The sequence below is a fragment of the Dunckerocampus dactyliophorus genome, chromosome 16 (assembly GCF_027744805.1).
Source record: "Dunckerocampus dactyliophorus isolate RoL2022-P2 chromosome 16, RoL_Ddac_1.1, whole genome shotgun sequence".
NCBI classification, from domain to species: Eukaryota; Metazoa; Chordata; class Actinopteri; order Syngnathiformes; family Syngnathidae; genus Dunckerocampus; species Dunckerocampus dactyliophorus.
In genome coordinates this window covers 10,073,517-10,355,455 of record NC_072834.1, presented here as the reverse complement: position 1 = coordinate 10,355,455, position 281,939 = coordinate 10,073,517, and the positions used below count along the sequence as shown (strand labels likewise).

Here is a 281,939-nt window from a genome sequence, read left to right as displayed (position 1 = left end):
CAACAAAAAATGAGACCATAGACTTGACAAAATGTAGCCTGGTTTTACCTGCCCGAATATTTAAAATGAAAGAAGTACCTGCTGTTTTTCGCTTTCCTCAAGCTTTTGTTTGAGCTGTTGCACAAGTCTGTCCCTCTGTCCAACGTCCTTCTTCACAGACACATTGTGATGGTAGAAAGCATGGTAAAGGTCGCAGGGTTGACTCAATTTAAAGCCTAATATTTTGTATGTTTACTTGCAACCCACAAATACAACCCACAAAAAATCTCTCTGTTTCTATATTCCTTCATTTCCGTCACAGTACTGTATACTGTATCTATCTTTATCAGATCTGGGCAAAGTAAACAAGCATTTAAGACAAGGAGAACGATATTACAGCTGGAATAATTGGCATAATAAAAATAGTAACAATAATAATTGGCAACTGGCATAATTTAGGTCAACCTCTACAAAAGTTTCTCATGTGGACCATTGGAAAAACTAATTGGCCACCAGAGACCTCTATCTGCTAGTACAGCGGTGCCCATTAGTGTGGGTTGATTGCATGTGTTACCCATGTCATAAATGTCACTTTGTAGTCATATGACATCAGTCCGCTGACATTGCACTCCCCTCCTGATTTGCTGTTGCTCCTACGCGGCAAAGATTAAGTGGTGAACAGACGACTCAATAAAGCGGCACACAGAAATGCAACTTTCATATTTATTATTACGATTACGGATAAACTATCACAACGGTTAGATGCCTATATCTATAACAAAAGTTATCCTTTCACTTATAGCAAACTAGTTATGTAGAAAAATTCAATTGTCTGATGGTTCTGATCTGCGTCCTGAACTCTGCTATGGAAATGTGCGTTTTCTACACTTTCGTTTGTGAAACTATTATTTCTTAATTGGAAAACATGCCCATTGCTGAAACCTTTTTAATATGTTGCCTTGACTTCGGCTGAATTGTCTTTGGCATAATCCTTTTCATTTCTTGTATATCTACAATGTTTTATAGAAAATGCTAACTGGATGAAATACATGAACTGTGTGTATAATGAATGCTACGTAGCTATTTTGATTGACATACCACTCAGGTTATGTACATAACTATTGAGGAATTTTGTATAATTACTTTTATTGCCAAATTGTATTGAATTGTTAATTATTGAAAGATATCAGCAATTTTGATTACCTGTAAACTTTGAAACTGTGAGTGTGAAATACTAATGATTAGTATTAAGTATAGTAGTTTCAAAGTTTACTGGTTAGATTTTATATATATGTTTTCCTGTTTTATAGTAAGAGGTAGATCATTTTTTTACTTGTAACTTGCATGCTGAAAAAGTGTCGTACCCCTGATATACATGTACAATGTACATAAAAATAGTCATATTTATAAATATAGTAAATATTAGGGGTGTCACAATACACTCACAAGACGATACGACACACAATTACACGGTTACACAGTTCATGAGAACAAGATGAGACGATATTTTTTTTAAAAAGCATTAAAATCGCACAAAAAAAAACCCCCGCGAAAAAGTGAGTTTGCAAAAGGTGAATCGCGATGGCGTGTGGGAAAACTGTATTATCATTCACAGTACTGATGCCAAAGTTCACAGTCTGATAGACTTCTGGATGAACTGTTCCTATGAAACATCTTTTCTCTAAACAAGAAATATCGTCACGTTTTAATCTTGCAAGGTCCCGTGACATGATTGTTAAATATATAAATCATTATAATATACTAAAATATTTTTATATATATATTTGTACTGAATATATATTCTCTGTTTATAGAAGGAGGTCTTTTTAAAAGCAGCTCACAGGCTGAAAAAGTGCGGGAACCCCTGTACTAGTATATACAAACCGTGATGTCGCCCCTGGTTGGCCGTTAGAAATAATGCACGTTGAACAACATTTGGTTATCAACATGATACCTTGCAGTCACTCCACAGCCGAGTACATTCCTCCAGTTTCCATTGAAGCTCGGTCTAGGGAAAATAACATACAATACTTGCAATGAAACATGACACTGAACAAGCAGATTGGTTATCATAGACCAGTCATGTATTTTCTACCTGTCGATTGTTAAGTTCATCTTTAGTCATGCTGGCTCGTAGAAGTTCTTGCTTCAGCTGAAGGATCGATGCCTCCTGTGTGCACAGCCTCTGCTGCTGGGCCTCCTGGGTGTTTAAAAAAATCCCACAAAGTGTTTGTGTACTGCAGGTTAACAGGTAATTAAACTCAGTATTAAATAAACTATGTATCTTACCTTGACTCCCTGTAGGTTTCTCATCTCTTGCCTACAGCGCAACAGTTCCATCTAAGGAAGGGAAGTAAATATTAATAAGACTTTGCCATCAAATTAATAGTTGATCTTCCTGGTCTTTTGTACAGTAAATACCTTCAGTTCTCGAGCCTCTTCCATGCTCTGATCCAAGCGGCTGCGGATGACGACCTGGGAAGACAGCAAACAAGGAATGAGTGTGAGAATGCACAGAAACTGATATCCGAGTCACCCTCCGGCACACCCACACATAGATACACACACACATTGTCAAGAGAAAGAAATGTGATCTGTGTGGCACACAAAGAGCTGGTGTAGGAAGGGAAATAAAGAGCGAGCAGAGAGAGACAGACAGACAGAAAATAGGATCAACTAAAAAGTCAAATGACAGGAAGGTGAGGATGTGTACCAGTTGCTGCTCAGGGTGACCTTCATCCAAAGTCAAAGACATATCTTGCTCGTCCTCTGGCAGAGAGCCTTGTAGCAGCAGGGCCTTAAAAGCAAAAGGACATAACATTGCCAGGTTGTGATGGTGTATAGATTTATTTACACTCAGTGGTCCAACCATTAAGTACACCTGCATGGCCATCTCGTGAGATTGAAAATAGAAACATCAGAGAGGCATGAGTATTTCCTCATACATTCCTGATCAAAATTTTAAGACCAGTTGAAAAATTGCAAATACTCACATTTTGCACTTTTGGATCTTAAGGAGGTTCTAAGTAGGGTTAATAGAGTAATGCAAAAAGAAGAAATGGGAGCGAGACAAAACAAAAAAAAAAGAATGTGAAATAGGCTGTTCATCAGCTGATCAGAAGTGTAAGACCACAGCCTTTAAAAGCCCAAATCTTGGAAAAAGTGTTGGTTCAATGTCATTTTCTGTCGGGTATTCACACTGTCATGATCTCTTGATGGCAAAGGCAAAAAACGTTCTCTCTTTTAAGGTCGTCGGATTGCAGAGTTGCATAAGGAAGGCCTCTCGCAACCATTGCTGCTGAGGTTGGACGCTGTCATTTGAAACTAATTAATCATTCTCTTTAAAATCGTTTTTTTAATATATTTTGGAACAAATCATTGGATTTACACGTTTTAAAACAGTGTATGATGCTAGATTGAGCAGAAAACTCAAGCAAATATGCACCAGAAAAAGCAATTTTCAGGGAAGCAGCCTCTCGAGAGGCTCACTATGCCACACTCTGAAACCACTCTGCTCTTAAGGCTTTTCTGCCAACTTCTCGCTAACTTTCATTCTCCCCCTCCAGTGAGTCACTCTCTCTTCTTCTCAGCAGACATCAGCTTGTTCTTTGTAGAATTTGCTTTTTCTCTGGAATGCTTTCCACTTGATATTGTAGCCTTTAAAACGACAGTTAACTTCAGCCACGCCATGCCACAAACACACAAGTCCACAACAAAGATAAAAAAAATACAGGCTTCTTCCAGCGATCTTTTTTTCATACAAGGAAAATGGTACATGTGCCAATATTTAAGAAAGTAACAGGAGCACTAGAGGCTAACATTTAAGTCAACACAAATTCAGGGAAAACACATTGTAGCATGTAAGTCATCACCACAGTGTACCTGCAATGCAGACACCATTTTACGCGTCTCCTCTACTTCCTTCTCCAAAGTTTCACTGATGGAATTTACCCATGTTGTCTCCAATACAGCAATAGATGCCTCCACCGTGGCTGCGTACACACAGATACACAACCATTATAGGACAGATGACGCATACTTCACAATATAAACATGTCAACACTAAAATGTGGAACCCACCTCTACTCTCTGACTTTGCGTGGTCTTCTTGCTGCGTGTCTGCATGATTGCTGGGTGGAGCTCTTGGAGATGGTGGCGAACTTGCTGAGCTGAGACTCAAGGGGGCAAAAAAAGCACTGGTTACTTGATTTGTTCTAAAAAGGCAAGTTATAAAGTGAATGTAAGCAAAAGCATTAGGAAACACAAACGGTATACTGTACTCTATTCAACATTATATGGTGCTACAACAGTTACTTTGTATTAGTTTCAGTGTAATTACAAGAACATGAGGTATACACACACGCACACACACATGCACACACACATACACTGTCTGCTCTTACCATTTAATTTGCGTACCCCCCATCATACACTACAGATTGTTTGATCTGTGCTGTGTTTCGCCAGACTCATGATTTGTCAGTTTTCTCACACACACGCCCTCTGCCTCGAAGCTGGCCACGTGCTACCATGGCAACCAGCACGGCACATCTTGCTAAAGCATCATTGTCTTCATTTTGTTACATAAACCTTTGGTACACCGGTTCAATAAATTAGACTATCGTGCAAAATGTATTTGATTTCAGGAGTTCACTCGGGACAAAGAGAGCAATTAAAGACTTAAGAAGTTTTTGCAGTTATATTTTTGATGAGAGTACGAACCAGTAGTTTACAATATTGAGGTTTTTATTAGCTGTAAACTGTAATCATCAAAAATGATTGAGAAATTCATGAATATATTCTTGAAATATTTCATTGTGTGTGTAAACAATCTATAGAATATAGGAGTTTCACATTTTGAATTGTATAACTGATACAAATTAGCTTTCAAAAATATAAAAATGTATTGAGACGCGCTAGCTAATAATATCCAATACAATCGGTGTATCAAAATTCGACCTTTACAAAGATAGTAATGGGCAACTTTGAGAGGTATTAATTCATTAAACATTAGGTTTATCATTGTGACTGCAGTTTGTAAAGGGGTAGAACGTCTGTGCGTCACATTCATCATGTGCTGGGCAACCAAAATATTAAACACACCCCTCAGTATGATGCAGTGTAAAAAAAAAAAAAAAACACGAGCTAACAGCACATGTGACTGGAGAGGATAAAGGCTGGTTAGTTCTTTTCTCTACCATCTGCTTTTGCACACACACGCACACAATGGGTACGTTACTAACATGTCATATGCTCTGTCGGGCATCACAAATAAGTCAGAGAATGCGGGCTAGTGTTCCCCAAGTGTGGAAAAGTAGGTGTTCAAGATGGCAAATTACAGATTTACCACAGGCTAAAGTTGTTACTTTTTTATCATGTTGGAAAACCGCCATGCAGTCCAGGGAGAGGATAATGCTCTGCTTTGGAATGACACATTACATGTTGGAATTCATGTTTCATTCAGTGAACCACAGCTCCTCAGTGTCAACAGCACTTATGCAGACCCAAGTCACACTACCCAGAGTGTCGCCTAAGGCGAGAGTTTATATGGTGCCCCCCTCCATCGGCGATTTACATACACTTACAGAAGAAAATGGATGGCATAATTTTCACCATTGTCTTTAATTTGGAAGATAACATGTCGTTCCATTTACCTTTTTTTCTCAATTTACATGGTTAACAAATGCAACATTTAACGTGGAAACACTTTCCATTTAGGAGTTCATAGCAATAACAAGTTTGAATATACAATAATCCCTGGTTTATTGCAGTTAATTGGTTCCAGACCCGACTGCAATAAGTGAATTTCCACAAAGTGGGCTTCAATATTAATAAATGGAATATTTTCGTAGTTGGCCACACAGTCAGGAGATTGGGAAGAATCGAATCTCCGTTGGGCATCTCTGTGTGGAGTTTGCGCATGTGGGTTTTCTGCGGGTACTCCGGTTTCCTCCCACATTCCAAAAAATATTACAGTAACTGGAGACTTGTCCATAGGTGTGAATGTGAGTATGAATGGTTGTTTGTCTATATGTGCCCTGCGATTGGCTGGCGACCAGTCCAGGGTGTACACCGCCTCTCGCTCAAACTCAGCTGGGATAGGCTCCAGCATACCCGCGACACTTGTGAGGATAAGCGGCATAGAAAATAGGTGGATGGATTGATTTTCGTAGTTAGAGCATAGAAAACCGTTTTATGACTTTCTAAATACGATTTTTACCATTATTAGAGCCCTCTAGACGTGAAATAACACCCAAGACATAAATAAGACTTATGCCGCACGTGTGGACAGGAAGTGATATCGAGGATGTGCGCACTCGATTCGTGTGTATGTGCTTGCATCTTCATCCGCGAAGGAGCGCCGCAAAGTTACTTTTGAAATAGTCAACTGCTGATGGGGACGTCATACAACTTCATGTCAAAAAATACGAACTACTCCTTTAAAGAATATCCAAGTTCCTTGTCTATAGTTTTGTGCCTTGAAAAGACATTCGGTAATAACAACAGTTACTGAAATATGAGGCATGTACTCACCTTTGAGAGTTACTGTACAAGTTCAACCAAAATTTGACAGAAAAATGTTATTACGTAAACATCACATACTGCTAAAGCCACCACAAAGACTAATACTTACTTCTTTTCATACGTGTATGAATGTTAAAATGTTACTTAAAGACATTCCATACAGTTAATAAAGGTTATATGATGGCAATGGTGGAACTTTATTTCATGTGGGGGGGAAAAAAATCAAATAAAATCAGCATCACAGAATTGTTTTAAGATTGGAGGTTCTACCGAATGACATTAGTGACAAGTTGTCAATGCTAAATTGCAGCAATAGATCAGGAAATAGCAGCTATCTGTTCCTCCCAATAAGCAGATTTCCAATTTTACATGCAGCATTTAAGAGATTGCTGCAGGCAAGTCAAACACTGAAGTTTGGATGTCTAAATGAATCCCATCTGCAATTTAAAAAGCTCATTGAGGGATAAGAAGATTAAAATCTTAATTCATGTGCAAACATATGTTGACAAATTTAAAACAAATGTCTCCAAGGTGTTCAAATGGGTTCAAAATGTATTTATTGTGCATGCTTTTAAAATTGAATCACCACATTGAGTAACCTTGGCGATCATAACAATTCAAGATTTTAAATTACCTCATCATTTGTGTGTTATTGTCCTGCTCTTCTGGGTTTCCTCTCTCATATTGCTTCACCAATGCACGGACACACACGCTCTTCTCTACATCCGACCTCCAGCCACTGAAAATATTTAATATAGTCATTAATATATTAATTATTGTGGTTGTATTGTACATGCAGATAATTAAAGTAACCAAAATATGCAGTGCAGTTCTACAGCATCAGAGGAAATATCTTCAATGTATCTGATTTGTGATATTTGCACCCACTGTACCTGTGAATGCGTGAGGAGCCTGCATGCAGTGAGGCATCATATCGAGCCGACGCCAGCGCAGCAGCAGCACCTTGTGCAAGCGCCACAGTGGACAGAGGGTTGTGGCTGGATGGACATGCTGTCAAGCCTCTACCACTTCCTGAAGCAACCCTGTGATTGGCTGTGGGCTTGAAGTGTGCAGCCAGAGCCAGAATAACCCTCATCAAAGATTTTAGGTTACCTTCAACAATGTCTGCAGAAAGAACACATGTGTTATGAATGAATATATACTATGTTTACAGTGTAATTCAGCAATTTTGGACGGCTCTAAAATGATTTACCTCTTGCTGAAATGTGCGGCATACGTATGTGTCTGGAGGAAATGAAATTCAACACTTGCTCCACATTCTTCCTGCTTTCGTCTTTGCTCTGAGGAGCCACGTAAACACCCTCAAGCAGCTCCCCAGCTGTCACACAGAAAAAGATTGAGGGGGGGAAAAAAATCATTTATTTAGGAAATCACAGGATACAACAGATTAGACTTCAATATTCTCTATATGAACATATTCTCATCAGCATAGTGTCAACTGGCATCAAGTTTGTTATACTTTTAGACAGTGGGGATCACTGGGGACAAAAACACAGGTTTATTCTTGACAGTTGGTCCCATCTTATCCTTAAATTTAACTGTGAACTTGACTTGAAAAATTATAATAATATATAAGTATAATTATTACCAAGAAGCTTTGGTAAAAAAATTTTTTTTAAAAAAGTACAGTGCACCTACTGCATTCCTCAGATAGTGGTAGGGGGCATTTATTTACTCAACTACAGAGAGTACCTGGTGTTCATTTGAGAAGAAGCCAGAATTTGAGGATATATGATTAGATAAAACACCAGCTCCATTTGCAATAATTTACTTACTATGAAACATGTGGAAACAATATGCTTAATCTTAAATCAAATGTGCACTACTTTTTTTTGTGAATGTTAACAATTTAGAAAACAAAAATGTTTTGTTTATAGTCTCGCTGTAAATTATGATTGAAATTATGCTTAAATTGAAGTGCTTCCAATTTAATTATTGTAATGGACAGCTTAGATGCTTTACTAGTGTAATAAATAGAGTTTGCCACAATTTCATTTTACTTTTAGACAGTGGGTTTTGGCCTCGTGATTGGCTGGTGACCAGTCCAGGGCGTACCATGCCTCTCGCCCAAAGTCAGCTGGGATAGGCTCCAGCATATGCGACCCTAGTAAGGACAAGCGGTATAGAAAATAGATGGACGGACAGTGGGTTTTGCAAATGTACCGTCGCCCCCTGCTGGTCATTGGAGAATACAGGCTTATTCTTGGACGCATGTTAATTTAGTTATTTTTGCCGTGCAAAATAACCTTGAAAGTCATATGTCCTAGATGTGTGGTATTTCCCCTTTTTTTTTTTTTTTTTTTTTTTACATTTTTTGCCACTGAAAAACAATCCTGTCAGACTTGGGGAGGAGGAAGTGATGTCACGGGTGAATTTATTTCATCAACATTATCAGACATTTATCTATTAAGACAGGAGGCCAGTTTGTGTTTAGATAACACTAGCTCTGTTTTCATTACTCAAATTCCTGCAAATAATGTGCTTAAACTTAAATAATATTTTATCTGAATGGCAGGAGCAGCAGTGTTGCATCACTGCAAAATACATACTTTACATAGTAATAATAACCTTCTATTACATACAATGTTTTGGTGTGTATTAATGTGTCTTTGTGAGTACATTTCAATCTACAGTATATTAATATGCCTGAATTGGCATTCTCCTAATTATCCCACCAGCACAAACCTAACGCAGTATATGAATAAATATGTATTTATTTACCAACTATCTCTATTAATTGTATGAGAACAACTCCATCCTGCAGATCCCGTCTGAGGTCAGTTATGGGCCTCAGTCCGGGTTTCCTCTTCAACTGAGAATTCACCCAGGAGGTGTAGGTGGTCAATTGCTGCTGTATTTTTGGGAAGAAACAGACAAACACACCACATTTTAATTACAAATATACACAAAAGGCTTAGACTGTTGCAAAACAAACGAGCTCCTTTGTTTATTATGCTGGGACAAAGGGGGATGGGGGCGGGGTCGGCCCGTATCCCAGCAGCTAATAAATGACTTAAATACAGAAATCTGTAATAGACAACATTTCGACGTTGACTAATTTATATTATTAGTATATTGTATTTTGTGGGATATATTTGGGGATTTCATTACATTTACTACTCCTGTCCAGTCACGTGACTCACCGTTGTCCAGGATACACAGTCACAAACCCACTCATTGACATTAGTATAGTATACTAATAGTGTACATTTTAGTCTTACAGTGTTTATTCGAATTCATTTTCATCTCATTTAGCAACTTGACAAACAGAAACCAACGTCTGCTACTGTGCAAAAATGACGACAGTTGTTCATGGTTTACAACTAGCTAGCCGGTGTATGTTCAGGTTAGCATGTTGTACCTTTATGCACCGCACGTCTTGCTATCACTTTAAGCTGTCTCATTAGCTTATTTGTCCTCGTCGAAAAATTTGAGGTTTTCTAAAACTGACCTAATAATAAACAAGAAGCAAAAACTACCTCGTTAAAGCCTCCGTGCAGCACCTCATCCAGCAAACTTCCCCGAGAAAGTGAGGCGATCATCTTTTCACTCGAAAACCCATTAAAACAGCTAACTAGCAACTGGAATGTAATCTCATGGTGCTCGGCCGTAACAAAACATGCTAACTAAACACTACAGCAGATTTCCAAACGTCAAACATCATTTGATGGACGAGAGGAGGAAGAGACATCCGTTAGTCAAACTCAGACACCGGAGTCAAGTGCCTGTTCCCTCACACTTTAATTTCCGACTGGTTCTTTCAGAATAACAAGCGCGAGTATACACTTCCGGTAAAGTCTGAGCCACGTATTTGTTTATGAAGGAAGCATTTAAAATATTGTTTTCCCGTTTCCTTAAATTAAATGTGCTTCAGCGACTGGCCGTTTTGTGTTTAACTGATATGAAGCATAACTTTAAATCACTGAAATACGCATCAGCAAGGGACTGGCATTGGTAATTATGGTTTGCAGTTTTCCCTTGTCTTCATTGCATTCAGAAAAAACAACAACCATGTCATTCTTTTTTTTAAAACAATTTTATTAGCATTTTTCACAGAAATGTCAATCACAATAGTCATTTATGAAAATTAAATAATTAAGTTGATTGAAGTTTGAATATACATGATGTCACAGCATGCACAGGACAAAGAACCCAAAATATGACCTGAAAGGAAGGGTACATGAATCACATATACTGCACAAGAAACACACAAATGCCACATTTATACAAATTATATTAGAATATACAAAAAAAAATATGCATAGCTTCCAAATGTATGGTTAAACAAAATAGCAGACATACCTCGTTTGCTATGCTGTTTGATTTAACATGTGGAGGAAAGGGAGGTAAATGTTTTTGGGTCCAGGAGATGAAATACACATTTCACCATCTATAAAAACAACACTCTCACCAAAATCACACAGCTGAAACAAATAAAGAAAAAGAGTTCTGTTGAATTTTGTTTCCTATTTTAATACAGACTGGAACCGTATTTATGTGTGGTGGTGGTTATGTTTTTACCTGCTTTTGCAAAAGCTTATGTGCCAGCTTTGGAAGTTTGGCACTTTGTGTTCCTTTCAGTCTGCTAAGGAGCAAAGTGGCTCTAATTAGAGTCACATTGGATCCTGGTGGCAAGCGAGGCCATCCTGACAGGAGGCTCACGGCTTCCTTCAAACATTTATACATGGTGTTATTTTTTTGAGACTAGTTCTCATGAGAGTGTAGAGGTGTTTGCCAAAAAAAAAATTATCACGACAAGATGCTGTTTGTGTTGTTACCTGTAGCAGTGCCATGCTCTCGTCCACCCTGCCTCTCTGTGCTTTTAATTGTGCACCTTCCACCATCAGAAGGGCTTGAATGTTGACATCTCCCAAAAGAGTACAGTCGTCCAGACACTGCTTTAGCACCTGAGCTGTCTTGTCGTGAATCTTAGCTTTAAAAGGCAATAGGCCATACATGTATTTGTACACATACACATTAGTTGTAAAGAATAACATGAATAATGGGGGAACATCTACAACCTCTCATAAGAAAAGCCAGAAAGTAAAAGAAAAACTACAACCAAACAGACCTGTATGAGGAGTTGCGACATCAGAGGCCTGGGCTGCGAGGCAACGGAACAGCGCCACACGGCAACGTAGCCACAGAACACCACTGACCCGCTCACTGGCCTCAACTGCTCTGGGGCAGCCTTCATGCCGTAGGCCATCTTCAATGTCCTGTTGACAAATAAAACACAAATATCAACATGCATCCATGCATGCCTTAACACATTCTACAGTTATTAAAATATTTTTTTCCCTGAGTAAATAATGCTACCTGTTCATTTTCACTCCCAACATGTGAGGGATCAGGTCTTGATTTCTCATGATCATGCATAGGTACTTTCAAGTCCTGCAGCAGCAACAGTGATGCAACTGCCATCTCAGAACTGTTAAACATGAAACAGATATTAAGCATGATATTAAAGAAAATAGCCAGGTGAACACAAACAAGGCTGTCACACCTTAGTGCAATATGTCCTTGCTGCATGTAGAGATTGGCCTTGAGTAGATTGGCCTCGAGTTTAAATTCCAGGTTCTCAATTTCGCTACAGGAGGGAGATGGAAGCTTTTTCAATATGGATTCCAATAGGAGGTTAGCTTCTTCCAGCAGGAGGTACTAAAGGAGAGGAGATGGCGGATAAGGACAGGAAATGCAGTGAAAAGTAAAGATCTGTTAAAAAAATTCTTACCTTAACCCTTTCTGGTGTGAGATTTTCCTCTGACGCAAATACCCCCTCTTTTTTTTTTTCATTCTGCAGGACTGAGTCCTCAGAACATGTCTGGTCCTGTTTGTGTTCTTCTGTGTCTTTCGTGTAACTTAAATTAGTAAATGTTCTTTCTTGTAGACCTGGCTCAGGAGGGCTATGCACGGTGTTACTGACAGCCAGGGCGCATTGAACAATTGCAAGGTTAAATCGGAGCCTCAGTGTGGACCCGGAAAGTGCACTGACCTCTGGAGAAAGGTCACAGTTGAGAAGTTCCTCACATGCCTAAGAAAGAGTCACAAACAGAATTGTGTACAGAATTAAAACGAGGAACTATTGTTTGATGCTCATATCAGGGCGAGTTTCTGGCATAAACACTCTATGCAGTTGTTTAGAGCTAAAACCACTAGGGAGGCCATATGATCAGAAAGGCTCAAAACAATCAAGTCAATTTAGATACGCAGTGTTTATATCTTCAATAGTGGCATTTGGAGGGTTTAATTTGCTTAGTACGTAACTTATAAAATCAAACCCGAGTAAGACCAAAATGGTGGCTAGCAGAAACAAGAGAACATTGGACATGGAAAAGCGAGCACAGGATAAAGGTAACATTATGTACATTTTTCTCATTTTTTTCTCATTTTTGTCATTTCTCAGTAGTTGTGTGGTAGTTGAATTGTGTTTACTCAGTTTCAAGATTTTGCACATTTCTTATTTAGGTTAATTTGTGGGTTACACAATTCAAAACAGGCTGCATGGTGGCCTAGTGGTTAGTCTAATTGTCCATAGGTATGAATGTGAATGGTTGTTTGTTTATATGTGTCCTGTGATTGACTGGCGACCAGTCCAGGGTGTACCCCACCTCTTGCCCCAAGTCAGAGGGGACAGGCTCCAGCATAACCCTGCGACCCTAATATAAGCAGCATATAAGATGGATGGATAGACAATTTGAAACATTTAGATGTTTTATATTCAGATTACTTGTAAGGCACATTTTAAAGTTAATATTCGTATTAGTTTGGTATTTTGTTCGGGTTTGTGGTTTATTCTTTATTTAATCCTAACTAGCGCTCAGAATATTTCTTTATTGGTTCAGTTGCTATAATAGAGCTTGTTCAAATAAAGAGATTTGCAAATAATTAATTTCTTATCTATATTATGCAGCATATATGTGTATGTGTGTGTGTGTGTGTGTGTTTAGGAATAGTAGTAAGTGTCATTTGGTTGGCCACATAAAGCCTTGCTCATATCATAAAATGCATGGAGCAGAGAATGTACCTCGACATTGTCCAGGAGTGTCTTGTCGTTACGAAACATCTTCTGAGGCTGCAGAACAAGCACATTGCATTATTAGAATTGCCAAGATCAGTTAACTAAAGCCATAAGGTCAGGGTTGTAACCAAAGGTGCATCTGACAACATTAACCACATGTTATTCTCACATGACTTAAATAATAATGAATAATAAACTTAATGGGTAAGAGAAACAAAGTGTGTGTGTGTGTGTGTGAGCGTGTGCGGGGTCGTACTTGGAGGAACTCATTAGTGATGTAGCGTCCATTAGGGAGAAGAATCCCCACTCCTTGTGAGAGCTGCAGTGCATCTTTTATGGCCTCAGAGAAGAGGCACAGTTCAGCGAGAGTGCGGATCTGCAGAAACACCCCCGGAATTAAAAAAAATCCTGCAGAAGCATTGTAGAAAGGTCTAAAAAAAATGCTGACCTTTAGTATTTTGCTCTCTATATTGCGTTCAACGTCTCTGCAGACAGTCCCCACAAGATGCTGATAAAGGGCAAGCATGGGCAGAAGCTGAAATTAAATTACAAACTTTATTCAACACTATACACACTCAATGGACACATAAGTTGGAGTAAACTTGGATAATCTAATGTAATAATTTATTTGTCCCTCTAACGTGGCTAAACAACACTTGTAAAGTCAACATTTTGGATCCAGTTCATGTTGAATGTCAAGTATAGCGCAGATTGTTAACAATGACTCCTGAGTTTATACCGCTATGAAGTAGCCTGTGATGAATAGCCACTGGCAGATAAAGTTCAGGCTGGCGACAGTAGTCCCGAGGTCGGCCCTGTGATGTTCTGAGAAAAGGTCAACCCCAGGGAGTAGTTCATCTCCGATGCTGTATGAAGCATACTGGAGGTCATCGAGGGGATGAGCCAGGGAGCAGCACAGTACACACTATATGGAGAATGGATATTATACATACTTATGGTCAAAATGTTGAGACTTAAAAAAGTAATCACTCCTTGAATATTTACCTTAAAAAGGTGAGTAGATAAAAGAGAGCACATGGTTCTCTGGCTTATATCTGAAGTTAGAATATACCTGTAGATGGATGAATGAACACATAAAGCATCTCACAAAAGTGAGTACTGTACACCCTTCACATTTCAGCAACCTATTTTCTACAACATATCTTCTAAAGGTACATTACTACAGAGATTAAACTTGGCTATAGTAGTCCTAGTTAGTGTACAACATGTACAGTAGTATAGATTTATTATCTACTGAAAATGAATTCTAACATGTGCTGTGACATTTTGAAGAGCATGATCCCCTCCTTCAGAAACTGCGAAGTGGGAAGTGGGAAGTGGGAACATCCACCAGCTATGTGATGTCATCATGGAGGAGAGGAAAAGGATTCCAGTAACAACAGCTCGAGCTCTGGTGAATTCCATGCTCAAGAAGACAAAGGCACAGCTAGATAAAAATGGTGCTCACACAAAAATATGGATACCTTTTCCACAATTTGTGACTGTTCACTCTGAGGTTGGAGGGGATCATGCCCTGCTTCAGAATATCACAGTATATGTTAGAATTCATGTTTCCCCTCAATGAACCACAGCTCCCCAGCCCCAGTAGCACTTATGCTGTCCTGGACCACGACACTTCCACGATGCTTAACTGTAGGCAAGACACCATTATCTTGGTACATACTTGTGTTGCCAGCTATTTAGACAATAATGGCTATGTTGACTCATTTTCAGTGGATAGTTTATTGTCCCTTGAGACTATAAAAAAATGGTTACTGAAAATGTGAGGGGTGTACTCACTTTTTGAGATACTGTACAGTCATGCTCCAAAATTTTGAGAGTGACTTACTATTACATTTTAGTGATCCCCTCAAAAATGTGCCTGTTTTTTCAGTATATAAAAGGACACATAAAATGGTTTCTTAAAAAATACTGAGGCTGCAGAGTTATTGCAATACCAAATTTAAGTCACTCCCACAACTTTTGGCCACGACTGTAGGTTATCATAAATAAAAAAAGCACAATGCATTAAGTAATAAAAATCTGTGGAACCTACTGTGCAATCTTAGCAGCAAGCACCGCCGCCTGTAGACATCCCCAAATGCCAGCATGTTTTAAAGTTTGTTGCAGTGTGCCACCTCCAAATGTTGCCCCATCCCATTTATCTATCACCCCAGAGCTCTGTAAAGCTGCATCAACAGCTTTACTCCAGCAAGTGTGCGCCATCCTACAGGTAAAGAAAAACAAAAGAAAAAATGCAGCGCAATAATGAAAAGCTGGCAACCTCGGTAACCTAGTTTTGGCTGTGTAATTGCAGGAAAGGGGATACAATAAAGGGTTTGTTTCAAAATGCACACATTCACAGACTTGGGAGAAAACAGATTTCAGACCGTGTGTTTCCATCGTAGAAATGCAGGTTTCCCATTTCATGCAGTGCATGTACTCTGAGGGATTCTTGGCTCTTGCTCTGGAGATATTCTGGTTGAAGTTGGCAAAGAACAAAATAAGTCAACTGCCTGATCATAGTAATGGAACATCAGCTTTAAATTCATGAGGTTTTCAGCACCTTTTAGAATTTTCATTTATTTTGTGCCCTTACTTGTGGATGCAGCAAATGTAGAGATTACTTTTGGCAAGAGGTCAGGGCTGATAGGGAGATTGTAGAGACTGTCTGGAGTGATGTTGTTGTTATCGATCAGGTTCCAAGGCTGGATGTTTGGTGTGGCCGTGAGTATGGGATTGAAATCAATCTCTCCTTGTAAGCACTGCTCACTTTCAAAACTTGCTTGCGTATGGGCAAGTAGTAGCAGCAGTAATGATCGGCTATAGCGGAAAACTTGGAGACAATGCGGTACCCTTTCAAGAGATTGACGGTAAAAGTGCAGGGTGTTTTCCACATCCAGAGGAACACACACAAGGGCCCAGGAGCGCTTGATCTCTGCATCTTAAGACAAAGAAGTAAACTTAAGAAAACATTACTCCTGTAATAAAACATGCCATGCTTCAGTGCTCTAACCTATGAGCTCTGTTTTTGTAGGAGGCATGACAAGGGGAGCATTCTTGTGGCTTGGGCGCTGGACAGGATGAGGTATCCATCCACTGAGCACCTGGCAGCCTGCATAACTCTTGTATGTTACCTAAAACATAATCATGCTTTAGATTGTATGCTAAATAGCTATTACTTCAAAATGATGATGTGTTACCTCTTGGCCAGTGGCCCATTCAGTTTTAAGATGGTGTGGTTGTGGGACCCTTGGCCCTGCATTAGTATTAATTCTTTCAAGCAACTTCCTCTGGGCCAGGATCAGGAGAGGAGTTACTGTCAAGGCGTATCGGTCGCTAGGATGACAAAGGTCAGACACATATTTAGTGTCACTCTTCAGTTCAAATGTTTTGTGACCGGAAAGGCTGGTTTTGTGCCAGAATGAAGCACTATAGCAGAGGAAGTGTGAGACGGGCCTCCCCACTTGAGAAAATTAAAGGAAAACTTTTTCAAACCTGCTATGCTAACTTAAGTTTTGTCACCAAATGTGTGTCACAAAAGACTTTGCAACCTCCCAAACCGTAGTGTATGTTGATTTACATACAGACTCCATGTATCTTTTTTTCATCATCTCTGACAAAAACATTATTAGGTACACAAAAATAAGATAACAAATCTAACACTACATATACAAGAAATGTTGCTTTTACAAATACAATAATGCTAATTTTTATTTATACTGACTGAATACTGGTAGATTTGCAGACTACTGAAAAGTGCTTCTTTTTTTACAGAGATAAGTCAGAGGAGCAAAATATTAGAAGTACCCCTTAGTACAATGTAGCAAATGTACTGTAGTGCAACAAGTGTAGTGTAGTGCTTAAAGATTGACATCCATTTACCGGGTGTATGAGTTGAAAAGTAAGGCAAAGTGTGCCAGGTTTTCCCATTTGCCCCCATCGTGGAGTAGCTCAAGAGTGTGCAACACCAAAGTACGGACCCAACGCATGTCCACCTGGGTGCAGTCATCCAATGGGACTGAGAAACAAAGACTGAACTCTTCTTCCTCTTCAGTTACGCTGTCATACACACGCCACAGCTTGAGGCGACAACAAATAGGTGATTAAAATTGAATGAAACAATATTTTCTTGTACTGTAACATGCATTCACAAGCTACTTACTCCCAGTCTGCTGAGCATGTCTATAATAAGGTCTGTTGTGTGCACTAATAGAGGGGTGAAGATCTTGTGCAACTGCTCTGATGTAACCAAGAAGGGAGGTTGAAGCTGAGCAGCTGTCTGTTGTAATGCAGTAATTCTGCTGCTTTCTTCCCACACAGTGTGACAGACTTTCTGCAGAGTTGTCCAGTGACCTCCACGATGGGCCAACACCTAAAAACAAAAATCAAAGCAGTACACAAATTAAACAAAGAAAAGAGTGGATGCAATTATAGTATGTGAGAACAAACTATACCATGGCCTTCCGCAGATGTAAGGCAGCTTTCTCCAGCGAGTCCAGTAGAATTCTACAAGTGGTTTTCTGCTCCTCTAGCTGTTGAAAGGTGTCTTGGGCCTCCTCACAACTGCCCTCAGAATCATCACATGCTAAAAGAAAGCAGTGGCAACATGATGTCCTTTCTTCAAACATTCCCCATTGTGTCATCTTACCTACCTTCATTTTTATTCCACTCTTTGTTGAAAGTGTCATCTGACAGATCAGAGTCAGAAAAGTCTCTCCCGAAAGTAAGTTCAGGTTTGGGGGCTAGCTGTTCCTTTGAGTGTCTCTGCATCAGGAAACCAGAGTTGGCCAGAAAGAAACTTGATGGATTTAAGTGATTGTGTCTGAAACACATAGCACATAATTTATTAGGAGCTCTTGCACAATCCAACGAGATCTCACTTAAATGCTGTATAAAGGTGTGTACATCATACTGAGTGGTGTTACTTTTAACAAGGTAACCAACAATGAGTTATGGGAAGTAAGCAGTATGTGCCTAAGCATTGACTTCACCCAACTAAGCAGGCAGGCATGAATTTAATCGACTTATAAGCAGAAGCTCAGATTCAAATGTCCAGTGGCTGCCAACTCGATCGCTGAGCAGATCCTCATCAACAGTCGTTTCATGAATACCAACAGGGAACACATCTGATACGTCGAGCAGGAAAAAAACAAGCTATGACAAGCTCTGGGAGTCGATGGTCGTCTCTCAACACCTTTCACAGGCGACAAGCTTTCTGCGTCCATCAAATAACTGAATAGTGCAAAGGCACAGGGACATTACAACATCCCACAAGAGTTCCTTCTTCACTGTGGGCCTCAATGCTGGGATTGGATTCGTGAATTCTACTCTACCTGCCTCCAATGTCAGTCCATACCCAAAATCTGGTGCAAGCAACAATCGTTGCCCTACAAAAGCCAAACAATTGTTGTGCTATCTCACTATTCTGCCTCACCCTCGAGGTCCGAGAACGACTCCTCCTTGTCTATCTTGAACCTGTCATCGACTCCCAGTTCCCCGATGAGAAAGCAGATTTTTGCAGTTGCCACAGTACTGCACACCAGATTGTCAACAAAATTGAAGCAGCATTTGAAAAATGGAGCCATCTGGTAGACCTGACTGCCACCTACCATGGCCTCATCCTGAAACTCCTCCAAGACCGCAACCTCAGTTTATTGCCAACATCCTTTCCAACCGCAGCTTTGTCCTCACAACAAGCAACAGTCATACCAGCCGCCTTCACTGTCTCCAAATGTGCCTCAAGGTTCAGTACTGGCTCTAACGCTGTTCAACATACAGTATACATCAGTGGCCTTCCTCCCACATTCTCTCATTAGTATGGGTATGCTGACCATTTTGCTCTCCTGTACGCCAATAAAAGCTGGTCAAGTATGGAGGTAGCTCTATAGAAGCACCGATAGCACCATATCTTAAATCATGGGAGATGCATAACTACGCACAGCAAAAACCACCAACACAGCGTTCCACCTCAACAATGAGGCTTGTCGCCAGCTCACAGAGAACCTGAATGGTTTACCTTCTACCTTATGATGCCTCCTCTACCTATCTAGGTGTTCCAGTCCTTCCAAACACTATGCGACCACCAGGACAGGATCTTCCACGCAGGCCTTGGGTCACACTAAACCTGCTGCTTTCACCGGAATTCATCATCCTTGACCTGACCTTCCCCAATCTTCAAACAGTGAGCTGGCTGAAACTTTTGGAGCAGATCGAGTAGCTGTCTCATGCGCAAGAAGAAGAAGCAGTATGTGTGAACCTGGATTGCAGGGATCCTTCACGGAAATGGTGCACGTCACACTCAAATTGTGTCAGATGTGCCTGAGCGATGCAGTAGTTGAGCTGAGACCTCCACACTCTCTCTTCAGAGCACGTTTTCCTCAGTTGAAGCCTCCTCTGTTGGACTTTAAAGACAGACTTCAGTGCGGACAGCAGCCTCTCCACAGCCTGCAGCTCCCTACACCAAAAAGAATAATTACAGCAATACATTTATAATACACACGTAGACCTATTATATATATATATATATATACACTGTATACTGTATATACACTATACCTGGCAGTTCTAGCTTTCAGAAGTGCACCACGTCGAAGTTTAAACTTCCGTTTCTTTGTAGTACTTTTCTGAGATTTCCTTGTAGTGCTTTTCTGAGACAATATGTTCTGCAACAAAATAGCTTCATTTATTTATGTTCCATGGAAGAATAAAAATGTAATTGACTTGAATATAAATGAATAATTGTACAATGGAACCTCGATGTCATGTTCTGCTTTAGCTGCTGTGCTGCCGCCTATGTGCTGTCTTTAGCAGTGCACTGCTGGTCCTGCTGGGGCGGAGCCACCCGCACACACCTGAGAACAGTTATTGATCCGGCCTTCATACGCCATGCTGTGAGACTCACTCGTTGCCAGATTGTTTCCTTGGACTTCACTCGCTCACTGCTACCTCGTGTTGTGCTGTCGGTGTGATGTTAGCTTTCTGGTCCTTTGCTCTACAAGTACTCTGAGTACTTTTTCCTGCTTGGCTTCTTCCAGCAGCACCTTTTGTTTCAAGCAGCAACGTTAGCTTTACTTTCCTGCTTGGCTTTTCCAGCAGCACTTTTGTTACCTGTATTATTTTACTATTTTTTCACCTGCTAGTGTTTTCAGCAGCGCTTTTTGTTCTTTGTTGTGTGTGGCTTTGCAGTTGTACTTTGGCTTGTTTTCTGTATGTTTTTTCTTGCTCTGTTGGAGAACTATTTTTGTAATAAACTTTATATCTACATCTGTTTGTTTTTTTTTTGTCCTCTCTGCTTTGGGGTCGAACTCCACTCCTAATACTCGTCTTTCGTTATCAATGCATTTCAAAGGGTCAGACGAACACCGGAATGTACAAAAAGTATTTTAATATCAATCCAATTAATTTGTTCCAAAATATTAGCAAAAAATACAATTTTACTGTAAGAGAATAATTACAGTTGTACATATGAAAAATTGTTGTAAATGACAAATGGATGGAACTTATTGTTGATGCGGACTTCCTGTACATCCTGGTGAGATCGGCCATGCGGACAACATCTTCGTACTTTGCGATGAGTTATTTTTTTAATGCAATAGTTTTTCTCACCTTCTTTATCAAATTGCAAACAGACCAGTTTGTTATGCGCAATATTGTACAAAAACGAGGCAAAAAATCTTCAAGGAAAACTGTGGCGTACAAAAACTGAAGTTTGACTGCACGTTAATTTCAAATTCATATTATATTCAAGTCTTTGCACTTTTACCTGTGATGATGGACTGTCTATCGGGGTGGGTTCAATAGATTCTTCTTTATCACATTGACTGTTCGTTTCCAAACATTCTGTGGATGCTTCAATTACCTCATCTCTCCTGATAAAGATACACACATTAATCTACGTATTTATTTTTAGATTATACAAACCATGGCTGGAATTAATTTATACCTGGCCAGAAATGTAAATATCACTTGACCCCATTGTAGCACAAGTCCCGGGTGTCCTTCTTCCAATGCTCTCTGAAGTAGTAGTGCTGAAAACTCAATGAAATTTGAATGGCTGCTGAGATGCATCACTACGAAAAGAGCATATTCATACATGCCAGAATGTAGTATTTGATTTAAAACAGAATATGATGCATGTCACTTACCGTCTTCATAAGCTTTCTTTAGAGCGCTGCTGAAGAGCCGCTCACGCAGTACAGCAACATCCTCAGAACCAGTCAGAGAGGGTAAAACCTCTACGGTAATGAAACGTTATCGCATTATGGTATAGAATTGACTATTCTGTAATATACAGTATTTTTTAAAGAACGTTTAATAAATGTAATGAACTGTTTAGAGTATTACTATTTGTGGTGGCAGAAGCTGCTTCTATTGTGATAGTTTCTCTGTACTTCCCATATAGTTCTTTCAGCTGCGGACTTGTTTTTAGTTTGTCCTTCACTGTAGCAGAATCTTCAATCTTTGACGAACAACATACACAAAACATGAACTGTGCAACACAATACTTAGAATGTACAGTACTGTATATTAAAATTGATTTTTAAATATCAATTTTCCTTGATAATATATTTGAAAGAATAACAAAACACAAATCCTTACCGGCACAAGTTTGTTGGAAAGTCTATTGAGTCGCTCTTGGGCATCAAAGATCTCTTGGAGAAGAGCACGACCACTGTCAATCACCATGGCCGCCTTACGATGCTCCTTCGCTGCACGCAATGCCTGGCCATGGAGAATTGTTTCAGCTCAAGAACCCCAGGATACAGCTTCATTATTTAGGACTTCCAGCTTATTTGGATTTCAACAGTTTTAAGATTACAGTATATGTTGTGACCACCATGCGAGCTGGAGACGCCTTGTGACCCTTGTGAGCACAACACCTTGCCAGCCTTAGCGGTAGTAGTTCTGACAAACATGCATACGCACCTTAGATAGATAGTTGGTGATACAGGCGATCATGTGCATAAGGGACTCTACTGTGTTTCTGGACCATTTTTGTTTGAGATGAGGTCCATTCTCTTTCAAAACTGTTAAGCATTTTGTGAGCAACTGAAAAACAAAACAGTTTTGGAAATTGAATACAATATTACATTGAGAAAACATGTTCTTACCTCTATTGCAGGATCACAAGGGATCTGATGGAAGACGAATGGAACCAACAGTGCATAACAGCTTACAACGGCTTGAACGGCAAAGCTGCTGTCATTTAACCACATGGCCAAGTCCATGGCCACTAATAATCGTTCACATTCGTCAAGTCTGGCCTCCTACAAATAGAGAGACACGTAAATATTTTGTGCTTAAGAGATCTTAAACGTGTTGATAAAAATACATGTAAAAAAGCACAATATGTTCATTCGTCTCCTAATACTTAGAATAACACTGACTGTATTACAATCATCAAAATTACCTGTTTCCAGACAAAGAGTCCACGTATGCTGCCCGAGTCACAAAGGAGTGAGTGCTGCTGGATGTTGATGTCTATCCTAATGAAGATGGACGTCAGGAAGAGCTGACACAGAAGCGGAGATGAGTTTTGCAGGGCCTTCAAATGCAGCCTTCAATGGGGTAGGAGTCAAATGAGTGGAGCCAGGACCAAATGATAGATATTTATGAGTTTTTATCCTTACGCTGTTGAAGCAAGCCTATCCTGTGTGCTTTGTTGCCCACTGTCAGGTAGGGTATAATGATTCCACAATTCCTTGCAGGCTCTCTTTGCAATGGTGTATTGCTTGGTTTGGAATGCCACCTGAGAATGGAGCCAAAAAAAGTATTCAAGCTAATAGTATGATTAGTATGTTGACTGGTAAGACATACACTCCTGATCAAAATTTTAACACCATTTGAAAAATGACAAGAATTTATATTTTGCACAGTTGGACTCCAAGTAGATCTTCAAAATGCAAAAAGAAATTGGGCTGAGACAAAAAATGTTTTGAGTAAGCAATTTAGTGCAAACAACCATCCATCCATTTTCTATGCCGCTTATCCTCAATAGAGTCGTGGGGTTATGCTGGAGCCTATCCCAGCTGACTTCAGGCGAGAGGCAGGGTACACCCTGGACTGGAATCCAGTCAATCACAGGGCACATATAGACAACCATTTACACTTACATTATACCTATGGACAGTTTAGATTAAATTGTTTTTGAAATGTGGGAGGAAACCGGAGTATTCGGAGAAAACGCACACACAGGGACAACATGCAAACTCCACACAGAGATGCCCAAAGGAAGAGTCAAACCCATATCTTCCTAATCTTCTGACTGTGTGGCCAACATGCTAACCACAATCATTAAAGTGAAACAGGCTGTACATCAGCTGATCAAAAGTTTAAGACCACAGCATTTAAAAGCCAAAATGTTCACCAAAATGTGGATTAAATGTCAGGTATTTACACTGTCATACTCACTGCTGAGGTTGTAAGTAAGACAGTCATTTGAAACTTCAAAGATACTGAGGGTTATGGAACATAAAAGTCAAGTGGTAGACACAAAAAAAATTCACTGGAGAATCTGACTGGCTGTCCGTCAAGACACGGAATGATACATCCATTCATTCATCTTCTACATCGCTTATCTTCACTAGGGTCGCGGGTATGCTGGAGCCTATCCCAGCTGACTTCGGGTGAGAGGCGGGGTACACCCTGGACTGGTCGCCAGCCGATCGTAGGGCACATATAGACAAACAACCATCTCCTGACTGTGTGGCCAACATGCTAACCACTAGGCCACCGTACGGCAACACGGGACAATCCTCCGCCCCAAATGAAAATCGTTACTGGTGCCAAGTGCAGTCCAATGACCATCACACGGCATCTGTGAGAGAAGGGTTTTAAGAACAAAAAACATCTTCAAAGGCCTTGTCTCCTTCAACGCCACAAATTTGGCCATTTGGAATTTGCACAAGATCACCAAACATGGGACATTGAAAGGTGGAAGAAAGTTTTACTCTGATGAGCAAAAATGTTCCTTGACTGTCCTGATGGCTTTCAACATTACTAGAAAATGGACAAAAATGGACATCACTTCCAGACATTGGATGCCTACCATGAAGCAAAACATGGAGCAAAATTACTACTTGCCTCCTGAAAACACTGGCATCATGTGATTAACAAGAATGGCACAGCTACTCTTTATTGTGTCCTTTTTTTGAACATTTTATTTCTATTTTAGGAAGGTTTTGAGGGATTTTTTAGCTATGTTCTTAAACTTTTGATCAGCCTATTTCAGTTTAGTGTTTTTTTGCAATAAATTTGCTTACTCCATTTTTTTTGTCTCACTTCCCTTTATTCTTTTTGCATTTTTAAGCTCTACTTAAAACCTTTTTAAGATTCAACAGTGCAATTTTTCAACTGGTCTAAAAAATTTGATCAGGAGTGTATTGTATTGCAAGGAAAGCAAAGTGTCACAAAAAAACGTGCCTGTGCCAAGTGAGCCCATGTAGAGAGCAGCGACTGCGGCATGGATGCCATTAGTGGGATGCTCGTTCCTCCTATGCTGTTGCCCAGTAACTTTCCTTGACTGTTGTATGCTGCTAGAGCAAACACATACTTCTGGTTTGGTTCAAGCCCCTCCACCTTCAGCTCCCACTCACCAGAAACTGCTGGTACCTGGACATTTTTTTTAATGTAACATGGGTCTAATAATTTGACATTATGTGCAAAAAATGACATACAAAATTTCCAGTTCCTGCTAGGCTGCAGTCTCCAAGGCGAACTTTAAGGTTGATACCCTCAGCTGCATGGCCACAGAGTTGATACCAGCAAACCTTGAATTACGCAGGAAGGGATTTAATTCCGATCCGAATGCATTATGGTTAAATCGACAAAAAATGAAAAGGGAATCTTACTTGTTCCTCCATATGGTACGGAGCAGGAGCAAAGGTTAAAGAGTGGTCAGTGCGGTAGATTAAAATGGGAGGAGGCGGAGGGCTTTCCTGTTCCTCTTCCCTCACCACTTTGCCTTCATTTTCAAGTGTGTACTTCGGGTTGTTAGCGATGTACAGTTTTCTCTCTTCTATTCCTGCCTTCTCTACTAAAGTGCAGGCTTCCTGGTGGGGGTGATTTGAACAGAACACTTAAAATCCCATCTTACATCGCATTACTGCACACAGTCATCCCTCGCCACATTGCGGTTCGAATTTTGCGTCTTCACTATATCATTGTTTTTCAAAAATATATTAATTCATAAATCACGCTGTGTTGTGGTTGAAAACATTATTAGTCAGAAATAAATGCTAATTTTATGTACTTTTTGCCTAAATTAAGCATTTTCAAGCTCAAAATCAGAAATGGTTAAATGAAATAAAATACAAGCATAAGGCATTCACTGAGATTGGCTGGCGACCAGTCCAGAGTGTACCCTACCTGCCACCCAACATCAGCTGGGATAGGCTCCAGCATACCTCCGCAAACCTAATGAGGATTAAGCGGCATAGAATATAAATGAATGAAGATGCATGCAAACAGGTGACCAATGCAGTGTTCTACATTGGTATTCTACAATTCTGCATTGGTATTCTACAATGTAGTATTCTACATTGGTCACTAGGTGACCAATGTAGAATACTATGTACTGTATGTTACTGTAATGTTCAGTGCGGCACACAAGCATCAGACTTGATCGCCGGGACAATAGGCTTTTGTCGCGTCTATCGTTGCGTCTGTAATCCACTTCAAGCTAAAACTCAACTCTGAACTCCCAACGTCACTTCCTGTCTTCCACATGTACAGAACACATTTATTGCAAGCACGAGTCTTATTAAGTGGCTAAGTGTAAAGGTGACTTTGGGGGTGTTATTTTATGTTTAGAGGGCTATAATAATGTTAAAAACCGTATTTAAAAAGTTGAAAACAAGTTTTCTGTACTCTTAACTATAAAATAATTGATTTATAAATAAGGAATCCTACATCATAGAAATCCACTTGCCACAGTCAGGTCTGGAACCAATTATCCGCAATAAACGAGGGATTACTGTGTATAGCATGAAAGCATACAGTTCGAATTTGTACATACTACCTCTAGTAGACTCCTGATTTCACTGGTATCCTTTGATTTCATCCTGTCATACAACAGCAAGGCTTTCTGTGTGAGAAAAAGTGCTTTGGACACTTTGTTCTTCTTGATCTTATCCAACAGATCAGACTCTGTACCTGCAAACATAAGAAATTATAGTAATGGCAAGTGAGCACTTGTAAATGTTCCAAGTAAGGCTCACCTGAATTTAGCTGAATTAACTTGAGAGAAGCCCGATGGTGGACAATGTTCAGTTCAAGAAGAAGGTCTATTACAAGCGAGCACATTTGTGGAGACTGACAGGATCGTGACTGTTTCACATCCAATACGTCTTTTTCCTTGTCATTCATTTCATCCAGTCTATTTCCCTCCTCTCTCTTCTAAAATGACAATTGCAGCATTCAACCGTGACATAAGCAACATAGTTGATGCGGCATAATGTCACAAACGACAAGTACCAGCAGGTATGCAGTGTCAGTGACTGCAGAGCCATCTTGGGGCATCAGAGTGACCACACGCTTGACCAGAGCCTGGAGACCCTTTGCCACTACCTCACACACCTTCTGAAGAAGCTCTTTATGTGACCCCTGTAAATGCAAACATTGTACGCTTTTCTTTCTTTCTTTCTTTTTTTTTTTATTCCCCTTGTCCTGTCCAGCCATTAGGGCAGATGGTATTGTTGATCTAAATGCCCTTACGTGCTCAACAGATTTGCTCTGCCAGGGAAAAGTGAGATACACTTCCCCTGTTATACAGAATGTGTTTGACTTTGATGTTTTTTTGTTATGGAGCGGCCAGACCGGAGCAGGAGGGAATGGAGAAGAAGAGAAAAGAAAACAAAGGGGGGAGTGTGGGGATGAGGGGGACAATAAAGAGAGACAAGGACAACGGCAACAACAACAATTGCGACAACAGTAACAACAGAAACAAACAGGACTACAGCAAATGTCTGTGACACTTATAAGGACCATGACAGAAAGGACAAAATAATATCAACAACCAGAATGATAATACTGCATTGAAACAGTCATACACATTAGTAGTAATAGTAGCAATTAAATTATTAACTATGATAGTGAACAGAATGACAATAACTGTAATGTACACAATTTTAATAACTATAATCATATTGCCGACATCACCGTCACTGTAGTAAAACCAACAACATAATAACATCCTGATTAACTCAGTGAGTAATGTGGGGAAGTACGTATGTACTTTGAGTGTGGATATGTACGTGTGTACTGGTATCTCTGTATGTGTGCATGTCTCCGCGTATATACGTGTGTGTGCATGTGTGAACATGTAATTGTCACTGAGAATGCATGAAAGGAGAGGGATTGCCTTCCACCACCCAGCCATCTCCGCCCCACACAGCCAGGCTGTGCCCCACCACCAGAAAGCCACCAGGCCCAAAAGGGCAGACGGGCACTGGGGGCCACACACCAGCAGGCTCAGAGAAGCAACCAGAAAGGAGCCTGCCCGCGGCGGAAATGCCAGCCCCCCACGCTACCCCCCACCCCCAGGGAGCGGAGCCCGGCCCGCCCCGGGCCACCCCATGCCCGACCCCCGACACAGGACCCAGGGACGAAGGAGGCATGGGTGGCAGAGATGCAACACCCAGCACCTGCCCCCTCGGAGCAAACCCCTGTGCATCCCCATTTAAAAAGGAGTAAAAATGCACATTGGATGCTTTTCACCTGCAGAGATTTTAGGAGGCAATTGAAAGGTTATGCAAATAGTTGGCAGGACAAAACAATCTCAAAATCCTAGCCAAATAGGATTGAACTAAGATTCAATGCAAAAACATAATAAATAGTTACCTGAAGAAGGGAAAATGTCTTTTCACCATCACCTTTGACTTCACATGTAATTATAGAGAAAATATTGTGGTTTTAAAAGTCAAACATTACACTGAAGCATATACTGTATACTTTATGTGGCTGGTGGACAGATACTAGAGTCAGGATGACATATGCAGCCTAACAATTCTTACTGTGATCAGCTGCGCTCTCGAGCAGTAAGACCAAGCTGTGGATCATCTCTGCTGTCTTTATGCAATCAATCGTTGCCAGGTCACAGGCGAAGGCCACATTACACAGCATGGACAGACACCATGTCCACTGCATAGGTACAAAGAAAATGTGCATTAAGTAGTGGACAAATCAAATAATGTTTACATTTTTAAACAAAGCACTGAAGTGCTACCTTGTCATGGTCGTGTGTGAGCTCTGGGTTTGTCAGCTGATCCATCTGTATAACCATCTTCAGTTTCCCCCAAAGAAACAGCAAAACATCCCAAACTAGTTCTGCATCTGGCTGTGCATTCTACAAAACACACACATATGACACTTTCTCCGAACCTTCAGAGATCTTTGCAAGGATCTTATGTTCTATGTGTTATGAAAGTGTTAGTCGTAGGTGAAATGGAAATTCCATGGTTCTTATTGTTACATTATTGCGGTATCGTGATGATAAAAGTAAAATTGCAGCCTGTAAAATGATTTTCAGTGGAAGTCATTACTGATGTGCTGTTTTCCAAATATGCACACAATTTTTGCTATATAAATAATATTGATGAGTACAGAAACTTTGAAAATCCAATTTCAAAATCGAAATCCTTTGGTGTCCTCCGCCATCACATATGTTAATAAGCGTGGGAAGCTCCTTGAACGCCTTCTGTTTTGCTTCTAACACACATCTGCTACAAAGCAGCAAGCTAGGCTCCAGTTATGGGGTCACATTACTCCACATGAATAAAACGGTATTAAGTTAATAAAAAATCCTGTGGTGTCCAATTATCACGACTGTATCACAAACACATATTTCGGTGAGTGCAAGGTTTTATGTTCCTGTATTTTCGGAAAAATTAATTAGGGGAGTCCTGATCCGATATTGATATCGGGCTGATTTCAGCACAAAAAAAAAAAGGGTACGGGATTACATGCGCCTGTATCTAAAATTGCCGATATTGGCACATGGATACAAGCAGTCGATTCCAGACTCTGCCCCAGCACATCTATCCAGCAGCGGCCGAATAGAGTTCAACGTGATCACAACAGTGTGTGCTGTTGTGTAACTCTTACTGTTACACAGTAGGAGTGGTGTCAGCCGTGTGTATTTTTTGCTGAGGGCAACACTTGCACAAGTTCCCCGTGGTGGCACAGAACTGGGGAAGTTTAATACAACCAAACTCATTTGAAGCAGCGTTACAAAATTGATGACTAGCCCCTGTCAGTGGTGAGTAAAGTCGGGTTTAAACGCTTAATTGAGCACCTCGAACCTCGCTATATTACGCCTAGCTGCTACTAGATTGTGGAAGTATGTAGATTCGTGCTAATATCGGATTGATGTCGGTATCGGACGATATTCAAGGGTGCAATATTGATATTGGATCGAAAGTGGAAAAGTTACAAATACAAATAAAAAAATATTTTTTAAATAAAACATCTGCTAATTTACGGGGCTGTGAATGCTGAATCGCAAATGTGTGGGTATCTACTGTATCCACATGCTCGAGTACATCTCCATAGTTTACAGCTGAGTGCAAAAAAACATAAAAACTACAACACTTATACACTATTATATGAACTTACAGGGACAGAACCACAAACAGCCTTGTGCAGAGTCTCCGTCAGGCTTATGAGCCCATCAATGCACCACTTGTGTCTTTCTGTTGATGAACAAGACCATGTTATGATTTGAACTGAAATATCAGACAAGAGTTTGCTATAAAAACAGATATTCTTGATAAATATTTAGATGGAAGGCATAAACAATCACAATGTGTACCAATGCTGACGTCCTCTCTAAGGCGTTTTCTCTGGGAGGACTTCAGTGTGTTGAAACCATTGATTAAGGCAAGCTCGTGTTCTGCCTTCCTGAATGAAAGGCCCTCCACCGTCTGTTACACACAACCAGCATTCTTCAAGACATTTATGACACTTTTTTCGCGTGCAAAGAATGCTAGTACTCACAGACAAGATCTGCAGCATCGCTTGGGCGTGTTCAGCAAAAGGGTCTGGTTGCTTGTACTGCATCATCAACTTAATGAACCTCACGGCGGCAGTGATGGGCACTTTGTTTTCTCCTGTAGCAAGACAATGCACAATGACTTAATGGAGATAAAACAGTCAAGGATCCATTCACCGGCTATAGACTTTATTGTGTGAGACATTAAATGACATACCCGCAATAGCTATTTCCATTAGAGTTGATGTTGTGGTCAGCGCACTGAGAGGCACACAGGGATGATCGTTACGCTTTTGATCACTAGTACTAGCCACTCCTTGGAAAAAAAATACACAAACAATACAGAAAATGACATTTATAAAGGAGGCATATCAAGCAACATTTCTCACAGATTAAAACAGTTTCTAGGTGTCTCTACATGCATTGGCCAAAATACCCCACCAAGGATCAAAAGTACACTTAAAACTCCCTCTAAACAGCCATGTTCAGAGCGTCTTATCAAAGAAGGAGATTTACCCTGAAGTCAAGACATTACAGACCCCAGCCTGCACTTCCGTCAGTCTGGAGGCCCACCAGGAACTAACAAACAACCCACTTTTCTCTGATGTGATATATGTGTGATATAATGATGTGTGATGATCTGTGCATCCAACATACTTAGCTTTTGACATGATAGCGATTCCATATATTTGCTTGTGAGAATAGAAAACGGTGGCTCTTTGCAAAGCCAGCTGTCAAGTCATTGGCTTGCTAAAAAACAATTTTTTTGAAATAGGACTCTCACAGAAAAAAAAGCTTGGTTGTGCAATTTCACGCTTGATGTATAGTAGCATATTCAATGTCACTTTTCTATTATATCATTTAATGTCCAAATACCATCCCACAAGCATGTATTTGTACTGACCGGATAATATACCAATGCCTGCAGAAAAGAGTTCCAGGACCACCTCTTGCAACTCAGGTTCATCCGGTATCCTCGCCTGCAGTGGACGCATGGAGCTGTCCCACAGAGCTTCACAGATCCCCAGGAACTGGGCTGCACTGCTGTCAAAGAGGCCCATCAGCATACGCTCTGTAGCGTTACGAGGCCATGGTATCTACAGCACATATAGACCCTTATTGTTAAAATGTCAATCACTAACAAAGCCATCTTCATCAGCAGCTGTGTTGCTCTAGGTGTGAGCATAGTATACTATAAAATATGTGTATGTCTGGATTTAACAGCTTTTCTATACATTTGGAAAGTCCTTCAGGGTAGTTTTGGTCTTGATTGTAATAATATGCTTGGGTTTCCTTCTGGTCTCAAACACAGCTCGCTTGAACATCAAGGCAGCAAGCTGAAAGAAAAAAAAACCCTTTAAAAATGTTTTTTGACTGAGATTGAAGCATGTTGTAGCAAAAACGATCACAGTATTAATGCTAAATTGGAATGAAAGTTAGTCTAGTGCCTTGATAGAGGCCTCTCTATAAGCCATCTGAGTCTCTTGAGTGGCAGCACCACCACTCTGCTTCTCCTGCTCTGCAAGGTCGTTGATTCTTCCAAGGGCTCTCCTGGCAAATTCCTTTAAAAACACATATAAAATATAGCAGTAAGCAGCACTGATGGTAACTGCAGACAATTAAGGTCAGGTTGATCAAAGGTTTTTATCACTCACCTCTGCCTGCAGAGAAAGCTGGTTGGCATAGTAACAGTGGCATACGGCGCAGTAGAGTGTGACAATCCATGGAAGATGTTGGGCAGTCATGACATGGATATATGGCTCTAAACTGAGGCTTGCCCACAGAAGGTACTCAAGTGCCTTGAAGAGAACGGAATATTGATATTAGTACTGTATTAGAAAAAACATATTTCACTATTCATAACATTTGAAGGATTAGATGTAGACGTTTTTCTGACAGAAGAGAGTAATTGATTCGGTCCGTTCAAAGGTCGTCATTATAAAACATTTATGAACTGCATAGCCATAGGGTATTCAGTTGAAATTCGGAAAATTCCCCAAAGGTAACATCAAAACTAGGGCTGCCAAAAATACCGCGTTAATGGCGGTATCTAATTTATTTCATTAATTATGTTCATTTTTTTGTGTAATTAACGCATGCGCACCATAGCAAGCACGCCTCTCTGTTATGATGGCAGATGGGAGCACAGTGGAGCTTCCCCGCACAGAGTCTGACACTCTTATCACTTCTTTCTGACCTGAACACATTAACAGCAACAACAATTCCAACACCATATACTGTATGTATCTCCAACTCACACATGTCTCTAGTCCATTTATGCTGGGAACGACTCTTCCTCATTCTCATTACAAGAATCCGAGATGCATTGAGGGACACTCCAAACATCACAAAAACGGGTTTTTTAATGCGTGTGTGTGTAAATAAACAAGAAGATAAGGAAAAACATGAAGTGGATATTCTTATTTTTGGTCATACTAACACGGTTTAAAGTGTGATTCAAATGTTCTGCTACTCTTACGTAAAGAGACTTGTGCTAGACACATAGATTTTTAGACTTGTGTGGTATCTTTTAGCTTGATTGGCAAATTCAGTTCATTTGGAGCTGTTAATACCTGCAAATACAGTATATATAAAATCCTGTTGTGTCATTTATCTTTCTGTTAATTAAATATAGTAAAAATGGGCATACTTTAGACACAGTTGCTAATGGTTATCATGATTAATTAATTTAAAAACTGTCAAAAAGCAGTGAAAGCTTCTCTCAGTGTCAGACATAATGAAAATAATGCTTGTAATATGTCAATTTGTGTTCTTACCCCCAATCTTTATGCACAAATATATTCTTGTATATGTCCTTCATTGTTTTGCTGCACTGTTAGAGCCATAACCAATTTATTACACACTATTTTCCAGGCTGCTGGAAGCTAGCCAGCTAGCAAGCAAGCCTCACTATCAAGACCTCTGTGGCGCCTTGCTGGACATTCCTGCAGGTGGCTGAATTTCACATTTTCGAGTTCCAACAATGTTTTAACTTTGATTTTAGTATAAATTGTGCTTCTTGTTGCTCACTGTAAACTGGAGCGTGTTTACTTGGCTCCACTTGACGAGAGCGACAACTGGGCAGCAAAGGCCGAAATGTGGCTGGACTCCTTATGACTATAGACTATCGTAATAGCGTTTCCCGAAATACATATTTGAATCTATGAGCTATTTTTGCTCTGATTTTACATGACTTCTTCTTTGCCACCCATCCCTTTGCGGCAGGGCTGACAAGAACCAGATGTGATGTCACATGAAACCCAGCAATATGAAGAAGTTAACCACTGTGTAATGAAACTAAATAAAACTAAAATAAGGAAAAACAAATCAGCCACTGAAGATAGCCTGACCGACACGTTCTGAAGGGGGCAATAATGTCATCTAATGGCGTTTCATGATATTGCCAGAATTAATAACAAATAACGTTCAATTTCTAGTTCAAAAGCATGTGGTGGCATCACAAAAACACACTTCTGATGCTCACTGAGCTAAAGTCTCACCAGATTTGCTGAGGTATTGTTTCTCGCATGATGAACCCCAAATTTAGTTTGACTTTCCATTTAAAAAATTGGTTGAACTTCAAATTGAGCAAGTGTAGGGGCATTCGATTTCGGAGGTTAGACTGTACCACTCTACAAGCAATACCTACCTGTGAGTTATGATTTACTTTCATCAGGTAGCGGCAAATGTTGTAGATGTGCAAAGTACCTGTAAAAAACAATTTTGAGGTTTAATTTTAGGATAGAGTGGTAGCTTTTGTTGTAATAGTCTACCATTATAAATTTGCCAGCAGAGGTGCTCATGTGGCTGAAAAGCCTGCATCATTATCCTGATGAAGTTCAGCACATGCAGCAGTTTCGAAAGCCCCTTCTGGCTGAGAACCATGGGCCTTTTCTCCAACTCAAATATGCACACTGCACACCCCAGCATTGAACGAACCTAGACACGAGCACACACACACACACACACACACACACACACACACACATGCGCACGCAGACCAGCAGCCAAAAATGCACATTATCAACAATGATTCAGACTCTTTACTTAGAAGCTTGATTATAGCATGGACAAATTCACCGTGCACACTGTACCTTCAAACTAAAGATATCTTGGTCTGACTCGAAACCTTCAGGGAAGAAGCAGCTCACAAAGTGGTCCACATCTCTAATGTCACTTATACTGGTTGAGCTGAACTGAAGCAGGAGCAGACTGTAGCCTTGGGATAGAGCCAGCTGGTACAACTGCAAACGTACCAAAATCAGATAACATAAATATAACAAAAAACAATACACTGTAATAATAATACAAAAATAAAATAATATCATAAGTACATAATATAAAAATAATAAATTGATTAAATACACTGAATATACTGTTCTACCTTTGACCCAGCAAGAAAATCTCCAATCTGTAACATGCGCTGCTGGTACAATGTAGAAGGCAGACGTTGTTTATAGTTTCGCCAAATCTCTGCCAGCAATGTACTCCTTTAAAAGTTATAAAAAGAAACACATAATAATACATAAATAAAATAAATCATTACATGCAATAATATGATTACAGTGGCAAAAAGTTGCATATTTATATGTTTACACTACAAAAAGTACAGATATAGGCTGGATTAAATATCTAAAGTCAAGGTTATTTTTAATAAAAATACTTTTTTTTAAACAGGGACTAGAACAATGTCCTGGAGAATAAAGTGTAGTTAGCTAAAAAGCTAAATAAAGTAACGATATAGCTAACTTACCCTTTAGCATACGAGAAGTTGTCCTGGCTGGGCGCTGACGCTACTCGTTTAATTATTGTCATAAACGAGCTAATATCTCGCTCAAAAGACACAATAACTGGGTTTCTTTTGTCAAGTTGACCATAATAGGTAGCGGGTAATTGAACTGTGGCCATTTTATAATGATTTTAACCTGCAAAAAAGGAATCCGGAGAAAGTGATGTCACCATGGTAACGGCCAAGCGGTAACGACGCTAACTAGACTGACGTCATTGATAGTGACGTGTGTTGCGTTCCAGTGTAGGAAACAAGTCGGAATTCTTGGAGTCTGTACTGGTCTTTTTATGGAAAACAACAACCAAAATATGTGTCTTTTAAGAACTCATTAATGTCTGTGACAACATTCCCCGTGTTCTTAGTTCATAAAGCACTACAATATGATATACATTATACAAACTTAACTCTTAAAGTAGTTGACTTTTCGAAACTCATAAATGTGCCAGTATGGTCTGTAGAACAATAATGGGAACACTTTTATCAATCAGGGACTATTTTTGCTTTTATTAAGTCTTCAGAGAATCATAACACATTTATTTAAACAATGATTTAATGATGAAACAGTTGATTAATTATCATATACAGTGAGCAGGTTAAATGCTTTTGGGCTTTACATAACAGTTCCGCTGAGGTTTCAGTTGATTTTTTAATTAAATGGTGGGCCGGATCTAATGCTCTCGGGGGCCATACTGTAGTAGTATGCTGTAATTATAGTTGTTTATAGGCGTTTATTTACCTAAACTGTAAAAAGAATGGGGTATTAACGAGAGAGCTGTTATTTTTGAATTTGTATAACTCATTATGTATCACATAAAGTGCACGAGAAGGTTTAAGGTAAACATAGCTCTCCTTGACCAAATGGTTATTTATCGATAAGTATATTGCACAACACAACAGCAACAGAATCAGCGCTGTAATCACGCTACAGAGCAAACTGAGTTCATTGTGAACAACAGTACAACAAGAATAGCATGCATGAATTACGCTGAGTAAGTTAGATAGTAGTTTCCAGCTGAGTAGTGCAAACAACATTTTAAAGCACATGCAGAGGTAGACCATGCTGGATTCTTAGCACTCATGATACTTCAGATGTTGCTACTGCCATCTTGTGGAGTTAATAAAAACTACAGGAGGATGCCAACAGCCAAAGGTGTTGGTGCCAATGTTTTCTCACCTGGCACTAATTAGAGACCCCTGTGGTTATTTGCTTTTGTCGACCATGCACCTAGCAACTATAGGAGACGCAGGGGTTAACTGGAAAGAGGTGTTAATTAGAGCATTTACACTACAGTAGGTCCCCGCTTATTTGTGGTTTGGCATTGGCTCCCCAGCATAGTCACAGATTTCTTTTCTCTGCTTTAAATGGCAAATAATTTTTATAATAACGTAAATAGAAAGTGGCATGATGGCGCTATCTGCAGGGGGAAAAGAGTGCTGCAGCTATGAATCCAGCAGAGGGTGCGTTCGTAAGTCAGTTCATGCAATATTTTCCGGCAGGAAGATGCAAGACATCTTGTATAACTGCACGTTTTGCAAGTTATAATGCTGTACAGTAGACTGTATGCCTTGAATTGGTTCTTAATGTATAAAACTGAATTCTAAATGTGTTTAATAACTGTGAGAGGCACATTATAGGGTTATATAGGGCTTAGAATATCAAAAATTGGCATTTTTAGGGCTTTTTATGAGTGTGTCCATTATTCAGCGTTTTTTGCCATTACTTGGAACGTAACCCCCACAAATAGCCAGGATCTATCAAGATTTTATATGGCGCCCCCCACCATTGGCAATTTACATACATTTAGAAAAATAATTGAAAGGCATTGTTTTTGCCATTGTCTTTAATTTGTAAGATAACGTGTCACCTGATTTTCATGGCTAGCAAATTAAAAATACACAAATATCTGAAACTCCATCACTGTTTGGTACGGTAACTGTACAACACGTGATAGGAAGGCACTCCAGCGGGTGATCAAGACCTCACAGAACATTGTTGGGGCAGCCCTCCCCTCACTGCAAGACATTTATAAAACTAGAGTCCTACGAAGAACAAACAACCTCATCAAGGACAGCACACATCCACAACACTCATTATTCACACTCCTACCGTCAGGCAGACGCTACAGGAGTTTGAAGTCCAGGACCACAAGGCTGGCAAACAGCTTTTACCCACAGGCCATCAGGCTTCTCAACAACGCACTCACACACGCCGCACGCAACACACGCACACACTCATAGCACTTTATTTATTTATTTATTTATTTATTTGTATTAATGTCTCTTCTGTTGTTGTTGCTTAATTTATTGGTATATGTGTTTATGTTTCTTATGTTCTTATTCTTTCTTTTCTTGGGAGAATGAACAGAATAAGATTTTCATTGCATAGTATAACTGCTGTTTTACCATGCACATGACAACAAAACTCTCTTGAATCTTGAATCTTGAAATACAATTCAAATACCCTTAGCACAAAATTATAATCCTATAAATAAAAGAATAAATAATAATCATAACAAATTATAAATACAACAATCAACATCAAAACATTTAAATAACTAAACAGTTGCACACAATGACTTCATCTTTCTACATATAAAAGCTATATAAAATATGCATAAAATGCCAGACTATGTACAAAAATGAATGCCTGACTCATTTGTAGAAACATAAATCGAGCATTGCTTACATTTGAATCAAGGTGAGATTTTCCATTCTAAGAGTTCATGGTAATAAGTAGTTTAAACATAATTTTATTGAAGGTGAATTTTTTTCCCGATGTTTTGGCGCCCCCTGGAGGCCAAAGCACCCTTAGCAGCCACCTATATTGCCTAATGGGCCAGCTGGCTTTGCTTCAGCTGCACTTAAGTGCTATTTTAGTACTATGGCTTTTGTTAAGATATCCCCAAACAGCTTGCTGTTTCTACCACCTGTAGACTAAGAATGTGGAGGAGGAGAACATTTAAATGTGTCATTTGATGATTAATGGCAGTCTGAGATTCCAGCATAACTTTTGGAAAGGACTCCATATTTGACATCTGAGCTCACAGCAAAATGGTACACGCTTTAGATGCCACCTAATGCTGCGCCATACAAACTCATCACTTCCCATTCAAGCCACACATCCACTTCGCTCGCAGTCCTAAAGCTTCTGGCACTGGCAGGCCAGCAGGCTAATGCTCTGGCAGCTCGTACTCATACAAACGTGCGCTGGGATCCAGACGGGGGCATTTCCTGGGTAGAGAACACAGGCAACATCAGCAGTATTCCCAGCCAATGTCACCTCATGAGGGAGAGACACCGAAAGGGAGAGGGAGAGAGAGACAGCCAGCCACCGTTGGGGAGATAAAACAATGAGGGCAATGGTGGGATAAACAGTTGACATCATTGTTCTAGAAAGATCAGCAGCGCAAGTGGGGTGTAATGGGGCGGGGGGATAGATGTAGACACTCAGGATGAGATGGGAGGGGAAAGCACTATAAATGTGCTGCAGGAAGGCCCAGTGAGCACCCATCTGAGACCAAATCTGACAAAGACTCAGCCTCAGACATCTCATCGTTGTTTCATCTCTTCCGGATACTCATCATGGATATCCCCATCCAGTACCCCTGGTACCGCCGGGCCTTCCCATACAGACGTCCCGACCTGTCCTTTGTTGAGTCTCTCACAGATTGGCCTCTCATTTGGCCTTTTCCGTGGTCCTTTGCTTGGATGCGTCCCACCTTCATGCGCTGGTTAAACTGGCCTGAGAATGGACACAGTGAGGTAATTCATGTTTGGGACATTAATAGTAGAGGAAGTGCAGCCTTCTTAGTATTGTTCCTAACAGGTGTACTGTCTATACTGTACAGATGCACGTGGAAAAGGATCGCTATGTGATTTATCTGGATGTGAAGCATTTCTCTCCGGATGAGCTGAGTGTCAACGTCAGCGATGAGTTCATCACAATACACGCCAAACATGAAGATAGACAGGTAGGTGAGCACCTTTAAAAACGAATGAAAGAACGACATGTGGCGACTGATTGTTTGTCTTTCCAGGACGACCATGGATTTGTGTCCAGAGAGTTCCTGAGGAAGTACAGGCTCCCTTCCGGAGTGTCATGCGCTGACATCACCTCCAGCTTGTCGTTCGACGGCGTGCTGACAATCACCGCGCCCAGGTCTTCACCTGGCCCCGAGCGTAACATTCCAATATCGTGTGAGGATGGATCAGCCAAACAGAAAATGTAGAGCCGAGTTGGAAGTCTGACACAGCTTCACGATACTAATCCTCACAATACTAAAATTCTGTTTGTATTTAACCTGTTTTGTAAGCAGGTGAGTGCATGTATAGGTGGGGCAGCCATGTCGACTGTAGATTTCTGCAAAGAGCCTTCTAATAAACTAGTATCTAACTTACTGTTGTCACATAACTGCAAAACATAGATTAATAGGTTAGGCATCAGAAGTAAGTATCAAAAAAATGCACAGCCGATATTGAAAACAAAATATTCACACCACCTTGAATGTAAAAGTGAGAATTTTTTAAATTGGACTGAAGTTAAAAAGTTTCAACTCCAAAGGTGATGGCAGACAAAAGAATGATTATTTCAGAGCCTGGATCAGTGGGAGTCCATGTTTTTGTATGTGTTTGTGTATTTTGAGTTCTCTGTAGGTGTCGTTTGTGCGTTAACTTGGGACCAGGTGTGTGCTCCACTGAGAAGGGGTGAACAGGTGCTGGATGAAGAAGGAACGACTGTAACACTTATATAACCTGTATTTATGTATGTGTGTGTTGCGAGAGTGAGGGTGTGCTCAATGATGACCCCCTTAGCAAATGGTAAAGATCCCCTGGTGTATATTAACAGAAAATACATAGAATAAATGTTGGAATATAAAATGAACGTTTCTATTGTGTGTGCTTACATCAAAGTCCTATTTCGACAAAACTACTGTACAATAATGAGCTCACAATACAGTGTTTGTTTCATTTCTTCTTCAACGCCAACATACACACAGGAGTCGACTTTAGAGCAAAAATACATGTTTTTTTTCCACTATAAATGCCTTATAAATAGTTTGTAAGCATATTATAAAGTATTGATAAACTGCTCTGAGCGATTGATATATGAAGAACGCAAGCTTGCCAAAAAGTGAGCTCATATTTGCGTCTATTCTGCTACGTCCTACTCTATTTTAGTTATATATGTAAGTTTCTCGTTATTTATGAATGAAGTGTTTTGTACTTTACAGTAATTCTAGTATTTTGGGTTTGCCAGATTGTTAACCCACGTTTGCTGAAGTGTTGGGTGTCATTTATAGCTAATTATTAATGATTGCCAAATAGTTTATAGAACTACTACTGTATTTATCAGGGGTGTCACGAGTCTCACGAGACGAGACGGTACACGAGATTGGGTCTCCGAGAACGAGACGAGACCAGATTTTAACTTTACTTTTAAGTGCAATTTAAAAAATATAAAAAATGTATGACAATATATTGCAATCTACTCATGTAATTTCTACTCTGCACTCTGTGTGTATGTTACTGCCCCTGCTTCCACCCACCGAGAGAAAGAAACTGTATGACTGACAAAAGGGCTCACTCCGTTCAAACTATTGTTCTATGGAACAAACATGCCAAGATGCTAAAAGCAATGCATAGAGGGAACCCTCTTCCTGCCTGTTTGGAGGCAAGGGACGAAGAAAACAAGACACGCATGCACATGGCAATATATTGTGGCTGGCAAAATTATTGAGTTCATTTTCATTTATTGTGTGATTAATTCATTTATTATCATCCCGGGCCAAGTGCCCACAGACGTTTTAATCTTTTGAGATCTTGTGACACCCCAAGTATTTGTTTATTTATCCTTGTTGTAAAGTGGTACCTTGATTTGAAACAGTTGACCTATTTTGAAACTAGATTATCATCAAGAAATATGTAATACTATGTGATTGAGTTGGCTCATATCCTTCACAGTACAAATATTGGTTGGCATTGGTAGGTTTGCCAACATACACACGCGCACACACATTTTCGTGTGCGCCTCAGTTGTCGCATGAAAAAACGTTTCATACAGTTCGTACGGTTTTCATAAAACATTGCACATAACGCACAAGTCAGTTTGTCCTCATCTTTCTGTGAACTCGAGTGCCCAAACAAAGCACCTTACACGTTGCTGACTCACAGTCTGTGCTTTTTTGATTGAGTGTGACTGCTAAATAACCCACCATGGGGCCCAAGGAAGTTGCGAGTGCCAGCACTTTCATAAAGGTGAGAAACACTATTAAATTCGATCTCACCAGGCTGTACGAGATTTCCGCATCTACTAGATTCAAGATTCAAGAGTTTTATTGTCATATGCACAGTAAAACAGGTAGCTCTGCTATGCAGTGAAATTCTTATTCTGTTCATTCTCCCCAAAACAGAAAGAAAAACACAAGAAAATGAATCAGAAGAGAAGAAACAGAAGAATAGTTCCATCCATTCGTCATTTACAATTCTTTCACTTTTTTCTGCATGTAAAACTATAATTATTCTCTATAAAATTCATTTTTTGTTAATAGTTTCTGGTGTCTGGAATGGATTAATTGGATTCCTGTGGGGAAAGACCGCTTTGGTTTTCCTACGTTTCAGTTTTTGTCAACATTTTTACAACGAATTAATAACATAAACCGAGGTACCACTGTACAGAGTTAAAATGCATTTAAACAATATTAGTTAATATGTGTATTATTGGGCCGCACGGTGGTCTAGTGGTTAGCACGTTGGCCAATACAGGAACAGCCTGGAGATCGGGAAGACCTGGGTTCTCCCCTGGGCATTTCTTTGTGGAGTTTGCATGTTCTCTCTGTGTGTGCGTGGGTTTTCTCCGGGCACTCCGGCTTCCTCCCACATTCCCAAAAGCATGCAGGTGAGGTTAATTCCCACATTCCCAAAAACATGCAGGTGAGGTTAATTGGCGACTCTAAATTGCCCATAGGTATGAATGTGAGTGTGAACGGTGTTTTGTCAATATGTGCCCTGCGATTGGCTGGCGACCAGTCCAGGGTGTACCCCGCCTGTCGCCCGAAGTCAGCTGGGATAGGCTCCAGCATGCCCCCGCGACCCTAATGAGGATGAAGCGGTATAGAAAATGGATGGATGGATGGATGTTTATTATTCTGATTACAGTTTGCACATGGAGATATAAAGTGACAAAATCAGAAACAGCTCTCAGTATGATGCAGTTCAATTTTACACCACTGCAAAATCCAACAAAAATATCTTTGCATTCAATTGTCATGTGTGCGTAATGAAATGGCAGGTGGGTGTGTATAATCCTGTAATCTTGTACGGTTGAGCTCTTCCTTTTTGGATGCCAGTTCAGTTACAGTAGAAGTCCCATTTCTGCAAGAAAAAAAATTTATGAAAAGAATTACCATGAGCTTTTTGTTGTTTGTTTGTTCGTTTTTTTTTTATTGTGAATTACTGTGTTGACCCACAGTTGTCTTCACTTCTGTGTTAGCCGGCATGAGAGGATGCACCTCCTCCACCACAGTGCTGGGAAAGTGACCAAGACGAGCCCCCTGCTCTCCATCCTGGACCTGTGAACATGTCATTCACGACATTTCTCGTGAGGATTAACTTTCATAGGTGAGAGTCGGTACCTGCATATTGCACGTGTGGACAAAATTACTGGGACTACCTTAATCAATTGATTAATGAATCAGAGGCTCGATTAGGGTGATTTATCAGTCATTTGACCAAGTCATTTTGGACAAATCTATGCTGTTTGGACCTTTTTTGTTCTAGAATGACTGTGTCTTATGGTGTATTAAAGCTCAAAAACCCATGGTCGGGTGACAGGACCTGCTTGCTCTTTTCCAACGGAAACAAAATTGATGCACATGGTGCAAAACAGCAAACAAAAAAACAAAAACAAAACAAGAGCACCGACAGGAAAATATGTATGTGAAATCAAAAGGGAAACCAAAACTGAAGTCCAACCTGTCATGTCGGACTGTTTCAAAAAGCTTCCCAGAGGCTTTAACAGCTGCAAAGGGGAACCCTTTATTTTCCTCAATTTCCACTTCCATTACGTGTAAATACCTGGCGCCCTAATACTTTTTCTCATAATGTATCCCATAAAAGCGTATGCCAGTCGTAGGAGACAGCTTACACTATTGAATTCAAGATACAACTCATTGCAAAACAAGAAGGTGGTGTCCGTTTTACCTTACTGCCACATCGTTTCTTTGAAAAGAATCACACCTTCAATGGAGGTAAAAGATTAAATATTCATTTATCCCTTTTATTCATCATTTACTTGTATTTATGATTTCTATGCACTTTCTGCATGTAAAACTATAATTGAAAAAACTATAAAAACGTTGACTACAGTGTCAACCGCTGATGACATCACAGACGAGCGACGGCATTGGCTACATGGTCCTGTTTCTATGTAGTAACAAGCTAAGATGCTGACAGCAGGGAAGTTTTCTGATAAAAATACATTAAGAACACAGTCTGACTCATGCCTCTACACTCATCATGCAGCCAACCTGCTGCCATAGACTGCTACTCTGGGCATCTCATTCATTTTTGTGCAATAAAAGGAACATACCACAAATGTAATTTTCTGTCTGGGTATTGTTTCTTCGAGCGTGTTATGACCTGGAACCCAGGCGCCCAGAGGCGGCTAAAGTGTAGGACTTGATAGTCGCTACACCAGGGATGTTCAAAGATTATCCACAGAAAAATTCAAGGATGCGGGGAACTATTTAATATTCTTCACTTTCTGTTTCTCAAACATATTCTTAAATATATTTAAAGATACAAAGAGTTTTACAGTCAAATTTGAATTACACGTGGCACTAGTCCTAGTAATAATAATAATAATAATAATAATATGCTGCCAGCCAACAAATAATGAGCAGTGGGTGGTAAATGGCCCACGAGTGCGCACTTTGGACACCTCTGGTTGTATGCTTCGATTGATTTTACTCACACTTCCTGCCCAGAAGAGGTTACCAGTGTCCTGCAGCATGGCATAGACATAAACAAGCTGCCCCTGTCTGAAGGATATGAACCTGCAGTCTTCGGGGTTATAGTCTTGTGTAGCACGAGCTATCAGGATGGCATCTGTACAACAACAAAATAGTAAAATAGTGAAAAAAAATGCCTGTTGGTATTTTCATGTAGGCACTTACAGCTGCAATCCGAGTCTGCACAGAGTTTCCGGGTAGAGAGTTTAGCCATCTGTCTTCCAGCATCAGAGGTTGGCGAGAGCAAAAGGCCAAGTGAGACAAACAAATAAAAATTGCAAAAAGTCATGTTTGCACCCACTGATCCACTATGCTCTTCTACTTCAGAGCTTAGCCTTTTGTAGAGGTGTTGTGATGGCGTACACTATTTCTAGGTCCCCCTCACTCCCTCTTCTCCTTGCTTACACAGAAGTCCTTTGAAAGTGCGTAAACAGGATGGAGGGATGAGGAGGAGGGGGTGCTGATTTGACAACCTCATGCCTGTGTTCTGACCTCCGCCCGCCCCCTTTTTTTCCATCCCAACCTGGCCCGCTGTGCTCTCACTCGAGTGTGCATTCATTCCTTTGAGGCCATCCCTGTCTGTTTTTTTTTCCTTTCCTTTTTCAGCCGCTAGGTGTCCTCTTGCCGCTCCTCACACTTTTATATCTCCCTTTCTTCCTCACCTCTCTCTATAGTGCAAGAGGTGGAGCTTCCATGTGTATTTACATTCTGTATCGTTCCACTGCCAAGGGAACCAGCTGAACCTCTCCTGCGCAAACACACGCACACTCTCACCTTACAGGAAGACTATTACTCTTTAGCGTGAGTTGGACTTTCAGGTAAGACTGAAACTGGGGTTTTTTTTGCTCCATTGCTTACATCTGATTGTCACAATTTCCTTAGATTTAAAATGTACTTCAACATGACAATATTGTAGCAATCAGATTCAGAAGATGATGATAAAATACCATTCATGATGAATTCATCATTTGTTATAATTTATCCTAACTATATCCTAACTATTCGCTACAATATTCCTGTTAGCTCTGTAACATATACCTATGCGTTGTACAATGTTTCTGTACGTTTTTAATTCTGTACCTATCATTTATTCATTACTCTTTTTTATAGTCATTGGGGCCCTCCGTACCCTTTTTTTTTAAAACAAAATGTGAGTATGTGGTTCAGGCCACTTTTTTTCCTGCTTTGGAAATCTGTTAGCATAACTTGGCAGTTACATAGCTATGTTTATATACAGTATCCCCCCCAAAAAAGATTTGAAATATTAATGTTTATCGTCTTCTAACAAGTGTGAATATGAGAACATTATAGTTCCTGCACTAGATAAAGTCCTTAAAATCCTCCTGGGGGTTAGCACCTAATAACTGAATCATCTCAACACTTTTCCTGTAATTGATAAGAACATTATGCAACATTTAATACAGTTTACTTCTTTATCAGAAAACTGCACTTGGGGAGAATTTTGCCCATCAGCCACAATCGTTATATGAAACATGAACATGTACTTCTTTCCCTTTTCTGTGTGGTCTAACGAGAGAAAATGAGTTAGTATGAGCCAGCTAACATTGCACATCATGGGAGGTACCTATTCCGACTATGAAGCCCTCTAACAATGTTTTATTGTTTTATATACATGCTGTGATCATGCATTAACAAGTACAGTATCTCGCCATATTTTGATGATTTAAAACATTACCGAAACTTCCTTCGCATGGTAGCGTACTCGACTTCCGTCAACAACAGCAGCATAGAAACAGCGACGACACTTACAATGTCCGCTTTCATCGGAATGGCTGTGTCTTCCAGCAGAAAACTTGTGCTCCAGTCGTCAGGTAAAAAATGCTGACAGAAAACGATCATCTTGTTGAGTCTTCATAGCGAAATTGAGAGCCAGTAGTATCCACTCTTCCATCTGTCCCGTTGCAGTGGCTAGTAAGGCGTTGTGTGTAAATATAGTTTTTCGTGTTAGCTGCCACAATAACAATATCGCTGTAGCTTGGTTATTATACAGATCAGGTATGTAAATGGAACACTGTTGGCGTTTTTTTTTTTAGGGTTTTTTGTTAGGGCTTTAGAGTCAAAATAAGTACCTCCCATGACGTGCACTGTTAGCTGGCTCATACTAACTTGTTTTCTCTCGTTAGAACGCACAGAAGAGGGAAAGAAATGTGTTCATGTTTCACATAAGGATTGTGAATGATGGGCAAAATTCTCCCCAAGTGCAGTTTTCCGTTAAAGCAGTAAACTGTATTAAATGTTGCATAATGTTCTTAGCAATTACAGGAAAAGCGTTGAGATGATTCACTTATTACGTGATAACAATCCCCAAGGAGGATTTTAAGGACTTTATCTAATGCAGGAAATATAATGTTCTCATATTCACACTTGTTAGAAGACGATAAACATTAATATTTCAAATCTTTTTTGGGGGGGATACTAAAATAAAAAAAACAAGTGCAGTTTTCCTTTAATACTCACATCTTTGTCGTGAAAAGTGTAACTTTCAGCTTCATCTCTAAAACTACTGCATCCTCGGCTGAAACTCACAGTAGTGGTGCTGCTGTCACTACGTTTGTTGTGACTGTGAAAAAGGTGGACACCTTCTTATCCGCTCTACTGGGGTAACTCCGTGCCAACAAGTTTGTTTCGCTCCCATCTTGCGGAATCAATGAGCACATGTGCAGTAACATGGAATAGTCCATTTCATGAGACAGGAGGGGCAGTTTATGAAAGATTACGCATTTTGATGTAGTTTTAGGCACGTGAATTAAGACTAAAATGGTAGTATGTACTTTAAATTGAAGGAAAAAAAAATCAACTGCCTGTGTTTGCCTAATGGTAAGTCCGCCCCTGGATGTACAGTATGTCAATGTAACTTTGTTAAGCATGTTAGAATTTAAATAAACCATCACCAAATATAATGACAGAAATTGTAGGTGTGTGTTAAGCTCAGAGGACAGATACTGCTAAAATGTCTTTACAATGATCAAATCATCAGCCACAGCATAGGCCACAAATTGTACAAGTGTACCTAATGTTATGTCCAGTGATTATCTGTTTCATGAATAAAGAGTAGTTAGAAACAACTTTCAAAACACTATACTGTATTTTGTTATCCTTAATGGAACAATGCAGATACTGAAGGAACTTTTGTTGACTTTTTGTGACGTGTTTGGAGGACAATCACCGTAGAATTCAGGAGAGGAGGGAACAAAACAATGATAATAGCTGAGTTGGAATTTCGGTCAGAACATAACAAAAGCGTCTGTCAGACAAAGGAGTTTGGAGGAGATTAGATTACGAGAAAAGAGTTAATGGGATACCCTCATAATCTTGTCTGTCCTGTATTTACAGTTGGTTCATTATCTGCTGTGTGTGTGTGTGTGTGTGTGTGTGCTTGTCCACACAGGAAGGGTTGAATGATACCAGCATCAGCACCACAGGGAAAAACATGGATTAATTGGATTAAATACCATTCCGGAAAGCCTTAAGGAAATAAATGAGAGTTGTTCCTCCGGTGTGTGAGCACCAACCTATCTTGGACCTGTGATGATGTCCTCCGACTGACTTCTGCAATTTTGAGACCATGTTCACCCCCAAGAAGAACAGTCTTCCTTCCCCCAGCTTGGAGGACTCCTTCTTCCCTCTCTCATCATCCTCTTCCATCTCTCTTTCCTTCGCCCTCCCCACATCCACGTTGGCTAACGGTAGCATCGACACTGGAGGGGGCATAGAGACAGACCTGATTCTGGCAGCAGAGCTGGGGCAGGCTCTGCTGGAGAAGAATGAGGAACTGGCCGCCGCTCTGGAGGAGAAGGAGAGGGAGGTGGAGGTAAGATTTATGTCTAATTCACTGTACTGTACTGTAGCTAAGGAGCAAAACATTCAAATACATTTGCAGTTATTATTGTTGCAGAAGTGTTATTATTAGCATAAAATCAGTATCCAGCAACCACAACATTAGGTACACCTGCACAATCTAATGGGGTCCAATACATGAGATGCAAAAGCATTAATTTATACTGTGGATGTATTGTTGTAATGTGCACATAGTAAATCAAAATGTAGCATAATATAGCTCTCACTATGATGCAGTGTAGTTATACAGTTGTGCAAACTGCCGCCACAATAATAAACCTATTACATGAATACCGCTTTGACAGTGTCCATCAAAAGTCAGCATTATGATCTTTGTGAAGTCAGAATTCTTCAAACAAGCTCTTGCATTGACTCTCTTTAAATTGTGTACAAGTACCTTATGCGGCTGTTGCGTGTGCATTAGTACACATGGAGTTTAAATCGTTAGAAGGCAATTATAATTTCCATCCTCCCTCTTAAAAACACCCCACTGACATGTTGCATAATCACAAAGTAGAAGCCTAAAGTAGTCTCATAAAAGTAACTAATCAATAAAAGTAAATAAGGAAATAATTAAATATACAAATTAATAATTTTATTTGTAGATACCATAAGTATAATTTGAAGTTATTTAAATACTACTAAACATATTTTTAGACCATGTCCTCAATGAAACAACAAATCAAAATGTATTTTTAACTGAATTTTATGAATGGGCCAGTGTAAAAAAATATTCAAATGACAACAAATTTCAGTTGTCATTTTTCATTACAAATTACTTTAAAATGTATAATTATTTATTCAATGGAAAAAGTACAGTACAGTATATACTAGCAATAGTAACGCAAACACATAAGATATACTAATACATGAAGGCAATAATTAGAAACAAGGTTACTTAATCAGCATTTTTATTTCAATTCTTTCTGCTTTGTAATTTATTATATTGCTTAAAAATATTTTTCGAAATTACAAAAACGCTATGGTCCATGTTTCAGACGTTACAGCAGGAGAAGCATGTTCTGCAAAGAAGGATGGAGATGAATGAACTAGCATCTGGACAGAAGGAGGCCGAACTGAACGGAGATTTGGCCGCCTTACGGGCCGAGCTAGAGCGTCATCAGTGTCTCGGTCGGGACCGGCGAAGAGATGAGAGCGAACAGCTGACCCAGTTAGCCAATCACAACCAGCGTCTGGTGGAGCAACTATCAGAGGTGGGTTTACATAATCACCCATCAGGCAGGTTTTCGATCCTTGAGTCTCGGTGAGAATGTTTTGACGATGCAGTCACACTGCTAAACATAGCGCCAGGAAACAGTTCACAACAGGAGCAATGCAGGCAAACAGGCTCGGTGAGTCTCTAATTCTTTTGAACGTTCTTTCCACTTTTCCCTCTGCCACCCATCTATAGGCTGTGACACTGGAACATACCTTGAGGACTGAGATTCGTACCCTGAGAGACGAGATGGACGAGTCCTCTTTTAGCCGGAATATCAGCTCCACACAATTAGAAAACACACAAGCAGAGGTATAAATATTACTTTGACATCTTCTGAAGGGACAATACCACAGAAAGTAAACTTGGATATACTTTAGAGTAGTCCATGTACAGCTTGTACAGCATTAAAGATTGACTATCCACTGAAAATGTCAACACACGGCCTTAATTGTCTAAATAGCTGGCACAACACATGAGTATTAAGATAATTACGTCTTGCCTACAGCAGTAGCGTCATAGACTACCACCTAAATATTCACACTTTGGACATGTCCACTTTGAGGTGTACTCACATGTGTTGCCAGCTATTTAGACAATAATGGCTATGTGTTGACTCATTTTCAGTGGATAGTGAAGCTATACTGCTATACAATCTGTACACCGACTACTGTAATTTCCGGTGTATAAGCCGCTACTTTTTTCTTAAACTTTGAACCCTGCGGCTTATACAGATGTGTGGGTAATTTAAAGCCAAATTCTAATCTCGTGACATCTCCTTTACTTCAGAACTAATACTAATTGTCTAAATACTGTACCACTGGCGAGCCCGTGAGGAAATGGTAGGTCTTTCTTTGACAGGAGCCAATCACGAGCTAACAGTAGAACACTAAACTCATCACACAGCAACTTAACACTCATAAGGTATACCTGAGAAATATACAAAGATATATATATGCTTACATACCAATATGAGTTTGGAATGAAAACAAAAAAAACTGTTTTAAAGTTTTCCCATAATCCATTGCATTGCAATGACGTCATCCTCCCTCTGGGCTCTTCTGGCTCCCCCTGGTGGACAGAGGCACATTGCAGCGTCATGCATCCATCAATGCATTATCTATGCCGCTTGTCCTCCAATGAAATGCTTTGCTCAGACTAAATGCATTATGGGAAAACTTTGAAAGGGTTGGGTTTTCTTCATTTTAAGCTTGCATGTTTGGTACATGTTTGTATATGTATTAGGTATAGCTTTTCAGTATTAAGTTGCGGTGTGATAAGTTTAATGTTTGTAAGATGACACCGTGAGTCAGACGGTGTTATGTTGAGTGATGACCTCCTGCAATTTCCAATGCGTTGACAAGCTTGTTGTGAGTTTTTTCAGATCTCATTATTGGTTTCTGTCAAATAAAGATCTGCCTGGTCCTCACTGACTTGTGCGCTCCACGATATGCCTTTTTATGACAATGACATATATGGCTTATTTATTTTCAAAATATAAAATACTATTTATATTTATCGATATTTTATGTTTAAAACAACCAGACTCATGCAAATTGAGTGGAGTTAATCGCGGTAACATTTTGTGATCACATTCATAAAAAAATGATAATTCAATGATAATTTGACTACTATTCACAAATAAACCAAAAAGTAATAATAACAGCTAATTTTCAATCATTCTAATGGAAAGCGCCCGAGTTTGAACATTTCCAAAACTTAAGCTATACTACATTTTCCATAAATGTACTGGAAATAGTTTTCTGCCCTTGCAACCAAACGATGAATACATAACCTCCTAATGTAATAGTATTTGTGGCAATGGCAGTCCAGTATCCATATTGAATACCTCTCAGTCAATTTTGGCCGCTTCTTGTCCTCCATTCAGTTGTTTTCACTCTTGACCTTGTCTTTCGATACAGAACCGCATTTTGAAGGAGCGTCTGACACACATGGAAGCCCAGCTGAAGGCCTCCTACGAGGACAACGACAGGCTGCGCTCGGAGCGAGATGTCCTGAGGGACAGAGTGTCAGATCTGCAGGTCCAACTGAAGGAGAAAGAGGCAGAGGTTAGCATCTGGGTGGCACTGGGTGGTCTCTCAGCTCCTTACTAACAACAAGCCACTAACACACAAAGTCAGTGATTGCAGTGATAGATCTTTCTGAGTGTCTCTGTGTCACTTTGTGTGTGTGTGTGTTTGTGTAGATAGAGCAGGAGCAAGGGGTGGTGTTTGAGTTGCGTACCATGAATCGCTCTCTGCAGCAAAATGCCCTAAGCCTTGGAGAAGAGAGCATCCTGGACATTACACACACACAACCTTTGTCACTGCTTAGTGAAATTCAGCAATCCCAGGTACAAACTATGCACACATATACACGGCGCCAACTGCTGGACACAACTTATGAGTGTGTTTGTGTGTACTAACCACTAATGACCTTGCACTGACACCCTGCTTTTGCTGACTTTAAACTACCCAATGATTGCCTTCACTTCCAGTAATGTTTGTTGCAGCTCATGTAATGTGAACTCATACTCAACTGTAACCACCACTTCCCTCTACCCAGGCCAAAGATGCACTCCTGGCACACTCTGTGGTACTGCAAGCAAGAGATGATGAGATAACAGCACTAAAAGAAGAGGTCTGTTGCAACTGTGTACATTACAACCACCGTATAAATATAAACACAACACAACTTGTACACAAAAGGTCCACTTGTGCATCTAAACTCCACCCATCCACCCTCAATACAACCTATCCTGTATAGCGTTAAAGCGCCAGCCACTACACTACCAATGGCTTGTCTCCAAACAACAAATTAAATTTCATTTGCAATTTTACACTGTTAATTGTGCACAGTTTTAGAGTTTGACGTTTGGATTTTAACTGAATGTTTATTCATGAGCCTGTGGGAGGAAAAAAAATCAAAAGTCTCAAAAAATATTTGGCATGGCTGTTGTTTACATGTCATATTTTTTATATTTAATATTATATTATTATATATTTGTATGTGGGTCTATCAAGCAAAAAATCCTAGGTTTGAGGTTTCAATTTTAACCCAATGTGTACAAATGGGCCATTGTTTGGCATTATATTTGGTGTAGTGGCCACTGTATTTGCACACACACACACACACACACACACACACACATTAAATGGTGTTTATATTATATTTTTCATCATTTATACATATTATTATATTGAGATGGGGGTCCACCTCCTGAATCAACAAATCCAAATTTCCAAATGTTTTGAATGTATTTATTTTGTTTCAGGTTTGATATTTAATTGAATGTTTATGAATGGGCCAGTGTGTAAAATGTTAAGTTGTAATTTTTAATTAAAGTTTATTTAAAAATGTAAAAATATTCGCTGAAACATTATAATACTTTTCTTTAAGCAGTTTAACATTTAAACAGAGAGAGTAGGTAAATATGTTAATATATAATTATAGGAGTTAGTCAAAGTAACCCTCATATAAAACATAGCAGAGTGTTGTAGCAAAAACTCGGCTGCAATAAGTATAAAAAAGATTTTTTAATCAGCATTTTTATCTGTTGTAATATTTACTTGGACTTTACTGTAAAGACAGAAAATCCCATACGGGAGGCCTCCAATACTTTGCAGTATGTGTATCATTGCAAATGCAGTACAGTACTGGCTCTTTGTCAAGTTTAGGCAGGGAAATGACTCAGATAAGATTGTCATCAGATGCTCAGATTAATGTGTGTCACAGAGGATGCAAATGTTCCATGATTATTATCTTCATACTTCTCAGTTGAAATGCCAACAAGAAGAGCTGGATTTACTGAGGAAGGAAATCGAGCCGTTTCGACGCAATCCGGGACAGCCGAGTTACAGGTGATGCTTTGCCACATTTTTCCGTAAGAATCACAATGAATTTAACTAATCAACACATGACTGCACAGTTCCTTAGAGAATGAGCTGGCCACAGTGAGACAGGAGAAAGACTTACTGAATCAACAGCTTCTCAACACCATCCAACACAAGGTGGCGCTGTCTCAAGAGCTGGATGCTTGGCAGGTACCCTGAAATAGACTCTGACATTTACTCATATTAGGTACAATTTAAGAGAGCTGTATCAGAACGTCTGATTTCACAAACTATAGAAAGGGAGAGGCAGCCACAATGTATCCTACCAGGCATCCCATGGATGTTGCCATGCATTACTCTCTGTGATCCAAATTGGTCATTTATTATCTTTGTATGGTCAATGCCAAAATTTTTGGGAATTATTAATTTTCACAAAGTCTGCTGCCTCATTTTTTATGATGGCAATTTGTATATACTCCACAATATTACGACAAGTGATAAGATGAATGGGAATTCATTGCAAATTCCCCTCTTTGTCATGAAATTGAACTTAATACCCAAAAAAACATTTCCACTGCATTTCAGCCCTGCCAAAAAAGGACCAGCTGGTATCATGTTAGTGATTGTCTGTTTAACATGGGTGAGAGTATTGACAAGAACAAAGGCTGAAGATGACTGTCATCATCACTGAGTGAGAATAACAAGGCTGGAAGCTTTAAAAGGAGGGTGGGGTGGGGGGTGCTTGAAATCTTTGCTTCTCCTCTGTTAACCATTTACCTGCTGCAAGGAAACATGTGCAGATGTCATTGCTTAGCACAAAAAGTGCTTCGCAGGCAAGAATATTGCTGCTAGTTTATTAAGAACTGCAAGAAGAGAAGTTCAGTTGTTGAGAAGAAGATTTCAGGGCACCCAAGAAAGTCCAGCAAGCGGCTGGACTGTCTCTGAAAGTTGATTTCGGGATCGGGGCACCACCAGTGCAGCGCTTGCTGAGGAATGGTAGCAGGCAGGCGTGAGTGCATCTGCACGAACAGTGAAGTGAAGACTTGTGGAAGATGGCCTGGTGTCAAGAAGGGCGCATAGAAGATACGTCTCTCCAGGACAAACATCAGGGACAGACTAGTTGGACTCCTGAAGACTGGGATAAAACCGTTTTCTCTTTTGAATCCCTTTTCTGATTGTTTGGGGCTTCCTGAAAAAAGCTTGTCCAGAGAAGATAAGGTGAGCACTACCATCATGCCAACAGTAAACCATCCTGAGGTTATTCGTGTGTGGGGTTGCGTCCCAGCCAAGTTAGTAGGCTCACTCACTATTTTGCCTCAGAACACAACCATGAATAAAGAATGGTACCAAAACAAACTCTAAAAGCAACTTCTCCCAACCATTTAAGTACAGTTTGGTGACAAACAATGCCTTTTCCATCGGCAAAAGTGATAACTAAGTGGCTTTGGGAACATAGTAACATCTGACAAAAAGATCTAAAAACACTGAAGCAGCAAACGTTGTGAAAACCAATACTTATGTCATTCTAAAAACTTTGGGCCACGACTGTAAATACAGAATTTGAAATACATCTCCTTCACTGTGTCTCAATAGAATGTGTAACTAATGAAGTGTCCATCTTTTTTTCCACTATCTGTACAATTTGTGTGTCAGGAGGACATGCGCTTAGTGATCAATCAGCAGGTGCTGCAAAAGGAGGAGGACCGAATAAAACAAATGCAGCGGGAGCAAATGAGCACAGGAGGACTCCAAAGAAGCAAGTCTTTAAGACTGAAAGGCGAGGCAGGAAAAGGATTCTTCTCGTCTCTTTTCAGAGACAAGTAACACAGAAAGGTTGCCACTGTACAGTGACACAGCATCAGCAACAAGAAAATGTTTATATGTTTGTATTTATGAATGTACAGTATAGAAATATGTTCTGTTTTTATGGCTTTATATTAAAAATGGTTAACTGGATCTTGTGGACAACCTTTTTTAGCCTGATTCAAAATCTTACTACAGTCAAACCTCGGTTTTCAGACGCCCCAGTTTTCGTATGGTTCGGTTTTCGCCAAAAATGTCCGCTAATATTTTGCCTCGGTTTTCATAAAATATTGCAAACTTACAAACCAGGCCCTTTGCCATGTACTGTATTATTTCGTGAAATCGAGTGGAAAATAAAGCACCCTACGCATTGCTGACTCACTGTCCGTGCACTTTTCATTGAGTGCGACTGCTAAATAACCCACCATGGGGCCAAAAAAAGTTGCGAGTGGGAAAAATTGGCTTGGTTTTCGTAAGTTTCGGTACCGTAATGTCAAAGACCGAGGTTCCACACCGCTGTATAAGCCGCAAGGTTCAAAGTTTAAGAAAAAAGTAGCAACTTTAACACCGGAATTTACGGTAATGACGAAAATCAAGGTTCCACTGTACTTTAGACATACAGTAGTACCTCGCATAACATAAACCTCCTTTTACATAAATTCCACTGAACATAAAGAATTTATGTAAAGTTTTTGCTTCGTATTACAGAAGAAATTCCATATAACATAAGAGCGTCAAGTCAGTGCAAGTCTTTTTTTTTCAATCAACTTTATTAATGCCTCAAGTCGGTGCAAGTTCAGACTAACACTTGGTGACGCCTTCTGACGCATCACGCTCTCATTGGCTGATTTTCGAGGCACCGCCTCCGCTCTCATCTCATTGGCTGATTATCGGGGCACTGCCTATGCTGTCATCTCATTGGCTGAGTTATACAGCACGTAAGTGACTTTGTGAGAGACAGGCTTGTCCCTTCAAACTCCTTCCTCTTCGTAGTCCCCCTGAAACTAACTTAAACAATTAAGTTAAGCTACAAATTAAAATTTTGCACACAGCATTATCGTGTAGTGCGTGTGCGTTTGTCTGTGAAACCAGCTGACTCTTAGACTCTTTGAGTCGCGTTTCGACTCAGGCTAGTCTTCCTCCTCCCTCCTGCCTCCACTTGCGCTCCTGATCAAGACACCTCGTGAGTGGTAGAATTGTTGTTGTTTTTCAGTTTTATCCATTTACAGTAATCTTATTTATTACCTTATTTTATATTGGAATGCTATTCTATTATGTTTATGCTAACGTTGTCTTATATTTTCCCGCCATATTTGGTGGACTTTGAATATTTTGAAGTGCCAAAGGGGTGAGTTTGGGAAGATCTTGGAACGGATTAGGCTATTTACATGTATTTCACGCTTTGTATAACATAAAATCCCTATAACATAAAGGTTCTCGAAACGGATTATTTACGTTGTAGGGGCGTCTACTGTATTTCAACACTTTAAATTTAAATGAACATTTCTACAAACAACTTCCAACAATCAGGACTTACAAAGTCCTCAGCATTGTTTTCAGACATTTCATTAATTAGGCATTTCTGCACAATCTGTGTCAGCTGTATCGATGTTTTACAAAGATAATGCTCAATTTTGATTGACACCAATGGTGTAGAACTGTACGGCACCATTCAGATTTTGCAGGTGTAACACATGTTGATGCCAGGGGGTGGATTACTGTAGAGACAATAATACAGTTTAAAACGATAAGCGAAGAAAATAACCAGTTACTGTAACAGAAATAACAGTTTATTAAATTAATTCCAAATATGCAGTCAATCCCTTCAACTTCCCTCCATTGTTAAATAGCATATAAATAAGTAAATAACACATGACCCGAGCGTGCAGTAGTGCAGGTTGCATCGCACTGTATGATTCATACAGTATTTCCACATATACAGTATTTCCACATACAGTAATTGCTCCAATTAATGCCTCTAATCTATCTACCACAGAGTTGCCTGTTGTATGGTCCACAAACAGAAATAATCGCTGGGGTCTTTACTTGCCGCCGGGTCAAAAAACAATAACGTTAAGATCTGTGGCCGTAAGAATCCTTCTGATGTAGTTTCTATGAACTCCACAAGACGGCAGTAGTTGCATCTGAAGTATTATGAGTGGTCATCATTCAGCAGCTTTATCGCGCTCTACGTGCCCTTTAAAATGTTGGTTGCGCTCCTCAGCTGTTGGTATGAAACTCATTCGTCTTACATTTTAACTCATCAATGCTAATAATGCTGGCTGAGCAGTTTGCTCCTTAACACTATTACAACATTGGTTCTGTTACTGCCGTGTTGTATTCTTGTGAATAAATGGCTATGTGGTCAAAGAGTGCTATTTTTCCTTTCCCATTTCTCATACCCTCCGAATCCTCATTAAAAAATTTTAAAGTCATGATATACTGTACATCATTATCCAATTATCAACTGCTTCAAACGAACGCCCTGTACTCTTTGCGGTTTACGTAAATAAACAAACGCACCGGCTATAATTTGAGCATTTATGGTATGTTTCATATAGTTAATTACTTGGTCCTCTCATTGGTCTATAACAGCACCTTTTGTATACTTTTACGCTCTGGCATTGTGGACACACACATACAGCACTATTTTGGGTCCTTTGGCGACCCACACTTTTTTTCAAACAGAAGTGTTTGTTTATATGAAAAACCCACAAATTGTCAATGCTGTTCACTCATGTTAGCACAAAGGCCAACAGTACTGTACTAAACTAGTGGGACAAGAGGATATTGTCTATACAAAACAAGTTTATCTGCAAGTTAAAATTATATTAGCATTGTGTTCCAATATCAAGAAAATGAGCACACATTCCAGTAATGGCCAAAAACATAACAGTAGCATTGAGTCACTTGTAACAAAATTCTTAGTAGATCCCTCATGTTTGTGCTCCATAAGTTGATGTGGAAAGTCCGGTCTCAAAAAGTAAATGTGCCCCTCAGTAAGTTCATCTAATTATTCCCACTAAATTCAATGGCAACCACATAAAAAAAAAAACCTCCTCCTTTTTTAGAGGTAGATTGCAAGACAAGGATTCAGGAATTGTTCTCAGACTCAAGATGCAAACAATCTTGACAATCTGGTACTCAGCTCCGATGAGCAGATTCACCCACGTATGAAGACCTGGAAGCAGCTATCTTAGTGGGGTTTTTTTTCCTGACAAGTCAGTCAGTTGTCATTCCAGTAGGAAAAAGTGGACTATTGTCCCACATTGACACCGAGACCTACTTGCAGCTTGTCACCACGGTGGTTTACAAATGCGCCCATGATCAAGGTGGCAGGGAGTGGGCTCAAGCGCTTCTCCAGTACGCCTCCTATGATGCACCGACTGTTAATCATACCTGCAGGCATATAACACAAAGGTATCTTAAGTTATACTTGTGAGAATAAAAAAATAGGATAGAATACCATACCTCGAAAAACCATGTTGGCCTCTGGGAGTTCCATCTGATACCCAAATGAGGTTGTGGTTTCCTGAGTCCTAGTACTAGCTTCAAACTCCACCCCGACTTGGATCTGTTGACAACATGTAGGCAAAAATACTTTTTCATTAAACCTCAGCTTACATATTGACCGCATATAAGAGTATTTATCCTAGAAAACGGTCAGGGTCATCTTATATTTGAGGGCTAGCAATTTATTCTGTACAGTGTTCCCTCGCTACAACGTGGTTCACTTTACGCGGCCTGTTAAACAGGGTTTTTTTTGTGTGCAATTTTTTACAGTGTAACATCCCTTTCTTTTCTTTTTTTTTTACAGCGTATGAACACGCATTGTGATCTGTGTCCTGATTTGCTAAGGGAGAACACAATTGTGTTCTGCGTCCCGATTGGCTAAGGGGCTGTACGGACTGTACTGTGTGGCTCCTTAGTGCTGTATGTGATCTGTAACATTTAAGTGTGACAAACATGCAAAAAAAGAAGTACGTATGTACCTGTTTGTTGGCTCTGTGATAGTAGCTAGCATGGGCTCCTCCTTTCCCAGCATTCAGTGTTGCCACCCATGTTGGTCCTAAAACAAAAACGGGATGAAAAAGTACTGGGAGCTCCACCAAACACTGGAAAAAATACATTCAATTAAATGAAAGAATCCCAACTTGAATACTGTCCTGCCAGTGTAAGGATTCCACCCTCTTCTGCTCTGCCTCTGTGGTAGACAAGTTCCCCCCCTAACACCAGACTAGATGACACACTCTGGAGGAAGTGCGCCACAAGGATGACTGTCCCAAAAAACACATACACAAACAAAAATACATTAATGACATGATGAGCCTCACTCAATAACTCATTGTTATCCCGAGACAAAAATTATGTACACCTGCACAAAATACTAAGCCATCGATTGTGCAGGTGAACCTAATAAAGTGTCTGGTGAGTGGCACTGTCATTTTCTCACCTGATTCTCTAAGAACATCTGGGTTAGCCACCGTGACAGCGGCCGTGAAGTCGCTCCCTCTGTACTCGGTTTCAAACTGCCACGTTACAAACTGAGACTGCTGGGTCTAAAGTAAATTAGATTGTTTCGTTACTTATAGCAAATCACTTCATTTTCTGTGACAGAAGACAAATAAAGATGGTAAGAAAGATTTGTGAGATTTTTTTGTTTTCATACCTGGAACACGGATCTGGCTCGCACACGCTCAGTGAGATGCAGCAGAGCGTGAGCGTTCAGACTGCCTGAGGAATCCATCTCGCCGATCAAGGCAGGTGCATCCTACAGGTAGAAGAAGAAGATAGACAATGTTGAACAAAGCAAAGCACAAAAACGACTAAACAATAGTGATTTTCACCAGACCTTGTCCTTGCTGTAATCGTCAGATTGCAGATGCTCCACATGGAATCGATAGTACGAAGGACTGACGGCACTGAGGTGGAGAGTATGACTGACCTACAGACATACGCATGTATGACAGTCAAGACCAGGCTATCTATATAAACATATCTATTGTATCATGCAGTCCATGATCAACATTAAGTACACAATATACAGTATTGACCTGAATATAAGATTTAAAAATGTATTCTCAAAAAGACAGGGCTGTCTTATATTTGAGGGTCCAAAAATTGACATACTGTAAGCACTACTAGCTGTTATTGCACTGATACTGACAACATTATATATATATATATATATATTTTAGAAAGATACCTTTTAGTCTTAGATTTTTCCACGCTCTACATACAGTAGGTGTCTTATATTCAGGTCATTACGGTAACTAAACCTATTATAAAAGCTATACAAAAAATGATGCCTTTACAAATGATGACAATTTACATACAGCTCATAGATGGGGCAGGTGTACCTAATGTTGTGGCTGCATCACGGTAAATATGAATGGTAAGCATCACCTTGAAGAAGCTGCTCAGAGTTTTGTTGACAATCATCTTGACGCCCTCAATCTGTTGAGGAAACACATCTGGAGGTGTAGAAAGAAAAACTGGTCATAAAGGATCTATTGAATGTATAGAAAATTATTACTATTAGAGTAATTTTCTGGGTTTACAGTTTTGTACGAGGCCTACCTTTGCAGCTCCTGTGAAGGGAGTGAAAGCTGCCTGGGTTAGGTAGCCGTCCATCTCTCCTCTCCCAGCGTGGTGGGCTGTACCAATGAGCAGGATGCGCATCCCAGCGAGAAGGAGGGTGGTCCGTGGAAAATGGCCAGTGCTGGTGGCCCGGACCGGAAGACAAAGCCAGAACACTGCCCATGGGGCTGAAAAACTCCCTATGGAAAACAAACAATAAATTTTACTTATAGTACTTTTATTTTCCAAACACAACCTCCCAGACACCGGCCACAAATTCAGATACAAAAGTACAATGTAATGAACCCCGTAACAAAACCTAAATAATGGATAATATTTTAAAGGAAGAATTTTGGATTAAGGTCCTGAATTCATTGTGCAGGTATAATTAATGTGTGTGCTGAATGTGCAGGACGAGCAACATGACAACAAAAGGCCCACTAACAATTTGAGTTTAAAATACTGTTTATGTAAACATATATTTGCAGCAATTACGGTGATGACGGATGTAACATCAGTACCGCTAGCTTGAATGACCTTAGCATCATCAAAAGCTGACGTCGAAGTATTCTTTTTTTCTGCTGTCCTACCTCAACTAAAAAAATACCTTATATTCCTGGGACAAATGGGCAGCCATAAATTGTGAAGACTGTCAGGTGAATTAATATGACGAGCCGCTAAAAAAGGAAAGGGGCTGTTCCTCCAGCTGTTGTGTGTCACTAGATAATGTGTCCCATTAGAAACATGGGCATTACAAAATTTGTTTCTTAAAAATTTTACGGGTTTCTTAAATATTTACGGCTAAGTATAAATTAAAATTATGTTATTCAATAGATTTAAATGTATCAAATTAGGATTTTATCAATTATCTATAAATATGTAGATGAATGTTTTTACGTTTTTGGAAGTGGGGAATTTAATATTTAGGGTTTTGATTCCTGTCCGGAGTCCTATTGCGGAAACACGGCATACCAACACAGGCGGTGTAGGTGATCTTATTAGCCGTAAATCACGAAAAGGTCAGATGGATTTTAATCCCACAAGACTTACAAAAACGAATTGTTCATACTAAAATATGGCAACAGAATATACCAATGAATTAATTATGTATATATACTAACTAATACGCACCTTTGTTCGAGGGTAGAATAGTTTTTTAAAACAACCAGGTGATGTCTCGTTCAATGTCAGTATTGCTGGTGGGAGAAGGGAATTTCTCCTTTTCCGCTGCTTTGTGTAGCTTGCAAGCTCCATCGCAGATGAGCGTCACGGCCACTTGTCTGCAATCGCAGGAGGAGGCACTGCGGCAGGAGGGTGCATCCAATAACATTCAGACCATCAAGGACTCCGGTGAGGGTTGAGCTCAATGAGATTTTCGATATATCATGTGTGTTTTCCCTGCACATTCTGCACCTTTTAATACGTCTTGCAGGTGGAAGGGTGCTGTTCGAGGTGGACAGCACAAAGCTTGAGGAAAGTGTGTCCTTGCAAGGCCATGTCTTTGACCGTGTGGTATTTAACTTTCCACACTGCGGGAGGAAGAGTGGTGTTAAAAAGAACCGTCAACTTCTTAAAGACTTCTTTCTCAGGTATAATTCACCGGGATTTATCTTTTGAAATGTCTACTGTAGCAAGTCCATTATTGTTATAATAGTTATGTTGTAAACGGTACAATCAACAGACACACAATCAGGTACATCAAAATCTGATGAGATGCAACACTAGAGTTCTGTCAAAAGGTATTCATTTAACAATGTGGGTTTTTTTATTGTCCCAGTTTTGTGATAATTCTACTATTTTGCCCATTCAGTTTCAGCTCTGCTTCTTCCTACTTTTTTGGACATGTTGAATTGTGTAAGTGTAGATGTGATGTTTTTCAATGCACGTTTGAAACAAACTACACTAATGTCTTTTAAAGGCAGCTCTTGAACTGGAACATGCTAAATTGTGAAGGTGTGCCTAATGTTTTGTACAGTCTGTTGTACATCCATCCATTTTTTACACCACTTATCCTCATTAGCGTCTCAAGTGAGCTGGAGCCTGAGGCGGTGCACACCCTGAACTGGTCACCAGTCAATCACAGGACACATACAGATAACCATTCACATTCACACCGATGGACAATTTAGAGTCTCCAGTTACCATGCACATTTTTGGACTGTGGGAGGAAGGCAGTAACATACAATCCACGATGCACCGTGCTGCCCCAGTGTGTTGTATTTACCTGAATTCTGTTTGTGTCACTGTCCCTCCAGCTGCATTCAAGTGCTGACTGAAGACGGAGAGGTCCACATTTCCCTGTGTAATGGACAAGGCGGGACGCTGGCTGACCAGCCCAAGCGAGAGTGGCACAACAGCTGGCAGGTGGTCGCTATGGCAGCAGAGGCGCACCTCATCCTTAGTGACGTCCGCCCTTTCCAGAGTGAGAAATACCACAGCTACAAGTGCACCGGATACAGGTAAGATGTTAAGGTGAGTGTTAAAACAGACAAGATGACACAGTCTATTAAATATGTAGTTGGAGTTTTTTTGTTAATAATAATAATACATTTTTTGTTAATATTCAATTCCATTTTGTACAGGAGCCAGGATAAAGGCTTTCATTTGGAGAACGCGTTGCTCCATGTGTTCACTCGCAGCGTCCCCTTCAGTTGCCCTCAAGTGTGTAAAGTGGAGGAAGTTGTTGAAGCACAGAAGGTCCAGTACAACATACCAGCAGAGCTCAGTGATTTCATGTCCAGGTATTGTAACCTCCTTTTAGCAGGATTATGTGGAAACCACTGACATGTGGTGAAGTTCATGGCTGTTAAGGCACCGCACCTAACTCCCTTGGAGGTTTTATTTTATGTTAATACAGGTTTCTCATAAGGAAGGTAACAAGAAAAGGATGAGAATAATTCACTGTAAAAAAATAAATAGATAAATTAAAAAAAATTCTAATTGTTTTAAAATACTTATTAGTGCCATTTATTAACTAACTGCAAAACATTTGCGGTCTTATGTTTTAACTTGTATATGAAGTGCAGTACTTTTTTGTTGTAAAAGTCTGATCACCTCCTGCTGATTTTCCATTTTGGAAATGAAATTCATTCATTCAATATCTTAAAACACAAAATGGCAGGCACCGTGATCCAACTCGGCTGGGCTTGCCCACTCGGCCGAGAGGAGACTCTTTCGGCAGGTTTATCTTTGGTTTCTGCCCTTTATTTCATCAGGAAATGTGCAAATTCAACCATTTTTACTAAAGAAAGTGTTAAAAAGGATTGGCATAATACAGAAAATACATTTACTACACAGTTCAATGGACAGATATTCATATTTTTATTTCATGTTATAATTTTTATTTTTTTTTGTATCACCTGCCTCCCCTGACCGCAAGTCACTGGTAGAAACTTGTCAGGGAAATCCTTGCAGATAACCAAGACAAGTACTGGACTGTATAACTACTCAAAGAAACAAACTCAACCACGCCAAGATTGTCTTACTCGCGAGGAGAAACGGAGGGACGCACCAGAGTTGTATCCCATACCGCTCTGGATAGCTCTCCGAAAAAACTCTCTCTTTATTTGCTATTGGGCGTTCCCTAGTTACAGGAGAGTTCAGCTTCTCAAGGAAGGGGCCTACTACAGCTGAACTCTGTGTCTCTAGCTATGTGTGTGCGTCAGTGTAGTGATATCATACATGTGTGGTTTAATTAATTTTCTAACATCACAGAATGTGAAAAGGAGCAAAAGACCTTGAGCACCTCAACCTCCTCCATGTCTCTGAGTTACACAAGACTGACCCCTTTGATTCCCCTCACAGGGCCTGCTTACTCCCTTCTATACACAAGAGTACAACAATAATATATTTATAAAGTGGGTGATAACATATATAGATTTCTCTAACAAGGCTCTTGTTTGAACTGATGCTGCAAATTGCAGCTGCTCTCGTTCATGGTCACATCACATTCTCACACGTGAAAACGTATGAGCGTTTAGTACATTTTCATAACAAAACCTTCACAGCAATAGAAACACATTCTTTCACAAAACTCAAGAACTAAAACTACTGCATTTGAAAGTTTATTAGTATAGCGCCCCCCCCTTTCTTTTAGTATTGGGAGAAGGCTTAAAAATATACATATATGTATATGTATTTTGGGGGGGAGGGGTGTGAATAATACATGACTCTTATACAGTACACAGAGTTGGTATCTGTGAAGGTGTAAAATAGATGCTGATCTGAATTAGGATTGTTCAACCTTGGTCTCCACTACAGACGGTCCTTTCTAGTGGGTTACTGTGTTGTTCTACTCTTTCCTCAGGGAGTTCCTTTCATCAGATTCTGGCCATCCTGTCAAACTGGTGCAAGACTTTCTAATCGAAAGGCTACAGGAAAAGTGGGCTGTCACCATGGCGACACAGACTCCTGCTTTCCTCCTCACGGTTGAACAGCTGCATACATGCTGCCCTGATATTAAAAACACACTCTGCTACTGGATTCATGCCTGCCAGAAAGAGCTGGACTGTGAAGCTTGTAGCTCCACAGATAAAGATGGGGGTAAGAAGTGTTCTGACATCAGGACAAATTGTGCTAGCTCAAAGCGAATGGACAAGGTGAGGACTAGTAAGTTATTAGATGGGAGAAAGTCACTGTGCTCTCCTGACCCTGAGGGGGACAATGCTGGTTATGTGCTGTGTCCGTCACTGCGCCCCCACATGGAGGAGATTCTATCGAAAAAAGGGTGGACTCATGGAGAGACAGAAGTGGAAGATAAACAGAGCTTGAATGGTGTGAAAAGCTTGCTGTTTGGCATCAGTGGTTTGGTGTTCCACAATGTTCCTATCAACCATTGGGCTCAGCCTGTCTTTCACGAGCTCCTCCTCTGTGGTGTTTTCCTTAAAAAGTATGAGCCAGCAAAAGTTCTTGAGGAAACTTTGGAGAAGCTGCTAGCTCCCTATGGTGTCTACATGGTTACCAAGCAGGAAGGCATGCATCTGATGGCCAAGCCAATGGGGTTGATTGGTAAAGTGCTCACAAGTGGCACAAGCAGCCAACTTAGCTTGAGTGTGTCTTTGAATTTGGACCTCCTGGCTGTGCTCATGTTCACTCTCCCAGACTGGCGACTACTTTGGTCACATGACCCACGTTTCTCGAAACAGTTTGAACTCCGCCCGTCACCTGGAACACCTTTCACCCCTTTCTCCCTCTTCCCTGAGCTCTTCAGTTTTGATATCAGTTTCTGGACAGGGACGACGTGGGACGAGAAGAAGTTCCATGCGCTGGTCCGAGAGGTCACCTGTGGGACGGTGGAGCACGTTAAACTCATTGACAGATTCTCACATCCGGACCTGTGCCAGACCAGCTACTGCTACAGACTCGTCTATCACTCACACACACACGCACTGTCTCACACTCAAGCCCTCCAGTTTCACAAACGCTTGGAGTCATTACTTTCCTCACGCTTGGAAGTCACAATCAGGTAGCAGCTAAATATTTGTTTTCAGAGCTGCAAATTACATTATAAAATAAGTCAGATGTTGTGAAACCGTGTTTACAATATGTTTAATTAAGGCTGAATATTTCAAATGGGACTGTTGATTGTACCAGTGAATTATCATTTAATCTCATTAGAAGTACTGTAATTGCAATATGCAAAGGATATGCTGTACTGTGCAGCCAAAATGACAAAAGATAAGCAACTGTATTCAGTGTACTGTTCAATATATGCAAGACTGTAACAAGTAGATATGTTTTCTGTGTCACAATTAATTTTATTTATTTTGAATATTTGAATGATTGTAGTGCAGTGCTCTTCAACCAAATTGTTCTGGGGGCCACACTTTAAGAAAGCTTAGTAATTGGGGGCCGAACTTCTCCCGTCAGTTGACTAGATTCACATGTGCGCTGTTACGAGCCGAACGCTGACGGAAATTAACGAGGGCTGACTCAGAGGTTCGTCTTTAAACATGGCGGCCAAAGCGCTCCGCCAGCGACCTAGACGGAGCAGCAGACAAGATGCGAACAATGTCAGTGTGTCCACCGAGGCTCGGTCGCCGAAAGAGGAGAAAGGGGCCGATGAGAGCAAAGCTACAGAGACTCAGCAAGAGTGAGTACGAGCAGGGAGGAGAGACAGTAGACATGCCGGTGCCGACATGCCCATCCCAAGATGTGGCTGCTCGAGAAGCTAGCTAGCTGTCGAGCTAGTTGCCATTTCCTAACACAAATTTTAAAAACTCAGCGAAACGATGCCATATGTTTAGAGTATTAAAAATGTAACCTACTGTCTGCCTTCTTTCGGCTTCATAACCATTTGCATTGTTGGCCTCAGTTGGTCATTCTCCCTTGTCACCTCATATATGACACGTTGGCTACTAATTAAGACCCCGTCGACACACCGTACATTTCCTATCAAACGCCGCAATGTGTTGTGTTTTTTATGGCGTGTGTAGTTTAGCTGTCGCAGAGACATGTTTGATTGAGGGGTTTATGTGTTAGTGATGTGTCGGTCGCGAACGAATGGGCTGTAAGAGTCGGCTCTTCTAAATGAACGACCGGAACTGGTTCGCGTCGTTGGGAGCCGATTAATTTTTTCCTCGTCTTTTTTTCTGTTAAAGGCGAATGTCATTGGTCAAGTGTGGCGACGTGGCTGTGTCCACACTGAGCAAGGCAGTGTGGACACAGCCACTTGGGAGGGCGGGGTTAAACACGCTGTGGCTCTCTTCGGGCCCATTCGAGACAAATTTGCATGAAGAGCTATGACCTCGACCAACGTGGTGCCCGCGGGCATCAGGTAGCCCCCCACGACCACATGAGGTGCCCGCAAGCCTGCTTTTCATTCAGGTTTTCAGTTAATAATGAAAGAACAGTAGAAAGAAATGCATTCTGAAATACAAAATGTGATTTGTGGACACCAGCATTTTGTTAATGTTCTGGTAAAACAAGCGTATTTGCTGTGTTTAGATTTAAAATAAGCTCTGAAAATAAATGTTACAAAATTGAGTAGCTTTTGGCCATTTTCATTTTGTAAAAGTAGCTCTCACAAGGAAAAACGTTGGTGACCCCTGACCTAGACCTACGTTGACCTAATTTTGTCTTTGGAGATGGGTCTTTGTTTTTGTAATATAATATGATCTTATATTTTTGTAGCTGTTCATTGAGGTTTAAATCAATCAATTTAAATAATAAACATTTGATATCATGTTTTTTTAACATTGGTACTTCATTATATACATAATTTGGTAATAAATGAATTTAAGACAACAGCAAAATTTGAGGAGCCACTTGGGAGCCGAAAGAGCCGTCTCTTTTTAGTGAGCGGATTAAAAAAAAAAAAACAAAAAAAACAGCTCTCTAAAAAGAGCCGAAATTTGCATCAGTACTTGTTAGACATGCTGTGTCACATGACTGGGGAGGAAGCTTATACAGGTCTGGCAAACAGAGTTGGGAGTGATGCTAGAAGCTGGCAGCACATAAAAGAGAGAATTTACATTAAGAGATTTTACCTATTTTTACCTAATTTATCTATGGAAATGGGTCTTTGTTTTTGTATTTTATAATGTAACATTATATTATAATATATTTTTGTAGCCGTTCATTGAGGTTTAAATAAATCAATTTAAATAATAAACATTTGATATTATGTATTTTTTACATTAGTAATTCATTTTACACAGTGCACATAATTTGGTAATAAATTAAGACAACAAAAAAATCTGAGGAGCCGAAAGAGACGGTTCTTTTCAGTGAGTCGAGCCAAAACAACTGACTCTCTAAAAGGAGTCGAAATTTCCATCACGACTGTGTGTGAGCCACTGAGCTGGGCTCTTGCCCCGCCCCCCTCCTTGCATGGAGGTTGAGGGTCGGAGCAGAAGTCCCGCTCAGTCTTCAACAAACATGAGGAAGCGACAGAAAAACTGGTCAGAAAAAAAAAACAGTGACTTAGTAATTTGGAGATACTTTGGATTCAGAGCATTCAATGATCATTAAAAAAAGTGACTGTAAAGTGCGGAATCACTAAAAATCATTTTCACCACCTTAAAACTTGGCACAAACTCCAGTACGAGGAGTTTGTGAAGTTGCGCGCCGACACAGCCCCAAGCCACAACTCCACAAAGCTCCTGCCACAACTCAAAGCTCGAGCTTTGTGTTGATATTCAACCTAAATATACTGCTCAAAAAAATTAGAGGAACACTTCAAAAACACATCAGATATAAACTGGGGGAAAAATGATATCTTTCCTGATAATAAGTGAGTGATGTATTAGTAACATGATGCCACATAATTTGATAGAAATGAAAATGATCACCCTATAGAGGGGGGAAATCAAAGACACCCCAAAAATGAAAGTGAAGAAATGATGCAGCAAACTGGTCCATTTTGCCAAAATGTCATTTTAGCAACTCAAAATGATTCTCAGTAGTTTGTGTGGCCCCCACGTGCTTGTATACATGCCTGACAACGTCGGGGCATGCTCCTAATGAGACTATGGATGGTGTCCTGGGGGATCTCCTCCCAGATCTGGAACACGGCATCAATGACCTCCTGGACAGTCTGAGGAGCAACCTGGCGGCGCCGGATGGACCTAAACATAATGTCCCAGAGGTGTTCTATTGGGTTTAGGTCAGGTGAACGTGGGGGCCAGTCAATGGTATCAATTCCTTCATCCTCCAGGAACTACCTGCATACACTAGCCACATGAGGTCGGGCATTGTCGTGGACCAGGAGGAAACCAGGTCCCACTGCACCAGCGTAGGTTCTGACAATGGGTCCAAGGATTTCATCCCGATACCTAATAGCAGTCAGGGTGCCATTATCTAACCTGTAGAGGTCTGTGCGTCCTTCCAGGGATATGCCTCCTCAGACCATCACTGACCCACCACCAAACCAGTCATGCTGAATGATGTTGCAGGCAGCATAACGTTCTCCACGGCATCTCCAGACCCTTTCACGTCTGTCGCATGTGCTCAGGTTGAACTTGCTCTCATCAGGGAAGAGCACAGGGCACCAGTGGTGTAGTTGCCAATTCTGGTGGTCTATGGCAAATGCCAGTCGAGCTCTACGGTGCTGGGCAGTGAGCACAGGGCCCACTACAGGACGTCGGGCCCTCAGGCCACCCTCATGGAGCCTGTTTCTGATTGTTTGGTCAGAAACATTCACACCAGTGGCCTGCTGGAGGTCATTTTGTAGGGCTCTGGCAGTGCTCATCAGGTTCCTCCTTGCACAAAGGAGCAGATACCGATCCTGCTGAGGGTTGAAGGACCTTCTACGGCCCTGTCCAACTCTCCTGGAGTAACTACCTGTCTCCTGGAATCTCCTCCATGCGTCCAGGTACCGCAGTGATGCCCTGGTCCAGATCTGGGAGGAGATCCCCCAGGACACCATCCGTAGTCTGATTAGGAACATGCCCCGACGTTGTCAGGCATGCATACAAGCACGTGGGGGCCACACAAACTACTGAGAATCATTTTGATTTGCTACAATGACATTTTAGCAAAATGGACCAGTGTGCTGCATCATTTCTTCACTTTCATTTTTGGGGTGTCTTTGATTTCCCCCCTCTATAGGGTGATCATTTTCATTTCTATCAAATTATGTGGCATCATTTTGTTACTAATACATCACCTACTTATTATCAGGAAAGATATTCAAGATCATTTTCCCCCCAGTTTAGATCTGATGTGTTTTTGAAGTGTTCCCCTAATTTTTTTGAGCAGTGTATATCAGGATATGAGTTTTGGTCCAACTTGCCCAGCCCTAAGTCGAACGCGCTTTTCTGTATTTTCAATTTTTAAGTCCATAAATTGTCTGGAAGATTTTACAAGGTACAGCAGTGGACCTCTGACCTTCGAAGGAGGAAGCCAGAAGGTCTCGAACTAGGAAGTGCCTACCTTTTTATTACCCTGTTACCCTTTCCTTATTGGATCAGTGGTTGTGACTGTGTCTGCGTCTTTCTGGCTCCAGCTTGTGTCAATCAAGGGTGTGTCATCCAGCCTGTGTGGCACAGAGAGACAAACAAATGAAACACACGCATACATGCACATGTCAATTTATCGAGGGCGTCATAATTGTCGACCTGTGTTTTTTAATCGTTTGATTAATCAATTTATCGGTTATAGTGATAGCCCTCGGTGTGGGTGGGTGTTTTCTATGTGTGCAAGCAGCAGTAAGCTTGATAAGGTTGGCAGGCAACCTGTCTGTGCAAATTTAAGTAACAGTGCATCCAATGTTTATAATGCACACCGAAGATCCTCTTTGATTGCTCTATATGACAGGAACACTGCTGTTTTAAGGCTCCACAAAATATGTTCCTGAAAGATCTTCTGTATGACAGTGATTTTTATGAATCGGCTGCAAAAATGTTAAGTCATTCCCCAGTTTTGAACTGAACTCGCAGCCCGGTCTGAAGTCATTCTCAGGTCGAATTTATGATTGACACTGTGATGTGATGACTCGAGACAACTCTTGGTTGTGCTCGGGTACCAAATGTTGTAGCTGGCAAGTGTTATTAAGGAATTTGTCTGTTTCTTCCACAGGTCAATAAGTCGCGGTGGTCAGGTGTGGGCACCAGAAGGCTCAACTGCCTTTAAATGTCTGCTGTTAGCGCGGCTCTGTGCAGCATTGCTAAGCAACATCTCAGACTGCGATGAGACCTTCAACTATTGGGAGCCGGTGAGTGAAAAATAAAACACCTAAAGTGATGCTTAAATATAATGTCGTGCTTGGTAGTGGTATTTGGTACTTGAGCTTTTAATGTCTGTAACAGTTGTGAATACTTTTTTTCCGACAGATGCACTACCTGCTTTATGGCACAGGGATGCAAACTTGGGAATATTCTCCATTGTATGCCATCAGGTCCTATGCTTACCTGTGGCTGCACGCCCTCGCAGCTTGTTTACCTGCCCATGTACTACAGACAAACAAGGTATGCATCTGCACAGGCCCATAGCGTTTGACATCACTCTGTTATAAAGAACACATGCAGGCGTTACAGTCGTGTTGTTCCAATTGTGTTGCAGGTTTTGGTGTTCTACATTGTGCGATGTGTCCTTGCTTTCTCCTGCTGTGTCTGTGAGCTCTATTTTTACAAGTGAGTTGACCGTCTTGGTGAGAGATGTTTGTAATATTTCAGTCACCTTACTTAGCTACATGTGAGTAATATCAACACTTCTGCATATGATGAAAAGCTAAGCATCATTTTTGAACATTCAGAATTTCTGGTACAGCTCTAATATTGGATCTAATGAGGATGTTCATGTGTACCTGATGAACAGTCCGATGAGTGTAGAAACAAATACAGTGGTGTGAAAAAGTGTTTGCGCCCCCCCCCCCTTGTGATTTCTTATTTTTTTGTTTGTCACCCTTAAATGTTTCAGATAATCAAACTAATAAAAATATTACTCAATGACAACACAACTGAACACAAAATGCAGTTTTTAAATGAACCTTTTTATTATTAAGGGAGAAAAAAATCCAAACCTACATGGGCCTGTGTGAAAAAGTGATTGTAGGTAAGAAATATACAAGACAAGTACCAATACGAGTTTAGAATAAAAAACAACTGTTGTAAATTCTTCCCATCATGCACTGCTTCCCAGCAAAGCTGTTCATTGGCTTGCTGGGAAGCAACGCATGAAGGGAAGAAGTTAAAATAGTGACTTAATGTTTTTATTTTCCATCTTCTTAACTCACAATGCTGTCATTTTGCAGATGACCTAAACCCTGTATGAAGTCACATTAACCTGAAGCGCAAACCATCGTAATAAAGTAGCCACACATTCAACAGTAGTCATAATTATGGGAAACCCAGCTCTCCACACGGCTAACGTTAGTTCTTCCATTTGTTCTTTTGTGCTTTTGTTATTAGCTGATGATTTGAGCATAACTAAAGGTTTGTTATAAAAAAGATTATATTTGACTTTTTCTATATTTAAAAAAGAGAATGGCCTAGTTTATTTTAGCAGATTTTTTTAATGTGCATCTTGCATGAAGCTTAAAAATGTCAAAAAAACCATCCTCATGTTAAGTATTTTTTAATAAAACAACTTGACAGGCATATTTGGCTTTGATTTTGTCTAAACTCACTGCGGGAAAAAAAATTGGGATATATATCGTATATCGATGTTCGACCTAAATACATCGGGATATGAGTTTTGCTCAATATCGCCCAGCCCTAGTTAATGTTAATACTGAGACTATGCACCCGGACTGTAGGAGATTTGGCAGTTGAATAGAGACTTTGATTGATTAACGGTATGAGCAATGATCAAGTTTGTCTGTGACACAGGGCCGTTTGTAAGAAGTTTGGTTTGCACGTCGGCCGCCTGATGTTTGCTTTTCTCCTCCTGAGCTGCGGAATGTTCTGCTCATCTGCAGGTTGGTCAAATTCATCCACAAAGTGTATTCTTTGCATTTTAACTAGGGCTGTCAAATGATTAAAACGTTTAAAGATTAATCACAGTTTTTAAATGAAGTAATCATGATTAATCACCATAGTAACTATGTTTGAAATATTTTTAGTGTATTTAATGAACAGAAAGGTAAATGACAGGACAACAGTATATATTTGTATGTATTACCAGCTCCAAATGAACTGAATATGTATATGTATATATCAAGCTAAAAGATACCATGCATATTTTTGGAATGTGGGAGGAAACCGGAGTACCCGGAGTGCACAGGAGGAACATGCAAACTCTACATAAAGATGCCCAAGCGGAGATTCACACCCAGATCTTCCCAATCTCCAGATTGTGTGGCCAAAATGTTAACCACTCGGCCACCATGCGGCCATGTAGCAAATTGTACGTCTGAATTAAGAGTTATGAAGTGAGTGATAAGAATATCCACTTCATGTTTTTCTTAATCTTCCTGTTTATTTACACACACAAACATTATAAAGCCGTTTTTGTGATGTTCGGAGTGTCCCTCAATGCATCTCATGTTCTTTTAATGAGAATGAGGAAGTGTTGTTCCCAGGATAAACGGATTAGAGGCGTGTGTGAGTTGGAGATACATACAGTACACGGTGTTGGAATTTTACTGCTGTTGATGTGGTCAGGTCTGAATGAAGATATAAAAGAGCATCAGACTCTGTGTGACTGTGTGGGGATGCTCCACTGTGTTTCTGTCTGCCATCATAGCAGAGAGGTGTGCTTGCTCTGGTGCGCATGCGTTAATTACACAAAAAATGTAATGTAATTAATTAAATCAATGAGTTACTGCCGTTAATGTGTTATTTTTGACAGCCTTATATTTAATTAAGCATGACTTTATTTGGCACAAGAGTAGACATCCCATGTTTTCTGTTTGTGATGATTCTTTTTCTCTGCAGCATTCCTGCCGTCCTCTTTCTGCATGTACACGACAGTGGTCGCCATGACAGGATGGTTCCAGGACTCCACACCGTTAGCAATAATGGGTGTAGCAACTGGTGCCATTGTTGCCTGGCCATTCTCCGCTCTGATTGGGTACCGTCATAAATTTTTAACTGCTGAATCTTGAAATTTAATATAATAATAAATAATATTAAAATAAATAATAGTTGAACTACTTTTCGCTCTACAGGGTGCCGATTGCCTTTGACCTGCTGGTGTTAAAGCAGCAATGGAAGAGTTTTATCACCTGGTCAGCTATCGCTATGTTGATCGTACTGGTAAGAGAATGCAACATTTTACTGGTGGAGTTCAACTTGTATGTATGCAAAATGCGAATATTAAAAAAAAGATGCATCGTGTCTTTTTCAGGGTCCCTTGGTAGCAGTGGACTCTTTCTTTTATGGCAAACTGGTGGTCGCCCCTCTTAATATTCTACTGTATAATGTCTTCACACCACATGGGCCCGATCTCTATGGTAATTAACACGCACCTCTAATGTAATATTTTATAACATGTTGGCACAAGTACTAGACAAGAGTCAGAAGTGGCATAGTGCCCATTGAAAGAACAAATTATACATCCATAACACTTCAGTTGAGCTTAAAGATTAATTTTGTCGTTAAATAAATCTTACACTATCAACCAAAAAGTACTGAAAGGAGAGAAAGCTTTTCTTCTTGAAGCTGCATTACCTTTTTTGGTCTGTAGAGGAAGCTTGAAGCCATCTGTTTTGTCTTAATAATACACAATGTTTATATTTTCTTATGACAGCATGGTTTAATGTTTTTGTGTCACACTGATCACTGACACTTCATTAGTTACACACGCAGTCTAATAGAATTCTGCCTTTTAAAAGATGATAATGCTCAATTTTGTTTGACAGTCACTGCTATTAATTTACCAGTGTTTATTACTGTGCTCGCTAAAGAGTCTATCCCTCTGCACAGGCGATAGTGGCTCCAACCCTGCGATGGCAAATACTGGCATTATTTTTTTATACTGGCTGTCACAGTTTCTGATGAAAAAAAATGATGGCCGGCTCACTAAAGGCCCAGCTACCAAATGCACCGCCCGCCACTGGTATTTTGTGTGTTTTATTTTCAGGGACAGAGCCGTGGCACTTCTACTTTATGAACGGGGCTTTGAACTTCAACCTGGTGTTTGTTCTGGCACTGTTTTCCCTGCCGCTCACTGCTCTCATGGAGACGCTCCTACACAAGTTTAATGGTGAGCAGCTAGTGTATAAAGTTAGATCATGTGCAGGTTTTTCCCAGTTCCCCTTTGTCCTAATAGCTGCTCTTATGATTCCATGCATAGCACTTGTATAAACTGGTATGCTGATAATGTTCGGAATCAGATCCAGGTTTGGAAGGAGTGGAATTAAAATGTGCAAATAGATCAAGGACCAGAAGTTGAAGTAGTATAAGTTGGACGTTTACTAACAAGTGTAATTACACAAAACATACAATAATATGAACACCCCAAAATACCCCAGAGAAAGTAAGAGGTAAGCAAATCAGGAGGAGATGTTAATTTAAGATGATTGATGTCATATGAAGTGGGTGACACATGCGATTGACCCAATCTACCTAGGGATTGACTGGTAGATTGCGATATATGTAATGGGCACCCCTGCTCTAGACCATATTAGACCAGGTGCTGTTCCAAAACCACTGTGCCTACACTTCTCAAATCTGGACTGGATTAATCTACAGAGCCCAAATCAGGGCTCCAAACTGCGATTAAAGGGTCGCATTTTTCAACAAAAATTTGAGACATTGTGAATAAATTTTTAATGTGCTCACGCATGTGCGCACAAATAAAAGTATGTATACCGTAATGAGTTGACAAGGGGCGTACTTTTTCCCTGATTACTATGACAATGAAAAATAGTGTGTAATCGCTCACCTTTTCAATCTCATTACTGTTCGACTTTTCTGTCATCTTCGTTTACACACTTTGCCTGGCTCTCACTCTACCTTGCTGGGGGCAGCTAGCTAACTAGCTAGTTTTCTGCCTAGCCTCTGGTCTTCAGACTCAAAATGTGCGCTTTTGACAAGTGACATTGCTATCATTATAATAATTATGTCTTGTCTTCAAAACACTAGTTGTGTGTCTAAGTTGTTGAAAATAAACACATAGTGTATCCAGCTTTAAGATAGTGACTCGATCATAGGGGTCTCCAACAGTGGATCTCCTGAGAGATTCTCCTTCAATTCTGGTTTCAGTTTAATCCAGAAGAAGTTCGTTTTAATTCTTTTCCAGAGTAGTTTGACCAGGATAGTGGACACCATTCAAATCCTCTTCTGGTAATGTCTCTTGTATCTGCTTGGCAAGTTGGTAAGTTGCTTTCTCCAGGGTCAAGTACATTGCTCTCTCCAAGAACAGGTAAACTGCTCCATTCTGATTAGGTAAGTCGCCCATTTTTACTGGAGCATCTCTAGGAAAAGTTTTGGCTTACTTTGACAGGTTTTGCTGGATTGCAGTTTGGAGCTCTGGGCCAGTCCTTTCTGATTGTTTCACAGATTGTCATGCTTGAAATCTTAAGATTTCCACTCTTACAAATCCGCATGGGGTTCATTGGCATCAGCTTTGTCTGAGCTGTCACTTGTTGGACACTGCCTTGTTCTTGGCTGCCAAACTACCTTTGTAGTCCCAGTTCCACTTTCCACTGGATTCGCAGGGAAGAAACAGGAGGTCAGGTCTGTATATATATAATTTCTTAAACATTTATGAAATGCAGTAGATTGCATTGAAGTTAGATATCGGTGTTACCCAGCTCGGTATAACCAGCGACAACCAAAAGTTCAAAACATGGAAAATATTTATGAGGAGTAGCAAAGGATTGACCATCTAATAAAACATGATGGCCGGTACTGTGAAAATCAACAATTATGCTTAATAACATACATTTATATGCTTCTTTCGGTCTCCGCTCTGTCGTCATGTCAGCTGGAGTGCTGTATCCTAGGAAACTCCTCCTACCCCTACATTTCGAGTGTGGTGGGAGAATTGGAACTCCAACTGATTCTGATGAACACTCAAAACCTAGGAGTGAGGGCTAAGATAAGGGGTAAGGGGTGGAATTGTGATTCAGCCTTAATGTCTTAAAGGGCTCTTGACACCAAAAGTAAAAAAATTAAAAAATAGTGAACGATAGAAAGTGATATACAGTATTCACAAAAATAACACAATAACATTCACTAGACTCTGTCTTCTCCACCTGCTGTAATTCACCGTGTACTTTTTCCCATATAAGTTCTTTCATATTTAAGAACTTTGCTGCAGCTTTGACAATAATTTTAATTTTTTTCAATCTGTTTCTTTTTTTACTTGTTCAGAGCAATTGATGACATATGCTAGTAAAACGACAACTCTGTCCATGGGAATTTCTGTATCTATTGGTTCTTGTCTTCTCGTGCTTATTGGGATATTGCTCTCATTTCCTTTCCGGCATTTCTCTTTCCTGTTGCTGTATTTTGACTGCTTCTGCATAGATAATATTTCGTTCCACTTTATTTTCTGTACTTCTGATGCCTTACCAAACCCCTCACATAAGCTGCTGTGTGACCTGCTCCAGTTACATTTGATCAGATTTACCATACCCGTTGTGACAATATTTGTTGTGCGATCTGCAGTAAAACCAACTCGCTTTCTACCATTTCCGCTATTTTTAAAAGCATTCAGTCATTTTATCTAACCGTTCGTACCTTAATCTTTCCCTTTTAACTTGATCAAATGATCTTGTACGCCTACGGGGATCCTCTTTCTTCACCTTTGTTTTATTTCCTTTTTACACAGTTCTTTTATTTTCATTGCCATATTTGTCTACTCAACATTTTGACATTTTATCAGAAGGCTTCCATCTCTTAGCACTTTCACCATTTCTACCTCTCCTACTGCCATTTTCAAATCCTTAGATAATACTAACTGGCTGATTGAAACGATGTCCTTCTCAGTTTTAAACTTCAAAATAACCTTGTATTCCTTCATCATAATCTTTTTCCTGGAATACCCTTCGATTTCCTCCTCAAGTGCTCTTAACGTTCATCCTACTCTCGCCTCTTCCTCCACCCTTCCTTCCACTTTCCTTTCTCATCCACCCCATTTCCATCTCATCCTCTGAACTCCCACCACTGTCCCCTTCCATCTCGATCCACTCACAAACCAGATTATGCCAACCGCAAAATGAGTAGAAAGTTGATTTCTATATTCTTACCAACTTTCTCCTGATTGACAGCGTCCGGAAGTCCGACCCGTTCAGCCAAAACTCACCAAAAGTCAATTCTTGCTCATAAAGAGGTGATCCTGGGGGATCATCGAACAGGTAAGTATCGTTTTAGGGATCCTTAATCACTTTTCACTCCACTTTTCCTCTCGGCTGTTAAATCTATGCTCTCAGCTCGTGGACTGCACTGCTAACGCGAAGATGCCTTGTGCTCTTAAAGGAGATGTGCTCTATTTTGTGTCTCGAGTCATATGCTTGAGATTTTTGAGGCCTTGCAAGTCATAAGTACTGTTTAGTGTTTACCAAATAAAGTGCCATTTTAAGAATGTTACAATCTATTATATTTGACAAATACAATTAATGCATTTAGATTTTTGTATTTTTTTAACAAGACTTAGTTACAGAAAATGAGTGCTGACATAGCATTCAGGACTTAGTCAGTGCAAACCAGTTACAACAACAAATGAACTTCTGAAGACATTCGAGATATATTAAGACTATATACTAGACTGTTGAGTGCACCGGTATATAAGCCGCACCCACTATACATATATAGGCAGCATCCTACCTATAATCCACCAGAAAAGTCATTCATTGCCATCCTCATCCTCCTGGGAACTAAAGTCTAAAGTCGGCCTCATATTCCTTCATCACACATCACACTTTGTCAGTCTCTCTCTCTTTTGTTGTCGCTCTCTGTGTTTGTCTCGAGTCAAATTAGCCCTTTAGCTTGAGCTGTCGTCTTCCTCACGCAGTAGTCTAGCCTTTCGAAATCCGTTGGTGATAGTGAATGGTTGGTGGTCCAAGCAGTCCAAACAGAAGCTGTAATAATTCTACACTTGATCAAACTTAATTAAGATGTGTCAGATCAAAACATAATTGCTGCACGAGTCTTTAAAAAATGAAATTAGTGTCCACTTCACTCGTCACAACTCCCTGATGCTGCACTCTTAAGCGTCATGGGAACTGTAGTTTTTTTAGCTCTAAATTAGCCATATCACTGTACAGGTCGCAGGGCTCAAAGCGTGAGAAAAAAGTAGCTTATTATACACCGGAAATTACGGTGATGAACTCTGTGTTTGTACATGTGAATAACTCTACCACTCTCCAGCAGTATGGAGAGTTGGAAATGCTGGAAATGCTGGAAATGACATAGCAATGGTCACGTTAGTTGAATACTTTGAATGGGGACACATTTTACTTAACACACTAACTGAAGTATTTTGAGGTCATCACAATAAAGTCCGAGTCATGTCCCGAGTCACTGTTGTCAAAGTCCAAGTGAAGTTGCTAGTCTTTGATGACATTGGCAAGTCAAGTCCAAAGTCATCAAAATTGTCCCTCAAGTCTGACTCACATCCAAGTGATGTGACTCGAGTCCACACCTCTGCTCTTTATCAATAATATGTACACATTTCAATGTAACATATTTATGAATTTTAAGGCTCATTTATGTAATTCAAAGGGCATTTTACTTATTTTAACAACTTTTTTTGTAAATCTTAATCACTTGTAAATACTGATCATGTGGAATTGTGGGTTACATGTGTTGTCTTGTGTGTGTTTCCTGCAGTGCAGAACCTGGGCCGTCCTTACTGGTTGACTCTGTCCCCCATGTATTTGTGGATGTTTATTTTCTTTACCCAACCTCACAAAGAAGAACGCTTTCTCTTTCCCATCTACCCTCTCATTTGCCTCAGTGGTGCAGTGGCCCTCTCATCTTTACAGGTGTGTCTTCATCATAGCGTTCAACATTGGGCGACCATCAAAGCTGCGTTTTCTCATTCATTTCCCTTCCTGCAGAAATGCTACCACTTCTTGTTCCACCGCTACCGACTGGAGCACTACACAGTCTCCTCCAATTGGCTGGCACTTAGTGCAGTTGTGGTCTTCGCTGTGATGTCACTTTCTCGCTCTGTCGCCCTCTTTAGAGGTATGTGTGTAAGGACACAGTCATCGCTGTACCCTGGCTTGACATATTTTCTTCCATTGTCAGGCTACCACGCTCCTCTGGACTTATACCCAGAGTTTCACCGTATCGCCAAGGCTACCACTCTGCACTCAGTCCCCGAAGGCAGACCAGTTACTGTATGTGTGGGCAAGGAGTGGCACCGCTTCCCGAGCAGCTTCCTTCTCCCACACAAGTCAGTAGCCATGATTCCTACACCAGACACAGGGAATGATGGATAGACATTTTTGATCGTGGGGTTTTTTTTGTAATTTGACTGATCAAACTTCACTATATCAATGAGGATGCGTTTTTAGATGATAAGTCTCAAAGTAATGGAATCATAATGGATTTCACTACTTTGTAACACGCAGCAGAGGGCACAGTTTACTCAGACCCAACTTATTTTGCCAATTTAAGAGGTTGCCTTGAAAATAAAAACAGGAAATCAATTATTAGAGTAAACCTTGGTTTTGGAGCATCTTGAATTACCATAAATAACTATTACCGTAAATAACTACAACACAAACTGGTGGGAATTGAATGGAGTGAGGTTCCCCAGTCTGCAAAATGAGTGTGTTTTATGACACAAAAACACACTTCTCTCTAATATAATGTCATTGTTCATTTTCACAACTAAGAACATCTTTGTTCATTGAATGATGTGTTGTGGTACAGTTAACTTTGATAGTTTCTCGTTCTTGATCTCCAGCTGGCAACTACACTTCATCCAGAGTGAGTTCAAAGGTCAGCTCCCCCAGCCATACGCCTTGGATCCTCTGGCCACACAGATCATCCCTGCTAATATGAACGACCAGAACCTGGAGGAGCCAAGCAGATATGTAAGAGACACACACAAACTTGTTTTTCTTGTATTAGCAGCAGCAATTACACCACCAGTGTGTCGCTCCATGCAGGTAGACGTGCGTCAGTGCCACTACCTGGTAGACCTTGACACAGAAGAAGAAACGCCACATGAACCACGTTACGCAGCCAACAAAGAGGAGTGGAACATCATTGCCTATAAGCCTTTCCTACAAGCCTCCAGGTATGCCACACGCCACACAATATATAATACAATAACATGAAATGAAAAGTATTTCATAATAATAGGCACTGAAAACAATATAATAAATGAATTACTGATTTTATTAGTAGGCTAATTACCTATGTTTTGGGCCACCTGGCAGTTAAGGGGCCTTGGAATTGTCCTGGCTCTTCCCCTTTATAAGGCACCCCAGGCCAAAAGCACTCATCATAAATAAATTGAAAAATGTACTGTATAATTAATCCATGTTATTGGTATCAGTATCGGACGATTTCAGTCGTGGATGATCAGTATTGGAATCGGCAGCATAAAATCCTGATAGGAGCATCCCTAATAATGACATATTTATATTTTTGGGGGGATTTTTGGGCACCATACAAAATGTAAATAACACAAAAAATGTAAAACAACTGAGATGATCAATCAAATAAAAGGAGGGAATAATATCAGCAAAAAATGTGAAACATTTAAACATTCACATTTATATGCACGGTCCAAAATATCCACAGAACAAATAATAAAACAAATTCGAAGGGAATCTCAAAATGGCCACTTTTTTATCCATTTTTAGGTCCTCTCCGTTCTTCAGAGCGTTCTACATCCCGTTCCTATCTGAGCGCCACACCAGCTATCGGCAGTACGTCATCTTGAAACCGCGGCGGCAAAGGCAGCCTCGTACGCGCAGCCATGGCTGATCTTTGAACTTCAAATACAACAACAAAAATCAATGACTTCCCCTTTTGACACCAATGGAGTGTGCGCTTTATGAGTTTGTTGGCTGGGTTTTGAAGTGTTTGTCTTAAGGAATGAAGCTGCGGACCCTTTAAGGACAATGCGTGGACTTGTGTGTAAGTGTGTGCATGTGCATTTGAACACAAATTCACACTTGACACTAATAAGGGGTACGAATCATGTGTTTGTGTGTACATCGTTCCTCAGGTGTGCTTATTTGAATGTCTGTACATATCAGTGTTTCACTTCATACTGGGCATCAAACTGTGGCCCGAATGGGAGAATTGAATCATGTCATAAAAATGTTTACTTGTTGTGCTTGGTGTGAGTGAGGAGAATGAATGGATATGATTAATTTAATTTGACTGCAAATGCAACAATGTTTGTTTTTTTATAAAAAAAAAAAAATCTGTACAATAAAAAACAGTACCACAATCTGATTTATTTACTTAACAAACATACAAACTGCAGAATACATATCAAGACATAACACATCATTACAAATGTCAATATACTTGAACATTCTTTTCAATAACATGCTGTGGTGTCATTAATGTGCTACCTCAACACTTGGGAGGATCATGAATCAAAACATCGATTCAGTGGGGAAAGAGGAAGCCATTAAAGAATTCCTGCGTTATTGTTGTGTCAATGCACAGTTATAAAGCATAAACAGTATTTACCCAATGTGTCACCAAATGAACATTTCAGACAGCAAACAGTGAGACATTAGTAGTTAAATGTCCATGCAAATGACATGCGCACTTACTACAGTCATATTACTGGTATATCAACAGAGGTCAAGATGTTCCATGCCAATAGTGTCCTAAGTGTGCAACGTCAAGTGGTGATGACGAGGTATCTGTCCATTATTTTGAAGCGTATGAGTTGGCATTTTGCTGTGGTTTATTGATGTAAAAAGCAAACTCAACCACAGGTCTAAGCTTCTTTAGTGCATGCAACACCGCAGAGTTCAATGAAATAGATCCATCCGACGACTCGCTTGTCCGTAAGGCTGCTGCAAGACAGGGTAGTTAAAAAAACAAAACAAACGTTTATGTATAAATGATGGAAAGTCATGTCACGCAGCAAAAGTTCAAGCATTAAATGGAAAAATTTAATATGAATCTACATTCATGTATTTTCATCGGGCGACGGGAGTAAAATTTGATTCCACTTGGATACAACATTATCAGTACTAATGAGGTCCAGTACAAATAATAGCTGTATATCTTTATTATTGGCACTCAGAGGCTGGCATTCCTTAAATGTATTTAATGAATTTACACACTGACAGCTGTTTCTCATATTTTGTCCTTTTTTATAGCCATTAGTTTGTATTCCTAATTAATTATTCCCAGAGAAGGAATTATGCTTAGTTTGAATTATGACTTGATAGCATTTGTTGATGTTGATATAATAATACATTTTTGACTTGGTTTTGTATTTTCCAACATTTTTATTTGAACATTATTTATATTATATTAAATGATAAATGGGCCGCACGGTGGTCTAGTGGTTAGCATGTTGGCCACACAGTCACAGTCTGGAGATCGGGAAGACGTGGGTTCGATTCTCCCTTGGGCATTTCTGTGTGGAGTTTGCATGTTCTCCCCGTGTGTGCGTGGGTTTTCTCCGGGTACTCCGGTTTCCTCCCACATTCCAAAAACATGCATGTTAGGTTAATTGGCAACTCTAAATTGTCCATAGGTATGAATGTGAGTGTGAATGGTTGTTTGTCTGTATGTGCCCTGCGATTGGCCGAAGTCAGCTGGGATAGGCTCCAGCATACCCTCGCGATCCCAATGAGGAGAAACGGCATAGAAAATGGAGGGATAAATAATAAATATGATGTAAATAAAACTCAATACTTAAGAATTCTTCTTTATTAATCTAATTAAATTTCATTAAAAGATAAGCGGCATAGAAGATGGATGGATGGAAATTTCATTAAATATTCTTTGCAAATTTTTTTTTAATTGTAATTAATTTGTAATTATTATTTGAACGTTGGAAACTTTCAAAACTTTATTTCATACAATAATTTTCTACGGTAGAATTTTGTCTACAGCTGTTGCATTGGATTTGATTAGATGATTCAGGTGCTCCTAATGTTTTTGGCCAGAAAGTGTCCGTAGCTTACACAAACATTATTCAACTAACAACTTCTCCCCAACTAACTAAAAGGTGGCCGTCTGGTTTGGTCTATTTCTGAAGCGTCAAAGGGTTTTGTAAACAAAGCATTACAGCCACATGGACGGGGCTTCTTTACCATCCTTGCGCTGTTGCCTATAAATGAAGACTCATCAGACACACACACACCTCGCAAGTATACACATCAGTACTTTTCACTGTCCAGCCAGTGTTGTTCATTGAAGTATCTTCTTCCTCCATCAAAATTCAGAGCACTTCTGTAACTATCCAGAGTGGCCTGGTACGATTTTCGGCTTCCATAGGTTCCCAGGATGCTTTGGTAAGAATCCATCTTGCCATTGGTGGTGTACGTCTGATACATGTCCGCCTTCACTGTGTGACCCCCAGACTTCACATTGAGGTCATAGAGGTCACTCTTTGCTGTCACGCTGTCTTCATATAGCTCGTGGTCCCCGTAGGCCCTGCTGCAGCCAAAATGCTCGCTTTTGGTTGTTCGGCGGCCGAGACTCCTGTCGTAAAACTGGCTGGGGCGACCCAGACCCCCGTCGGTCAAGTCCCTCTTTGCCGGCCGACCCAAGCTGCTGTTGTAGAGGTCGCGGCTACCCCGGCGGCCCAAGCTGAGGTCATTGAGGTCAAAATTGAGGAAGCAGCTCTCGGTGCTGGCGAGAGTCACAAAGCCGCTCTCGGTGTCACGGCCACCCAGGTTGTCGTAATCCCCAGTGGGGGTGTCAGGAGAAGAGCACAGAAAGGATGTATTCTTGGTGTGCGGGCGCGCCGACACCAAGTCATCGTCCTTCTGGGAGCGGATCACGTTGTAGACGTCTGTCGGGGTCGTGCTGGGTCGGTGGCCCGGATCTGGCTGGGGTACCTCCGATTTCTGTTCTTTTCTCCGTCTGTTGGCAGTAGAAGATATTTTAAGGCTGCAGTATGTCACAGACAAGCGCCAACTTTCAAACCTACTACAAAAGTATTATATCCCGCCCTCTTGCTGCTTGGGCATTTAAACTACACCCCACCGGGGGCCGCATACTGAAAAATAAAAAATGTGGGTAGTCACTGTGATATACAGTCATGAAAAAAATGATTAGACCCCCCTTGTTTGTTCAGTTGTAATGCCTGGTACAACTAAAGGTACATTTGTTGGGACAGATATAATGATGATAACAAATATAGTTCAGAAGAGTTTAATTTAGGAGCTGATATCTAGCAACGTCTATGGTTTTCTTGATAATAACCAAAATCACTTAAGTTCTTACATGAATAGCTATAGCATTGTACTGCCAAAAAATTGAACTCTTATGAGCTTTTTTGTTTGTCATTGGTATATTTGTCCAAACAAATGTACCTTTAGTTGTATTAAAAGGCATTCAAATGAACAACCAACTGAAAAAACAAGAGTGGTCTAATCATTTTTTTCCATGAGTGTACATTTTTCAAAATTTGGTAAAAAAGGATTGTTTTCTTTGTATAGTGTGCCTTGTTGCTATATTTTTCCCACATTTTTTTTCAAAATTATTTTTAGAAAGTTCTGCAGGCCACAAAAAAAACAAAAAAACAAATCCGGGCCGTACTTTAGACACCACTGTTATAGTCTATTGTAACAACAGCATGACTGCAGATTGCTGATCACCTCTGTCGGACTGCTTTTGTGAGTGTTCGCATGCTACATATGAATCGTATATGAATCCCATTCGGATCGAACAAAAATTTCAACACTTTATGCAGTCTAATTAAATTGTGAAAAATATAGAATTTTTTTTTGTACAATCGATACTTTTAAACCACTATTGGTAACATATGTTCTGAGCCAGTGACACACAGCAGCTGTAGAATTTAACTACTGACCAGTTACTATGGAAACCAAAAAACTGTCACTGTAGCGCCTTCCTATTTACATTTGAATGAAAAAAAAAAGAATGCATCGAGAATTGTGACTGGTAGACTACATGACAGAATTTCATCTTTGACATTAGCTACTTTTAAGTATAACTCTCCAAATCAATACAGAATTTGATTGGCAGGAATGGTGATGGTGATGATGACGCCAGTCAGGATATTAACACATGTCGATTTAGCACGCTGCCTTGTTTTTCTTTGGAAGAACGTGCATCATCTGCCCAGTGATCGATACGCATACGGTATTGACGTTTGAATTAAGGTGGAAGACTTTGCGTGCTCTGCCTGAAAGCAGTCCACTATAGAAGATTCCAATCATTACTTGAGGGGTCAAAGCTATCTGATGCTCACCGCGTGACCAGCATTTTGAAGCAGCAGACCCCCGTCACTGTCAGTAGCAGCAGTATGAGCGGGATGGTGGGAATGATGATGTAGATCACATTTAGGGCTAAGAGAGGGAGACGTTACAGGACGTGATTAGACTTTAAATGTGAAATTAGTGGACTTGTGAATGTAGACTCATCAGTTAGTTAACCGGTGCTCTTCTTTGCATTGTGGTCACTTGGATTCCACGGCACAGATGAAGGGAAGATGTCTGCAATGAAAGACATTCGTGATAAAATGCATAAAGGTTTGTCACAAATCACCTAAAAAAAACCAACATACCGTAGATGCTCCAATTAACACACCTATTCAATTCACCGCCAAGTCATTTAACAAAATCTCGCTAAATTGCGGTTTTGAAAACATCGCTCCCTCACTATATCGCGGTTTTTAAAAACTTTGTTAATTATACACGATGGCTGCTTTGTGGTTGACTATGGCCTATTATTAGCCAAAGAGACAAGTGTCATGGCATGCCTGACATCATAGAGTGAAAAAAAGTTCTCCTCCCACTCCATGTGGAAGTGGTAGGTTTTTGTCTTCTTACTTTATCCATCTTCCCCACTCCATTTGAAACCCTTTTTTAAGTTTAGATTACGTAAATCGGAGAGGCTAACTAGTTAGCTTAGTAACTTGCCATGCTAGCGGCCAGTGTCTCTTGTGTCCCTGCAGTGATCCCGTAGCCAATGTGGCGTAAACAAAGAATAATAGTGTGTAAAGGTGAGTACAGGGGTGTTATTTCATGTCAACAGAGCTCGTAACGTTAAAACTCGTATTTGGAAAGTCTAACTAGGAAAATATTCCACTTATTAATATTGAATCCTCCGTAGCGGAAATTCTACTCTGCGCTAAACGACGGATGACAGTAGCAGCATTTGAAGTATCATGAGTACCGGTGTCACAAGATTAAAACGTGACAAGATACGTTCAGAAAAAAAATGCGTCATGGCCACTAGGCCTGGGGAGACAATAAATTAATGAATTAATCACACAATAAATGAAAATGAACTTGATAATTTTGCCAGCCTCCATATATTGCCATGCGCATGCGTGTCTGTTGTGCTCGTCTCCCGCCTCCAAACAGGCAGGTAGAGAGTTCACTGGTTTCAGAACCTTTCAGCACCACTGGCAGGAGACTGCATTGGTTTCAGCACCTTGGTGCGTTTTTCCCATACAACAACGGCATGAACGGAGTGAGCCCTTTTGTTAGTCATACAGTCTCTTGGACTCAGTGGGTGGATGCGGAGCCGGTAGCATACACACAGAGTGCAGAAGAGTGTAACGTAGTAGAAATGAAATTAGTAGATTACAATATATATATTTTTTTATATTTCTTCATTGTACTTTTCTTAAAAGTAATTTAATCCCGTCTCGTTCTCGTGACCCATTCTTGTGTATTGTGTGTCTTGAGTGTCTCGTGATCGTGAGTGGTCAGCATCCAGCAGCTTTCTCTACCTCTGCATGCACTTTAAAATTGAGTTTCACTACTCAGCTCTTAGCCTCCATTGTTGTTTACAATTAACCCATTCATGCTAACTGAGCAGTTCGTCCCTTCCTGCTGTCACACCATTAGCTCTGTTGCTGTTTTGTTGTGCAATACACATACTTGTTAATGAATGATCATGTGGTCAAAAAGAGCTGTTTTCCTTTCCATTTTCTCATATACTCCAAATCATTATTAAAGTTTAAAAAATTAAGTTGTTATAGATGAGTAATGACACGGAAATAATGCTCTAACTTATTGCCTGCATCCGCTTTTGCACTCTTCTTTGTGGTGTATTCAAGTAAATAAGTGCCACAGGTATAATTAGAGCATTTACAGTATTTGCATTTTACCTGCATGTGTGGAGTTAGGTGGAGAAGGGTCAGCTGACTTCCCTGGCAAAAATGAAACATTCACTCTGGACGCATATTTAAATGTTTGCACGCGAGCGGCTGTACCTGCTGTGTATTTGCAGATAAAGTTGTGCTTGGTTTCGCAGTTGTCGTCATTCCACTGGAACATGTAGAGACCTCCCATTCCGGGTGGTGCAGACGGCTGGTGATACATCACCACGCACACCTCATAGCCGCAGGATGGCTCATCCCAGTGCCAGTTCCTGCACACGGGAGCCACAGTCATTTATCTCAATGCTGCCTCCACTAAATAGACACTCCCATTTATTGCGTTCACTTCGATAAAAACCAGCGCAGCCCTGTTATAAATCTTTCTCTCACGAGGATTATAATGTTCACTTTTACTGTAATTGTTTAAGAGAGAGGGGTATCGATCTTTTTCAATAGGCATTTAGGAGGCTGCCCTTTCCAAGTAGTCAGGTACCATGATCGCTTATACTGAGAAGTCTGTTTAAAAGTAGGAATAGCAATTCCCTCAGGCACTATGTGAATGCTGAAAAAAGAAATGAATAGAGGACTGTTATGGTATTTAATACATCACGACCCACCATAGCTAAAGATCTAACCATCTAAAGGTAGTGCTTGTGAGCAGCATAGTGGATGACATCAGGGAAATCTGACTGGATGCCTAGTAAGTACTGTATCATCATCTTGTTCTTGCCATCCATCCCATCCATCCATTGTTCTTGCCAATAAATATATCATAACAATGGATTTTTACAAAACGAGGTCTGCCCTAATAAATGCTTTCCTCGGAGTCTTGGTACTTTGCAGCTGGCCACCACTGTACAGTATATTAGCAAATCCTGCATACAGGTATATCAAGGGTGTGCCTACAAAATAGTCTAAAAAATATGTTGTCTTATATTCGTGGTCTAAAGATTTGTCCATGCAAACCAACAGGTGGCGCCAAACAACTTGGCACCAAGCAAGTCAGAGCTTTTCTTGCCACACACAGAAAAAAAAGCAAAAAACAGAGGAGTTGTGATGCTACTTTTAGGAAAAAGTAAGACCGCCTCCATCAGCTTTGGCTTAAAGGGGCCCATACTAGTTGTTAATAGTATTATATTATATATTATATTTACATTTTTCTTGTATGATTGTATTTGCTGCTAATCCTCCTATAAAGGATTCTGATGTAGGCTGTGAGGCAGTAAAAAAACAAGCAGTGCGTCGCAAATGGACCCCGGGCCAGACACCCCTAGTCCGCACCCTTAATGTCATCCCACCACCACCCACCTAAAAGTGGACTTGCTGCCATCCAGCCAGCGGTACTGCGACGAACAGTCACTGCTGCCGCTGCTGTCCTCATCTCCATGGTTACGCCTCAGCCCAATCCAGAAATCTCCATCGGTAGGCCGCAGGTCCGTGATGAGCTGCTCGATGAGCTTCTGCTCGGACGCAGACGCCACGCTCAACAGCTGCCCACCATCCCGGCGACACGCCAGCTCAGCCTCCCCAAAGTTCAACCTCCGCCGCAGCTCAGAGAAGTAGGCCAGCTTGTAACACGGCCTGCCTTTGCCTGCCTTGCACACACGCTGACCTGCACACAGGTACACAGCTGACCTCTCAGTGTTTGCAATCTATGACAAAACATGTTTCTACAACAAAACAGTGCTCTGCTTTCTGTCACAGAAGTATTCATTTGATAAATTTGATACTCTGGTTGTTGTTTACACTTTCTTTAGCTAGTTGGGAGGGAAAAAATATCAGATTTGCCAAAAAACTGCTGTACACACTCTATACTCACATTTTTTCCTCACTTTAAACCTGTCAATCCTTTAAAACTTTACTTTACCCTGAAATATAATTACCACTAATATGCTAATTACATTTTTTTAAATTTATTTTGAGCACTTTAAAGCAGTGGTCCCCAACCTTTTTTGACCCACGGACCGGCTTGTGTTCCCACAAATCTCCCGCGGACGGGGGGGGGCGTTTCGTACATGATTGCGATCTATCTTATTTATGATGTATTGTGTAAAACTAAGACATGAATAACATCAAATTAAAAGCACAAAATGAATGCCGACCCACCGTCCACCTGTTCAAGTTCCGGCCAAGTTTTTCCAGAGAGATGATTACATCTCTGTTTGACGTGTGTGGTAAAAGGCAGTGTGCTAGCATGAATTAACTTGAGACAAATGTGCACATTAGCACTCAATAAGTCATCAAAACTTACCTTTATGCATTCCCACATAGTATCAGCATTTGAGACCAAATGTGAGGTGAAAGAAAAATGGTAAAAATACAGTAGTAGTCTATCTGTGCGGCATGAGATAAAGTTAGCACACGCACAATGGACATGCGTCAAGTGATACGGATGTAACAGAGAGAATCCGGCCACTTTTCAAAATAAAACATAAAAAATTAAATAATGGAAATTATTTTTTCTTTCTGTGCATACTGGTCCCAAATGACCCATGGCCCAGTACCGGGGGTCGGGGGTTGGGGATTACTGCTTTAAAGGACCTTGTGTTTACATAACTCAACTCTTTTTTTGTAACCTCAAAAAATAATGTCCCGCAGACACCCACTTCTTTTAACATTCACACCATTATCCAACATCAATAGCAATACACGCTTACTTTAGTAGCAAGATACTCTTGCAGGTAACAGTAAAAATTTGCTGAATGCTTTGAATGGGAAAAAATAGCACCCTCTGGTGGAAAAATATATAAATTAAAACTTGAAACTCAGCAGTCCAAATTAAAATCTTAACATAATTAGTACATTAGTTGTGTCTTTTGGCTAGTTTAAGAAACAAATAAAATACTACAAATATTAAATTAATATAATCTGGCAAATTTGGTGTATTATCATTCAAAACAGTCAAAATTACTTGGAAACTTAAAAAAAAAAAATAATGAATGGGCCAAAATGTCCCTAGGATCTCTTTATGGTTTTAATATCACTGACCGTGTCAAACAAAACTATGCATTATGAGTGATTATTAAAAAGAATATATTAAAATGAATATAATAGCACTGTATAATAAAACACATTCTGACTTACCTCTAGCTTCCAATACATCCGCTTTAGGTGTAGGAGCCCAACATCCAGCATGGAGTCAGTCAAAAAGAGATCCACAAGGGAGTTTTTGTAGACGCTGAAGTAGTTTTGTATGTGTGTATGATGAGGCTTACCTGTAATGAGGCTGGTGGCTGCCGTTGGATTAAAACATAAAAACAGGAGCTGACAAAAGATGGTAAGGCGGTCCATCGCGTGTCAGTTGCTGCCTGAATGACTTTTACTGGAGTTTTAGTTGCTCATGTCACTGTCACAGTCAGTGAAAGTTGATGAAAATGTAGTTCAAATGAAGAAATAAAGAGCTCCGTCCTGTGTCTGTTGCACACTGGAAGAGTGTGTGTGTGTGTGTGTGTGTGTGTGTGTGTGAGATGGAAGGAAGAGCAAGAAGAAAAAGAAGGTGGGGTGCGGGCCATGTGTTTGGAAGGGGGGCTGTAATCTGTTAAGAGCAAGTCTTAATGATCGGCAGAAGAGGCGGCATTGATCGCAGAGACATCTAATCACGCAAGTGCTTCTTATTGTAAATGCTGACACGAGGCAGATTTCACTCCTGGCTTTATGACTGGCGATTTAGGGGATTATCATTACAAAGGTGTTACATGAAAATGATCTGCTATAACTTAATCAGTATTGGGTTTTTTTGTTTTTTTTGCAGTGTTCTTCCCGTAATGTGTTTTAGTGCAAATGACATGATGTATTTTCATTTTCCCTTACTGACATACAGTTAGGACAGTGTTTTTTAGGGCTGTCAGATGAAAACAAAATTAATCACAGTTTTCAAATAAATTAATCACCATTAATCACCATTTGCATTTATTTGCAATTACTGTATTTTATGAACAGAAAGGTAAATGACAGGGCAAGATTTTACAGTGGTGTGAAATTTCTTATTTTTTTTTGCATGTTTGTGACACAAATGTTTTAGATGACGAAACAAATTTAAATATTAGTCAACGACAACACAACTGAACACAAAATGCAGTTTTTAAATGAAACTTTTTATTATTAAGGGAGAAAAAAAATCCAAACCTTCATGGCCATGTGTGAAAAAGTGATTGCCCGTCAAACTAATAGCTGCTTGGGCCATCCTTAGCAGCAACAACTGCAGTCAAGCGTTTGTGATGACTTGCAATGAGTCTCTTACAGCGCTGAATTGCAGAATTGTTGTAATTCAGCCACAATGGAGGGTTTTTGAGCATGAATCTTTTTAAGGTCATGCCATAGCATCTCAATAGGATGCTAATTCAGGTCAGGACTTTGACGAGGCCACTCCAAAGGCTTCATTTAGTTTTTCTTCAGCCATTCAGAGGTGGACTTGCTGGTGTGTTTTGGATCATTGTCCTGCTGCAGAACCCAAGTTGGTTTCAGCTTGAAGTCACAAACAGATGGGCGGTAGACAGCAGAATTTATCGTTCCATTTATCACAGCAAGTGTTTTTTCGTTTTTCGTTTTTGCATTGTTATGGTGGAGCCATAAGCCAAATAACAAAGCCCGCATTATCAAAAGACATAGTTTATAAATTATGTAACAGAATACATTATTTAAATTATTTATTTTTTTAAATTTGGAAAATACAGTACTGTATATTCCCTTGGAAGTATTTTTTTATTAGAAAAAAGTCTAAAAAAGGCACGTCATCTTACATTCTTGTAATTTCACTGATCTTGAAAATATGTTTATTTTTTTAAAAGGTTAATTTCGTATTTTTTTGGGGGCTTCGTTCATAAAATATATTTGTTACAAAAATGTCATCATCAGATTAAAGTGAGAGTTCAAGTTTCAGGAAGAAAGATCACTCAAGCACAAATTTTGCTCTTCAAACTCGTAACCTTCCATCTATCATTCAGATGTTGCCCGATTCCTCTCCATTCCTCTCTATAAGTTGACATCCAATAATAACCAGAATCAGCAGCTTTCAGTAACACCACGAATGGAGGAAAAAGTGAATGTATGCACTTCCTGATGGTAGTAATTTCTAAAATGGCCCATAAGGTTGATTTAGGATTTGCGGAGGGACAGATCAGGGAATTTGAGCAGCGGGATGCTTCATCAGGAAATATGCAGTGTAGGCTACAGCAAGGTATAGGGAGTGAGGGTAGGATTGTTGTTTAATCCCGTTATGTTTGATTGATTGATTAGGATTTAGCTGGGGTTTACATGGGAGGTGTAATGTTGAGGTTAGCAGGTGGACAATAAAGCAGAAGACAAGTGGGGGTAACTGAATCCGCCTTGTTTACAGCATCTGAGAGCAGGAGGGGCTTTCATTCAATTAGGACTCCCATTCGTCCCGCTCTGTCTTGGCCGTCCCGCTGACCTCCTCCCACCATCCCAATTAGTTAAAGGGAATCCAGATGAATGCCCCCATGGGAAGCCCGTACATCACCGATCCCACACACACACACACACACACACACACACACACGCACAGCAAGCGGGCGGTGCAGCATGTCAAAGAAACTCAGCAAGACAATTCACCATAGTGGTCCACATGGAGAATCGCTAAGTGGACTTTTTTTCGAGCGTGACAGCGTAATGGTCAGCTGATCAGAGCAAATAAGCCGAGGCCATAAACTGATAGGCGTCGCCAACCACCACGCATCCTTTTGTACTGCCATGGAGAGCACAACAACAAATGGCAACTTGTGCTGACTCGCACTGAGAGAGACAAGACGAACTTTACTGCGCACTTTCCACTAAACTGGATTTGAATAATGCGAGCTGGCACGCCACCAGATGCGATTGTCCGCATTGCGTCCACTTGGTGACCCGAAAGGAGAGTTGTAGTAGCGCTCCATCAGCAAACGTTAAAAGGCTTTTAATGGAACCTTTTAGTAACTCTATGAGGCGTTCATGTTTGCAGTTTGACAAACGATCAAGGGAAATTGTTGAATACGATGATCACGATGTATCCCACCTGACCACAAAGAGACCTTGTAATGTAAAAGCAAAAATATTTTTGATTTCACTTATTTGCTCTTGATTGGATCCAGACATGACCGTGATAAGTGAATTTCCGCGAAGTAGGATTCCTTATTTATAAATAGAATATTTTCATAATTAGACGATAGAACATCTGTTTATGACCTTCTAAAACAGGTTTTAACATTATTAGAGCCCTCTAGACATTAAATAACACCCCTATAGTCAGCTTTACACTTGTATTACCCAATATAGTAGTCATAATTAGAGTACTGTAATTTCCGGTGTATAAGCCGCTACATGTGTCTTAAACTTTGAAACCTGCGGCATATATACAGCGTGCAGCTAATTTATGATCATTTCCTAATATCATTACATCTTCTATAGTTCAGAAGTACTACTAATCATTTAAATACTGGGCCGCTCGCATATCAGTAGCTCTTTCTTTAGCAAGAGCCAACCATGAGCTATAAGGGAACTCACGACAAGCTTGCCAACCCATCAGAAATCGCAGGAGGTCATTATTCAATATAACAGTCTGACTCACGGTGTCATCTTACAAAGAACGCTAAAATCATCACACGGCAACTTAACACTCAAAAGGTAGCTAGAGAATATACAAGACAAGTATCAATACGAGTTTGAAATAACAAACAACAGCTATTTTAACGTCTACCCATAATTCATCACTCCCAGAAGAGCGGTTCATTGGCCAACGGCTGCCACGGCCAGAGGGATCTCATGAGCTCCCTCTGATTTATCGAATAAAATACAAAAATGCAATTTGGAAATTTTTTATTCATAATTATGTGTAGGCTTTGTATGATGGGTCGTGACTTAATGGCCATTGAAAAATGTGGGTCCCAGGTTGGAACCATTTGAGTCGGTCTGGACTAAACAATGTGACCACAATGTTCGCTCTCGGTTTGATGCATTACACTTGTACGCCACTGAAAACGACAACCAACCAAATGTCATTAAATTTGTGCTTTCTAAGAACGTGTGCGTAAATTACACTGAACATCTGTGTGACAAATCTCTTAACTCCGCCCCATCAACCCCTGGGTCCGCCCACAGTGAATGATCTCTGCTTGTTTTGACTACAAAAACAGAGGTTTACACAATGATCAAAACCGCCATTTTCGCTTTAATACTTTTTTCTGTCAGCTACACATTAAAAAAAATACATGTAAGGGTGTATTGTTTATGATTATGATAGCATATTTCCATTCATTTTTCCCCCCCATTCATTGTGCAGGAATTTAGTTCTTCAAGAACTCCAGCGGCGCATAGTCATCCTGTTGATCGTTTCCAAGGATAGATTTAAGGAAAGGTATAACCCTGAAGATGTTGAGGTGGAAGTCTCGGGAGTTCTTCGTAGACTCGACGACACCGCCGCCTTTGCACAGGTTTTCACTACCCCAGCTGACCACTGCAATCTGCAATCACACATCCACCCATACCAACTGCGTTATTATCATATTTATATACAGCGGAACCTAAGAGACACTGCTCCACCTCCAAATTTGTTCAGATTACCATACAAAATAATGGACAATGAATTAATCTGTTCCAGGTTTAAACTGTCACCATCACTTTGTTTTTTTAAACTGTACAGGAAATACTTTAAGTAAGATTCAACTGTCGCTCAAGAGTGAAAAGTAACAACAAAATACCAAACAAAATATTTGATTATGGTTCAGTGCATTTAGCAGCTACTATAAGAAGGTAGCTTCACTTATCATGGTCGGATCTGGAACCAGTCAACCGTGATGAACAAGGGATTACTTGTAGCCTTTCAACAAAGTTTTCAAATATGTAAAAGTGCGTGTTTTGATTTGGCAGTATGGGGCGCTTGGTGGAGAAAGTTGGGATACCCCTGATCTATGGACAGATATTACTGCCATAACATCATTAAAAAGTCAATTTGGCATTAAAAAGAGTTTAAGGCATATTTCTACCCAGATAACTTTTTTTTAGTGTTTTCAAATTGAGCTTAAATTTTGAGGTTCCCATGTATATTTAGCTCATTTATGTGGGCAACAGAAAGACGAGAAAATTCACCTGCACTGTGCGTTGCTCGTAGTTTTTGAACACAGCTCCTCCGGAGTCACCTGCCGTCCAAACAAAACACATCTCGGTGAAAAGTACAGCTTCCAAAAATGCTTTATAATAATGAGAAAGGCATACGGTAAAGGGAGCCTACCTGTACATGCTATATGATCTCTGAAGGGAGTCAGACCGCCGGTGCACAGGAAGTTGTCAGTCACAGGAATGTTGGGATCATTTGTGGTAATTCCCGGGGCTTTCAGTGCATGTTTAATGCATTCATCCCTCTGCGTCGCCCCATCAGAAAGGTAAAAAACAGCTCAGTGGGATGCTTCCATAAGCAGAGTGAACATTAACTTACATTATCGCCAAGCTTGGCATGTACATCTTTTTCACCAACCAAGTAGTTGGTCCGTGTGAGGAAAGTCAGGCTCTCAAGGTGATTTTTTAACAGGAGCTGCTCTGTTGGCATGAGAGAAATGTTAATACGTTTCTGTGGTCATTGTCATGCCATACATCGTAAGCGGGGTACGCCAATTGTCATAGCGGGTACGTGAATAAAAATGAAAAACAATTAGCGCCGAACACTAGCAATTACGAGTGCGCCTGAATGCCTCACAGAGCAGAGCGCACAGTCAGAGCAAGGAGAGGGAAGGAGACAGCATGAAGTTCTTCATTGTTCTGTGTGAGTTATATGAACAAGTAAGTACGTTTGACGATTATGTTGTGCATTAAGAGTGTTTAATTTTGGTAATGGATACTTCTTTATCATGTTTGTTAACTGTCCCTTTCAATTTGGTATCGTAGATTCAAACCATAGCGATTGCAAGTGGACAAAAGTAAAGCCTGAAAGTTCAACCCATTCAAACGGAAGGATCCCAACATCCGGCTGAAATAAAAGATATGTAGGATGAATACTTAGCAATTTATCAGTGCTCGTGGAAAAAAAATTCTCAATTTAACCAGGCAAAATGAACATTTTTGAACCAGAATTACGTACTTACTGTACAATTAATTAATCATGTTCAATATTTCAAGTTAATGAAGATTTTAAAAAGGTTTATGTTTTTTAAGTGTGCAGGAGTAGGGGATACGTGGCTTCAAGTCAAACTACGTGGCTGTGAAAAGTTTGGGAACCACTGCAATACAGTAGTCCTGTGTTTATCGCGGTTCATTGGTTCCACACCCGACTGTGATAAATGAATTTCCGCGAAGTAGGATTCCTTCTTTACAAATGGAATGGTTTCGTAGCAGTGGCATAGAGAACCTGTTTACAATCTGATAAATACAGTTTTTAACATTATTAGAGCTGTCTAGACATGAAATAACACCCATAGAGTCACCTCTACATTCCTATTACCCAATATAGTAGATATAGTCAGAAAAAATGAGACAAAAAAACGTGTGACTTAGTTCATTTAGCTATTTTTATGCTTGAAAATGCTTAATTTAGGCAAAAAATACAAGGTTAAATCCAGGTTTGAATGATTTTACAACGGGCACAATAAACCCTCATAAAAACACGGGCTACTGCTGCGTCTGTAACCCGCGCCAAGCTAAAACTCAACTCTGAACCCCCGACGTCACTTACTGTCCGTGCCACTGGGACACATTTACAGCAACACACACGAGTATCAGTCGTATCTACGGTCTACTGTCGAAAATGGCTTATTTTCTGGTATTTTATCTACTACTACTACTGTAAAGGTGACTATAGGGGTGTTATTGCATGTCTGGATGGCTCTAATAATGTTAAAAGCCATATTTAGAAGACCATAAGCAGGTTTTCTATGCTCTAACTATGAAAATATTCCATTCATAAATAAGCATGCCTACTTTGCGGAACTTCACTTGGGGTCTGGAACCAATTAAACATGATAAACAAGGGATAACTATGTAAATTAAGAAATGACCATGTGGTCAAGGAGAGCTACATTTTCCTCTACACTTTCTCATGCACTCCAGATCCATCCGTCCATCCTCTTCTATGCCGCTTGTCGTCACTGGGGTCGTAGATATGCTGGAGCCTACACTCCAGATCATTAAAGTTGAAAAATTAACCTATGAAGTCTAATGAATTTTCAAATTGAGGGGTTTCAGGTCACAGGTTGCCACTGGATAGTCAAGGAAACATAAAATGTCAAAAAGTAGAAAGTAATAATCATAATAAAATGATAAATAGTCCAAAATAATTTAAGGCACAAGAGTTATTCACCTTGTTCCTTGCAGGTGGATTCACCAACCAGTTTTAGGGCATTACTGGTCTCCTGGGTGCAAGGTATGCAAATAGGTCTGAACAGGGGGAGAGGAGCACATTGTTTTTGTTGTTTTAACCAAATGAGTTGAATCAAAATGTTGTGGGGTACAGTACCTGGCCAATGTGGAGATTTTCACATAGTCCACCAGTTGAATGAGAGCCACATCGTAGTCATAGAACTCTTCCACACCCTCGTTTACTTTAGCCTTGACATTGAATTTTGGGTGCAAAAAGAAGTTCTTCACCTTTTTGGCTGTCGGACAGAGATGAGCAAAGTCCGTTAATGGTTAAACAAAAGCAAACTTGACAAATCATGGAGGTAAACTTTGGACTCTGGCAACTCTTACTTCTTCTGCCGTTCATATCGTCAATGTCAACTGTGACGTGCTGAGGTAAATCCCCAAACGTGAAGCAGTGAGCGGCGGTCAGGACGAACATGGGCGTCACCAGAGAGCCCAGACATTTCATGACTCTGCCCTCGTTCTTAAAGTGTCAAGAGGAAACAAATCATTTATTCCAAAAAGGCACCGTGGAATGCCATGACAACCATAAAAAAGGGAAATATTCACCTGAATGACAATAAATACCACCCATGGATAATTTTCCCTTCTTTTTGTGGTGTCGTATTCCTTGTGAAGACCACATAAACCTTTCACTTCTTCTTCATCTGGAAGGGACACACCACACAGCTGCATTTAATAACTAGCTTATATGGCTTAACCTGTTTAAGTCGTCCTGTTCGAACCTTGGTTAGCGTCATTAATCTGTTCCAGAAGGTCTGAAATGTACCCTAACTGAAGACGTTTTTACCATAAGAAATGTAATGCAAACGTAAATTCATCTGCTCCAGAAAGCCAAAAATGTCAACACAAAACATGTTTTCATATTTTCACAATGACAGTTTCACCTGCATAAAACAATTCAAAATGGATATAATACATATAAATGATGAATGAAAGGGATAAATGAACATTTAAGGTTAATTTTACATTCCTTGAAGATTGATTGTTGGCACGATGTGGCATTGAGATCAACACGGACATCACCTTTGAGTTATTTCTTGAATTCATTAGTGTTTCTCACCTCAAGTTTCTGCTTTTCTTTTGATCAAGGCTGCAAAATAACCCAAAACCGAGCCAGCATTTTGATAAAAAAAGGTGAGAAACACGACTGAATTCATTATATCCCAATTCAATAACACAATAGCTTATGTGCCGTTTGTTTTACGGATATGTTTTGCGCATATAAAACTAGAATTTATTCCTAACCAGAAAATGTCAAACTGAGGGAAAATTTTGGCTTCGATTTTCAACATTAGCTGAAAAACACGCTAACCAGGGCTCCACTGTTCATTGCATGGTGATCCACGTTTTGTCCAGAGAGGACACAAAGCCTCCAATGAAAATATCATTGCTTTCCAACGTCAATAATTTTGTGGTAAAAAGAAAAAAAAAACACCAAATGGGATGAATGTGTTTTTTACGGAACCCCATTGATTGAGCGTGGTACTATTTTTAGTAACATAAACCTGAGTCAACACACACGCCACAGGAAAACCATGGGATTTGTGTCGGTGTGAGGAAAGGTAATGATGATAAAGAATAGCTATAATTGAATATAATGAATTATGTGAAGGTATTGATCATTTATTTTGTACTACCATTTAATGCCACCAGCTCCTCATGATGGGGGAGGCAGTGCTAGATAACAATGGTGCTCACACATTGACACTTTGGACACGTTCAATGTTGGCTGTACTTACTTGTGTTGCCATCTGTTTAGGCAAAAATGGCCATGTGCTGACTGATGTTTTGTGGATAGTAAATCTATACTGCTATACAAGTTGTGCACTAACTACTCTAAAGTGTATCCAGTTTCAATTGTATAGTATTGTTGCTGAAATATGAGAGTTGTACAGTAATCCCTCGTTTATCGTGGTGATATGGTTCCAGACCCAACCATGATAAGTGAATTTCCAAGTACGATTCCTTATTTATAAATGGAATATTTTCATAGTTTGAGCACAGAAAACCTGTTTACCATCTAAATACGTTTTTTAACATTATTAGAGCCCTCTAGACATGAAATAAGACCCCTATAGTCACGTTTACGCTCATATTACGCAATACGGTCGACATACTAAGAGTAAATAAATAAATAAGACTCGTGCTCGTGTGTGTTGCTGTGAATGTGTTCCCTAGGGAAGCAGAGTGAGCGTCAATTTGAAGAAAAAGGACGTGACGTCGGGGGTTCAGAGTTGAGTCTCAGCTTTCTGTGGGTTACGGCAGCAACAGTAGCCCGTGTTTTTATTGAGGATTTTTATTCTAATTTATTTTTATTATTGTGCTAGTTGTGATGTAATTCAAACCTGCAATAAAAGCCTGTTGTTCTGGTAATCAAATCTGGTGATTTTGTGCCTCACCAGACATCACGGTAACATTACTGACACGTAGTGACTTGGGTAGAATACTACGTCATCGCCTTTGAATGCGTCGTCTGAATGCCTTATATTTGTATTGTAGTTCTTTTAGCCGTTTTTTTACTAGTAATAGGCTGTATTCAACCATAAAACAGCATGATTTAATAATTGTTGAAAACCTGTGATGTTGGAGATGAACACTCGGGTCAACATAAGCACTTTAATCAGGTGTTAAAGAAGTTTCAGCTTCTGATTGTTATTTGGTTGTGAGTGTGGAAGCAAAAGGGTCAGTGAGGAATTACTCACATAGTGATTCCACAAATGTACAAACTCACCAATAATCTCATCAAATGTCTTCTGCAAACTGCGAATATCGCTCATCCTGAAGTAATGGTCGCCACCTGTCCCGGCTACAAGAGGAATTAAGTCGTCGTCGAAGATCAGGGCGCCAATGGCAAAAATATAAATGTCTGAAATTAAGAAGCAACAGTGAAGAGCAGTTTATTTATTTGGACTCAACCCCTAACATAATATTATATTCAGCAAACTCACCCAGGTACTCTTCTCTTAATGGTTTTTCGCTCCTGCTAGTCTGGTCCATGTAGACCATGTTCTTTATTTTTTGCACTGTAGGCTCAGGTGTACCACCCATGTTGTAAGCACCTGCAATCAAAAAAGTTATGAACCCAAATGCCTGCTTCAGTCATGGTGTAACCAAACATACCACAACAGGTACCACACAATGTAACTGTACCACATGGGTACTGCAGGGTATTGCAATAGATGCTCACACACTAATATACATGCAAAGCAATACTATTTTATACTAATTTATAAGCCGCAAGGCATGCTGGGAAGCCCAGTCACACATTTTCACAACAGGAAGTTACCCGGCATTCCTTGCGGTTTATAAATTCGTATAAAATAGTATTGTTTTGCATTTTTTGCTATTCACGGGTGGTCTGGGAACACATCTACTGCATATTATACTTCTTAAAATAAACAAAATAATATTTTTAAAAAGAAACATTGTAAACAAAATAAACAAAACAAAAAGAAAAAAAATATTTTTCTGTTATTATTTTGCTTATTTTAAGTCATACATCTCAGATTTGAGATACAGTATATGACTTAAGATAAGCACATTGGTCTAACAGTCAAAAAAGCGTATTTTGACCTCAGCTTCAGATAGTTCATCTTGCTTGGATTTCAGTTTTTGCCATTTGCAATTTCAAAGCAGTTAATGAGTTCAAATTAAATGATTTTAATGATTTTTCTTTTCAATGAAGCAACATTTTCTACAGATAAAATAGGAGTAATAAAATGAAAAAATACAATCAAATAAATTATGATAAATATATAATAACATAGCATAACTGTATAATGCTTATTAATATTTACATCATGTAATGTATAATATAAATATATCATAAATATATATTTTATTAGTTATATTACCATTAATAAATAAACATCTCAATGTGATTCCAGTTGTTACAGTTAGTGAAATGTTGTATTTCTACTTACAGTGCATTTGTAGTTTGCACACATTGAAAGATATTTTGAAAGCACAGCAGAGGTGAATGAAGTTACCGTCTGTAAAAAGAATGATTGCGTGACGGTGCTCCTTAAAGCCCTCTTCCCCTGTCCGTTGCTTTATAAATGCCATGCGCTCCAAGATGGTCATAAAAACGAGGTTGAGGTCAGTTCCGGCAGTGTCTCTGTCTGTCGATGGAGAGCAGCAAACACGGTTGAAGTTCAAGCTCAAAATCAGGCAGCATTTCCAACAATATAACTCACTGTCTATTTTAAATTTTTCCAGATCGGCCTTCACTGTGCTCAGTTGGGTCTTGCCGTCCAAAAAATCGACAATGTTGACAACTTCATATACATCAGAAGAGAAAAACAGGATCTCATAATTTGGAGTGACAGAGAAAGATGAAATCTGTGGGGTTGGAGGGAAAAAAAAAAGCACTTATGTTTTGTAATGAGCAGAAAAGCACATGCAAATTGCAGGGAAATATGTTCCGCAGAGTGCTTATGCCGGTTATTTTGTAAATGAGCCATTTATCAGCCAACACAACATCCGCCGTCTGCATTGAAAACATGCCAAGGAACTTGGGCCAAGTAAAGAGCATCAGGAGTATGATGTGTAATTCATAATGAAATGCACTTGCACTAGGATGCTGCCATGACAGCTAAATGGTATGAGACCCTGATTGTGCATGTTGTTTCGGGCCAAATGTGCACCGAGAGGTGTGCCAAACACTTCCATGCTGCACAGCAAAAATACTGCACAATGTTACTGTACATACACGTCACTCTACATACAGTATACACTCCACTTTATATGTATTGAATTGTATTATTTTGGGGGGCGTACATTATAGCGATGTAATTTATCTTATTTATGAATAACATCAAATTAAAAGCACAAAATGAATGCCGATCCACCTGTTCAAGTTCCAGCTAAGTTTTTCCAGAGAGATGATTACATCACGTGTGTGGTAAAAGGCAGTGTGCTAGCATGAATTCACTTGAGACAAAAGTGCACATTAGCACTCAATAAGTCATCAAAACTTACCTTTATGCATTCCCACATAGTATCAGCATTTGACACCAAATGTGAGGTGAAAGAAAAATGGTAAAAATACAGTAGTAGTCTATCTGTGCAGGATGAGATAAAGTCAGCACACGCACAATGGACATGCGTCAAGTGAGACGGATGTAACAGAGAGAATCCGGCCACTTTTCAAAATAAAACATTAAAAAAAAACTTAAATTATGGAAATTATTTTTTCTTTCTGTGCGGCACGGGGGTTGGGGACCACTGCTTTAGATACTGTAGGTCAATGATTGGCAGCAACACTAATTTTCCTACAATGTTATTTTTTTCTACAGTGTCAAATTTATAACAAAAAGTCTCACTCAAGATCTTAAGCACGAAAAATGTCAGCTTCCCAAAATCTGGTTTCCGTTTTAAGAGTCCATCATTTAAAACTACTTTTATATACTAATGCTAATTACAGTACAGTATATTTGGGGGATTTTAGGAACTGTATGTTGCAGACAATAAAAGGTGTCAAATGTTGCTGCATGCTTTGAATGGGAAAAAGTTTAAATGTGTTGGATTTTGTGTGGCTTTGCCATTTTAGGTTCATTTAAGGAACAGGGATTTTGTTTTGTTATTGTAATATATACAGAAAAAGGTGAATGGGATGGTGCTACAGGTGGAAAATTACTCAACTTTGATTCTTTCACATCACAAAATCGCAGAAGAGAAAAGTTAAAGTTCCATCTGAGTGAATGATGAGATGTCAAGCCTAATGCAAGTCAAACGTATCATTTTATTCTTCATAATGTTGATGAATTGATTAAAAGTGGTCATGCTACCCACTACGTCATTTTTATAAGTCAGCATATTTGTGGCCAGTGTCCATCAGCAAACCATCTCCATTTCAACAGCCGATCCAGTCACATCTAACTTGCGTCTCTTAAACCAGCAGCGCATTTGCTGACGCTTCCAGTTTAGCATATTAAAAGAGGCGTCTTTTTCTATTAAAAAAATGCTGTAAAACTTTTTCATTATGCACTGTGTAGTTCAGCGTTTCCCAACCTTTATCGAGCCAACGCACATATAAAAATCCCACAGCATACCACCAAGCATGCCGTGATTTATTCTGTTCTATGAATGGCAATAGGTGGATACAATTATGTACCTTCTCCCATCTAGTGGAATCATCTTTGAACCAATTAAGTAACCTGATGATCTCTTATGGCACACTAATGAGCTGTGGCACAGTGCTTGGGAATCACTGGTGTGGTTGGTGAAGGATTTTGCAGTGTTTCACTTATTTGACTCAAGAAGACGAATGTTTTTGTGTGTTACCTTGGTGATGAGTTGTACTACAGCATCTCTGGCATCAATGAAATATTTCTCTTCAATACTCTCCGAAATGTCCACCGCAATGTAGACGTTGAGCGTGTCGGTTTTTGAAATTTTGATTTTTCTTCCCTCTTGTGTGTCATCTGTTTATAAAAAAAAAAGTTAGCGTAATGATTTCTATCACAGAGCATGAGCAGAGTGTAACTGGCACATTTCCATTTACTGTAATGATGATGTATGCCAAATAATGTTTACTCCTCTATTTATTTAATCATTTGTTTTGTTTTATTTTGTTGTAACACTCCCCCCCCCTTTTTTTTCCTTTGTCCTTGTCACCCTTATCCAAAGTTTCACTTTATTTAATTTTATTTTGTATCTTTGAAAGGTGCTGCTTGTGCTAATGACCAATCAAAAAAATAAAAAGCAACAGCAGTAGTATTTGATAAATTGAATCATGTTGTGGACAATTTCTTTCCTCGGTATCAGTTTCGAATTGGTGTCGATATTGGCCGATATACTGTGTTGCGGTATTGGTATCTTTATGGGACATGAAATGTGGTACTGGGCCGTCCCTAATTGCGACACGTTCTTTATTATTTTCTTTCCCAGTTAGGAAGAACTGGTCACACTAAATAAATTCTGCTTCTTCCGCCTCGTTTTCGGAAATGTGCAAGTGTAAACATGTCGTTCCGGTGACTTACCAATAGGCTCCAAAGTGGTGAGGCTGGCTTTGAGTGCACCGCCAAAGGCCTCTGAAACCTCCAGCGGAGTATCATACGTGTATTTGTCTGAGGAGCCAAAAAGACCACATTATTGAAAGAAACGTTCCATACTTCACTGGCTTTAATCGGATAGCATAAATCATTCAAAAGCAACAAAAAACACAAATGTTTGGGTGACAAATACTAATAGATGTAACTAACTAGCGAATGACTCACTTGATGACTAACTAAGCACATTGATGAACCCATTGCGATGCTCCTGGTGAACCAAGCTTACTCAGAATGTCTTTAGTCCGATGTCCAACGCTAAGATAAAAGGTCACAACATGTTGTGCCCTCTAAAGTAAACTTTATGTGAATGGAAAAGCGGTGACTTGTCCAGTTGAATCATTCTGATTATTTGTGGCGCCTTCAACTATTTACAAAATGTCATTTTTTAAGACGAGAGCAGGGAAAATCTGTCATTTACAAGTGAAGAGCCCCCCAAAATGGAACAGCTGTTTTGAATTTTAATGATTTTTTGTTTGTTGAATGGCTGGGAATTACACAAGAAAGTCACAAATGACGATGTTAAGCTTTCTTTAGAAATACTCATGAAAAATATTTGCCGTTATCATAAAAAAAAAAGAATACCGTAAAAGCTCTAATTATTATTTACCGAAGCCTTCAAGAAGCCTGCTGGGCTGAGCACTTTCAGGTAATGCTAAATAGACCACCACCCACAAAAGAACTGGATGTCCAGCGAATGATCTAGAAATTGGCATCGAACCACGAACAAAAGTAGAAGTGATCTCATCCATGAAGTCCCTAAAAAGTGGAAAAGCCGGACCTTGGTAACCGGAACGCAGACCCAGACCTTGCCTCCGAACACCTTCAACCGCCATTCAAAACCATCTGGGAGAACAAAGAAATACCTGATAACTACCTAGCTAACAACCGGCGTGGGATCACGCTCCTGTTGATACCAAGCAAAATCATGGCAAAAATGATTGTGTAGCGTCTTACAGAGGCAGTAGATGAGAAACTCAGGAATGAACAGGCGGGATTCCGAAAGGGAAGGGGGTGCATTGACCAGATATTCGGACGATGGAACATAATAGAACAATGCACAGAATGGCAGAGGAAAATGTACATCAATTTTGTCGACTTTGAAAAGGTTTTTGATGGCATAAATCCAGGCAGCCTCTGGAACATCTTAAGGATGTATGGAATTCCGCATCACATAGTGGACCTTATCAAGACCTTCTATGCCAACTTCAAATGCCGAAACAGTAGACTGGCATTCCAGGTAAAGACAGGAATCAAACAAGGATGTGTGACGTCAGCATTGCTCTTCAACATCCTGATGGTTATTAGCATTTGTAGACCACACATCTGGCGAACTTACGGCGTTCCTGATGATTTATCAGACAGTTTTGAGAAAAGGTGTGTCTTTTGCGCCATCCTGAAGTATCCCGGTAACTTCTAGAATGAGTGAATTAAGTGTGAGTGGTCTACAGGAGGTTTCTGGCTTACAGTAGCATGCTGGCTCTGTGCCAGTCCACTGGCCGTTCTCCAGGCACGTTCTCTCGCTGGAGCCCACCAGAAACAGGCCGTTCTTGCAGCTGTATTTCACTTTGTCGTCTATTCGGAATGAATTCCCCCTTCTGAAGGCGCCAGCCGGGATGCCGGGATCAGCACAATCGTTTCCTGCTGTGGTAAGTACAAATACAAAAAGTCAAACAAAGAACAGTAAACATGGATAAATTAAATATAGGGTAGACTCACAGTCTCGGCTGCAGATGGGAGTGGATCCACTCCACTTGCCATTTGGAAAGCAGACTCTCCTGGATGAGCCTCTCATTGTGTAGCCAGAGTAACACTGATATGTAGTCTCATTGTCGACAAAGTATCTCTCCTGAGGAGGGGAGACGATTCCATGCATCAGGACTTTGGGGTCCGGGCATTCAACCACTGTAAGAACAAAAAAGACTTGGAATGTATCATGGGACAGATGAGGATAGAGGGGGTGAACGGTCACCATCATCTTACTGTAACTCACCCCTGCATTTCTGAGGTTTCGAACTTGTGCTGTCTTGGCTCCACATGTCATTGAGCTGGCACACACGCTTCTGTGCAGGGTATGGATAGTAACCCTCAGGACAGTGGTAGGTCAGCAGGCTGCCTGTCTTCAGTCCCTTGGTCAGATTGTAATGACCCCCCTCTATTTGCACATTGTCCTCTGTACAATCGCACCACACTTCACCTTAAAAGAGAAAGAAAGTTACACAAGTTCGCTTCCAGTACATAGAAGTAGCAACTTACAAACTTATTTAGAAACTATTTTTATAGTAGCTATGACAAGTAATACAAATATTTTATAAAATCCACACTCATTTGTCCCGAATGACATAAAATTTAAACTGCTGTAGATATACTATATATATATATATATATACAGTATATATATATATATATATACAGTATATACTGTATATATATATATATATATATATATACTGTATATATACTGTATATATATATACTATATATATATATATATATACTGTATATATATATACAGTATATATATATATACTGTAGATATATAAACATATATATGTTTTTTTTTACCTAAAAGAAGTCAATCTCTTAAAACTACTTCAGCCTGAAATAAATCTATTTTTTTCACAATTTTAAGGGCAACAGAATTTAATTTTTTTAATGAAAAAATCATTTCTATAAAATACAGCACTGGACATGTCGATGAATATTTGCTGACCAGGCCCTGAGATGGGTCAATGATTGACAGCGTCACTAATTTTCATGCATTGTTATTTTTTATGCAGCATCAGATTTAAAAGAAAAAACTCACACTCAAGGACAAAAAAAATGTCACCTGTATTAAAAACAATTTTCACATAAGAAAAACTACTTTCGAATGAAACATACATATCAAATACTAATTATATTTTGAGGATTTTAACTCTTTAAAGGCCAGTATGTTTTAGGCGGCACTGTTTTTTTCTGTCATTATTCAACATCAAGAGAAATGCTGCATATTTTGAATGGGAAAAAGTACCGCCACCTGGTGGAAAAAAATATAAAAAATACATTGAAAAACAGTCGTAAATTAAGATCTTGAAGGACTGATTTAGTTTGTGGACATGTGGAATAAAAAAATGACATTTTCAGTTGTTTTGAATGGGGGGAAAAAATTGTTGTTAGGAGCAAAAGTGTAGCTTATATTCCTTTAACATAGCCCAAATGATTTTAAATTAATTAAAAAAAATGTAATTCCCTAGGAGTCTGTCTTTAAATGTGAACTCACCCGTTAGGAGACACGAAAGTGCAGCCGCCAGCCCAATCCAGTGGACAGAAAGCAGCATGTTTGAACCTTCAGCTGAGGAAGCAAATGAGACGTTTAGCAGGAGATGGCTTTTTATCAACTCACGCAGTGATGCTCACAGAGAGAGGCATTAGACAACCCCAAATGGAGATGTTATTTATTAACTCTTGGACAAATAAAAAGAGATCAATAGTATGTGTCAGAGAAAACAGAAAAAATATTGAAATACACCTGCTTACAATATATTGGGTACAACGGAAATGAAAGTAAAACTTTTAGTCATTGTTGATGGGATAGTGATCAGTAGGAAAGCTTTCTCAAGCATAATCATACATGACATCATACATAACAAACAGTATAATACAGTGTTCAAATGAATCATTTTAATAGACATCATTTTAATTTAGTTGTATTTGTGATTATCATATTGATTACGTCAATTTTCCACCATGTGATCACTTGCAAAAGTACACTTGCCTCATCATTTCCCCCAAACAGAGGCACAATTGTTGACACATTGCTTTGGGTATTGATCGTCCACCCCACGGGTTCAACTGACCAGGCAAAAACTTCCCAGTCTTCCTCCAAAAGTGGACAGCAAAATAAAACATGTACAAGACACTGCCCCATTCAAATAACTGAAAGGTAAAAGGGACGAGAGTTACAGATTTTGGTATCGATTCGATTCAAAGTAAATACTTAATAAGGCCAGTAGGGTCAATACCACAGTGTTTACTTTGATATTTTTCACGATCAGGGAATTACTTTGTGATTTTTTGTCTTTAACGTGTAAACTTATTGTATTTATACGGCCGCTATAGCATAAAATATCACTTCTTTTCGTTGTGTTTTTTAAGCAAATTAGTACAGTTGTAATTTTTACATCGTATGTAAAACGAATGCGAAGCAAGTTGTATAAACAGGAAGTACGCCGGAAATAGCGGAAGCGGAAGTGAGCAAAAGCCGGATGAAACAACAACGCGCCAATTTTATTTATGCGTTACGGCAGTTGCTGTGTGAAGACACATGCAAGAGATTTAAATTTCGGGAAAACTGCCGTGAATGACAGTTTGCAGGTACGTGGCTACTTGTAACAAAGCATTTTTGTTGCCATTTCGAGTTACTGAATATGTTTGACAAGTGAAGTGTTTCACGTTGCTGGCCAGACTGCGTTGACGCTGTTGGATCAAGATTAGACGAGATATAAGGCTGGGTGATTTTAGTGTGTTATAACGTGTGTTTCTGTTTTTTAGCATGGCAGTGCCGTTTGTACAGGACTGGGACCTCGTTCAGACACTGGGCGAAGGAGCTTATGGAGAGTATGAATTATTTATTGTTTCACATCTTCAACAAATTCCAGTTCAAATGTCTATGGTAGATATCTAACGTTTCGTTAGATACAGATACGCTGCACTCAATTCAATTTTGTTGACTGTAAGTTTAACAAAAAGAGACAAGTTTCTCTGAAGATGAGAAAATGGAGTTTAACAGTGCATGGATGGTCGTTATACTTTTTATTACATACTTGTACATACTTCTGTAAAACCTCAGTAAGACTATTTAAAAGGTAATCTAATTGCCCATAATAAAATTAGAAATACAGTACATACATATGCTCTTACAGGACCAAATATATGACTGTTTTTTTCCAGCCGTGTCATCTCTCAGTTGTTTCTGTGTCTTAATGCTGATCTTTGACTTTCCTCCATGTGGTCAGAGTGAGGCTGCTGGTGAACAGACAGACTGAGGAGGCAGTCGCAGTCAAAGTGATTGACACCTCTCAAGCCAAAGAATGTGCGGAGAATGTCAAGAAGGAAGTCTGCGTACACAAGGCAAGATGTCATCTTTGATTTGAATCGATTTACTATCCATTGAAAATAGGTCAACACACAACCATCTGTCTAAATAGATGGGAAGACAACTGAGTACACACCTCACAGTGAACATGTCCAAATTGTGTCCACAGTGTCAATAGTTAATGTAAGCAGCATTGTTCTCTTGCATTGCCTTAATCTGAATGGTTGTTGAAATGTGAGGGGTGTCCTCACCTTTGTGAGATACTGTAAGTAATGTTGTGCACTATTTCGTTTAGATGCTGAACCACCAAAACATAGTCCGTTTTTTCGGCCATCGTAAGGAAGGACCTACTGTGTACCTCTTTCTGGAGTACTGCACAGGAGGCGAGCTGTTCGACCGAATTGGTGAGACATACATACGGAAACTGACAAATTAATTGAGATCCAATGCTTAAGCTGTATAAAATGATCTTTGTTCAAAGATAATATTGCCCCCTTATGGTTGACATTGTGAAACATATATCCATCCGTCCATCTTCTATGCTGCTTATCCTCATCTTATTTTTTTGTTGTCATCCTATGCTGGAGCCTATCCCAACTGATTTCGGGTGAGAGGCGGGGCACACATAGACAAACAACCATTCACTCTCACATTCATACCTATGGACAATTTAGAGTCGCCAGTTAACCTAACATGCATGTTTTTGGAATGTGGGAGGAAACCGGAGTACCCGGAGAAAACACACGCACACACGGGGAGAACATGCAAACTCCACAAAGAGATGCCCAACGGAGATTCGAACCCACATCTTCCCGATCTCCTGACTGTGGCCAACATGCTAACCATTAGGCCACCGTGCGGCCCATGAAAGATATATTCATATTTAAAATAATATTAATATATAATATGTTGATTATTGGTTGTAGTTTGCAGACTACACTGAGAGGTGTTCCTTTGTTTGTATGCTTATCCACGGATGTCATTGATGTGTGCAGGTGTGCCCAATGAGGTGGCCTTGGAGTGTCATAATGTCATCAGTATGACTTTACAACCTTTCTTCTGTCTTTAGAGCCTGACGTGGGGATGACAGCGAAAGATGCTCACAGATTTTTTCAGCAGCTTGTAGCCGCAGTGGTGAGAGAAGCAAAAGAAATGCTTGGTGTTTGCCTGTATTAGACTGTCACGTCATGCATCCTACAGGAGTACCTCCACAGTATGGGCATCACTCATAGAGACATAAAGCCAGAAAACATTTTGCTGGACGACAAAGGTAAGATTTCATTCATACATGGAATTACTATGTATTTAAACTTTAATCTGCTGTGCTTTAACTTCCCAGACAACCTCAAGCTGACTGATTTTGGCCTAGCAACCATGTTTCGCTTCAAAGGACGAGAGCGACCACTGAACCGACTCTGCGGGACTCTTCCTTACGTTGCCCCTGAGCTGTTGAGCCAAACCGAGTACAAAGCTCAGCCGGCAGACATCTGGGCTTGTGGGATTGTGCTGACTGCAATGCTGGCTGGAGGTATATAATCACTGGGCAGGATCACATCCTTACGTGACTCCTTATCAAAAAATGATATTTTACTCCCAAGAAAATAGTCTGGTAGTCTTATATTTGGGGTCTAGAGACATGCAAAGCAACGGGTGGACTCAAATTGCTTCTCCCCAAGCAAATCAGAACTTTTTTTCCTGTCACAAACACACACAAGTGACATGGAGAGACTCAGCTGCAACACAGATACCTGCTGGAAAAAAGTGCCCCTAAGGTTGTTATGAAGTTAGCACGCAGCAGAGGAGGAGTGTTGATGCAAAGAAGAGTCATCAAACAACTGTTGAGCAGTTTAAAAAAAAAAAAGGAGGCTTGGAGAAAGGGATGGTCTTGTATTCGGGTCTGTACAGTATAGTAAAAAAAATTATATTAAATACCTCACCTCTTTAAAAAAAAAAAATGCATTGTACTCTGTGCAATTGGGTAAATACTGTACTGAAAGTACCTTACTGACATGCTGAGTCATCATCTTATATAATGCCGTAATGCTGCCACTACTTTTTATAAAGGAAACTGATTTTATTGGTATTTACAGAATTGACCATCACAGTTTGAAATATGCTGAATGATGATTGCACAATGCGCATGCTTTTCTAGATGTTATCACAGTCTTTTGTTCCAAGTTTGTGTCTCATGTCTTTTCCAGAGTTGCCGTGGGACCAGCCCTCTGAAATATGTCAGGAATATTCGGATTGGCTTCAGAAGAAAACATACCTGCCTCCTTGGAAGAAAATACAGCCAATGCCTCTTTGTAAGTGCTCCATGTGTAAATGGCATGAATTATGCTTCTCGTGTTTATTCGCGACATGTTTTTGTTAGGTTTGTTGTCGAAGTTACTGCTAGCCAAACCAGAAGCCCGTATCACCATTGCAGACATTCAGAAAGACCGCTGGTACACTCAAGGCAAGTCATCATCGGTGGTAACTCAACATGAATGTTGTATGGATATTAACATATGTGTTCTTGCGCAGGTGTAAAGCAGCCATCAGGTTCCCTGAGCTCAGGTGCCAGCAAACACCTTCGAGCTGATGGTGCAGTCATATCTGGAGCCAACAGGTGTATTCATAATATTTGTTGTTGTTGTTTTTTAAGCATCCATGTATGTTTCTGTAACGACAGCATTACACATCTTCGTCTTTCCCTGCAGCGATGATAAGATGCAGTTCTCCAGCTCCCAACCGGACCTGGCAGCAGGAGGCAGGGAAGCCACGCTGCTCATCAGCCAGATGGACGGTCAGGTCAGCTTCTCCCAGCCGACCAAACCTGAGCACATGTTGCTGGGGAGTCAGCTGCTGGGAACACCGGGAGCCAGTCAGGTGACACACCCTGTCTTATATTCTGTCGAATGTTTCTTTGAATTAGGGCTGAATTAGGGCTGGGAATCTCAAGGTACCTCACCGTACAGTACAATTTCCGATGCGTGGCTTGTGACCAGTTTAGAAGACAACATATCTTCACAATGTCTTTGAATGACTCTTCTGAATGCCGTATATTTGTATTTTAGTTCATTTAGCTATTTTTATGCTTGAAAATGCTTAATTTAAGCAAAACTTATGTGACATTTGCTTAAATATGCATTTTTTTTACTTTGTTTTTTTAATAGGCTGTATTCAACTACAGAACAGCATGATTTATTCATGCTTTTGAAAAACTGTGATAGACTGAGGCCGCGAAATTCGAAGTGCGAAGTGGCGAGGGATTAATGTACTGCCACTACTAAACATATACACTATATATGCTGCATAATAAAGATAAGAATTTAATTAATCGCAAATCTCTTTATTTTCTATATATTTATATTTTATATAACAAATGAATTAAATAAACCATGAAACCTAACACCATACAAAACTAATGTATCTATGACCTTTTAAAAAAAAAAAAAAGTGCCATCTGAATATAAAACATCAAAATATTTGAAATTGTGCAAACAACAGATGAACTAAAATAAAAATGTGCAAAATCTTGAAACTAAGTAAACACAATTCAACCGCTACACCACCACAGAATGACAAAAATGTAATATTACCTTTTTAGTAGCTTTTCCATCGTCACTTTTCTTTTTTCCGCCCTTCAGCACACTCCTAAGTTTTCTTTTTGACCCCATTTCAGTCTTTTAATATTACTTTAATATAACTAGGCTTTGTATTACTAGGGATTCTATTAGTTGCTAATCAAACTGAACCCTCCTGCCACTATTGAAAATGTAAACAATGCACATCTAAATTGACACGAAAGTGGTCAGAGCCTTTCTGATCATGTGCCCCCGAGCCCAATCACCCATCCACCCACCCACAACAGTAGTTGTGGCCCTAAACAACTACAAGTGTTTATGCCAGAAACCTGCCCTGCTCCTAGTCTGAACAGAATGGATGATGTTTAAAATCTCTCCTCTCTCTGTGAATACAGACACCATGGCAGAGATTAGTGCGCAGATTGACACGTTTCTTCACCACTGTTAGCGCTGACGCCTCGCTGGCTTCCCTAAAAGATGCCTGTGAGGGCCTTGCCCTTCGCTACAAACTCACTTGCACCAAACAGGTATGTTTTGTTGGTTTTTTTTAAAGCATCCAGGACGTTCATTATATTAATTCACCATTTTTATCATATAGAATTTTGTCATTCAGGTAATACATGTAACAGCAAGGTTCAGTTGTAAAATTGCTGCCAACAGTTTAATTAGTTAGATTTCACTACTTGGTAGGAACCAGCAGAGGGTGTAATAGATTGCTGCTTAGGTTGCCACAGAAATCGAAAAGAAAAGGAGTAAAGTTTGGAGAGTTGCAACAACACGGGTTCCCCAAATGGAGTTTGAGTGCATGCACGTTTGTTTTAAGCCACTTCCCTGTCCTGACTTTTTTTTAGGTTAAAGCTGTCATTTTAGTTTGCATATTTAATGCTTGATTGTTCCAGTATGATTTCAGCATAACTTAGGAGTTTTCTACAAATGCCCCAAAAGTTGAGCAACTTGACTTCAAAGCTTTTCTTTTGCTTTTTTGTGTGGAGTTTTACTGATGCCACTATTGAACAATACCAGTGATGGCAACCAGAGAAAGTGTGATGATAACCATAGAACTGGAAGTAGATCCTATTGCAACATCTGGCTGCTTATATAAATAGTATATACACTTATTATACACTCCAACAATACAACAGAGGTTATGTGAAAAAAATCTTGAAATGGTTTAGTTGTAGTTTTATTTTTTCCTATTTTATTATACAGTGGCTTCTGTGTATTTGTGGAACATTTCAGAAAGTTAAAAGGTTAAAACATCGCTACTCCATTCCTGTGGTTGTATGAAAGTGGCACCCCAAATTTAAATGTAAAATGTAAACACCTTTTCCCCTCTGTTTGTCCCTCAGGTGACTGTGAGCACATTGGACAAGCGCAATAACAAACTCATCTTCAAGGTTCACTTGCTGGAAATGAATCACAGAGTGCTGTTAGACTTCAGACTATCCAAGGTGGCTTTTTAGTAGGGATGTCCTGATCAGCATTGTTGGCCTCCGATTTAATTTTTTTGGCCTCAGGTCCGATCCAATTTAGAGTCTCGATCCAATACTTTGACAATGATATAGATTCTAGAAATGAAAATGTTTTTAGCAACTAACTAAAGTAAACACAATAACACATTTTTACAGAGTTTATATTATTCAATTACATATACTATATATAAACAAAATTTAGAATTTGATACTATTGTTGTAAATCACATGAAAGAAAACTCTTACAGATAATTAAATGTCAGCTTCTCTTTAATATTTTAGAAAAATAATCAAATCACACATCGACTTGGTACAGTGTTGTGAAAGAAAGATAAAGAGCTCTCCAAGATCCACTTTTGATTAACACAGGCTCAGTAATGACAGGGGGCAAATATCAGAGCTCCATATATCCGTGCCGAAACTTACAGCTGACAGGTTTTATGTGAAATCATGTTTTATGTTTTCCTGTACTTTTTTTGTGTACAATCGTGGGAAAGCAATATCTGCAATGTAGTGCCGTGATAGCAGAACATAGCGTGGATTCATACATTCTAAAAGACGACAAACCCCCACAATCTATGACGGAGATGGGCTGGTTGTCCAAAGAAATAAATTCGACTACGATACCTATTCAGTGATCTACACTCAGCGGCCTTTTCTTTGGTGGTCTTGCTCAACGCTGCGTACTCCGTTTTATATTTTCAAAATTTGTGGTATTGATTGCAGCTCTGCTCATACCACCCCTTGAAATTGTCGTTTTGCAGATATTACAAGTGGCAGCAAGATTATTTTCATTTACAATGCAGAATTTCCACAGCGCTGACATGGCTTTGTTTGTTTTCCGGCCTGCTGCAAAAACAAAGCACTTTACCGGTGGGCGCATCCTCGACCTCTGATCAAAAAGAAGACAAACACACCATTGGGACATCTCTACTTTTTTAGTATACATTTTAGTGTTTCAATAACGCCATTAATACAATATCTTTCTGTCTTTCCTCTATGATTGTCACTGCGTCAGCATATTGTGTGTGTGTTTCTTCAGGGCGACGGTCTGGAGTTCAAGCGGCTCTTCCTGAAGATAAAGCAGAAGCTGTGTGACATCATCAGCACGCAGAAGGTTTCACATCCTGTAATATGACCTCTCTTGTGAATATAAACAAACATGAACTGACACTGAGGAGGTGAAGAACGTGTATATATTTAGCTGTTCTTGTAATGTTGTAATTGTGTTCTTGTCAAGTTGCTGACGGTACTTGTACTGTTTTGTGTGTGTGTGTGGACCCTGCTTTGATATTCTTCACATTTTGATTAATTTAACAATATAATATTGATCCAATGTGGGTCAAGATATGACACCCCTGATTAGTTCTTATGTCACTTAACATAGTACTGTTCAAAGTAAAAATAAATGATTTAAAAAAAATAAGTTTACTGTATATACTAGACAATCTGTGGTAACACTTGAAATGTTGCAATCTTGGAAACTACTGGACGGCCTTGCCAGTAGTACCGTGGTTTAGGAGCCGGTCGCCTTGACGGTGATGGTGACATTGACGGGTTCGTTGTCTCCTGTGGGAGTGGCTTGACCGGCAGTAGGAGAAGTGGTAAAGGGTGAGGCCGCTCTGGGTAAAGCCAGTGTTGGACCTGAGGGAGGAAATCGCATTAATGAGCAACGCAAACTGGTGAATTGCCGATGGAAAGTGTAAAAGAAAAAAAAAAACGGGATGCTGAAATGTCATTGTTATTTACATCTCAACATAGCATTTCAAGCATTGTTCATTTGAATGTGTGTCCATCTTGCCTGGGCTAGATGAGCCACCCATTTCCCCCTCCGCCCCGTTGACCACCTCATCTTCTGGGAAGTTGATGTTCTCCCTGGACTGGCTGTGTTGCCTGGAAAAGAAATAATTTGTCCTCAGCACACTTCAAATGAAAGGGGACTATTATGCTTAAAGTATCTTGCAAAAATTAGTACAGCGCTCACATTACAGCAACCATTTGTATTACAGTGTACGTTCTGATGGGACAATACCGAATAAATCAAACCTGGATATACTTTAGAGTTTTCAGTGTTCAATTTGTGTTCAGTATAGGAAATGACTCAACATACAACCATTATTGTCTAAGTCAGTTCTCAATCGGTTTGGCTGCGGGACACAACATCACCAGCATGTCTGTCACAACTTACACAAGATACGAAATCATTTCTCTGTGACATTCAACATAAGCAAAATGCATTTTAAACAAATGTTCTAGCTTGATGCTTGTTTACACTCAAATAGCTGATATACAGTGTAAGCATTTAATGCTTACAAAGACTTTCTAAGGCTCAACAAGAGACGGTCTGTCGCATTCAACCCGCTGCATTAAAAAAAAAAAATCCTCTTCAGAATACAAACTCAAGATTATTTCTTGTTTTTTTTTTTTGTTTGTTTGTTTTTTTTGCACAGGCAAAGACCAACGTCCCACTACAAATTGGTCCAGTTGAGCAGTTGACCACCAGTCGAGAATCACTGGTGTAAATAGATAGCAATAAAGTAAGGATAGTAAATATTATGGCTGTCAAGTGATTAAAAATGTTAATCAAGTTAATCAGTTTTCAAATCAATAAATAATGATTAATCACCATTTGCAACTATGTGGGAAATATGCTCATTTTTACTGTATATTATGAACAAAAAGATAAATGACACAGGACACAAGTATGTGTGTATATATATTTGGATGTTGTCACAGCTCCAAATGAACTGAAAGTTTAAATCAAGCTAAAAGAAAGCATTTGCCTAATGCTATTAGTAGCACAACATTTGAATCACGTTAACCGCGTTATTACGAGCCAAGAACGGTTGCGTTCAAAGACACCACGTAATTTCAATTGAATTCACGTTTTGAGTGTAAATGTAGGTTCTGAAAATGATGCAAATTGTACTTCTGCAGTGAGACTTATGTTAGTGAGGGATAAAAATACCCAGTTATTGTTTTTATTTGTCTTTCTGTTTATTTAGACCACACACACACACGCATAATAAAGACTATTGTGATTTTCTGAGTGTCGGTGAGCGCACCTCGCGGTGGTCTACTGACAATGAGGAAGTGTTGTCCCAAATAAGACGAGAGACGTGTTTGTGAGTTGGAGGTGTTGGAATTGCACTTTTGTTGATGTGTTCAGGTGAGAATAAAGTTATTAAAAAGCCATAGATTGTGTGGGGACGCTACGCTGTGCTTCCATGTGCTGTCAACTGCAGCTTGACATGCTGCGCACCAGTTAATTACGCTCATTAATTAACGTGTGTTTAAAGCTCTACACTGACTACTCTAAAGTATGTCCAAGATTACTTAGTAAAGTATTGCCCCTTGGGAAGAGATACTAAAATTGTTGCTGATATGTGAGGAGTGTACTGACTTGTCATTTACTGTAATTTATACTCACAGGCCAAACAGCATGTCATGTAGTCCTGTGTGGAGGCAATGGGGAATCTTTTAATGCAGTGTGTTCACTAAAATGTGTGCGTGTGTGATGTGTAAGACTCACGAGGGTTGTTGTTGCGGTTGCGGATTATGTAGACAAGCAGCAGCGCCGTGACAATAGCTGCAAAGAGCATCCCCCCTATTGCTGCTCCGATCACAGCAGGGTAGTTAGTGGAGCGCGGCTCGGCTGCAACACATCACAGTTACACCATTGCAACAAAGCTACATAAGATAGTATTTACTGTAAATGTTTTCTTAAATCTTGAGATTTAAGATTAAGACTGTCCTGTCCTGACTCCTGGCTAGTGTGAATTTTCCAAGTTGGACACTTTCCATGGGAATTAACAGGATCAAAATGAAATAGTACATATTAGCCAGTTACTGTAAACTTACATGTAGACTCCATTTAATAGAAATTGTTTTTGTTTTGCTACCTTACACTGTGTTGTTCTGTGCAGAAATGATGTGATGCATGACATGCGGAAATGCACAAGGTATGCAGAGGGTGCGGCCTCAGTAGGATTGAGCATAGTTGTGTATATACTTTATATTTCACTTTCAGAGGGTTTCTGTGCTGCTGAAATGTACAGTATAAACACAACTGAGCTCAATCCTATTGAGGCCGCACCCCCTGCATTCCTTGTGCATTTCTGCACGGCATGCATCACATTTCTAAAACTCTGCATGCTAAAGCACGCTAATGCATGCACAAAAAATAATTTAGTCAACAAATCAAGAGGCATAAAAATATTGAATATTAATATAAAATCAAATGTATTTTGTTCATACCAGTGAAAAATGTACCATCCAGTTAAGAAGTTAAGAAATAGTAATTGATATTTATTGATTGTTCATATCTACTGTATAAATGACCCCATATTGCCAGGTAATTCCCATAAAATGTCATATAGTCTTACCTATGTCCAATATTTCCCAAATTCCCCCAGCTGCGTATTACGCTCAAGCTTCTATCACATGATAAATTTGCTCTGTATGCATGGAAAAAAAAGGAGCACACAAGGAAAGTGGAAAGAAAGGAGGCAGGGAAGGATGCAAATAGGATGCGAGTGTGATGTGTGTTTGTGTGTAATTTAGGGTTGAGTCTTTTCACCTGAGTAGATAACAAGAAAGAACCAACGTTAAGCCATTACCAGCGTAATCACATTCATAATTGTTATTTTTAGCAAATGTAACATTATTAGAGGTCTGTGCTGTATTTTGTGCCATTCCAGTCTATTTCATCTGATTTTATTTGTACCTGGCGTTATTGCAGCAGAGGGGTGCCCAATGGTTCTGTGGTTAAAAGGAGTGACACGGAACTGGTAGTTAGCTGTCGGTGTCAGCCTCCCCACTGTTTGAATCCTGACATCGGGGTCCTGGATGATACTATGGTGCCAAACTGCGGTACCAATCCTTTCTTCCTTTGAATCGTTGCCGCTTGTTCTCCTCCCCGGGTGCTCGTTCACCCATTTGTGCTGCACAATGAACCCGGTCCAGCCTTGTTGGGCCTCGCCCTCTATCTTCCACTCCAGCTCCACCTCGTTGCGGTGCAGGCTGATGTAGGTCACCCTGAGCAGGGTGGCGTTTGGTGGCATTGGGTGCTCTGAGAAAGAGACCATTTTTTTAGGATCAGCCAAACAAGCTGCTGTCCAAACATATTCTTTAAAGTCTTACTCTTGACCACTAATGTGATGTTGAGGTCCGCTCCTCCGACAGCATTGGAGGAGGAGCACCTGTACTCGCCGCTGTCTTGAGTCTGATCTGTGTCTCGCACGGTCAGGTTGGCCCACGCTGATGTTCGCAGCAGCATATACTTGGACGTGTCCTGAACGTCCAAACCGTGATTGTTGAACCAAGTTATTTCACTGGTGGGCAAGTAGTTGGCCCTCAGGCTGCAGGAGAGCTGCACGTCGGCCCCCTCGTACACAGACACAACGCTCCGCTGCGTTAGCAACACAGGAGCCTCTGCAAGTGAATGTACAGTATATGCTGTATTTCTTTATATTGTAGTGTGGATTTACTTACCTGCTATTGAAAGGTTTTTGTGCCTAAATAAATAAATATAAAGTCAATAAATATTTTTTAGATTCGATTCATAAATAAATGTGTGCTAATGTATTGAATTACCATTCAATTAATATAAGACGAGTTAAATCTTCACAGTGTATCATTACAGTCCCACAAATATCCCCAGTGGCTGTGAGCATTTCTGAAGTAGCCTTGCCATCAACCATTATCTGTGAGCACTGACCCAGTGTGAGCCTGCAGGTCTTAGTTTGAACCAGAAGCGGATGTTTTGCATGGCAGGTGTAGGGTTTCCCACTACGAGCTGTTCCATAGCGAAGGATCAGGACATTGGAGTTCTCTTCCGCAGGTTTGCCATGGCCACTGGGGCCTTCCCACCACACCAGAGCGTTTGGGGTCCCTCCATCCCAAGAGCAGGACAACATGAGATACTGCTTGTTGGTTGTCACATAGGCTAAACACACCGGTTCTGATGTGGGGAGATCTGATGGAGGAGGAGAGGTTCAAGGCTTGGATAGCAAACTTGTACCCAGCAGTACCCATCAATGTGCACTCACATGCACGTGTGCTGCACTCCACTGGTTGTTTGAGTGCAGGGTGAGATCCCATGCACTTAAACAAGCTCCTGTTGGACACAAGGCCTTCCGACGGCAGCAAGATGCCGCTGGTGTGCCCCCTGTCGCCCTCAACTTGCCCTGCACGTCTCAGGTGTTCAGCCCAGTGAACCGAGGCGGTCGGGAAACCGCCCATCCAGGAGCAGCTCAGTCTCAGGGAGGTGTGATTCAGGGCTGGCTCCATGGAGCATGAAGGAGAACCATCTGGTGGATCTGTTGGGGAGAAGATGCAGCATAGCAAGGCGATGATATTCTCCCCAGATGTCATGGGTGGTGAGCAATGCAGGAACTTGTTAAGCTACAGCTGGGTATAAATAAGGGTGCACTCATGCCGGGCAGTTTGTTGTAATGGTGTCAGTGCCCTGTACAATGCTCAAGCACTCTACACTTGGCAAAAGGTGGACAATTTCTCGCCTTCAGCTAGGACTGTAAAATGATGGCGAATAATAGAAAACTAAGCAGGAAGTTGGGAGAAGTACTGAGAACAAGCCTTTACGTTCTGTAGGCTTGCGGTAAACTCCTCTTTGCAATTACCCAGAGTCTCCTCCGGTCGCCAGGGCCATGATCTACAAAACCAAATTACCACCTAATTAGTGGAACATCAAAAAAGATTGGCTCTATGCAACCTCCTGATGTAGTTTATGTTAGCATCCAGCAGCTTTAGCTACCTCTGCATGCACTTTAAAATGTTAATGCTAATCAGCTGCTGGTGTGAAACTCAAACACATCAAGAACAACAGTGAGAGCACCCTCAATCAGCTGAAGAAGCAGAAACCAATAGAATGCCAAGCACTAGTCTTTGGAACTGACCATTGCTTGCCATGGCTGTGACACGACAGCAAGTACCTGCCAGAGAGTCCCATCAAGTTCCCCGACGGTCCAAATGGAAGAACCTGTCTGGAGGGCCTCCACACTCGGCTGTGTGTTTGTGTTTATTTGTGTTTAACAAGGAAAAACAGATGAAAGAGATTTTCCCATCAAGACAGAGAACAGAATTGGAACTGCAGGGTTGCTAAAGACTGGGGATAGTATGTTTGTCATGGACTGTAAATGGTGATTATCCATTTACAGTTCCAAGACAGAAGACCCAAGGTGAAGTTGCCAACAAACACTGAAAGTCTTGACGGTGTCGTCCAAGACAGTGCCACAAAGTTCAGACTCACAGTAGACAGTCAGGCTGATGGTCTTTTTGGAGCGCGTGTTGAGGTAGGTGTTCTGCGCCAGGCAGGCGTAGTCACCCGTGTGCATGCGGAGGACCTTGGTGATGGTGAACTGCGGCCCGCTGTACACCTGAGAGTTGTTGTAGAACCAGACGTACTGACTGGGCGGGTTGGAATGAGCTTGACACTGCAGAGACACTGTCTCTCTCTCCAGAGCCGAGTAACCCCGCTCGGTCAGAGTGTACGGCGTCACTTCAATCTGAGGGATATCCGGACCAACTGGGGAAGAGAATTTTAGGGGGACATTTAACCACTTAAAGAACAACATTAATCTCAGTAGGAAATAGAGCAGAATTGAAGCAGAAGAGAACAATGACAATTCTTAAATAGGGTAACCTTGTTGAGGGTTCGTGTTTAACACTTACTGTAGCTTGCTGATGATTTCTATATTTGTACAAACTACTCACAGATAATATCCAGCCATATCCGATCCGAGCCCTCACTGTTGACGGCGTTGCTAGCGAGACAGCGGTACCACCCTGTATGGTTGCGGTTCACCTCTGTCACGTTGACCACGCTGGTGTTGCCCTGTGCGAACGCTGAGATGTTTCCGTGGTGGCTTTCTTGTTGCCACACGTACTGGATCGGCCCTGTCCCGTTGTCCAGATTACATCGCAGCCATATTGTCGTTCCTTCCACTGGAGACACGTCGCTCACCAGGAGGTGTGGCTTTGAGACTGGAACTGAGGTCAAAGGTAAGAAAAATTGGTATGTTTCAACCAAATCAAAATATTATGTCTTCTAGGACTAGGACTTATTCTAGGACTTACTTCTGACGTTGAGATGCACGTAGTAGTAGTAGACCTTGGGCTCGACTTCTATGTCATAGAAAGCCTGGCAAGTGTAGAGGCCATGTGCCGCCACAGCCAGCTTGTCGATGCTGATGTCAGCACTTTTGGAGATGACCGCCAGCTCCCCGAGCGTCTGGGCCAGCTTCTGGATTTTGGGACCTTGACCTAAGTCGTACACCACCGCCTTGATGGCTTCAGTGCCCGGTCTGGTGAAGCTCCATATGTACATGTCAGGTAAGGTAGTACCACACTCCAGGATGACAGCTTTGTTCACCACGCCATACATAGTGTTGTCACGGTACACCACCTCGCCATTGATGTTCTGCGCTGGAGTAAGAGGGGACACACAGGCATCCAAGTGTGTGTGTGTGTATGGACAGGAAAGGGAGACAGTGGTGTTGCATGTCAAACTTGTGTTCAGTTACAGGATTAATTGCATTGTAGGTCACTGTACAGTTTATATCTTAATGTAATGCTTTTTGCTCTGCAAAAGTTGAATCGAGGCAACTGAACTCTTTGTCATTTTTGTCTGAGGGTGTGCATGCATGTCTCAAAAACAACAGCCGTTCCTTTGAGGAAATCAATGTGTGAAAGAATCCACCGACAGTATGTCAACCTAGAAAGGCTCTCTCTAAACAAAGGAGGTTTGGCACCATCACATATTGTCTGCTTACAACAATATCCTGACATCTCTCCCCCAGCAATTGTCTCATTCCACAGAAAGAGTGCACTCTTTCTGTGGAATCGCCTTGCTTTGTTATTGGCCATGGCCACTAACAAGGCAAGGCAAGGAAAGGTTATGCGTAGCACACAATTCATGCACAAGGTAATTCAAAGTGCTTTACAGAAAAGAAGGGTAAAATCACTTCATAAAATCATTCCACAAAACATAAAATCATTCTAAAATCATAATCTAACATTCCACAAAACCAATCCATAAAACCAAAAAATAAGAATGTATTAAAAGTGAACAGTGCAGATCAAATATGTTCAGTTGTCATATGCGCTGCTGAATAGAAGTGTTTTCAGCCTGGAAGTGGACAGTGCCAAAGTTGAGGATTGTCGCACATATTCTGGAAGACTGGTCCAGGTTTTGGCAGCAGAAAACTGCAGCCTCACAGTGTTTAATCCTGACTCTGGGCACCCGCAGGAGACCACTCCTTAAACCGCACTTCGGCACTATTCCCTTGATTTGGGCAATTTTTTTAGGTACTAAAAAGCTGCTGTTATTGATTCAATGTGGCTGTTGAAATTCACATCTGAGTCCATTATTACCCCTAGATTTCTAACCTGATGATTAGGACAAAGAGTCTCAATGTGGCTAATAACACTTTGTCTTTGTTTCTGTGGACCGCAGGCAATGATTTCACTTTTGTCTGAGTTTAGCTGGAGAAAATAGTTTTGCATCCACACACTGAGCTGTTTGATGCAGTGCCAAAGTAAATCTGCAGGACGGTGTTCACCTGCCGTCAGTGACTGAATGTCATTTGCATAATTGTGGTAGGACACATTGCAGCTGTGTGTTAGCTGACCTAAGCATGTACAGATTGAACATGAGGGGTCCCAGGATTGACCCATAGGGAACCCCACAGGTCATAGCATAGTCATTTGGTTTGAGACACAGTTACCAATTCCAACAAAGTAGTTTCTGTCCTCCAGATAGGATTTGAACCAGTTTAGAGCAGTACCAGAGATTCCCATCCACTTTTATAACATCACATGGCCTACTGTGTCAAAGGCAGCGCTCAAGTCTAGCAGAACTAAAACTGAGACTTTGCCTGCGTCTGTGGTCAGATGGATATTGTTTGTCACATTGATCGGAGCTGTCGTAGTGCTGTGGCGGGGCCTAAAGCCTGATTGAAAAGTATCAAACACATTGTTAGACAGGAGAAAGTCAGTAAGCTGTTGGTATATAACCTTACTGGTGGCAAAAAGGAGCTGTTCAGCCACCGGACAGGCGAATGACCTATTGTTATGCAGGACGGTCGTTCACGGTCAGCCACACTGGGAAACACCCCCCGGGGGGCACAACAACCAGAAACATAAATAGGTAGACTCCTCACTTAAAAATTGAGAACTGAAGAAGCTTTGAAGCTGTGTATACACAGGGTGGCCTCATCTCGCTAGGGGCCTTTCAGAGGTGTTATCACATCCATGAAGAAAAGGGTTTTCATTTGTAAAAATGGATAGATTGAATGACAGATTTTTCTCATGTTTAGCGCTTACAAACAGGCTATATTTATTTTGCATAGTAGCGGAACTCTTGCAAGTGCAAACCAGTTCTGGTATGTCACAGTATAGCGCACCTCTTACAATATAGAATACATGGACAGTATGTGTCAGTGAAGTGTTTATACATTTCTTTGTAAATAACCGAGCACTAAATGTGCTTAAAAACTAATAGCATGCAATTCAAACTCAAAAATATATTGAGGGCTGATTAATGGACAGCTACTCAGTATTGCCATAGCAACTCTATGCGTTTGTCAACCACTTATGTGTCACACTTTATACAGGATTGCATGTGTTTTAACTGCAAGTCATTGTACTTACAGCCTGCAGAGTGAAGTAGGAGTAGAAAGACCAGCCCTAGCAGTTGGGCCACCATGGTATCATCATGACTTTCACTCCACCAACCCCTCCATCCAAAAAGAAGGTGAAAAAAGTTGATTTAAAAGCCACCAAAAAGAAAACAGTGAGTCTCTCTCCCTGCGATCCAGAAGTTTCCTACAGAATCCAATTGCAGGCACTGACTTTGAATAGCCTGAGACTAGGAAGGGATGCAGTCAACTGATTTGGCCTCCATTATTCATGCCTTTCTCTCCATCCTTCTTTCTTTCTCCAGCAGGGTTAGAATAACATCAGTGATACTTTTTGCTCATTCATTATACAAGACAAGCCCGGGAGTGGACAGGTTAGCACGAATGGCTGCCATGCGCGGTCTTGTCAATGTGGACAAACATCACAGTGGGTTATTGCGACCCCAATCTGATGCAGAGGACGCACACAATGTGGATTAGAGGGGATTTATATGTTTGATTGTGTTTGATCTTTTTTGTTTCAGGACAAGAGGAAAAAAACTCAAAATTGATGTGAGGGCTCATAGAAATAGAAAAATAATCGACTCAATGGGATCACTTTTCACGACATTTAATCCTCCTTGGGGAATCGATTAATACGTTTTGGAGATTTTCATTTCAAGGGTCATGTGGGCACCACAGACGGATGAGATTTGGATTAGAATAGATATATTCATTTTTTAGATATTTGCCATCTTGCAGCATACCCCCGCGATCCTAGTGAGGACAAGCGGCATAGAAAATGGATGGATGGATTTGCCATCTTGCAGACCGCATTGTGTTTATACACTCCTGATCCAAATTTTAAGACCAGTTGGAAAAATTGCAAGAATTTACATTTTGCACTGTTGGATCTTACGGAGGTTCTGAGTAGAGCTTGCACAAGAAAGAAATGGGAAAGAAGAAGACATTTTTGGAGTAAGCAAACAACTATTAAAGTGAAATAGGCTGTTCATCAGCTGATCAAAAGTTTAAGACCATAGCTTCAAAGAGCCAAAAGCACCCTAAAATAGAAGTAAAATGTTCAAAAAAATGACTCAGTAATGAGTAGCTGCACTCATTCATGTTAATCACCTCAAAAATTGGTTTGGCCATGCTTGATGCCAGTGTTTCCAGGAGGCTTGTGGGAATGTTGCTCCAGGTGGTGAAGATGGCTTCACGGAGGCCATCCACTGTCTGGAACTGATGTCCATTTTTGTAAACTTCCCATGCCATCCATCCCCAAATGTTCTCAATTGGGTTTAGACCAGGGGAACACACAGGATGGTCCAAAAGAGTGACGTTCTTCTGGAGGAAGTCCTTTTATCAGGTGGGCATTGTGAACTGCAAAGTTGTCCTGTTAAAAAAACCCAGTCATGACCACACAGATGAGGTCCTTCTGTCATGAGGGATGCCCTCGGGGTCTTTGAAGAAGTTGAAAATTACTGTCTAAAATGACCTCAGCCGCAATGGCTCAACAATGCGACCGTGTTCAAAGAGAGAACGCTTGTTTGCCTTTGTCATCAAGAGATCATGACTGTGAATACCTGACAAAAAATGACATTGAATCCACATTCATGCCAAGATTTTGGCTTTTAAAGTCTGTGGTCTTAAACTTTTGATCAGCTGGTCAGCCTGTTTCACATTAATGGTTGTTTGCAATAAACGGTTTTCACATTTCTTTGTTTTGGATTTTGAAGCTGTAGAACCTCCTTAAGGTCTAACCGTGCAAAAGTTTTGCAATTTTTCAACTGGTCTTAAAATGTAGGAGTGTATGATGCCTGCACATACAGTAGATGTAATCCAGCTGTGGTGGAATTATCCTTAAAAAGTGTAAGTAGTAGAAGAGAGGATTGGGAGGGGACTATTAAGGAGATGCAGGAGTACGTAACAGGAGACGTGTGCCTTGAGCCAATGTAGGCCGCTGATCAGTTTCAGCCACTTGGCAAAGGACGACACAGACACTGGACACGTCAGGAACACTTGCACAATCTATGAGATCCAATACAAGACTGCATCAATACTGTATCAAAGGTTATGACAGTGTAAGGCTAATAATGCTGAGTTGATATTCATTTAACACTGTGTTTGTTGTTGTGGTCGTAGTTTGCACTGCATTATTAGACTGAACAGTACATAACAGCTTCTAGCAGATGTTAAATCCTTTTACCAATTATACTGCTTTTCATCACTATGGTCGTGGGTATACTGGAGCCTATCCCAGCTGTCTTTGAGCGAGAGGCGAGGTACACTCTGGACTGGTTGCCAGGCAATCGCAGGGTGTATAGAGACAAAAACCATTCATATCCATATTTAAATTAATATATATATTGAAAGTAGTTTTTAGTTAATTATATATATATATATATATATATATATTTTTTTTTTCATTTGTAATATAGTATGTAATAATCCATTGCATTTTATTAGTTTTTAAGCTCATTTTAAGTTTTTTAAAACAAATGATTTTATTACATTTTGTTCTTATTAGAATTCTTTGCCGATTGGCTGCGAGATTTCACAATGGTTGGTCACCCCCAAGTTACCAAAAATGGTTCCCTTTTACAAGACACTCAAATAAAAAAAAAAATATTACCCAATTTGAAATATACTTTGTTTTAATTATTTGTAAAGTTAATTATAATTGCAGTTGTTTATGTAAAAAAATGTATTGTAATATTTATGTTGGATTATTTTTGTATTACTATTTTTTTATTATTATTATTATATAATTTATATTATTATATTATTGATGATTCTATTATTATTGTTATTTTTTGTTATTATTCAAAATTATTATACAGTATTTTGTTATCATTTTTTGCTGATTGGCTGCAAGATTTCACAAGCTACCAAAAATGATGTCTTCTTAAAGACACAAAAATCATTTTTTTTAAAAAGTATTTCCCAGTTTAAAATATTTTCAATGTTTTCATTATGTAAACATTTAAATTAATTATTAAACGCAAATGTTGTTAGTATTGTTTATTTTACATGTGCTTTTAAAAATACTGTATGTACTGTATTATACTAGTTTGATATCCTGGCCCCCAGGCCACCAATTTGAATAGCATTTTTTTATATAGTTGTGTGCAACAAAAAAAAAAAAAAATGATTCAAGAAAAAAACCCAACTTCAAACCTTTTAGTCCCTGAACTAAAAACGTGACACAACAGATACAAGTTTCATTTTTTATTTAAATGCTAAAAATTCAAAGTTCATCCAACAACCAGTGTCAACAAATACCACAAGATTTTTTTCATATAAATTTCAACAACAAAAAAATCACCAGTAAATAAAAATGTCTTGTCAAAATACAAACACAATACATGAGGACAAAAAAGTATGATGAGTAATATGGGTGCAGGATTACTACACATAAATTATTGAATATAATCATTTTTTTCTTACAAAACAATACCATTAATTCACCGTTTATGATGGATAACCTACAATAATTTAGGCTGAGAATAGTCCCTTTTTAAAAAAATAAAATAAAACACGGGACACGGGGGGTGAAAATGTGCTTTAAAAGTCCAGAAGCTGCATTGTCCTGTGAAAGTGGTGCAGACGGTCCAAAAAAAAAAAGAAAGTGTTCCATAGTGAGCCGCCTTACTCCTCTTGGAAAAAGTTTCCCCTGAGCTGTGTTGTGTGCAACAGACAGCATGGCTCCTTTAGACGTACTGCTCTTTAGGGAAAGTGTACGCCCCCACCCCAGGGGGAGGAGAGGTCAGGCCTGGTACTGACGGGTACTTAAAGATGGCAGAGGTGTGTGAGTGTGGCGAGCAAGTGTTTTTGGATGTGTTGGTGCTGCTGATGCTGGTTCCCGTGGTGGCTTGTGGGGAGTGGTAAGGGTGCTGGGGCAGAAAGGACAGAGGGGGGTTGATGGGGGGCGAGTAGGGCTCCGGGTAGTCCTCTTTGTTACACGCTAGTCTGTAGCTCACGTAGTCCGCTGTGTTTGGAAGCTCCTCATAGAAACGACCGGAATGCTGTGGAGAGATTTAGAAAAAAGTGCTTAATTTAATACATTTATATTTTGTGTATTACTGTGGTGGTTAAAGTACTGTATATTAAATGAATACCTCTGACAGTGTTAACTGGGAAGGCAGGATTGTTGTTTATTGGATCTTACTACATTGTGAAGGAAAACATAATGTTGTCTGCATACCGTAAATGCGCCAGTTAAAGGCTCAATTAGTCCCTTATAGTCGCCGGGTGTGTGGTTTAAAAAAGCAGGGGTCGGGTCAAAAAACACTGGCATGCACAGCTGTGGCTTTAGGCAACCTCATGATTTAGTTGTCCAATGTCTCCACAAGATGGCAGTAGCTGCATTTGAAGTATTACGTATGGTCGGTGTCCAGCAGCTTGATCTATCTCTGCGTGCGCTTGTTGCTACTCAGATGCTGATCACACTTGCCGCACTGTTGTTGACAATGAACTCATAGCAGTTTGCACCTTACTGCAAAGACAACATTGGCTCTGCTGTGCTGCACAATATACTTTAATACAAATAATTATTATAAGTCATGAGATTTGAGATTTCAAAAATAGCAGCCTGTCTCCGATTGTCAACTGCTTCGAAATAATGCGCTTAGGGTAAGTAAACGCAGTAAGTAAAACCCATTTACGGCATTACCGGTGTAAAAGCCGCACCCACTAAATTTAGAGGAAAAAACAGATTTGTACATATATAAGCCGCACGTGTCCTCGTCATAAAATGGTCTGTGAGGACCAGGCAGCTCTTTATTTGAGGAGAGCCAATCATGAGCTATGAAAAAACTCACGAAAAAAACTGCAGGAGGTCATTACTCAACATAACAGTCTGATTCACAGTTTCATCTTACAAACAAGGTTAAACTCACCCCACAGCAACTTAACACTCAATAGGTACAAAGGAAATATACATTACAAGTACCAATACGAGTTTAAAACAACAAACAGCAGCTATTTCAACACCTACCCATAATGCATTACTGCCAGAAGAGCAGTTCATTGAAGGACAAGCAACATAGAAAATGGTGGATGGCTCTGCAATGCTGCGTCTGTCCACCAGAGGAGGCCAGAGGACACAGAGCCTAGAGGGAGGCTGAGGTAAGTAAAGCACCCCAATGAATGTTGCTCAGACTCAATAGATTATGGGAAAACTTTAAAAGAGTTGTTTTTTCCATTTCACACTCATATTGGTATATGTTTATATATTTGTCAGCTACACCTTTTGAGTGTTAAGTTGCTGTGTGATGAATTTAGTGTTGTTAGTAGTGTTCTTAGTAAGATGACCCCATGAGTCAGACTGTTGTTATACTGTTATATATAATGACCTCCTGCGATTTCCAATGGTTTGACAAGCTGGATGTGAGTGCACTGATAGCTAGTGATTGGCTCCTGCCAAAGAAAGAGCTACCATTTCCTCACTGCCGAGTGGCACAGTATTTAAACAATTAGCAGTAGTTCTGAAGTAAAGGAGATGTCACGAGATTAGAATTTAGCCATGAATTAGCCGCACCGTTGTATAAGACGCAGGGATCAAAGTTTAAGATAAAAGTAGCGGCTTATACACCGGAGTTTACAGTATATACCTGAATATCTTCTGCAGGTCTTTTCCGTATTGCCTGGGACAGTTTTCTTGATGGAGAGTCGTCTCTGAGCAAAAACAAAAGAACAGTCAGGATGATAATATTGAGTCATAAAAGAACAGCTACTTAATTAGTATGGGTGTCAAAATTCAAAGTAATTAATTGACGATTAATTAATTAATTGACCAAATGGTGGTAGCAGTAATGCACCTATTAATCACTTAATTAGTGTTAAAAAAGGGATTATTTTTTATTGTATTTATTATGATTACATAATTATAATTTATAATAATAATATTTATATTGTTGTAAGCAACTGTAGCCAAAGCAAATGTTTTTTAAATTAAATAACATCATTTTTTCATTTTTGGTAGCAATTTTGGTGTTGTGTTTCACTATACTATATCCTATTTACTTTATTTTAGCATACTTTACCGTATTTATTATTGTTCCTATTTATTCCATTAAAATGCTATTTCTAACTGAATTAGCTAGTGGATTTGTTTTTTTTTTTGTTGGCAACAAAAATGACAGGAAGAGGAAAAAGGAATCGAACCTTGAGAATCCATACATTACAAATACATGTAATAATAATTGTAGTAATACATGAAATATTTTATACAATATTTTACAAATCGTGAAATTTTAAATAAAATGAATATGTATTTATGTGATATAATATTTGATTTTGACCAAATTCGCTGTGTCTATGCAAGGTCTGATGATGTAATGTGAAAACTAGTTTTAACTCGGAGTTGACCCACATTGCAAATTTAAACAAAATATCCTGTTATTATTGTTAGCCTTGATTTCAGATATTTAACCTTATACTGTATTTCACTTTCACAGACGTGTTTACATACGAGCTATCATCTTTCCTGCTCCTGATCTTGAGTACCAGCACCGTGATGGTTATTCCCATCAACACTCCTGCCGCCAGCAACAGGGCCACGACACTGATGACATCACCAGTCGCTATCTGCGGTAGAGGCCTCTCTGCAAAGGCAGCACCAACATCAGGGTGACTTTGTAGTGGACGTACTGCATGCCAGGCTGTCTCCTTACCTATAACGCTGACCTCCACAAAGCCTGACCTGGTCCCGATGCTGTTGGTGGCATCGCACACATAAGTCCCCTGCAGGTCATATGTGACCGGTCCTTTAAAGATGAGGATGTTATCGCGGGTCTCGGCGTTGCTCGGGATGGAGCCGTTGATCCTGAGGAAGAGATGCTTAACGACTGTAGAAGATTTACTGAACGACTCTTCCTCTTGACTTACAGCCTCCACTGGTAGAGAGAGACGGCCGGGTTGGCGTCGGCTTGGCAGCTCAGCTGGACGTTCTCTCTGTTCAGGTACCAGTTTCCATCGTAGCCATCCACTAGAACATCTGGCTCATCTGGTGCACACAGAAAGGAGGATTCTCAAGCTACTACATAACCTGCACAACATCTATCTGAGGACTTACATTGAATATCCAGGGTGACGCTGTCAGTGAACACCTCATCGTTGTAGGAGGTGACACAAGTGAGCGTCTCCTTGTGTGTTTCTCTGCTGGGCACCAGAATGTAGTCGCTCTGAATAGTGAATGTCCCGTCTGAGTTTTTGTACTCACGGGTGCTCACTTCACCCGGCACCCGTGTCTCCCACCTGTCCACGGAATGTAGATAGATAGAATCAGTGCGTAGTCGCAAAACATCAGGGCTAAACTAATGTTGGCAATACCACCTTTTTTCACTAGGGTGCAGCAACGTCTTCTGTGGAACAATAAGGAGTAATGGTGCAAACACTAGAGAAAGACACTAAGGTGGTGGGGACACACTGGAGATGCTCCGTATTGGCTTTCTTACCGATACTGTCCAAGCGTCATTACCCATACCGATATCGATATCGAAACCAATGCATTACTGTAGTTATGTTACATTATGTTTTTGGATGCATTTCACAAATAAACACTGTTTGTGCAAAATAAGACAAATACTGCAATAAGCAACACTGTAAGTTATAGAAAAAGTGCCTAAATGTTGCATGTGACCAGCGTGTGACACTTTACAGTCTTTGCAAATTGTATATTTACAATACAAAGGCAAAACTTGGAAATATTTCTACACCACTGGCTGAGCTTGTAAATCCTGTTGCTCTGTGGCGTATGGTGCAGTTTGAGTAGGTCTCAGTTGCGCATTACATCATTATCGGCAGAAAAAACAATACCGATATGATTCGATTTGATCATTTTTATGACAGTATCGGCTGATATTATTGGGCATTGGGCATTAGCGCCAATGCCAAGATGACAAAAAAGTACATGGCGTGCACGCCAGACCACAGGCTGCGTAGTAATAAACATAAAGTCACAATGTGATTGATGAGCTTTGTTGATTTAGTACGTGACAAAACTCAAATATTCCAAGCAAAAATGCTGTCTGCAGGTTGAAATATGCACATTCCTTCATAGTGTGCTCTTTTATTACCCGCTCACGGGTCCCAAAAAGCTTCTAAATTATAGTTTAGAGAGCGCAGAACACACACAAGCGGGAGACGGCATGACCGACACGTTTGCTTTTATGTATCGTATGGATCCAAATATAAAATGGGATTTTTTTCATCTTATTCATAGTCTGTTGATGTACAAAAGTATACTTCTCCCCCAAGCGAGAGCTTTTCTACCAGTCACTCACATACACCAGTGACCAGGAAAGATGTAGCCGTGACACCCGATAGAAAGAAAATATATAAATTGCTATTTCACAGATTTTAAAAAAATGATTCACTTTGTCTTAAAAAAAGAGGGATTGTCTTATCTTATACGGTATTTACAGTGTATGTAGGATGAATTGGTTCAAAGTGCGCAGATGAACACACCTGATGACGCCAGGTGGTTTTCCGTTGGCAGAGATGCAGGTAGCCACTGGCGTCTTCAGGTTGGACGCACGAGCCACCAAAGTGGGCGTAGACAGAGTCATCTGTGTGGTGGGACGAACTAAACATGGGGGTAAAAATGACAAATTAGTACCGTATTTACAGCGGAACCTCGGTTTTCATCATTGATCCATTCCAAACGGCCCGGAGCAATTTTTTCCCATTGGAAATAATGTCAATCCAATTAATGCGTTCCAAAAAAATTAACAAAAAATACATTTTATAGAGAATAATTATAGTTTTACATGCAAATAACATAGCAAAATAATCACAAATGACAACTGGATGAATGACTTATTGTTGACGTTGACTTACCGTACCCTCCGGCGAGCTCTAATTCAATAGTGTTTCTCACCTTCTTTATCAAAGTGCTGGCATGACTTTCTTTGGCCCCGTGGGGGATTATTTAGCAGTATCACTCAAAAAAGTGAGTCAACAGTGAGTCAGCAACACTTAGGGTGCTTTGTTTGGGCACTAGATTTCACGGAACGATATGGTACATGGCGAAGCGACTAGTTTGTTAGATGCATTATTGTACGAAAACAGAACCATACAAAAACTGGGGTGTTCGAAAACTGAATACTGACCGAATAGTGAGCTAAGTACAGTACCAGTCAGAAGTTTGGACACACACATACAATACTTAAGATATAGCAGCCTGCATATCAGTTTTGTGTTATAATAGCAAAGCAAGCAGTATTAGTTTCCTGTCTTGTCACATTTAAACCTTTTCTCAGCTTTCAGGCTCTAAAATGCCATTGTCAAGCATCTTTGTGTTGTGAAACAGGAACCGTGTTTGGCTCCTTGTCCAATAAATGGCTTGAATGAACCTTCCCAGCTAAATATTTGTATTTGTTTATTTGACAGACGTGATCATCTTACCGTAGACTGTCAGGTTGACTGTGTTCTCTCTGTTGCCCGCAGGGAAGGTGGTGTATTCACAGATGTAGGAGGCCTCGTCGGACAGGCGCAGCGAGGAGAAGGTGATGGTGGTGTCTTCAAGACTCGGGATGCGACGCCTCACCGCGCCGTTCTTGAAGGTAACACGGTCTTTGTAGGGCGGGGCCACGGACACCCCGAGAGAGGGGTTGGCGATGGCCACGTTCTGCTTGGTGCCGTTCACCAGTTTCTGCCATGTCACCTTGTGGGGGATTCAAAGAGTGGGCCTCCTGAGGTTTATCTATCTTTATATGAGGTGTATCTACCTTATTACTGTAGATACACATTTTAGTAAGTTGACAAAAATAATAATGCTCAAATTTCAATGACAATTTGACAGTAATTTAACAACATGTTTATTAGGAAGCAGATACCCCTAATATTGTGGCACGTGATTGCAGAACATAAAAGAAGAGTTATTAAAGTATGTATTCAAGGCCACTACTATGTTGCTAAGCTGCTGAAGTGGAGCAGTACCTGTGAGATTTTGACAGGTGGAGAACTGTTGATGAACCGACAGCGGAGATCCACCTTGGATCCCAGGTACCCTGATTTCCCATCATCCATCTCAACAGTTTGGCCATTCCCTCCTGTGTCGCGCAAAACAAGAAGAGAAATTATTTGTGTCGCGCATTTCATGCATCAGCGTATAACCAAAGTCATTCGTGGGAAGGCTAATAAAAAAACAAACTGAAGCCAGGAAGCGTCATCATCACCAAAGTAGAAGGCAAATAAATACAAAGTAAAACATAAGTGAAGTAAAGTAATATTTATTTGAATGGATATAGCATGGCTAAGTTAGCCAAGTGTATGACTAATAAGATGGGAGATAGCTTTGACTTAAAATAACATACAAATAAGTGAAATGGTGGAAAAAAAAAATTGCTAAAAAAAAAAAAACCCTCCCAAAAAACAGCTAAAAGCTTTAGATTAAAAAAGAAAATTACAAAAATACACTGGAAGATAATAAATACATTTAAATAAAAAGCAAAAATAATCATGAAATAAAGTAACGGCTAGACATAAAACAAAAAATAATTACTAAAATTGATTGATAAACTAAAAATTAAAAAAAATCAAGAAATTCAAATGAAATCAATTAATTAATCACTACTTTACTAAAAACTTAGGTCTTATTTTAGAGGTTTTTTAGGGTTATGCATTGGCCAATAAATGTCGGTGCATATCCGGATAAAGGTGCATATCCAAGATATTTATCTCCCCACAGGTTAAACATATCTTTAAAAAAAACTTTCCTCGATGAAACTGTACACAAAATAACTTGAATATTAATTTAAGTAATTAAATATGAATTACATAGATAAAATACATCAAATCAAATAAAACCAATGAAAATAAACGATAAAACTGCATAAATAAATGTTTTTTCTTTTTTAAATGGTAGGCATTGAAAAAAAAAGTAACAACAATGAAGCAACCACCACCCCTCCAAAGTTTTCTGTGTATCCAATATATTTTTTTTTCCTCTTTTCTTAGTGTTGCAGGATAATTTATTTTTTATTTTTCAGTAAAAGATGCATGTGTGATAATGAAAATCATGGTGTGCATCCATGCAGGTGTACAAACAAGTGCTGCACTGTTATCTGTAGTTTGAACTTGCATTGCAGACAATATTTGTATCAAAGGATTTACGCGTCTGGCTCCATGTTGTTAATGCGCAGAGCTTATGAAGTGAACCGTCAAAAGCGATACGGTCGAACAGCGTGAGAGGTGAGCCGAGGTCAAAGGTCGGGGATTACAGCGAGGTATAAATAAGTGCAATTTGTTTGGCTACTCTTCCCCACTACCTCAGTGATCCTCTGCAACAAATCCACAACAGAGCCCTTCCCGTGTCCACAGTATCAGTCACGTGCATTTACCGTGCCGGAGTAGACACACAGAGAGATTGAGAGGTTCCATTTAAGCAGCTAGGCAGGTACCGAACACGACCCTACACAGCTCTAATTAGTCATAAAGCTGATGGACAGCTACAGTATAATGGGACACTGGACAAAACAATGACTGCTCTCATTCTCATACACTTAACACTCACACACTAAATTGCATGATGGAATCAATTGATTGCCTTTTCATTTAGGTTGATTAAATATAGAAATTGTTGTTTCTATTTTGCAGCTGATAGACATCACAAAGTTATGGGGAGGGTTATGGGGATATGCACCGTCTTTCTCTTTTCTGCGTGTTCTAAAGAGAGAAAAACAGCTAAAAAACAGCTAGTATGCGGGAGCTAACTATGCACATAACGGGACAGACCTATTTAAATTATAAAGCCCTAAAAACCCCCCGCCAATTTCCATCACTGACCTGCATATAAACCAAGCTACAGCAACATTGTTATTGTAGCAGCTAAAACGAAGAACTATTTTTCTGGCGTAGTGATGCAACGCCTCAAGCCACTATAAAGAGGTAGCGAGCCCACTCCTAAACAATGCGATAGGACGCCGAACTGTACTGACTAGGAAACAAGAACAAGCATTAGAACTACGAATAGGCAACCAAATTATCTGTAACGTATTAGCCCACATTCCATGTTTTCTTTATACACGGCTAGATGGACTTCGTGGTGATATCATGTGCTATGTTCTCCATGTATCACAATCATTATCATGGTCTGGGGCGTCTTTTCCAGCCATAAACACAAAGCCTTTCCATCAAAGGTAACACTTTATGCCATTCAGTGCTGCAGAAACACGACATTTCTGTCCGCATGGCTTGGGAAGCTTCACATTTACACCACCAAGTCATGCCGGTGCAGGCTCAGCTTCTTGTATTATTCAGGCTAAAAAAGATAAGGTTCTGGATCCTCATTTCTCCAAAAGTAGTCGGCTCTCACAAAGTCTGCCATGATTAGTAGTAGCAAACAGATACGCGCTTGACACGCTGCTGTTGCTGACAGAAGTACCGCTAGTTCCTCCTGTATCTATGTTGCTATGTGAAATCAATGTGCCCAGGAAAGAAGTTCTGGTAATGTTTAAAATGATCAAAATACTGCAAAATACATAGTATTACATACTATCATGAATGTACCTGTTACTGAATCGTCACAGCATGTATATAAAACCATAAACCATATTTTGGAGGGCTTTATAGTCGAAATAGGTGTGTCCCATGACGTCCATTGTTAGCTCCCTCATGTTAACTGTTTTTCCCAAATTTCCCAAACAAGTGCAGTTTTCCTTTAAGTTGTATATACTGTAAAGGGAAATAAGGCAAATTGGAACAAATTCATTTTACTTCATTGGTAATACAAATTATGAATAACAATGATAACATGAAATAAATGTTATTTTGCAAACACTTATTCTATTCGGGGCAGGCTATGGTCTAGAACAGGGGTCACCAATGTGGTGCCCGCGGGCACCAGGTAGCCCACAGGCCTGCTTTTCATTCAGGTTTTCAGTTAATAATGTGAGAACGCTAGAAAGAAAAGTATTCTGAAACATAAAATGCGAGTTGTGGATACCAGCATTTTGTGAATGTTTTGGTAAAACAAGCATATTTGATTTGTTTGGGTTGAAATAAGGTATGAAAATCATTTCTACAAAAATGAGTAGCTCGTGGCCATTTTCATTTTCGAAAAGTAGCTCTTGCAAGAAAAAACGTTGCTGACCCCTGGTCTAGAACCTATCCCGGTGGGCTGGGGCCTATCTCAACTGACTGTCGGAGAGGCACCATATACACCCTGTTGTTATTCAATAAAATAAACATTTACAGGAGAGCTATAGAGAGCCATGCAACTCTATTATTTCCATTATATTAATGGGGGAATATTGATGGCAACATCAGTTTTTTTGCACTCATCTATCTCTATGACACACTGAAGCCATTAAAAAAACACCCCAGGCTGACATTGCAGACACACTGTAGTCTTTGCAAACCACAAGATTACAACATCATGCTGTCACCATCAGTATACTTCTCATTCTACCAAAAATGCCATTTTGACTAACCGCAATGTCATTTCAGTTTCCTTATTAGGTACATGAGAGGGGCAACATATTGGAAACCGCTCTCAGTATGATGCAGTACCCTGCATGATATGTTACACTAATAACTATAAGTGTATTGCAGTCTGCTTATTGTGTCCAAGTGGACCATATGGAGGGAAAGAAGTAGATTACAGCCTTTACGAATATTAAAATGCATCTGTGTCAGCTAAGAGAATTTTTGCATTATAATGTGATTGTAGTCTGATTCTACACTGGGATGAGGCTGAGACTACAGCCTCTGTTGTGTTCAAATCAGTTTAGTGCCTCATGCAGACAGGTGAATATTTACAGAAAGTGAACCACACAACCAAATATTACGTGTCTCCTAACACAACCAAAGCCAACCACACACACACACACACACACACACACACACACACACACACACACACACATGCACTGTGTGTTGCTGAGCTGATGAGCGGTTTAGATGAAGAGCAGTGAGTCTATCATTTGCCCCTCTTCCACGTTCCTGTTGTCCAAGCCCCATTCATTCATTCTTCCATTGTTTAAAACGATGGGAAATGACCTCATCATTGCATGCCACATTGACCTAAAAACAGCAGCAGCAGCATGGGAAACAACTCAACAATGGCAATGTTGTTTTACACTTACAACACGCATGTGAACAGGTCATCTTTAAATGAGTGCTGAATTCATCATCCAGTTAAAACAGTTTAGTTGTCCCTCGCCACAATGCCGTTCAAATGGTGTCACGGTTTTTCACACATATATTAATAAATCATACTGTTTCACGGTTGAATGCGGATTATTACAATTTAAAGAACATGCATGTCTAAGCTAATTTTGTGTATGTTTTGCCTAAATTAAGCATTTTCAAGTATAAAAATAGCTAAATTAATTAAAATACAATTGTAAGGCATTCGGAAGACGCATTCAAAGACGTGATGCTGTTCCACACTGGTCACTAGGTGTCAGTATTGTCACTGTTACGCTCGGTGAGACGCACAAGCACTAGACTTGATCGCTGGAACAACAGGCTTAAATAATCTCACAACAGGCACAATAATAACATAATAATCATAATAATAACACAGGCTACTGCTGCAGCTGTAATCCACGCTAAGATAAAATTCAACTCTGAACCCCCGACGTCACTTCCTGTCCTCCACACGTACAGAAAACATTTACTACAACACGCAAGCGTCTTATTTACATCTTAAAAGCCTTATTTTGTCAGATTATGTCTCCTATATTGGGTAACATGAGTATAAAGGGGGTGATAAAGATCTTTAGGGTTATGGAAGAAAAAAGTCAAGTGGTAGAACCAGAAAAATGTCACCAGCCCTGATCCGGAGGATCCAATTGGCTGTCCAGCAAGACGATCCTCGGCCCAAATGAAGGTTGTTACTGGTGCCGACTGCAGTCCAGTAAACATCAGACGGCATCTGCGAGAGAAGGGTTTTAAGAAACGTCTTAAAAGGCCTCGTCTCCTTTGACAACACAAAATTGCCCATTTGGAATTTGTACAAAAGCACCAAACCTGGGACAATGAAAGGTGGAAGAAAGTTTTATTCTCTGAAAAATGTAACCTTGATGGCTTCCAACATTACTGACATGATAAGGAGATCCCACCTGAGATGTTTTCCACATGGCACAGTGGTGGAAGGCGGCATCATGATCTGGGGTGCTTTTTCCTTCAATGGAACAATGAATCTTCAGGTTGTGCAGGGGCGTCAAATGGCAGCTGGCTATGTGGATATTGCAGGGGGCATCCCTCATGACTGAAAGCACTCGTCTTTGTGGTAATGACTGGCTTTTTCAACAGGACAAGGCTGCAGTTCACATTGCCTTCCTGGCATGGGACTTCGTCCAGAGGAATAGTCTCACTCTTTTGGACCATCCTGAGTGTTCCCCTGATCTAAATCCAAATCAGAACATCTGGAGATGGATGGCAAAGGAAGTTTGCAAAAATGAACATCAGTTCCAGAGAGTGGATGCCTCCGGGAAGCCATCTTCACCACCTGGAGCAACATTCCCACTAGCATCCTGGAAACACTGGCATCAAGCATACCCAAACCAATTTTCGAGGTGATTAACAAGAATACAAATACTATTATATGCATGGTTGACACTGCACGGCGTCTAGTATAGTGAAAGCTACTATTTGAGGAAATTTAGTACACAGCACATTCAGCGAGGAATTGAAATTCCCTCGGAAATTACGTGAATGCTGAGAGGTCTGATTGAACGCCTCGTAAGTGCTTTGAGGCAATGCCATGACATCATTATGACATCATCGCTTGTACGTGAATGCTTACAAAAAAAAATACAATAATCTCTCGCTAAAATCCCAGCATCGGACAGGACGACAGTCTTCCTCACTCACTTCAAAATGACCTCCTGCAATGACAAAATGAAACCCAGCAAGAGGGCAGATTAACTGTTTAATCTCGGAGACATCAAATCTGTGATTGATCAGGGATTACGTGTGTGTGTGTAATTTACGGTGGAGAAATTTCACACACAATAAACGCCGGTTGACGCGCACAACTCCCACGCGGGAACACACAGTCCACTTCCAGGATGTTTAGTTTGTCACATGACTACGCTACGCATTCATGTGCTGCTCCATTGATCCCTAAAAGCAACAGATTGCACGTCTTTCCCGACAATGGAAATGAATTCCTGACATCCACTCTGCAAAATGACATCCCTGTTTTAACAGATTGAAATGCAAGATCCTTAAAAAAAGAATAAATATAATCTGTCATTGTTTGTTAGTGCTCGTGTGTGTGCATGTTTGCATGTAATCTGTGCAGCAGCGTGGAGTGTGCACTTGGCCTGCGTTCAGCGGGCGGCTCACAGGATTATCATGACTTTTTGCTGCTGTTTGGGGACACGAGGGAACGAGAGCAGATGAGGAGTCATGATGAGTATAGAATGTGCATGGCAGAACTTCAGTAAGTACTCAATCATATCAGAGACTATGGAAGAGGACTAGATTATGTCAGTCTGGGTGATCCAGCTGAACTTTTAAACGAGTGCAGATAGCATGAGTGTGCACCAGGCAGGTGAAGACATGGTAGTTTGGGATTTGGCAGCGATTGTGTTGTCTTGCCCTCAGATCTAATCCCTGTCCTTCAGCACACGGCCCACATACACACACACACGCATACAGGAGCATGTACATATGTAAGGGCACCAGCAAATTACTGCTCAACTGGCATGGAGAGGGTTTTATCAGTGCCTGAGTGAAAAAAGCAATCAGAGCAGATGTCAAGAGCGGCTCAACACGTCCGTATGCTGCCACTATTGTCGTTATGTAACAAGCTCCGCCTCCTTTGCCCCCCTTCTTTCTTTATCTGGACTCGGACACAAGTTTGACACCAGCTGGTCGTCTGTCGGACAGCTATTATTCAGTCCACGACTGGACCTAAAGGGGTGACAGCCCTCCAGCAATTAAACACCACAGATTGCAGCATATCATAGCAATCCCCGGGTACGAAAGTCCAACAAAATGCAAAAATGGCCTCTAAAGTCGCACCACACTTTGGAGTGTGAAGTACCGGCATCCAATAAGACACTGCAGTTCGGCAAACATCAACGGATTAAGTCTGTGTTTTGCTTTTTCTTTGGCTTTTTGCATCCAGGTTGCATGATGCCATGATTACAGCGGTGGTGTACAAAGTCCGACTCGGGGGGCCATTTGCATTCCGCAGCTTGCTGCTCATTGGCCTGCGCCATAGTTTGAAAAATAACATGAAACATGGGCCGCATCGCAACATTACTATGCGGGACCACATTGGAAAGGAATCAATAAAATGCACTACCCCTATACTTGGTATACATATTATTTATTGTTACTATTTAATTAAGTCGGCGCTCCTCAAATAGTGGGGCTGTCGTTTGTTTCAGGTTGTTGCACGTGCTCATTTTATTTATCTATTTTGATTGTATGCAGAATGCTGGTGGCAGCAACTCATACAGTGGTTTGTACAGATAAATAAAGATTACCAGGTTCTCAAGGGTATTTCAATTCAAAGGGGGTGTGAAAAAAAATCTGTCCCTTGGGGGGCATGACAGAAAATGACCACTGCTGTTGTTTATTATGTATCCTGCGCTTCCAGTTTTTATTCTTTGTTTATTTATTTAATTAGGACAGTGCATGTTAATTAACATATGAGCAAAAGCGTCACAGTGAATATGCCAGAATGAGCTACAGTAGCTCAATTTCATCTGTTGTCCTAAGGCAGGCACCATAAAACAAACATACATTTACAAATAACACCACATGCAAAATCATAAAAAGAAGATGAAACAAATCTACAGTACATTTACAGACAACATTACACCTGTATACCTTACAAGATCACTTATAATAAACAAACAGATTCATAATTTTAGTGGTGTAATATTAAAATTTAAGTTTTTAATTCAAAAACATGTACCTGTATTAATGTACAATGTTTCTGTCCATTTTTACAGCTTCATTGATTTATTTATTCTTTATTACTGAATACGCTTTCTACAAACTCTATTAACGTTACTATTAGGCATTCGTGTGCTGTTCTTTCCCAATTAAAAAATGGGTAACATGGTTCATGTTAATTAACATGATAGTTTATTCATTTTCTGTGTTTGTAAACACAGAAAGTGAACAAACTATCAGCAATTGTTGAGACGTGGAGAGGAGGTAAGATTAAATAAACTCTGCTTCTTCCTACTCCTTTTCAGCTCGGACATGTAGCATTGTAGAACTGTAAATGTCTTTTACTTCAGTGCGATTTTGTTCAGCACGTTCAAACTAAACGAATAGTTTATAAAGCAATAAGTGCGAGTGTTTGAAACTAACACTCAGACTGAATAAGATTAAGTGTGTATCCTTGAAGGGGCTGCTGTTCCAAAAAAAAATTACATTAGGAAGAAGAAAAGTCCTGCAAAGATTGAACATTCAGACCTGTACGATCCCTATGAAATACAACACAACAGCTCTTGGCCAGGTGAACCTAATGAGGTGTCCCACGATAGGAGTTAAAATCAGCATGGAAGCATTATTTTATTTCCGTACCTGATGTGTGGGGGAAACTGTGATGCTAACATTAAAAAACATCAAATATCTGACCATGGTGTTTATAGTTTGCAGTACTTTATTGCAGCGTTTGGTTTTTATGGTCTGTATGAACCAATAGCTCAGTAAAAGGACGTTATAATCTTGGTGTTTGGATACAGCTCTTGTATTGGATTTGCAGGTGTACCTAATGTTTTAGGTGCATAATAAATGTGCACATTCATAAATTGTAAAGTAACAGGAGATCTTACCTGGCACAACGTAAGTAGTTATCAAGAATATCCAAAGTGTAATATGTTCCATGCCCAGACCACCGTTGCCAGTTTCCCACCGTTGTTCGACTCCTTGTGCGCACTTGTGTTGTGGTCTGCAGCAAGTTCTGCTCCTGGTGGAGCCTTTTTCCTTCCCACTTGTCCTCCACAAACTGAAGAATTATCCAACTTGGCACACTGACATTGTATTATTTCTTCTTTCCACGTGTGGTGTGGTCTGCAAGTGAACCGGTGGCGCAGCAGTCTGCCCCGGTTCAGGTTCGGCTAGGCGGAGATAAAGCAGCTTAACGCAGATTATTTCCCAGATAGCCTTCCACCAGTCCTGACCGGCGACAGCTATCTATCACTGCTGTGTGGCACTGAAGCCTGAAAAAATGAGATGTTAATGATATATATAACGAGAAAAGGTCGTATTTTTACGAGGTTAACACCGCAATATTATGAGGAAAACTATCATTTTCGTTGAAATAAATTACGTTATTTTTTACAGTCGTAATATGGAAAACAAACTGTAATGTGTACCAAATCGAAATGAGGTAAACAAAGGGTTTTGAATGTGTTTGAATTCACTGTGTTCCACGAGCAATTTTCTAAAGCTATATAATGGCCATTGCTATTATAAAAGCATTGTTGTTTTTTGCAAGATTCTGTTTGATTACGATATGGGAGGGCTGAGCATCATTAAAGTTTAAATCTCCGCCCCTGGTGGGTGTAATGACGACTACGACCACTAGAGGACATGTGTCACTTCTTTGTCATTTCAGTTCTTTTTGTGCATAAACACAATACATTCCATTTTCGACACGCAATCGTGAGGATGACGATTTTTAAGGGAAATTATTAACACTTAGTAAATAGTATTTATTAAAAAAGGTTAAAGAATTACGCCTTAATGAAAATAACTGGGGTTCACATGCCGGTCATGTGACCAATCAGCTGACCATCTGACTTCCTTAAAGAGACGGCGGGTCAGTTAACCTAGCCGAGGATCACAAACTAACAGCTTTCTTCCACGACGCCTTTTAGGGACTCCTCACTGGGCTACAAACCGAGGAAGAGTGGGTTCTTACCCGGTAGGGCAAGGACGAGACACCTCCGTCTGCATTGACCCAGGTACCGGCTAAAAGTTTGCTAGCTTGACGTTCAAGTTTGCTTTCTCTTTGTACTCGAATAAGTTGGCAATTTTCAACGGACACGTTAAAATTCCACACCTGACCCCACTTCTCTTGTCACGACATTTAATTTAAGACAGCCAAGGGGACAATGACACAGCTGCCGACACTGCAGTTCTCCTTTGGGCTACTGCTGGCCTCCGCGCTGTTGTTTGTGCTGCCGAAGTCCGGCGCGTGTAACCCGGCACAGATCTCGGGTCAGCGCGAGCTGGTAATGGAGCGCCTCAGTTTGCCAAGGTTTAGATTCAACTGGACCAACGTCTCCTGTCGAGTGTGCCAAGTAGTCTTCACCATCCTGGATGTGGCTCTGCTGGTAAATCTTGAAATGACACTTGTTACTGCTAATCTTTACATCTACATCATAAATGATTTGCAATCCAACTTCATAGTCATTTTAAAAACAAAAGCCAAACCAGGAACCATGTAGTGTATGTACAGCTTTTTAGAGGAACAAACACAAAGCATACATGGCTACTACTATTACTACTATTACTATGGATACTATTACTAACGGTGTGTCTTATACACTGGAAATTATGGTATATATTTTCAAATCACAGGCAGAGAGGAAGAGTATGTTGTGGAGCCACTGCACAAAAGACTCAGCTGGCGTTGCGTTCAATGAAACATCTGCAGTGTGCAAGTTAGCCAGGGCTTCAGTACCAGCAAAGCAAAGAACACTACAAAATTTGTGGCAACACCTGAAAGTAAATCACAAAGAGGCATGTCATATTGACGGTGTCGCTAATTAAACTTTATTTTCATTTAGTAGTCTTCTGCTTCTTTGTGTTTAATCGTATTTTGTGGATTACAAGACTGTTTATATCCTGTGTATATCAGTGTGTATTTCATATATTGGCTTTTTTCAGCCCCTAATATTGGTATCTGCATGTGTCCCAAAAATCCCCATGTGGGTCGGGCTCTAATAATAAATGGTCTCCTGGCCTAAGTGCTGAGTTGATATGTACATGTCAAAATACATCTTATTTTTTAATTAATTTGTATTTATCTTTAACACAGGTTGAGGAAAATGCATTTTTGAAAATATCCATATTCTGGTGAACATGGCCAAACAGAGGTGGGGCTGAGCAGAAAATATGCTCCAGAAAATGATTTTTGTGGCGCAGAGGAAGCTACACCTGTAATATACTGTATATTCTGAGAGGAGGCTCACTCTGCCACACTTAGAAAACCCCTGGACTCGCCCTTAATCATTTACACGCTTACCAAACAAACCATTTTTGTCATCTACTTTGCCCTCTCTCTTGCTGTAAGTCATGTTGAGTGTAAACAGTCAACAAGAAGTGTTGCTTCTACGCAGGTAACTTTAGGTTGTAAAGGGTTCCTGTTCTGGTTTTTATAGCCGATTGTCACACCAAGAATCATATGATCACTTTGCTTGACCTCAATTGTGTAGACCAGGGGGCCCATTGTGTCGATCGTGAAGGTAGTGTGGGTCGATTGCATATGTCATAAACGTCACACTATAAATGTCATATGACAGGTTTTTGAGGCTATGGTCTTAAACTTTTGATCAGCTGATGAACAGCCTATTTCAGTCTAATGGTGGTTTGTAGTAAATTGCTTATTCAATTTTTCACTTGAAGCTCAACTTACAATCCAATAGTGCAAAATGTAAATTCTTGCAATTTTTCAACTGATCTTAAAATTTTGATCAGGAGAGTACAACAATCTTTTGTTTTCTCTTCCAGAGTGACGCAAATGAAGAGCGTGTGGCCCGTGCCGTCGGTGAAGCCTGCATACGCCTCCACCTGGCTGATGAGCAGGTGTGTCACGAAATAACGGAGCTCTTCCGTGATGACTTCATCCGGGCCCTACAGGAGTCCCTGCTGTGGCCCACGGAAGCGTGCGCCCTGCTGGTGGGGCCCTCCTGCGGCAAGTTTGACATCTACGCGTCGTGGAACATCACCTTGCCCAAGAGCCCCAAGCCTCCTGTTACACCACCTGTAGCTCCTAAACCTGGTTCTCCACAGAGCAGGGTTCTGTTTCTCACTGACATCCACTGGGACAAAGTAAGCAACTTTTTTGTTTTTTAATGATCAAAACGGATGGGCATTTAAAGAAATTGCATTCGATTATGTCTTGAAGCCATTGAGTCATAAAGGAGCGCTCTTCTTGCTCTACTCTGCTGGATCCAGCAGAGGTGCTGTTTCAATTGTTCATTTATTAATAATTGTCAATTATTTTGCTCTCTAAAGAAGACAACGCATCAGCTACGGGAAGTTAAGCTACTGTACATCCACACGGATCTCTATGGTACAGCTCCTTCAGGTAGCATTCATTTGCTCAGTAAAACACGGATGCCATGGAATCCGAGATTAAAGACAAAAAATGTGGAAGGGGGGGAAAAAAAAAATAATTATTTCCCTCCTAAGTTAAACAAATTTAGCCAAATGACCATCCCTAATGTCAAAAGAAAACGGTATACTAACAAACATCTAATGCCTTGCTTTAAACACAGCACTGAACCACAGGTGGCGAAATTGAGTGAGCCCTCCCCACATTCAGATGCAACTACATTCCTGCTAGGGATGTCTGATTTTTATATGGGGCGACCAATATGATGTGCCGATATTGGCATCTTGGTTACTGCCAAGTAAAACGCCCGTTTTGCCTCCAAAACTTCCAGGACAATCACAGTAAATATACAGTATATGTTATGCCCAATCAGCCCTTCTGCAAATTCTGATACATCAGAATTAAAGCTCTACAATAATATATTTTATTTGGAAATAGTCAGTGTTACCATAGTGTTAAAAATGTATTCCCCCAATGACAGGAGTACGTCACTGGCACTGCAGCTGACTGCAAGGAGCCTCTGTGCTGCCGTAAGGACTCAATTGCCCCCTTGTGGCGGCGGAGGGAGGCGGGCTACTGGGGAACGTACAGCAAGTGTGACCTGCCGCTCAGGACAGTGGAGAACCTTCTGGAAAATGTCGCCAGGGCGGGACCGTGGGACTGGGTGTACTGGACTGGAGACATACCTGCGCACAATGTGTGGTCTCAAACCAGGAAACAGCAGCTGTCGGAACTTACTGTCATCACCAGGCTCATCCAGAAGTAATGGAGATAAGATTCTGATTTAAATATTTACCTGTTTAACTGCTTCTGTTGTACTCGCAGACACCTGGGCCCCAATGTGACTGTGTATCCTGCTGTTGGGAACCACGAGAGCACGCCAGTGAACAGCTTCCCTCCGCCTTTTGTTCACGGCAACAGATCCTCCGCCTGGCTCTATGACACCATGGCTGATGAGTGGGCATCATGGCTGCCAGAGCAAGCTTTGAAGACTCTGAGGTGGCCGTTGTTTCTGTTTCCTTAAATAATGGCTGGGAGACACTGCAGAGAGGATCAGGTGTTTATTTAAGAGGAGGCCTTTAGTCGTATGACTTTAGTATTGTCTTTAGTCGTAATGGTCAGTACTGTAATATAGTATGAAACAGATTTTATTGATAACGGAACAGAAAACAAACAACCTCTATTACGTTCTAATAGTGATATGAAACGGAACGTTTTCACCTTTTCCCTTTCCTTGGGGCATCACCTCGGCCACCTCCTGTACACATGTGGCTAAAAATCTTTCTTGTAGTAGCAGCTGATGTCTGTCTTGCAGCAGGTGCACTGGCGCTTGCATCTTGCTCTACATAAAAGTAAACAGGAGAAAAAGCACTTATATCCCAGCATGGTATTTGGATAAACATTTATTGAAATAACTAAGCAAAGTAAGGCGTTCCTAAAGAAAATGAAAGCCGTTTCTATGTAGCATTGTTTATTTCAGGCTCTTTGTTCTCCACGTCACAAACTGAGTCATCTTACATCAGCAGGAAATATCTCCATTATGGACCGATCCAACCAGAAAAGGTTCCCAGGTCCGTACTGAGTATGCACTAACGGCATTGGGGGAATAGAGTATCACGGCTGATCGCTTGATCCAAACGATATGTTGCATATTTGTGACAGGTGTTAAGGGCTTACACATTGCACAAGGAGAGACAACTCCTCAGCCATCATTAATAGCACTCATGAAGTCATTGGAAACAGTACAAAGCGTAACATGCAGTACTTTCAGCTGAGTAGCACAACAAACCTTTTTAAAGCGCATGCAGAGATTGATGAAGTCTGTTCATGTTACCTCAAATGCATATACTGCCACCTTGTGGAGTTAATAACTATATCAGCAGGTTGCCCACAATTGTTTATGCCAGTGTTTTTTGTTTTTTTTGGGGGGGTTTTTTGTTGTTTTTTTTTTAACCTGACAGTTATTTGCTTTTGTAGAACACAAACACAACTATAGGCGATGTGGTTATTAATTGAATAGCGATGATTTATGGTTTATGGAATATGTTTCAGATATGGAGGATTTTACACCATGGAGGTCCAGCCAGGCCTGCGGGTGGTCTCTCTCAACATGAACTTCTGTGCTCGCGAAAACTTCTGGCTCATGGTGAACTCCACCGACCCTGCCAACCAGCTGCAGTGGCTGGTCCATGTTCTTCAGGCCAGTGAAGACAAAGGAGAGAAGGTGAACGCGTCCACATTGCACAAGTGCTTTTCCAAGAGTATCTTGTATGACGTTCTTTCTGACTATTAGGGCTGCAACAAACCATTTTCTTAGTCTATTTAATCTGAAATCTTGTTTCGATTAATCGAGTAGGCCCTAGATCAGGGGTGTCAAACTCGTGCCATGGAGGGCCGAGACACTGCAGGATTTCTCTCCAACCAGTTTCTCCAGCAGGTGATTTAATGGATGAGCTCCTTCCCTCAAATTGAAGGTGCTGATCATTAAAATCACCTGCTTTAGTAACTGGCTGGTAAGAAAACCTGCAGCGTCTCGGCCCCTCCATGGCACGAGTTTGACACCCCTGCTCTAGACGGACCAAATCAATATGAATCAAACCGTTAGCGGTTTGGTCCTCAACAAATCAGGAAAGAGGCAAAAATGTTGCTGTTTTCTGAAGTCAAAGCTGACGTGTGAATAGCTAGTTTTGCCTAAAACGCAAAGATAATAGGTCTGCTTTCATGGATTACTGAAGAAATTAAAATAATATAATGTTTGAGAGGCTGAAGTTGGAGGATATTTAAATTTTTAAATAGTTGTCGATTTAATTGGATATTTGAATCATCGATTTTGTGTGTGCGCAGGTACATATCATTGGTCACATTCCACCAGGTCTGTGTCTGGCTAGCTGGAGCTGGAACTACTATCATATTGTCAACAGGTACATTGATTTGAAAAGTAAACATCTGATGCATTTTGTTACATTTGAAAGGTTGTGGGAAAAATAACACGTTAACAGCGGTAACTCATTTATTTCATTAATTAGGGGGTGTGTGATAATGTTACACACGCACGCCTCTGTTATGATGGCAGATGGAACGTCCCCAAACAGTCAGTCTGATGTTTTATAACTTCATGCTGACCTGAACACAACAGCAGTACAATTCCAACACCATACAGTAGTACCTCGCATAACGTAAACCTCCCTTTTACGTAAATTCCACTGAATGTAAAGAATTTATGTAAAGTTTTTGTATCTTATTACGTAAGAAATTCCATAACATAAAGCGTCAAATCGGTGCAAGTTCAGAAATTCGATTTGTTTAGCGCTTGGTGACGCCTTCTGACGCTTCACGCTCTCATTGGCTGATTATCAGGGCACCCCCTCCGCTCTCATCTCATTGGCTGACTTATCCAGCGCGTCCGTGAGTTTGTGTGAGAGACATGCTGCTCCCTTCAACCTCCCTTCCTCATCGTAGTCGCCCTTAAACAAGTTTGCACGCATTGAAATCTCATCTTAATGTTTTTACTTTTCTTTGTGTTAAAATTACCGTAATCCTGGGCCCTAAACCAAGTGTAAGTGATGAGGGGGGGAAAAAAGGGAAAAGTTGTCGAAACCAAGCAGGAAATGATCCAGAAATTCTGACGCTTCACGCTCTCATTGGCTGATTATCGAGGCACCGTCAGTTCAGTTCAGGTCAGTTTGTGTGAGAGACAGGCCTTTCCCTTCAACTAACTTATAAACAATTAAGTTAAATTACAAATTAAAATTTTGCACACAGCATTATCGTGTAGTGCGTTTGTCTGTGACCAGCTGACTCTTAGACTCTGAGTCGCATTTCGACTCACTTGTGTGCTCCTGATCAAGACATCGGGTGAACGGTAAGATTGTTTCTGTTTTCAGTTTTATTCATTTACAGTAATCTTATTACCTTATTTTATATTGGAATGTTACTCTACTATGTCTATGCTAACGTTTTATTATTTTTCCCCACCATATTTGGTGGACTTTGAATATTTCAAAGGGCCAAGGGGTGAGTTTGGGAAGATCTTGGAACGGATTAGGCTATTTACATGTATTTTACGCTTTGTATAACATAAATCCTATAACAAAGGTTATCGGAACGGATTACTTACGTTGTAGGGGCGTCTACTGTATACTGGATGTATCTCCAACTCACACACGACTCTAGTCCGTTCATCCTGGGAACGACACTTCCTCATTCTCATTACAAGAACGCGAGATACATTCAGGGACACTCCGAACATTTATATATATATATAAAAAAAAAAAAAAAAGCTTTATAATAGTGTTAAACGAGACATCAAGGAAAAACGAAGTGGATATTATCGCTCCATAGCTCTTCATTCAGATGTACAATTTGCTACGTTTGAAGTATGCTGGAAAATAAAACGAGTGCAAACGAGTACATTTGCCTTAACTTACATGTCTTTTGAACTCAACCCCGCATTGTTCATAACACCGTTTAAAGTGTGATTGAAATGTTCCTCTACTATCAAGGAGACTAGTGTTGGACATATCATGCTAGCTTGATTGACCTATTCAGTTCATTTGGAGCTATACATACAATATAATCATGTCTTGTCTTCTGTTCATGAAATGCATAAAAAAGGGCACATTTCACACATACTGTAGTTTCTAATGGTGATTTCTCATGATTATTTAAAAAAAAAATTGATGTAGATTATCTAATGTTTGACTTATACAATTAGTCATGTGCATTCAACCATCATATTTGATTCTTTAGCTTTAAGAGGCCAGGTATGAAATGCTCTGCAACTCCAGTGCATCACACTAAGAGTGGGGTCACTGACTTTCTTGGTCATGAGGTGGCCCCTGTTGGTTTGCACGTATAAATGAATGAATACAAGACAGTCATTGTCTTTTGAGGCTTCGCTGGAGTATTTATTTATTTATTTATTTTTTGCCACAGATATGAGAGCACAATTACTGGTCAGTTTTTTGGTCACACCCACTTTGATGAGTTCCAGATGTTTTATGATGGAGAGACCATGACCCGCCCACTAGGGGTTGCCTTTATTGCTCCCAGCGTGACCACCTATGTCAATTTAAACCCAGGTGAGCCCATCAGGTAGTCTCGCTGACAATAAAACACTGAACCGATTAAGTCTATTTGTCTTCCCAGGTTACCGCATTTACTACGTTGACGGCAACTATCAAGACAGTTCTCGTCTGGTTCTGGACCACGAGACTTACATCCTCAACCTGACTGAAGCCAACCACAAAGCAGGAGAGCCTGTCAGACCAGACCAGCACCCCAAGTGGACTCTTCTGTACCGTGCCACAGAGGCTTACGGTCTCTCCAGTCTGTTCCCCTCAGACTTGGACGGTCTAATGCGTACCTTCATTGCCGATGACCGCCTCTTCCAAAAGTTCTGGTACTTCCGACACAAGGGCCACGTGTCTGAGCCGTGCAAGGAGACGTGCAAGACCACGATGTTGTGTTTTTTGCGAAGCGGCAGATATGATGTCCTGCAGCAGTGCGACCTGCTCAATGGTGTCGACGGAGGCAAGGTGAGAAAAACACTGTGTTGACGGTTCCGTGATTCACGCCATCCCAACAGGAACCGTTTTGTTCTTTGCTGCTAATTTTTCAGGCACCTTTCCTCTGACCAGTCGTCAGTGTAGAGTTTTCATGCTTACATTTTTTTTTCCAGTTGAATTCTGTTTTCATGAAATGTCAGGTTTGCTGTCACAATCCCTTTTTTGTTAACTGTCAGCACTTTAATGGTTTTGTAGCAAATTTGAACCATATCTGCACACAAAGCCAGAAGTCTAAAGTTTATGTAAGTGAGCATGAGGTCAGTCTACATGACACCAATGTAGCTTGTTGACTTGTATGAATTGTGAATAAAGTATGTAGTTTGTGAATTAAACATGCATTTGGTACTTTTTGGGTCACTGACGTAGAACTGACTGTACAGAGAATCACAAATGTGGTGATATAGAAATAGTTGACCCTCGCTACATCGCTGTTCAAACATTGAGCCCTGTGTCATGGTTTTATTAGTTAAAAAAAATATATTTAAAAATGCAAATGTATGTATTCATGGCCTAAAGGAAGCATTAAAAATGGTTAAATGAACAAAAATTTAAGGTTAACTTGTGACTCAATTTCCCACTGTAAATGTCCATATTGGGCTGCACGGTGGCCTAGTGGTTAGCATGTTGGCCACATCGGGAAGATCTGTGTTCGAATCTCCATTGGCATCTGTGTGGTTTGTATGTTCTCCCCTTGTGTGGGTTTATTCCGGTTTCCTCCCACATTCCAAAAACATGCATGTTAGATTAGTTGGCGACTAAATTGTCCATAGGTATGAATGTGAGTGTGAATGGTTGTTTATGCGCCCTGCGACTGGCTGGGGACCAGCCCAGGATGTACCCCCCCCTCTCGCCCAAAGTCAGCTGGGATAGGCTCCAGCATACCCGCAACCCTAGTGAGGATAAGCGGCACAGATTTTGTGTGTGTGTGTCTCATGGCATTCATCTGAATATGCCTATCCTGTACTTTTCCATAGAAATTGGCCATCTGGTTTTCACCATGCATTGCCTAGTCTGCCGTCACAACCATCTTAGCTGCCCTAGTAGTACCTTACAAAATCAGATCCATTTTTTTTTTTTTTTTTTTTTTTTTTCAGCTATAATTGTTTTCTTTCCGAAAACAGAACAGTGGCAAGTCTTGTAAAGTTAAATGTTTCCATACTTTTCCAGACCTGGACATTTCTCAAATCAAACTCCATACGTGTGTAGGAACCCTGCATTATGTGCTTTGACTTTTTCCCCCTTGTGGTGGTTCTGCAGTAGCAAGCCCCTCCCACACTTTTAAAAGGTAGTTCTGTTTTACTTGAACAACTCAATCCAGACAGTCCATCTTGCCAAAGAGCATTTATTATGATTAGTTGTCTGAGAAGGACAATGTGACACCAAAGTCCTCCTTATACAGGTCCCATGTTTTAGGCTTGTGTGGGTTGTCCAGTTCCTCTCTGGGTAAAAAGAGCCTACAGAGACATGATCACACACCATTAAGTTCCTTTTTACACTCGATATGAATCAGAAATATTACTGGAGGAGACGTACTTGTTGTCCGATATGAAGGAAGTATTGAACCAGAAGTAGAAGGGGACATCTTCATATCCTTTAGGAATACCCTGAGGAGGGAACAGTAAATATGTACAGTAACACTATTTCTATGAGATAAGATTGATATTTAATATAACATACTGGTCTTTGAACCTGCCTACTGTAGATCATACAATACATCATTTATAAATCACATTTTTACCACTAATTTATTTTCCACATCTCAAAATGCACTCACAGCACTGGACTCAAACATGACCTTGACATCCCCTTGAACCACAGGTCCATTGTGGAGGCTGATGATTGCTGCATTGCTGCCCACATCAGGGAAAACCTCGAAAAAAACAAGCAGTGGTTGCGTGTCTTAGCCTCTCTGCAAGCATCCACTTTGACTCGAGCAGGCTGAGACTTACTGAGCAGTTGTGCTGTGTGGCGCACACACACTCAAACACAAGCTCTTTCCGCACGATGATCTTCACCTTCAGGTCACTGCCGTCACCTCTGCCCACACCTGACGAGGGGGAAAGACACACATCAGTATGAAAAATACACACAGGAAGTGAAGATAACTAACTCAAGGACCTGCTATGGAGTGGATGCGGATGCTCTTCATCCTCAGGCTTTTTGGAGGGGGAAGCTGCCTGTTGAATTTAGTCTTCATCACCTCGTAATAGCCCACGTACCTGCTCTGTGGTACACACACAATAATACAGCGTAATTTTTGTAAATACATTTCAAAATTTGCACAACACAGCAACAGAACCAATGTTGTAAAGGCGGCAACAAGCAAACTGCTCACGATGGCTTCATTGCAAACAGTATGGCAAGTGTAACACGCAACATTTGAAAGCCCTAGCAGAGGTAGATAAAGCTGCTGGATGCTGACCACTCATGGTACTCCAAATGCAGCTATTACCATCCAAAACGACAACAGGATGTTGCCTACAGCCACAGGACTGACTGCCAGTATTTTTGAACCAGTGCTAACTGGAGAACCTAGAACCTATTTGCTTTGTTTTTTTTTTTTGCTTTGCTTTGGTTGGCGACTCAACGGTTAATTGAAGAGGCATTAATTGAAGCATTTACTGTAAAGTCAAACCTTGGTTCTCGTATTGCTCAAACCAAACTAGTCTGTTTGCCGTGTCATGTATTCAGCGAAATCAAGTGCTGACTCACTGGTCGTGCAATTTTTTTTTATAGAGTGCGACTGCTAAACAACATAACCATTTAGTTGCTATCTGGAGCCCTGATATAACACACCACCACATATAATGTATAATGCAGTGGTGTGCAGTCAGGGCCAGCAAAGCCTTCTCTGCTGGCCTAAACACTATCTGAAGCACTCACCTACATTTACAACTTAAGTTCTCGTATTTCTTCCACGAAATTGCATTAATTTACTCCCAACAGTCTATTATCGTCATTTAGTAGCGATTCTTGGCTGCACAGCTTCCAGTAGTGCATGTGTAAGTTCCTTTTTTTTTTTTTTTTTTTGTCCAATCAGATTTCAGCTTCTGCGTGTTCCATATTACATCCAACCAGGGCCAGCAGAATCAGGAGTGGTGGCCCATATTCACATACACACTACTGAGTGCCAAGTTTAACACCGGCTCCACCAAATTGGTTCCCCCTGCTCCGAGTCACTAGCAGTAATGTAAACCGGGTGTATTGGTTACTGTACTGTCGCGGAAACCTAGCAGTTACACTTGGGCGACCGTGGATTGAAACCCCGCCACAGACAATTTTTCGTAGCATATTTCTTTAAAAGATTAAAAATATTCTATTCAGTTGAGTCCCCACCCAAGGCCCAGGTAGCAAATGCACCGCACGCCACTGGGACAATGTATCGTTTTTCTCCAGTGTAACCACATTATGCACAGACTGGCTTCAAGTGTAAACAACAATGCTTGAATACAAACAACACAAGTCCATGTCTTACTTGAGAGGGAGTCTCCACTCCTTGAAACTTGGAGCTCCGACTCTTGTCCGTCCTCCTCTCCCCAAAGTACTCCAGACTGTCCTGGAAAAGAATGAAAAGACCACAGCGGATTAAAGACGTCTTACTGTCTTGTCTTTTTAAGATGAAAGCCTTTACCTGCGCATTCTCAAACTGGTCACTGTCAATGAGCCAGGTGCACACCAGAGTGCCAGTACGACCTTCAGAGCAGAGTTAGCACAGCTTTAGTTCCACTTACTGCACACAAAAAAAGCCCAAAATGAGGAATTACCTTTCCCTCCTTTGCAGTGAATAGCAATGACGTTTTTGGGATCGGCAGACATCCACTCTCTTACGCTCGCTGTGTATTTCAACATGTCCCTGAAGCGCACACGGGGTCGAAACAAGAATGTCACTCATTACAGAGCAGACCTCCGCCAAGGCTGAACAATCCTTATTTGTCAAGTTTTATGAACATCATCCCCCTAGCGTAAGCTCAAATTGGAAGATTGGGTACCACGTTGACCCGAATATAACTCCACCCCAAATATGAAACCCCTCTTTTTGGAAATATTGTACAGAATCACAATGAAAAGGTGCTTCATTGATCACCGTTGTCTTAAAATAACATAACTCTTCCTCTGTTGTTCGCTAACCACCTTTAAGAGACTTTTTTTTGGTGTGAGTGCCTGGAAGAAAAGCTCTAACTCGCTGGGGAGAAGTCGTTTGGCGCCATATGGTGGTTTTGCGTGTATAAATCTCTAAAAGTATAAGCCAACGTTGTTGGGTTTTTTTTTTTAGGGAAAAAAAAATGGCATCTCAGTTTTTGTTATTTGTTCCAAAAAGTCCAACGAAAAACAAAAACGTACAAAAACGGAGGCAATTTTCCCCAAAAGAAAGCATGTAAATCCAACTAACGTTAACAAAAATACATTTTTGGAGAATAATTACAGTTTTACATGCAGAAAAAAAAAGCAAAATAATTATAAATGACGAATGGCTGGAACTTATTCCTTCCACTACATCCTGGTGAGATGGAATTCAAGTGTTTCTCACCTTCTTTATCAAATTGCTGGCACTCACAACTTTCTTAGGCCCCAAGGTGGGTTATTTAGCCGTCACACTCAATTAAACAAATGCCCGGACAGTGAGTCAGCAACGTGTACGGTGCTTTGTTTGGGCACTTGAGGTCACAGAAATGATACAAGTACAGGGCAAATAGACTCCTTTTATATTATATTATCAAAAGGATATTATGATATTTGTTTCAGTTATATAAACAGATAAAATAAGACATATTAGAAGTAAATAAGATAACATTCTCACACATTAGCAGTTCCTTGCGGTGGCTGTTGTCTCTTCAGTGTAATCTAATGGCGGGTTTAAATGGCGTTACACTTATATTACCCAAAATAGTCGACGTAAGAGTAAATAAGACATTTAAAAACAGAAATAAAATCGCTCGTGTGTACGTGTCACAATAAATGTGTTCCCTTGCCCTTGCCCAAACGTGTGGAGGACAGGAAGTGACGTCGGAGGTTCAGAGTTGAGTTTTAGCTTGTCGTGTGTTATGGCCCCAGCAGTATTATTAAATGCCGATCACGTCTGGCCCTTGTCTCACCGAACGTTGACAGCTTGTGGCCAATGTAGAATACTACATTCACAATTAGAATTCCACTTCTGCCTTCTACTTGTATTTACGTTCATTTAGCCGTTTTTATGCATGAAAATGCTTAATCTAGGCCAAGAATGAGTACAATTTGCTTTCATAGTTTTACTGATTTCATACACAGGAATTGTCCTGCATTTTAAACGTCCGACCACCCACTAACATTTTCGTCCAGTTTGGTCTCGTCAATGAAAACTCACTCATGACTCGTCACATTTTAGTCAACAAAAAGCCATGTGCGGCTCGTCACCATCATGAAAAAAAAAAGCTTGGTTAACAAAATAATTTTGTCGTCGTTGACGAGAACAACACTGACTGAGGTTTGACTGTCTTGCATTTGGATCAATGTGGAACTTTTTACATAATCCTGCAAACTGACAAACAGCTCACCTCGGAGGAGATCAAACTTTTTCAAAACAAATTCCCAGACTCATGCAGTTTCAAGAAATTGAGATTAAAAACTCTCTCACTCTAAAGAAGGTACGTTGTGGTCGTCTATGAACACCCGTTCGACCCTGTAGTGGAAGAACTGGGGGTCGTAGCCTTTCTCACCTGCCAAAATACAACAGCAAAAAAAAGATTATAGTTAACGTCTGTCCGATTTGTGTACGGATCGTGTTCGTGCGTTTTTGGAAGATGCCTGGTGGGATACACTGGTGGTCTACAACCACGCGTTCCTGGTTGTGTCTATGTGGGACTACAAGTGATGTACAGCAAGGAGACAACTTACTGCAAAGGTTGTAAACTCTGTAATGGCCGTCATGTTTGGTGTCCAGGAACCTTGCCACCTCCTGTGAGCAAAGGGACGGCACCCATCATGTATTATTTTCAACCACTTTTCTACAAAGCACCACGGTTTGCTTCAGCCTGTAAAATCTGGCATTTCCCCGCCATTTGCATGTGTTGGTGCCTTTCACACAGAACTGGAGCAAAATGTGGAACCTGAAAGTCGACTTGGTAGTATCAAAGCCTGAACAGAGGAGGGACGTAGGCGGGAAATAATGGAAAGCTGGGGCAGTAGGGGGTCACTTCCCTGTTGTGTTGAAAGCGATTGACTAGTATCCTATCACATAAAAGTTGGACAATTGCAGTGTCGCCGTGTGAAAGCGCACACTGTTATGGCAATATCACACTTTTGATAGATTCTGTGTAAAAAGCACAGGTGGACGAACACCAGATCTACTCTTACGGCTCTGAGGCACCAATCGTTTTCATTCTATGGCGCTTTCATTGTAAAGGCTCCGGCTTGTAGGGATTGCAATGGTACGCTTCGGTATGCTTGTTGAGGGCGGAGCTGGACACGCTGCTGTCTGTTGACTGGTCGATAATGAACGAACGGAATGACAAAAGTAGGATTCCGAGTTCTGTTTCGTAAGTGTTCAGACTGTTCTGCGGCGTGGGAATACGGTGTAATCCATGGTACGTTCTCAAATGTTTACCACAGCGGCTGGTAGCAAAACCGGCAGGTTCAGGGTTGATTCGTTTTGTACCCTTAGCCCCTTTTAAACATGACATCGTGCTTGGTGGAAACTGTCGACACGTACCCTGATTGGGTTCCTGTAGAAGGACTGCTTCCCAGATGAAGGGAAAGACATGGCGATGACACGGTCTAAGACAACAAGAGGAAGGGAAAAACTGCCAGAATGTCAACAAGCTGCATGTTATGTTGGTCCTACCTGTGACATAGGTGAGGTCAAGGTCAAACCCATCCTTCTGGTAGCGCCGTTTGTTCTCAGAGACCTAAAAGAAGAGTGCACACAATGTCTCCTTTGAGTCTAATCACTCTACGTCCGCACAGTGGCCGTCCTCTTACCATCCTCCTGGTGACCTTCTCCAGCTCTCTCTTCTGGGCCGCCAGCCTGAACACCCTCACCAGAATTATAATCCTCAAGAAGCGCAGAAAGGTAACCACCCTAGGGGAGGAAGTGACAAGTAAAATGTAAAAAAGTACATCAAATGCTATTGGACAAATTGTCTCATGAGGAAAATTCGGTGAAAATGTGAACGACGGAGCATTAGGGCCACACTGGAAAAAAAATTATCTTGAGATTGAGAATAAAAGTCGGAAATTTAGGAGAAAAAAAAAAAGTCTGAATATTTCCTTTGCCCAAGGCCAAAGGTCACATACTGCAAGTCCCCCCTTTTCATAGCGGTCTCAGGCAATGCCTGTAACATAACGTCACAAGTTGTTTCTTCTAAATTGAAGACTTTTTATTCTCGTAAATGTACGACTTTATTCTATCGTTCTTAAGACATTCCCGAGACGTCAGGAAGGCGAACGTGAAAGGGCTAGCATGCTAATCTGCTTGTGCTCAACTGGTTCCCGATCTTTTTACAGTCACATTCTCCTTCAGACATTAGACTGCTGCACATTTCAAACACATAAACCTTTCCTACATTCCATTAAAGTGAAATATTAAACATGATTCGTTGGTTAATTAATTTTATGGTAAGTAATTCTGCTTCAAAAATGTGTATTGCGCATGGTCACATTTCGCTAAAAGGTTTAAAAGAGCACTGATGAACAGATAAGGTGTGAATTTCTCTCGGAGATGAATAAAGTATCAAAGCATTTATCCCACATATCTTTTATTTCAGCCGGATGTTGGGATCCTTCTCTTTAAAAGGGTTGAACTTGAGCCTCACTTTTGTCCGCTTGCAATTGCTGTGATTTAAATCTGCGTATTCATTTGAGACCAAATTGAAAGGGAAAGTTGAACAAACATGATAAAGTAGTATCCAATTTACAAAAATACACACAAGCCGCGATAAAAACCTCATTTTCAGGGGAATCTCCACTCTCTCTCATCCTGACACGCGCACACATTGACAGGTTTTCACAGTTCGAGGACTGGAAGGCCAATATAAGTTAAACCTTCACGATTGAACACTCTTAATGCACAACATAATCATCAAACATACTTTCTTATTCGCATAACTCACACAGAGCAATGGAAGAACTTCATGCCGCGTCTCCTTCCTTCTTTCCGCTACGACAGTGCGCTCCGTAATATGAGGCGTTCAGGTGCGCTCGTAATTGTGAGCGTTAGGCGCTAATTGTTTTCCATTTTTATTTACTGTACCTGAAGAGCTATGCTCTATTTTCCCTCTGACACGTGATATACGACTGATAAAGGCTAAATGTATTATTTCTAAAAAAAAATGATTAAAAAGGTATATTAAAATATTCTGCTTTAGTTTTCTCATGTTGTGGAGGTGCTTCATGAACCATTCGGGGTCGAAATATTAGAAACAGCTCTCATTATGATCTGCAATGTTAGAATAAACATATTGAATCAAAACAGGGCATTGTTATATTTGTAAAAGGCAGGATTATTTTTTATTTTCAATAAAGGGTACAGGTGTACCTAATGAAGTGCCCAGTGAGTGTATTTCCACGAACTGCACGCTGAGGATTATGAGTGACGATGGCATCGTGAGTGTGGTGTACCTGGGAATGAGGCTGGCGCCTGACAGGTCAGTGAAGGTGTAGCTCATGGTGACCACCAGCGTGACGACCACAACACAGGCGTCAATGATGTTCAGCTTGGAGCCAAAATACACTTTAAACCTTTAAAAAAAAAAAAAAGGAAAAAAAAGTGAAATGTGTTTTGAAAACATCCAATGTGTGCAACATTTCAAAGCATACTCCTGGAGGCCATTTCATTTCCTGCACAGCTTCCCTCTTTGTAACTTCCTCTTTAACGTGACAAACAATCAGAACCCCTCGCACAGCGTGCTCTTCTGGACTGCTTTACCCTTCCACGTAGAGCCTGAGGAGAACGTCAGCCAGGAAGAAGAAGGAGATGATGAGGGACACCGTCTCCAGAGAATTCCCAACCTCCCTGCTCCTGGCTGGCAGGGAAATGTCCACGATGACGAGCACGATGTCAACCAGGATCAGTACCACTCCAAATACACTGGGGAAGAAATCAAACAGTAAATATCATCCTTCAAAATAAGCTAGTACTACTTCCGGAATTCCAAAAAACACTGACCGGAATCCAAAGGACATAACAAAGGGGGTAATCTTCTTCCGGATGTTTCTGTAAAATGAGAGTTTAATTTTTAACAAAATAAGAGATAACATTTTCTTTTCAATGAATAAAAGTACGTCCGTACTACGTTCCTGCAGGTGCTAAAACGACAGATTTTTTTCTTGCTGTAAATTATAAACAATAAAACATTTTAATATTCACAATGTAATAAGAGCTGGGGGGGGACTGATGACCTCACTAAATGGCTAACATAGTGAAAGTAAGACATTGAAACATAAGTAATACGTTTACGCTAGTCAAAGATCATTTATATGGAGGGACGCATGGACCTACAGTGTTGCAAAAATATTTATCAAAGATCCTCTACATCAGTGGTCCCCAACCTTTTTTGACCCACGGACCGGCTTGTGTTCCCACAAATCTCCCGCGGACCGGGGGACTGTTTTACAGAGCCTACTGCAAAAACACTAGTCAAAGATCTTCTACATGACAGGAGGGGGCCAGTGTGTGGTCAATCATGGATCATATTTGGCCCTGGGGCCGCCAGTTGAGGAGCCCTGATCTACGTACATGAAGAGTGCTGCCTCTGCTGCTCATTTAAGGACTGTTGCAGATTTTTTTAAATTTAATTTTATTTTTTTTAAATGGTGCTGCTAGTTGAATAGTTCTGCTTTGAGCTGAAGTCTCACGAGATTTACCGATGTCACGCGTGATGTTGGAATTTTTGTTTGATCCGTGAGCAGAAAACGTTGCTTGCGTGAGCTCCAAGTTGTAGCACATCCTACAGTCGAGGTTCTGCTGTATGTTTCCTAGCATGAAGACGTTGTACTCACTGGTAGAGGGTGTCTGCTTCCACGGCATCCGCCCTCCCATCATCGATCTCCACTTTAGCATCATCCATCTTTGCAACACTTCTAAAAAGCCATTAAAAAAAAACAATCACGTCATGACACAAAGTGGCACACGAAATGGTTGAAACATTAAACAGTGCAGTAAAAACACACAGACATGCATGAATAAGAGGTTAATGTTTCCCGTGGAAGTCATGTGTTCTCACCCATTCACACCTGAATCCGAACCCGGGCTGAAGTGGACCGAGGTCATGACTTAAAAAGTAGTTTGCTATGGACGTCAAGCGTCTACGTGAGGCAAGAGCAGCGTGCACAGATTTATTTGCTAAGTCAAAAGTAGCAGCTAAGAAAAAAGGAGCATAAAAGTACAAAAATATGTGTTAATTGCCAGGAAGAAAAAAAAAGAGCAGAAAGCATGCAGGATAAAGGGGAATTCCCGCTTCTTCTTCTTCCTTCGCTGCTTACCGTTGGCGCTGACATTCGGGACAAGAACCGGGAATCGATCTTGTGACTTTTCACGGACACAAAGGAAGGTGGTTCAAAGGTTAAACGGAAGGTTTGTGTTTCTTGCCATCCACTCCTCCTCTTTTTGCAAACGTAGCGGTTTTTTTTGTTCTTGGGACTTCCTGGATTTTTTTCTCCTCATCTCTCGTAGTTGCAAAAAAAAAAAAAAAACAATCACGCGCCTCCTCCTCCCCTCCCGTCCCCTCCCCTTTGGCACATCTGGTTCTGATTAAAAGTGCGCACGTGCCCTTCTTATATACAGTTTGTTTGTTACCAAAATCCTTTTCAATCCAATTAGTACCGTAAATTAGCCTTTTTTTGTAAGCACAATATAAATATGTATTTATTTACTGGCAGATAAGGAAAATTGGGGATGTGTGTTCATCGTTTTTTTTTTTTTTATTATTGTTATTATTATCAGTTTTTTTATTCGCAGATCTGAATAAGACGTTATAGTTGTGGACACAAAATGTTTATTACATTTACTTATTTATTTATTGGCACATCCGGCTAAATGAATATTTGTAATATTTATTTCTTGATTTATCGGCGGATAAGGAAAAGTGGGGCCAGGCGGGTGTCAGCCGTTTGTATTTATTTATTTGATAGCAGCCCTCAAGTGGTTGTAGCTGTGGGCGCACCATTTTTTCATTCTCTTTCATTTTTAATTGATTTATTTATTGACACATCCGGATGAGTGTGACTCGATCGACCCACCGTTCGTATTTTATTTTCGTAATTGTTTTATTTTTTTGTGCATTTCTTGGTCATTCTGGAAAAGTATCAACATTTTTCATGAATTTTACTTTCTTTTGTTATAACTTATTGGGAGGTAGAGACAAGTGTGAATAGATACAAACCCATCATTTTTGTTTTATTTTATTGTTCTAATATTTCAGATCTGGGGATAGGCCAGGACACATCATTATTTTACATTTGCATATTCATTGGCTGAGAGGGAAAAGTGGGATCTTTTTTCATTTAATTTGGCTTATATTTATTTATTTATTGGCAGATTTGGATAAATGTGAATAAATGTGGAACCGTCATTTACTTAATTACATCTTGTATTTATTTGCTTATTTATCCCAAACCTGCATAAGTGAGAAAACATGTGGACCCGTCGTCTATTTGACGTTTTATTTAAATGTTAATTTATTATATTTTCTGGATTTTTACAAATTTGGTTCACAATGCAAGAAATGTATCTTAAATTGCTAAAAATAATAATAATAATAATTCTAGCAGTGTGTTGCAATGCTTGATAGGAAAAAATAGTTTGGGCTCTGACTTTGGCATGGTCGTTCTTCTAATGTGGACCATGCAGAACCAGCCCAACCCTCCTATAAATAAATACTGACCAAACCTTCAGAAGAACAGAACACAGAGCCTGGAGACAACAAGGGAACATTGCAAAATGAAGGCAGGACATTTACTATTCAGTTCCAAATATTGTCTATCTATTGTTTTAACTCTATGTACTACCATGCTTTTGATGATTTCAGATTTACAGTGGCTTCATTCTAGAACACACCTTCATGTTTCTATTGTTCTTGGTTTTCCCAAGCAAGACTTCATCATCACATCAGTTCTCAGTAAGTATAATCTTACTAGTAGATAGATAAGATACATTTTAAAATGAGCCTGTGTTTCCTTATTCAAAAGGTATGTGGTCCCGAGGTAGCAGCTCTCAAGCGGAGCATCAAGAAACTGGAAAACAAACTCCTCATCGGAGCTTGGCAGGTGGAATACTTGCAGAGGCACAAACACTTCCGTCCAATAACCCCTGGCCGGATTATGTCAACTTCCACTCCATACGCTGATACCAACAACAGCAGCAGCAGCAACGACAGCAGCAGTGTTGGAACGCTGGGCGGCGCCAACGTGACAACACTTCCACCAGCAGGAAGCTTGATCGTCCATGACAGAGGTACAAACGCTCTCTTGGATCAATAGCCACATATCAATCATATCAATAATGTATTTCGTATTTTTAGACTGTTCTGAGTTGTTTGACAGAATGAAACCACCAAGTGGTTTTTACCGCATCAGACCCAAATCGCACCAGGAGCCCTTTTTGGTCTACTGTGACATGGACGATGGAGGAGGATGGACAGTTTTCCAGAGACGGCGACATGGAAAAGTTGACTTTGACAGGTGTTGAAAGAACAATGACTGTGAGCGTCATGTTAGCAATAATAACAATCATTTGTCCTCTAGGGACTGGGTGGACTACAGAGACGGATTTGGAGACTTCAAACTGTGGAACGACGAGTTCTGGTTGGGAAACGAGCACATGTATTCTCTGCTCTCGGAAGGTAAGCAATAACGGCGTAGTACAGAGACACTGTATGGACAAAAGCACTGGAACACCTGGCCGTTAGATTGTTTGATGGGTTGCGGTCAGGACATCCAACACACAAAAAGCGCTTTCCAAAAACTGTTTCTACAATGCCTTAAATAACTTGGTGTAAGATTTCTTTTCTTGTCTTTATTTTTAAGACTTAAAAGACGAGAGTTAACTAAGCGGTCTAACCCCGAGCCTGATTGCATAGTAATCATTTAGGAGGTGCGTCTTCATACTTTTGGCCATTTTTGTGTGCCCAAGGTAAGAACCTGCTGAAGATCGACCTAATGGACTGGGAAGGAAAGAGAAGTCATGCTTTTTATGACAACTTCCACATCACCAATGAGGCTGTATGTAACACCATTCTACTCTACTTTACATACAACTGGTAATGGTAATGGTAATGGTAATGGTAATGGTAATGGTTTAATTCATGTTGAACATGCACACAAATTACAGTGGAGCTCATCACATAACACAATTCTGCATGTCCAAGAAGGAGTCGGAAGAAGCAAAGCTTATTTAATCCTCCCCCTCATCAGTTTCACATCAGTTGCAATACATTTGTTCAATGTACAACCCACTGGAATACTTTAATCATAGATGTCACACTGCTTTCAAAAGAAATGCATTTTTCAGCTTTTTCGTAGTCACCAAATTTTTAGGAACCAATCCATTAAAAACTATTTTTATATTACTTTGACGATATGACTTGAACTTGGATTTAGATGATGCGTGTTTTGGAGTAATGCGAACACACTGGAAACAAACTGTTCAAAAGAACAAATTAAAAGAGTAAAAGAAAGCATGCATGGCTGGAATGGACCCCACACCACCTGCTTTAAAAGGCAGCAGCTGTACCATTACACCACCAGTTGGTGAATTATGACATTTTCTTCTGTTTCTGCTGCGTTACTCTTCTTTTTTTTTTCCTCTCCTGCCTCGGGCTGAGCTGGTGGTCTATGCATCACGGCAGCAAAGCACACCCCTTGCGCAAAATGAGGCCCCCCCATGAATCATGGTTGCCTTTGCACAACGCATGTTCTGTGTGCCTTGTAGAAGCCCCTATTACGATGCTCTTCACTCTTGTGAATACATGAAAATTGTTCTTGGGTCTGGCAATTTTCCGGCTTCTAAATTAGTATCAGAAGCCGGCTTTACAATACCTTTCTTTCAGTGGCACTGTTGTGGATAAACGGTTTGCACAACAAGTTCCCACATCCAGAGGGAACCTGAAGTTTGACACCCAATAATCACTTCAATCTTGTGTTTAGCAGAATCTCTGTAAAAGAGGTTTTAAATTCCCATTCCAGGATCGATATCGCCTCCAGTACAGGATGTACAGCGGCCGAGCTGGGGATGCCCTGGCCGGTGGTGGGGGCATGGTGGAGCAGTGGTCCGCCTGCCTCAGTGGCATGCAGTTCAGCACCAGGGATCAGGTTAGTGTGCGGATCTTTTGTGATAAACTGGTGCTTTTATACTATAATGTGCAGAAGTTGATGTTGTCATTAACAGGACAATGATCGCTACATTCAGGGCAGCTGTGCCCAGGAGAATAATGCTGGTTGGTGGTACAACAGGTGAGACCTTATTATGCATTTAAATACAGTGTTTCCTCAACTGCAGAGAGTTCCTTATATTAGTGGTATTATGGAGGCATCTTTTTTTGTAGAAATATGTCATTTTAGGCAATTAGGGAGATGCGACTATTTGAGGAAATACAGATTGGGTATTGGTTTGTACTAACCTGTACAATTCCAACAATAACCCAAATGCAGCTTGTCAAGCATTTGTTGTTCAAGAGATGCTGTGATTTACTTCCAATGACCATTTGTTGTTTGTTTCCACCCACAGATGCCATGTCGCCAACCTGAACGGGAAGTTCTACCGCAGAGGAAAGTATAAGGGTCAGTTTGACAATGGTGTGGTGTGGGGCACCTGGAGGGGCCTTTGGTATTCGCTCCGACACACCACCATGAAGGTGCGCCCTCTGCTTTTCTTGGACGCCATGGGCAGTGGTGGCGGGGATGTTTAAATGCGCAAAGCATCGCATGTGTCACTGACTTTGAAGACAGACTACTGTTTCATTATTCCCTGACAATGTCTCTCTTCTTTTTTTGCAAATAATCACTCAATACCAAAATGCATGTAATGTAACTCAGAATAAAAACAACTTGCATCTCATTTAGAACTTATGTTTATGACCTCGAAACCCATTTATAGCATGGCATTATTTACGAGGAACAATGCAAATTTTTTGAGAAAACAGTAAAAAAATTGGACACAATTGTGATTTAATAATTGCAATAAAAAGAGCTAAATTTGTTACGAGTGACAATCTCCCAAAATAAAATATCTAAAATAGGACATAATTTTGTTGCAATAGCAAAATAGGGTATGATGTTCTTGCAAAATGGAAGAAATATTGCAAAAAACAAACAATACTTACCACAATGTTAAGATTCTAAAGGTTAGGATGTCTATTTTTATCATTTTGGTAAAATATGAAACTTTTTCAACACCTACATGCACCTACAGTGCATTACTTTTACTATAAAACCCTGCTAAATTCTCAGAAGAAGAGATAATCACAGACATAACAGACAAAACATCTAATTCCCACCATCTTTGTACACTGGGGAAAGTTCAAGGGTCACCATCCTCTCCTCCGCCTCACTCAGCCTGCAAGCAGGACGTTCAGTGCTGGCGTAGCCTCCAGCACCAGGCAACGAGTGCCACTGGTCTTTCCTGTGCTCTGATGACGACACACTGAAGGTGGAGCTGCGCTGACGCCCTTTGGCTCCAGAGCAGGACTGAGCCTCCTTCAGCTTTCTTGCCAGCATGTTCCTCTGGATAGGGGATGGACCACGGCGGTTCCAGTTTTGCTCTGCCCGTTCCACACTAAGCAGGTTCACTCCGTGAGGACTGGCAAGACTTGTGGCTGGACCACCAATTCCTGAGATTCCCATCTGCCTCTCTGTGGTGCCACTGTGGTCCAGATGTTCCTCAGAAGTATTGGTTCCTGCATGTTTCACTTCATTACTATGAAAAGGGATGGAGGTTTCTATCCAGGGCTTCCTCTGGTTGCACCCCTGAGCTCTGGAATGGGTCCACTTTGGGGTGTCGTGCTCTGGAATGGGGTAGGAGCTAAATGATGGCCTCTCTCTTCTCTCTTTGGTCCAAGAGTTTCCTTCAGGGAGAGTCCGAGATCCCACCTGAACCACAAATAAGAATGTTAATGTGACAAAACAGACAAGATGTACTTAAAGGTAACCTGCGTAGTTAACCTGAGTCATGCTCCGCTCTCGGAACGCTCTGTAGTGTCCTGAAGATGAAATTTGGGGTTTTGCATCTGTAAAACTGGAAGTCCGACGAAAATGTGGATTCTTCTGAGAAGAGTTTCCCACTAAGCCACTCCTCTCTACCATCTCCACCCAGTCAGCAGTGCGGTTGAGCCACTTAGAGCTGCCCTCACTTGCATGACCGGAAACGGGGGGTCCCAAAACGAGCTCCACCCTGGGACTCAGTCGGTCCCGCGTGATCCTTGAAGCCTGGAACGGTAACTCAGAAAAAGAATGGTTTTGTTCCTCGTGGGGGCCTGATGGCCCGGTGGGTGTTGGAATGGCAGAGCTGCTTGGCGAAGTGGACGTCTCTACCATGGTGTCATGAACAGGGCTTGAGGAGACGTGGTAGAGCTGTGTGGCCTCCTTTAATCCCTTCTTCTTCATTTCTTTTAACTGCTGCTGAGCCAAGCGATACCTGGGGAGGGATTGCATATTTTACACCACTACAACAGCAAACATGCAGCAAAGTAACACACGATTCTAATACCTACCCAAAAATGGGTGGCAACACCTTCTGACCTGTGGGAGACAGCCTCTCTGGATCCTGAGAGAGATGTGTCATCATCGTCTGTGGAAGAGGCCCCCTGTCCATCTGGGTTGAACTGACCCCCACTGCCGGCACTCGGCTATCGGCAAAGCTCGGCCTCTGAAGGCTGTTACCACAAATGGAGGCCTCGTCTGAGAGTTTTCTCCCGCCAGGGGAATGCATGGAGCCTCTGCGGACGGAGCTGCACTGAGGGGTCCGGCAGAGCTTCCTCCACACGGTTATGATGACAGTGGCCAGAATGACAGCAAGGCAGAGGGATATACCGGCCACCACCACCATGTTACCACCTAGGGGTACAACTCCAGCAAGGACTGGGGGGAGTGATGGAGAAGGTGCCGGAAACGCTGAAGGGAAAAGAAGCAGACAACAGTAATTTAATGGAACACGCATCCGTGTTGCTTCTTTTGGGGCTTTTTTGTAAGCACACACACTACAGAATACATTGTTGCCAAATAAAGAAAAGTGTGTCATAACCTGGAAATGAAACCGAATGCAACATAGCAGAATAGTGGCTAAAAAAAGGTTGAAAATTGATATTAATAACACCATATAATAATACACTTTTCACCTATAACACAAAACGGACATGCAGGCTGTTTTTCTTTAAATATAATTTCTTAGCATATCTGTGATGCATTGGGTTTACACCTTTTTACAGTATTAAAAATATCAAAATGGCATTCTTTGATTTTTCAGTATGTGGCACTTGGATAAGCCTGATCTAGCCAGTAAATGCTATGTGCAAAAGAGACTGACCTGCACAGTCTTCCAGCGAGCAGATGGACTGTTCCTTTACCATGCCAGTGCATTGCTTGCCTTCAACACCAGAGGGCAGCAAACACTCTCTCACACGTTCCCTGACTCCCTCTCCACAGCTCACACTGCACACACTCCACTGCTTCCATGGCCCCCAGAACTCTTCACAATAAAGGAAGACCAAAATGTGCTGAATGGAGCTTTTGGAACATAATAGTGTAAAGCTGTGCCATTACCCACCTTCACTCCTGTGCACCACCAGGCACGTCTGAGCCGGACTCGGGGATCGGCTGTAGTTGAACACAAAGCGGAAGCAGTACTTACTCCTTCCAGGGTAAAAAAAAGAGCAGTTGAATTCCGTCTCATTCTCTCCCTGTGTGAGCCAGTTAAAAGCCAGCGGAGGAGATGACGGCTCCTCCTGCACTGCTGTTCCTCCTGCTCCCATCCCGGAGGAGACAGCAACCCCTCTTCCAATGATGGCGTCTTTATACAGCAACACTTTCCCATTAATGTGTGCACAAGGTGGAGTTACTAGCTTAACACTCACTGTGCCCTCACAACCGCTCCGGTACGCATTCACGTTTCCCACTAGCAGCTTATAGGAGAAGATTTGGGACAAGTAGAGAGGCCCAGAGCTCTTTACCTCCTGTGCGGAGTGAAGCGAGCGTAGGGCCACTTGGATGAAGTCTCGCTCCGTAAAAGGAAAGGCACAGGGAAGCTTGATCATCTGGGAACGGAGAAGTTTGATTGAATGTTGTTTGCGGGCCTGCACCTTGTTGATGCCTTTTCGTCCTATCTGGTTGTACTCCATGTAGCTGACTTCTAATAGGAGAGCGGGGTCGAGGATTGCTGAACAAGGCTGGAAGTATTCATTGGTGGATATTCCAATCTGGAGAGAGAAAGAGGAATGTAACGTTTGCTTTGAAAACTTAAATTTTACTTAGTTTGTGATTACCTGAAAAGAGCTTGTGTTGTTTGCATCCCGCTCGACAGCAATGTGAAATGTTGGCCACTGCACCTGCAGTTCTGAACTCCACCACCAGGTGGTCTCCAAACGCCCTGTCGCATTGGAGTGCATCTCCTCCTGGGTGCTGCTCTGCCTCAACAGGAAGCGGAAAGTTCCCGCATACAGGAAGCAGGAACAGTTGAACTCCACCCGACCTGCAGACTGGTTGTTGGGAAGAGTCCTTGTCAGGAGGGTGGTGTTGGTGTCCATGTTGATGAGAGACAGGCTCATTTGGCGGATGAGGCTGCTGTTGCTTTTTGTGCTGAAGTCCACAAACACGCTGGCATTGCTAAGGGCAACGTGGAAGGAGGGCCAGACGTTGAGCCCCGCCAAAGCTAGACATGGATGAAATGGCAGGTTACTGAGGAATGTTCGTCGCAGTTGTAGCAAACATGAGGGGTTGCTCTTGTTTAGCTGTTGTTCAGCCATTTTTGTCCCCCAGAGTTACCAGAAACAAGGTTGGACGTTTGTGGTTGAATAAAAGTTGTAATATTACAGCATAAAGGAATACCTCATTATGAGGACTGGCAATTTTTATTATTTTCATATTACAACTTTTTTTGTTAATATTACACTCAACAAAAATATAAACACAACACCCTTGTTTTTGTTCCCATCTTTCATGAGCCGAACTCAAAGATGTAAAACTTTTTCTATTAGCACAAAAGGCCTGTCTCTCTCAAATATTGCTCACCAATCGGTCTAAATCGGTGTTAGTGAGCGTCCATCATTCAAGATTCATAATCTATCACCTCACAGGTGTGGCATATCAACATGCTGATGTGACAAGATGATAATTGCACAGGTGTGTCTTAGGTTGGTCACAATAAGAGGCCACTCCACTTGAACTGGCAGTTTAACTGTATAACTCTCACTACAGATCACAATGTCATCTTCCAACATCATTGCCCATGGAGCCTCCTCTGTCTGACCTCATCTGTCAATCTGTCCATCACCAGAGCAAACAAGAAGGGGCTCAGGGCCAATCCTTCATGCTGTCCAACCCCCACCTGGAATCCATCTGTGACACCTATATCACACCTCACTTCGAATAAGATCGAATGAAAAAAAGGTTCTCCTCTCATTCGGTGTGAAAGTGGTACGTTTTTGGCTTCTTTGTTCTTCTTCGTCACTCAGTTTGAAACACTTTCTTAAGTTTAGAATAAGTAAATTGGAGAGGCTAACTCGTCAGCTCGGTAGCTTGCTATGCTAGCGGCGGCCATCCCTGCAGTCATCCCGTAGCCTGCGCAATGTGATGTAAACAAAGAATAATAGGAGAGCAAAGGTGACTTTTGGGTGTTATTTCATGCCTACAGGGCTCTAAAAATGTTAAAACCTGTATTTAGAAAGTCATTAACAGGATTTATGTGCTCTGAATACAAAAATATTGTGTTTATTAATATTGAATCCTACTTTGCAGAAATTCACTTATCGCTGTCGGTCTGGAACCAAATAACCGCGATAAACGAGGGAATGTATACTATTTTTTACGTCTAAATTTTTTGTGAATAACATTTGTATTCAAGTTGAATGGTTTTACATTTATGTACTTTTTGAAAATAACCCTGTGAAAAATTCATAGTCAAGTTGATAAAAAGTTCACATCATTAAACAATTCATGGAGAAGTTGAGATATTTCATCCAAAAAGAACTCTGGTTAGCGTCCTCATTTAAACCATGCAAACTTTTCTGACTCTGCCTCTTAAAAGCATCAGAATCGGAGCCGGAATTGTTCAAATTCAAACGATGGCCAACCGTAGTTGTTAGGCCCAACTCCCTTCCCAGTATTCATCCTCTCTAGAGCTGCTCTAACTTCAACCTTACTGATGCCTGGAACATCCTCATTTACAGCAGTCACAACATCTCTCTCTCTTTTTTTCACATTCATCAATTATTATTTCCATCTTGCCCTCATCTTGCCACCATCCTCACTCGTGAGCACACTCCCACCTTGATCACCCTAATCCTTCCGAACATCACGATCTCTCATGCTCTGCCAATCGGTACAGGTCCTGTTCTCCTTTCTTACGGTTCAGTCTCTCGTTTAGCCAACGCAATCATCGCCCTGCGTCCCATGCCTTTGTACTCCTGCCTACTTTCCTCACCCCCCTTGCTATTCTAGTTCTTCTTTGAATTCTTTGAATTCTGCTGGCCTTTTTCGAGCTGTACATTCTTTGACATCTTTGTTCCACCACCACGTCTCCTTGTCACCTTTCCTCTGTCTAGATGACACACCTAGCGCCTTCCTGCCTGTTTCCCTCATCACTTTTGCTGTGTTTGACCAACCATCTGGCAGATAGATCCTTGTGACCACCACGAGCCTACCGATCTGAACTTCTAGCAACATATTTCTTTTCACATTAGTTACAAAATTTCTTAATTTTTCTACCAAAAAAAAATAAGACCGTATTTTCTTTTTCTATTCTGTGTTTGTGCTATTTTTGACAGTGGCCCTAATACTCCACTGCAGGCTTCAACTGCGACCTTGAACCTCCAAAAAGCAGCACGTTATCACTGTGGTAGTATGGTACGGCACTACTGATCCCATACTAATTCAACATCAACACAAACATGCTTTTCCTCCTTCAGTATGTCCACATGACAGTCACTCTGTGTTCAATGGGTGTTTAGCATTGTCCTGCTAAATGAAGCTCTATTATCATCATAATACACAACATGCTGTACTATATTGTGTAAATCTTGTAGCCAGTGTGACACATACCGTATCCCATGAGCCCCAACAACAACGACAGCAGCGAGGCAACCTGTGGCATTCCGATGTTTTGTTTTGCTGCTACACTTCACGGCCGCCTTCGTCTACCATCCCTTGACCTCTACAAATTAGAGACACATCACAGTTACTATACTCACACAGCATCCAAAAAAAGGCAGTAGACAAACACTCCTAGGTTTTTATTTATTTATTTGTTGCACATTCTAAAAATACAATCACAAAAATGAAGGATAAAGTTGTAATGTAAGAAGAAAAGGTTAAATGTGGATGCTAATAAGACAAAACTTTTCTCTTTAGATATATCTGACTATATTGGGTTTCATGTTGGCTTGGTTTTAGCCTTTTTCCCATCAAAATATTAATACACTTTGAGCAAAGGCTATCGTTGCAAAGGTTTTCCTAGAAATACATTTATTTCATTTTCGTTTTTAATGTCATTGGCAGGTATCCCAATACCGAACATCCAATATCCCAAGCAATATAATAACAATGCTTCCCTGCATCGAAACAACAATAAAGCTACAATAATATATCTCACTGAAACTACTTTTAGGTAAATGGTTATTAGTTGTACGTTTGGTATATTAGTTATTAAATAAAAGCAAGTTAACCCCTGAAAAAATATCAGAATAAACCTTCCTTTTTAGTGTGCTAGTGCACACGCCAATTGTGTAGTAAAACAATAATTTGATATTAGCTTCCCAAATGTGTATTAAAACTTGGTACTCACGTTTCCTCATTCATTTCAGCCACGTTCGTCCACTTCTCGCGGTGTTTTTGGTCCATTTTCAGATGAAATGTCTTTTTTAAGTCCGTTTTTATTCTACTGTGTGTTTCAGGCGTTCACACACGAACAGTGGCGCGCGCCGCTGCTGTGCGCGTGGTTGACAAATGTGACGTCATGTGTCCATTACGATTGCTTTGGTTTGGTATTTGTTTTAATGCCTCTTTTCATACTTTTCTTCTTGTTTCCTTGCCTATTGTTGTTTTGCCCCCTATAGATGTTCTTTACGTTTGTTGTTTAAAAAAATACTGGGAATGTGAGGTGATAGACAACCACCACACATCACTCTTGGCATCTTCTGGATTGTTTTATTCATTCCTGTAGCACAATGAGACTAGTTGTGGGACCTGCAAAGTTTGTATTCTTTGTGATGTCACCACAGAAGGGTACCATTGATGGAAACGGGAAAATTACGGTGGCCATGCCCCTATCTATGCCTTTTAACATGAAATAATCCAAATGTAATAACATTTTTAAAAAAAGTTGATTACAAACAGAAAATAAATAATGGGTAGGTGAAGGAAAGCAATGACATTTCGAATAAGTAAACACTATAGTTAACATTTTGACTGAATTGCACAATTGATGAGTAATTTCTGGTTATAGATTACAGATAGGTTACAATCAGTTAATGAAAAGTATCGCTTAATATTGTTGAATCTGTTATTATTGTATTGGTATTGTCGCTTGATGACGTCAAGCTGCATCAAGTCTGTGTATATGTTAATAAAGTATATCATTATAATATAATTGTGTATAATTAGCTAAATATTAGTGAGTTACACTCAAATGATTCAACCCTCATTGTAAATTATGTTTAATAACTTGCAATAGTTAGTAATAAACATTTTCAAACAGCTCAGCACATGTAATATTACAAATGTCCACTTTAAAAAAATCAATTGAAAGTTGCAGTTTGAGGAAAAAAATTGTATTTGAATGAATAATTTGTTCAGCTGTACATACGCTAATTAATTTTAACAAGCAAATGCCAGCATACATAGCATAGCATGTGAATGACCTGTTAAATTTGCATGTACAGTTAATAAAGGCTTTTTCTTCTTTCTTTGAAAGTTTCCTGCGTGTAAAAACTGAGAAACTGGGCAATACCGAAAAAGTAAAGAAGAACAAAAGACATGTGCTTACGCAATGCACTTTTAACTGTAGAGCCAACAAATCTGCATGACTGTATTGCATGACTTTGCTGAGCCATGCTGGTTATGCACTACAGTACTAAACAATGCCCTTCTATCAATATGGTGCAACAACAGCACCCATTATGCTTAATATTTGTATACCTACTGTTATTGTGTATGTTTAAGCCTAATTAGGATGACCTGCTCTATTTAATTTCAGCTCTGAATTGAGTTCATTAACCACATGGCAGGCTAATCTAATCACTCGATCTAATCAAAGTGTGGTCCCCAGACGTTTATTTCACCTCCACAACAGGACCGTTTCTCTTGAGATGCAGCCTGGAGCAGTAAATACACAACGGACAAAAGTGGCATTTATTTACAACATCATTTTGGATTTCTGATGCACTGTGAGCATTTCTCTATCACATGTTTATTCTTATTGATGTAAACTCCAGCAGGAGGAAAAGGTACCGGTTTTGTACACAATACAGTCAGTCTGCATTAAAGTTCTGATACATTTCTATCTAATAATCCATGATGGATGCAAACAGCTCAAAAGAGGTTTGGGTAGAACCTCAAACCCTCCACCGAGTCATCTCGACACAGGTGGCCCATTTTCTCGGCCAGTAGCAACCTGCAATACAGCCAAGGAGGAGAATAAAGTGAACAAAAAGGCACAATATAGGACAAACAATAAGAAAACAAACACAGTGGAAACCCCCTAAAGGTCATAGTGTAAATGAATTCATCTGTTCCAGGGAAGAAATAAGTTAACCACTGTAATATGAATATGTTACACTCTTAATTTTAACACATGAAGACGACTTCCCAAGTGTCAAACAAGTGTAAAAATAAGATAATTACTATAAAATTTGTATATTTAAAACACTTTACACAGTCTCGTAACCTTAAAAACAAAGGAAGATGGCTTTGTATGTCTCATACACATGTAAAAAGACGCTAACAAGTGATGACTCATAGAGAAGCTAGCCAGTCAGCTAACCACTAGCTAGCTAGGGACTCGTGCTACCTGAAGTTAACAGTCCCTTGTCAAGGTTGGTCCTTCTTTTGGAATAATTGTCACCAAAAAGCCCAAGAAATAGCGAAACAGACACACACGGAGGTAATGTTTTGATGCTCGTTGAACTGAAGTCTAGGATGCGACCTTTGAGGCATATTTCCCCCCGAATTGTACGACACTGAGTTGCGTATTTGACACTTACCGCTCTTTAGACAGAAGAACTGATAGACCCAGCAGTTTTGCAAACTCCTCTGCTGTTAAAGAACCTTTCTCTGACACCTGATGGGTGAAAAGCAACGTGAGGCGAGGTGCATCTGCAGCTTGACTCGTTTCCACATATTTTTCAAGGACGTGTGGACTATCTGGGACAACTGTGGAGCTCACATTGTCCAGTGCTGAGGCGATCATTTCCTCTTCGCTGTGAGACTGCAGCTGCACCACCATCACGCCACTGTCAAACACACACAGCCTACAGAGAACACAATCATGCGTCTCGAGCTGGAAATGATTTAAGACTCTTTTGTCATCGTAAAAAGGCAGCAATTTAAGTGTGGAAGACAAACAAAGAGAGTGTTTGGGGCAAAATCCTGAGAGCTGACAGGAAGTGTGCAATACTTCCAAAAACAGGAAGCGAGGCAGGAAAAGCCTGGCTGGTTCTCTACACCCCGCCCCTATATTCTGTTAATACACATCCTGTAACGTACACAACATGAATAGAAATATTTTTTAATTCAACTCACCTCAATGGGAGATTCAAGGATTCAAACATCTTGCATGCATTCAACAAATCTTCCGGGGATAAAAGCTGCAGAAAAGGGGATGAAGCAACCTCTATTTGATTCAGACTTCATTATTTGTCGTATTAATAGCATTACCTCCATGCCTCGAGCTCTGTTGACCAGACAGTACACCTCGGTGAGCGCCATCATGCCTCCACGCTCCTGAGAAAGTAATGTGGTAAATTGAGTAAAGATAGAGATAAGCGTAGTATCTAATGCTTACCTCCAGAGGGGCCTGGAGCATGTCTCCTAGTTGTTTAGCCAGCTGCATGTGGTAATGCGTGCCAGAGCCGTGTGTCTCCCTGGTGACAGGGTTAGCAATACCCATGCTCAGCAGGTAGGACTTGAAGCGGATTGTCTATAAAGCAGGAAATGATATAAAATAAAAGTGTGTGTGTACATCATATGTGTAACTTTGGTTGGTCATCTCCAGTTCTCACCTCATCCTCTGTTATGTCCCCTTGTTTGTCTTTAATTTTGTTTGCTATAGATTTGGACAGCTCCACCATCTCCTTGGCCTAAAAAGCATCAAAAGAGGTTGTTATCATGTGAGGGGTGAAAAGACCATAAAAGAAAACTAGGGCTGTCAAATGATTACAAATTTTAAATCAAATGAATCACAGTTTTCAAATTAATTCATCATGATTAATCACCATTTGCCATTGTGTGAAATATGCCCATTTTTACTGTATTTTATGAACAGAAAGTTAAATGACAAGACAGTTATATATATTTGTATGTATTAACAGCTCCAAATGAACTGAAAATTGAAATCAAGCTAAATGATAGCACACGTGTCTGAAAATGTCTTTGCTTTAATAGTAGCCGAACATTTGAATCACACTTTAACTGTGTTATTGTGAGCAATGAGGGGCTGAGTTCAAAGACAGCACATCATTTACGTTGAATTCATACTGTATGTTGAGTGTACTTGTAGATGTATTTGAATGTGCTTTCTGAGCATACTTAAATGCAGCCATATGTACTTCTACAGTAAGAGTCACGCTAACACAATAACACAATTATGTTGGCACTCACTTGTGTTGCCAGTTATTTAGACAATAATGGCTGCGTGTTGACGCATTCTCAGTGGATAGTAAATCTATTCTGCTATACAAGTTGTACACTGACTACTCTAAAGTATAGCCAACTTTCATTGCTATAGTATTGTCCCTCGTGAAGAAATACTGTAGTAACAACGCTTGCTGGCTCACTTTTGTAAAATACTGTATGTTATCTAAATAGGAATAAAAAAAAGACATTCTTTACCTTTACCATAAGCTTACTGAGATCCTCAAAGGCCTACAAACAAAAGAAAATAAATAAGCACAAAATAGCCATAATTTATAAAAACTAAACTAACCTGTAAAACAGTGCCAATATTTGTTGTTTACATTGATAATTAAGAGGAATTCATCTCCAGTGTATTGCCTTAACTTTGGACATAGTATTGAAGTAGCCCTTTCATTTTACAATACCTCGGAGATGTTTTTGTCCGTTTCTTTCCTCCTCTCCTCTATCTTACGCTCGATGCCAACAATCCCCACCGCGCGCGTCCTTCCTGACTGCAAGGATCACAATGGAAGAGGAAAAAAAACAAACAGTGAGCTGGGGACAAGTTGTAGTCCGCGGTTGGACATGTGCAAATACATTTTCTGGTCAATTAATGTCGATGAATGTAATCACCGCAAACATTGTCAGACACAAACACACGGTAACAAAGTACTTAGTGGATGATGAAATATTACATCAAAGGTCTTGTAAATTTCAACCAAACTATGCTACGTATATCAACAACGAGACAAATCACTGGCACTGACACTGAGTTCTGTGGTAAAAAAAAAAAAAAAGGTTAAGCAAGCTATGCAGTCTAAGCAATACTGCCATCTTGTGGGACTACACACCTACTGTACACCAACATTTAATTATACTGTAGAAAACGATAGAAAGTCAAGTCCTAACCTGTGACGAAATTGCTGATGAGATGTGTTGTGAAACGGGCGTGTTCTCCCACCTTTTCTGAGTCATTTCCTCTGTTAGCCTCCTGAAAAACTGTAAATAAATAGCACATTCGTTGTTTACCGTGGAAAAATGTATCATAGCAATGAAAACACTGTGGGACTACCTCAATCTGTCCATGTTCTTTAAAGGAGAGCTTGATGTAGGAAAACTTGCTGTGTTGGTAAGGGCCTTGCTCCTTGTGGGGCGGTGCAGGGTGCAGATGAATAACAATTTTTGCACTACAACGAATGATAGTAAAGAAGTAGTACAGGTGTAAACAAAATAAGTGATTGAAACAAAGTTATTATTAATTAATACCAAGCTACTTCACTGACCTCTTCCCTATTCCTGCAGCCTGTTCCTCAAAAAAGATGATCTGCGACAGTGGCATGGAAATACAGCATTCCTGAGAAAAGTAACAATCGAGAGCAGGCCTGTAAGCAGTCTGTCGTATATGTTTACTTTGTTTTCTGTATGCACAATTCACTCAACAGACAAGAACTCACGTGATTTTTTGCGTCCCTCCAAATCAAGTGATGTGTACTCAATAAGACAATTCCAACATCCAGTTTAGCCTATCGTAAAGTAGAAAAAACATTAATATTTGACATGTTGTTAGAGCTGCGCGTATCATACGGAGCACAGACAAAACTATACCTTTTCGTCGCCGTCATACAATCTGACGCCTCGTTGTTGTATTACCAACGTCTCGTTGATTTCTAAAAGACCATTTGACCATGAAAAGCGATCCATTTTTGTGATATTAGAAGCAGATTGTTCTCTACGAAGAAACACTGGCGCGTCTCAGACTATGTTTACTTCCTGTATGCCGCTTTAAAATGGCCAAGGCGTTGCCTGTCGAAAACAAAATCTGTTTTAAAGTAAAATGAGCTCAGAATATAGGCTTCGCGTACATACACAAAACTAATTTAGACATAGAAATATTGTTGATAAATAGTTACATTTTAAGAATTTTCTTTACATTTTATTACAATAAGATATATGGCGTTCTTCAGAGATACTCTTGAGGGGTCCTCTACTGTGTTGACGTTACTAGCGCCAGCTGTCAGTGCAGCTAGCATCGGTGCTATCATTGCCGTCGCGTTTTTGGTGTTAATTTCATCATCGTCAAGTTATTTTAACAGCCCCTGGTGTCGGTCTTAAAAGGACAGTGGTGGAACTGATAGACAAAACAATCTCTCGGACATTCTAGCGCCTTATAGTTCAAATGTGGTCGTTATTGAGGCTGCTAAATTTAACTAGCTTGTTGTTAGCTATGTGATACAGGCAGGCTGTGCACTCTGCAGTCGCATTGTGGCTTCTTTTTGGAAGTCATTGTTCAAATGGAAGAGAGATTTGTCGCGTCAAGCCATTGTAAAGAGCCACTATCGACTGCTTTAGAATATGCTTTCTATTAATAGTGTATTCAGGCCAGAATTATGTGGCCTTACATACGCTAAGTCATCTTAAGGCAAGTTATTGGAAATCACAGTAGAAGCTGTGCTGTGCTGTACTGTGGCGTGGATAGTGGAACTACCACTCGTGTGGTACATTGAAAGACAAAGATAAGATTTGTTAGAGTTATCATCATGGATAAGAAATCATTTGACATCGTCTTGGATGAAATAAGGAAGGTAAGGCTTGCTTACACTTCATTTTGAGAAGTACTCTCTTAATTTTGGGTTTTTTGATTTCTCATCTTGTTTCAGTGTGTCCTGACTGATCAACGCATAAAAGCCATCGAGCAGGTTCATGGATACTTCTCCAGTGAACAGGTAATTAGAAACACCATGTAGAGTTTAGGATTTTATTAGTAAGCTGTTTGATAACTGTATGTTATGGAAGCCACCTCCCATCACTGACTGTACTGCTAAGCAGCATAAATTGTCCTCTTGAACATCTGCAGGTGATGGAGATACTGAAATACTTTTCATGGGCAGAACCTCAGATTAAAGCCGTAAAAGCTCTGCAGCATGTAAGTAACGCGCATATTTATTGCATGAAGTATTGTCTTGCTATCGTGTTTAAAAGACTTTTCATCTTCTGCTTTTAGAAAATGGTTGCAATCCCGACAACGAAAGTCGCAAACATTCTGAACTGTTTCACCTTTTCAAAGGACAGGCTGATTGTCTTGGAGCTGATTGCTTTGTGAGTGCACTTTAAAAACTCAATACGCTGGGCGTATTGTAACATCATCCTTGTTGGTTCATTCGGCCGTGAAATTGCTCCGTTTTGTTTGGTTTCTCTGTAAGCCGTTTTTCTTCATGCCCTTACAGGAACATTTCAGATGCCCAGAATTACCGCCCTGTAGAAGATTTGTTTCGCATCCACTTGTCGGAGAAGAAACGGGCTCGCAGGATCCTGGAGCAGGTCTTTTCGGCTAACTAATATGACAACACAAACATGGAAGAGGAACCTGCTAAATAATGCACATTTATGTTGTGTGTCTGTGTGTTTATTTTTTAAGGATGATCCTTGTTTATCCCCGTAAATGCTGTAATTATAGCCAGGGAGTTAATTTACCTAAACCAAAGACTAGGCATTAATTGTACAACTGAAGAGAGGCTGTTATTTCAGAAATCTGACAACTCATCATTTGCAACGCCTTCATGCATGCATTATGAAGTAGAAGGTAAACCATAGCTCTCATGGACCACATGGTCACTTATTAACAAGTATATTGCACAACACAGCAGCAACAGAACCAATGTTGTAGTAGCGTTTAGGAGCAAACCGCTCAGCCAGCGTTAATACCGCTGACAAGTTAATTGTAAACAGTACGGCAAGTAGAACATGCAGGAGTTTCACACCAGCAGCTGAGTAGCACAACCCGCATTTTAAAGTGCATGCAGAGGTAGATAAAAGCTGCTGGGTGGTGACCACTCATGATACTTGAATTGCAACTACTGCCATATTGCGGCGTTAATAACAGCTACATAAAGAGGTTGCCTACAGCCACAGCTGTAATCACCAATTCTTTCTCACCCGGTGCTAATTAGAGACGCTTATTTGCTTTTGTGGACAGTAGACAGTATTGTGTTGTGTTTTAGGTATGCAAGGTGGGTTGCAAGGCGCCTGTAGCCATGATCTCATCCTGCGGTATAATACCAGGAAATCCATACCCAAAAGGGAGACCCAGTCTAGTTGCTGGCACATTTCCAGTAAGTATGTGCACTCGTGTTTTTTTTCCGGCAAAGCTTTAACAACATCAAAAATTAACAAGTATGACTGCGCAAGTTTTATCAGTTTGAGCCGAACTGATCCTGACCTGCATGTGTGTAACTTGTGCTCACAGGGAATCCCTCCAATTAAAAAGGAAGGGGAGAAGAAAGACGACACTGCAAACAGTATGGAGGGGAAAGGGATTGCCGCTCGGATAATTGGACCTTTCAAACCAGTAAGGCCCTTCTACAAGTAGGAATGGGATGGTGATCCAGTGTGGCCTGCCTTGTGTTTCAACAGTCACTTCAGACACCAAAGCCTTTAGCTGCTTCATTTTAATGTGTTTTCTATTCCAGTTTCCTTCAAGCTACAACCCTCATCGCCCCGTGCCCTACCCCATACCCCCGTGCAGACCCCACGCTACCATTGCACCAAGTAAGGAACACCAAGACACGTAGTGGAACACACAAGATGAAAACACATACAGCTTTAAGACTGTTGTGGGTTTGATTTACAATGTACTTTTAACGGGTACTGTGTTTGTGCGTGCGTGCGAGTATGGGTGTGTCTGTGAGAGAGAGCGAGAGACTGCATGGTGGGCATTGACAATATTTGCAACTGCTACTCAGGTGCGTACAACAACGCAGGCCTTGTTTCTGTGGGAGGGGTCATAACGGCCAATGTGCCCCCTCCTCCCTACAACTCCACCCACAAAGTAGCAGGTATGGTTCCACATAGATGCAAGTGTGTGTGAGCAGATAGAACTCCTTTGAACCTTGTTGCCCAAGAAGTTGGCATGCTGCTTACTTGTGCCCTCTGCCGCTTTAATGGTGCTCAATAAGCTTCTTTTTGTGCCTTGCGGTGCACTGAATGACCAGAAAATGACAAGTCCTGGTACATTCAACGCTTTAACACTGTCCCCTATGTTTGTTTACCTTCAGTCTATAAGTACCTTTTCACTTTAGAGTTTTGCACATATAGTATCTGGGGCGTATTCACTCAGCTTCAGAGTGCCAAGTGTATATTATGTATTAAAAAAAAACATATTTGTGGGAAGAAAACTATAAATATAGCTTTTGTTCCAGAATGCGCTGCGCTGAATACAGAAGGACTTTCTCTGTAAAGACCATCGTAAACCTCAGCTTTACAGATGCCATGTCTGCTGTGTGAAGGTAGTGTGTTGTTGTGGTAAAGACATCCACAGACAATACATGGTGGTGTTAATCATCATAAAGGTAATTAAAAGCTCCTAGTGGACAAATGGAGCCCTAGTATTTGTAATGCAGCACCACTATTTGAGGAAATACGGTAATTGCACTGCTGTTATGTTTTCTGGTCAGTCGGTGTAGATACTAATTTTATTTAAGTGAGCAATGGGGTCTTTTGTTGCCTATTCTTCAGACTAATGCTCTCACCGGTGCTTGCAGCTCATGAGGGGAAATTCAACTTGCATCGCTTTGATTGCTTACTTGAAATTCAGGGCCTTTGGGGCGGCATGTGGTCAGACACAAACAAACTCTCTATTTTCATTGGCTTTGCAAATAGCACAAACAAATTGACAACCCAAGTATAAGATGGTAAGACAATCCCCCCAAAGGTAAAGTTGCACGCTGGGAAGCTCTCTGGATAGTCCACCTCTGCCTACTTCCTTTTTTTCTTTGTGTTGGGTGCCAACTTAAAGTTAAAGTGTGATCATGGCAGGTGACAACAGAATGACAATCTTCCTGATGTCTTTCCACCACTAGGTTATACCAAACCAGGCAACCCCCAGAACACTACACCAGGAGTCAACAGTGGGCCGCTGCTAATTCCGCATGGCTCCACACCGTCCACTCCCCTCCCACCCCAGGCTTCCCCCGCCCAGCCACCTCCCACAACTCCCATCACACCTGTTTTTCCCGGTATGGTGCCCTCTCACAACCCCAACGCTCCATCTCCGTCCCCGGCACCTTCTCCATCTGTGATCAAAGCAGGTCCGCAGACCCCCACCGGCCATGCCACACCTACACCATCGTCTGTCATTAAAGCCCACACGCCCTCAGGAACCCCTTGTGGAACTCCTGTTCCTGGCAGCGGGGGGTTCCCCTCTTCTCCTTTCCATTCTGTTTCTCGACCGGGCACCCCTGCCACCTCCCGCAGTGGCCCCGATGTCCTGTCTCAGGTGAACTCCATGGCATTGACTCAGCAGAGGACGTTCTCCCAGTCTACAGACCATCAAGCAGGACCTGCCTTCCATAGCATAACCCCACAAACAGGTAACCACTCTGGCTCGGTGATTCGTAGCTACACCCCCTCTGGAACGCCATCTACCACCCCAGGGATTCCAAGTTGTTCCACCCCAGGCCCCAGCCCCAAACCCTCCCATGGTCATCCTCCCCAGGCTCAGGCTGCCATGGGTCCACGTGGAGTCCTTACGCACGAGCAGCAGCGTGCAGCTCTCAGCAGACACGCAGGAGGTAGCAGTAGTGGTAGTAACAGCCCCGTGCCTTCTGCTTTCAAGGGGACGTCTCATTCTGGAGCGCCATCTGCGAGCCCTCTGTTGGTCCCCGGATCGGCGCAGGCTGCCTTGGCCCGTTCTTTAGGGCTGGCACACCCCTCAGGTTCTCCTCAAGTCTCCCTCCCCAGTCCTGCTGCCATCTCCGGCCTCCAGGCTTTGTCTGCCAGCCCAGGCCCAACTCACTATCAGGGCCTCTCCCCGTTCCCCGCTCTGTCTTCCTCCATTCCTCCTACCTCCATCCCCTCATCGATATCCGCCATGCCCCCCTCGGCCAATATCTCTAATCCCCCGCCAACCTCAATCTACCCCGGCCTGACTCCCAGCGCTGCACCTAACGCAGCCGCTCCTTTTGGCTTAGGCCTCACGTCTGCTCCCTCTATATTCCCAGGCCTACCGCCTGGTGCAAGCCCTGCTGCTTTCCCAGGTTTGGGCGTTTCAGGAGGCCACGGTGCAGGGAGCCCAGTGTTGCCTTCTTTCATAGGCCTACCAGGAGCGGCTCCGTCGTCTGTTGCATCGGTGGCACCACTGCAGGCGGCAGCTGTAGCAGCAGCAGCCGCAGCTGGCGTACCGGCATCATCGCCGGTTTTACCCGGGTTTGCGTCTGCCTTCAGCTCCAACTTCCAGCCTGGGTATGTCAGAGAACATTTTCCACTGATCAATTAAAGGTACCATATTTTTCAACAATTTTGAATATGTCTCACGATGTGCCACAACAGTGTATTTGAAGTGTGAGGGCCAAAATCTAGCCTTGATGCAGGAATTAGACAGTAGAAACATGCTTTTAATGAGGCGGCCTACTGGGAACATGCTGTTTCATGTGCCTGTAGCTTTAATGCTAACCACCTGTGTTTGTCCACGCCTGCCTCTGATAAGAGTGTGTGGCTCCAAGAAGTGCTAATGTGCACTTTAGCCACTTTTTACATATTCACTGTCACTTTGCACTTGTTCAATGTAATACCATGGTGGGATGGGGGAAGTGTGAAGCAGATGATTTTCATATTAGAAGTATAACATCATTATAGCTTCATCCATCCACCCATCCATTTTCTATGCCGCTTCTCCTCATTAGGGTTGCGAGGATATGCTGGAGCCTACCCCAGCTGACTTTGGGGGGGTGGGGTACACCCTGGACTGGTTGCCAGCCAATCGCAGCATTGTAGCTTCATGTTACACCTAATATTGTCATGGAAACCATGGCTATTACAGTAGGCCAATGTGTTATCAGTTACCTTTAGGTCAACTACATCACGGGTTTTCTCCTGATATGGAAAATGGATGTGATTAAAAAGGCATCCCCATTCACTCTGTTAGTCATTAGCACGTTGTTTGCCTCTACCTCAAGTGTAACCTTATACTGAGTGTACTCTGCTCAGAGTGCAGCATGTAGACTTTGCCTCTAACAGCCCTGCCCTGCAGTTAATGTGAGCTAGATATTTTATCTTGTCAATAAACATGTTTCACAAGCCACACCCTGATGGCGACATTCACGACATAGACAGTTATGTTCTATACAGTATACTATTTGTATGTTCGCATGACGTCGTGGTACAGTACAATGGTATTTATTCCAGGCTGAGCAGCGGCCTCCAGGCTCCAGCTGGCAGCGGGTTCCCTGGATTGCTGTCCTTCCCGGGCGTCCCTGGCTTCTCGCCGTCCGCCTCCCCTGCTGCTCTCGGTGGTCTCCACAATCCAACCATGCAGCCTGGTTTGCTGCAGGTACACCCCCCCCCCCCCCCCCCCCCCCCCCACACACACACACACACACACACACACACACACACACACCTACATGCATTGTGTCACGTATACACCACTCTTCGAGGCACGTGTATGCTTGTGTGATAAAAGCTTCTTATGTTCCAGGCTCATCCCACATCTGCTTTGGAAAGGTTCCCCCCTCAGCCTAACTCTTTCACCAACTACCCCGCAGGCCCAGGAAATCCCTTCCCCCTCCAGCCTGGCCTGCATCCCCAGCTGGGTTGGCAGTGAAATGCGCCGTAGATTGAGGCACTGTTCATCTGCGACAGTTCCATGCTCTTAAATGCCCTTACTGACGCGTATATCAAATATTTTTGCCCAGAAGACAAAAGACCATGAAATCAGTAAGAAATAGTATGTGTGTTTTTCATAGATGTAAATATTAGTATCAGTATTGAGTAGTTTTAACTGTAGCGTCTTTTACCGAAATGAATTGCCAAACTATACATGATGTCATGTAATGAAATGGAGTAGTCTTATTGTGATCATAATACCAATTAATTGATGAAATAATTCAAATACTGTAATGTAATGTTCAACTGACACTTGGTAGGCTATTCAGTGTAACAATAACAATGATGTCAATGTGTAAAACACTTTGCTGCCATTTGTAGTTTTCTTACCTACTGTTACTTTCAGCCCTTTTGTTACACTCTTTTGTTTAATTGTGTTTGCCTATCTTTGTGTTATTCCTTCAGTAAACTTTTTTTTTTTTTTTTTGCTGTATTTGTTTTTATGCCATGTCATGACTGTGCCAAGCCCATACCATGAAAAGACTCCAGATGGACTAAATAAAAGGAAACACCCAGCACACAAACAACTGGACATACAAAGTTCCTACATTTGAGCAGCTGATCTTTCAAATTGTTATATAGCATTTATTTACAGAATGTGACATGTAATAAAATTGCCGCAAAAGACCAATTCTGGCTCATACTTAACAGTGCCGTGTAACCAACAGTGCTACTTTCGGATTCATGTATCAGTCATCAGACATGTGACTATTAACCCTGAGACCTCTAACACGCAGTCATCACACAATGGAAATAAGCATTTTCCACTTCAACTCAAGACTACATTTAGGATACCCTATGAATCTATTCATCCGTTTTCTACTACTTACCCTGTTTTCAGGGTTGCAGGGAAGCTGGAGCTTGTTAAAAAAAATCACGAGTTCTAGGAGGGTCTTTGAAATGTTACTTGTGTAGACCCAATAATAATGAAATATATAACGCCAGCCGGAAGTTTGAACCACTTTTAAATGTTATGAAATGAGAAGGTGTGTGCAAAACTTTATAAAATGTTTTTGGAATTATAACCTGTATAAATTAAATAGATAAAATAAACTACAACACATTTATACTTGTAAGTGTGCACCTCCTAAAAAGAATTCATTGAATTACTGTATGCTGTTTTAAAAATATAGCAATCATTGTATTATTATTTTAATATAATACAAATGGTAATATAGTACAATATTTTATAGTTGTTTTTTTTTATATTTTCCAAATAATTTTCCACCAATATCTTTTCCATCTATTAATGTTATATTGTGAACACATAGGTTACATTTTACAATTGATATACAAACTTATTATTTTACTATTGATATACAAACATGTAATTGTGTTTTTACTGACCCAAAATACACACATTTAACTTGAAATAGTTCTTCAATTTAATAGTTATTATTTAGTTAATACTTATTAGATGACAATAATTTACTATAAAACATTTTAAAAAGCAGGACTATTCACTTCAATACTATTCAAATATAGAACTCTGTTCCAAAACTGTATAAGTATACTATTTCTCATTTTATTTATTATACGCCGCATTTTGACACAATGGCAATGTTTGCACGCTCTTCTTTGCAGAATTGCTCCACATCTGTCAGATTGCGAGGGCATCTCGTGTGTGCTGTCCCCCTTGAGGTCACCCCATTTATCCGTCCATTCATCTATTTTCTACACCGCTTGTCCTCATTAGGGTCACGGGCAAGCTGCAGGTGAGCTGGAACCTAACCAAACTGACTTCTGGCGAGTGGTGGGGTACAACCTGGACTGGTCGCTTGCCAGTTGGACATACACTCCTGGTCAAAATTTTAAGACCAGTTGAAAAAATTTACATTTTGCACTGTTGCATCTTAAAGAGGTTCTATGTAGAACTTCAAAATGCAAAAAGAAGAAATGGGAGTGAGACAAAAAACTTTTATTTATTTGTTTATTACAAACAACCATAGGCCGCATGGTGGTCTAGTGGTTAGCACGTTGGCCAACACAGTAACAGCTTGGAGAGCGGGAAGACGTGGGGCTGATTCTCCCCTGGGCATTTCTGTGTGGAGTTTGCATGTTCTCCCGTGGGTTTTCTCCGGGTACTCCGGCTTCCTCCCACATTCCAAAAACATGCATGTTAGGTTAATTGGCAACTCTAAATTGCCCATAGGTATGAATGTGAGTGTGAATGGTTGTTTGTCTATATGTGCCCTGCCATTGGCTGGCGACCAGTCCAGGGTGTACCCCGCCTGTCGCCCGAAGTCAGCTGGGATAGGCTCCAGCATGCCCCCACGACCCTAATGAGGAAGAAGCGGTATAGAAAATGGATGTATGGACAAACAACCATTAAACTGACTAGTGGGACTGACTAGTAGGCTAGTGGGAATGTTGCTCCAGGGGGTGAAGATGGCTTCACGGAGGGCACCCACTGCCTGAAACTGATGTCTATTTTTGTAAACTTCCCTTGCCATCCATCCCCAAATGTTCTCAGTTGTATTTAGATGAAGGGAACATGCCGGATGGTCCAAAAGAGTGAGGTTATTCCTGTGGAAGAAGTCCTTTGTGGGTATTGTGAACTGTAGCGTTGTCTTGCTGGAACAAGCCAGTCATTACCACACAGAAGAGGGCCTTCAGTCATGAGGGATGCTCCCTGCAATATCTCCCCATAGCCAGCTGCCGTTTGACACCCCTGCACAAACTGAAGCTCCATTGTTCCATTGAAGGAAAAAGCACCCCAGATCATGCGTGGAAAACATCTCAGGTGGGATCTCCTTGTCATGCCAGTAATGTTGGAAGCCATCAGGACCGTCAAGGTTGCATTTTTCTTCATCGGAAAATAAAACTTTCTTTCAAATTTCAATTCAACTTTTCCATGTTTGCTGCTCTCATGCAAATTCTAATTGGGCAATTTTGTGGTGTTATAGGAGACAAGGCCTTTGGAGACGTTTGTTTTGCTTTTTCTCGCAGATGCCATCTGATGGTTATTGGACTGCACTTGGCACCAGTAGCAACCGTCATTTGGGCCGAGGATCGTCCCGTGTCTTGACGGACAACCAATCGGATCCTCCCCGGCTCAGGGCCGGTGACCTTTTTCTGGGTCTACCACTTGACTTGTTTGTTCCATAACCCTCAGTATCTTTGAAGAAGTCTGAAATGATTGTCTGACTACGTCCAACCTCAGCGGCGTCCAAAAGAACTTGACATTAGCCTCTCCAGTGTATTTATTCAAAACTTAAGAAAGTGTTTCAAATGCAGTGGGGGAGAAGGACAAAGTAAGAAGCCAAAAGCTTACCACTTCCACACGAAATGGGAGAAGAACTTTTTGTCACTTGATCATGTTGGACATGCCATGGCCTACTACATGCAGTGTGAAGGTAATGTAATATAACATGTAACATTACTGACGCCTAGTGAGCAGTATACTACATACTTTATAACTTGTCTTTCAATATGTTTTGACTAATAATAGGCGATCATTAAGTAATTATTGAAAAACAGCAATAGAGTGAGGGAGCGATGTTCGAACCATGATGTACTTCGACAGTGCAAACACAAAAATGACAGCACAACTACATTAACTGTAAAAACAAGAGCCGCAATGCATGCTGGGAAGCCAGAAGCACTTCCAGCGACGCTGTGGAAGAGCAAGAGCTACCAGGTCTCTCTGAATAACGATTCAGAAGATTGGATTAGTTGTACTTTTATTATTTTTTTTTTACCAGATGCGGCCCCCAGATAAATTGAGTTTGAGACCCCTGATTTAGAGTCTCCGATTGGCTTGTCACGCATGGGGGGTTTTTTGGAACGCGGGAGGAAGCCGGACTGGCCCGCACATGCACGGGGAGAACGTGCAAACGCCACGCAGAGAGATTTGAACCCTTCCTCTCCTGCCTGTGCAGCTAACATGCTAACCACTAGGCCACCATGCGGCCCGTCACCTTATTTATGTCCAATTAAATTCAAATCTTGTTTTAGTGGAATAAATGAGTCAAACTTGACATGAAACAATATCATCGCTTATCTTGCAGGTGTTTGGTTTCAGTGTGGGGAGTCGTTTCAGTGGTTTGTTGTTTTGGAACATGCTTTTCCTGTATCGATTGTGGTTGCAGTTCATGCACTGCACAATCCTCCTTGCAAAAACACCAACAGCCTCTCAGATTGCGATATCATCTCTTGCGCATGTATATTTATAGTTGGGTTTAGGTCTGGGTTCTGGCTGGGCCATTGCAAAAATATTCATCTGCATCTCCTTTTTCAGCTTTTGGTACAGTCACAAGCCCAAACCTTGATGCTTCCACCACTAGAATGCAATAGGAAGGGAAAATCGAAGGCATGAGCCTGCCAGGAGGTGTCACTGATTACACTCTGTTGATGATCAACACAAAGGAGTCACACCTTCACCTCCTTTCAGCTTCGCATTTAGGCTGCAGCTTTAAAAGGCTGGTTGCCTTCCTGCCCATTAGTAACACTTCTCCTTCTTCCTCCCAGTCAAGTGACTTCCTGGCTTCACTTTCACCCAGCGTATGGAAATGGAGGACCAAATGGAGAGCCAGAAGAGACGAGGGATGAGCAAAGACAATTTAATATGTAAGCTTAACATCTTTTTCTTTCTATTTTGTGTGATATTGTGAAAACACAGGCACGGTTACGCTGGCTTAGATGAACTAACATTCCCTGCTCTCGGCACTTAGTCTACAGTGTGTATTTGTAAGTTCACCTGTGCAGGTGGAACGCCGCAGGGTAATCTTTGTGAAGCTCCATCGTCATAGAAACAGTAAAATAAAGAGTCCCTGGGAGTGTTTGCGCGTCCACGTCCACCGAGCTTTTCACAAGTGTTTTTTTTTTAATCATTTAAATGCTTCTTTCAGTAGATAAAGACCATATCGGGTTGTACACTGAATTATGCTGTGGTGCTTTACTATACGGCTATAACGTATGTCGCACAAAAATCACACAACAATAATATGTAAGATATGGTATACTGAATTATGACGTTCTAATATATAGTATGGCATAGTATAGCAGTAGTATTAGCATCTACTTACCTACTTACAGCCATATTTGCTGCTACTACTACTACTACTACTAATAAAAATGAATTACAAAAATAATACATATGATCCTTAATTTCAGGCAATAGAAATCTACAAATATAATTAATAATTTATTAAAATATAATAAAAAATGAGCAAGTAAAATATGAAATAATATAATATAATGTAATATAATATAATATAATATAATATAATATAATATAATATAATATAATATAATATAATATAATATAATATAATATAAAACAATGATCTGTATGTGTATAAGATAAAAATAATACCAAAATATAGAGTAATATAATAAGAAACATATGAATACAATGAAGGAATAAAATAAATAACATCCATAACAACAATGATAATAATAATAATAATTATTATTACCACATTACCAATCTAAAAATACAATAATACAAAACAAAAAAGTACAAGACAATAAAAAATAATACCATATTTGTATACTATACAGTATATAAAGAGTACATATATGATTGCATATATAGAAATATAAAATTATAATATAATAATAATGAAATACGATTACAAATATGTGTGTATATAAAAAATACAATATACAACATAATAACAATAATAATGGGCATATAATATGTATTTATGTAATATTTACAAATAATGAATGTGTAGTAATAATCATTACAAAATAATACACTCATTTATTTCAAGCACATAACCCATATCAAACTATAATGAATACAAAATAATATATTCTAAGGTAAAAAATAATGAATATCTATTTCAGGACTATAACTCATGTCAAAATAAGATGAATACAAAAGACAAATAGTGCATAGGAAATGGAACATTACGACAGCGCTCATAAAGTGTCCCGAGCTCCACTCCCACTTCCCCCGCCCCAGTGATTATGATCAGTCATGTGAGCCAGTGTTGCAATGACACGGTGTGATCTGCAATCATGTCCTCCTTGTAGAGCAATAGCAAAAAAATAAATAAATGACTTTAGGTCAACGACAGGGAACCGGCACTGGTGGGGTTTGAGCGCGAAGAAGAGAATAATGCTGATTAAGCACAGTTAAAAAGCACATGATACTGTAAGTAGGTCATGAAATCAATGCTTTGTGCAAGTTAAGATGACATTAACACACGTTTGACTTCTGATATGTGCGCTGTACATACTGTATGTCAAGAATTCTAAGCCTCTACAGGGTTATTTTATGTAAGCAGAAATATTTGGTCGGTGTTTCGACCATCAGGAACTGCTGAGACACAGAGAAAGGGTAGGATTCGTCCTGTTGTGCACGTGTAAACATGTGCTGTACTACAGTGTAACTGTTAAGTCTTTTTCAAATAACCTAAACCATTACCATCTCCATTACTTGCATCGGAAACTATGACGCACAAGGCCCTTCCCTTGCGTACTCGTTTCGTTTATGTGAGCAGAGATCACGTTGCTCGTGTCAACATTTTACTGTTTGCGTCGCCTTTTGTGTTGCGTTTCTCTGTGAGTGAAGGTGGAGCTGAATAACAATGCGTTATATTAGATTACCACGTTTTAATTAAGTATTATACAACCACGCTATTGTCCCACTCTCGGACCTTCGGGTTGTTTGACAAAGCACGCCAGTGTTAGAAGGTTAAAATAATCATTTTTGTTCAAACAACATCAAAATAACCCGTCGTCTCTTCTTGTAGCGGAGCGCACCGGGTCTTTGGGATGTGCAGGGTGGTTCATCGTCATAGTGGTTGGAATCTTTACGATTTGCCTTTTTCCTATCACCATTTGGTTCTGTCTGAAGGTGGGTTGATATAAAATCAAGTGGTTTAGCCGTTTGAAATTTGCATTTCCTGTTATGGTTAGAGCCAATGCACTTTCCTTCTCGCAGATAGTTCAGGAGTATGAGCGTGCAGTCATCTTCAGACTAGGCCGCATCACAGACAGGAAGGCAAAAGGACCAGGTATGGGAACATGCTGTATTTGTAGTTTTGCCTTTCCTCATTTAGGGGATTTCACTGACAAATTCTGTGTGTTTTTAGGAATCTTCTTCATTTTGCCCTGCACTGATTCGTTTGTCAAAGTGGATCTGAGAACAGTTTCCTTTGACATCCCTCCGCAAGAGGTATTGTTGTGCATCATAATAAAACCTGCACAGTCACAGTCTGATGGGAATACACGAATACTACCTTCGCAAACTGAACAACAGTCATCTTCAACTGAAACTTTCAGAGGTGTATTAATTAAACCGTATGTTTATTATAGGGCTGTCAAAAATAGCGCGTGAACGGCGGTAACTAATACATTTAATTAATTACATAAAATGTTTTAGCACACGAATCATTGCAAGCCACGGCTCTCTGTTATGACGACACACGGCGGCACAGTGTAGCTCCCCACAGAATCACACATTGTCTGACGCTCTTTTATAACTTCATTCTTACCTGAACACATCAACAGCAGTGCAGTTCCAACACTACGTATGAACTCCTACTCCAAACCAACACATCTCTCGTCCATTCATTGCAACAACACTTCCTCATTGTCACGAGACAGACTGCGAGATGCATTCACTTACACTCCGACTATCACAATAACGTCTTTATAATGCCTGTATGGGTAGTCTACATAAACAGAAAGGTAATGAAAATCAGTAAGTGGATATTCTTATCACTCACTTTGTAACTCTTAATGAGGAAGTCGAATTTGCTGCATTTATGCGTGCTCGGAAACCCCAGAAAATTCACTCAAAACATGTGAATGCAACTTAAATGACGTGGTGTCTTTGAACGTAATTCCTCATTGCTCATAATAACAGTTGAAAGTCTGATTCAAATATTCTATTAAAGAAACCAGTGTTCGGTGAATAGATTATCAGACGTGTGTGCCATCTCTTAACTCGATTTAAATTTTAAATTAATTTGGCACTGCTAATATATACAAATATAATAAAATCCTGCCCTGTCATTTATCTTTCTTTCAATAAAATACAGTAAAAATGGGCGTATTTCAGACATGATAATAGTTGAATTTATTTTCAACATGCATACAAGTTACATTGGAATACATCAAATAGTACAATTCACCGTTCTACATGTCCAAAAAGGAGTAGGAAGAAGCAAAGCTTATTTAATCCTACCCCACCATCCATTTCACATATTTCGCAGTACATTGGTTCACTTCCTGTATTCCAAATGTACTCTTTGCTAGTTTAAAATACATAAGAAAATGATAAGGTAATATGATAAGTTAATATAAGGTAACATAGTGTGACATGGTGATTAATCATGATTAATTAATTTGAAAACCATGATTAATATGATTAAAGATTTTAATCATTTTAATAATCAGCCCTATTTGATTATCGTGGTTGTAGTTGGCGACTCTAAAATTGTCCATAGGTATGAATGTGAGTGTGAATGGTTGTTTGTCTATATGTGCCCTGCGATTGACTGGTGACCAGGCCAGGGTTTACCCCGCCTCTCACCCAAAGTCGTCTGGGATAGGCTCCAGCAAACCCCCGCGACCCTAGTGAGGATAAGCGGCATAGAAAATAACCGCATACATCTGCACTGCAACATACCGAGAGCTGTTTCTAATATTTTGGCCCTTTCACGGCACAAAATCTTTTACGTAATTCACTGCAACAACAATAGTAAACATAGTGTTAAGTTAATATGTCTCCGTGAAAACAGTGTTTTAAAAATAAAATCAAACAAAACTCATGTATAAGATCTTCAAGATAATCAAAATATGAAAAAAATGGACTAAAATCACTGTGATAAATTAAATATAAATACATGTTTGTCACTATTTTTTTTTTTTTTACAAAAATACTGTTTTCACTGAGAAATATTAATTTACCAAACATTTTATTATTGTCTTTTAATTTAATTGTACAAGCACTCATCATGTGTCTATGTGATTATTTTATACATGAAGTCCCATTCAAAACACTCTTCATTGAGAAGGTGTGTCTAAACATGTGCCTGATATTGTATATAATTAAAAAAAAAAAGTCTTCTGACCAAAACGTTGTTGTTGTTGAGTCTAGATACTGACCAAGGACTCAGTGACAGTGAGCGTGGATGGCGTGGTGTATTTCCGCGTCAATGACCCCATCGCCTCTGTGGCCAATGTGTCCAACGCTGACTTCGCCACCCGTCTGCTAGCTCAGACCACACTCAGGAACGTCCTGGGGACCAAGAACCTGGCTGAGGTCCTATCTGACCGCGAGGGCATCGCTCACAGCATGCAGGTATAAATAAATGTGTCCTCATTTTTTCATCACCCCCCATGGCTTGTGTTAAAAATGCTTTGGAATTGACTCTAGCATATGTGAAACGGACATCCTGTTCGTGTCCTAGTTTTAGAATCATTAGACAAACGGTCAGTGATAATGGCCAATTAGTTGCTAAGTCCGGCGTGTGCCCGTGCAAACCCACTTTACTTGATGTTTATCAACCAATCTTGCAATCAAAACATGTGATTGTCAGTCCCTTAAAGTTGTGTAGCAAATTTTATGGTGGTTCGGTAAAATGTTACCATGAATGTTTTGTAGAGCACACTGAGCTTTTTTAGTCAATCTGGGGTCAAATTGGGGTTAATAACAGTACCACCATCGGGTATATTTGTCAGAAAAATAAAGGCACAGGCAACATAGTAGTGGGTCATGTTTTGACAATTTTTTGTCGTTTGGTTTGCAGCGGTTGAGAAGTAGAATAGTAGATGATAGTATTAATGCCCCTTCGTCATGGAATAGTATTGTAAAGGCTAATAAGACTGGATAAAATGCTTATTCTGCTAATATATAGCAACATGAGTGAAGAAAACACTGAAAGGAATCAGATACCCTTTCATTTAATTGAAAATTACATTAAAACATTAAAAAGATACCCTTTCATTTAATTTATCAGCAGTTTTTGAAGAATTACATAGCCAACTATACTGTAAATATCACAGTTGGCACAATGGAGACACATCACCTGGTATGTCATGCGCCATGGACTGCACTGTTTGCGGAAAACACCGCATTCACTGCAAAGACGATCTTGTTTTTCAGTCCAGCCTGGACGAAGCTACAGATAACTGGGGTATCAAGGTGGAGCGGGTGGAGATTAAAGACGTGAAGCTTCCCCTACAGCTGCAAAGAGCCATGGCTGCTGAGGCAGAGGCGGCACGAGAGGCCAGGGCAAAGGTTAGGACATACAGCACCTGCATAGTCGTGCATGTAAAAAGCCACAGGTCACACTAACCGCCCCTTCCTGATTTGCTGGTACAGGTGATAGCTGCTGAGGGTGAGATGAACGCTTCTCGCGCCCTCAAGGAGGCCTCTCTCGTCATCGCCGAGTCTCCATCAGCTCTGCAGCTTCGTTACCTGCAGACCCTCAACACCATCGCAGCCGAGAAGAACTCCACAATCATCTTCCCCTTGCCGATGGACGTCATCTCCCACTTCATGCGGAAGTGACTGCTGTTTGCGTAACACATCATTTCAATGCCCACACACATTTCATCCCCAATCTAGGGACATATATTTTACAGAGGATTTGGTTGATCAAATAATGTAATCAAATAATAATTTGAATTAAAGGCAGCGCAATGTCTTGATTTTTTTGGAGTTAATTAATCCATTGCATACTTTGACAAATCAAATGTATAAACTGTTGCAACCAAAGAGGGCTTTGTTCTCTAGGAATCTTTGAAACTTGTAAATTAATTCATAACCTATCCTTTATGAGTCATTTTTATATTATATTTTTATGTGTATTGTGTAAGGACGCTCCGATCGACTGGCCACCGATCAGTATCAGATTTCCATGAAAAAACACGTGATCAGCATATGCTGACAAATGCCTTTCAACGCTGATCACAAAAGCTGGTCACCTGTGGCTAGTACGATTGCAGCACGCAGCAAACCCTGCGTGCAGTGTAGTGTCTTGGGCAGCGTCCTCCGCCCACAGTGCGCAAGCGTGACAAAACCAAAACAATCATGTCTGCCGTGTGGAACTTAACGCATGTCACAAAAACTACACCATATTGCCAAAAGTATCTCACCTGCCTTGACTGGCATATGAACTTAAGTTCATAAGTACCGTAATTTGTAATCCCTTTGCAGCTATAACAGCGTCAACTCTTCTGGGAAGGCTGTCCACAAGGTTTAGGAGTGTGTTTATGGGAATCTTTTACCATTCTTCCAGAAGCGCATTTGTGAGGTCACACACTGATGTTGGACGAGAAGGCCTGGCTCTCAGTCTTCGCTCTAATTCATCCCAAAGGCGTTCTATCGGGTTGAGGTCAGGACTCTGTGCAGGCCAGTTAAGTTCATCCACACCAGACTTTGTCATCCATGTCTTTATGGACCTTTGCTTTGCTGTTCCCACAAAGTTGGGAGCATGGGCTTGTCCAAAATGTCTTGGTATGCTGAAGCATTCAGAGTTCCTTTCACTGGACCTAAGGGACCAAGCCCAGCTCCTGAAAAACAACCCCAGACCATAATCCCCCTACACAAATTTTACTCTTGGCACAATCCGACGAGTATTGTTCTTCTGGCAGCCGCCAAACCCAGACTCGCCCATCAGATTGCCAGATGGAGAAGTGCAATTCGTCACTCCAGTGAATGCGTCTCCACTGCTCTAGAGTCCAGCGGCGGCGTGCTTTGCACCACTCTGGTCTGTAGCGATTGACGCTACGCCTCAGCATCCGCTGACCGTTTACGTGGCCTACCACTTCGTGGCTGTCGTTCCCAAACACTTATCATACAGCTGACAGTTGACTAGGGAATATTTAGGAGTGAAGAAATTTCACGACTGACTTTGTTGCACAGGTGGCATCCTGTCACAGTTCCACACTGGAATTCACTGAGCTCCTGAGTCCGGATGCCTCCTGGACTCCTCCCTGGTGAGGGTTTCCGGGCATGCCCAGCCGGTAGTAGGCCCCAAGACAGACCTACGCTGGAGGGATTGTGTCTCACAGCTGGCCTGGGAACACTTTGACATCCTCCCTGTGGAACTGGAATAGGTGGCCGGGGACCGGGAAGTCCGGACCTCTACTGTGACTGTTGCCCCCGTGATCCGGACCCGAAAAAGCAGAAGAAAATGGAATGGAATAAAACAAAATCGCACAATGAAAAAGCTGAACAATATAGACGAGAACTGCAAGACACTGAAAAACACATACAGTCATCACACAGGTAAGAAAATACATGTTCCATGATTATTATTATTATTATTATATAAAAAGACATATAGACAGTCATGATACTCAAGTAGACTTTAATGTTTGTGATGAAAAACTACTATATAGCCTAACACAAGTGATAAGTGGAGGGGCAGCACCAATCCCTAACATCTGTCATTCCCATAGCACACGTTAGCATAGTGACAACGATGTTGATGTCATTTCTCATTGATTGGCCTGCCACACTGTACAACTACATGTATGACCGTCACAATGCAATGCGAGTTCAACGAAGAGAAACAGCAAAGACATGACAAAACATGCTTCTATTACTTTGTCGGTGCATTATAAGACACAACTTGTGTACAGAGAATATATTTACATTCAGACATACAGTAGTACAATCAGTGCCAGAACAAACACATTCATTCCCTCTGGACCAAATCCATATGGGGGTAATTGTGTCACAAGATTCAATTTTTAAAAAGGGATTTGTAACGGCATAATTTACAATGTCAATTCTGGTGTTTTGTAGGGACTGAGTGCTACATATTGACATGTTAAATGGCTGCCTGCTACAAGACAAGAGGTCCTTTACGTTTCATCAAATCACATGAATGATATAAAATACAGTCAGTACATTTTTCACATTCGACGCAGAGTGCGACACAGATGTCCACAGGACACATCGGCATGGTCATTAGTGTTGTCTTCATTCATGTAACTATATACTGTTATTTATTGTGTTGCATCATTGTAAACTGTGTTATTGTACACCTGAAGTGACCCTGAAGTAAAAGTCTAAACAGTTGAAAACACAGTGACTGAGTGACTGGCAGTTTTTTTTTGTTTTGTTTTGTTTTTTTACAATTGACATTCTGAAAATCATTTTTAAAAAATCATATAAAGTGGTTTCAAACTTGGAAATACACGACATTCCTTTTGTTTAAGAGCATTCAACCCTGTCTACCAACCGTAGAAATAGAAAAAAAAAAACCTTGTAGTTCCATGTAATGACAGTTTACTTATGGCGATCATCAAAAAGTGCTGGTTATTAACATTAACTTTAAAGTTTCTGAGGAAAAAAAAGTGCAACTTGGAAATAACATCATGTTGCTAAATGCTGTAACAGAACCCCCTATTCTGTATTGGCCTCCTTCCTGACTCTCTCTCACTATAACAGTGTCTAACTGTACAACATAACCTTTTGTCTGATATTTCTTTATTTACATTTGCTTGTTTTCATGCAAAGACTAAGTACCTGTTGCGTTCTTCAGCAGGACACCGTTCACGTAAACTGACTCGAGATCGGGACGTCAACTTGGGCGAAGCAGCCCCATGTGGACTCTAAGGCTGTACCTTACAATATCAGTTGGTTTCTATTGCTTCTTAAAATAATACAGGATAACTGAGAGTGAGTTCTGCAGAAAATATTGTTACATTTGCAGGAGCAATTCCCTGAATGTTATTTGAAGAAGTTTTGATCACACAAACAATGTGTCGATAAAAAGAATGTTTAAGCCAAAGTGATTCCGAGTTTAAAATGCTCTATATGTCATTAAGAGGTAAACTAAAGGTTAACATGTGTTACCTTTTTTCATTTTCAGTGTCTACCAAAAGTCATACACCCATCACATTTCAGACGGCATTTTTATTACAGTATGTCTTCTCAATCCACGATACCAGAGAAATGAAACTTGGATATACTTTAGAGCAGCCATCACCGAATAGTGGACCTCGGCCTGGATACGGACCCAGTGATGCCCCTTTACAGACCCATGACCAATTCAAGTGAATGGGAACTTTAATGTAATATTAACTCTTTCACTGCCAAAGACGTCTATTGGTGTCTTTTCAAAAAGTAATGTTGACTGCCAAAGACGTCTATTGACGTCTTTTGCTTTTTTTCGCATGATGGTCGCGACAGAGGTGGCTGTGGTTCATTGACAGAACATGAATCTATACACTGACTACTTATAGTATAGAGGTATATCCAGGTTTCATATCTATACTATTGTCCCTTAAGATATAATAATATGTCTGCTGACATGTGAAGGGTGTAATCACCTTTTGTGAGACACTGTCAATAGCTTATAGACCCTTATATCACAAGACTGTCCTCTGTACCATTCATTTCCATCATAAATATCTAAATAAAAAGGCAAACCACAGCGATAAGACTGGAAGACATTCACAGTGCATGCGTGCTTAAGTAGCAAAACAAAAGTAGAACAAATAAGTTAGAAGTAAACACATAGTAAAGAGCTGCTGTTGGTTTCCCTCCAGTGTTGCTGTTTTATGTTGTAGATTTTTTTTTTTTTTTTACTCTGGATTCTACAGTAAACAAATTAAAAATGACAAGTCCTTCATAAACTTGGTTGACCTCTGCTGGTGAGATTGCAGAAGTAAGGCGCTTTGCATTTGGTTGCGGGAGGGAGGGGTTATGTTTATGTTACAAACTAATCCCAGTGGTAGACTGTGTAACATAGTCAATTGAGTGTTCTGAACACAAGCGAGGATTCTAGTGCGCTGAAGTGACTTCACGCTGACACTATTTGTGTCAGTAACGTACATTATACTGTGTTTATACTTTCTATATATACGCAAGGCTTCGTCATGCTTCATCGTCACAGTGCTGGCCTAAGCTACGCAGGCTGGCTTAGCTTCCCCCTCCAAACACTCCCACGGAGCTTGACGTGCACCTACAAAAAATTTTAACACTGACTGCAGAGCTGTGATTGGTTGGCTGTTCTTTGCACATCTTTTCTGGTTTTTCCCTCCTGCGAAAGCGCAATTGTTAATCCCCCAAAACAAGACTCCTCTGCCTCAACTCATTCAGAGGTGGCACAGACCACCTTCGTGAACGTCTTCTCCTCTGGTTTTGGCGCCAAATGTACAATAAAAGTGACTGTTGCTTCCAAAAAATAGTTCCAGCTGCAACAGTGATCTGGATGCTGCTTTAAAAGTCACCATTGTTTACTAGTACGACACAGGGAGTACTAGTCAACAAGAGTTGTGTTTGTGCACTCTCTGAAAAACACTGCCCCTAGTGTTTTGGCAGAGAATTGCAAATCACACGCTCACCCCACTCCATCCATCCATCTATTCTCTATGCCGCTTGTCCTCATTAGGGTCACGGGGGTACGCTGCAGCCTATCCCAGCTGACTTTGGGCTAGAGGCGGGGTACGCCCTGGACTGGTTGCCAGCCAATTGCAGGCTCACCCCACTCTGAAGAGCATAACAGGATCAAGACACCGTAAAGCGGGGCCAGCGTAGTGACTACTCTGGAGCATAACGAAGCCTGATGACTCTTTGACGTGTCATTCAGAGGAACTAAAAAAATAAAAGCGATTTAAGATTTATCTCTGCAAAGCCAGACAAGCTGCCGAATTGCGATTGGCTGTTTCCCTATGAGTGGGTGTGCACGGACCAGGTGAGTAATTCTGATTGGTTGCTGCTGCCCTGTGATTGGGTGTCGCTGGACCAGGGGAGTAATTCTGATTGGTTGCCACCTGGTGAGTGGGTGTGGCCGGGCCAGGGGAGTAATAGTGGTTTGCTGTGTGGAACGGAGACGATGACTGTAGCTGCTGGGGGCAGCCTTGGCAGTGGGCGGGAGAGTGGCATCCCACTGAAGGAACAGGGGAGGATGACAGCAACGGAGATGATGGGATGGGGGACGTGGAGAAGGAGCGGTGCAGGGGGGAGGACGAGGGAGACATAAGTGGGCTGGTCTGAAGACGCCACAGCAGCTCCTCATTGTTCCGACTGAGTCGCTTCTTCTCTGTGCTCTCCTTTTCGACAGATTCCTGGAGGTTGGCGTTCTCCTCTGACAGTTGCCTATAGGGGAAGCAGTTTGGTTCAGTGTTGGCACTTTTTCAACAGTATGCATGTCCACTAGGGGTGTAACGATTCGTTTTAATAATGTTTCGATTTGTATCACAATTTGTGGTTGTCATAATTCTCATGTAGCCCTCGCCATACTACAAATTGTGCACAGTAATTCCCGGGCAAAATTAACATATTTTACACATCAGACTTTTGCGAAATTTCATCTGCAGATAGATATCAAAGTAAATTTATATGCTACATAACTTTTATCTTGCCCTGAAGTTTGAAAGGCTTACAGGTGGACTTGTATGCCTCGATGTGGTCCAACAGTCAGAGAAGTTCCATTTGGTCGTGTTGCTGTGGTATTTTACTTGACCTCTACATATCATAAAAACAGCGAGCAACTTATTTAGAACATCTCCCTTTTTGCAAAAGTGTTTCCCAACACTGGACTGCAATAGTGCCTTAATTATCGACTAACATTCAACGTCTTTATCATTAAAAATGCTGAAAAAAAAGCACACATCCATATCAAGCCTGCCGTGCTTACAGCCAATGCTCTATTGTATGTGTCTGTTATTGCATTTACTACTGCTAATAGCAGAGGGTGTTGTATGTGAGAGTTGAAGACGTAAATATAGAGCCACAACAGTCCTTATTGGCAAAGGGAGAATCCGCCCCTTGTGTTCTGCGTCCTGATTGGCTGTCGACCATGTCAATCAATAAACAATAGAAGAAGAAGAAGAAGAAGCTAACCGGCTAAACGAATCTTTGGTTCAAGGAGTAGGACGAGGCACAGTCAGAGTGAATGCGCTTGTCTTGTGTCCAACCTAGTACGGTAGATTGATCATTCAAATTCAAACGAAATTTTAACTTTGAGAGTGTTTAAACAAGAGAGAAATGTGAGAAAATGTTAATGCCTGTCTGAGAAAAGTGTATAAAGTGTATTGTAAAGGGTTTTACAGCCTTAAAACATGTATAATAATTGTAAACACATAAAGTTGGCTACTTCGCGGATCAGTACATAGAGTCAGCTAAATCTTAGAAGTGGTACTGAAGGTTCCACAATGTCTTTTAACTCGACAAGACCAAGCCCGATTAGTTTCTCTTTTGTGATCAGAATTGACTGCAGCTGGTTGTGTCTCTTTGACATCACTTATTGGCTCGACCAATACTGGCTCGACAGTGGGAGAGTCCTAGGAACTTCTGACCAGTGCAATACTGTCTTGATAAATGTTTTACCTAGATAAGGCGAGGTTCATGTCAATACGAGCCTTCAGATCTTCATTCTGCTGCTGCAGGACCTGGACCCTCTCCTCCAGAAACACATTCTTTTGGGCCTGCTCAAATGTAAAAACCCAACCGAAGCAAAGTCATTCATTCGTCATATTCACAGTTCTTTTTGGACCAGCATGCATATTGTTAGGGTGGTTGGTGAAGGCAGTCTATTTTAGCCTACCACTTTCTGTAGGTCGGAGATCTTTAGATCTTGCTGGTGTATTTGCTGGTTCTTCATTTCCACAACCTCCTTTAAGCTCTTCAGATCCTTGTCAATGTGCTGGTATGGCGCTAAGGCATCCTGTTGTGGACATAAATAGAAACAGAACATTGATTCTCAGACGATGGTATGAACACCGCTTTTTTGCAGTGTTCAATCACCACCATAACATAAAAACATGTAAAAAGATAACAGTACAATGTTAAGTTTATGAAAAATGGTGACAAATAAAACCTTGCACTCACCGAAACAGTGATAACAGTTGTAGTGATTGGACACCACATGATTTTTAGATATCATTACATAATTAACTTAATAAGTAGGGGTCTCACAAGATCTTGCAAAATTAAAACATGACAAGATTTCTGATTAAGAAAAAAAATATCACGTGGGCACTCGGCCTGGGACAATAATACATTAATTAATCACACAATAAATGACAATGTTTGTCCTCCAAACAGACAGGAAGAGGATTCACTTGTGCGTTTGTTCTGTACAACAACGGCATGAATGCAGGGAGGCCTTTTGTCAGTCATATAGTCTCTTTGTCTCAGTGAGTGGAGACAAAGCATACACACTGAGTGCAAAAGAGTGTAACATAATAGAAATTAAATGAGTGGATTGCAATATATTGTCAAATATTTTAAAAATATTTTTTCATTGAACTTTTCTTAAAAGTAATGTTAAAATCTCGTCTTGTAGAACCAATCTCGTACATCGTCTCCTCTCGTGAACTGAATGTCTCGTGACACCTATTAACTCCTTAAATCTCAGCCATTTTTCAAAAGTCAGCCCCCTTCATTAGCGGCCATTTTAGACGACTTAGACTGATCTTTCAAGGCACACAGAATATTGTGTTCTATGTCTATATAAACATGGAACCTATCAAAAGAACGACTAGACTCCTGTTTTTCAACAGAAAAAAAGCTTGTTTCTACCTTTTTCCGTTCTTTAGTAATCAGCAGTAGAACATAGGTAAGTTTCAGGAAAATATCAGTTCCCGATTAGAAAAGGCAGAAAACCAGCATTTTGTGAAAAGATACATTTCAGGCATAACTTTCACTCTGACACAAATATTTTTTGCTTTTGTGACAGCTCAAATATCTAAACAACTTTACTAACATAAACAACACCAAAAAGGGGTTGTTCTACATCAAAGTAACTAGTAGTAGTAACTAGTAATTTATTTAGAAATATAACACCATGAACTGTTTACAATTTTCACATTTGGAACTGGATTGTGCGTGCGCATGCGCGCATGTGCATGCGTTAAAATTTCCCTACAATGTGCAATCTTCTCAACGTCACACTCCTCCACACTCTCTCACGTCCTCCTTCCTGTCATGTGTGATTTTTCCATCTATGATCCCTGCTGAGCTCTTATCAAATGCACTTCTGCCAGCTTGTGGCCGTTTTTATGGCTTAAAATTGCTCTGAAAGTGACATGCATTAGTGGAGTATTGCATCATCACCTATTTTTGCCTCTCGTGCAAAGAAAACGAAAAAGACGTATAATTACGTTGTCGGAGTTTATTAAAATGTATAACTACGACACATGGAGTAATTTGGCCCCATAATTATAGCCTACTATGTCTATATGTGCCCTGAGATTGGCTGGTGACCAGTCATCATCAATGAAGAAAAGACCAAACATTTTCCAATAAGCATTTTATCATCACTAAACCTCAATAACGTAAAAATTAAAATTAATAAGATCAATATACATAGAATAGAAGATCCTTGTAAAGATCTTTGTGTAATAACGTGCCATATACAAATGTATTAACCAAAGACTCAACAAACAAACCATGATGGCAAGCGGTGGTAATTGCAAAGCAAAATATTCATGTGTTGGTTGTTAGTGAGAAAAGTTTGAGAACCATTGATTTACGTTTGAGTGAAATATAGTGAGAAACCACTGGCAAGAGTATTGATTTGATTTATGAGGTGTGAAGTTGTGAAACGTTTCTTGCAGGTACGGTAAACTCACAACTATTTGTTCGTCCGTACTCTTCTTCAAAGCCTCTTCAAAGCGCTTGGCTTTGTCCTGCAGACTGTGGTTTTGAAACGTCAGTGTGTCCACTTGGTCCTGGATGACATAAAGAAACACAACCTAGTGAGGATGAGCGGCATAGAAGATGGATGGATGAAACATCATATGCGTGTAGGTCCAAAAGCATTGTTCCATTGTTGCATCATACCTGTAGAGATAGCCTTAGTTTCTCAAAATCCTCCTCCAGGAGCATCTTCTGTTGCTCGTGAGCTTTCCTTAAGTCTACGCACAAGTTTGTCAATGAGTTATTTGCAGAAGAGAGAGAGTGTTGTTTTCGTGTCATCTACAGTTGTACCTCTCATGGTTCGCGCATGCTCCTCATGCAGTGTTGCCATGGTTATGTTATGCATGTCTCGGAGCTCCTGAATAGCTGCCTGGTGGTGGGCTGTCATCTCCTCCACCTGACACACACAGAGAAGATATTCTAATGACTAATCACATACATGAAACATTTATTTTCAGACCCACTGTAGACAATATGATATGACCTGCTCTTGCTGCTGGGTCCTCAGCTCCTCCATTTCCGACTGATGCTCAGCCTTCAGGCTTTCCGTCTCCGCCGAGTGACACTTCCGAAGGCTCTCCTCCACAGCGGCCAACTCGACTTCCTGCTGCACCTGCAGCTCCTGCAGCTCTCGCTGGAATGCTGCTTCCACCGCAGACTTTTCCAGTTTGAGTCTCTCCCAGTGTGTGGAGTTGGACACTGTCAATCAGGAAGAAATACTCTGAGTCTTGAGTCATTTTCATTTCCAGCTTTTCATTGAGAGTATTTCATACAGTGGAACCAACTTCTACATTGTAATGGCCACAGTGTCGTATAATTTGCAAGCTGACCACTCAAAAGTTGCACAAAATAGTTCAACTGTCATGCATGACTTAAAGTGAGAGATCAGGAAATCTTGCAAGATTTCTGTCAGACTTTGGTTCAGCGACCATCAATAGATGAATTCTTTGTGCGTGTTTTTTTTTTTTTTGCTTTTTCTTTTGATGTTTGTGGCTTCTTGCAACACTTCGATAAGATGGAGTAAAATGCACACCTATTTCATAAGGAGCACCCTCAACAAGAGTTATTAAGAGATTAAGAACATGAGAAGAGGAGAAGAAACGCATACTCACCCAGTTGTTTTTTTATCATTTGTATTTCCAAGAACAATTTAGTTTCATTATCTTCTGCGGTTTGATTCTAAAAAAATAAAAGAATAACACATGTTAATGTAGTGCACATTCAGTATAGGACTGACATGCAAATTCACACGAATGAATGAATACAGATGATGGGAATGCCATCATCTTTTAGTACTTGACCATAAATTAAAATGCTAACACATGCACTATCTCTTGTCTTGGACAGCAGGGGGCGCCGAATGCTCCCCTAATAATAAGCCCAGGCTTCAACTGCTCTTGTATTTATATGCGCTGTGGGGCCGGTGATTGCAGCACTCAGACAGCAGCCATAAAGACGTCTGGCCACCTTGGGTTAAATCATTGCTGCTGCCTCAGGAGGCTGCAAGAGAGAAGCTCAGTGACACACTGAACTCTCCCAGAACCTCCCACGCAGCCACCATCATCACATTGGGACGATGCTGCAAATCTCACCTCATGGTGTTAAATACTGCATGTGTTCTTGAGTGCTTTTGCGGCCACATTTTAGTAAAGACTGCTGTCTGATGACTTATGATCATTCGGAAAAAGACAATAAAATTCACTAATAACTGTTGGTACAACACTTAGTGTAGCCGTGTCACCTTGAGGCAATAATGTTGAGTCGTGACGATGAAGACTTCTAGACCCAAAGAGGTCTTCCTCAGTTCTTCTCTAAGGGCTCTCAGATGCCTCTCCTGCTCCTCACAGCGTCCACGCAGCCTCTCCATCTGATGTGACAAAGACCACTATAGCATCAACAGCTAACTCAGAGCCCTCCTACAGATTTGTCCCAGAAATCTTGCCTCCTGCCGTTGCTCCTCTTTCTCCCTCTCCTCTGCCTTCCTTGATTCATCTCTCTGGTGAGCGTCCTCCTTCTCTTGCTGCAGCTTCAAGGGGGACACACGCCGAGGGGATCCAGGGGGGCCCGCCAACCTTGTGGTCAGCCCTCCTGCTGGTCGCTGTCCTGACTGGACTATTGGGTGACACAAACACAAATTTGGTATATATTTTTACTATGCAGTCAAACCTAGGTTTTCCTACGCCCCAGTTTTTTGTTTTTTATTGAAAAAATTGGCCTAAATGTTGCCTCGGTTTTCGGGTAACAAACTAGTCAGTGCCCTGTACTGTATCGGTCCGTGAAAGCGAGTGCCCAAACAAAGCACCCTACTTGTGGCTGTCTCACTTTCCGTGCATTTTTTGAGTGCGACTGCTAAATAATCCACCATGGGGTCAAAGAAAGTTGCGAGGGCCAGCAATTGATAGAGAAGGTGAGAAACATTACCGAATTAGATCTCGCCAGGATATACGGAAAGTCAGCATCAACAATAAACTCCATCCATTCATAATTTATAACTACTTTGCATTGTTTTCTGCATGTAAAACTTTAATTATTTTCTGTAAAATGTATTTTTGTTCATATTTTTTCGGTGTCTGGAATGTTTAATTGGATTTACATTATTTCCTAGGGGAAAAATAGTCACAGAAGTGTCACAAAACTTCAACTTTGGAGATTCTACCGTACGTATAGCAATACAGTAAGATATTCATCATGAATCACCAGTCACATGCTAATTCATATTTCCTACGAATCTACATAAATTATCAATCAAAATGTATCAAATAAGGAAATTTGACCTGACCTACTCCTAATGGCTGTTGTCACCTGATAAATGACACTGAGCTAATTGATATTTTGTACAGGAAAGCTGCTGATAAACGGGACCAGATGAGCTGCAGCACTCCATGAGACACTGTTACAATGCAAGAGTGCACTTTCTTGTACAAGAACATGATGCACATGTGAAGAAATTAAAGATAGTTTTTATAAGATGGCGGTGATTAAATGCATGAACCTCTTTTTATTGAGCTGCCAGGGTGGCCGACTGACCTCATTGTGGGTCACCTTGTTCGGTAGCGTGACCACACAAGCAAAATTCACATTTCTGTACATACAGTACAAGGAGACAATGTTGATTTTCGTTTTTCTAGTATAGTTGTGAAAAGGTACATTGTATTATAGCAAAAACAATACATAATTAAATTTTTTATGCATAAAAGAAATGCAAAATTCGAATGTATTTATGCGTTATGTTTAACCTTGCACTAAATCAAATAAAAAATGAATCAAAACGCACCATTAAAATTAACAATCCCACACACTGCAGCACACTTTGACTGCCTCGACCTTATCATTCAGGCCTATTGAAGCATGGGGAGCCATTGCCATGACAACGCCAGGCTGGGGTTGGGTTGCAGGGTCCCAGATAATGAGTGGAAAAATCAGTTTGAGGGAGGTGGGGTGATAAGATGAAAAGAGGAGAGGGGGATACCTGAGCCACTGAATGACTGGAAAGGGGATTGGGCATTTAGACAAATGCTGCGTATAAATTCAAGCCATGTGCATACAAAAACAACATAGATAATGGTGATCACTGAAGACTAAATGAGTTATTCTTTAGGCTGATGCTGGAGGAACAATGCAAGGAACAAGGAACAATGAGAGAGATTCTCATTTAGGGTAGCAAGTTTACATTTGCACACAATTACGTTGCACTATCCACACAAGCAGCTTCTGTAGATTCTGTCAATATCTGTATAGCCAAGTAAACAAAAGAAAATAATTAAGTATGAAAGAATGCGTCAGCAAACTTGCAGAAGTGCAGGCACAAGCAACTTTAGCAAAAAAAAAAAAAAAAAGAAGGGTTCACAGAGTTCAAACTACAGTTAGCATTATGGAAACGTTGTAATTTTCAGGCTATAGTAAGTCAAAAAGCTTCTGGCGACCTTTTCCCTTTTCGCATGCATTGTCACAACCATAACAACATAGAAAATAAATGAATAAATTCCCTGTCTTCTATTGTTTTGCTCATTTTAGAGTCATATTATGTGTGACGCTCAGACTCTTGAAAGGGTAGGACAGAGCTCTTTAGCGGCCATTTGAAAACATGGAGATGGATAACCAACCTGGGGACTGTGGTTTGGGAGGAACCACCGCCAGCCTCTTTGGGGAGGACGGGAGGGAGCGTGTGACCTCCGAGCTCCTCTGAAACTCCTTCCTGCCAACTGTTAAACAACAAGGATTTAACTTGCTATGCTTTGCTATGGCTGAAGAAGTTATACAACTACGGTATAAAGCACAGGACACCTACAGGAAGAAAAACATGACATTGCCAAAGGTCATGTCCCAATGCCTTTGTCCATATGATTTATTGATACTAACTAGGCAGCCCTATAAATGAGATGGTTGCAGCAGGTTGTTAAAAAAGTCCAAAATCCAGTCAAATTGGTAGGACATAATTACTGAAAATAACTTCCAAAATACATCAGTTCATACAAAATTAGGGGTGTCCTGATTCAATATTGATATTGGATATTGGTCCAATATTAGCAAAAATTATATGGGATTATATTGGCCTGCATCTAAAACCTCAGATAAAAGCAGACTATTGTTTTCTGTAATATCACTTAATCAAGATATTTCTAACATTCCACACTACAAAAACATTAAAACTATGTATGATTTGTACGGATACCGGTATTGGTTGATAATCCATACTTCTATTGTCTATGCTGCTTCTGCTCATTGGGGTCGCGGGGGCATGCTGGATCCTATCCCAGCTGACTTCGGGCGACAGGCGGGGTACACCCTGGACTGGTCGCACATATAGATAAAAAACAATTCACACTCACTCCTATGGACAATTTAGAGTCGCCAATTAACCTAACATGCATGTTTTTGGAATGTGGTAGGAAACCGGAGTACTTGGAGAAAACCCACGCACCTACACAGAAATGCCCAATGGAGATTCTAACCCAGGTCTTGCCGATCTCCTGACTGTGATTGTGTGGCCAACATGCTAACCACTAGACCACCGTGCGACCTGGCCGATACTCAAGGCTGCAATATCGGTACTGTATTGGAAGTGAAAAATTGACTATTTCGTTCTGTTTTATTGTAATGAATCCAAATAAATTATTGAGAGAACATCCCCAACATATGGACAAACAATGGTTAAACTCCCTGTAAATACAATAATTATACTTAAATTGCTCTACTGTGGCACTCATTTTAGTATTTAAAGAGCTCTTGTCTTAGTTATATCAGGATTGATAGTTTTCTGACTGAATGGACTGTCATAGAAATGAAAACAAAGTAAAACGCTCACTTCCGACCCTTTTTTTTAACAGTGTTACAAAGTGTAATTACTGAAATATTGTGTTAATTCTACCTGCAGCAATACAGTTTGGTGGAACGTGAATGAGGCGAAGTTAATTGCCAGCCTTGCAACGTGAGCTACGCCAACGGAGTGTTTGCTATGCTAGTACGTATGCATTTCCGCAGCTTTTCTGTTCTCTAAGACTACAAGTGCTCAGCGTCCTGTGGGATTCCGTTTCAAAGAAAAAAAAAACCCACAGCGCACTCTGAGGATGAGCCAGCACTCGTCTGCTCTCTGTGACATTACAAACTTTGCAGACAAGACTGAGAACAATCCTATACTTAGAATGACACTCAGGATGACTCTTCCCGTCTCACGTCTTCTGTTGTGTGTCAAATTAGATCTGGTGCACACAAAGTGGGTGTGATGTGTGCGAAAGCTGGATTTGGAACAGTCTCCGAAAGGTGCTACACAGGAGCTTTAAAAATCGAGACTAGTGGAAGGTTTTGGGGGGATAGTGCGGAGGAGCCACTAAAGAAGTTATGAGGAGGTTAGCGTGGAGTCTGTTGTTGAGTTGAGAGGAGAGGGGCTTTGAAAAGAAACTAATTGGACCTCTAATGTGAGAGAAGCCTCCGATCTTGACCAAATCTCTATTTAAACTACAGTTGTGACACTGTGTAGTCTGTGCATCTGTGTAGGCTCTCAGTCGTACAGGAGTTGTCCATCGAGGGAAAGGCTTCTTGAGATGTCATCTGTACTTCTGTGAAGAAGGTGTCGGACGTTTCGCTCCTCATCCGAAGAGCTTCGTCAGCGAACTAACAAGTGCTGGTAGCCTAGGCCTTAAATACAGTAAGAGTGGGCGGAATTGGTGTGCCAACACCCTCCTTCTATTGGTTCCTTACACTAAGCCTGGGCGGAGTAGTGGTATAATCCTCTCCTGCTATTGGCACCTCCGATAAAAGGGAAGTGTCGCTCCCCGAGTTGGGTATGAACGACTCTGATACTGGCTCGTTAGCATCTATTGTTCTGGCTCGGCCCTGGCTTCACCTCATTTGCAAGACTAAGAGCTGTGGGTTTTGGTCTCAGTAACCTGCTGAACACAGGGTCCAAATTAAACCTCAAACCACCATTCCGATTCAATGATGGGTTCTGTTGTTTGACAAAAATCGCTTCCTTTACTCCTCCTTCAAACCATCTGTTTTCTTTGGCCAAAATCTTTACATTGCTGTCCTGAAAAGAGTGATTGGTTGCTTTAAGGTGTCGATGTGGTGCTGATTGAGGACCACTCGAATTGTCCCTGCGATGTTGTTTATTAACATGTTGTTTATCAACATCGCAGGGACAATTCGAGCGGTTGCTTTTGCTCTGTCACCTTTTGTTTCCATTCTGGCTATAAAACTGTGAGTATCTGCACCTGCTCCTGACTAATTAAAGACTTTTACCTGCACTTCGACTCTGTCTCTGCATCCCGGCGTCACAAGCATGCGCCAACGTGACTGACCCACACTAGTGTCTGTAGTGTATACAGTTATGCTGTCAAATAACTCCTTTTTACGATGGCAAAAAGAAACTATCAGCTGCTGTCAGTCGTGACAGTGAGACATTAATAGGGCTTGACCTTGTCAGGTTAAAAAAACATTGTAGAACCTTAGCACCACTTATTAAAATACTGTATTTAGGTGACATTTATGGTATAGATTTGAACAAGTGTGCATACTTTTGACACTATGCAGATTAGACAAAATTCAAAACAACACTCAATTCTTGTTTTAGAAAGCACTGAGGATGTACGTTTTAATGAGTCATTCATGCCCATGAGCGCATATGTAAACTTCTGACCAGAAAGACGCATTTTTCACTTTGCATATACACTTAGCCTTGTTTCCACCAAGGGGTACAGCACAGTTCATTTTGGTAAGGTATAACTTTTTCAGCATTTCAATTCCAAAAAGTCCTGCTTGGTGTACAAGTCACAGTAGTGCGGTATGCTTTGCTTGTATAGGGTGCAGTAAGACACATTGCCATCTATTGACTGGTTTACAGAGAATCGGGTTATCACGGACCGGGGTAGTTCTACTGACCTCCAGGAGAGCTTCTTGGCTGGGCGGGCAGGTATCGGCGGGGCAGCGCTGGGGTGGACGGCGGCTGAAGGCTGTTGCTGCGACATGGCACACTTCTCTGGTGATCCGTTGACGAAGGGCTGCGAGAGGGCTCCTCACTCACACTCAGACCTAGGAACAGATGACCAGTAAGAAAAGTAGCTTGGCTGTCCTAGAAGTCGCCAGATGATGTCACTGGCTAATTTGCATATATTTGCGTACAATGTTACAGATGCTGTAGGAAAAAAGTATAACCTCGTAGGAGAGACAAAAAAAGTCAATAAACATCTTAATTACTTGATTCTTGATTCTTGGTTTGTTAATCTAAAATTGACCATCACTTCATCAAAGTAAATAATTAAAAAATGTTATTTCAGTCAGCACCTCTCAACGTCCAGACAGCGTAATAATTTCGTCCGGACTCGCCTTCAGCCTTGCAGTGAGGACTACTTGTTTCATTTATCACACAACGTTCTTCCAACGCGTTCTGACACACTGACAGGTTAACCGAGTCCCAATGAGGCTTGAGTGTAATGAGTAGTAATTTCACAAAGATTAAGAACATAGGTTTTAGGTTTTAGATTCCGCTCTGTAAAACAGGGTGAGATCCACCCCGTTGGCATTGCGTCTCCCTCCCGTGATTCACGGATGCATAAAGTTCCACTACGCTCTCAGTGTGCCGACCTCTCAGGAGCACCTGCTGCTGCTCAGTGCTTCAGAACAGAAACTGAAATACGTGCTTTCACTTTTACGTTCCCAAACACCAGAAAAGTCTTCAACAACGCCAGAAAAAGTTGCTAGATTTGTCGCTAGTTGCTTTTACAGTATATACTGTATATATGTTGCTAAGGGGGTTTGGAATATCGCCAGATTTAGTGACAAAGTCGCCAAGTTGGCAACACTGCAGATGATCTTGTGTCACATTCTCAATTTTATTTACTCTCAGGAAGATGTTTTGACATTCCCTGGCCTGTGTAATCTATTAGATAGATAAACACTCTCAAACACTATGTATATCCTCTTTATCTCACCATGCCCGATCGATACTGACACCTGTACTTCTACTCTGTCCTTGTGGTTGACACTGTCGAAGTAAACAAGCAGCAGTGAGATGATGATTAAGCCATAACCTGCCTGTTTCAATTTTGTGCCAAGTAGTAGACACTCTGGATATGATGATCATGGACTCACAATAGAGGGAGCCCTTTTGTAGCCTGACAGCAGCTTATTTACCGGTAGTACATTGTTGTCATTTATTTAGACCTTTGCGCTCTATTATTGGGTAAATAATTGGAATCGTCAAGATAAAACAGTTGGACATGCAGTACTTGGTAGAAACCAGTAGAGTGAGCCTATATTTCAGCTAGTTAGCTTCTTAAAATGGCTGCAGAAGAAATCAACAAGTAAACAGAAAAATAAGAGTTTGCATTCCCTTGCTCTATCGCGGTTCACGTTTCGCGGTTTCATGGAATTTTTCTAGTGCTTGTTTTTTTTAAATTACAGCGTACGAACGCTGTTACAGGCCGAGCCTGGCCCTTTAAGAACAATTGCACTGTGGGAAGTTGAATGTCTATTTCTTCCCTCTCTCGTCTGTCTGCACCGCCCATTGTTTTTTGCATCCTGATTGGCTGTAGACCACGATTCACGATTATTCCAAAATGCGGCGTTAGTGAATATTGAGATGAAAATGTATTTCATTGTTGCGTAATGCACCATTATAACATAATGTGGTGCGACAAACCACATATTTATTTATTTGTATATACTGTACAAACCACTGTATGAGTTGCTGGCACTAGCAGTCACCTGATGATCAAAATAGCTGAGAGAACATCTGCAATTACAATTTTCAAGTTAAGTTTACTCACACCCACCTCAACATCTCACTGCACCCTCCCAGGGGCGCCCACCCCACTATCAGAGAATCACCGTCGTAGGGAATTCAGACGAAAATTGAACTGGTTGTACTACAGTAGTTCTTGGAATAAATAATTAAAGATGCAAATAACTTTTAGTCCACAGAAATATAAAAGTATCAAATATATGAAATTTTAACATTTCTGATTCTGGTTGATGTGATTGAGGTACACCTCAGGCATGAACAGTACAGAAACATGTAGAAGTGTGAGAGAGAACAACAGTGAGAACATTTTACAGTGCCTGCAGCTTTCGAGGAGTGATATGAAGCAACTAAAGGAGATCAGAGGTTATATAAACAAACGGATTCGGTGAACAGCAAAGGCAAGTTGATCGAGCACATCACCGCTTGGCAAAATGGCAGCCGATGATGGATGAAAGCGCACAAGAATAATAAGTCAGAAGGAAGAGACCAGCTGGGATCAGGAGGAAGCAAACAGAGCAACATAAAAAAAAAAAAGAGAGATATGAAGATGAATCGGATGCTGATCGGATGGAGCCGGTGGCAAGCTAGTGGTGTTATGAAGACAAATGAAACATACCAAAGATATTAAAAAAACAACTCATGCTCTGTTGGAGACGGTTTTATTGGCAGTGTCTGTGGAAAGATTCTCGAAGAAGAGGATCACATCGCACTAAGAAATGTGCATTCATTTGATATCATAACAAAAATGTGATGTAAATGTAATATTTTAGCATTAGGCCAATTGGTTTGAACAAATACAGTACGTATTTCTGCTAATATACATGAATGCCAGACTGATTTGCTAGCAGAACAAACCATGCTTTGTTGTGACTATTTGCCTGTGGCTTGAGCCCTTCTGTCTCCAAGTTTCTCCAATGCCGTTTCCACGTCAACAGGTTCTGTTTAGAGCGGAACACGTCCTTGCACCTGATAAAGTCCTGATAATGTTTGTAAAACTATGCTATTTGTTTCAACTGTCTTCCCCTTCTGCAGAATAAACACCCAAAAAGACAGATCTGTTGTTGGGCAGTTTATTTCTTCTCTCCACCAGTGCTAATGGAAATTAGGTTTAAAGTGAGACTTTATAAACTCACCGCTGTATGTGAGACACAGCCAGATTTTTCAGACAGACGTCAGCTGCACTCTGTCATGTTCTCTACACAAGACAGTTTGTGTAATTAAGCCAGGAGATTGAATTCATCAGAGCCTGTAATTCGTTCTGCCTGTTAGTCAGCGCTTCCTGTCATTTCTGGGACGTTTTAAATCATCTGTCAGTCTTCATGAAATATGTTGCAGTTCTCTGTGTTCCCTCATAACAACTTTTTCTATAAATATTGTTGCCTTTAGTATCAAACTATGATGTGATTGATGCAGCAATCATCTGCAAAATGTGACTGTTCTGATGTAATGCATTTTGTAGGGTACACATGCCAGTTATCTGCAGCAAAGAGACAATTTCACCGGTGTGAAAACTTAATAACCATATCTCCACCAAGCGACATAAAAAGAGCTGTATCACAGCAGCAATGTGAGGGAATGTGTGTGTTGGGGGAGGTCAAGGTTAAAGCTGCATACATAAAGAACAAAGTAATGGCCCTGCAGACCTGAGTGGAAGTATGAGCGAAAGATTAGATGATGAGACTGGAGCTCCAATCCATGGCCAGATGTCAGGAGCTTAAGATTCAGTCCACCCAGAAAGACAGGTAAAGTCTCTGCTTATAGAAAAAAAAGCAGTATGACGTAGCTCTGTGCTGCATAGATCAGTGATTCTCAACTGGTGGGTCGTGACCCAAAAGTGGTCACTTTTGGGTTTGCGGTGCATCCTTTATGAGAGGTTTGTGCTGAGAAGAGTAAATATGATATAAAATGTGGATAAAAAGGGACAAAAACCCCAGTGTGTGATGTAAATTGCACAGTTTAAATATTTTATAAGCTTTTATCCATGAAGTTACTGTATGTCCTTGTACTCTGAATGCAAAAATGTAAGTCTTATGTCTAATGTGTAATTTTGTGGCCTTTTAAAAATTTGGTACGATCTTAATATTTAATGATATTTAATTTAATTTCATTTTATACCAGCAGTGATGGATGCCCTTGTGTTCTCTAAATGCAGACATATAAGGATTGATACCTTTCACATTTGAACGGAAACGGTATCCGTGAATCGGTACCGGTATTCAACGGTACCCATTTTTTGTACTTTTTTGTGTGTTGATGTGGTAATAAATGCTAATTTACCCATTTAATTACATTTTTTTAATGTAAGATATTTACCAGACCTCGATATATAAACTATAAGAAATATATGAAAACGACATCCAGCTGTTTGCATTGTAACATTGCAGTTGTTTCACACATGTCCTCAACACGAAAACCCTTGACTGCAATTAAAACCCAGCTTTTATCAAAATTATCTGTTGGGGGTCCGTGGAGGACAAATACTGTAAGTTTAAAACAAAATGAGATGGAGTAAAAATAAATAAAGGTATAATATTTTACAAATTGAAGTACTGCAATACAAAAAAAAATTCCAAATGAAAGTGAAGCAAACTTCTTTGCGGTGAACTACACTACAATGAACGCCAGAGGTCAACTGTGGTCATTGAATGACTTTGTGTGTAGAAGAAGACGAAGCTACACCTAATAGGTGATAAGCTTTCCTTGCAAAAGCCGTCGCCATTCTAATGAATAATGTAACTTTCTACAGCTCTTTAATGTTGTTGGTAATGTTGTAATGTGTGCTTAAATGCTTTGGTTCGTGCGGTTCACGTTTCGCGGATTCACTGTTTCACAGATTTTTTTAAAGTGCAATTTTACAGATTTTTTTAACAGCGTACGCAGGGGGTGATCTATTGGTACTCTGTTGTATGTGTCTGTTATTGTACTTACTACTGCTACCAGTAGAGGGTGTTGTATACTCCTGTTGAAGACGTGTGCAGCTCCACCTCATCTCAGTGTGTTTACGTGCCTGTACAAGCATATTAGCAACCCACAGTAGACAATAGCCGGCTAAACACACCAGTCCTTATTGGCTAAGGGAGAACCTGCCCATTGTGTTCTGCGTCCTGATTGGCTGTAGACCATTGTCAATCAATGTCGTCGCTAGCAAACCAGCTAACTGTGTGAGCTGCTTGCTAACCGCCAATAAACAACAGAAGAAGAAGAAGAAGCCGCTAACCGGCTGAATGAATCTTCCGTTCAAGAGGACGAGGATGAGGATGACTGCAGGAGCAATATGTTTTAACAAGGATACAAAAATGCTACAGCTGAACGGCGCCAGGACGACGCACCGTCAGAGGAGTGAATAGGCGTGAGTCACTTAATAATTTATTGTGTCCAACCTAGTAGACTGATCATTAAAATTTGAACTTTGAGAGTGTTTAAAATGTGAGAAAATGTAAATGCCCGTCTGAGATAAATGTATAAAGTGTATTGTGAGGGGTTTTTATAGCCTAACACACTTTGAAATCACATTTTAACGTGCTTGTGGAAAAATGAAGACTTAAGCATGGGGAAAAAAAAGTAAAGTCCAAGTGGCCCTCGGGTTATGAATGAGTTCGGTTCCCAGAATGAACACCTAAATCACTCACGCTGTACACAAAACACAGCAAGGAGGTGTAATATTCAGTTGTAAAAATATTAAATACAAGAATTAAGTGAAACAGCAATAAAAGACGAGAACAATTACTGACCTATATCACTGTGGCATATTGGGAGGAGGAATTTTCTCCTGAATCAACATCATGTCTTCCATCTCAATAATAAAACCATAGCGCTGCTTAGTTATTTCTGTCGCTTTCGTAAGAGCAGATCCTGGTTTCTCCTCTCTCGGGAGCTTTTTATGATTTTCACCTCCATGGCAATGGCTTTTCTTTTCCTTGGCGCATTTCCACCAGGAAAGCCTGCCTTACGGTGGGGAGAATTAATGAAGTTCAAAAAGTTCATCACACTTATCCACTCCGTGTAGCTGTGAATGAGGCACACGCTGTATTTATCCGCAGTGCACAAGGTGAGGCATACACTGCATCCTTGGAGCGTGCACCGCGTATTCATCCACTGCGTGTGCTGTAAATAGTTCTCGAACGAGTCGAATGTTCACGGATCAAAATTATCAAGTATTTTTAATTCATTTATGGGAGTGTGTTCATAACCACGGAATGCCGTCACCCGAGCGCCACCTTTAGTTTGTACTGGAGACATACCTAATATTGTGGAAGGTGTGTGAGATACATGTTTCTGGTCCCAACAGAATGAGATGAAGAGTGATAAACATGAAGATGGATGAAATAGAGTGAGTAAACTGTATGCGTCAACGCTGTCACACGGCTGCCATGGTAGTTTTCCTCCCTGTCCGCTGCCAAGTGGCATCCATATCTAATTGGCCCATCTGATTTGCTTTCTCCACTAGTGTGTGTTTGTGTGTGTGCGTGTCTATTATACTGTATGCGCACATGCGCCTTAGAAACCATCTGTTCACAGCAAGCTAGCGTGAGTCACACACCAAATCTGAGAGCCGAGCTGTGGCATCTGGGGTGCAGCATCCACTCCTCCTCTCTTTTTCTCCTCTCACACACGTCCTGTCTACTCTACAGTATCTCTCCTTCACTTAATATCTTTCACCACTATTTTACTTACACTATCATCAAAAAAGACTAATTGCGGCGATAATGCTATGTTTGTTTTGGCTATTGAGTTTCCATCATGCAAATAGGCCTTCCTCAGCAGGGTTCATAACCCCCTTAGCTACGGTATGTAATGGAGCCTGTCAATCACAGCGGAATGAACAGCGTATTCCCAATGTACTTGACATGCATGGATGCTCTGACTCTCTCAGACACACGTTGAAACACCTTAGGGATATCAGCCAGAGGATGATGTTAATGGCTAATCAATAGTTCATATAGTAATCTATCCACACCCAGATGCTAGAAGTTAATACTTACATACAGCTTTATGGGTAAACACGTAGCTTATCAAGTGTATCTGATTGCTTTCCCTCCCAGTGATCTATAGTGTATGCTACAATTTTTGGTGCCCGAGGGCTCCCTAGGGCAGAGCGTTCAGCCTATACGACAAATGATTTCACTGCATTGTACAGAAAGCTCAGATATAAACACACACAGTGTATTTTGCATTAAATTATCAGCAAGAACGGCCTATTTTTTTAACATCAGTAACCTTTACGCTGGCTTTCCTTCACAGAATGGCTGCTCATTGATCAAAGCAGGCTGATGAGCTATGGCAGTGGAGAGTTTAAACTCAAGGGATCTCCCTCTAACCCACTTATACAGACGCTTGGCATCCCTTGTCTCCCTATCGCTATGTTCCTTAATTATCCTTTTCTGTATCACTTGCAGTGTAAATATTGCCTGTTTTCCAACAGGTTTCCTCTTTTTTTTTTAAATTTCAGAGGTTCTTTCAACATTGGTAACCCCCCACCACCATCACCCCACCCCCGACTTGCACTGGAAGGATGTGCAAGAACTCATCTGTCAATCTGACTGCTCTTTGATCAGATTTTGAAGTGTGCCAAGAGGGGAAACATCCCTGCGGTGATGCGGGAAAAAAAAGCATCACAAACACTCATCCCCTCATGCACACACACACACACACACACACACACACACAAAAAACACAGTGTCAAGAGATAGAGAACTCTTGTTAGTTAGAAACTGAGCTGTTTTGCCTGATTACAAGTGCAATGTTCTCGCTGTAATCGTCAAGTTACCATCTTGCTGTGAAGCAAACTGTGTTCTCACCCAGAAGGATCTCATTATTTCCAGTAACACCTTGGGCTACATGCAGACAATGCAATTATTTATAGGCTGAAGTGGCAATATCTAAAATCCAAATCAGCACACGGCTCAAATTTCGGGAGGTTTATCCTGCGTCTCCTAATTGCTTCTTGTAGTGAAAAAGCTTTGCTTGGCTTATAATGTGTTTTGCAAATCAACAAGAAAAAAAGCCATAAGAAGATACGGTATCTCATAAATGTGAGTATAGATTCACTATTCATTGAAAATAAATACACAGCATTGTCTAAATAGCTGGCAACACCAGTGATTGCTGCCTACGGTCAAGCATGGTGGTAGCAGCATGATCAGGGGCTACATGAGTGCTGCCAGGATTGGGGAGCTGCGGTTCACTGAGTGAAACATGATATCCAACATGTACATGTGCTGTATTTGGACAATAATGGCTGACTTATTTTCAGAGGACAGCAGATCTGCTTTCTATGCTGTACACTAACTCCTGTAGTACTGTATATCCAACTTTAATTTATATAGTATTGTTCCTTGAGAACATATACTGTAAAGAGTGGTTGCTGAAATGTGTGAGGTACATTCACACAACATTTGATGAAAACATAACCAAGGTGCCATTGAAACTTATCATTGCAGTAAGGCGGCACGTTGGTTAGCGTCATTAATTCATTGCAGAGGTGCTGACTCTAACCCAAATCATTTTTTCTCATAAGGAATTATGTAAATGCAATTAATCTGTTCCAGAAAGGCAGAATTTTAACACAAAACATGTTTTGATAGTTTTACATGCAACAATTTTAAATGCATATAGATGCACATAAATTAATGAAAGGGATAAATGAACATTTAAGTTTATTTTTCCCCTTACTGAAGACGTCAAGAAACAACTCAAAGCAAAACAGGAAGGTGGTGTCCGTGTGGTGTCTCATCGTGTCTTTGCCAACAGCCACGTCTTCAGTGAAGGTAAAAGTGACCTTAAGTGTTCATTTATCCCTGTCAATCGTCATTTAACTATAATTAGAAAACTATTAAAATGTTTTTTGTGTTAACAATTTTGCGAGTCAACACCTGATGACATCATAGACGCACGACGTAGCTGACTTGTGGTTCTTGTTGCCTTTTTTTTTTTTAAGCAAGCCATGCTAACAAGCACGTTTGTGCTAAAAATACATTAAGAACACAGTTGGATTCATGCACTGTATTAATAACTTGACAAGACACGTGCCACATTGTAGGATAACCGGAAAACCGAGGCAAAATTTTGTCATCAATTTTCAACGTTAACCAAAGAACACGCTAACTGAGGTTCCACTGTATATTTTTTTCAACCTATATACACTACATACAATACAACTGTAGTTTGCTTTTGATCGTTATTGGACCATTATTGGAAATGTGCATGGTTAAGATACCATCTTCTGGTAAGGCGATGCATGCAGACTTCTTCCCCAGTTTCACGGTTGCTAAGAAGTGTTACATCCCCCACTGCGCCACACAGCTCGTAGTCAAGGATCAACCAATGGGAGGCCGAAAGGGGAGATGAAACAAATACTCAGGGGGGAAAAGAGGGATGACATAACAGGGAACGTGACATACACCAGAGCTGAGAAGCTTACGTCAGCTGTAACCGGGAGAGAAACAGCAAGCTATGTAGGTCACATTAAAAACGCATGCAGTTTTCCCCAAATACGGCCAACTAACCCGCCAGTGTTATCATTACAACTGTGTGGACAATTTTTAAGGCTGTGTACAGTTCTGCAGCTTTCTGAGCAGGCAGTTATCGCATATGAATTACTGGTCTATACAGAAGACAAAAAAGTTGCTATAAGGTTGAGTAACTGTTGCGTAAGCATCATGTTTTAATTCATTGATTTAGCTGTAGGAAAAAAATGGTGCTAAGTTGGTGCTGGTGGTTCTGGTACCCTTTACGATGCCCTTGTTGTCAAACACATCAAGGAACTGGACGAATACAAAAAATGACATAATCTTGACAGCGAGGAAATAAAAGACACATGCAATTTACAAAGACTCATGCAGCTTGAAGTCATCAACAATCGACTAATATAGTATTATACCTGTATATGTGCAGCTCAGTCAAAATTTTACTCCAGTAACCTCAGTGTCTTTGATTGTCTTTATTTAACGTCTCTCATCTATTTAAATATTTAAATTTACATTTGTATTCCTTCTTTTTCCTTAACAATGCAAAAGCTATATAAGATAATACTCTTATTAGTATTGTATTCTTTTTTAACACCTACCTTTCTTTTCTTTACACAGTAAGTGAACAAAATTGAAATGACAAAATGCAAGGAAACAAAATAGTGCATCAACATGTAAATATTGATGGTGTGAGTGAATGTTGTGAATGAATTATCTGTAATTCTGTTTGGATTAAATATGCTGTGCTTCTTCCTACTCCTTTTCAGACATGCTGAATTGTGCAAATGTAACCACTTGATGGTCCTTAATTTATCTAATTAAACATGTATGAAACAAATGCTCCCTACCATACCATCATGAAGCTATGTTAAAAGATGTGAAAAAGCAGTTGTACTGCATCATAATGACCGTGGGTTGGGGAGTGTTTATGTAAATGATATGAGGGGGGTGGATGAAACAAGGTAATAAAAATGGTGATGATAATGATGCGCTCATGATAGCGCACAAGTGGAATTGATATTCGCTAGTCATCAAGCAGGTTCAAGATATTAAGACTTACGGTGAGCCGTTCTGCTTGGGTCACTTTGCACACTGTCGGCAGAGTGAACTGAGGAGACGGAAGACACGCTAGAACTCCTGACGAAGCCAAAAGCTGCCAGGCGGCCCACGGGGAGACGGGTGGAGCTGAAGCCAGGCGGACGTAGGCCTGACTGGTTTGCTGCTTTGGGAAGCAGAGACCTGCTGGAAGTCACAGCCTGCGCCTGTTCTGATGCCGGAGCTTCAGGGGCAGGAGGATGATGGTTGAAAACCTCATCATCAGCTAGAATAACACCAAAACAACACCAAAACCACACATATTTTATCAAATCTTAGGAAAGAGGATGAGAAGAAAATAATCTATCCAACATACAGTAATATTCAGTCTGTGCCTTTTAAACAGAACCCACCAAAGTGGGATAATGCAAACCAATACACGGCATCCCACTATCAGTTAATTAGATGTTAAACAATTCTTGGAACACTACAGTACAATTGTTTTCAACACACGCAAGCAGGTCCCACCTCTGTTACGAGCCTAAAACAAGTTGCCAAGCTCAACTCCGGCCGGGAATTGTCTTCCTCCAAACGGGAACCCAACAGAAAAAGTTTGAGAACCACTAGGTTAATGTAACCCAACAATTAAGGGGAGGAACACAGCAAAATGGAGGTCATCTACAGAAATGGACTTTACCTCGTACCAGGTGGAAATGGGGCTTATTTGGGAGTGTGAACGTGACTCTCAACAATTCTGCATAGCTATGGTGTTTGTTTCCTGGGGAATCGTTCATCATCCAGTGCTGACTGTGCTGTCTCGGGGCTTTCTGACACCCAACTGCTTCAGTACTCAGATTTAAGAACTACCAGCACAACAGTCTGCTAACAACTGCTTTTGGCTCCCTGTGGTGAGCTAATGCCCAGTTCTTTATGTAATGCTAACATTGTGACAGGGTTTCAAAGGCGTAGACCAAATTGAGCTGAGCTTGTTTCTCTAATAAATCATATAGACAGTCAATCAATCAGAAAGAGTGGGCAGAAAATGTTGGTGAATAAAGGGAAAATAACTTTTTTCCCTGATGCAAAACAATGAAATAAACAATGTAAGGATCAACAACCATACACATTCTCCATGTGCCTTGCAAGGTTTGTATGTGGGGTAAAACATTATCCGCTGCTGGCTACAGAGATAAGGTAGGAAAGCCCCCATTTCCTCTCCAATTGGCACAAATGTGTTCTCAACTGGGTGCTGAAGAGCCCCTGTCACATCAATCCAAGAATAAAAACATTTTATGTGGGGAAAATATGAGCTGCGTTGGTAGGTTGGAGGAGAAAAAAAAGTGTGTGTGTGTGTGTGTAGGGGGTGGGGGGTGGGGGAGGGGCGTGAAAGTGCTATCATTGCTGCTGCTTCCCTCCTTACTCAATGTGAGCCTGTGAGCCATTTGGTCTGAGTATTAGATTGGAGCACAGTACTCTGGAGTTCGAAGATCTAGATTATTAAAGATAAATGTCCCAATTTACCTCCTGTCTCCCATTCTGTTTCTCCCCTTCGAAGGTGGAACCACAGAGAAGATTCAGACAAATACCCACTTAAACCTGAACATCACAGGCTTCTCTTCCGTCTGAATGAAAACACACATTAGTCAACTGAGCTTAAAGGGGATACAAGCGTTATCCTAAAAACCAGAGGTTTTCAAAGGATGGCGCAGCGAGCCTCCCCTCAAAGAACACAATATGGTCCTCGAAAAACTGATTTTGTGGAGTTCACCCATGCTCTTTACTCTGTCACCATCAGAACTAAAACTCTATTCATTTTGCTTCTGACGTAACTGAAGGTAGCGTCGCAGGTTTGAAAAACATGTTTTTCTTTATTATTCTCAAGCTGCCAAGTCTTCCGGTGCCTCCCAGGGTAGGCCTTCCTCACACTTGAAGCCCTTGCTATAATTTTAAACATGCTCATGCTCATGCTCATGCTCAAATTTGGTACCTCCGTCCAAATTTGCTGGGCTCAATGGTGACTAATGCAACGCAATATTTTTGCGTGCATGCTGTCTTTGTAAAACTGGAAGCAGCAGGGGGGAGATGGAAGGTTTCAGTGGGAAGAAAGTGACATTAATTAAGAGTTAATTAGAGTTTACTTCAAAGCCTGCAGGTCCCAGAAGGACATTGAGCACTAATATGTATCAACAGAGATTATAATAAGGAAGCTAGGGAGCATTATAACACTGGGCTGATTAAATCTGTATGCATAAACATGATACACGTGTGTGTCTGAGCATATGGTAAATGCACTACATAGGTATGTTTATCAGATTCAGGGAGAGATCAGATTAAATATGTAGTGGTGATAAATCAAATTTCTTTCCATCTGTGGTAGGATGATGAGCAAATTTCTATCTTCAGTATTAAAGTGGCAGTCCCTCTGCAACATAAATAGAAATGAAGGTGTCAGAGGTGGTAAGTGAATTGTGCCACTTGAAAATTTGACTCAGGCATAGGCGAAGGGAAATCGAGAGGTTATATATTAATTTGTGTTTCATAGATGCTGCCTTCTGGAGCAGGAAATGTCACCTAGGAGCAGAATGCATGTTAAAATCCTCACATCGGATCATCCAGAATTTGAGGGAATGCATTTTAATGAGCTACTTTCATGTCGGGCCAAATTGTCAGAGCAGTCCCACAACTACACACTGCTGCAAAGGAGCAGAGATAACATAGCATATTGGTGTGTAAAATTTCTGGTATATCAAATGAAATTGGATTTTTTTTTTTTTACCTGTGGTATCTTGGCTTTTCTGGCTTGCTGCCGAGATGACAGGTTGGATTGCTTGGATGATTGCTGACCTCTGACTTTGACCAGGTCCTTTGCCCTTGCCTGAGCCTGAAGCCGTCCTGGTGACAGCTCCCAGACCTAATCGCAGACCTCGGCCGGAGCGCAAGAGACTGCCGCTGCCTCCAGCCTGAGCAGCTGTCCGGAGCTGCAGTGGGTCCTCTTCAGAAGTCTCTTTAAAATTGGCAGATCTCCCGACCTAAGAATGGATGCATAAAGTACTTTAATGAATACTAAATTACCTATTTTTGAGTTTCAGCTCTGTAAGTGGTAATCAGAACAGATACTTAAAGAATGCCTACCTCGGTCTGAGCTCCATAGGAGTCCCCTGCTTTGCGGCCCAGCTTTGGGGGTGCTGTATAGCTGTGGGTGTGTGCAGGAGGGACAGTGTTTGGGGCATGGATACTCCTGTTCATTAATCCTGATGGGCAGAAGCTGGTTTGAATCTCCTTACGGTACTTGTCATAAAGCAAATTGGAGGCACTGAGCACTGGCAGTCCTCTGGTTTCTTTGTCAAGCTTGGAAGGGTATTTAGGTGTGTCTTTGAAGGAACCGGGTGTTGCACCATGTGGGTATGCTGATAACCTTGCTGGTAGTGAAGATACCTGATAAGGTCCATCAGAAGCCTGAGGCTTGAACTGAGGATTTTTTCGAACGTAGGTGATGATTTTGGGGCGAACTCCTTTAGGTTTCAGTGAAGGAGAGCTCTCTTTGGGGCTTGAGTTATGGCTTGAGTTGGGGTTGCTTTGCTGGTTAAGAGTCACTTTTGGGATTCCAGTCAGGGTTATGTTGGTTTTTACTGGCACGCTCACACTTTCATTGCCCTGAGCTGTTGTCTTTACAGCAGGGCTGTTTTGAACTCCTCTACGTGTATCCTTAGAGATGAGGTACATTGAGGCTTGCCTATGTGGTGAGCCCTGGGGTGTCCTGAGAGGGGAGTGGGGAGGCGTGAATGTCCTTTTGGGACTAGAACAGTTACGTCTGTAGGTGAACTGAGTCTGGGGTCGCTTCTCCATGTTGGATGGCTTGGAGGGATTTGAAGTAAACTGTGCAGCTGGGCCTGGCTGCCTCTCCACCAGTGAAACCTCCTTCTGCATTGCCTGGTTGGGCTGCCTGGGTTGGAAGACTCCACATGTATTGTACAGATGTGAGAAATCTGATGGTTCACGCAAAGACGATCTTGCAAGCTTTCTGTTTGACCCGTTCTGAGTGTCACCGGGAGAGACTGTGGTGGCATTGTGGGCGTGTGATCGCCCAATTTCAGCACCCTGAGCACCGGACTCTAAGCTTTGGGCTCTTACCATCTCTGTTTGACAGAGAGGTCTGACAAGCTGTTGCCGCCTCGGTGGTAGCACCCTTTCCTCAAAGCCAGTCCTCCTCCTTTGGCCCAGACCTCCTTCTGAAGTTGATCCATTTCTGAACTGGATTCTCTCTTCCTCCTGTCTTTCCTGATGATGCAACAGTGGAGTATTGTGGTCTACAGGAGCTTCCCTTCTCAAACTCTGAGCTGAGGTAGTGTTGTTGGTATTCAAATAAGGGTTGGTCTTAGAGTTGGGCAGGCAAATTAAAGTGTCTCTACTACAATCCAGTGCGCTGGACAGACTTCCACTGAGGTTAATGGTGGACAGATTCGACACAAACACATTTGTCTCAGACTTGGACTGCTTGAGCCCTCCTCTGCCTGTCTTTGTGTTTCTTTCCTTGGATAAACCCGTCACACAAGTGTCCAGCTCTTCTGTACTATGATAGGTAATGTTTCCCCTCACCGCTGTGTCCGTCTGTATTCTACTCTCCACCTTGTTGCTGTCGTTGTCGTTCCGCCTTACCCCAGTGGAAGCAGAGCTGGCAGTTGAACTGGACGATATTGACATAGGACCCTCGTCTTTGCCGTCTCTCGTGCTCCCCCCATCATCCTCGTCATCGTCCTCCTCACCTGGACTTCTCAAGAACGTATTTATGTCCTGACACTCCACAAGCTCTATCTCTCTGAGCCCAGGCTCTGAGCATTGCTGCTCGGAACCCCAGATCATCATCTTGTCATGGGACTCACTTTGAGATACCAAAGGTGGGAGGGAGGTCATGTTGTACTCTGTGTCCTGTAACAGTCCTCCTTCATCACTTAAAGAAGACAGTTGATTGGCGTTGTCGTCCCCAGTGTGTGTGAAATGGATCTGAGCTTTATTTGTGATTTTGTCCGCCGCTCTGTCAACATTAACCTCAAGTCCCGTTAAACTTGTTGGGATGCTCATTTTGGATTGCTTCTTTTTGGGCGTTCTCAAAGACACAAGCCTGAGGCCATTGATTAGAAACCTTTCTTTCTTCTCTGTCTGTTTTCTTCAAAGACTTTGTAATAATGGTGCTTCATGAATATCATTTCATGAATTTCACCTCAGCTCACCACTCGACTTGCATTTGCTGCTAACAAAGCTGTTTGTAATCACTCGTCATTGAGATCTTTGCAATCTGAAAGACAAATGACAAGAGAAACAGTATAAGACAAGTGTACTTTACCATATTGACCCGAATATAAGACAGTACAGAAAGTAGTGATGTACGATACCACTGATTTTGTTTTCGATCCGATACTGAGTAGAATTCAGGCTGGTATTGGTGATACTGATCCGATACCGATACCGCAAATTCACCAAATCTGTCAAGTAAATGTTTTAAAGTAGTGTATTTCATAATCATACCATAAAGAACACAAGACATTGAATCAATTTATCAATTACAAAAAATATTAACTTAAATAAATTTTAAAAATATATCATTTAAATAAATTAATAATTCATTCAGTCATTCATTTTATATGCCGCTTGTCCTCACTAGGGTCGTGGGGTATGCTGGAGCCTAATTAAGAATTTAAATAAATAATTTATATACATTACTAATGTCATAATTAATTTAAATACATTCATAATTTCATAATTTATTTAAGTAATTTGTTTATTTTAAACCCCGAAGTATATTGAGGTCGCGGGGTAATTTACAACATAGCCAAGCTAAAATACAAGAACAGAAAAAGTTGCCTAATCATGTCCTTACTTTATGTATATGCTCTTATTGTGCAGCCTTTGGTCCCATGACAAAAATACCATTGTGAACGCTTAGCCAACTCCTGCAAAAAGAGTACCGATCCAAAAGTGTGAATGCAACCTGAGTGAACTATTTTTGAGCAGCTAAGAAATATGTTGAACATAATACGATGAAATACTGTTTGATTTAACTGATATTGAAAACATGATAAAAAATATTAACGTCTTATGTTATTTGTGGTTCAGCAGTTACAACGGGAGGTAATTATGTGATGATGGATGTTCACAAAGCAGCTTAAAGGAAGGAGACGAGTAAGGAGGATGGAGGAGGAGTAAGAAGGTGAAGGCTGGATCAGTCTACACAGTGCTTGTTAGACTAGACCTGCTCCAGGGATGACTCAGAGAAGTGCAGAGAAATAAAGAGAAGGGCGTGAAATGTTTTGTAATAAGCTTTTCCCCTCGAGACACCAAAAATAGAAGCCGTTGGGGCAAAGATATTGGCATGTTTCAGACGTTTTGTTTGTGTACACTAGTACGCTGCATATCAGTGGCAAGTGAGTGTTCACATGCTGCTAGTAGGAGAAACATCCTGGTGTTGAGGAACAGAAGCAGCAGCTCAGTGAGGATCAATCCATACTGTGGGCCTGATCTCTACAGGAGGTTTAACACTCTCCTCAAGTGTACCATATGGCTGATACTAGCACAGGGCGCTCGCATACAACAACAGCAAAACCTGCTGCTCACAAGCTCTGCTCCAGTCGGATGTGAGGTTCTGCTCAAAATAAGTAACAGTATTTAGAATAATATTTAAAGCAAATGGATGAGCAGATGACAGGTGACTTTGCTCTGTGTTTCCTGAGAGAACAGCAAAGACTGAAGCTCCTGCTACCTTGTGGCAAGAGCAAAAGGCGTATGATTTGTTTTGCAGAAGGTCATGTTGAAGGCCTTTTCCTCAAGGATTAAAAATAACAAAATCTAAAGTGTGGTAACTGACATTTACCTAGACATAAGACTAGGTTTCACATTTTCTTCTGTTATCATATGTTGTAAGGGTACCACAATAACTTTTCAATGCTTGATCCACTGCACACAAAAGGGCTCAAATTTGGCAAAACAGAAACCCCTACTGTCTTGCCTGTGCTATTATTTTTCTGACAGCTACACCACATGGTGGCGCTGTTAAATTATTAAATTAATTAAAACCCAAAAGTTTGACTCCATTAGTTGAATTGACTGTCTTTATTTCAGTCAAGACAGTTGTGGGTTGTGTTTGGAATAAATCATGGCGTCAGGCAAACAAATTGCAGAGCTTATCAGCACACTCTCTGCTCCCACTCTGCCCTCAATTGGCGCTCACAAACAAATGATTAACTAATTACGAGAGCAGAAATAAGATAGGGCGGGGTGAGGACGGGCAAGCAAATGAGTTAGAATTTACTGAGATGGCATTGTGGCTGATCAATTGCGGCGTTGATGCAACGCTAGCAGCAGTGCTGATGACAGCAGTTTTGGAACGGTTGCAGTTGATTGAGAACAAGGAAAGAGCAGACTGCATCATTCTGGCAGAAACCACAAAAGGACAGACAGCAAGAATATGTCTCACTGAATAATCCTGGTGAGAACAGGATACTACAGGAGCTGAAAATGGAAGTAACCCTGGACCTGCTATCTCTGTTGTAGGTTCTGGAGAGGGTTGAGGTCAAGACTCTTAGGTTTTTCCACAGCAAAGTCACCTTAGCATGCCTATATGGGTTGCTTTGTGCACTGGGGGACAGTCATGTTGGAAGAGAAAACGGTCTTCCTCAAATTGTTCCCCCAAGGTTGAAAGCATACATCCGACAAAACTATATTGGTAAAGTGAAGAAGAGGTTTGTCTTGACTTTTGCCCGTATCGTAGTATAATACCATATTGACCCGGATATACAAAGATAATATTTTTCCTAGAAAAAGTCTGAAAAGATGGGTCGTCATATCCGTAGTCTAGAGATTAATACATGAAAACCAGCAGCAGGCACCAAGACTTTTCCCCAAGTAAGTCAGAGCTTTTCTTGCTGTCACTCACACACACACCAGTGACATGAAGAAAAGGCAGCCGTGATTAACCCTTTCAAAGAAAGTGTCTCAAAATTTGGACAAGTTACCAAACAACTGTCGGCAGCTAAGAAATATGGTATCGCTTTATTATCACACTCTGCTTCATATCAGTGCCTTGTCTTCCGGGAGTTACCATGACGCAGTCCCTACGATTACCGTAATGACATGTACAGTATATCACTAAAAGCCACAGACTCTCTCGCTTCAGAAATCATTGGAATAATTTTGATAGTTCCAGATTCACGGTCATTTGAAAATAGCTTTGATATTAAACATTGTTTGGAAACATTTGGGTACTGGGTTCAACAAGCAGGCTGTTGATTAGTTTGAGCACTGCTGTCACCTAGCTGAGGGCTTCAAGCATGCAGACATGCACGAAAACACGGATACTGAAAGCCCCTCCTGCCTCTGACAAGTGCCCCACTCTTTGAGAAGCACTGGTTTAGATTCATACACTGGCAATACAGAAGTTGTAGTTCTAGATTTCCATTTGGTAGAGAATTATTCCTGGTCATGAGAATGTGTAGTTAAACTACACTGGGATTTGTAAGAAAGGCTTTCTTTGCCTTACGTGACATCTGATCTTCTCTGGGAGAAATGTGGCATGCAATAACCAAGGCAAAAAAAGAACAGTCGTACTTCTGTTGTCATGGCAATGCCATTCCTGGGAATGACAGAATCCATGTTTGAATCTCTTGGTCTTCCCTGAGCATAAAAAAGGTCAGCATCAGAATGAAACAGGCGACTCTGAAACAGGTAACTCATCCATACTGTGCATTCTGTTGTGCGTTGTGGCATATTAACACATCCCACATTTCCAGAAACTGACAGGATCGTTTACTAGCAGGTCCATTCAGTCCATCTGGGATTCATAATGAAGACAAGAGTCACACTTTATCTCAGAAGTGATCAAGTTTAGTGAGGTTCTGCGCTATAAGAGCTTAACGAGAAAATACAGAGACCACTTTTATCCTCTCAATGTTGTTTTTAAATCAAAGCAGGAATTGTTTTGTGAGAATGATGATGTACAGTATGTAGATATACTTAATTACAGTTACGAATGGATAATGTTAAAAGAGGAACTACAGGAAGAGCTATATCGGTCTCTGTGAAGTAGCATATTGGCAATCTCACAGGAGCAGAGTGAGGGAATTACTGAAAGCCCTTTCCCATATATACTGCTAATGAGCACATAATCGCTCTCATTGACTGAACAACACAAAGCCGTATTATATTGTGCGATATAAGCGTAGTTGTTTTTTTTATAGCCATCACTCGCGTATAAGCAACTGAGAGAGATGCCATCATGTTTTGATAAATTGAAAAAAAAATGGCAGTATACAGCAATCATTGTCATGTTTGTAAGATGTGTTACAGTACGTTTACGACCTACTAAAAACGGGAAAAAAAAATTAACATACAGACGACAATGTTGTCGAAACGATCTCCCTTGAAAAGGACCACCAAAAAAAAGCTACATATGTATGTTATATATTTAATACCATAAACCCTCCAATTATCGCCAAGCATTTATTATTTACCTAAACCAGAAGCCGGCAATACTTGGCTGTTATTTAGAAAAAAGTTTAGTTTATGACTTTTTAAATACAGTTTTTAACATTATTAGAGCCCTGTAGACAGACATGAAATAACACCCCTATAGTCACCATTCCACTCCTATTATTCATTATTTACACTGGATTACACAACTATTATTCTGCAGGGACTCTATTTCTTCTGAACTTAAAAAAGAGCTTCAAACGGAGTGTCAATATGTTTTGTAGACCAAAACAGCAATCATTAATTAATTAATTCATTACTGAAAAACTGCAATATAGCAAGGGAGCGATAATCGGACTGTGATATTGTGAGGGATGACTATATATTGTAACCTGTGCCAAGCTAAAACTCAACTCTGAACCCCCAACGTCACTTCCTGTCCACCTGCCACTCAGTTCCCCTACGATCCCCACATTTATAGCAACACACACGAGAGCAAGTCTTATTTGTGTCTTAAATGGCTCATTTACTCTTATTATGTCTCCCATATTGGATAATACAAATGTAAAGGTGACTATAGGGGTGCTATTTCATGTCAAGAGGGCTCTAATAATGTCAAAAACAGCATTTATAAGGTTGTAAATAGCTTTTCTTTGCTCTAACTACAAAAATATTGCATTTAATAAGGAATCCTACTTATCATGGTCAGGTCTGGAAACAATTACTCGCAATACACACTAGTGCTTTTAAAAGCGTACACTTTAAGACTTGTTCTCAACACCCTCTTGTCATGTGAACATGAAAACGATACATTCCTTAAACTACGACGTGATGAGGATGCATGCAGTGTGTACATAGAATCCCAGTGTTACACACAAAGCCAAGACAGCCACCTGCATGCATTGTCACATGCCTGCTCCCAGCGCCTTTGTTGTCCAGTAGCACATGTGGATATTACAGAAGCCATTTGTCTTTGGCACTTTGCTTTATTGCTCTCCTCCCCCCCGCTGGAGTGGCGACAGGTTCTATAGACCGTGGTCCCAAGAGGGAAAACCCCCTCCACACTCCTGTCGCATCTTCTCTCTTTCATCCACACTCTGCATGTGTGAATTCGAGTAGAGGAAGCAAAAGAGAGGACACAAATGGACATGGAGTGACGACATGAGTGTAACTGTAATCTATGGCTGCGGAGTGGTTGCACATGACATAATTAGATTTAGTACTGCGCTCACATAAAAATGCAGTGTAGCACTTATCCTTCGACATGAACGTGCTCTCCTCTGCTTCAGCACATACACTACAGTGTACTTGCAGTGCTTGTAATTAATCTCTCATGGCACCCTTTTCATCCGTGCATATTTTTAGACTGCTCCCAAAGGCTTGATGGTGTTTGAAATGTGTGTTTCCATGACAGCAATCCAACCCTAATAGACTGTAATCGAATCCTGCACAATAAAACATGCTCGTCTTGTCATCAATTCCAAGGTTGACAAATTGGAAACTGACCAAAAGTTTCTGGGAAAAATATGTATATGTATGTAACCTGCATGGTTCATCTCAAACTGCTGCATGAGAGTCGAGCGCGCTAGCCATCGAGCTAAAAGCCCGAGCTGTCAACTAGACGTCCAGCGGGACTCCTAATGCGTCAGTGAGTGAGGTTTGCCAACGTACTTGCGCACAGCGGCACCAGCTAGCGTCCGTTTCACATACAAATGTGTTGAACTGTCATCGCGCTTGATGTCAGTCAGACTCCAGCAAGCTTTTTTTCCAACTTGGAGTCAACCGCTAACGTTAGCTGCTAGTGCTAGCCTACGACTTGCTAAATGCTACAGTATACACACTGTCACTTGCCATCAAAATTACTTACTTTTTTGTTTTAGCATCAGCATCATGGCTGAAACAGAAGCGGGTCTCTACCTGTGTGAGAGGTACTTTAAAAAGTGTCACGCATCTATTATCTGTGCACAGTTACAAACTCCTGCTTTGCTTTGTTCTGTGTGAGCAGCACGAGGAAATACTGTAAATGCCAGATCTACTGTTCTGGCTCTGATGTGTCAATTTCACAGGATATCTAGGAAGTAGAGGCTATTCATTAAATAATTATAGTAGCTAACTTCTTTTTACACTTTCATGGCCGTTAAAAATGTTAAAACGTTATCAAAACATTGCCTTTAGAGTTATGTTTTATGATCCCGACATTTTGACCCTACGGTAAAATATGACTATTTGGTGTATATACTACATGTAAGATATGATAATGCAGAGTAATATAGAGTTAATAAGGTAGACTGACATGATCAATCCAATTTAACCCATAAAGGCGCCCCAATAATGCACCATCTATTTCCCCTCTTTGTCATCTTCCCCCACTCCCCTCACACACACGTTCCTATGCCTCGTTTTTGTACCACTGGAGAATTCCTTCTTCATTACAAGGCAGGCTCTAACAGGATTTCGGGCCGGAGTGGGTGTTCATACCTAGATGAATGAGGAGAAAGTGGAAATCGGATCATCTTCAATAAAAGCTGATTTATTTCCACTGTCGCAGAATGTAGGCTACTTGCTAAGAATCCATCAGAAAACGGTATAATAGGATTTATTTGCCAAGTGAGATGAAGCACGGATGTTGCTTGTTCCTCATGCAAAAGGATTGACTCTACCATTCACACGCCTGCTAAAAATAGGACGCTCATTAACACAATCAACACCTCTGAACACCCATAGCATACCAACAGTATGTCGAGACAGGGCTGCCACTAGGGTTGGGTATCATTTACATATTATTCCATACTGGTACCGAATCGGCACTTTTGAAATGGTGGCCAAACCGGTACTTATAAAATTGATAACATACAAAATTTTGTCCAAAAACAATGTCTTATTCTTTTTATAGAATTTTGTGACATTCAAGTTGAACACAATAGTCATTTAAATACATAAATATATACGTACACACATTACCAGTCAAAAGTTTGTACACACTTTCTCATTCAATAGCAACAATGCTGCATGTACTGTATCTAATAATTAATTAATCCGGTCCAGGAGCTCAGACTAACAGAAACGTAGTCTATCTAAACAATTTTTCCCACAAGAAATAAGGTAAATCCAATCACCTAATCCAACAAAAAGCCAAAAATGTAAACACTAAACATAGTAACACAGTAAAACATAGTCGTTTTACATGCACAAAACAGTAAATGATGAATGAAAGGGATGAATGGGTTTCTCACGTCAAGTTTTTGCTTTCCTTGATCTTGATCACGGCTGCAAAATAACCCAAAATGGAGCCAAACAAAGTTGCAAGTGCCAGTATTTGATAACGAAGGTAAGAAACACTCTTGAATTCAAGACATAACTCAGCATAGCAAAATACGAAGGCGGTGTCACATTTTCAATGAAGATAAAAGTAACTTAAATGTTCACTTATCTCTTTCAGTCGTCATTTATACATGTTCGTATGCATTTAGAATTGTTTTAGGAAAATAAAACGAAGGGTGCACGGTGGCCTAGTGGTTTGCATGTTAGCCACACAGTCAGGAGATGGATTCAAATCTCCGTTGGGCATCTCTGTGTGGAGTTTGCATGTTCTTCCCGTGTGTGTTTGGGTTTTCTCCGGGTACTCCGGTTTCCTCCCACATTCCAAAAATATTCATGTTAGATTAATTGGTGACTCTAAATTGTCCATAGGCATGAGTGTGTGTTCTATATGTGTCCTGCCTCTCACCCAAAGTCAGCTGGGATAGGCTCCAGCATACCCGCAACCCTAGTGAGGATAAGCGGCATAGAAGATGGATGGATGGATGGAAAACTAGAATTGTAAAAATATAAAACAATTTTTTGTGTTAATTTTTTAGACTTGTGGCGTAACTGTGTTAGCTATCAAAGAACTACAGAGTCAACCACTGATGACGTCACAGACGTGCAACGGACCTGATCCCAATTCCTGTTTCCACGTAATAGAAAGCTAATAGCCTGATAACAAGGATGTTTTGAAATAAAAATACATTAAGAACACACTTGGACTCACGCAGTGTATTAACATGACAAGACACATGGTCCACTAATGGGAAAACGTACGCAAACCGAGGCAATATTTGGCCGTAAGTTTTTAGCGCTAACCAAAAAACACGCGAACCGAGGTTCCACTGTAATATGATACTTTATTTCCATATTTTTCTTATCGCTACTATCTTGCTTTGTTCTTGCCCATCACGGGTGTATTTTTAAGTAAGTGTTGAGGTTTATTATGACATCATGACATGGAAATGTGAATTTCTCTCGGAGATGAATCAAGTATCTATCAATCGATCTACATACCTACAGAACACAGGAAATGTGCAAAAATAAACAGAAAAAAAGATTTCAAGTGCAATGGTGTTTGCCAGCTAATCCATGTAAGAGTCGAGTATTAATTGAGCAAAATGAAGTTACTGACAAGACATTACTTGCACAATTTCACCTTGTTGTTGCTGAGTCTGCATCTTTTGAGGTGAACGATATCAACATTTCGAGCCTTTTGGCCTGGGCATTTTAGCTAGATGCTCACCGTCATCAGTGCAAGTGAAAAACTAACAGTTAACCATAACACAATGACAACATTCGATTCTAGAAGACAGCGGCAATGTTCTCTGTAATTTTTCAAGTGTCTGAGCATAAAGCACACATAAACGACATAAGCATTTCTTGGACCTCTGTGAGTGCCATCAAACCTCACCACATCACACCTGTCCAAAATCTGAGAACTTGAGGTAGTCCAACTTCCATTCTGTCACAGTTTGTACATGAGTGCCTTCAAAAGGTCAGCAAGGCGTATTTCATAACGTAGCTTTCTTTTTTGCCCACCTCAGACAAAACAACCTGTGGAGCTACAGTATTTCATCCAATTTATGATCTGAATCAGCAGCAGCCTGTTCTGGCACTATTTCATTTTGGAAATGTACTTGAAAGTGATGCCACATTTACTGTATATGTTTACTTTTGTCTAAATAAAAAATTAAAATAAAAAAATCTCAACTGAAAAAAATCAACCACCTTCCCGTCCCTTCGGCATCACTCGGGCAAACTCGGGGTAACACTTCCTGTATTCTGTAAGTCCGGCTAACAAAATAAAAGTATGCCAGTACCACGTGCACGGTTAAGCCTGTCCACACTCAGAAAACTGGCTACCCAGCCCTTTCTCATTCGAAAAAGAAAAAGTCTCACCCAGATTCAACTCTTGTTCTTCTGTTCCCACATACTCCGACAGCCTGCCCACCTTAAAAGACATTTTTTTTTACTTTAGCTTGGTGAGTGAATGCACCAGTAGCTATACACTGACCTGCAAAACAGCGATAGGTACTACGTAATTCGCTGTTAATGAATTGATTGGCTCTCAGGATCTTATCACTGGCTGGCCAGTGTTCGTCCCTGTGTTGTTACCGCTTGTTGTCGCCTGTCACGCTTAGAGGGAACATTGGACAGTGGTAACTACAACTCATTTTTGTCTCATTTCCACGCCACTGTTAGCACCTTTGTTTTTCCGTCTGGTGACTACCGTTTACATTGGCACAGAGTTTCAGTCTGCACCTATAGATGCCACCTACACACTCAGTTGGTGACCAGCAGGAACAGAAACAAAGAGACTATGTTTTACAATGCTGCACAAACGCCTCTCTGATGATAAGGTCCTTGATATGTCTTGTTATGTATTGCTTTTGCTGAAGTGCAGGAAATTATTTCACTGTGTACCTTGTGAGGATGGACTGGTTAGATTGGGTAAACAGAGGCAAGAAAACAAAGCAAACAAGGCAGAATAACACATGCATGCAAATAAAAGTACATGGTTTGTGTTTATTGATTTATTCAAGCCCGCAGACAAAATAAAGACGGACCTAAAGCCCGACAGGGGTGCCATGGTTGGTTATTAGCAAAGCCCCTCGGTCCCCCTCTCTCTTGTGTCGCCAGTCAAACCATTAACTCTCACAACATGGCTGTGAGCGGAGACAAAGAGAAGAGGGTTTAAAATGCAAAGCTGATTCAGACAAAGAATCCATAAAAAGTGCAAAATTCTCTTTAGGACCGGAAGGAAGTCGGCCTTTGCCCACACACAACAATGCTGCAAAGAGTCAGACCTAAAGCAAGCAATGTGCAGACAGCTTAGACTGAGTCACGTCTGTTTTATACTTAGAAAAATGTACAAGCTTAAATGAATGATGTTGCAGACATAAATTGAGGTACATATACATATATATATATATATATATATATATATATATATATATACAGTATATACATATATATATATATATATATACACACACACATATATATGCAATGAGCAAGTGGCAATAAAGCACCAGAGGCTGTAGAGGGGGGGAGGGAGAGCTGGCAAAGGATCAGTGAGAGGTGAAGGAAAGTGAGCTGAGGTTTTTGGTGGTACGGTGGAGGAAAATATATGGTAATGGCTGAAGAATAGATTGTTTGCATTCACTGGATGGTGGAGGTGCTGCTAGTACACAGAATTGGGCAGCAACAACCTCCACCAGGAACAAGCAACCCTAATTTGTCTTCATGGGTATACACCTACTGCATATCTTACATAGCGTTCCTGCAAAATAGTCGCATCCGAGCAGATGCAACAGTGGATCCGGCTTTTATTTGCCTGTGTCTATTTAAACAAGCCTTTTAGCTTTCATAAAGAGACACGGCATCCCGCAATCAGCAACAATTGCTTTAAATACAACACGGTGGGAGGAGCGAGTCTCGGGTGTTAAACGTCACAAGCCTGTCTTGGCATTGCTGAATACCCTTACACACTGGTACCGTACCATCTCTTTTTTGTCTCTGATGCGATCTCTGACAGTGGAAAAAATTCTGGGCTGACTTTGTACCCTCATTCTGTGTCTGTGCTGTTTATACATAACAGCAATGCAGAAAAAATGGTGCAAAATTCTGTCTTTCAAAGGCAGTGTCGTGTGTGATGTACAATAATACATGGTTCTCATTCATGCATTATTTACTGAAAAAAATATTATTGGTTGCAACTTTATCTGGATCTGCACCTGCATTTCTTGACCCATATTCTCCACCGCCCATAAACAAGTAGTGGTTACATAATCCTGCAAACCAACTAAAAGCTTCCTGCTGTGGGTCATGATTGACAAGACTGGTACTATGACTTTTTACATTGGTGCTAAGACTAGCGCTGCTGTAACGGACATGCTGTTCACACTTGTGAGTTGGTGCTAAAAGCATTCACTGGCATGTGTGTAAATAGTGTGCACGTGCATGTGTGTAATATATATTTATGTATGTGTGAGGGACCAGCGGAGGCGTGCTTCTCTCTGTGTTCAATCTCAGCATCCAATGTACTGCCTGGAAATGTGGGGAGGAGCCAACAAGGCACCTTGCAGACAAAGGCAGTTTGGACCGTGTGCCATGCGTCTTTCTTTGTACCTTTTTCACACTCATGCACACACGCTTCAGCAAATGTCATGTGGCCCTCATTCTTACTTTGCTAAGATCACGCACAGTCTTAACAAATAATGCTGACCTATGCATTTGAATCTGTATCAACAAAGCTTTACAGCATTTAATATTTTGCCATGTTTGTCAGAGCAAAATGACAAAAGTGCTGCCACTAAAACAAATAACAGAATTAAATCAGACAATAAAAAAACAAAAAATGTTAATAAAGGATAACAAAGAATAGAGGTGTCATTGTAGGAGTAAAATTTATCTTTTACAAGGCAAAGTGAAGAAAAATGAATCTCATATACATCAAGTATATAATATGAAGTAAAATGCCGTAATACGCCATAATATATTGAGTAAAAATTCAGAATTGTATGCTAATTGCAAGAAAAAAGTCGCAACATTACAAGAAAAGTCATGTTTTTACAAGACAGTCAGAATTTTATCACACTAAAACTAGAAAATTACAAGATGGAAGTCGAAGTTTTACAAATGTAAATCTGTATTATTATTATTATTATTATCCATGCTGGGGCCATTTAAGTAAAGAGTTTGGCTTCTCAAAACAATATGCATTTAAAAGAGTAATACATTTGCATCACAAATTGTTCGCCGTTATATTTGTCTCCCGACGTATGCCTGGGGGTAAGTCACGGTAGATGCACTACACCTAGGTCATACAACTTCATGTCAAAAAATCTGAACAATCCCTTTAAGAATAAATTTGTATTTTTGTGAGAATAAAGTAAGATTGCAAGAAGACTCATTTTAAGTACGGAGTCATAACAATCCGAGAAAAAAAGTTGTAATTTTACTACATTACATGAATTTTAGTATATAGTAATTCTGCGACAATATATGAGAATAAGTTCATGATACTGCAAAAAAAGTGTTTTTTAAATTATCTTCTTTTTTTTCCATTTCGCCCTAATAGTCTCTCCCCTTCACCACATGGAAAACGTCTATTTTTTGTCCTATACCCCTCTCCTCCTCTTCTGTCCTATAAATTGACCTTGAAGGTCCCACCAGTGTGTTACTCATGTGCGCCCTGACAACATGTCCCACCTGCATATCCACACACACACACACACACACACACACACACACACACACACACACACACACACACAAACACACACTGTGTACATAAAGCACTGTAAGAGAATCTGAGCTATACAGCATTGAAACACAGTCCCTAGCCCTGGGGTGGCTTTACTGGCAGAGATCTGCCGAATTGATCGCTGTTCAGACATCGCAGAGGTCAGATGTAATGAATCAATCACGCATGCATCAGCATCCCCAGCAGCACACGCCAAGGCCACAGGCGACCATGCTTTGATGCCGTGTCAAATCACACATCAACGTCCTGTGAAGGACTGAGAGATCCATGCAAACAGCAAGTCTCTCATTCAGAGGTACCGTATCACAGCACAGTTCCACAGCACAGAGCACACTTTAGGAGCTACATAGTAGTGTGGATTGATTGTGAAGACACACTACATAATAGCCAAACTTTGTACTAGAATTTACCTAAATAAAAGTGCTAATGTCCTCCTTTGTGCATGTGTGCAGCTCAAGGACAAGCTGACCATCAGACAGCACTCAATCAGCACAGGAGACAGCTGGCGTGTCCTCAATGTGCTCACCTAAAGTTGACCCTTTCTCTTTCCATACCTCTCTTAACGGCCCAGCATTGTAACCTAACAAATGCAAATGACTACAAAAGTAACTAAAAGCTGCTCTGGCAAGCTTTTTATCTTGCAAGAGCACGACTGCTTCATGCTTTTGACCAATAATGGCTGTGGCTCAAAATAGAAAGACGTTCCCAAAAGGGAGCTAAATTATTTATGCCTCACGCATTCTACTTGAAAAACACGGTAACATTTTAAAACATTTGTTTGTATGTCAACAAGGATGCCAGAGTTAAATATCCTCCCTGACTGTGATCCCTCTGAGCGCAGTGGATCGTCACAGGAGTTGGCCCTAAAGCTCTGATAATCTACGTGTGATCATTAGCGACACCGCAGAGACTTGACCCGCTGCATCCATCACGGCGGCCCCCATCGCTTGGTGTCTGACCTCCACATTGCTCCGCTTTACAGTCCAGTCTGCGGCTCAAGTTGCTCATTTCAACACAAATAAACACCCCACCCCCACTTTAAAAACACATATAACGTTGTATGAGAAATTAATGCAGAACAGGTAGCTACATGAAATCAAATAATACATGCAAATCTTGTAGTGGTAGTAGAGCAAACATATTCACTGGCTTACCGTCAAATGCATGAATCGCTACCAAAAACACGCGTGTGCCTTCCACTCCTCCTCTTTCTGGAGGAAATGCTGTGAAAATAGAGAGAGAGAGTGAGATGCTGCGGACAGAAGGAGAAGGAGGAGGAGCTGCTGGTGCTGATGCTGCAGCCCACTCCTGGCAATGTATCAGAGTAGATGATTTTCTCTATAAACACCACAGCGCTCCCTGCTGGATCCTGTGGTTTCTGTACGTACACTATTATACACCATACTTACTGTACTCCGTTGGCATTTTTTTGTAGTGTAGCTTTTCCAGGGTCAAAAGGGGACTAAAAGAGGAGCAAAACATTTGTAAAAATGTCAAGGGTACTGCTATTGTTCTCCAAAACGATATTTATTTCTAACTGTATATTACATTATGACACAAAGGATATCCAGCATCATTTTGGACCCATGCCATTTCAGTCCGTAGTATCATGTACATTTCTGTGTGTGATTATTGTTACTACTATGACGAATGTGTATTAGAGCCACATGAAGAAAAAATCAATACTAGAATTTTTTTTTTAATTTTACGAGGAAGTAGTTGCAATCTGACATGAATAAATTCAAAATATTACAAGCATAAGCCCATTATGTTTTTAAATAATAATAATAATAACCGGTTAATATCTAGAGAGAGTATACACTCACATTGACTTGTTAAAATTTCAAATTTTCCAATTTGCAAATTCCAGTTAGTGGTGAGTGAATAGTAAGTAATTACTGTGACTGCTGACAATATAATTCTTACAAATCACTACTGTGCAAATTGGAATGGATGTAGCCTCATTAAAATAATCATAATAGCAAATGGAGACCTGGAAGAACTCTGTCTGCAAGAACCAAACCGGTATGGAAATACATGCACAGTTGATGGAATTTATTACTGTACAATGGTACATGTTGATCTTATGTCCCAAAACAACTGCCACCGTTCATAGGAGTATATGATAAGGGAAGTCAGTGATGTTGAACAATCCTGTATATATACACATATAGTATACACTGTATATTGAACACAGGCAACTGTGCAACACAATACAGTCCTCCGCCGTTTGTCGCGCTTAATTGGTTCCAGACGTGATCGCGTTAAATGAATTTCCGTGATGTATGAATCAATGTTATAAAATTGAATATTTTCGTAGTTAGAGCAACGTTTATGTAGACGTGAAATGACACCCCTCTAATCACCTTTACACTCCCACTATTCATTGTTTGCACCACGTTGCAACTCTTATACTGCAGGTCCTCGAGACGGCCGCTAGCTAGCAAGCTACTGAGCTAACCAGTTAGCCTTGTATTTATTTCCTCTAAACTTAAGACAAAAACTCACCACTTCCACGGGAGAAGATCTTTTTTTGCCCACACTATCAGGTCGGACATGCTACGGCTGACTTCATGACTTCATGCAGTGTTAAGGTAATGTAACATCTCAATGATTTGTGTCATTGCTGCCGCCCAGTAACCAGAATACTACTTATGATTTGCATTTCCATATGTTTGACCAACAACAGACCATAGTCTACCACGAAACAGTGATCATTTATTAATTCATTTCTGAAAAACCACGATATAGGGAGGGAGCAATAATTGAACTGCGATATTGCGAGGGACGACTGTATTGTAACCACAATCACCCACAGACAAATTATTCACAAAACATTCCAAACAAAAAGACACCTTTCCCCACGTTTACAAATAATTTACTTGACGGAATATAAACAAAATTTTATGTACATATTTTTAATGGATTCTGTATATGGTCACACGACTTTTGTTGTACTGTGACTGCCCATAAATCCCACACAGTAAATACCTAGTCTTAAAAATAAGACCTGAACTTATAAATAGTTCTGGCTAATGTAAATATAGAAGGCACTTGAACTCATACAAACATCACAGGTGGCGACATTACATTTGTATCAAATTCCCTTAAAATCTGAGGAGCCTTAAAACCAGGAAATATATAATTAAAGTGGGTGAGAAAAACAAAAACACAACTGACATTTTTTTTTATAAGCTATGGATGCTAAAAGACACAGCAGCCAGCACTGTGAGAATGTTCACGCAATGCTCAACACTCGTCATATATTTACCAATAATATCCCAAAAAGTCATCATGGTTACACAATATGCCTCTTTTACACATAGATCCCGCAAAATTGCCTCAACGGTAGAGGTGGCGTTTTTCCTGCTGTTCCTTCCACTTAGAACCCAACAAAGTGGGATATTGTGAGCTTCCACACAGCAACGTGCCATCCCGTAATCAGATAATTAGGTACATTTGCAGACTTTATGCCCCCATTCCATACAGTTCACACAGAACATCGACACTGGACAAAGGTGGACAAACGAAAGGGGTCTATAGTCACTGCTGTCCTAACAGGTGCAGCCATTTGACCCCATTTGTTCTGCCAAGAGAAGGACCGTAATAACATCATAGATGAGATATTTGTTTTGGAGTGTCCTGCCAGGAGTCACAACATTTCAACATCACTTACGTAAGAGCTGGCAATCAGAGAATGTAATGCTGTTGCCGCTATATTCATCAGCGGCTGGGTGAGTTACTGCATGTTTAGAAATACATCAATACAAAGTTGTGTTTCATGGAAAGGTTTAAAAAAAGACATCATCTGATGTCGACGCAAATATGGTCAGCCAGTTTCCTGTCAGCAGCGAAAAACATAGCAAGACAGCTGAACCCTCAGGCAAGTCACTCAACACAGTGGTGTGTAGCTTCAAAAGTCCTGTGTTGGAGTGTGACCACTTAACGTCCACTTGTAACTGTTAGTTGTTATGGAGATACACAGTCCAAATGACACAGACAGACCGGCGCAAGGGCAGGTTTGTCCCATGCCTACAAGTCTCTGTCGTCGTCGTCGTCCCTGACCTCGATACCATTGTGAAGGAAGGCCTCCTTTTCCGGTGTCATGGACTCTGAACTGTGACCACGCTTGAAGCCGTCCATCTCCATGTCAGGAGTTGAGCGCGCTGTTGTCGCCTCGGCACTGTGATGGATGCCGTAGCAGAAGTAGATCGCAAAACCTGAAGAAAGCGAGCGACAGATTGGCATTATCGACAGCGCACATTTTCCATATTCAAACTGAATCACATTAATAAAAACATTGTTTTTTTCAGTGATGAAATTCTTAATTAAATGGGAAAATGTACTCCAAGACATGGTTTTACACTGTTGCGGAACAGACGGGCATGCGGCCTGAGGCTCCGAGCTAACGTCTTCAACTGTGTCTTTGCATTCAACCATTATAAAAGGAATTCCAGCATGTGTGTAGTTGAGAAGTATGTCAACATGTGCAACTTAATAATTATATAATAAATAAATATAATTTAGAATGACAGAATTCGTACATATTCAAGCATAATACATGAACTCCAGCGTGATTGTTGTTGAGAAATATAATATTGGCCTAGCAGATGGAAAAAAAAATAACAATGCTAACTTTGTCGGCCTTGGGAACCTCACTCTATTCACATTCTAGCTATTTGTGTTGTAGGTATTTGTTGCAATATTTACATGCAATTTTGATGTTCAACCATTACAACAATTAACAATCAACATAAGACCTTTCGTTAAAGAAAACGTTTGGGAATATTTTTTATAATTTAGACAGAATTTGGAAAAGGAAAAAGACCTCAGCCTGAGGCTGAGGGCTAAACGTCTTCACATTCAAATAAAACAAACAAACTCCAGCTGTCGGAGTGTTGTTAAGAAATGTGAGCATGTCAACATGTAAAAGCGGTGGAGTCGGTGCAGCAGACGAAAACAGTGCTAACTTCATTTTCTCATCATTTGTTTAAAATAGCCACATCCAATTTTGTCTGACTTCTTTTCGTACAATTTCTACCGCAGCCTGTTTAGGCACCAACCTACTTTAATACAACATATTTATAATGCCCATCCCTACTTGCTAACACCAACGTTTGCTTCTGAAGCCTGCTCTTTACCTAAAACCATCCAGATGGCAAAGCGTATCCAAGTGCCTCGGTCCAGCTGCATCATCAGGTAGACGTTGATAAACATGCTGATCACTGGAATGAAGGGCAGCAGTGGAACCTACAAAAGTAGAAGAATAGGTAGAAATGAAGTGGAAGTCATTTCAGTGGGTTTGTGTAGCACGCCAGGCGAGGATTCAAACCTTGAACGAGAGCTTTGTCTTGCTCTCTGGCTGTCTCCAGATGATAAAAGTGAGAAGGAGGCACGCAATAAAGATGACACTGAGGACTGCAATGGTCCACAGTGTGGAGCCTCCCTGGACTGCCAGTGCACTGAACACCAATATTAGAAGGCCTGCATGTACGAGAAAAAACAGTTACAAATGTTTTCAAGTTTGTGTGATAGTAGGTCAGTTGTGTTCACATACCCATAATAGAGGCACAGATGTTGACTGTGAAGCCCGAGAGGGAGGTCGGCTCAAGGCTGTCTGTGAAGAGCAATGTCTTTAAGCTGAACCTCTCCTCCACACCTGGTAGGATGCCCATACTGCCATCGTTTAGCTCCACCTCCTCCTGGATATTGGCCATCTCATACACCGCACTGGGCTGCTCAGGCTGATACCTGACAATCAAACATGCACACGAAGCAGACTTAAAAAAAGAGACCTCGCAATGGTAATACATTGCAACATCAGCATGCTTATGAGTACTGTCAATCACAATGTCTCCAACAGCACTTCAAGTCAGTCATAATCTGTGCTGCAGTATAAAAGATGATGAGGTGTGAAATTACATCCAATATGGATGCGGGGCTCCATTTCAATGGTTTGCCCGAGAGTTGAGATGACAGTGCGAGGGTGCTGACCATGCTGATGTCTATTACATGTTATTTTTACCCATCACTCAGGGCAAAATACGGAAGGTTGACTTCGAGTAAAACTGTCCAGTTCGTATGACAATTGTAGTTGAATACGCTGACATAAAGCTGACTGTTGCATGAGAATGTACAGTTCTTGCACTAACCTTAGAACCAGGACACAGGCAGCCACTAATGTATAGGCCAGCAGCGTCCCTATGGACATCAGGTCCACCAGGTCCTTCAGGTCAAACAGAAATGCCATGATAGCTTGAAGGGGAGAACAGGAGGGGCAAAAATTGTTAGAAACATGATTACGGCTCTGGTCACATTTGTATTTTGGCGCTCTGGTCCAGACTAAGGCAGAAAATGAGACAGAGTGCGTTTCGGTCCTGAGTCACATAACATTCACACTGGGATCTTTAACACAGGACAACACGTTTCCCCAATAATAGGAAATAGGATAGCATAACAGTGTAGAAAGGCATGTAGATGTTATTTCCCGGTGCTGATAAGGGATCAATTCCCACTCAATACCCCATTCATCACCCTGCAATTAACCGGAAACCAGTCTGAGGTGCTCTCCCTCTTTTACCCTCAGGGCATACTCCCACTGGGCCAGTTTTAGCAGACCAGTGTGGCTTTATGTGTGCAGTTACTTTATAATAGAGCACTGCAAATGACAATTTTTGCAGCTTTCTGAACTTTGTGGCTTATTGAGTCACTTTGTTTATCAATCCATTATGGGGTGGCTGCTATCTTTTATAAATGGCGTGTTTTGATTTGCATCGATTGTATGGTGAATCTATGTTGCATGACCAAACCTGTGACGAGTCAACAAAACCCAAAAGGAAGCATTGAGTGTTGATTCTTCATAAACCTTTTAGAAGGTTTGGTTTTGTGTAGTACAGTCAAACCTCGGTTTTCGTACGGCCCGGTTTTAGTATTTTCACCTAAATTTTGCGTTGGTTTTCGTATAATATTGCATGTAGCAAACTAGCTCATTTGACCTGTACTGTATCTTTTTGTCAAATAGAGTGCCCAGACACTTAGTAATTTTTTTTTTACTAAGTGCAACTGCTAAATAACCCACCATGGGGCCAAAGAAAGTACCAGCAATTTGATAAAGACGGTGAGAAACACTATTGAATTACATCTTACCAGGATGTACGGGAAGTCCGCATCAACCACCAGTTCCATCCATTCGTCATTTATAATTATTTCACACTGTTTTCTGCATGTAAAACCATAATTATTCTCTATAAAAATGTATTTTTTGTTCATATTTTTAGGTGTCTGGAATGGATTAATTGGATTTACATAATGTTCTACAGGAAAAATACCTTGTTTCGGTTTTCATCTGACCTTTGGAACAGATTAATGACGGACACCGAGGTTCCACTGTACAGTAATTGCTCGTTTATTGCGGTTAATTGGTTCCAAACCTGACCGTGATAAGTGGATTTCCGCGAAGTAGTATTCCTTATATATAAATCAAATATTTGCATATTGGACCATAGAAAACCTGTTTACGACCTTCTAAAAATACGTTTTTTTAACATTATTAGAGCTCTCTAGATATGAAATAACACCGGTATACTCACCTTCACACTCGTATTACCCAATGTAGTAGACATATTAAGAATAAATAAGCAATTTATGACATAAATAAGACTCATGCTCGTGTGTGTTGCAATGTGTTCCCGAGGCGAGCTGAGTGGCAGGCAGACAGGAAGTGAAACCGGTGGTTCAGAGTGCGTTTTAGCTTGGCGTGGGTTACAGACACAACAGCAGGCCGTGTTTTTATTAGGGATTTTTAATAGGGGCTGTTATGCCTGTTAATTAATAATTCAAACTAGCCATTACTGACACCTAGTGAAAGGTGTAGAATACCTGCCTTATAGTTGTTGTATGTTAGTTTATTTTGCCATTTTCATGCTTGAAAATGCTTAATTTAGGCAAAAAATACGTAAAATAGGCTGCATTCAACCACAAAACAGCATGATCTATTCATGAATCTGTTTTTGAAAAAACGTGATAGAGTGAAGTCAGAAAATTCAAACTGCGAAGTGGCGAGGGATGACTGTACTTACAAAATCCATGCTTATAAGATAAGATAAACTGTGGTAATTCACATGTCTCTCCTGAAGACTGCCAAGCCTCCCTCTTAACTCACAAAGGTCACAGACATTTTTGGCATAGAGACAAAAAGCCTCTTCAGCAAAGCTTCTAGGGGGCTAAAAATGTGGATAACCATTTCTGCTAAACACTTACAGACGGAAGTAATCATTCATCATCAAGTGAATTTCCCTGCTGTGGGATTAATAAAGTACTACTACTACTACTACTACTACATCTATCTCCAAAACAACACGTGACCCCTATTCATCTTACCAGATAGAACCCCGGCAGTCATTGTGGATGTTATGGGGGCTTTCCTCTCACTGACGCGGGCCAGGAAGGAGAAGAGCAGGCCATCCCGAGCCATGGCAAAGATGATGCGAGGCAGGGGGAACATGGACCCCAACAGACTGAGGTGGCATGGGTGGAGGTAAACAACAAATTGGGGACGGGGGTGGTGACAAGCATCAGAACAGAGAAGTCAGTAGGGGTCAAAAGGAAACATTTGGTTTAAACAAATGAGGTTGGTCAGTTAATAGTTTTGCCGCGCAGGAAAGAAGTAGGATGCAAGACTCGAGCAGCAGGGGCATGATAGTGGACTGTGCTACAATAAGGACTCATTCCACAGGTAGTATAATACTGGCACCTTGCATTTAGTTATCATCTTAACAACAGAAAGTAGGGTTACCACCGTTGACATGACATTAAGAGAGGATTAGTAACTGCCTTTTCATGCTTTGGTACTGATTTCTGTCAGGGCTATTTTTAAATGTAAATAATATACGATTCTGCGTCGCTCAGCCCCCCAGCATGAAAAAACATTTTTTAAAAAACATGCGTGTTAGTGTCTCACCTGCCCCTATACCACAGGTGAGGGTTGCAGTTAGCGGGGTTTTGGTGCGCGGGCTGATCGTGGCCAAGACCTTGAAAAGCAACCAGTTGGCAGCGATAGCCCAGATGACACGGGGCATAGGAAACATAACGCCACAGGAGGAACGAGGACACCAGGAAATATAGCATCCACACACCCGGTGAGAAGGCAGCGCATAGACAAGAGGAATATGACATTGCATTTATTTTACACAGCGTAATGCAGTTATGCATGGGGTGAGAATGACACAGTGGCATGCTGTTCACACGCTTTGATCTTTGCAGTACTCGTAATGACCTGTGCTGACTATATAAGGCTACAGCACATGTACAATCAGTAGAAAATTACAGTGAACCCACAGAAGAAATAAAAATCATGTGAATACAGCTAGAAATGCATGGTTGCAGATGACCACAAAGTATCCCACCAGGCATTCTCCAGTTGTTTACGATAAATGCTCCAGTTAACGCCTCTATTCAATTAATTGCAATTAAAAAGCATAAAAAATGCAGCATTCCCGTTTAGTGAAAATGAAATTTTAAGTTTGGAGTTCCAGGAGTCCACTGCAATTATCTAACAAGGCCTGTGCAGGAGCATGTTCCAAGCTGCTGCCATACAGCCACCCATGCAGGCCGATGGCGCTGCAATCTTCTTTGTAAGCCTTCACTCAAGTACAGATATAGACCCACGCATGTTTCAGACTGAGAGCATATCAATATGGGCCTACCTTGTGGACAGTGCGCAAAGGGAGCCGACAGCCACAGCATATTTGGCTCCTTCCCATCCCACGTACTTAAAAGCAACGGGAAGGGGGCTTTTGCTGTCCAGCAGGTAGTATGGCATCATGAGGGTGAGGGCTGCAGAAACGCAAAAGTAGGCTACAAAACAAATGAGCAGCGAGGACACGATGCCGATAGGTATGGCTCTCTGGGGGTTTTTCACCTCTTCACCTGAGGAGAGCACAAAGGATCATGTTTAGCACAACATTAGTTACAACTGCGCACATAAATTACAATATAATACAAGTATAAAATATTCTGCCTTTACAAATATAATAATGCTGGCTTTTGGTTGACACCATCCAAAATGGGTTCTCTTGAAATTTTCACCGATTATTGCATAAATCTTAAATACAGAATTCAAGCATATGCAGGATTGTACTGCTTGCTATCAAGCTATCAAGGTGTGTGTGTGTGAATATGTATGTGTTATGTATGCATGACTTGTTGACAGTGTAATAATAAAAAAAAAATAAATCCACTTTTCAATAATTAATATTTTCAGTTTTTTTCCATCTAAAGACATGGCAGCACTATGGCAAAACCTGGCATGTACAGGATTAAAAAGCATATTGAAATGTATAGAATTAGGACTGATGTTAGTTTAAAAATGAGTTGGAAATAATATCAATTGACAATATTGCAAAAAAAATTATGATACATAAAATTTTGCGGCCTGCGGCTGATTTTTAGTGGCACGTGACAGTCTAAAAATATAATATAACTAGAAATAAAAAAAATATATATAATATAATATAATATAATATAATATAATATTGAGAGAGAAAAAAAAGATATAATCTAATGAGAGAAAAGCCGTAACTTTATGAGAATAACACTGTCATATAATGAGGGAAAAAAAAATAATTTTAGTAGTTGTTTAAATATTAAAGAAATATTTTTTTGAAAATTGTAATTTTATGAAAATAATAAAAAAAAAAACAGAAAAAGTTTTAAAAATTGAAAATAGAATTAAAAATACATTTTTTTGAAAATTATGTTGGCAAAGTTACCAGAATAAAGTCAAAATATTATGGGAATAAAGTCAGAATTACGAGAACAAAAGTCACAAGAAAGTTGAAATAGTTGGAAAATTAAAAACAGCATAAATGAAAAAAAAAAAACAGCTGTAATTTTACAAGAATAAAGTCAAAATAGTAAGAGTAATTTTTATTTAAAATTATGCTGCCGAAAAAGTTATAATGTTACGAGAATAAAGTCAAAATATTGTTGGAACAAAAGCCAGAATTAAGAGAAGAAAATTCACAAGAAAGTAAATGTACAGTAAAATGTAAAAAAAACAAAACAAAACAAAACAAAAAAAATGCTGTAATTTTACAAGAATAAAGTCAAAATATTAGGAGAAAAAAATTGCAACTTAACAAGAATAAATGTAATGTTTTTATTTTTTTTAACGCAAAATATGTGAAACAAAACAAAATAAAGATGCTATTTTTGGAAAATTAGGTTGTGGGAATAAAAGGCATAATAACTTCTTAACATATCTACAAGTGTTGCTTTACAAAATAAGCAAATAAATAATAATAATAATACATAAATAATAAATAATAAGTGGCGCTTGCATTTTTCTGTATATGTGGTAGAAAAAGTTTAGACACCCCTGATTGAAATGGTTAACTTAACTGTCCATAGGGGGTCATAGTGCTTATTATTTGTTACATTCTAGGTGCAACAACAATATTTACTCTGTCAAAATGCCAGTTGCCCAACTTAACTGGTTATTCACTTCAATTTGTTGTTAGCACTTTGCAATGTATTATCTTTAGCAGAATTTAAGTACAGTACATCCTGTATGTATGTGTTGACAGAAAACCAGTAAATGTGATGGGGAGGGCTAAGTGATTGATATAATTTTCTCCTGTATTTTGGAACAGAATTGAACAAGGAGCTTATTTTGCACCCGTAACCCGTAAGACTCAAACACCCAACTCTTTAACTGCAGGCCATTATGCAACAGCGCTCCAAGGACGAACACTGAGGACTTGTTTGGCAGTAAAAAAAAATTAAATAAATAAAAAAAATCACATTGCGATGATGGAGTGTGTATACGTCTGGATCATTTGGCTGTTTTTGACAGGTCAAAGCCACCAAATGACCTAGATAAATACTAAAGCCTGTCTGGGCTCAAACTCAAATAACTGCTTTCGATTACGCAAGCCAATTAGAATTCAAAGAGAGGAGAGAGTTTAGCCAAGCTGCAGGACACTTTTACAAGCTTTTTACAGAGTGTACAGATTAGAAGCTACAGTACATAAAAAGACCGTCTTAACCTGCGTTACGCTTCCAATTGGGCCAAGCACTCTAAAACTTGATCTTTTCTTTTTGCTCTGCCATTGCTTATGTAAGAGCACCAAATGTTTGGACAAGCTTTGGAAAGATGATCTGTGCTCCATATCCAGTTGCACTCCCACAAAAAGTATGGTATGGGGTCCATGGGGTGATATTAGGGATGTGGAAATTAGAGCAAGACTAGACTAGGGCCAGACAAAGTAGCACTGACCTGTGGTTGCTATGCAGTCAAATCCCACAAAGGCATAGAAACAGGTAGCAGCTCCAGACAGGACGCCTGCAAACCCAAATGGCATAAAGCCGCCAACGCCCAGCTCCTCTCTGGTTGGTAGGATGTCTGTCAGACTAGACACAGGGGAAGAAGCACGATTAAAACTTGGACAATGTGTATTCCACAACATTTTTATTTCGTACTGCACCATTTGTAGGATTTTCCAAAACATTCCTTTATGGAAGAATCCTTAAAGCTAGAAAGGCGCTATCAAAATAGTAAACGACCACAGCCATTCATTTATGAACAGGCATAACAATCAATTAATTAATTGACTGACATTGATAGGTAAGCACTTGTACCAATTGAGGCCAAATAGAGTGCACTACTTGGCTTCAACCAGCAGAGGCGCTGTTGATTCAAACTCACCTTATTTGATCAACACGACAAGCTGTGTTCCGATTTACTTTAATGTTCCAGAGTATTTAATGTTTAATTATTATTAAAACAATATAATAAAAAATATGTATACTGTCACAGACTGTTGAAATAAACATATGAATTATATTAAAATAATACCAAATCAATACATTTATGTGGAAGACAGCTGAGCAATATTTGTAAATGTGAACAGTCCAAAGCTGCAGTTGAAAATATTACACTCCAATCCTGTAGGCGGTGCTAAACTTCAAATATTGTAAAAAAATAAGTCGTATCAACAATCTGCCATGCATGGTTTTCACAATTATTGCCACATGGAGCCGCATAAAAAGGAATAGTTTCTTCCATGGCTCATATCACACCCCTAACTATTTTTTCGGAGTAGCTTTCGAGTTGTGCGAGTGACATACAACTTACTTGAGGCTGGAGTTGCTCATATTGGCGACATGTAGGATTTCATCAGGGTCCAAATACCAGTTCTTCAGAGTGCCCCTGACCAAGCCAGAGATCACCATGAACAATAAGACAAGGATGTTGATGCCTGTAAAAACTTTGTTGACCATCGCTGACTCTTTCACCCCAAATGCCAGCAGACCTTTGACATGGATAAGACAGGGTAGAAAACATGAGGAGGTTGTTAAGGGCCGACTATTTTTCAACCAAGTATTGCATTGCTTTGTCTTGATATCTTTTGGGATGACAAAATGCAAATCTCTTGGAAGATGCGTGTGAACTTACCTGTGAGGATGATGATAATGACAACCGCAAACATGTCGGGGTATTCTGCCAGTACTCCCGGTGCGTTCATGGACATGTAGTCTCTGCAGAAGTGCTCTATTCGCTTCCCTATCAACTCATCGAAGGTGGCGCTCCATGCTCGAGCCACACTTGAGGTACCTGAATTGCAGGAAGAATAGTTGAGGCTTTTTCAGATACTTCAATCTCTTCAGATTGGGTTATACATGCCGCAAATACTCCAGTTAATGCCTCTATTTATTTGTATTAACCTCCGAGTCCCCTACAGCCTCTGGGTGCATGGTTTACAAACAAGGCAGCTAACGTTGGTGCCATCTATGCTATGACTGTTAAGATGACCGACTTTTGGCAACACAGCCCTCGCCTGTATTTTCAACACATCGGAGCCCAGTTCCGACTGCGTGAAATAACACAGGATGTGACAAAGTATTTCAACTTTCTCTCATACCACAGGAACGGTATGACGGAAAATTTCAATGGTTTTCAAACCATGACTTTTTCATACTGTAGTATACGTATGAAACCAGTAACCAGCCCATGTCTAGCTCTAATTGATTATGGCTGTAGGCATCCTCCTGATGTAGCTTTTATTAACTCCACATGATGGCAGTTGCTGAATTTGAAGTATAATGAGTGATCAGCATCCTGCAGCTTTAGTAGCTCTGCTACTGCTAGTGTACGGCTATTACACATACTGTACTGTTGTTTTCAGTAGACTCATCTGTGGGTTTATTGCTGGATGAGCAGTTTTCACCTACCTGCTATTATAACATTGCTGTAAATGACCAAAGAGAGGTACGGTTTCCTTTCTCATGCACTCCAAAATCATTATTAAAGTGAAGAATTTAAGTTATGAGATATAATTTATTTTGTTTTGACATTTCAGAAATAATATCTCCAATTACTCCCTGCTTCCAATGAATGCGCTATAATTAGAGGATTTATGGTATTGTGCTTGTGCAGGCTTTTATTGGCTAAACGGAGGTTACATTTAAACCAGAACCAGAATATCTTCTGGATCCCAGAGAACAAAATGAGTTTTCAGGTGTCAATAGGATTTTGTAAGTGACTTGGAGTGCGTCCACTCTCCATGAGTGTACAGCAGGACATGCAGCCTTACCGATGATATAAGCGAGGATGAGGTTCCATCCGGTGATGAAGGCCCAGAGTTCTCCAACAGTCACATAAGAGTACAGATAAGCTGAGCCTGTCTTGGGAACACGAGCTCCAAATTCAGCATAGCACAAGCCAGCTAACACTGACGCTAGAGCCGCTATCAGGAAAGACAGCACAATGGCAGGACCTGGAAGGACAACGCAAAGTCTTGGAATTAAAAGGCTTTCAACAGCGTTGGACATAAGGCATAAATCATGAATAGCGATTACCTGAATCTTCCCGTGCAACAGCACCCGCGAGCACATAGACGCCAGCCCCCAGCGTGCTGCCCACTCCCAGGGCCACCAGGTCTAAAGTGTTGAGGCATCGCGACAGACGGGAATCCTCCGCATTACAGTCCACCACTTTGACCCTCAGCAACCGCTTCCCAAAACTCAGAAGCTTTTCCAGCCCCATTGGTCCGACTGCAGGGCAGAGTCACAGGGGAGAAGCCGCACACACCTTTGGTGGACGTAAAGAAGGATTATAAATCCAAGACAATGCGCCACTGGCCGTAATGAGCACAAGTTGGAAGCATACAGTTATATACGGCAGTTAGCCGCAGAAGCTTGATCCAATGGCAGAGAGGCACATTGCTGTGTGAACGCTTTTAGTGGCCACGCATGCAATCAGATCTACAGTATGGACATGGTGCAACAGATTTAGCACTTGACAAACTTATTTTAAGTAGAACACAGTTTCCTGGGGTGTTACATAACACAGCCCAAATTTTCTGATAAGTGGCCAAAAAGAAAGAAAAAAGTCAGGGGCCTATAGGGATAATCCATCATATTGTTGAACGTGTTGCTGACATACACTGTGTTATGTAACAGCTGAAAAGGAGTGGAAGCAAAGCCCCCTGGACAGGGGGTTTAACACAAAGACAATCATAAGTCATGACACACGAGCACCGCCAAGCACTAAATTCCGTTACTCCTGTATACACAGCGGAACTTTAAGTGTTAATCAGGACATCCTGTGTTTTAGGGAAAAAAAATGTAACATTATTTATACAGGGGGACCTCAACATTTCAGGGGAAACTAGTGATGCATCCTTGTTCGCAAATCCTTGAACCAAATCCTTGTTTGCAGATGACCACACTGTATCCCACTAAGCATGCTACAATTGTTTAGAATAGTGTACATGTATAACATGTTCTGTCTTTACAAAAGATACTAATGCTCACTTTTGATTGACACTGACAGAGAGGTATTTAACAATGTGTTTACTGTTGTGGTTATAGTTTGCAGCGAAATACCGTATTGACCAGAGTGGCAACAATTAACCGATGATTAATCGATTAATTGTTTCAGTGACCACTATTCTGGTATTTGATTAATTGTTTTCATTTAATCATGTAAATACCCTCTAATTTCAGTATCTCAAATGTGAATATTTTTTAATTTCCTTAGTCATCCATGAAAGCAGAACTATTACGTGTTTTAGGTCGAACAAGATATTCACACACCTCAGCTTTGACTTTGGAAAACAGTTAGACATTTTTGCCTCTTTTCTGATATGTTGTTGACAAAACCACTATCTGTCGGTGTTTGGGTCGTATTGATTTGGTCCATCTAGGTAGGGCCAACAAAACAACAAGCTTTATATTAATCAACGGAAAAAAAATCATTAGTTGCAGCCCTAGTATTGACCCAAATATAATACAACTAAATAAAAGACGACCTCTCTTCTTCAGGACCTATTTTTGGACACATTTTTAAGATGAAAACACAACCATTTTTTTTCCCTTTGAACTCAAATCAGTGAAATAAAAACTGTCCGATTAAAATAAAAAAAATGATATGTTATTTCTTCACTGTTCTACAGTTGTTTGATGAGTCTGTTTCATTGATTACCATTATCTTAAAATTAGCATCATAACGCCTCCTCTATTATTGACCAAGTTGTTCAACCTTTGAGACCATTTTTTCCAGGGGGTCTCTGTGCTGCATCTCTCCAGGTCAGTGGTTGTGTGTGTGTGTGTGTGTGTGTGTGTGAGTGACCGGAAGAAAAGCTCGTGGTATACCGCCATGTGTTTGTTTGCATGTATACATCTCTACATCCTTAGCACAAGATGACTTACTCAGGGAAGCATACTGACTTGAAGTCTGAGTAAAGCCTGTAACAAGTGTTTACTGCACACTACTGCAACCTGATGTTCAAATGTTAAAAAGGGAAACTGCACTTTTTTTGGAATTTTGCCTCACATCCACAATCCTTATGTGAGACTCGAACAAATCTTTCTCTTTTCTGTGTTCTAAGGATATAAAAACAGCTAAAAAGAGGCAGGTAATTGATGCACGTAATGGGACGCACCTATCCCGCCTAGAGAATCCGCTATCAAAACACCTCCAAAAACCTCCAACAATGTTTTATCTTTTATGTACATGCTATGACCATGTAGTAACAGGCACATTCATAATAACATGTAATACTTTTGCCGTATTTTGGTCATTGTAAGCGTTACCGAAACTTCCTTCCTGGGCGCATTGATTTCACGTAGCGACACAGAAACGAACGCCTACACCCAACGTTAACTTTTCAACTCAAAAACAAAGACACAGCAGCAGAGGCGGCAGCTCCAATATGTAGCGTTACCTTTCGGTAGTGGCCTGAAGCTTTGTGAGGGTGGCACTGACACACTACGGGCGAGTGTGTGGTTTTATTTATTTATTTGTTTAAAAAAGGGACAGTGCATATACATGAACACTTGTGTGTAAATATGCCAGTATTAGCCCAAAGGCTACTTTACATCTGTAGTCCGTGGCAGGTCAAACAATAAGACAAAGAAAAAAACAAGAGAACTGTGTGACGAAGACAATACATGGACAATAAGATAAAATAAAACACAATAACAACATACAATAAAATAAACATTAAAGTAAAATGAATGGCCACAGATAAGCCATTGTTTGAGATGGGTTTAAATGAATTGAAGGCAATGGAGTCTTTTACAGCAACTGGGATGTTGTTCCAAATTTCCATACCTTTGACTGATAACACCTGTTGTGTAAATGTTGTACGTCTGTAAGGTGTTACACAGTCTCCTCTGGTGGAGGCTCTTGTTACCTTTCCATGAACAGTGCATTTCATCTTAATAAACTCACCCAAGGGTGGCGGAGCGAGTCCATTTAAAATCCTATATCTTGAATGGGCTAGTTTGAATTTTCTATAACTCTCAAAACTACGAATATTGTATTTCTGGAGAATGAGACTATGATGAAACGATAAAGATTTTCTATCAAACACTTTTAAGGCCTTTTTTAAAAAAAGAGTGATTCTTTTCATTTTAAAGTTGTCAGAGACCAGTTAGTAATTCAATATTCAAAATGGGAAAAAAAATCATTGAATACGGAATCATTTTAGCAGCATTCTCTGGCAATGATGATCTGATTTGCCTAAAATTCTGAATATTAAAATTTACAATTTTAGATATATATTTTACATGTTTTTTAAAAGCTAAATTGAAGCTAGTTGCTAGCTGGCTAGTAGCTAGCCGGGGTGGTGTGGCAAGGTGTCACTACACCAGCAACATAGTTATTTGGTGCAACAATGTAAATAATAACAATGTTAATAATAATAATAATAACAACAACAACAACAACAACATCGCTGTAGCTTGGTTAACATGCACGTCACATCATGTAAATGGAGCATGGCTGGCAGTTTTTGGAGGTTTTTTTCAGAAGGCTTTATAGGCGGAATAGGTGCGTTACATTACGTGCATTCTTAGCCGCTTCTTTATAGCTGTTTCTATATCTTTAGAACGCACAGCAAAGAGAAAGGCATGCATTCATGTCTCACATAAGGTTTGTGAATGATGGGCAAAATTACAAACAAAAGTTCAGTTTTTCCTTAAGCAGCAGACCGGTCAGCTGATATACACATCATCAGTCTGACCCTGATTACTTATATTTTCATTATTTTGTAGTATCAGAAGTCTTGTGTTTAACCATTCACATATGCACGCATATCGGTTTGGGATGCTACCAATACAAAGCACAGCAGATGGCCCTACTATTCCTAAAAACACAGCTGTTGGAGAATATTCCCTGGGTGATAAGAAGTGGTCTAACATCCACATTCCTTAGGGCTGAACTCACATAATGGGAGCACTGAGGGCTAGAAAAGGGACAGGGAAATAAACAGTGATTCTGGAGTGACTGGGCAGAAATCCATGCAGATAATGGCTCCATTCCAGGACCTACTGACATGAGGACATCTAGTCTGAAAGGTCATGCGGACAGCGATACGGTCATGTCACACCACATGGAAAGTTCCTACTGAGGGTAACTTAAGGTTATGCCCTCCTATCCCCGCCTCACCACCCATCCACTTTCCAGAGAAACACGCAAAAATGTTCCAGGTAATAAATTATGCACAGAACTGAGAAGAGACTTCAAAGCGTCTCAGACTTAGCATTCCAAAGACCGCTAAGATAGAATTACAGTAGGTACTGTATGTATCATAAACATTACCAGCAGCCAACATGACTGCAAGTGGATGAGGATTGATTGCATTAAAATACAACCCTTAAATCATGACATGTGATAAATTAATGTAAGATACCGCATGACACAACTAATGCATACCCTCAGCAGATTGTTTTTACAACAACATAAAAATTAAATCATTGTCCCCCCAGCTGGTGAAGAGATAAGTTCGTAAAAAAAGACACTGAGTAAAAATAGTACGACTGGTACAGTACTTGCAGATGCAAACACCCAGACACGCTCACACAAACAGTAAATCAAAAGTTGCCTTCATGAACTGCATGACCCCCTCAGTCACTGGGTTTTAAGTCGCAAACGCACAGTCAGAAGCGGTCTGTTAGTATTATTAGAGTACATAGCACGAATGATGGCACTTTAAATGGAAGAGAGAAAAAAAGAGCACCAACTAGTAGCGTTGTATACAAGATTGATATCAACATCTGGAAATAACATCTTGTTCAGCAGCACTGAGCGGTAACTCACTTGAAAGCAACTTATCTACGGACAGCACCGTGCGCTTCTAGAGAGCGTAGGACAGACAATGGGATTAAACACCGCGTTTGTTTTCTATTCTTCGAGCTGTCGCGAGGAGCATGCATAGACTTCATGGGTTCCAAAATAGTATCCGCGGGAATCACATGGCTCAGCTATTCCAAGCATCCAGCGACTTGCGCACTCATACATCCTGGAACATGGTTGCGTCATGAACCGTCAGAATTGAAAACCTAGGAATTCATACAGCTTGCTTACCTTTCAACCTATAGGGAGTCTTGGAAGGTCGAACTAGTTAATGCTGTCAAATGAGTTTGTTTTGTCATTGATGAGTTCGAGGAGGTAAGTTGTGGTGCCCTTCAGTTGGGGGGAGTGTCGGGTGAGAAACAAGGGTGTGTTCTTTGACAGCCAATGAAAGCTGAGCAAGGAGAAGACACGACTTGGCATTAATTCGGAAGTCCTTTTCAGCCCAAATAACTGGATTGATGAAGCTAAAAACAGAACAATGACTGGGAAGGTCAGCAGAGACGGTTACTTTAAACAAATACAAATATACCCCTTTAGGTAGCAATTCATATGTGTCAAATAATACTATAATTACAGTACATTTATAGTATGTGTTGACATATACTTTGTATTGTTTCACAGGTATATTTATGTTTCTGAAAGTACCGTAATTTCCAGTGTATAAACCGCTAGTTTTTTGTTTTTTTTTTAAACTTTGAACCCTGTGGCTTATGCCGCAATTTATGACCATGTTCGAATCTCGTGACAACAATAACTATTTTAACTTTTTCCCACAATGCATTTCTTCCCAGCAGAGCAGTTCATTGGCCATGGCTGCCGAGGCGCTCCAATGATTTATTCAGCTTCCTGTGTCCACCAGAGGGAGCTCACGAGCTCAGCTCCAGAGGGAGCTCATGAAGGGAGCCGATGAACTGCTCTGCTGGGAAGAAATGCATTATGGGAAGAAGTTACAATCGTTTTTATTGTAAACTCGTATTGGTACTTGTCTTGTCTATGTCTTAGCTACCTTGAGTGTTAAGTTGCTGTGTGATCAATTTTACCTTCTATCAATTGATATTTTTTTGCGCCTACAGAGGACGACTGACATACATTCAGTGAATTTGAGCAAGACCGTGATAATACTGTGCTAATAATAATAATAATACTGTGATAATTAGGGCCCCACGAACGGAATTGTCCAATAAAAACGGAATCTACTGTTAAATGCGGGATCTCGCGGAAATTGACATATTGTGAATGAAATGCTGTCATCATGTGAGAAGGAATGTTTGTGTGCCGACCGCTCAATCGTGGTGGAATCTCATCAGAAACACTAACCCGCCCCCTCCCGAACTAAACATGTCGAAACGGTGACCTGAAACACCGGCAAAAGTTGGCGTAAAAATGTCAAAACTCATCTCTTACGGTGCGTGAAAGGAAGCCAGCTGGGTTAGCTGAGTTTTGCATGCTAGTGCTGCTGTGTGTGTGCGACTCAGAAACATACCGTCATAAAAGTACACACTCTATGCTGGTAAAATAAGTGTAAAAGGTAAAAAAAAAATTGAATTATAAAAATGAAAATGGAAAAAAAAAGAAAACACAAAATTTGGGAAAAATAAAACGGATTTCATAGAGCCCTTGATAATAACTGTTAATTTTGTACTTATTTTGGTTTGTTAAGTACAGTACTTCACAAAATTTTGAGCTAAAAAAGCGCTGGTATGTGTTTGAGCAAAACAAGGCTTCTCCTATCTGTCAATAACAACAGGGATACAGTGGACACGTGCGGGCTATGTCCTTGTTTTGGCATCTAAAGTGGCATGCAGTCGGAAAGAGGTCAAACTCCTCATAAAGCAGATGAAAGGGACAATTGAGAATAAGTTGCGCCTCAGTTATCGCCTGCTTAAAATAGATGTACTGAAGCTGGGCTCACTGCCCTCTGATCACTATAATAGCCACCGTGACATAATGTGTTCCAAGATCCTGGTCAAACTCTGACTTGTTTGGATTTGGACTACATTTTTCCTGCAAAAAATGACCTAAACAGTAAATCTAAAAAGTAAAAACAAGAAAACACTTCATTTGCACTACAGGTATTAATATTATCATGATAATTATCAAATTTGATCAAAATATGTCCATACTTTGACCTTAGTTCTCTTTGTAGGCACAAATATATCTCATCTGACTTCTTATATTTGTTGCGCAGTCTCAGACGATCCTTCGTTTAACGCTGTTAAATGGTTCCAGACCCAACCGTGATAAGTGAATTTCCGCAAAGTAGGATTTGTTGTTTATGAAAAGGAATATTTTTATAGTTAGGAGCATAGAAAACCTGTTTGCGACCTTCTATATACAGTTTTTAACATTATTAGAGCACTCTCTACCAGGGATACTTTTTCCACCGAGGGCCGCATGCTAAAAATCAACGGCTGTGGGGGGGGGGCACTTTTATATTTTTGTTTTGTAAAAAAAAGTTTAAGTAAAGAAATAAATATTTATATTTCTATTTAAAGACAAAGCTTTTTTGTTATTAATTATTATTACCATTTCAACTTCCTTTCTTTACATTTTGCCCTTTTGCTCTATTTGTCACATATTTGCTGGGTTTTTTGGTTGGACTTTCTTTCTACAATGTGCCGTGGGCCAATAAAAAATAAGCTCTGGGCCGCAAATGTCCCCCGGGCCGCACTTTGGACACCCCGGCTCTATACTAAAAACTACATACATTTTGATAAAAGATCAAAATGCTGGCACTTGTAACTTTCCTTGGCTCCATTTTGGGTTACTGAGGTGAGAAACACTTTAAGAAATACTGTAACTCATGGCAAAACACGGAGGTGGTGTTCGTGTGGTGTCTTGCTGCCACATTGTGTCTTTGGCAACAATCACATCAAGCATCATGTCTTCAATAAAGGTAAAAGTAACCTGGAATGTTCATTTAGCTATTTTAGTTCATTGTATATACATTTAGAATTGTTTTATCCATGTAAAACGATAATTGTAAAACTATAAAAACATGTTTTGTGTGAATATTTGTGAGAGCTATTAGGATGCTAACAAGGAAAGACGTTTTCTGATTAAAAAAAAAACAAAACATTAAGAATACAGTTTGACTCACGCGCTGTATTAATAACACAAGACGACAAGACGCGTACCATATTGTACGCTAACCCAGGCAAAATTGTGGCGTAAATTTGGACCTATTTCTAGCTTTAGTTTACTTCTGCCATTCCTCCTACCTTATCCATTTTACATCTATTTACTACAGGTACCAACACACCTGTTGTTAACCCTGCTTTTAAAACTTTGGGTTATATTTGTGTATAAACAATTATCCCAGACATGTGGTGAGCGGCTTTGATCTCAGAAAGCTTACACACACACACACACACACACACACACACACACACACACACACACACACACACACAAACTTGCATAAGATATCCATAGCTGTACATCCACACATCCAGGATATCGCCTATTCCTACAGTCAGACCACTGGTGACCCACTTTCACAGGAGCTAAAGTTAGACTCCCTGGAAATAATTGAGTTATGTTTGGAACGGTTATAAAAGTTTCACAGAATCCAAACTTAATTCAAAAGCTACAAGAATTGTGGAGCAGTTTGGACTAAACTGAACTGTGATTTTCGTGTGGTGCACAAGGATACGTTAATTCTTTATGTCATGTGATCCGTTAGTGATCACTTTGGATTTGTTGCTTATAGCATGTCTGCTGCGTAACCACTTGGTGCTTTCACTCCAGACACACCTCTTTTCACATCCCTCCGGAGTCCTGCACAGTTGCATCCATAATATTACAAATGTTTTCCTCATCACTTTGTTTTATCCTTCATACACTTATAAAGCATCCAATCAGACGGCTGCGACAGACGAACGGTCAATGACTTATGAACAATTAGTCCCACCCGCGCCCCTGCAAAGATGTTTTGCTTGATGGTGGCCATGTTTTTCAACCAATCCTGATCAATTTTACACACATGTGCTTGTCAGTCCCGTTAAGGCAGGTGTGTCCAAACTTTTTCCACCGAGGGCCACTGAACACTGAAAGGATGCAAGGGCCACTTTGATATTTTGTAGATCTGTTATAGTTAGTTATAGTTATAAGTTATATATATTTCAAGAAAAAAAAAAAACAGCGTCTCAGCTTTGTGATAGAGGTGAAAAAGCCTTTCAATTCAAATTAAATTCCCCCACCCCCCATGCTGTTTTTCTTTTAATTTCCAAATATTTCAACTTCCTTCTTAATCTTCGTAAATGTCCTTCTCATAATAGTATGTCTTTATTCCCATAATATTTTGACTTTATTCCCGTATAACTTTTTCCCCAGCCTAATTTTCCAAAAATTACAACTTTGTTTTTTCTTTAATATTTTAACTCTGCCACTAAAAATGACATTATTTTTCGTCATAATATTGAGTTTATTCTCATAAAATTTGTATTTTTTTTCTCCTTAAAATATGACTTTTTTCTCTTAATATTTTGACTTTATTCTTAGAAAATTACAGCATGTTTTTTTTTTTTTACATTTCCAACAATTTCAACTCTCTTCTTGTAAATTTTCTACTTGTAATTATGAATATTTGCATTATATTTTGACTTTATTCTCGTATTGTTATAACTTTTTCCACAACTTAATTTTTTTTTTAAATATTATGACTTAATGTTTTTTTTTTCCTACAATTTAAACTTTATGCTACTAAATTGAGGTAATTTTTTTATTACAACATTATTTTATTCCATTTTCTCTTAATATTTTGACTTTATTGTATTTAATTACTGCTGATTTTTTATTTTTGCTGCTGGATTTTTTTTTTAACATTTTTTTTAAGTTGTCTTGTTAAATTATATTGTGAGAATGTGCCGCAGGCCAAGGAAAAAAGCAGCCGTGGGCCACACTTTGGACACCCATGGCTTAAGGCGTGTACAAAAACACCCTTAAAGTCAAAGTGGGGGTTTTGTAGAACTCATTAAGCTGTATGAGAAATTTCAAGTCAATCTGACCAACTTTAATAGGGATTAATAACGCCACCATGCGGTGTACATGTTTTATTTTGCTTGACTATACTGTGGTTATCTTTTCTTTACACCTGCATAACAGTTAAAATGTGAGTTAAACACTGCCTGTACAGTTTAACAAAAGGTTGATGATGGTGACAGTTTGACCTTGGAACGGATTAATTCACTTATTATTAATTGCCATTATTTCCTATGGGAGAATTGTTGTTTTTGTTCAAACGTTTGACATTAAAACAACTTGGAAGTCAACCAGCATCGGAACTTTGCAGTATAATTTCAGTTGCCCTTCATGTAGGTATAAAATTATAAAATTAAACAACAAAACTGCAAAAATTGAAAAAATGTAGCAAAAAAGGCATAATGTAAAGAGAAAAAGCTGAAATGCTGCTTCTAATAAGTAATAATAACACAAAGCATTGTCTTTAAATATACACAGTCATTTTGTTGTTTTTTTTTACCCCACAATCTTTTTACAAAATAGAAAAAATATTAGAATATCAAAAGTGCCCCCCCCAAACATCCTTTGAATTTCCAGTATGCGGACAAAAGCCTTAGACACGCCTGTCTTACACAAACAATACATACACCCCAACTGTATATTACAAATGATTTATGCTTTATACAAAATATTATGTCGTGTAATTAAAAAAAAAAAATCTGATTTTCATTGTACATTTGTTGCACTTCATTTCTTTGGCATTTTGACTTTTACATGCAACTTTTGAAGAAAGTGCAATTTGTATTTACAACACAATACAGTGCAGCTATTGCAAACATATATAACGTCTGCAAACAAATGTAATAATCTAAACCATTCGTGAAGTTTATAAAATGTATAAATGAAGAGCTGACCAGCAAATAACGTTCAAGAATGAACAGGAGCCTTGTGTGCAAGCGAGAACATTGTGGTTGTTCAGCTTCATGCTGCACGGGCGGACTGCATTGTGGAGCCCACAAGAAGCACCTATTAGTGCACTTAAAAGTAATTAACCTTTAGCTTTAGTGCACTTAGTAGGTAATTTACTGTTACACTGTAAATAAGCAAAACTTCGATGTATTAAGTAGCGTCACAGTGCTGGTGCGTATAGAGTCGTCGGCGTGCACATGGTTACTACCAGTGAAGCAACACGTAGCTTACCTTGTACAAAGCAGCACCAGAGCATCAGCGGCTAATTCAAGCTAGCTTCACCTTAGACTCACCAACGACGGATGAAAAAAAAAAGTCCAAACTGCATTTGTTTGCTTGTAGGGTAAGAAAGAAGTGATTCACAGTTTTGGGGTCACTTGGTTTAAACGTGGTCACACATACACAGTCACAAGTATTTATACTTAAGAAGCCACGCCTGCCTCTCACCCTTGCAGTTGCGTAATAGCCATTAAGGCTAACTAGCGCTGGTAACACGAGTCACCATGTATAATAGCCACTTGACTACAACTTTAGTGATATTTTTGTCTTTATGAAAGCAAACGGGTTGCGTTTTCATTATTTTGATTAATTGAACTATTGTGGTCGTAGTTTACAATGCACTGAAATGCAGTGACATGTTACTGTACTGTACATGTACAGGGGTAGTTGAAATTATATATACCGATAGTTAAAACTTGGGAGCGACAAATTTTTTTGCAGATTTCAGCCCACTGAAAAAGGGCTCGTGATCCACCAGGTGAGAATCACTAATTTAGAGGCTCTTAGACTTGTTTTCAGTAGGTCCTTAAAAACAGCAGCGTTCCTCAGGGGATCTCTGAATGAGCATTTCTGTCATATAGAGGAACTTTTGATGTTTTTTTTTTGCAGAAATTCCTTGAAAACGTAGTGCTCTTAATAGAGGATCTTAGTCATGTTTTGCTGTAGGTCCGTAAAAACAACAGCATACCTGTCATACAGAGGATCTTTGACTATTGTTTTTTCAGGAGGTCTCTAACAGCAGTGTTTCTGTCATATGGGTCTTTGGCAAGCATTTCTCTCAGAAAGTCCTTAAAAACAGCAGAGTGCTCCTGTCATATAGAGGATCTTTGACTTGCCTTTTTTTTGCAGTAAGTACTTCAAAACAGCAGTCAGTGTCAATCAAAACTGAGCAGTTATGTTTGTGAAGTCAGTTTAGATCTTAAATACTAGTACAGCACAATATATGATAACCAAGAACAAGTAAACCTGTTTGTTTCAAAAGGCACACACACTTTCAACTGTATATTTTATTCACAAGCAAACAAAAGAAATTATAAAACAAAAAACGTTCAATTAGTGCTGATGGTGAGACATGACTCCTCGCCCTGTGTGCTATTTCTAACTGGTGGTCAGCTTCAAGTCGCTTACAATGGAGAGAAAAATGAGTGAATGGGAGAATAGTAGAAGCACAGACAGTTTGGCAGTTTTAACATTAGCAGTGTGTGGAATCAACTTGTTGGTTTTGGTACTGTATTTTGAAAAATGCCAATTCAGCCCAAATGCATTAAGAAGGCAAGTGGACTTGACAAGAAGAGTGTTAGACAAGCGCATAAAGGAGGAATGGAAGATTTCTATACATTATGCACAGTATTTACACTTCACTTCAGTGGGACAACTGACTGGCGAGACTGTAGAGTTCACTTGTGAGGGGTTGAACACAGCAACAGATGAATGAAAGACTGCTTGCTGATAGTGGCGGCTCTATGACTTGGCTTCCAAAAGAGGCTTGATGTCTTTGATGCCTTGCTCTGCCGCCACGGCAATTATGTGATCCACAGCCTTCATGTGTGCCAGCATCTTTACGATCTCTTTCACTTGCTCCCTGTTGGCACAAATGAGTATCGGAATGAGTATCAAAAATCGGCATAGTTACATGACAATACCAGTTAATTATTGTAGCTGCTAAAATCTATCTAGTAAAGTGCGGTACGGCACAGTTTTTGGTATTGATATCAGTTGAATTAATTTTGAACATGCATACAAGTTACGTTAGAATACATCACATTGTATGATTCAGTTGGTGCGGTAAATCCTCATTTTCATGTTTTCACTAGGGGATGTGTAGGTGGGAGGGCGATCGCTGTCAACCAATCCAGTGGGCTTCAGTGTGCTTAGAAGCCCTTTGATGTACTGGCTGTATTGGTTGGCCATGCCACGGTACAGTACGGTTAGGAAAACGGTAAATCCTGACTTGCTTCCCCCCCCCCCCAAGAAAAAAAAAAAATCAGAAAAAGATGTGTTTTATATTTGGTGCTTACAGATTTATACAAGCAATATACCAGTTGTTTGACAGGGGGTGTTTTATATTCCGGTCAGTACGGTAACCAATAAGCAAATCTGCAATCGTCTTTGGATTATCTTTGTTGTAATCCACATGATGTTATAAATGGCAATTTGCTTTCTTCTTCACCAGTTAATGTGGAGCAGAGTTTGTAACTTTGCCCCATCTTTGTATCCTAGAAAAGCACTATGGAAAACACACGACAATGGCAAACAGCAAATAAATGCATACTGACCGAAATATACACCTTGAAAAGAGGATTTAAATGAAGCATTAAGATTGGAGCTTAATGTCTTACCTTGTTGCCCGCCGGTCGGTATCAGATGCCCCCAAGCTGCTACGGTACAAAGAATTGGCCAAATGCACAAGATATCGACAAAGAGGCTCGAGCTGAGGCAACGTCTGCTGGTCCTTTAGCCCAGAGAACCAATGCAACGGCAAGCATTCGACCACCTGAAAAAGGCACGAGAGAGTTAGAGAGTAAAACACATACCAATGAAGACACCTACTTTGCTTAATAAAGACTCTTACCTTCTGGGACTTATAAACATTGTCCTCGCTGATGTCAGTGGTCTGCAACGCAGAGAGGATGTACCTATTCAGAGTGCTGTCTAAAGCCAGGTCCTTCAAGCATGAAGGGGAGAGAATCCCTTCCCATTGCAGGATGTTTCCCAACAGCTACGCACAGAGAGAAGACAGATTTAGACTCACACAGCATCGTAGCACACTCCTACGTGATCTACAAACCTTCACACAAGTCCAGAATTGCCTCTGGTAGAATAAGTAAGGGCCACCGTTCTTGTTTTCCAGCAAACTAAACAAAAGCAAACAGTAATCTGTCAGACAGTGCCGTGAAGATTACTTTCTATGTTAGCGTGAGTGCAGTACTTTTTGGGGTAGAGGGGTTGGAAAACATCTTCATCCAGTGTACGCCGCACCCGCAGGACGACAGTTTTCAACAGCTCCTAATGGGCAGAGAAAAAGGGACTGATCAAGACAACTATATCACAACATTATCCCCATGAAGGTGATGAGAGAGAAGGCAGTACCCGTGTGTATTGGTTGTCCCCGTGCAGCACAGTTGGGTAACTTTTCATCAGTCTGCGAATGAAGGCCACCAGCCTGACGCTCTGACTGTTTGACAGCGGGTCCCACACTTGTTCTGACAACACTGTAGGCATGTACACATACATTTTAGTTCCATCGATGCACAAAATGTGGCATCCCGCATTGCAATGCTAAATAAATGCAGTGGAACCTTAAAAAGTTGATCACAATCTTTGTAGTTATCCCATAATAACCTGTATAGGTAAACAATATGTTTTAAGTGGGGGTGTACTGATACAACTCTTCACTTCCGGTACGATACCGATATTGCAACCTTGAATATTGTCTGATGTAGATACAGTATCAGCACACATCATACACACTTTCATGACTTATTTTGTAGTGTGGAATTTTATAAAACAGTAGGTATGAGAAAAACAGACCCATTTACTTCTTTAGGCATCTGGGGTATAGTTTTATCCACAATGTAGTGGCGGCCAGGTATAATATAGCAAAGTTCGAGGCGTGTCATTAAGTGTTTAGACCCGACTTTACTCACCACCGACAGGGGCTGGCACTTTTCTGTTATAGCTAATGACTTTTTGCCGTCCCGTGTGAGTTTCCCAGGTGATGCTGCTCAAATTCACGATGACATTGGTTGTGCCACAATGGGAAATTTGTGCATGGCAAGTTTTGCACTGAGCTGCAACATCTTTTTCTGACTTGAATTTAAAAAAATACCGCCACACGGCAGACGTCACAACTACTCCTTACTACTTTGTTAGCACATGCTGCTGTTGTGATCATTTGGGCTCTATTTGGCGCTGCAAGAAATAATCAGCCAGACATCCAATACCAATATCGGATTGGGACACCCCTGGTCTCAAGTAACATTTTCACTTTTTGAACTGTCATACAAGTGTAAAAAAATGTAACTGCAGTGGACTAAAACTACGAAAATACGAAATACTCGAACATTGACATGTGGCATTTTAGGAAGCACAAATGTTGGCTTGGTCAAAGTGATTATTCACTTTTGTACAAGTGTAAAAATATGACACGGTATGCACATGGTGACAAACATGGTGCGTGTGCCTGAGAAGTGAGTGTCTTCTCTTTAAGACTTAACATATAGGACTTTGCAGTGTAAATCCTTTTCTATTACTGATGATGGCTTATCGTTGCTTTCGCCATATTATACTGAGCAGCCAGGACAGAGATGCATGTACCACTGCCCTGTAATGTTACAGCTACATGGCTTAAAAGACCTATTGTCAGTTCAATGGTCATTAGCACATTATTCACACAAAGAATGCGCTAAACACGCTTTGAGTTAATGCCACTAAGATGAAATCTGGAGATTATAGGCAAACTATTCTCCAAGCGTTCCACCTTTTAGGGCCAAATCCTGAGGTTTCACTGCATTTCTTAAGCACAGATGTTTTCTTACCTGTCAGTTTGGAGAGTATAACCTTCTCCACAATAGCGGGCAGCAGGCCGATGTCGCTATCACCTTTCTGCAATGTGCTATTCTCCTCAAAGCCGTAAAACAACAGTGACTCAAACCAGAGCATGTACTCAAAGTTTGCACACTGCGCCTGCAAAGGAGCATAATGAAAATTTTGTTTTTTTTGCTCATCACATGGTTAAAACAAAGCATCACCAAAGCTGACTTTACCTCAAGAGGGTTCCATGTGATGAGCTGCAGTCGAACTAAAGGGCTGAAGAGTTTGGGCAGGCAGAGGGCTATGTAAGCATCTCTGTAGCAGTCAGCATAGTCCCTCCTCCAAGCTTCAAACTGTGATTTGATGTAGTCCAAAGAATGGAAGTCTTCCACCACATCCTCAAACACTTTCTTACATTCTCTTGTGATACGATCTGGAAGGGAGGAAGTTGTGTATATCTGTGTCAGTTGAGGTTTGATCATTGCTTGTAAATCTCCTAATTGATCTCCTAATCTCCTAATACCGTGCTCCATGTCGAAGCTGGTGATGTCCGTAGACGTCTCCTCGTCGTCAGACGACAAGCCTTCCTTGTGCTCAGCCCACTTTCCATTCTGCTCTCGAGCTTGACGCCGGCGAGCTCTGTGAGGTGGAAGATTAACATTACGGTCCAGAATTTAGTGCCAAATACAAGGCATGTTCAGGCTAAAAAAAATGTTCCCCAGCGTACCGTCGCGCCTCTCTTTCTGCTATCCGCCTCTGGCGACTGTTCTCTTGGTATAATGCACGATCGCGACCAAACAAGTCCAGGTTGGGAGCCATGACGGCTTTATCTACAAGAGACAGGAGCGACGTGAGGGCCAGTCGTGTTATTTGAAGATCACCCTCACATTACTAAAAACTAACATTTGATATAGTCTCCGGCACATATTTATCCAGCAACAAGGTACTAATTCAAATGTTTGTATTCCAGCATTTGACCAACCCGTTTTTATGAGGAAAATTAATCAATTAATTCCACATAATCAATTATGCCCAAGCACTGTCTGTCTCAATTGACTTGATTCCTGTTCACTTACCGTCTGCAACATGATACTTCTTACACTCAGAGATAACGTTCGTCACCTTTTAAGTGACTTTATTGACATCTAACTGAATTTGAGACTCAACCATACAAAGCTAGATGACATTTTCTCATGTATACATGCTCACTCACACGCGCACATTCAAATGTCGCTCAAATCTGAACTACACGCACGCAGGCACGCTCACACACAACTAACGAGGCCGTTCGAATGAATCATAAAAACCTTCAAGATGGACTGACTTGAAAGGCTTGCAAACTCCGCCGATTCATCTTTTATATCATCCTGTCTTCTCTGGACAAGTCGCGAGGCCCGTTGCCTTAGTAACTGGTGCATGGCAGCCTCCAGCTCCAGGACAGCAGGCACCTGAAAGATATGACGCCTTCTGTGACCTCTGACCCAAACAAAAGCAGGGTTCCCGAGTCCCAGGAAGTGCCTTGCTGCTGTGAAAGAGGAGGATTGTGAAATACAATAAGAGTGGAGCTGGAATATGACCAATGTGGGGAAAAACATAACCTTCCAATGTTTGAATCTAAAATGACGGCAAATGAGTTGATTTTTTTCTTTTTCCCCAACAAAAACTATATTCAGCTCAGGCTCTAATTTTGAGGGATTCATTCAAATTCATCATTTAATGAAACAAGCGGCAGAAAGATGCAGGTTGCTTCATGTAGTTGCTGCTGTGGGATCAAAATCGTTATTACCTTGGTCAAGCGTGAGAGAGCAAAAGCTAGAGGTATTGTTTTCCACCGTTTAAATTTTTATTTATTTATTTTTTAACTGCAATATTGATTTCTCTGAAACACAACAAACACCTACTCTGCAACGTAGCTGAGTCATTGTGCCTCTGTGCTCTGTATGTCACATTTTACAAAATAAATGAATAGAAAGACTCGCATCAAATAAAGACGTGTCATACAGTTAACGTAACCGCTCCCCCCCCTGTGCGTACAGACTGCAGAGGAGAATCGTAAAGGCACAATAAGGCTATTTCGTTTGTATAACAAAAAGGTGGATACCAGTTTGATATGTAATGTACGCTTACAGTAAATGACTTCTGTTGTGCTCTGGCTCTATAAGAAAAATATAATGTAATAGAAATTATTTAATACAATGGTAAGGGTAACACTGACAGTTAATTACAACTGCCACCTTGTGCAATATAATTCAAGTACAATACAGTGCAATCCAAAAAGATGCAGTAAAGCAGTGTTATGAAGTGATGGCACATGTAATCAGAACGTTTACACATATAACAATGTGATTTACACTGTTTTTAACCACTTTTAAAGTGTTATTTGCCTTTGTGTTGACTGGCAGACCACATTTGCAAAGGTTTACGTGTAGTGTTAAACTCATGCAAATATTAGCATGTACAATGTGTGTTGAAGTTATTACATAGCACCATATTGCACTCATCTTTGTTGGCATTCATTACACATGCATCAAATTATACAACTGTATTCATCGCTAAATGTAAATATCTTTAGTTGTCATTACTCAACATGTACACAAAACAACAGCTAATCAAAGAGCAGGTACATTCTCCCTTACCTTTTCACCGAAACACTCAAGCAAGTCTCCAACATACCCTCGCATCTCTTGCAAGAATTTATATTGATCTGCATGGTCATTGGACGAGCCGTCCAGCTGCTGAATGGTGTTCTCTGAGGTAGTTAGCTCTTCTTGGATCTGTCTGTAGCGCTTGATGTTGGCGTTGTGGCCTGCATGCATGTGGCTGAGCCTGCAAACACACGGCGTGAAAGAGGGGAAGGGGGAAAAAAACAGGAAGTAGGTTAAGTGAAGAAAGTGGACAATTGATTTACAGTGTATAAGTACACAACAATGTGGTTTTAGGAATTATAATAACATCTATTCCCTCCCTCCCCCACGTGGTTAGCTCTGTATGTAGCTTTACGGGGTCTCCATGACCACAGCACACAGCAGCCGACATGACAGGGCGGCCGTTCTACTTCACCTACCTATCCTGCAGGCGTTTCTTTACCAGATCAATGGACACTGGGGCTAAGTCACTAACAGAGACGCCGAAGTGAACGGAACCGTTGTCTGCCAGGCCGGGTGGTTTGCCGGCCTGCGGGGGCACGGTGCTGTATGTGAAAGGCATGCTGTAGGAAGCGCCATAAGGCTGAGCATCATAGCTGTTCTGATAGTAGGCTGTGTTGTCCTCTGGTTGGCTGCTTTGGACCTGTCAGAAGAGAAAAAAAAAAAAAAAAAAAAAAACATGCCCACCTGTCAATTTATTCATGATTTATTGACTATTGAATAATGGGTCCTTGTTGTCCTTACTGTATATTACAACAAGGTTTACAATATCTATATATATATATATATATATATATTTTTGCCACCGAAGCAAAAGAGCAAATCAGGAGGGGGCTTAATGTTAGCTGCCTGATGTCATATGACATCTACAAAGTGATGGTTATGATGTGGGTGACATGAGACCAACACTACCTTCGCGATCGCCGTAATGGGCACCCCTGATATACTGTAGCATGTATGTCCGTTCATACACTGTATTACTTAACATTGTTTTCACGTTAACCCACCCCCCCAGAAAAACTCATTTCCAAGGTATGGCTGCTTTTATTTTATACATATAGTGGAAACCTTGATGGTGACAGTTTGACACTGGAACAGATCATTTCAATTTATTTATTTTTTTTACTTCATATGGGGGAAAACTTTCCAATCTATTAAGCTTACTTAGATTTTTGGCAAACATTATTTGGCTATTTAATGAATATTTGTTGTAATAATTAATATCTGTTCATCATCATTACCAGTCAAAAGTTTGGACACAACTTCTCTTACTCTAGCATGTGGAAGTCTCTCCAAACTTTTGACTGTTACTGTAATTTTACATCATCATTACATCATCAGTTGTCACAAATGTGTTTTCACTTTCAGGAGGAAGCGGACTGCTCACCTGTGGTATGCTGATTCCTTTCCTAATCTGCTCCTGCTCCCACCGGCTCACTTCCTCATCAGCGCCAGCATCCAGCGCCTCGTCATCACTCCCCTCGATACCTGTCCACGTGTAGCAGACGATCATCAAACAGTGACGGCAGCACACACTGACTGCCCAGTCTCGTAGGGTAAGGTACCTATCTCCTCTGCAATCTTTTGCCTCTGCGTTTTGCTCCGCACACCGCTGAAGCGGATCCTCTTCTCGTCCTCGTCTTCGTCGTCGCTGCCATCTTGGTCTTCTTGCGCCAGGCGTTTCTGAGTGGCTTCCGTCTCCACCAGGGGGGCGTCACCGCCCAGCTCTCTGGCCAGCTGTCGCCTCTTTCTGGCGGCATGAATGAAGGCTGCATCAGGGATCTCCCCTAGAGCGACACATAGGTTACACTGATTGTGAGTCTTATGGTAGCACCACAGAGTGAGTATAAACAAAGCTTATTAGTGTTTCCCATACATTCGTTTATTTGTGGCGGCCTGCTACTACATTTGAGCCGCCACGAATGGTTTTGGTATGCATTGTAACTCGCAACAAAAATTTCCACACGGTATGAGTTAAAAGTGAAAGAAAGGTAGTGTTTATTGCGACATGCATTTAAATGTTAATTTAATACCTTTACCTCTCCACAAGCCCAATGTGTGTGCATTAGCACACATTAGCGTGCAGCTCCACGAGCGTGCATCCCAGCCATTGACCAGCGTTAGTGCGAAGAAGACAGCATTTGTCTTTAAATATATCTATAATGTTTTTTTAGCGTCTTGGCCAATTATGCAAATTAGACTATGTCATTTGGCCCCCCTCCCCGGCAACGCACCACTACAAAGAGACTGCAGTCCTGACACACGTGGGGAGAAGTCGTTTGGCACCAACTGTTAGTTTTATGTACAGTATATGTCTCTAGATCCTAAATATAAGACAACGTGTCTTGTTTTGGGTTTTTTTGCATAAAAATGACATGAAGCAATGTGGTACCAGGTCTGAGAGTGCTGAGGGAGGAGAGAGTGTTGAATGTGGTTCCAGTGTTGCTGCTGCTGCTGCTCTTGGACACCTGACTCGTTCCTTGACCTTTCACCTCTTCCTCCTGCTCGTCAGCACTGTCCACCTCCATTTCTTCTTCACCGTGGTCGCCGCCCACATTGCTGGTGGTGACTTCCTCTTTGACAGCGACAATGGGCAGAGGTGGTGCATCTATGGGACAAAACAAATTGAGCGTTGACGTTCGGTGCTTATTTTACACTGCGTATTAATTTTCCCAGCCCTTTCCCCTGAGACGGGACAAAGTCTAGGCTTTTTGTGATTTTTATTTAAGCGCAATTTTTGCCTAAAGAAACTCATTTGATTAATATATATTTGTTTAATTGTTTAATCTATATATATATTACATTTTAGGGCCGCTTTTCATCTATTTGATGGCATTACCTGGCCTTGAACCCACTGACGAAAAAAAAGGTCTGAGGGACAATGTTGACAATAATATCGTTTATCGGCAATAATTTGCAGGACAATTATCGTCCAGCAAAATTTGTTATCGTGACAGGCCGACATGCATCCAATTATGTGGTTGCAGCATGCCGTTCGGTTATGCGTAAACACGCACAGATGGACGAATGCAGTATCTTGCGGCTCTGATGCAGCAATTTTGTCGGATTTCTGTATGAAAGAGGCTACAAAGGTCTGATTTTAACCTTACCAGAGGGTGTTTCAGCATAAATTTCATTGTTTTAAGGAACAGCAGCATAAGTGTGCATAATTTTACAACTGCTTTTAAGGCTTTGACTGCTGAAATAGTGCTCGACAGCTAACAACAGTGTTTTCAACTTTGTTTACTAAGTAGTGCAAGTTTCCTTAATTCTCCTAATCGTAATGACCAAACTGTGAGCAAACATTTCCCACCTGATTTGGCGACGCCACCCTTCTCCAAATCCTCTTTATATTCCTTTTTCAGCTGCTTGACAATTTTCTTGCTGTGATTGGACTTCTTCACTCTGAAGACATCTGATCCTCCTTCTTCTAGGAGCCATAACACGATGAGAGACAGGGATCAGAAATAGACAAATAGAGGTATAAACTGCTTTACGTTCTAAATAATGGATTGTTCCTCTCATCAAAGCAGTAGAAATGTGTTAAAAATACACTTAGTGACAAAAAAAATATTCTGGCATGTTTTCATCCACAATTATTTAATGCAAAAAAGGCAACTTTTATTTTTGTGGGTCTCATATGAAGATTTCAAGCAGCGTGCATCCACAGTCACGTGGTCAATGGTTGCATCCTGGCATTGCAGGAGACTAAATTGCTGCGTTACATAACAGCAAAAAAAATAGAATAACACATGAAAAAATAAAATTAATTAACGTTAAATGCGTGTAAAAGATGGCGCACCAGCACGCTTCTTTAGCTAGCCTAAATGACGCCGGGCCGGTTCGTTACCTTCTTCATCGTCGAAACTCAGCAAGCTAGCTTTCGTGGGTCCGATCACCAAGGCGCCGCTATCTTTCACCTTCTTGTCCTTCTTGGGGGCTCTGCCGCTGTTAAAGCTGCCCGTAAAGCCGTTACTGCTGGGGGCTAAGCTAACGTTGTGGTTGTTGTTGTTGGACGTCTCCAGGAACGGGACTTCCTCCAAAACAGGCCCGAACAATGTCGGCGCCAGCATCGGCTGCGCATTATCCTCCCGCTCGTCCTCGTCGGACTCATTTCTTCGTCGGAAGTTTGCTCTTTTGGCCTTTTTAAACATTTCTTTATTAGCAATGATTAAGCATGCCGAGAAACTGCACTCAAATAAGAGTGAGATGACACCCATTCTACAGGAGAGCCATTTTCTCCCGGAGTAGGTTCTTTCTACTTCGTTTGTCATATCGGAGTGCTTCGCTCCTATAATGCTCCCTACTGCCCCCTACTGCTCAAAATCACTATGTGCGTCAGTCAGATAAAGAAGGCACATAACCAGCCATTCAATGTTATACATTAATTTTAAAAAGTATAATAAAGTAAATAAAATAGATAAACCAATTTTTCAACAATAGAGACGAATTATGACCTCAGGGAAAAATGTAATTGACAACACTCTAAACTTTTAGCCTATGTAAAATAAAACTATGGAAGGCTTAAGGACTGTACAAGCACATGGTGTTTACAAAGGTGTTTTTTATGGAAGAAGAATGCTGAGAACGACAGTGGCTGATATAATTTATTCCGACTTAATTTATTATCATTTAATGACGGCCTAATGATGAGCTCATCAGCCTCACAGTCCTTCCTTTGGAACATATCTGTGTTCAGCTGCATGTTCTCCCC

General features: G+C 40.6%; 22 protein-coding genes across 45 annotated transcripts in view; 9 read left to right on the top strand and 13 right to left on the bottom strand.

The window, feature by feature from the left end:
- Window positions 1-10,263, bottom strand: part of LOC129169498 (dixin-like) — a 12,922-nt gene extending 2,659 nt beyond the window's left edge. Inside the window, exons 1-13 of one of the 3 annotated variants that reach the window (XM_054755985.1) lie at window positions 10,005-10,263; window positions 9,247-9,376; window positions 7,718-7,843; window positions 7,398-7,629; window positions 7,139-7,243; window positions 4,060-4,154; window positions 3,862-3,971; window positions 2,693-2,776; window positions 2,401-2,454; window positions 2,269-2,319; window positions 2,075-2,179; window positions 1,934-1,987; window positions 79-150 (exon numbers count right to left, since the gene is read on the bottom strand). In XM_054755985.1, coding sequence (XP_054611960.1) covers window positions 79-150; window positions 1,934-1,987; window positions 2,075-2,179; window positions 2,269-2,319; window positions 2,401-2,454; window positions 2,693-2,776; window positions 3,862-3,971; window positions 4,060-4,154; window positions 7,139-7,243; window positions 7,398-7,629; window positions 7,718-7,843; window positions 9,247-9,376; window positions 10,005-10,067 — 1,281 coding nt within the window. In that variant the 5' untranslated portion in view covers window positions 10,068-10,263. The remainder of the gene's footprint in view (window positions 1-78; window positions 151-1,933; window positions 1,988-2,074; window positions 2,180-2,268; window positions 2,320-2,400; window positions 2,455-2,692; window positions 2,777-3,861; window positions 3,972-4,059; window positions 4,155-7,138; window positions 7,244-7,397; window positions 7,630-7,717; window positions 7,844-9,246; window positions 9,377-10,004) is intronic. The other 2 variants (XM_054755986.1, XM_054755987.1) reach the window with 2 other exon arrangements.
- Window positions 10,264-10,568: 305 nt separating this feature from the next.
- LOC129169144 (cilia- and flagella-associated protein 54-like) lies at window positions 10,569-35,444 on the bottom strand. The gene is made up of 55 exons (XM_054755249.1): window positions 35,290-35,444; window positions 34,921-35,026; window positions 34,631-34,780; window positions 34,310-34,475; window positions 34,186-34,244; window positions 32,192-32,335; window positions 31,985-32,098; window positions 31,772-31,873; window positions 31,441-31,633; window positions 30,754-30,852; window positions 30,542-30,654; window positions 30,357-30,468; window positions 30,161-30,237; window positions 28,773-28,892; window positions 28,561-28,687; window positions 28,388-28,425; window positions 27,023-27,151; window positions 26,767-26,944; window positions 26,568-26,701; window positions 25,399-25,599; window positions 25,225-25,317; window positions 24,971-25,159; window positions 23,179-23,297; window positions 22,959-23,106; window positions 22,660-22,815; window positions 22,475-22,597; window positions 22,148-22,270; window positions 21,893-22,007; window positions 21,694-21,783; window positions 21,492-21,618; window positions 21,312-21,417; window positions 20,105-20,211; window positions 19,806-20,003; window positions 18,202-18,371; window positions 18,004-18,134; window positions 17,712-17,921; window positions 17,432-17,628; window positions 16,750-16,885; window positions 16,563-16,683; window positions 16,146-16,490; window positions 15,937-16,024; window positions 15,603-15,773; window positions 14,552-14,618; window positions 14,286-14,471; window positions 13,995-14,081; window positions 13,803-13,922; window positions 13,553-13,600; window positions 12,260-12,559; window positions 12,032-12,186; window positions 11,845-11,956; window positions 11,597-11,744; window positions 11,304-11,458; window positions 11,047-11,193; window positions 10,828-10,949; window positions 10,569-10,689 (listed from the first exon to the last, which is right to left on the bottom strand). Exons 1-54 carry the CDS (start codon window positions 35,442-35,444, stop codon window positions 10,836-10,838), a joined length of 7,419 nt encoding a protein of 2,472 aa, XP_054611224.1. The 3' UTR covers window positions 10,569-10,689; window positions 10,828-10,835.
- A 3,370-nt stretch (window positions 35,445-38,814) lies between these two features.
- On the top strand, window positions 38,815-40,207 carry LOC129169181 (alpha-crystallin B chain-like). Its single transcript, XM_054755338.1, has 3 exons — window positions 38,815-39,087; window positions 39,174-39,296; window positions 39,363-40,207. Exons 1-3 carry the CDS (start codon window positions 38,908-38,910, stop codon window positions 39,552-39,554), a joined length of 495 nt encoding a protein of 164 aa, XP_054611313.1. The 5' UTR covers window positions 38,815-38,907; the 3' UTR covers window positions 39,555-40,207.
- A 1,638-nt stretch (window positions 40,208-41,845) lies between these two features.
- Window positions 41,846-45,160, bottom strand: mia (MIA SH3 domain containing). The gene is made up of 4 exons (XM_054755714.1): window positions 44,499-45,160; window positions 44,297-44,430; window positions 42,792-42,893; window positions 41,846-42,696 (listed from the first exon to the last, which is right to left on the bottom strand). The coding sequence occupies exons 1-4, from the start codon at window positions 44,620-44,622 to the stop codon at window positions 42,673-42,675; spliced, it is 384 nt and encodes a 127-aa protein (XP_054611689.1). The 5' UTR covers window positions 44,623-45,160; the 3' UTR covers window positions 41,846-42,672.
- bicdl2 (BICD family like cargo adaptor 2) lies at window positions 44,953-55,196 on the top strand. Of its 2 annotated transcripts, XM_054755710.1 has the most exons (10): window positions 44,956-45,151; window positions 47,743-48,165; window positions 49,190-49,405; window positions 49,603-49,719; window positions 51,330-51,476; window positions 51,614-51,760; window positions 51,973-52,047; window positions 53,185-53,267; window positions 53,336-53,450; window positions 54,894-55,196. In XM_054755710.1, the coding sequence occupies exons 2-10, from the start codon at window positions 47,920-47,922 to the stop codon at window positions 55,062-55,064; spliced, it is 1,317 nt and encodes a 438-aa protein (XP_054611685.1). In that variant the 5' UTR covers window positions 44,956-45,151; window positions 47,743-47,919; the 3' UTR covers window positions 55,065-55,196. The 2 variants fall into 2 exon arrangements, with proteins under 2 accessions (XP_054611686.1, XP_054611685.1); XM_054755711.1 differs by lacking the exon at window positions 51,614-51,760 and having other exon boundaries at window positions 44,953-45,151.
- Window positions 53,369-61,360, bottom strand: si:dkey-71l1.1 (uncharacterized protein LOC569883 homolog). The gene is made up of 10 exons (XM_054755712.1): window positions 61,231-61,360; window positions 60,624-60,823; window positions 60,450-60,517; window positions 59,896-59,988; window positions 59,713-59,814; window positions 59,497-59,602; window positions 59,198-59,320; window positions 59,036-59,112; window positions 58,515-58,617; window positions 53,369-58,442 (listed from the first exon to the last, which is right to left on the bottom strand). The coding sequence occupies exons 2-10, from the start codon at window positions 60,805-60,807 to the stop codon at window positions 58,300-58,302; spliced, it is 999 nt and encodes a 332-aa protein (XP_054611687.1). The 5' UTR covers window positions 60,808-60,823; window positions 61,231-61,360; the 3' UTR covers window positions 53,369-58,299.
- A 228-nt stretch (window positions 61,361-61,588) lies between these two features.
- On the top strand, window positions 61,589-66,107 carry fdxacb1 (ferredoxin-fold anticodon binding domain containing 1). The gene is made up of 5 exons (XM_054755375.1): window positions 61,589-61,973; window positions 62,056-62,212; window positions 62,879-63,082; window positions 63,206-63,364; window positions 64,930-66,107. Exons 1-5 carry the CDS (start codon window positions 61,796-61,798, stop codon window positions 66,089-66,091), a joined length of 1,860 nt encoding a protein of 619 aa, XP_054611350.1. The 5' UTR covers window positions 61,589-61,795; the 3' UTR covers window positions 66,092-66,107.
- Window positions 66,108-66,558: 451 nt separating this feature from the next.
- alg9 (ALG9 alpha-1,2-mannosyltransferase) lies at window positions 66,559-82,940 on the top strand. Of its 4 annotated transcripts, XM_054755373.1 has the most exons (16): window positions 66,569-66,714; window positions 71,142-71,277; window positions 71,396-71,530; window positions 71,625-71,695; window positions 72,893-72,981; window positions 73,940-74,075; window positions 74,173-74,260; window positions 74,352-74,457; window positions 75,087-75,209; window positions 78,223-78,309; window positions 79,784-79,938; window positions 80,014-80,143; window positions 80,207-80,354; window positions 80,871-81,000; window positions 81,076-81,206; window positions 81,778-82,938. In XM_054755373.1, exons 1-16 carry the CDS (start codon window positions 66,575-66,577, stop codon window positions 81,899-81,901), a joined length of 1,929 nt encoding a protein of 642 aa, XP_054611348.1. In that variant the 5' UTR covers window positions 66,569-66,574; the 3' UTR covers window positions 81,902-82,938. The 4 variants fall into 4 exon arrangements, with proteins under 4 accessions (XP_054611346.1, XP_054611345.1, XP_054611347.1 ...); XM_054755371.1 differs by lacking the exon at window positions 78,223-78,309 and having other exon boundaries at window positions 66,559-66,714; window positions 81,778-82,935; XM_054755372.1 differs by lacking the exon at window positions 72,893-72,981 and having other exon boundaries at window positions 66,567-66,714; window positions 81,778-82,940.
- On the bottom strand, window positions 82,374-91,578 carry layna (layilin a). 4 transcript variants are annotated; one of them, XM_054755376.1, is made up of 8 exons: window positions 91,415-91,578; window positions 91,284-91,304; window positions 89,508-89,811; window positions 88,314-88,471; window positions 88,209-88,250; window positions 86,524-86,583; window positions 86,340-86,436; window positions 82,374-84,985 (listed from the first exon to the last, which is right to left on the bottom strand). In XM_054755376.1, exons 1-8 carry the CDS (start codon window positions 91,488-91,490, stop codon window positions 84,277-84,279), a joined length of 1,467 nt encoding a protein of 488 aa, XP_054611351.1. In that variant the 5' UTR covers window positions 91,491-91,578; the 3' UTR covers window positions 82,374-84,276. The 4 variants fall into 4 exon arrangements, with proteins under 4 accessions (XP_054611351.1, XP_054611352.1, XP_054611353.1 ...); XM_054755377.1 differs by lacking the exons at window positions 91,284-91,304; window positions 91,415-91,578 and adding exons at window positions 90,306-90,357; window positions 90,451-90,480; XM_054755378.1 differs by lacking the exon at window positions 88,209-88,250.
- A 3,414-nt stretch (window positions 91,579-94,992) lies between these two features.
- LOC129169379 (complement factor B-like) lies at window positions 94,993-109,001 on the bottom strand. 2 transcript variants are annotated; one of them, XM_054755753.1, is made up of 18 exons: window positions 108,858-109,001; window positions 107,589-107,792; window positions 107,315-107,500; window positions 107,063-107,239; window positions 105,527-105,613; window positions 104,829-104,968; window positions 102,740-102,884; window positions 102,533-102,664; window positions 101,492-101,602; window positions 101,275-101,409; window positions 99,090-99,187; window positions 98,868-99,003; window positions 98,635-98,773; window positions 98,479-98,555; window positions 96,625-96,725; window positions 96,421-96,550; window positions 96,279-96,328; window positions 94,993-95,653 (listed from the first exon to the last, which is right to left on the bottom strand). In XM_054755753.1, exons 1-18 carry the CDS (start codon window positions 108,913-108,915, stop codon window positions 95,477-95,479), a joined length of 2,283 nt encoding a protein of 760 aa, XP_054611728.1. In that variant the 5' UTR covers window positions 108,916-109,001; the 3' UTR covers window positions 94,993-95,476. The 2 variants fall into 2 exon arrangements, with proteins under 2 accessions (XP_054611728.1, XP_054611729.1); XM_054755754.1 differs by lacking the exons at window positions 94,993-95,653; window positions 96,279-96,328; window positions 96,421-96,550; window positions 96,625-96,725 and adding an exon at window positions 96,748-98,377.
- Window positions 109,002-109,821: 820 nt separating this feature from the next.
- Window positions 109,822-117,748, top strand: chek1 (checkpoint kinase 1). 2 transcript variants are annotated; one of them, XM_054756057.1, is made up of 14 exons: window positions 109,822-109,951; window positions 110,129-110,194; window positions 110,593-110,707; window positions 110,968-111,076; window positions 111,742-111,806; window positions 111,873-111,942; window positions 112,012-112,200; window positions 112,874-112,978; window positions 113,047-113,130; window positions 113,199-113,283; window positions 113,375-113,543; window positions 114,637-114,768; window positions 115,591-115,692; window positions 116,756-117,748. In XM_054756057.1, the coding sequence occupies exons 1-14, from the start codon at window positions 109,938-109,940 to the stop codon at window positions 116,849-116,851; spliced, it is 1,401 nt and encodes a 466-aa protein (XP_054612032.1). In that variant the 5' UTR covers window positions 109,822-109,937; the 3' UTR covers window positions 116,852-117,748. The 2 variants fall into 2 exon arrangements, with proteins under 2 accessions (XP_054612032.1, XP_054612031.1); XM_054756056.1 differs by having other exon boundaries at window positions 116,732-117,748.
- Window positions 115,983-126,751, bottom strand: LOC129169537 (V-set and immunoglobulin domain-containing protein 10-like 2). Of its 2 annotated transcripts, none has more exons than XM_054756054.1 (13): window positions 126,385-126,751; window positions 123,811-124,158; window positions 123,448-123,723; window positions 122,984-123,259; window positions 121,764-122,033; window positions 121,433-121,690; window positions 120,856-121,146; window positions 120,440-120,784; window positions 119,246-119,368; window positions 119,144-119,168; window positions 117,515-117,606; window positions 117,224-117,357; window positions 115,983-116,785 (listed from the first exon to the last, which is right to left on the bottom strand). In XM_054756054.1, exons 1-12 carry the CDS (start codon window positions 126,437-126,439, stop codon window positions 117,230-117,232), a joined length of 2,487 nt encoding a protein of 828 aa, XP_054612029.1. In that variant the 5' UTR covers window positions 126,440-126,751; the 3' UTR covers window positions 115,983-116,785; window positions 117,224-117,229. The 2 variants fall into 2 exon arrangements, with proteins under 2 accessions (XP_054612029.1, XP_054612030.1); XM_054756055.1 differs by having other exon boundaries at window positions 123,811-124,153.
- Window positions 126,752-129,598: 2,847 nt separating this feature from the next.
- Window positions 129,599-145,526, bottom strand: nectin1a (nectin cell adhesion molecule 1a). 3 transcript variants are annotated; one of them, XM_054755935.1, is made up of 11 exons: window positions 145,112-145,513; window positions 141,136-141,237; window positions 136,296-136,408; window positions 135,762-136,020; window positions 134,823-134,940; window positions 133,429-133,610; window positions 133,242-133,359; window positions 133,028-133,179; window positions 132,826-132,958; window positions 131,966-132,029; window positions 129,599-130,378 (listed from the first exon to the last, which is right to left on the bottom strand). In XM_054755935.1, the coding sequence occupies exons 3-11, from the start codon at window positions 136,383-136,385 to the stop codon at window positions 130,064-130,066; spliced, it is 1,431 nt and encodes a 476-aa protein (XP_054611910.1). In that variant the 5' UTR covers window positions 136,386-136,408; window positions 141,136-141,237; window positions 145,112-145,513; the 3' UTR covers window positions 129,599-130,063. The 3 variants fall into 3 exon arrangements, with proteins under 3 accessions (XP_054611910.1, XP_054611909.1, XP_054611911.1); XM_054755936.1 differs by lacking the exon at window positions 141,136-141,237 and adding an exon at window positions 131,350-131,464 and having other exon boundaries at window positions 130,251-130,378; window positions 145,112-145,526; XM_054755934.1 differs by lacking the exon at window positions 141,136-141,237 and having other exon boundaries at window positions 145,112-145,506.
- A 535-nt stretch (window positions 145,527-146,061) lies between these two features.
- On the top strand, window positions 146,062-154,522 carry smpd1 (sphingomyelin phosphodiesterase 1). Of its 2 annotated transcripts, none has more exons than XM_054756074.1 (9): window positions 146,062-146,245; window positions 146,385-146,617; window positions 148,017-148,337; window positions 149,105-149,385; window positions 149,449-149,622; window positions 150,676-150,847; window positions 151,468-151,544; window positions 153,559-153,704; window positions 153,772-154,522. In XM_054756074.1, exons 2-9 carry the CDS (start codon window positions 146,396-146,398, stop codon window positions 154,179-154,181), a joined length of 1,803 nt encoding a protein of 600 aa, XP_054612049.1. In that variant the 5' UTR covers window positions 146,062-146,245; window positions 146,385-146,395; the 3' UTR covers window positions 154,182-154,522. The 2 variants fall into 2 exon arrangements, with proteins under 2 accessions (XP_054612049.1, XP_054612048.1); XM_054756073.1 differs by having other exon boundaries at window positions 146,381-146,617.
- A 744-nt stretch (window positions 154,523-155,266) lies between these two features.
- Window positions 155,267-176,884, bottom strand: tpte (transmembrane phosphatase with tensin homology). The gene is made up of 26 exons (XM_054755740.1): window positions 176,149-176,884; window positions 175,407-175,518; window positions 172,634-173,019; window positions 171,919-172,567; window positions 171,679-171,840; window positions 170,867-171,266; window positions 170,319-170,790; window positions 169,649-170,246; window positions 164,387-164,435; window positions 164,163-164,243; window positions 163,330-163,377; window positions 163,090-163,251; window positions 162,783-162,902; window positions 161,145-161,244; window positions 161,008-161,071; window positions 160,876-160,940; window positions 160,062-160,122; window positions 159,802-159,883; window positions 157,955-158,043; window positions 157,822-157,883; window positions 157,666-157,746; window positions 156,309-156,414; window positions 156,140-156,237; window positions 155,965-156,060; window positions 155,724-155,794; window positions 155,267-155,644 (listed from the first exon to the last, which is right to left on the bottom strand). The coding sequence occupies exons 2-26, from the start codon at window positions 175,456-175,458 to the stop codon at window positions 155,542-155,544; spliced, it is 4,257 nt and encodes a 1,418-aa protein (XP_054611715.1). The 5' UTR covers window positions 175,459-175,518; window positions 176,149-176,884; the 3' UTR covers window positions 155,267-155,541.
- Window positions 165,972-169,194, top strand: fgl1b (fibrinogen like 1B). The gene is made up of 9 exons (XM_054754222.1): window positions 165,972-166,107; window positions 166,190-166,279; window positions 166,350-166,614; window positions 166,682-166,841; window positions 166,905-167,002; window positions 167,293-167,381; window positions 168,345-168,470; window positions 168,547-168,611; window positions 168,886-169,194. Exons 1-9 carry the CDS (start codon window positions 166,102-166,104, stop codon window positions 169,064-169,066), a joined length of 1,080 nt encoding a protein of 359 aa, XP_054610197.1. The 5' UTR covers window positions 165,972-166,101; the 3' UTR covers window positions 169,067-169,194.
- A 419-nt stretch (window positions 176,885-177,303) lies between the features above and the next one.
- Window positions 177,304-196,393, bottom strand: vps36 (vacuolar protein sorting 36 homolog). Of its 2 annotated transcripts, none has more exons than XM_054754221.1 (14): window positions 196,304-196,393; window positions 181,649-181,717; window positions 181,478-181,548; window positions 181,267-181,381; window positions 181,104-181,193; window positions 180,620-180,706; window positions 180,411-180,443; window positions 179,582-179,659; window positions 179,365-179,499; window positions 179,238-179,303; window positions 179,103-179,167; window positions 178,747-178,831; window positions 178,565-178,641; window positions 177,304-177,975 (listed from the first exon to the last, which is right to left on the bottom strand). In XM_054754221.1, exons 3-14 carry the CDS (start codon window positions 181,531-181,533, stop codon window positions 177,894-177,896), a joined length of 969 nt encoding a protein of 322 aa, XP_054610196.1. In that variant the 5' UTR covers window positions 181,534-181,548; window positions 181,649-181,717; window positions 196,304-196,393; the 3' UTR covers window positions 177,304-177,893. The 2 variants fall into 2 exon arrangements, with proteins under 2 accessions (XP_054610196.1, XP_054610195.1); XM_054754220.1 differs by lacking the exon at window positions 196,304-196,393 and adding an exon at window positions 181,800-183,881 and having other exon boundaries at window positions 177,309-177,975.
- On the top strand, window positions 182,183-189,483 carry proser1 (proline and serine rich 1). 2 transcript variants are annotated; one of them, XM_054754218.1, is made up of 12 exons: window positions 182,183-182,776; window positions 182,852-182,917; window positions 183,049-183,117; window positions 183,196-183,290; window positions 183,419-183,512; window positions 184,193-184,303; window positions 184,438-184,539; window positions 184,661-184,739; window positions 184,934-185,026; window positions 186,050-187,430; window positions 188,373-188,517; window positions 188,665-189,483. In XM_054754218.1, exons 1-12 carry the CDS (start codon window positions 182,732-182,734, stop codon window positions 188,788-188,790), a joined length of 2,406 nt encoding a protein of 801 aa, XP_054610193.1. In that variant the 5' UTR covers window positions 182,183-182,731; the 3' UTR covers window positions 188,791-189,483. The 2 variants fall into 2 exon arrangements, with proteins under 2 accessions (XP_054610193.1, XP_054610194.1); XM_054754219.1 differs by lacking the exon at window positions 184,934-185,026.
- stoml3b (stomatin (EPB72)-like 3b) lies at window positions 193,255-201,849 on the top strand. The gene is made up of 7 exons (XM_054754223.1): window positions 193,255-193,421; window positions 195,560-195,663; window positions 195,751-195,823; window positions 195,902-195,984; window positions 197,914-198,117; window positions 198,922-199,056; window positions 199,141-201,849. The coding sequence occupies exons 1-7, from the start codon at window positions 193,358-193,360 to the stop codon at window positions 199,327-199,329; spliced, it is 852 nt and encodes a 283-aa protein (XP_054610198.1). The 5' UTR covers window positions 193,255-193,357; the 3' UTR covers window positions 199,330-201,849.
- mtus2a (microtubule associated tumor suppressor candidate 2a) lies at window positions 200,865-245,418 on the bottom strand. Of its 3 annotated transcripts, none has more exons than XM_054754214.1 (16): window positions 245,350-245,418; window positions 229,294-231,454; window positions 228,938-229,190; window positions 226,187-226,447; window positions 215,800-215,949; window positions 212,526-212,624; window positions 210,365-210,534; window positions 210,164-210,289; window positions 209,535-209,601; window positions 208,907-209,121; window positions 208,714-208,819; window positions 208,567-208,640; window positions 208,356-208,454; window positions 206,327-206,446; window positions 206,110-206,210; window positions 200,865-204,876 (listed from the first exon to the last, which is right to left on the bottom strand). In XM_054754214.1, the coding sequence occupies exons 2-16, from the start codon at window positions 231,238-231,240 to the stop codon at window positions 204,399-204,401; spliced, it is 4,266 nt and encodes a 1,421-aa protein (XP_054610189.1). In that variant the 5' UTR covers window positions 231,241-231,454; window positions 245,350-245,418; the 3' UTR covers window positions 200,865-204,398. The 3 variants fall into 3 exon arrangements, with proteins under 3 accessions (XP_054610189.1, XP_054610192.1, XP_054610190.1); XM_054754215.1 differs by having other exon boundaries at window positions 200,866-204,876; window positions 206,110-206,207; XM_054754217.1 differs by lacking the exon at window positions 212,526-212,624.
- An 811-nt stretch (window positions 245,419-246,229) lies between these two features.
- slc7a1a (solute carrier family 7 member 1a) lies at window positions 246,230-270,188 on the bottom strand. 4 transcript variants are annotated; one of them, XM_054755320.1, is made up of 14 exons: window positions 270,000-270,150; window positions 264,069-264,228; window positions 259,055-259,286; window positions 258,790-258,972; window positions 257,652-257,810; window positions 257,331-257,508; window positions 256,473-256,606; window positions 253,900-254,122; window positions 252,575-252,711; window positions 250,348-250,450; window positions 249,753-249,946; window positions 249,528-249,679; window positions 249,337-249,445; window positions 246,230-248,415 (listed from the first exon to the last, which is right to left on the bottom strand). In XM_054755320.1, exons 3-14 carry the CDS (start codon window positions 259,239-259,241, stop codon window positions 248,228-248,230), a joined length of 1,947 nt encoding a protein of 648 aa, XP_054611295.1. In that variant the 5' UTR covers window positions 259,242-259,286; window positions 264,069-264,228; window positions 270,000-270,150; the 3' UTR covers window positions 246,230-248,227. The 4 variants fall into 4 exon arrangements, with proteins under 4 accessions (XP_054611295.1, XP_054611292.1, XP_054611294.1 ...); XM_054755317.1 differs by lacking the exon at window positions 264,069-264,228 and having other exon boundaries at window positions 259,055-259,249; window positions 270,000-270,188; XM_054755319.1 differs by having other exon boundaries at window positions 264,069-270,166.
- An 848-nt stretch (window positions 270,189-271,036) lies between these two features.
- Window positions 271,037-281,500, bottom strand: paxbp1 (PAX3 and PAX7 binding protein 1). 2 transcript variants are annotated; one of them, XM_054755968.1, is made up of 18 exons: window positions 281,076-281,500; window positions 280,539-280,655; window positions 279,618-279,833; window positions 278,791-279,012; window positions 278,613-278,713; window positions 277,645-277,868; window positions 277,217-277,406; window positions 275,905-276,028; window positions 275,308-275,410; window positions 275,104-275,219; window positions 274,814-275,013; window positions 274,586-274,733; window positions 273,138-273,259; window positions 272,977-273,053; window positions 272,836-272,902; window positions 272,620-272,766; window positions 272,387-272,541; window positions 271,037-271,629 (listed from the first exon to the last, which is right to left on the bottom strand). In XM_054755968.1, exons 1-18 carry the CDS (start codon window positions 281,497-281,499, stop codon window positions 271,509-271,511), a joined length of 2,874 nt encoding a protein of 957 aa, XP_054611943.1. In that variant the 5' UTR covers window position 281,500; the 3' UTR covers window positions 271,037-271,508. The 2 variants fall into 2 exon arrangements, with proteins under 2 accessions (XP_054611943.1, XP_054611944.1); XM_054755969.1 differs by having other exon boundaries at window positions 280,539-280,652.
- Between the last annotated feature and the right edge of the window lie 439 nt (window positions 281,501-281,939).

Excerpts from the sequence above, each read along its gene's own strand:
- LOC129169144 (XM_054755249.1), bottom strand. The coding sequence starts at position 35,444 with ATGGCCACAGTTCAATTACCCGCTACCTATTATGGTCAACTTGACAAA. Across the intron at positions 26,702-26,766 it reads GTTAATTCAGCTAAATTCAG|GTACAGAGTCTGATCTGTTG; the intron begins GTGAGCCTTACT and ends TTATGTTTGCAG. Across the intron at positions 14,619-15,602 it reads CTTGCTGCTAAGATTGCACA|GTATATTCTAACTTCAGATA; the intron begins GTAGGTTCCACA and ends ATCCATCTACAG.
- LOC129169181 (XM_054755338.1), top strand. The coding sequence starts at position 38,908 with ATGGATATCCCCATCCAGTACCCCTGGTACCGCCGGGCCTTCCCATAC. Across the intron at positions 39,088-39,173 it reads CTGAGAATGGACACAGTGAG|ATGCACGTGGAAAAGGATCG; the intron begins GTAATTCATGTT and ends TATACTGTACAG. Across the intron at positions 39,297-39,362 it reads CCAAACATGAAGATAGACAG|GACGACCATGGATTTGTGTC; the intron begins GTAGGTGAGCAC and ends TTGTCTTTCCAG.
- mia (XM_054755714.1), bottom strand. The coding sequence starts at position 44,622 with ATGACTTTTTGCAATTTTTATTTGTTTGTCTCACTTGGCCTTTTGCTC. Across the intron at positions 42,894-44,296 it reads ACCTCTTCTGGGCAGGAAGT|GTCCAGGATGGAGAGCAGGG; the intron begins GTGAGTAAAATC and ends ACATGTTCACAG. Across the intron at positions 42,697-42,791 it reads ACACAGAAGTGAAGACAACT|AAATGGGACTTCTACTGTAA; the intron begins GTGGGTCAACAC and ends TTTTTCTTGCAG.
- bicdl2 (XM_054755710.1), top strand. The coding sequence starts at position 47,920 with ATGTTCACCCCCAAGAAGAACAGTCTTCCTTCCCCCAGCTTGGAGGAC. Across the intron at positions 52,048-53,184 it reads TAACAGCACTAAAAGAAGAG|TTGAAATGCCAACAAGAAGA; the intron begins GTCTGTTGCAAC and ends CATACTTCTCAG. Across the intron at positions 53,451-54,893 it reads AAGAGCTGGATGCTTGGCAG|GAGGACATGCGCTTAGTGAT; the intron begins GTACCCTGAAAT and ends TTTGTGTGTCAG.
- si:dkey-71l1.1 (XM_054755712.1), bottom strand. The coding sequence starts at position 60,807 with ATGGGCAGTGTTCTGGCTTTGTCTTCCGGTCCGGGCCACCAGCACTGG. Across the intron at positions 60,518-60,623 it reads CCTTCACAGGAGCTGCAAAG|ATGTGTTTCCTCAACAGATT; the intron begins GTAGGCCTCGTA and ends CTACACCTCCAG. Across the intron at positions 59,989-60,449 it reads CTCTGAGCAGCTTCTTCAAG|GTCAGTCATACTCTCCACCT; the intron begins GTGATGCTTACC and ends GTATGTCTGTAG.
- fdxacb1 (XM_054755375.1), top strand. The coding sequence starts at position 61,796 with ATGTCTCGTTCAATGTCAGTATTGCTGGTGGGAGAAGGGAATTTCTCC. Across the intron at positions 63,083-63,205 it reads TACAAGTGCACCGGATACAG|GAGCCAGGATAAAGGCTTTC; the intron begins GTAAGATGTTAA and ends CATTTTGTACAG. Across the intron at positions 63,365-64,929 it reads CTCAGTGATTTCATGTCCAG|GGAGTTCCTTTCATCAGATT; the intron begins GTATTGTAACCT and ends CTCTTTCCTCAG.
- alg9 (XM_054755373.1), top strand. The coding sequence starts at position 66,575 with ATGGCGGCCAAAGCGCTCCGCCAGCGACCTAGACGGAGCAGCAGACAA. Across the intron at positions 79,939-80,013 it reads TGGCCCTCTCATCTTTACAG|AAATGCTACCACTTCTTGTT; the intron begins GTGTGTCTTCAT and ends CCCTTCCTGCAG. Across the intron at positions 80,144-80,206 it reads CTCTGTCGCCCTCTTTAGAG|GCTACCACGCTCCTCTGGAC; the intron begins GTATGTGTGTAA and ends TTCCATTGTCAG.
- layna (XM_054755376.1), bottom strand. The coding sequence starts at position 91,490 with ATGGACCGCCTTACCATCTTTTGTCAGCTCCTGTTTTTATGTTTTAAT. Across the intron at positions 88,472-89,507 it reads GGCAGCAAGTCCACTTTTAG|GAACTGGCACTGGGATGAGC; the intron begins GTGGGTGGTGGT and ends TCCCGTGTGCAG. Across the intron at positions 84,986-86,339 it reads TTCAAAATGCTGGTCACGCG|ACGGAGAAAAGAACAGAAAT; the intron begins GTGAGCATCAGA and ends TACTGCCAACAG.
- LOC129169379 (XM_054755753.1), bottom strand. The coding sequence starts at position 108,915 with ATGCTGCTTTCTGTCCACTGGATTGGGCTGGCGGCTGCACTTTCGTGT. Across the intron at positions 107,240-107,314 it reads TCCCATCTGCAGCCGAGACT|CAGGAAACGATTGTGCTGAT; the intron begins GTGAGTCTACCC and ends TACTTACCACAG. Across the intron at positions 96,329-96,420 it reads AGATCATATAGCATGTACAG|GTGACTCCGGAGGAGCTGTG; the intron begins GTAGGCTCCCTT and ends TTTGGACGGCAG.
- chek1 (XM_054756056.1), top strand. Across the intron at positions 110,708-110,967 it reads AGGAAGTCTGCGTACACAAG|ATGCTGAACCACCAAAACAT; the intron begins GCAAGATGTCAT and ends TATTTCGTTTAG. Across the intron at positions 113,284-113,374 it reads GTCATATCTGGAGCCAACAG|CGATGATAAGATGCAGTTCT; the intron begins GTGTATTCATAA and ends CTTTCCCTGCAG.
- LOC129169537 (XM_054756054.1), bottom strand. The coding sequence starts at position 126,439 with ATGGTGGCCCAACTGCTAGGGCTGGTCTTTCTACTCCTACTTCACTCT. Across the intron at positions 124,159-126,384 it reads CCTACTTCACTCTGCAGGCT|CGCAGAACATCAATGGCGAG; the intron begins GTAAGTACAATG and ends CTCTTACTCCAG. Across the intron at positions 121,147-121,432 it reads GACCTGCAGGCTCACACTGG|AGGCTCCTGTGTTGCTAACG; the intron begins GTCAGTGCTCAC and ends ATTCACTTGCAG.
- nectin1a (XM_054755934.1), bottom strand. The coding sequence starts at position 145,163 with ATGGAACATATTACACTTTGGATATTCTTGATAACTACTTACGTTGTG. Across the intron at positions 133,180-133,241 it reads TCTCTCTACCAGTGGAGGCT|GATCAACGGCTCCATCCCGA; the intron begins GTAAGTCAAGAG and ends TCTCTTCCTCAG. Across the intron at positions 130,379-131,965 it reads GACCTGCAGAAGATATTCAG|CATTCCGGTCGTTTCTATGA; the intron begins GTATATACTGTA and ends ATCTCTCCACAG.
- smpd1 (XM_054756074.1), top strand. The coding sequence starts at position 146,396 with ATGACACAGCTGCCGACACTGCAGTTCTCCTTTGGGCTACTGCTGGCC. Across the intron at positions 150,848-151,467 it reads GTGAAGACAAAGGAGAGAAG|GTACATATCATTGGTCACAT; the intron begins GTGAACGCGTCC and ends GTGTGTGCGCAG. Across the intron at positions 153,705-153,771 it reads CTATGTCAATTTAAACCCAG|GTTACCGCATTTACTACGTT; the intron begins GTGAGCCCATCA and ends TTGTCTTCCCAG.
- fgl1b (XM_054754222.1), top strand. Across the intron at positions 167,003-167,292 it reads GTATTCTCTGCTCTCGGAAG|GTAAGAACCTGCTGAAGATC; the intron begins GTAAGCAATAAC and ends TGTGTGCCCAAG. Across the intron at positions 167,382-168,344 it reads TCCACATCACCAATGAGGCT|GATCGATATCGCCTCCAGTA; the intron begins GTATGTAACACC and ends TTCCCATTCCAG.
- tpte (XM_054755740.1), bottom strand. The coding sequence starts at position 175,458 with ATGCCACAGGTTGCCTCGCTGCTGTCGTTGTTGTTGGGGCTCATGGGA. Across the intron at positions 155,795-155,964 it reads TCATGTTTGAGTCCAGTGCT|GGTATTCCTAAAGGATATGA; the intron begins GTGAGTGCATTT and ends TTCCCTCCTCAG. Across the intron at positions 155,645-155,723 it reads TCCTTCATATCGGACAACAA|GCTCTTTTTACCCAGAGAGG; the intron begins GTACGTCTCCTC and ends ATGTCTCTGTAG.
- vps36 (XM_054754220.1), bottom strand. The coding sequence starts at position 181,895 with ATGGATCGCTTTTCATGGTCAAATGGTCTTTTAGAAATCAACGAGACG. Across the intron at positions 180,707-181,103 it reads CATCAGCAATTTCGTCACAG|TCAGGAAGGACGCGCGCGGT; the intron begins GTTAGGACTTGA and ends TGATCCTTGCAG. Across the intron at positions 179,500-179,581 it reads GGGACATAACAGAGGATGAG|ACAATCCGCTTCAAGTCCTA; the intron begins GTGAGAACTGGA and ends CCTGCTTTATAG.
- proser1 (XM_054754218.1), top strand. The coding sequence starts at position 182,732 with ATGGATAAGAAATCATTTGACATCGTCTTGGATGAAATAAGGAAG. Across the intron at positions 183,118-183,195 it reads CCGTAAAAGCTCTGCAGCAT|AAAATGGTTGCAATCCCGAC; the intron begins GTAAGTAACGCG and ends TTCTGCTTTTAG. Across the intron at positions 185,027-186,049 it reads CTCCACCCACAAAGTAGCAG|GTTATACCAAACCAGGCAAC; the intron begins GTATGGTTCCAC and ends TTCCACCACTAG.
- stoml3b (XM_054754223.1), top strand. The coding sequence starts at position 193,358 with ATGGAAATGGAGGACCAAATGGAGAGCCAGAAGAGACGAGGGATGAGC. Across the intron at positions 193,422-195,559 it reads GAGCAAAGACAATTTAATAT|CGGAGCGCACCGGGTCTTTG; the intron begins GTAAGCTTAACA and ends CTCTTCTTGTAG. Across the intron at positions 195,985-197,913 it reads TTGACATCCCTCCGCAAGAG|ATACTGACCAAGGACTCAGT; the intron begins GTATTGTTGTGC and ends TGTTGAGTCTAG.
- mtus2a (XM_054754214.1), bottom strand. The coding sequence starts at position 231,240 with ATGAGCATCCCAACAAGTTTAACGGGACTTGAGGTTAATGTTGACAGA. Across the intron at positions 208,455-208,566 it reads AACTAAGGCTATCTCTACAG|GACCAAGTGGACACACTGAC; the intron begins GTATGATGCAAC and ends TATGTCATCCAG. Across the intron at positions 206,447-208,355 it reads GTACGGACGAACAAATAGTT|GATGCCTTAGCGCCATACCA; the intron begins GTGAGTTTACCG and ends TGTCCACAACAG.
- slc7a1a (XM_054755317.1), bottom strand. The coding sequence starts at position 270,024 with ATGCTCTGGTGCTGCTTTGTACAAG. Across the intron at positions 254,123-256,472 it reads TGACTGCATAGCAACCACAG|GTGAAGAGGTGAAAAACCCC; the intron begins GTCAGTGCTACT and ends TGCTCTCCTCAG. Across the intron at positions 248,416-249,336 it reads TGCCATCTGGATGGTTTTAG|GTTTTGCGATCTACTTCTGC; the intron begins GTAAAGAGCAGG and ends CGCTTTCTTCAG.
- paxbp1 (XM_054755968.1), bottom strand. The coding sequence starts at position 281,499 with ATGACAAACGAAGTAGAAAGAACCTACTCCGGGAGAAAATGGCTCTCC. Across the intron at positions 279,834-280,538 it reads GGGTGGCGTCGCCAAATCAG|ATGCACCACCTCTGCCCATT; the intron begins GTGGGAAATGTT and ends TTTGTCCCATAG. Across the intron at positions 275,411-275,904 it reads GGAGTTTGCAAGCCTTTCAA|ATAAAGCCGTCATGGCTCCC; the intron begins GTCAGTCCATCT and ends TGTCTCTTGTAG.